The sequence below is a fragment of the Meleagris gallopavo genome, chromosome 5 (assembly GCF_905368555.1).
Source record: "Meleagris gallopavo chromosome 5, MGAL_WU_HG_1.1, whole genome shotgun sequence".
Lineage (NCBI taxonomy): Eukaryota > Metazoa > Chordata > Aves > Galliformes > Phasianidae > Meleagris > Meleagris gallopavo.
Genome location: NC_139408.1, coordinates 49,568,366 through 49,813,831, shown reverse-complemented (window position 1 = coordinate 49,813,831; position 245,466 = coordinate 49,568,366). Strand labels below are relative to the sequence as shown.

At 41.4% G+C, this 245,466-nt stretch overlaps 3 protein-coding genes across 30 annotated transcripts; 1 reads left to right on the top strand and 2 right to left on the bottom strand.

Moving 5' to 3' along the window:
• Positions 1-32,218: 32,218 nt before the first annotated feature.
• CDC42BPB (CDC42 binding protein kinase beta) lies at positions 32,219-120,505 on the top strand. 8 transcript variants are annotated; one of them, XM_085225675.1, is made up of 38 exons: positions 32,219-32,703; positions 57,150-57,241; positions 67,779-67,862; positions 71,297-71,392; positions 75,434-75,582; positions 79,029-79,122; positions 80,009-80,209; positions 81,820-82,068; positions 83,321-83,400; positions 84,376-84,542; positions 84,641-84,760; positions 86,743-86,876; positions 88,576-88,818; positions 90,479-90,589; positions 90,969-91,213; positions 91,388-91,493; positions 92,043-92,167; positions 93,146-93,251; positions 94,837-94,985; positions 95,559-95,653; positions 95,741-95,820; positions 98,448-98,537; positions 98,961-99,050; positions 99,451-99,556; positions 102,149-102,285; positions 102,845-102,984; positions 104,530-104,611; positions 107,734-107,950; positions 108,338-108,400; positions 110,917-111,513; positions 114,178-114,275; positions 114,387-114,471; positions 114,627-114,744; positions 114,848-114,965; positions 115,894-115,932; positions 116,064-116,172; positions 116,265-116,335; positions 118,747-120,505. In XM_085225675.1, exons 1-38 carry the CDS (start codon positions 32,526-32,528, stop codon positions 118,876-118,878), a joined length of 5,196 nt encoding a protein of 1,731 aa, XP_085081801.1. In that variant the 5' UTR covers positions 32,219-32,525; the 3' UTR covers positions 118,879-120,505. The 8 variants fall into 8 exon arrangements, with proteins under 8 accessions (XP_085081801.1, XP_085081803.1, XP_085081800.1 ...); XM_085225677.1 differs by having other exon boundaries at positions 32,220-32,703; positions 98,976-99,050; XM_085225674.1 differs by having other exon boundaries at positions 32,221-32,703; positions 114,624-114,744.
• Positions 120,506-122,994: 2,489 nt separating this feature from the next.
• Positions 122,995-141,629, bottom strand: AMN (amnion associated transmembrane protein). 11 transcript variants are annotated; one of them, XR_014883766.1, is made up of 14 exons: positions 141,212-141,621; positions 139,046-139,164; positions 138,888-138,932; positions 131,229-131,316; positions 129,392-129,627; positions 128,749-128,886; positions 128,565-128,667; positions 127,811-127,893; positions 127,220-127,406; positions 126,305-126,479; positions 124,683-124,785; positions 124,440-124,595; positions 124,319-124,360; positions 122,995-123,947 (listed from the first exon to the last, which is right to left on the bottom strand). XR_014883766.1 is itself a non-coding variant. In XM_085225688.1 (13 exons), the coding sequence occupies exons 1-12, from the start codon at positions 141,255-141,257 to the stop codon at positions 124,485-124,487; spliced, it is 1,434 nt and encodes a 477-aa protein (XP_085081814.1). In that variant the 5' UTR covers positions 141,258-141,621; the 3' UTR covers positions 123,997-124,360; positions 124,440-124,484. The 11 variants fall into 11 exon arrangements, 9 of the variants coding, with proteins under 9 accessions (XP_085081814.1, XP_010710238.2, XP_085081821.1 ...); XM_085225688.1 differs by lacking the exon at positions 122,995-123,947 and having other exon boundaries at positions 123,997-124,360; XM_085225695.1 differs by lacking the exons at positions 122,995-123,947; positions 141,212-141,621 and adding exons at positions 131,424-131,470; positions 131,851-132,020 and having other exon boundaries at positions 124,359-124,595; positions 139,046-139,065.
• Positions 141,630-146,339: 4,710 nt separating this feature from the next.
• TRAF3 (TNF receptor associated factor 3) lies at positions 146,340-215,709 on the bottom strand. Of its 11 annotated transcripts, none has more exons than XM_085225663.1 (15): positions 215,569-215,709; positions 214,622-214,677; positions 196,910-197,051; positions 195,751-195,878; positions 191,674-191,815; positions 178,814-179,070; positions 176,135-176,186; positions 173,746-173,850; positions 172,794-172,961; positions 168,856-168,936; positions 165,967-166,041; positions 164,076-164,168; positions 159,425-159,565; positions 155,199-155,373; positions 146,340-154,028 (listed from the first exon to the last, which is right to left on the bottom strand). In XM_085225663.1, exons 6-15 carry the CDS (start codon positions 179,053-179,055, stop codon positions 153,457-153,459), a joined length of 1,704 nt encoding a protein of 567 aa, XP_085081789.1. In that variant the 5' UTR covers positions 179,056-179,070; positions 191,674-191,815; positions 195,751-195,878; positions 196,910-197,051; positions 214,622-214,677; positions 215,569-215,709; the 3' UTR covers positions 146,340-153,456. The 11 variants fall into 11 exon arrangements, with proteins under 11 accessions (XP_085081789.1, XP_085081795.1, XP_085081787.1 ...); XM_085225669.1 differs by lacking the exon at positions 195,751-195,878 and having other exon boundaries at positions 178,814-178,863; positions 178,950-179,070; XM_085225661.1 differs by lacking the exon at positions 195,751-195,878.
• Positions 215,710-245,466: the final 29,757 nt, after the last annotated feature.

Below are 245,466 nucleotides of genomic sequence, written 5' to 3'. Positions count from 1 at the left end.
CACAAGATTTAATTACGTGACTCATTATGTCGAGAGACTCCCTGTCTTGAATAGGTGCTTTTATTAAATAAATATCTCAAAAACAGCTCTTGCTCCAAAAGAAGGATTTTGCATTTGCAGAGATAAAGCAAGACTGGTGTGGGAAGGGCTCATCCTATGCACACTGAGATGAAAACCGTGACTCACTGCTCCTTATGGTGATCCACCGTGTGAGCCCCAAGGTAGGCCATGAAGGTGTTACAAATGCCCAAAGTCTTGGTAGACGTGGCCTCTCCTGCCGTCTCTTTGTGTTTCTCAACTTGATGTGGAAGTAGCTATTTCCCAAGCAACAGAGCTCAAGTTCGTGACTTGGAAGTCAAGTGTACAGAGGAGTGGTGCCCAAACTGACCACTGAGAGGGCCAAAATGATAATTGGCCCATTTACCCAGGAGTAATTTCAGATAAAGCAGTGCTTCTCCATAATAAAGGAGCATCATGGGGAGACATGATGGGAAAGTTGAGTCACAGCCTGCATGGTTTTTGAATCGAAATTACAGCTTTTAACATCTGGGCTCTGAATATGGAATTGTTTTCTGTCTTAAGTTGTTTGCCTTCCATATCATCACAAGCTGCTTTCTCAGGCCAATTACTTTAATTGCCACAACAAAACACGTCAAATCCAGGTTTGCAACAACATTGGTCTTCTTTTCCCCTAATAATGTCCTGAGTGACATTAAACTGATGTTGGTCACCAAGCCTCACTACTTAAAACCGTCTTCTCCCTTACTGCTGATACCAACAAATTAACACTAATGACTGCAAACAACAATTAGTAACGGGATTGGGATGCACACAAAGCCCAGATAAAACTCCCACCATAATGAACACAACCTCAGCTACGTTACATCTGCAGAGGGCAAATCCAGGGCTGCATCAGGTGCTGCTCCAATGCTGTGGGCCTTGGGCTGAGCTTTACATGTCCATTGCATCACGCTTTGATTGTAGGCAGTGTGGAGGAGCAGCACCTTGGGAAGAACAGCATCTTAGGGACACTGGCGTTCCCACATCCCACTGGAGGCTGTAGGTCTCTCTGTCACCTCCTTCCTCCCTCTGGTGCATTTACTGCTGTAAATCTGATCTTTCTTCTGCCATCTTTCTCCTCTCAATGGATCACTGCTACCCCTCCTGAACACCTCCTGTTCTGACTCGTGAGATGTTGTTCCTCTCTATTAGATGTGGAGGTCACCTTGTACAGGCTCCAAAACAATTAATCATCCCAGGCCCAGGGCTGATGGAAAGTTCTCAGTCCATTTTCTGATTGCATTTGGCTGAAAAATGTTTTGCAGAAACAAGGGAAGAATCTCCAATTCCTTTGCAGTTATTTTATTACTTCAAAAGACATTTTTTGGTGAAGCATCTTGCTCTTCCTGAGATCACATTAGCTGAATGTCCTGAAGGAAAGTCCAGGCACCAGCAAAAGGGATCAAATCCTGCCTGGTACCAAGGTCCTTGTGATGGGAAATATGCTCATGGCATGGCTTGGAGTGGGGTATGTATAGAGTACAGCCCATACATGGCTGTGTGGCATCCCTTATACCATAGCGGGGATCTCCATATAACAGAAAAGGTTTGTCTACATTACTGTGCTTATTGCTGCTATAAAATACTACGCATTACAGCGCTGCCATCCTTTCCTTCTCCAAATCTGCCCACTTCTGGGGTCGGAGCAAGGTTTTACCTACGGAGATCACTCTCTGGCCTTGAGAGGGCTACAGGATGGGCTATAAGATGGGCTCCCCCAGCTCTTCTGCGGGCTGTGGCTCTCACTATGGTTGCCATGGTGGTAGCGAGACAATTAGAATGGCTTTATAACCAGCTGAAGGTACTGACTGTTTCCTGGATACCATACATACCAATCAATCTCAGCTCTGACAGACCTTGGAGCAAAGCCAGGTCCAGTGACAGCAATTGGTGCCATTTAATGTATTTTTTTTTCTTTCTTCAGCCCTCCAAGGTTAGCTTTCCCGCACTGATGCTGCAGTTCAAGGTAAAAAGAAAAAGCCAACCTTCATCCTTTCTGGATTCGATATTTTTCAGCCAGCATCCTTCAATTCGAGTGACGCGGCGCAAAAATGCAGGAAGTTACCAACACTCTCCTGATCTTTTGACCTGTAAGACGCTGAATGGGCTTCATGGCACTGAGTGATGTGGGTGCTGCCCTTTCGCTCAGCACACGGAGTGAGGGATTTCTTTGTCAGGCTCCTCCTAGCAGGCTGTGTGCTGCCAGGCCATTCCCCGTGGGTGGTGCGGGCTGGAGGCAATATGTTGGAAGTCACACTGTATCCCAACAGCCTGGGACTCGGAGCTGTCAAGCAGTGGCTCATTGTTAGTACAACTTCTTCCAGGACGCCAGGAAAAGAAAAGACAGCTAAAGGCTTTTTATGGCCTGCTGACTCACGAGTCTGGTAGGAATCGGGCTGTCTGTGAATCCACAGGAAAAACTGAGGCTTTGAGGGGCTGTGCTTGTTGTAGGGCTGTTGGTCCCCACAGCTAGCGAGAATGCTTAGAACGATCCCAGATAGCACCATTACAACAACAATTAATCTGAACCTGTTTAAGGTTTATTTATGGCCCTGCTTAAGCCTTCTGAATTGCAAAGCTATTTTGGAAGGCTTTGCAGTCAGTCAATAGTGCACACTCAGTCGCCTTACATCGTTTGCTTTAGATGATCAGATGTCACATTGGTCTCCTGAATTTCTGACGTGCCCATGCATCTGCAAGCTCTTTGGGTTTACCTGATCCACCCACGGAGGAGCCTCCAGCAGCCTCCACTCCAAAGGACACCAGCTATCTGCAGGAGTTACTCAGTGACCACAAAGAACAGCTTGAAAAAGACCTAATTTTCTAAAAATAAGAAATCTAGCAGTGAAGATGGAAAGTTATGGGTTTATTTAAAGGCTCTGTTTGAAGATACTTTTTCCACAACTCCTACTTGACACCAGTAGGTCTTCCTGGCTGCTCGTGTTGGATGATTTTATTTCAAAATCTGTTTAGAAGCTTAAGTTCTAACGAAGGACAATAATTACCCAAATAACAATGAATTTAACCAGCCACTCAGAAGTCAGGATGATTTACAGCTTTTAGAGGAGCTGGTGCTCGCTTGCCTTTTGTCTTTCTACTTGATGCCTCTCTTAATACTCTTCTCTGGACACAATGACTTTATAAACTATTTTTTTTCTCCCCCCTTTTTTTTTTTGTTCTGAAAGAGAATGCAGAGCCCCTCCACCACCTAATTTGCTGCATACAAAAGAAGATTTAATATCCTCTAAATGACTATAAAGTACAAACCTACCAGATGGCAAATTTAGATGCTCAAGGGGGATACAGGCTGCTTTTCTTGGAGAAGCATTTGAATATGGCTTTGAAAGAGAGAGTCCATTGATGTATTAATCTTTTCCTTAGTGGAGTGCTGTGATACAACTCAGGAGAGGTGCAAGAAGGAAGAAATGGATCTCATGGCCCAATAGAGGAAACAAATGGAAGCATTTTACTGAATTCTTGGGTTTCTTTGAGAAACACATTAACTACGACCTTGAACATCTCTGCAGAAATTTTGAGCAGTATCATTTGCATCCTAAGCATAACTTTACAAATGTGAAGAAAGGAAAGATTCAAGAAAGTTACTGGCTTCCAAAGATTACTTCTCTACATTTAAACCGCGGATGTTGTTTACATATTTTCAGAGCTCTCCTGGAAGAAACTGTTCTGCTTCATTTTCTTTTAATTTTTCCTATGCCAGAAGTCAACTTGCTAACAAGATTAATTGATAAAAAGGAGGACTTCTTTAAGAACAAATGTTTTGGATTTCAGTTCAATTCCAAGTCTTTGGCTGAATAATTCATCTGACACATAACTGAATAATTTTGCTTCATAGATTATCTGAGGAGAGATCACAATATTTACATACGGACCTATTGTTCAGATTTATTGGCTAAATAATTTATTGGAATAATCTGTGCTCTACATCTTATTTGTGCCCAGTTCTTTGGGAGATGTTGATATTCTGATGGTGTGATATGGTTCTGTTCCCAAGTGGATGAGTGTAACTTTCTGGAATGATTTTGTGATGTAAGTGGTTGTTATTATGAGTTTGAAATGTGTTTTCACGCTAACTTCACACTTGGTGAGTATTCCTACCAGAAAATGTGTTCCCTAGGATAGCTGTAGAAAGCAAACACAAAAAAAGGAAGAAACACAGTCAAAGCAAATCCATAAAAAGATTCGGATGAACAGAGATGTATTTGCAGGACATGCTTATCTCTGTTGTGATGCAACATGGAAAAGGAGAAGACCTCAAATTCATAAAGCAGAAATCTGTGTGCCAACAAGCTACATGGTCTTGCATGGACAGCTTGGAAGATCATCAGCTGCCATACCTACTGCCAAACGAATATGACCCATAGCGGTTTGCGCTCCTTTGGGGCTATAGATTACACAGCAAAGCATCAGGAAAACCAAAATGTCAAGTTACATATCAAATGAAGAACAGAGAGAAAAGAGGAGAAGGGCATATTCTCATGGAACACAATGATCTCAGTATTAGGGATGAAGAAAATAGGGTATTTTATGCGTTGTTTCCAAACTAGCACAATAGCCTGTAGTAATGGAAACTACCTGATACTCTGAAAACAAGAGAATAATTTCCATCATGATCAAGTGATCAACTTTCACCCTGAATATGGAGATCAGGTCCCGTTATCTTTGCAAATGCTACTAGAAGACCTGTTTGGTAGCAAGAAAAGAGTTCAACCTAACAACAGTCCATTCATCCTGGCATTGCATCAGGCAAAAAATCAAGCATTTATTTGGAACGTGAACCCTCTGCAGACCTTTGCTTCAAACCGTGCTTGCCACAAGTCAATAGGTGTATTAAAATAACAGGAGAGGGGCCTTACTCTCAGAAAGCCAATTGAACTGTGCGTTTCCCACTGTGACAAAGTAGATTCACGTGGAGAACCTTTCACAGTACAGCTGTAAAGCTCAATGGTGAAAACCAACCATTCCATCTTCAATCCCAGCTACTAACTAGGATGACAGGCTGCAGTTTTTTCTCTCTTTAGTATTCACATCTTTCTCTAAATTTCAGCAGGCTCCTCTGGACCAACAATAACAGGTATTGACTTTTAGAGCTTTGACAATCTCTCTCTCCCTCTCCCTCTCGCTGTCCCTCTCTCTCTTTCTACTTACTATCAAGCTTCACTGCCCACTCACCTTGTATCACTACCATAATAGTCTAAGATACTTCTATTGACAATCCTTGGGTGAACATTTTTTGTTCAGTATACTGGGAGATGTCCTGAGTTCCAGTGGTCCTTTGCTCTTCTCTGTGATCTACAGATTTACTGGCAGTACATTGTGGGATTCCTATCCAAAACTACAGAAATACTGGTCTGGAGGGGTAAGTATATTAAAATGCAAAACTCCCATGATTCATATCCTTTCCTACCATCCATTAATGTTTCTGGCACCATTTTTGAATTACTTTTGGGCAGCAGATGAAGGACATGCTGCTGAGTGCTATGATTATGAGATTCATTAATATGGATGGGATTATGCACATGCATTTGTAGTTGGGCTAGTAGAAGAATTTGCATCTGGGTTTTCCTTGGACGTTTGATACTGAGGTGATACAGCTTCAAGAAATGATATTGCAGAATCAAATCTGGCAGAGAATTTACTTGAGTTAGCTCTCCTTGATAAAACTTTTGACTCGGGATTCAAACAGGCAGCAATGACTGGTAGAATCCAAAAAGCAGTGCAGAACTGGATGGCCACTGCTAGTGGCAAAGCTTTTGATGACAAAGGCAAATTACAAATATGAGCGGAGTCCAGAGCTACAAGAACATAGCCATGAGTGTGCCCATCAAGTGAACAACCACGCTACCATTGCCTCTGGCATCTTGCTGCTGATTGGAGAGCTCACCAGCTGGGGCTAGGAGATGAAGTACAGCAAGTGTTGTCATGGGGATTCGTAATGGGTGGATTCTGCTCTGTCACGTCACAAGCCTGGAAATGTTGGTGCTGGCCTTAAAGGATTGTAAATGAGATAGACACACACGCCTACTCTGGGCTTGCAGAGGTCAACTGATCACTATGAAATATTCACCGACATTTATGTGAAATTGAATGGTTTGTGATGCTGTGTTATTGCAAAAATTGGTTCTGCTTTCTGGAATGGAGAGGGACTGTTTTTTTCCAGAGGGGATATGAGCATTATGGTTCTTCTCCTTGTTCTGGGCATCTGGATTCAGTGTATGCTCTGTTTGCCTGGCCAAGGATTTTCTTTGTTGGTGGTTTCAGCAAGATGGAAGAATTCTTTAGCTTTGTTTGGAGTGGTTGCAGATGATCAATGGCATGTACTTCAGGAAGATGGAGAGGAGGGAGGAGGTACTTCATGAGAAGGGTAGATGTTTCTCATCGTAATGTGCTTCATGTGATAAATGCCTGCAATTTTTTGCACATCCATAAGAACAAAAGAGACATCCTGAAGGAAGTATTGGAGTGGGAATGTGGGTGGGAGCAGGAGCAGAAATTTAATATTTTAAGCAGATGGGAAAAATACTTCTGTGAAATGACCAAAATAGTAATGTCCACAGCACAGGGGATATTTGGTGTGCTGAGGACAAAGAGTGATTTTTGGCCTATGAATGCATTGTAACCAAGGAAATGTCTTCTTCTTTGATGCACTGATGGTGTGTGGGCATGATCTGTCATTTAGGGGTTGAGCTGGATCTACATGACCTTTTCCTGTCAAATGCATCAAAATGAATTTGAGTGGGGAAAGTGATGCATGGCTTGTTGAATACAAAACCGAAGACTTCAGCGAGGAAACACACAAACATAACAGCTATGAAAGAGTTGCCTGGTTGCACTAAAGATATATAGGAACTCTGGGAGGTGCCAAAGCAAGGTTATGAGAGCCCCAAGGTTGTGCACGTCCCAGGTTGCGTGGAGCTCTCTGCTCAATGCTGGTGCCAAAACCAATGCCCCAGCTGTTTGCCTTTACATTGCCCATCCTAGCCCCTCTTCCAGGGTGCCACACTCCTATTTTTTAGGAGCACGCCAGAAGTGCCATCTCCCCACTTTCTCTGCAGCTGCTCTGTTGAGATGTATTCTAGAGGCACTGGCACAGATTCTCTTGCACATGTTTTTTTCCATTCAGGTATTTTTCAGTCTCCCCATGTGTGATAATGCTCCTCCTCACACAGGTTGTGCGTTACAAGTGCTAAGGGAAATGATAAAACCTCTGAGTACTTATTGTCCATTCCTAGTTTCCATGGCAACCTTGATTAAATGCTTCTTTTCCCACATTTCAGGAATGTCATTTACCTTTTTTCCCACTCCCTAGTTCCCCTCAGAAAGAGGGGACTTCCAGGCACTTCTCAGGGGCAGAAATAATGAGCTGGGAGCATTTTCTAGTGAGTTTTCTGCTTGGGATGTATTGCTGTGGCACATGTATGGGGCTGAGCAGTATGAGTACAGCAGGGAGCAAGTCTGTAAGTCTCTGATGACTTTGTTTTAAGTTGTATGGTGTGAGAGAGTTGTATGCAGAGAGTTGGGCGATAAGCAGATAGATAGCCAGTGCATGGGGAAGAAAGGTGTTCTACATTGGTCAGATATTTCATTTTTGCATTATATAATTTATGTGCATTTATAAGTATCTACTGTTGCAGGCTCTTTCTGCACTGTTCAGCAAAGTTCCTCTTAAGGCACTTGGAGGCATTGCCCAAATCTGCTGCATCTGTGCCTATCCATGGTTGCCATTCCTGATTTGCACCTCTATCGATCTTCCCAAGACCAGAGATAGCTTTTGTCTTGCTACACACTGGTAAGGGGGTAGTTCTGAAAAGATGGTCTATTCCACCACAGTTCTACCTGGCAGCAGATTCTGTAATATCAGATTATGTGTTTTCTGTAAAATTACAGTCCAGCTATGCAGGGGCACCAAAAGCCCCAGTAAGGAGCAGTATCACTTGGGTAGTGTTTGGAAACCTACCAGATGTGTAGTGTTAGCACCAGAGCTAGATGAACCTCAGATGTTCTGATTCACCAAAAGTAAGGCTTTCTTGCATTTTTTCCTTCAGAATTTCTGTAAATCAGAGCGAAAACACAGACTCAAGGCTTCTCAATCCAGGGATGCTTTCCAGATACACCTTTCTCACCCCACAGTTTGCAAGATGAGCCTTGGAATGTTAGGGATCTACAGAAAGGCCTCCAATTTGGTCTTCTCCATGAAACATTCCACATGGCCCTCTCCATGAAACATTCAAGATTTGAAGAAAGCAACCATTGACCTGAAACTCAGCTAAATGAGCCTTCATGAACCCTGGAGACCATCCAACCTCACTGCAAAATCAACCATCATTCATTCACAGAGTTTTCTTATGGGTCCAGCAGTGAAAATGCATGAAAGATCTCAGGTGGAGGCCACCATTCTTGCTACTTAACCATAGATAGTGACTCCCCCACTTCCCTGGGCAGCCTGTGCCAATGCATTACCGCTCCTTCTGAGAAGAAACTTTTCCTGATATCCAATCTAAACCTCTCCTCATGCAACACAGAATGGTGAATTCACTGATTTTTTCAGATCTACACTGACTAGTCAGCAAATTTGCTACGGAAGTGAGCAGCATGAGGACATCTGGAACTTTTGAAGCAAACTCATTAAGTTACCCTATTATACCATGATCTTAAATGTGGTTTTGTGGAAGAGCATGGAGGTACAAGTAATTTTGCCTGCATAGTAAGTTCTTAAGCATGCTAAGGATGAAGTATGCTCCACCACAGCTTCTTCGGATTGCTAGGGTGACCAAAATCTTCAGAGATTATACCTCTTCCGTGCGTATTTCTTGTGATGTCAGCCACATAGACTGCACATAGTTTGCCAAATTCTTCACATACTCGTTATGGACAACAGTTTCCACATGGATTTAATCTCTACAGGGTTGAAGTACAGTATGGGGAATGGAGAGCATCCAAGCGTGGAGGATATTAAGTAACATTTCAGATTTTCACCCCTCAGTTTTGTGTGATCTTTGAAAATAAGCCCGCGGTTCCTAGATTAGTTAAAAAAAAGAAGGTATTCAAAGAAGGATTTGAAAAATGTAGATAAAGGAAGGGATTGGCTGCACAGGTAATTCTGCATCATAGCCATGAGCACCTCATCTATCTCCCAGCCATTCCCATTACATTTAAATAGAGCTGTTGTAATGAAGCATTGAGAGGTGAGAGAAGGGGGTTAATGTACTACTTTGTTACTGCTGGAGATATTATTTCCAATTTGATGGAGGTCATGTGAAAATGAGTGTGGTTGTCTCCACTGATTCTTCAGGGCACACCTGATGGCTAATTTCATTTTGCATTAGTTAAGAATCAGCATCAGAAACTTTGGCAGAGAAGACTGCTCATATCCTCTTGGTTTTATTTAACATTACATTCTTATTACCTGGAGTTTACTCTTCTGGTGTGATGCATTTCCTCCCCTTCAAACAGAGCAAACTAATGGTTACCCAGAGGCCTGTAGAGCATACAAATGGGGCTGAGTTACAAAGGTCAGCCCTACAGATATGCTGGGCCGTACCAAAGAGCAAGGTGAACAGATTAAGCTGTATAAATATTTAAAGAGTTGTAATTAGAACTAACATGGCTTCACTCCCAAGGCTCTTTATTATACATGCACATGACAGCAAAGTAACTAATCATGACCTTTTTCCACTTGCTTTTTACTTACATTTTTGACAGGGCATTTTTCACACTCCGAGATGTTTCTGGCTGGTGCTGGCCTTGTGGGAGCAGATGGAGCTCACATCAAAAGCCCAGTGGTATCTGAGGAGCCCAAAGTTGCTAATGACATGAAGTTGTCCCATTGTCACAAGGCAGGAACACCCTTCTCCTGACTGGAAGACAGCAGCTCATCCTTGGCCTCAGGACCACATCTCTCTTACTACTTGCCACAGCTTCTACAGCTCTTCTCCAAGCACTCAATCTTGCCACCAAAAAAAGCTGTAGTTGGTACAGAGCATCATCTCCCCTTTGCTTAGCAACACGTTTCCATGAGCATCTCACTCCGCGATGCCTGCTGCTGCTTCATCGCTCATTGGCTGTGTCTGGTGGAAGGTCTCCATCCTCAGATGGAGGCACATGCTCACCTCCCTGTCACCTGCAGCAGCAGGCACCACCCCATAGCACAAAACCCAGGGGGCAGCTCCAGGACACAAAGGCTGAGCTCCCATGGCAGCAGTCACAGGGCTTAGCTCCTCAAAGCACAACCCTAGTGCCACCAACTCTGGGAAAGGAGAGCACAGGGGACCAAAGCTGCCAGTTTGCAGATGTCTGGGCTGTCTTCCTCAGGAGAAGAAGCTGAATAATGGTCAGAGGTTTCTACTGAATGGCCCACAGACAGGCTCCTGGGGCTGATTGGGGTCAGACCCATGAATGCTCCCTGCAGCGTTGCACAGGATATGCTCCTTGCTGGGACCAGCAGGGCTGCTGGAGCACCAATACAACTGTTCCAGACCTCCTGCCTTTCTAATCATGGTGTTACAAGCCTGCCTCTGCCCCTACCCACTACGCCATTGGCTCAGGAGGAGCTGAAATTAGCAACTCTACGGCAAGCAGCAGTCTCACCAAACATGGTCGTGATGGACAACATCACCGGGACCAAAGCAAAGCCTGTTACAGTTGTGAACCAGTTTGGATGACATTTTCACTGGGAAGTCTGGTGGTAATTCAACAAAATGAAAGAAAGAAAGAGAGGCAGGACAAGGGAAGATGTGTTCCCACAGCGGCTGGAGGCTTGTAAGTACAGTCCAGCAGCCCATACCCAGATGCACTGCTTTGCAAGTGCCCATAGGACAAGGAAATACACACACATTCACAGGGAAAAAAAGAAAATCTTGTTTGCTGCCCTGCTCTTCCCTACAGCAGAATTAATTGGGTCTTACTGCTGCTGTCTGTACGCCGGCAGTACTCCCACAGCACCGACTTTAATAGGAGTGCAGATTGCAGGATCAGGCCCACGGTGTCTTGGAAAAGATGAATAATAATCACTACATAGAGAAATACTGCAGTTTGCAACTCAAAGAACACTGTAAATCTGCTTCGCAATTTGTAACGCCCACAAGTAGCACACTGTGTGAAGCTGCACTTAGGGGACAAATCACTGCTCCGTAGCTGTGGCTGCAGAACACGTCTGGTGCCAGCACAGAGTGCGGATGGATGGAGGGAAGGGCACAAGGTGGAGGAGCAGGGACTTTTGCTTTCCTGGAAGCTGCTGTAGTATCTGACAGCACTCAGCCTTTCCCCAGCTCCGTCACTCCTGGAGCAGCTGCAGGAATCACACAGCAGCACTGCAGCCTGGCAAGGGTGAGGAGAGCCAGGCTGGCTGGGAAATTGGACAAAAGGGGCTTGGTGCGAGGTGCTCAGAAACCTTGAATGGGAAGAAAGTGTAGGAAGATAAAGAGAGCCAACAGCTGAATTCCCACCATATTTTGAAACAATGACCAAAGGAAAAGGAGCAACATGCCCTCTGAAAGGTGGGGAGAAGGGATCCATAGCTCAGTGGTGGGAGCGGGTATTGGAGGGGCTTCACTGCATCCAGGAACTTGGATTGTCCTGCCTGCATTTATGGGATTACAGGAGGTGCTGCAGGCCTTGAACATTGGATCAGGATTGGCATAGGGGGAGTTGCAAATAATATTGTGTGTGAAGGACAAAGGTAGTCAGGCGTGGGATCCTAGGGAGGCTGTGCAGATTGTCAAAGCTCAGCTAAGGAAGGCCCTGGGTGACCTGGTTTAATTTTGGGGTTCCTCTTCCTCTTCAGGGGAGTAGGAGTGGGTGACCTCTAGCAGTCCCATCTAACTCAGACTGCTCAGTGATGCTGTGACTCCGATCTGCAGGGATCTCAGGGCAATATTCTGCCATTTTAAAGAGGCTGCCTGCTGTAGTGCAACACTTGGAGATCTGGAAGGGGGCTTTCAGGAGAACAGAGGGCATCCACCAGCTCAGCAGAGCATGAGCCATTCCCAGAATGACAACCAAACTTCCCCGTTTTCAGACTGGGCTTGATCGCATGCCTGTGCTTTTGTAGTGAATGTGAGGGATTTTACTAGCAGCATTTGCACTGGGTATTGCATCTCCACTTGCAAAGGAATTAAAAAAAACTTCTACTTGTTGCAAGCAGTCACATTTTTCTACTCTACGCCTCATATCCTGAGACACATTTTTGGTGCTGGATTTGGGCAGTGCTGTGCCCATAGGAGCAGGAACATTTCATGCAGCCAAGGCCTCTTTGCTGCCCTCACCCTGCCAGCCTCAGGAAATGGTGTGCAGCTGGACCATGTCTCCAGCAGATTGCTGGAAAAGCAGCCCTGACTCAGAGCAGAAGTCATTGAAAATAACAGGAAAAAGAAAAATCCCGTCTCACAACTCAGGTCAGCTATCAATGACTCCAGTGGAAATGCTTTCTCTCAAGGTAGCCATGCCTTGCATGTCGAGCTGTGGCCAGGATGCCTCTGCAACCATCACTCACCTAGGGCTGAAAGCAGCAAACAGATCCCATTTGGTTATTATTTATTCAGTAGCACTTTGAGGCTGGATGTTATGCACACTAAGTACACCCCTCTCTCTCACCATCGTACTGAAATTTCCAGTCTGTTTTCTCTCTTGACCCACATTTTTGCAGCAGGTGCTTTTAAATCAAAGAAAGAAAATGAGAAGCAGCTGCTTGATGGCTACTGAAGGTTCTGAGATGGCAGCAGCAGCCTGAGCTGAGGAGGATGAATAGGCAGCGTGCACGTGAGGAGGTCAGAGGTGGCGAATAAACGTGGTTTATCAGAGAGTTACAGAAATAAAGGAATGAATCACATCGCTCTCATCACCACAGATGAGGTATAAGTAGAGTTAATCAGCACTGAATGAAAGCATATTAACTCAAGAAGAATTATTCATGCACTGCAGGTGTTTTCTCAATCCCTGTCCATGGAAGTAATGAGCGAGAGCAGTAATTGGTGTCCAGCCCATCTCCAGCCGGCAGCTATTGCCCCTTCTGGACTGAATTAATCTTCCAAATTACTGTGCTGCTTTACAACACATATTTCAACATAATGATCTTTTACTTATTATTATTTTTGGTAGCTAGTGAGTTATCGAGATTGATGGCATCCTTTGCAAGAGAAATAAAGAACCCTAAGGGGAGCTGATAAGTCATTGAACTTTTGAACTACCTCCACGTCCCTTCACTGGGACTTCAAAAATGTGATGTATTATTTATCCAGCCCCGGCTGTGCCTCTCACAGTGTGGTAGGAAGCTTCAGGGGACTAATAACAGGCGCCTGTATGCTTTCCCTGGATGCTGACTGGAGAGAGCCTGCTACTAATTTGCCTTTCAATAAGGACAGCATTTTTCCTTCATAGCCACTTTTTAAAACAGCCGTCTCTCGGTGTCAGGTTACTGATGCGGCCTCCAGAGTTCCTTTCCTTCTGGCCAGCAGAACTGCTGCCTCGGTGTGCAGCATCCCTGAGCGTGCAGCATCCCTGAGCGTGCAGCATCCCTGTGTGTGCAGCATCCCTGAGCGTGCAGCATCCCTGTGTGTGCAGCATCCCTGAGCGTGCAGCATCCCTGAGCGTGCAGCATCCCTGTGTGTGCAGCATCCCTGTGTGTGTAGCATCCCTGTGTGTGCAGCATCCCTGTGTGTGCAGCACCCCTGAGCGTGCGGCATCCCCATGTGCTGAGCATCCTTCTCCCATAAATGCGCTCCGGTCCTGCGACCTCCCTGCCCTCTGGGCTACCACCACCCCTCCAGCAGACCTCAGAGAGACGAGGGCTGACCCCAAAGGTGCGGGTGAGACGTGCCCAGGGATCCGAGCGGATCTCCGGCCCCCCAAGCGGAGCCCCGGGCCCACAGCTCCGCGGGGCGCGGCGAAGGCAGCGGCCGCCGTTCCTTTACGCCTGGCTCCCTCTCGTGGGCCTCCCCAAAAGCACAGCTTCTCCGCTGCTGCGGGAAAGGACGAAGATGTAGAGATACTAGTCAACAGCCGGCTGAACGTGAGCCAGCAGTGTGCCCAGGTGGCCGAGAAAGCCAACGGCATCCTGGCTTCTATCCGAAATAGTGCAGTCACTGTCCCCGGAGGTGACGTCCTCTCCTTCCCCTCATGCTCGAGCCTCCCCACACCTTTCTTCCTCTGCTGCCTGCCCACTGTGCCCCAAACCAAAGCTGCTGAGCGCAGCGCTGCTGCTTGCCCCCGTGCAGGCATGCACAGAGCCTGATTGCAATACAAACAGTAACAGCAGCGTGTAAAATAATCCTCTGGCAAAAGGGAGGCTCACAAGGGAAATGGTGCTAGCTAGGTTTTACACATTAAACACCCGGGAGCCTGCAGCCACCTCTAGGACAATTTGTTTCAATTCCACTTCATTTTCTTGTGAGATACTCCGTAAGATCCAGTGACAGTGTGTGAAAAAGGAGCTCAGAAGCATTCTGGTGTAGAGCAGTCACTGATCCATCCAAAATGCTTGATGGGCTTCATTCAGAAACATAAATCACCTTGTACTGAAAATGTATAGGGAAAGAGGGCATTTTGTGTTACTGTGCCTTGCCCTCCCCACTGGTGATGTTTTGCTGGGCTCCTGTCACCTCAGCACAGAGAAGCATGCGCTGCCAGGTTCATTAACATCACTTGCTCGGAGTATTTATCAAGTATTGTGTGTGCTAGGAATGCCTGAAGTTTCTGACAAACAAGAGGTTATTTCCAAATGATGCCATTCATACAGGTGAGTTCCCCCTCAAGATGGAACTATTGGGTGGCAAGAGGATGCACTGCTGAGACACATTGTACCCAGCAGCCAGATTCCTATTGCAGCTCATTTGAGTTTCCCACTAGCCAGGGAGCAGTTCTGGCTTGTCCTGGGGCTGATACTGGCCACTCACATTGCTGCCATCCCTGTCCTGGCAGCCTGTAGGTTGCTCTCCAAAAAAATCCTACGTGGGAAGGATAAATGCTGCCTTGTGGCCTGGCTGTTCTGTGCCTTTTCAGTTGGGAATGTGCTGCTAAATAAAAGAGCACATGCTCTCTGGCTGCCTCTTCCCACCTCCTTTGTCTCTGGCAAGAATTATTTATTGCCCAGGGAGCAGCTATGAGTGACTGGATGCCTCTCTCCCCATCTGAGAATGGCAGCAGCCAGTGCTGGGTTTTGCCTTTTGATCCCTTTGCTGCTGGATTCGCTGTGTTTCAGAGGACCAGATTCTCTTGATGTATAATAGAAATGAGAGAAGATGTAGTGCTTACCCCAAAAGCAGCCTCTTTGGTCAGCAGGCAGATGAACAGAGAGAAGGAAGGAGGAGGGGACCACAGAACCTTCCAGGTCCTAAGCAAGCAAATACAGTACTCATTTGGGAATCAGAATTTGCTCATTCCTTACCAGATACACAGACACCCAAGCTCAGAAAGTTATTTACTCTTCTATTTACCACTATAGCACTGATCCTGTCTCAAAGGCAGATTACTTTTCATTACTCTTCTATTTATTTCTCAATTTAATATCACACAGAAGTGGCCAAACAGAGGCAGCTCTTGAGTACTCATTCAGCCTTGCCCAGGCTCACTAGGAGCTGTTTGCTAGAAGATGTGGTGAGAACCTAACGGGAAAGATCACTGTGGTTGAACACAGAACATTTGGGAAAGGTGATCAGTTGGTCTTCTGAATCTATAAGCTCAGGATCCCTTTGAAGAAAGGCCTGTGGCTGTGAGCTGGGTGCCTTACCGGTTCCCACACTGCAGCCACTGCTCACACAATGGCTTGCATGAAACCAGGAGCCCCATGGCTGCATTTGCTAAGGTGCTGAGCGCTGGAAACTCTGACTAACCCAGCTGGGAATCATGGGCTGCTTGTTTTGGAGAGCACTTGCAGTTCGTCAGGCTGCAGAACTAGCTGTGGGCAGCAATGTGGACTCTTACTGCTCAACTCATTCATCTCATTTGTAATTGTTAGAGAGGAAGATACATCCTAGAAAGGCATCACATCAGCCATGCTTGCATGGCTCCTTCCTTCTGGACACGGTGCAGGGTCACAGCACCCATCGTGGTCACAGAGCATGTCATGATATCTTACTGCAGAGAGCAGGATCTGCAGCAGACACAATGAGCCAACTGGTGCAGCATGACTGCTGAGCCACCTAGCTTGCTCTCAGCAGCTAGGTGAGGCAGGATAAAGGCCACTGGATTTGGATTTGAGATAGGAAATATAGCTCTTTGGATAGAGGACTCTGGCTGGAAATGATGGATAACCACCATCACAAGCTTCTGTCCCCTCTGTTGGCTGCAGTTGGGGTGATTTACGAGCTGGTTTATAGGCAGAGGCATGTGATAGCAATTGCCTGCTCCTCTCTGCAACATGAGGAAGGCTGCAGCTGGCAGCAAGGCTGGGCTCTACTGCGGTCCTCCACAGAGGGACGGCAATGTGGTCCTCCCTGGGACAGCACCCGCAGCTGCAGCAACACGTCCTGGTCACTCATGGGCAGCCAGGAATTGAAAAATAATATTAACAAGGCAGCTGCAGTGTTAAAGGGACCAGAGCTGCAAAGATGCTATTTTTTAAATCAAGTAGAGCTATTGAGTACATCTTCGCAAGCGGAGTTCCTGGGGAAAAAAAAGGGGGCTTTGTGTGGAATTAATGCCTGGGGGTTTGCCTTATGATTCCAAGTTAATATGCTGAAATGGTTTGCAAAACAGTGACAGAAAAGAAAAAATTTGCAAACTAGTAATGCATTTAAAAAGCATGATCCTTCAGTGGACTAAAGCCGAGTAATAATCCACTCAGCTCTCACTGAATTTGGGCTTGTTTTTGAAACAAAATGTGGAAAACCATTAGAGACATGGACTTGTTAGAGCACATCCAGAGGAGGGCCACAAAAATAATCCAAGGTCTGGAATACCTGTCCTATGAGGACTGGTTGAGAGCTGGGGCTCGGGGAAACATGAGAGTGGCTTTTTGGTATCTAAAGGGGGGCTGTAAGAAGGAAGGGGACAGACTCTTTAGCAGGGTCTGTTGTGATAGGACAATGGAAAATGATTTTAAACAAAAAAAAGGGGAGATTTAGACTGGATATAAGGAGGAGGGTTTTTTTATAATAAGAGTGGTGAGGCACTGGCACAGGTTGCCCAGAGAGGTGGTGGATGTCCCATCCCTACAGACAGCCAAGGTCAGGTTGGATGGGGCTCAGAGCACATGGTGGAGCTGTGGGTGTCCCTGTTCAGTGCAGGGGGTTGGAATAAATGGCCTTGAAATGTGCCTTCCAACTCAAATAAATCTATGATTCTTCTCTGAGGAATACACTGTGACTGCAAATGGAGAAAGATACCAAAATTCTGACAAAAAGTAGAAAGTTGCCCGGGTTGGTCGCACTCCACATGAGGGTATGGAGGTGACGGATGTGGATTTCTGGCAGTCAGCGCTGGCTCTATTCTAAGGGACAGCAATGACAGCGCTGCGCGAAACATTGGCCTGTGACTTTATAACTGGTTTCCATGGAAAATACTGTGCCACGAGGGAGTATGAATTCAAGTCAGGAAAAAAGCCAAATACTCAGGGAAACAGGATGCTGGGATGCAGTGGAGAAGGAGATGGGTGGCTGTCTGTAGGTGGCTGCATGTGTGTCACCAGAGGTGGGTTTGTTCCTGCGGTCATCCTACACACAGCGGCCTCCCACAGATGGCGACAGCCCCTTGTTGTTATCCACCCCACGCCTTGCAGAGGCCTGCTTACCCCAACTCATGCTTCTTTCAGCCTCACCACCCTAAGCCAGACCCCGCAGCCCTGAGTCCCTCAGAGCTCAGGCACAGCACTGAGTACGTGTCACTAGAGGGCACTCGGGTTATTTTTTCCAGCAAGCCTTCAGTATTAATATTCATAACATGCACTGTGCTGCTGGGGTGGGTTGGCAGTGTTCTCCTACATGGATGGGAGGATTTTCTGGCGGCTGTTTGCTTGGAGCAGGACAGCAGTGCCTGTTTGCAGAGGGGCTGCCAGGAGGCTGAAAGCAGCCCCAGGAAGTGGCGTGCGCTGATGTGCCACCAGCCCTGCTCCTGCCATACAGCTTTCATCCTGCTGGAGGCCAGAAGAAGGAGCCCCAGCCCTGGGCTTTCAGTAAGTGGAGTAAGCTGCTAGCATCAAAGAGCTTAATACAAGAGGCACCTCCAGTCCTTAGTGCTGGGGCTGCAGGGATGCTTGGGGTTGTCACAAATTCCCTGATGGCTGCTATGACAAGCCTGAGATCCCGCTCACCACAAGCCTCCAGCCTCCACAGGAGCAAGGCACGTGCCATGCATGTTTCCTCTAGCAAATGATGTTTCATTAGTTATAATGCTTTGTAAGTTGTAACTGGTATTCAAATCAAAGAGAAGTAGTGTATTTTCCCCTATTTATTGCCACTTTATTTGTACTAGAGTAGCAGCTAGAGGCTCTGATTGGGACCCCCGTGTGCAAGATATAATGAAAAGATAGTCCCTGCCCTAAAGAGCTTCCGGCTTAATTACCGAACAAGAGACAACAGATGGGTGCCCCATACAGACAGGGAGGAGCACAAGGTAACAGGGAGACAATTATGATTAGCTTAATAAGCCGCGGTCACAGTACAGCAGCTGCTTGCTATTGTCTGTAATTGTCACTCCAGTTCCTATGAAAGAACTTTTTCAGTTAATCAAGAAATGAGCTCCATCACTTTAGGAAGAGAAAGCCCATTTTCCACCTCCATATCACACACATTACCACAGCCACAGCCTATAGAGCTGTGCCCTGGAGCACCTTGGGCAGCCTGGAGCCATGTACTTACAGGGCTGCACCTGGCCTGGGCAGCATCTAGGCTTTCCACCAGGGCACAGTGTTTGGTTGGTAGTTTCCTAAGGGCAGAGCATCACCTCCAGCAGTGCAGATTTTTATGAGCGCAGCATGCAGGCTCTTGTTCATCACATGTGAGAACACACAGGTGGTGACTACGCTGAAAAACAGTTCTCTGTAGCCAATAATTTGTTTTACCAAATAGAGTTACTGCACTTTTTTTATCTGTTGTAGTTTCCACGGAAAGAAATAAGAGGCATTACTTTCGGAGCAACCTACGTTTAGTACTTTTTGTTAGAGAAGTAAGATGCCAGGTTTATTAGCAAGCTGAAGAAAATCTGTGGTGTTAATGAGTGCTAATAGCTTCGCATTTACTTTGCTGTCACAAAAAATATAATACAAACATTGAAAGATTTTACGGTAGCTGCTGCTGAATCACTGCAAAGTGGAATAACTTCATCAAAAATTATTCCATCATGTTTGATTTCTCACTTGTATTTCCAGAGTTGTATTTCTTCCCTTTTCCCAACCAGTAAATATCAACATGACAGGTACAAGCAAGACATGGGATAAAGGACAAGAGTAATTTTAAAATAAAACCTCCCGTGTTGAAACCTAGCAACTCTATGGCAGTCAATCTGCTGCTTCTTTTCCTTCTGCTGAAGCGAGTATAAGTCACTGGAAAAGGGATGCCATGGAACGTAGCTATATGCTCATCACAGCCAAGGCCACAGAATGAGGTCTCTTGGGGCCCTGAAGAACGTGGCAGTTGGAAATGATTTCCCTGCACATATTTTGCACCATATGTCCTAGCAGTTGAAGTACCTATAAAGTGTGTCTAAGCAATGACACGCTGCCAGGATGAAGGCTGCTGTTCCTCATCCTTTCAGCAGCTCTGCTAAGAGCAATAGCCATAGAAGCTCTGGAAATCTGTTGGTGTTCAATACCCTGGGAATGGCAGAGCTGGTTTCGTTGTCAACTAGCCCAGTAAAAAGGTGAGAGACATCACAGGCAATTAAAGGCAAGCCAGCGTTCATTGTGCAGAGTTCAAAAATACTTGAACCATCCTGTCAGAATGAGATGATATTCCCAAAAAACACATGCAACCAAATACATTAAAAAAAAAAAATAAAGAAAAAAAAGAAAGAAAAATACAACATAAACATCTATCAGGAAGAAAATACTGTTATTTGTGAAGGATGCAGTAATCTGGCTGGGACAGGTCTTGATCAATCAGCACTTTGGTGCCTTATTTACAATGATGAGACAGACAAAGAGGAATGATGGGAAGTCTTGCATAACTAATTCACTGCAATGCTTCAAAGCTGTTAGTGGGATGATAGTAAGAGAAAATGGAGTGGATATTTTGTGCCAAGATTTTTAAAAAGCACTTAATAAAGGGAAAAGTTAAAGATTAATTAACTACCGTCGGTGTTATGAGAACGGAGTAAAGAAGCGAGTTGGATAGACAGCTGGCTTAGAACAGCTTATGAGGGGAGGCTAGGACATGAGCAAGCCAGCAAGCATTTGATTTTACGACTTTAATTATCTGTAATGTCTTGTATTTTTAAATTACTAGGTTGGAATATGAAATATTAGTTACCAAAATTTGCAGGTTAAGACAACAGTCTGAGATTTAATAAGCAGGAAGGGAGCTCTGTTCTGAAAGGCAACTGTGAAAATTACAAACTGTTTTTGTGTGTGTGTGTGTGTGTGTTTCTATTCCGTGTACAAGCAAATGACAACTTCATAAGCACCTGCTTTGCAAACCGAACTGGAGATCCGTGAATGTCAGTGGGAATATTTGCAGAGTTGGGTGCTTCTCAAAGTGAAACAGGGCATCAGTCCCTGACCCCAAGCCAATAAAGGAGAGATGTGCTTTAATGTTGATGACTAATGTGAAACAATAAATCAGGGAGAAATGCCAAGCTGCAAATAGCACTGTCATGCATTATACTGCCAAGTATTCGGGAGCCCTATTCAGAAAACTTTTGAGCTCATCAGCATTGTATGTAGCTGCAGTAAACCCGGGAGAAATAAAGACATCACTGGTGGTACTGAATGCAAAATCTACACCATATGGTCAGTGCTAAGTGTGTTTTGCTCAGATTACAAGATGAAACAAAAGCAGTAGTTCCATAAACACTGTTTTAGAACTAGGCTAAATCTCATGAGCTATGGTAGGCTTATGCACTGCTCTTCCTTTTAAGGGATCTTTAAGATGCAGTAAACATATGTTTCATATAGGGAAGGCTGCTCAGGAATTTGACTGTTCTGGCTGGTGTGGCTTTGTCTGTTTGAGGCTGAGCGATGGCTTAGGAGACAGAAATTCACAGGCCATGCAGAAACAGGCATAAGAATATATATTGAAAATACAGCCTCCATAGTGGGGGAGGAGAGTGGGACTCGTGTGCCTGTGCCCAGCCTGGACAAAGAGAGCTGGATCAGGGAACAGGAAGAGAGTGCTTTATGGCTGTAGGCAGCAAAGCCATCTCAGGCTGTCTCAAGTACTGTGCTCAGGACAGGCTGAGTGCAGCCTTGGCACCAGGGGTCTGCCTCTCACAGGTGTCACAGTTAGAGTTCAGTCTTTGAAGAGTAGGTTTTGCCATTCTCACACTCTCACTTTTCTTCTTTCACCAAACTGGGCATGCAATTTAGGTCACTGGCAACCTTTCCGTGTTTGTTTCAAGCCTCCAAGCCAATAAAAATAGATTGTAAAGGTTTTCATTTCATCCCCATTACCCTTTTTTCAGTGATTCAGCAGGAATATTCCATGCCCTGCTGCCTTGCTGCTCCTGAACTTCCCAAGTGACTCCTGCAACTTTTTTGAAATTTCTCAGCAAAACTTTTCTGCTGTCTGGAAAACAGCCACTCTCTCTTCACCTTTGCCCACCTCTGCTGTGGAGCTCATTAACGTGTTCTCTCTTCTGTCTTTCTGCAATTGAATCCTGTGTAACTGAAAGTTCCTATTTTGTTCCTTCCTGGAAACTTGCTATCTTTCCTTCACAACCACTTATGAAAATGCTCACATACCCTTAGGGCTTCTACTCTGCCCATCTCCAGCAAATCACAAAAGAAGTCTCTTTTGCTTTGCCCTCTCAGCTTTTTGCACTCACTTTTGGCTGTATCATACTCCTCTGCCAGAAGCTGGGTTGATCCTCAGTTACTTTTGTGTCAAATACATCAAATTTTCCCTGTCTTGTTTGTGTCTCAGAGATACCAACATCCTTCATAACTCTCATTCAACACTCGGTCAAAATCTCGAGCTCTTCCTAGCATTTCTGTGATGCCCCTATCTGGATTTGAGCTCCTCAAAACCTTCGTGGTATTTCTCTGGCTGGCCTTCATCTGGTTCTTCATCATGTAGGCATTTCTGTTATCAACATTCCTACAAGCCACAGACTGAGCTCTCAGATGCCTGGTGTTCTGGTTATTTCTTTTGTCAGCCCGAGTTCCTTAGCAACCTGTCTTCTGGTTATATGTCAGTTGCTTCCCTGTGCCAGCAACTACTGAACTCAACTTCTACCAAATTTGGCAAAAGCACAGAAATAGCAAAACACCTTCCTGTAAGTTCTGTGAAAATGGGTGTTTTATTAAAGAAGAGAGTTACTGCTTTTTTACCCTCCCAGAGAGGAGCAAGTCAGGCTCCAGCCCTCCCTTGTGTGTAAGCAGCACAGCCTGCCAGGATGCTCCAGCGCTCGTTAGGAGCCCAAAACAGGTAAGAGAGACAGGAGGGAAATCAGGAGCACTGTGGGCAGCTAGGAGGAAGCAGTAAATGCTTTGGCTCACTGCAAGGCTGGAGGACAGAGGTACAGGAGGGATGGGCACTGCGTTGGAGTGCTGGATGTGGGGCAGAGCTGGGTGTGCAGCTGCAGAAGTGCTCTAAGGACAAGGAGAGGAACAAACATCAGTGTATGAGCAGCACCCAGGGCACAGATCCACCGGAAAATTGTCCCTTAGTTCTGCTGCTCCTGAATCTTTTCTATTTTGGATCAATATTGACTAACTGGTGGAAGTGATTTAGAGTGACTTATTCTGTACAGCCAGATCTTTAAGCGTAGCACAGCTAGCTGGTCTCACTCCCTTGTAAATATTCATAGCACACCAACTCTTTTACCATCTGTTTGGTTTCTTCCACTATTTTAGCACTGCAGTTCCCTTGTCCATTTCTTTCAACAACCTTGAGAAAGCCGTAATATATCAGTATAGTACAGTTCTTCATAGGCTGCTATTTTATCATTCCCTTCTGCAGTGACTACTGATAATGCAGATGCCATGCACTCTGTATCCCAAAACAGCAAATTTATTCACTGAGATCTTCCAAACCAAGTGACGCTAATAACCCAGGCTCACCATGACACATGCTCAAACTGTATATCTAGCTGTTTTTTTTCTGCTGTAAATGGGTTTGCTCAGATTCAGAAGATAAACTTCCAGCACTCTTAACTTTTATGTGGCTGTGATAGTCCTCTGGCTGTGACAACCCGTTCTGGGGGCAACATGACCTGCATAAAATCAAAACATTCTATATTCCTGGTTTTTAGTCATTTTTTCCATCATAAGCCACTCACACACATAGTAGTTGGTACTTTCCCAAGGTGTGTTTGAGTACAAATCAGACATTAAGCATACGCCCCAAGCTCATAGCCTAAAGGACAACAGGATTGCTCCTTAACTTGGCCACTGTCCTTCGGTGTGACAGAGGAAAAAGACTGCCATCAAAACTTCTGGAGATTTGGCTGCATGCCCATGGGAAAACAAAAGCCTTTCTGCATGGATGTAACCATAACGGGTCATTAAAACACAATTACAGCTCATACTCTGTGATGACTGAAGCCCACAGCCCTGCTTGAAGGTAGTGAAAATGAAGTAAGCACTCACTGAAGCCTAAGGAGTTATTCTCAAGGGGAAATCCAGTAGGCAGGAGGAGATGCAGACAGAACAGGAAAAGGTGTTAACTTGAAAGACATCTGGGCTTAACCTGAGCCAACTGCATAAAAATGTCACATCCTGTCCCACGCAGACAGGACAGCTACTCACAGCATTGCTAAAGCCAGAAGTGACATGGCCAGCCTGACCAGGCTGTGCAGATTAGAGGCTGCTGCAAAGCCCCATAGATACAAGAATCTGCATGGTGCTCGTGTCAAAATCCTGGGAAAGGTGTCCAGACTTGGGCTGCTGTCCTGCACGTGCCATCACACAACACTGTCCTTGAGCTTCCTATGGAAGCCGCACATCACCTCGCTTGGTGGAGGTTGCTCCTCAAGCAGATTTTCTCAATAGTAACAAGTCAGGTGGATTTAGATTAAGGGAGATGGGTGTACATGACCTGTGAGAGACCAGTGTGCCCTTACTGAAAAGAAGGCCAACAGCAACCCAGATTGCATTAGATGAAGAGAGGCGATCTTTCTCTGCTCAGCACTGGTGAGGCTGCACCTGGAGCGCTGTGTCCAGTTCTGACCCCCCAGTATAAGAGAGATCTGGACATACTGCAGAGTGTCCAACAGAGGGCCGCCAAGATGATGAAGGGACTAGAGCACCTCTGCTACGAGGAGGGAGTGGAGAAGAGGAGGCTTGGGGGGATCTCGTCAATGTCTATTAAATACCTGAATGGAGAGAGCACAGAGGACAGAGCCAGGCTCTTGTCAGTGGTGCCCAGTGCCAGGACAAGAGGCAGTAGGCACAAATTGGAACATGGGAGGTTCCATCTACACATTAGGAAGCACTCCTGTGCTATGTATGGAGTACTGCGCAGGATACCCAGAGGCTGTGGAGTCTTCTCCATGGAGATCTTCAAGAGCCACCTGGATGTGGTCCTGGGCACTCTGTTCTGCGTGTCCCTGATTGAGCAAGGGCTGGAATAGACGGACCCAGAGGTCTCTGCCAGCTTCATTCAGCTTTGATACTGTGGTTCTGTAATACATTCAGTGATGCCCATGCATAATATGCATAATACCTGGACTCTAATTCTGTCAGAAAGGTGACCCTGACTTTCTATTTTGACAATGAGTGATCACATTTGGAAGCTGTCCCTGAGATTTTGCTTGAGCTAAAGCCTACTGTGAGTACTTTGCATTTACTCTTAGAAACTACACCCAGCTGGCTGATTCAGGGAAAAAATGCATTTAAATTAGGCATTTGTATTTGCATCTTAATCGTGTTATCAAGATTAAGTAGTACCTCGGTATTACCCGAGGCAACCATAGGCTGCACACCTAAATGAAACCTGAAATATTCAAACCTCTTCTGCTTTACATATATTATGTCAGTTCAGATTTTCACATCCGCAGGGCAATCATAGATTGGCAAGTGGCATTTTAACGATTGAAAGAGACAGCCTTGCCCAGGACAGGCCCCAATTAATTGCAGTAATGATGGATGCTTTGAAATAATGCCCTGTTCCGGGACCACCACGAAATTAAATTTAGGCCTTGTCCTACTCCCAGCAAAATCAATAGCAGGGTCAGCTGGACATCAGTGGATTTCAATGAAGTTATGACAATTTCTACCAGCTGAAGATTAGCCCTGGGGAGTTTAGATATTGACATCGTGATTCTCTGCAGTTTGCTATCGATTCCAATGAAGCCATGACAATTTATTGTAGCTGTGGATCTGTCCCCCTCCTGCTTAATGTCAGGAACAGGAGAAGCCTCCATTTAGCCATTAATCCTCTTAGAAAGAGCCATCGTGAGTGCACGCTCCTCTGGGCTGTGCAGCCAAAGCACTCTGCCTGTGGCAACGGTGGAGTTCAGCACATAGAAACATCCCCATTTCCCCATGACAGCTAACAGATGGAATAACAGTAGCCATGGGAGCTGCTTCCTCAGACGCTGTTCACGTGCCCTTACATCTCACATGGGGCAGCAGATCGCTGAACCCAGGGCTGCTTGGGGAATCATTCCCTGCTGTGCCTCACCCAAAACAGAGAGACCACAGCACTGTGTTCAGTCTCGTCTGCAAGTCAAAACCCCAACAGACACAAATCTTTGCAGACCTGATCTCCAGAACTTCATGTTGCTCTGGGACACACATCATTTCAACATTGCTCTGTACAGAGACAGCTACAAAGAAAAGCTAAAAGATAAGACAAAATGCAGGGACAGTGAGATGGTAATTTGTTGCTGCTTGGTCGAGGGCTGAGTGCCTCCAGACCTGTAATGGTGCAGCTAGGATCAGACTACATCTGGAGCGAAGCCTTTGCTGGGACAAATGAATAGGAGCAAAATGTTTGGGCTTTTTTTTTTTTTTTTTTTTGGCATGTTGTTAGAAAAATCACTGTTTTCGGAAAAGACCCCACTCAACAGGAAAGTGAGAATTACCATGAGCAGCCTTTCTGGGTATGTATTGCTGAAGATGGCACATCTATTTTTTCCACTGCCTCGTGACATTGTGAATAAATGGAAGCCATTTTGGCCCCACCTCTGCCTTTCTGAGCAGCACCTGGAAATTCACAATAAAGCACCAGTGGCCGGAGGTGGTTGGCCGGATCACCACTACTGAGGAAGCAGAAGTGTTTTCTGTTCAATATCTCCTGCTGCTTTTTGGGCAATGTACAACTGTTTTTTTCCTGAATGCTATTTAAGCTCCGCCTGTATGTTCAAAATAAATTGGGATGTTTTCTGATTTCAACTTCTCATTATCATAAAATGATTATCTATGGATTCCCCATTGTGTCGAGAGAATCAGGGAAGAGAATACAATGGAACTTGCTTTTTATTTTGATTGTACATTTTCTGAAAATCAAAGAGCACTTTGTCATAGAAGAATGAAGTATGTATTAAAGTAACAGTACGGTACTTAAAATGCAAAAATGTTTCATTCAAAGCAGACTAGTTCTTTTCCTTGTAGGTAGATTCAGTTGTGCTTATCTCCATGGGAACACTCCTATTAAAAGTTAGTGACAGATTTTTAAAGGTTCAGGAGAGAACACTAGGGAAGTTATTTTTTCATCTCCAGTCATTTCTCTCAAGACACAAAAAAATATATAAAATGCAGTATTAATGCAAAATGTAATATGACTAACACTGCTACCCTCAGCAACCCAAGGGAAATAATCCTACAGATTAGCAAAGAAAGAACCTATTTCCTATATATATATTTTTTTTTTCATATATCACCTAAAATTCATCTTGTTCCCTGCAGTGAACAATGCTACTTTGTACTTGGCTGATCCAGAGTGCCAGAATATCCAGCAAAAATAAATAAATAAATAGAAGTCCATAAAACTAAATAGGATAATCTTGGTACAACATCAACTCGGGAGCAAAAAAATCACCTCTGGCAACATGATGCTTTTCACACTTTGAACAAAGATTGATCTGACTGACTGCAGCAGATGTGAAGTTGTGGTAACACAAAGCTATTAAATGACAAAATGGCAGCTATACAGATAGCAGGACATGGTACTGCTACTTGCAAGATATCATAATTGTTGACAAGGACTGGGTTTTCCTGATATCATCCCTGTACCATTACTTCTACCTTCTTTGATGGTCCTTGAAATAGTGTGAGTCTAGCTACTTATTTGTTTGTTTGTTTGGCCAGACTTTCAACATTATATATCTCAGCAGACTGGATCATTGATCAATGCTTTGCTTGGGATACTGTGGACTTGCGATCAGAATTGAAACAAAACTGAGCTGCTGTGTTGCCTAAATGCGGTGATGACATTCTGTTCCAGATGTCCACAACAATGAGCTCATCTAAAATGGCAGCTCCCTGACACTTCAGTCATTTTTAGACAAATTCTGAAAGGGAAAAAAAAAAAAAAAGAACAAGTGGCCTCATTAATGATTTTGTTGGAAACAGCTGCCCACTTCAGTTAATGCTACTCTCAAGACGTGAATGGAATGGAAAGCCAGTTAATTTGACGTGATCTGTTTCAGGCTCCATATATTAAGCTGCCCGTAATCAGGAAACATACTGATCAATACCTCTGGTGGTGTCCTGAAATAGCAGCAGGGAGGCAAGTTCCTTTCTTCAGGTGAACTTGAAAAAAGCCTAAATTACTGAGAAAGAAAACAATGTGAGTAAGAAAAATTAGTGAGGAGAAAACAATGTGCTCAAGAACCTCTTTCATTAACACTGTAAGAAGCCAGGAGTTAGCATGATTTCTTTGCCTATGATAGCACTCTGCTCCCTAAATCAACAAAAGCAAACCAGTCCGACTTGACATATCCCTAAAACAATCTACTAATACATCTAAGCACTTTTTGCTTCTTAAGTTTTTTTTTCTTAAAGAGAAAAAAAAAATGCAGCAAGTGCAAAATCTTTTCATATCTTAGTTTGCTTCACTCTCACTTCAAAATGCTGTGTTACACAATCACTAGATTCTAGGGACTTACAGGAGTAAAACAAAAGCACTGCCAGCAAGTGCATTTAATGGAAGAACATGCTTAGCAGAAAGTGGCCTGCTAAATGGCTCTGCTTTTTCAGTATTATTATGAGAAGGCATTTTAGTGAAAATTGGAAATGAACAGGCTATCAACCCTTCACGGCACTTCTCCATAAGCAACTTCCTCCCGATTCACTCATCATCATGTGCAAAGAAAAGAGCATTTCATAGAATCATAGAATGGCCTGGGTTGAAAAGGACCACAATGATCACCTAGTTTCAACCCCCTGCTAAGTGCAGGGTTGCCAACCACCAGACCAGGCTGCCCAGAGCCACAGATTGTGAAATCCCAGTGCTGAACCAGCCCATCAGCAGTAAGCAGAGTGAGCTCCCCAGGAGGTGAAGTACTGTCATCTGTTATCTTACCCAACAAGGAGAGACTTTGAGAAAATTTCTACTCACTTCCCACCATTGCTAGCATCGGACAGTTTGCAGTGATGACCGAACCGCTGTTGTTGTTAATATTGAGTTTGTTACCTCAGTGCTCAGACTCACATGATGAAATGTCATCAGCCTCCACCAGAAGACTATTTTTGGCTCCCAGTGTGGATGATAGCTGTAGATTTTGGCAAGAAGGAATTTTTTAGAATATTGCCAAATACAAACAGTGATAGAAAGGTGACAGCTTCCTAAAAAATAATTCCAGGAAGGAAAGTCTATGACAACAACAAGAAATAAACCACTCATGTTATTCTCAGTCAGATTTAACTCTTTCTTATATCTCTATTCTTTTGAATTCATTATTAAGAGCTTTCTCTGATTTCAGTTTAATTCTATCTTGTATTCTGAATCCTTGGAAAACTTTTCCCTCAACCCACATTAGTCAGCTTCTCTCTCATCTAGAAATACCATCTAAGTTTATTAATTCGAAGAATATATTTAGGTCTTCCAGATAGCTTTTCTAGCTTTTCAGAGTCTCCCCTTTGCTTATTAATGTAAAAACAACTGAAACGAAAATAAAATAAAGATTGCAACTTGAATATTTTTTCTTTTTCTAGAGTTGTCTGTCTCTATTTGGCAAAGCAGATGTTTGCAATTTTGTCTTGTTTTGTTTTGTCTGGTTTTGTTTTTAGCATTGAGGGCTCTATTTTTAATGAGCTACGTTTGCAATTTCTGTCCACAGCCTTCTCTATTTCTTTATTCTTCTCACTTACAAATTGATCTGTGGGTGGATTTTCCTGAAGTCATAAAGCAAGTGACACAGCTATTTCCTGTAGCCATCAAAATTCTGTAAGAGAATTTGCTCCTTTAGTAGTTACTAAGTTACCTGGAACACAGCCAAAAAGAAAAAAGAAAAAAAAAGAAAAGAAAAAAGAGACCTAAGTTGATTAGGTCTGAGATAACGTTTCAGTATCCATATGGACATCATGCCTTCAGTTCTGCAAGTCTACAGTGATACCAGAAAATAATTTTGCTTGCATTTGTCCCTCCCAAAAAGAACAAGTTTTTAAAATTAGAACAGTACCAGAAAAGTGGGATGTATTTTTCCACTGAAATATACCACAGGAAAAAGGAACTGGTGAGATGGATCATTTAATTCATTTTAGCCAGATCACATTTATTTTTAGTACATAGAGTTGACACATGAGCAACAAGAGTAGAATACCTTCAGCTGCATTTTCAAGCTTATTTCCATTTTTTAATAAGTATACCAAATGTCAATTTTCCGCGAGGTTGGTTTTTTGTAACTGCAAACATTCCTGTGAAGATCCAACATTATTTATAACACGCAAAACTCCTAATGCTTTGCAAGATTTTTTGAAATCTTCCAACTAATTCTGAAATATGTTCAGTACCAATCAAATAATCTTGCATGTGCAGGTCTGATTCACAAAACTCTCCATAGCTGCTAAAGTAGGCTTCAATATCATCTGTCATCCATCTGTCGTCTTCTCAGCATAGGACTTGATTCTTCACAGTGATTGGTGCAAGTCAGAAAGAGCTCTTGAAATCCCTGAATCCCACTAATGTAAAACAGACCAATGAGACTGGAAACACTGAAGCAACTGGTAGGCAGCAAGTGGCTATTTCTCCAACGAGCAGCAGTTTCCTTTATGAGAAGGCTGTGATAATCATCATCTGCAGGAGCTGATAAGAAGGGGAAAGACAGAGATTGTAACTTGGTCTTGTATTGTTACGATGAACTAGTCTATCTTTAAAACTCTACTCCAACTCTGCTCTGATCAGCTGTCCAAAAATGATCAGAGTTCAATCACAGTCTCCAAAGTGGTAATAAGTCAAAAATGTTACATTTTCAATAAAGCATTATCATCCAAAAAACAACTGGAATTGTTAAAATGCTGAGGATTCTACAAATCACTGTATCATTGATATTAAACAGTTTAAGATTAGATGAAACAACTGTAATCAGGGAGGAACACAGGAGAAGAACAAAAACTTTTGTCTATGCTGTGAAATATTTTTTTCAAGTGGAGGAAGTACAAAGAGACAGAAGTCATTTAGAAAAACAAAATCCTCTGTGGTTTTTCTTTGTTTTAAAAATACAGGTTCTCAGTAAAACAAAGAAACAAACAAAAAAAAACAAAAAGCTATGATTCACAGTATCTTCTATTGAATTGCATTTTTTAGACTTAACAAGTCCCTGCATGTCTCTACCTTCTTCATCCAGGCAGTAGGTCCAAATGAACAACAGTACACTGTGATTATTATCTGAATAGCTCTCAGATACAATACACATTTGGTGTCAAAGGGATATCAGGCAGGCCTGAGGGGCAAGGGCTCCTAGAAACAGTATTTCAATAGTCATCTACTAGATCTCTCTCATGTTGGGAATAATGCTTTCTGCTACACCTTCTGTCCTTGAAAAGGGCAGCTCCCAGTGCTGTAACAGCACTGGGAAAAGGGCAGCTGCCAGCACTGTTAGGGTCTGGCCCTGAAGGTGATGATCAGTATCACTCAGGTCTTTCAACAATTTCTGTCATGTTCCTTCTAACCACAAAGGTCCCCAGCAACAGCAACTATGCAAACCCCAGCTTCAGCTTCTGGTCACAGGGGTCCTCGCTCTGACAGCCCAGCACCGAGCTGCCTCCCTTCTCTGTGCACTGGTTTTCAGCTCACAATGCTCCAGCTAATCACCAGGGGAGAGGAGTAAGGAAAAGCCATCCTTCCCACTGCAGTTTTGCATCGGGACCTGACTGGCTGCATTCCTAGAGAGGTAAACTCCCATCGAGCTGTTCAGCATCTTGCCTTAAGGTGCTGCAATCGCTAGGGAGAACAATTCTCAGAATAAATTGTAATAAATAGAAAAAGGCTCTGTGCAAAGCTTGAGTATCTTGCACCTAGCTCTCTTCAAGTGATCATGGAGAGCAGCTGCTAAGTGCAGGCTTCTGCTTGTTTTGCCTGCCTGCTACCTGAGCCATTCCCTATCACCAGCGAGGCACAGAGCTGCCGTTTCCTACGGTGGGACCTTTCGCCGGCAGCAGGATAGGGCAGGACGCACGTGGCCACCCTGGGGCTGCTGCGAGGGGCTGCCATCTCTCGAGGGAAGCATGGCCTGCCGCGTTCCCCAGAGCTCCGTGGCCCTCCCCAACTGCATGAGGGCAGCTCGTCAGGAGCTGCCAGCATGTAACGCTGGTTGGATGCGAAGAAACATTTATTCTCAGAAAGAGCAGCAATACAGTGGCACAGGCTGCCCAGGGAGGCGATGGAGTCACCGTCCCTGGAGTGTTCAAGAACTGTAGAGCTGAGGCACTGAGGGATGTGGTTAGTGGGCACGGTGGGAACAAGTTGATGGCTGGACCAGATTATGTTAGTGGTCGATGATCCTAGCTGTCTTTTCCAATTTTAATGAATCTACAATAGCGGCGAGAAGATGCCGGGAGGCGAAAGTGCGGCCGCGAACGCGCAGCCCCCTCTCGGCCCCGCGACGAATCTGCCGAGGCGGATGCAAAGAGCAGACGGGCGCGCCCCCTCTGTCTCCGCGCCCCCCGCTACGGTGCGGCGCTCGGCCCAATCTTCCCGGGCCGTGCCCACGTCGGAGCGCGGCGCGTTGGGCGTGGCGGGCCCGGCGCGGAGGAGGAGCGGAGCCGAGAGCGGAGCCGAGCGGGCGCGGCCCTTCCCGCCGCCGGGGCGAGGCCGGAGCGGGAGGCCGGGTGCGGCCCATGGACCGGCCGCGCCTGAGGCGGAGCCCGTGGAAGGAGCCGCTCGGCCCCGGAGCGGCCGTGAGGGGCGGGAGGCGGCGCGGCTGAGCGGCCCCGGGGCCTTGCGCGCCGCCGTCCGCCGGTTCGGCCGCCCGGCACCATGTCGGCCAAGGTGCGGCTGAAGCGGCTGGAACAGCTGGTGCTGGACGGGCCGCAGCGCAACGACAGCGTGCTGAGCGTGGAGACCCTGCTCGACCTGCTGGTCGGCGTCTATGCCGAGTGCAGCCGCGACTCGCCGCTTCGCCGCGATCGATACGTGTCCGACTTCCTCGAGTGGGGTGAGCCCGGGCGGCGGGCCGAGGGCGGGGGGAGGCGTTGGCCCCGCGGCGCGGCCGGAGCGGAGAACGCCGGCTGTGAGTGCGGAGTCCCCGAGCCCCGCTGCGAGCCGTTCGGCTGCGGAGCGTCCCCGGGCCGGGCTGAGCCCCAGCGGTGGGGCGATGCCCCGCTCCGACGAGCGCTGCCGCGCTGCGGGAGGGCTCCGAGCCCCGCCGCCGTACCGGCCCCGGCCCTGCTGCGGCGGGAGAGCGGTTACGTCCGTGTCCCTTCCGTTCGGACACGGCCCCGAAGGACCGAGCGCTGCCAGGCGGCCTTTGTGGCAGCTTTGTTCAGTGGTTTTGTGGCACTAAGCGGGGTGATGGTGAGAGTCCTCCGATAGCGGACAAAAGGAAGCGTGGATACGTGCTATCGCACTTTTATCCTAAGTTTTCTGTCCCTCGGTGCTTTGTTAAGGTTGTTGACTACAGGCAAGCGAATAGAAGAGATCCTTCCCTGGTGCATGCTTAAGTGAATTTATGTTAAAACGGCCATGGTGGCTGACTGGTTTATTCAGCTGAGTAAGTTATGAATAATAATGCGCAGTGAAGGTGACTTAACTTCTTTGTGGAAGAGGAACTGGGGGTGAGGGAGGGGAGAGCACTGCTCACCAGAATGCTGTCCTGTTTATCAGCTGGGCCATGTGTGTGCGGTTAATGAGGCTTTTAAAGATCTCTCTTAAAAAAAACCAAACCCACAAAACAAAGGATTTCCTAAGGGAGGGGGAGGGGCGATTTACTTCAATGGATGCAAGTGTGCCCTTGGAGCTTCCACTGCGGCGCTGAGACGTGGGGACAGCTGGTTCTCCTTAATTTCTGTGGGGACCACCACTCTTTGTCATACGCTAACCAACTAAGAGGATTCACTTCCTGGACTCTTCTATTGACGTCAGTAATGCGATTGCCAACTGAATAATTAACCACTTTATCACATCTGCCCTGCAAGCTGCAGCCAGGGGAGCATTGATTATTTGTTTTGTGGTGGGAGCTTTGTGTGTCTTCTACGAAGTGCAGTGTGTTGTCATACTCTTGTTTCTGAGCTGATAGCTTCAGTGAGTGAGCATATACAAACTGGTTGGAGCGATACAGTGGACTGCCATGGTACTTAAATCATTCCCTTAATTTCTCTCCTTTGAGACAGGCCAAAGAGAGAGATGCTTCTTCTGTAGTGTAGTTGGTGGCTGTGCCTTGCTGATGGATGCCTGTGTTGTCATTTTCTGTGTGATGGAAAGACCAATTATCCAACTGTTTGTAAAATTGCTTTTTTAAGTTCTATTTGCAGCATCCACTGAATGTGAAAAGGTTACTGACTTGATGAAAAGTGTAGGTCGCAATAAAAACAGTGTGTAGCTCTTACTGCAGCGTGGGATTACCCTAGTATAACAAAGTGCCTATTCAATAAATAATTGAAATCTATGTGAGCTACCATCTGGTGCTGCAGAGTAGGGATAGAAGTTTATAATCCATGCTCTTCCTGGTAAAAGGATGGGCCTAAGTCTGGACTGCTGTATATTTGTGTTCCATCAGCCGGGAATATCCTTAAAAGCAATTAAAGCTGATATTGTGGGTTTCTCCCTTTCCTTCAAGCTGTTAAAAGCAAGTAAATGCCAACAAGACACCTTTTATCTATGTCCTAATGCCCTCACAGCGTGTTTCCACTGACAAGGAACTTGTTTCTGCCTCCAGCTAATAAGGAAAATAGCTTGCCAAACACACTAATCTTCCTCATGTCATGATGTGCAGTCTTAATTACAGTTTGTTTCTGTGTTAGAAGATATTCTGGATTGATGCGCTGTGTTCTGTGTGCTGTTATATGTCTGTGGCAGCATGAGAGTGTAGCTAAATATTTGGGATATACTTTGAAGATTGGCACATTTCTTTATCAGCTGGAGACAGAAGGAATTTCCTTTTGACCAAATGGAGACTTATCACTGACAATGGAAATAAGCTGCATGAATCTGAAGGTTAGATTAAACTAAGCTGTGTAACAAAGCATTCCTCTACATTTGTACTGTGAGACTTGGGCAGTTTCTCCCAGCTGACATCCAAGAAACTTTGCACATCACCTGCAGAGGTTAGCGAGCCCCATATGATTGATCTCATTGCTTCTGACCTATAAACCTGGCTGCTGCTCCTTGCAGTCCTGCCACAGGCTTATTTCTTCAAAACCTTCTTCCTATTTGGTAACCATAGAAAAGTGTAGGGTGTGGCCATTTGCCCAGGGGCAGCCTGTGGCTTCCATCTCTTCAGGAGCATCATCAGAATCTGCCATTTTAACCTTGGTAGTTGTAGCTTTCCCATGGTGAACGGAATTTTGGATACCTTATACTTTTTTCCCTATACTGGAATTATGATACTTTTTTTTCTTTTCTTATGCCACGTATCTTTGGAGAAGGACTAGCTGAGCTTTCAAGTGAAGATTTCAGAAGTAATTTTCTTCCAGTTACTTTTATTTATAAGAACTCTTGAATAAGATCTCGCTCAATTGACTGTCACTGTATTGTTTACATAATGGATACTGAAATAATGCTCAGTATTTCTAGTGGAAATTAAATCCAAGTTTGTTAACGCAGCAGACCCATGTCTTACATATTCAGCAAGAATTTGCCAAATCTGTGCTTAGTGTCATTTAAGCTATTGCTGCATATGCTGCTCCTTGAGTGAGAAATAATAAAGAACTCCAATAGCCAGCCCTGTTTATTCCAGTTACACTTTCCTCTCTGAAGTTTGTCACCAGGACTGCCCAGCTGAAAGGGCTTTTCGGCCTCTGAGGCCAAATTCCTTGCCCATCCCTGCCAGACCTTGTAGCACAGTAGGGTTGCCAGGAGAGCTATCTGGCTTGCATCCCAAGAGGTGCTGATGCTGGGCAGTCCTGGTGTCCTGGAAGGCCCACAGATCAACCTTGGCTGAAGGTGCCCAAGCCCACTACAACTTCCCAAAGATACGGCAAGCAAGGAGGAAGGTACACGGCCTTTGGAGTTACTGAGAGGATTATGCTGGTCACCAGTGCTTAGTAATGTCTGTGCACTGCAGGGGGACCTCCTGAGAGACTTATCCTGCAAAAAGCGTGTCTGACCTTGTTCTGAATGACAAGGAGAATACAACAGGGTGGAGAGCCATCATGGCTCGGGTCTGCATGCATTACCTGCCCTACCCTTTGGCTTTTAGGTGCAGTGTGTTTCTCTATACCGAGCATGTTGTTCCCTCATACTGAGGAATATGAAGCTTCCTAATCTCACACTGAATGTACTGGAGCACTAGGATGGCTCACTCACAGGGTTATTTCACCACCGCCATGCTCACCTAACATCACCTTATTATTCAGGACTGATGTCAGTGGACTGTGGCCAGTGCTTGCTGCCCCTTGCTCCAGCCAGCAGGGGCTTGCACAACCAGCTGCTCCATTCTCCAGTAGCTACTGGCAGGAGTAGGGGTAGTCGGCAAGTGTATTTGGTGCAGAGTCTAACAGGAGTGGGCCTTGTTGGTGTTCAGAGTGCTCTTAGTGCTGCACAGGCTTTCTTGCTCCAGCCTTTGTTCCCTCTGACCCTGTTTTGTACCGCTGCCACTCTGTTTAGGGCAGGATGGCAGTTATTCCCATGAGATTTGTTCGGCATTTCACCCTCCTGGACTACATGCTGGCGTGATTTCTTTGTGAGAACACCTCAAAGCCAGTGTCTGAATAGGTTAAATTGATCTTCTGCATTCTCAGTTTGTGTAGGGTCTGCTTTCCAGTTAGGCTGGTGTTTTGCTTTTGTTTTTTTCCTTATTGCTATTGTTGTTTTGTTTGTTTTCCCTGAGAAGAACTAACTTGAAGGCAGGCTGAAGTTGTGGGGAAAAGAAAGAAGTCTGCAGCTGATTAGCACAAGTAGGCCAGCTGGGCACCTGCTGTCAGGCTGCTTGGCTGGCGTAATAGGCAGGCAGTGCATGCTATTGTAGTAACAGCAATTTATTCTCACTGTGGCTTAGGCGGGGGAAAAATGCATGTGTAGAACGCTCAGCAACATCTCTAGCCCAGCCTTGAGCTGCTACTTTTGGGTGGATGTCTGTTACATGGGTGGCTGTGCCATAGATGGAAAAATCATGTGCAGAATGCTCAGCTGAGCAGTGATTCACAGCTTTGGGTCACTGCGAGGACTGGTACTTCAAGTTTTGCATCTTGCTTTTGGTGGGGGCTAGAAGAGGAGTCTGTGAGTTAGTTTTACAAGTCTGCTCCTAGACCTACTTTCTTCTCCTTCCAGCTGCTTGAGAGGCTTGTTAACCTTTCAAATGAAGAGCTCTAATGAGCGAAGAGAGAAACTTGCAGTGGCCTTCCTCTCGTGAGAGTTTAGAGCCTGTTCTCTCAGCTTGGAATGGCTATATTCACATGTGTGGATGTGGACCCTAAGAAAAGGTCACATTTCTGCATGTAGGGCATCTTCAAAGCTTGCTGCAGGGTAGCACTAATCCTGTGGCTGTCATAGACACTGATATGCTAGAAAATGAGCTAGGTAAGGGTGGGGACGTGGTGTGTGGTACTGGTGCATGAGACAGAAACTATTTTGAAGTATTTTTGAGATGACCTTAGAGCTGTCAGGCTTGGAGCACTGCTTATGAGGATGTTCCTTGTGGCCTTTTTGGGTTACATCAGGAAAAAGTGTCATAAAGTGTAATAAAGGCATATTTCTTGATTTGAGTTTTGCTAGCTTAAATTCTCTTCCCTTCACCACTTCCCCCTTTCCTACCCTTCCCGTCTGCAGAAAAAGCCAGGAAGTGCCTCAGCCTCTGCGGGCCTGTTTGACATCCTCCTCTGCAGGCAGAAGCTGGCCAGAGAGTGATAAGCCTGTTGGGAGACAGCTTGCTTCAGTAGCGAAGGCAGCTGATGAATGAGAAGTCTGAATTTCTGTCTGAGCCTGAAGTCCTTCTTCCAACTGATTGCTGAAGCCTGTTGTGGTCGCTTGTTCTTGAGGCAACAGCAGGAGGTGGTGGGTGAGGCTCTTGGGGCAAGGAGCTACAGCCTTGCAGAGGTTGTGGAAAGGCTGGTGGTGGTCATGGTTTCTTTGTGTGCATTGCAGCATGGATACAGCTGGAAGCCTTTCCTGCTCCCTGAGGGCTTTCCTGTGTTCAGTCAGGGCACTGTAGCTTGGGTCGCCTTTGTGAGGAAGCCTTTGGCCGTCATCTGGCAGACAAGCACTAGCACGGCTACTGAACCCTGGCTTCCAGCATTCCCTGCTGTTAACGGTTCCTTTACGAAATAGATGTTGGGATTAAGTCATGATGGAGTAGCAAAAACTACCATATTAGCTTTAAGAGCAACTGGAGTCAGGGCCAGCGATCTGAAGGCATGAGGTTCAAAGCTCACTACTGAGTGCATAATGAACTCTTTTACAGCACATCTCTTCTAATCTTATTTTTAGAACAGGGCAATATCTTTTAATGACTTTCGGTAATATTCTGTGCAGTGCTGGCATTGGATGTGGAGTTGTGTTTTATGTGTGAAGGTACTGTGGCTTGGAGGATGAGAGATGCTCATCAGCATGTGTTAAAACGGCAGCTGTTCCATGCAGAGAGCCTGTCCCTTGTGCCCTCCAAGGAAGTGGGCACTGCCTCTGTCCTGTGGATAGATAGTTTCCAAAAGCTTGGTAATAGGTAGTGGCCTTCAACAAGCAACTTGTTTTATATTTTAAGGTTGTTTGTATATGAAAAGTCAGCAAGGGATAGAGAAGTCATTGCTAAACTTGTATGCACATAGAAAACACGCACCTACTGCTGTCTGGCACATGATACACGAGAACGTAGAATGCAGAAGTAAGGTTCCAAAAGTATCCATAAATCTGACACTTTTCAGACTTGTTTCATGTAGAAATACAGAAGTCATTTTCATTCTTTTTTTTGTAGGTGATATTAAGATACAGCATTTGGCCAAGAAAGTCTTTACGCCATGGTTGGCACCACTTATGAGTTCTCAGTGGAGAGAAACCTCTTGGATGTTAGTTTATTCAGCAGATTTGGTGCAATGAACTTTTTTAGTCAAGTGAAGTTGAAGTAACCTTTTCCTTTGCAAATAATTCACATGAGGGGGTGAGTCAGTATCTTTTACACCTACGAGAAGCAAACGGTTTTAACTGTGTGAGTCAGGCTGAAGAGACTTCTTTCCTCAGCTTTTTTTAGCAAGTTGATTTTGCTTTATGGTTATATATTAATACATCGGTTTTCAGAAATCTTGATCTGTAGCTGAGATTAGTTGGGAATGTTAAACTACAGCAGATCCTTCAGACTTTAAGAAACTTACATCCTTCCTTTTTGAGGACGGTTCGTGCAAGCTGTTTTTGGATGGCTGTTACAAAAAGGAAGAATTATGATACCTAAACAGTTGCAAATGTATCAGAACCATTAATGGAATGTAGTGCTTAGGATTCAGATTAACTGCATAGACTCATCTCCTTATTTACCCATGTCTGAACAGATGATTGGGATGGTGGACCACAAGCAAAATCGTTGGGAAAGGTGATAAGGGGCTTATTGAAACTTTTTAGTAGATTTTTGCTTTGATAATACTTCAAACAGAATTAAGCTTCATTTTCTAAGGCTCTTGCAAAGTACACATGAGAATTCCAATCTATTCTTGATGTAGTCACCAAAGAGCTTATATCACACTTGCTAATATGTCTGACTGAAGCTCTAGTATTTAAAAAGAAAGGAAGGGAGGCTTGATTTTAAAAAAGCTTTCTGAGGTCAAAAAATTTTCAAGTGCGTTCAGTCTGTGGTTTGATGTGTTCTGTTCTTTTTAAGTGTCTCCTAATACTAAAATATTCCACCGTTTTTTCATCAATGTATGCAGATTGCTGGAATGCAGGCTTCCACTTATGAGGACCTTTGTTCCTATAATGAATGTAGCTTTTTTCAATAGGAAACTACACACTGTTTTCTTAAGCCCTGATTTTGTATAGACCTCAGTAATCATGTCTGCACTTGAGGTGCATTCAGATTAAGCATGTGCATCCATCATTACCAGCTGAGGCTGTGGGCATCCTGAAGTGCCTGAGTTAGTAATTTCTGTCATTTGTGCCATCAGGGTCTTAACACTGAAACCTGTTATTACTTAACCATAGTCTGAAGCTTCAGATATGACTGGTAGCTCTGGGTGCCCAGCTTGAGACCTCTATAAAGGAGTCCGAGCTTTGGAAAACAGCAGGGATGTCTTCAATGAGCACTGAACATTTAACGTGGATGGAGCATTAGTCAGGTGTGCATTAATGCAGGCTGAGGTGATGCTCTTACCTTGCCTAAGTGCAGTGCCATTAAGGACTTGATATATTCAGCTGCCTTTGCCAAAAAAGCCAACTAGAGAAAAGACGAGAAGCAGCATCAACTCCAGATATATCCCAAATTCTTTTCACGTTTATGAATGTTTTCTGGGAAAAAAATAAATGTGGGTAATTGCTTTGTGAAATCCTACTTGAAGTTCATTTATGTCTGTTTAGTGAAATGTTCATTTTCAGGATTTTAAAGAAGTGTATAAAGCATTCTGCCTGAAAGTTTAATTCAGCTTAATTATAGGTTATTTTGTTCCAGTTTTCATTAAAAAAAAAAAAAAAATCAGAGATAAATAACAAAGATGAAACCAATTTAAACTCCTGAGGTGTTTATGTGGAAATCAATCTTAAAGGAGTGCTGCAACTATTCTGCCAATGTTGTGCTTTTCTTCAGGACTGTGTGGTTCGTGGGATTTGGATCCTTTCTTATAGAAGATGAAACATCAGTGAAAGTGTAGCAACTGTGGCAGGAGTATGGCTTCCTGCTTGCAGCAGCCTCTCAGCTGAAGTACTGTACGTCTTCCCTGCATGTGACTTATGGAAAAGCTTTGGACCTCTACAAATTCTCAGAAAATGCATAAAAATAGTTTTTGTTCTCAATTGGTTTAAATGCTGGAGTACTGTGGGAACAAACAGCTGAGAACTTTTTTTTTAAAAAAGAAAAAAAATTGAGGGTGTTATAAACCCTGAATGAGTTTTAGAGTTGTGCTGGGTGTGTTTCGGGGAAATCTGGCCTCATCCGAGGAAGGAAGAGGTAATACTTGAGCATCAGAAGCCATTGTCCCTACTCTTGTGGAATTCCTCTGTCCTTGGTTTCCCCCTTCTTCTAGAGATCCACACACACCCTGGGGACGGACGGCGGTCCTCTCTGCTATTTCTGCTGCTATCACAGCATGCCTCCTCCTATCTTAATCTTCCACGTTCTTTCTCAGAAGTTGGCTTCTTCATGCAGCTTTTCTGTGTGCTGCCAGCTCTATTGCTGCCCCTAACGTGGCTGATGAATGCTGAGAGCTGGAATGCTCTGACTGCCTTTTATTTTGTTGTAATTAAGGCAGAGTAGGAACAGCAGGAAGGTGACTTTAGACACCAAGATCCTATTATCGTTATGAAATATGTTCTCTCCAGGGTTTGCTTTTTAAGGTGCACGTTTGGTTTTTAAGTTTAGCTCTTCTTGTGATAGGATCAATTATCCTCCACCACCCTCAATTTTTGTGTATGATTTCTGTGTTCTCCTTACCTCTTATTAGTGCTATGGGATGAATGCAGTGTGCATGCTCTGCAGACTTTGTTCTGCTGGCTTCTGTCTGTTCTGGGACTCAATCCAAAGAAGTAGCATGTGTCTTTTTTTTCTGTGGTTGCATATACTTCATTAAGATGTATATACTGAAAATTAGAAAAAAAAAAAAAAAAAAGCAATAGGGTTTCTGTTATGTAGTATGTGATCATTTGAACGCTGTCCATGAGTGAAATGGGAATGTAACTTCTCTTTGAATTTTCTCTCTTTTATACTTGTGTGTTCTTTTTAAGGCCGGGGTGGGATTTCACTGTGTGCTATCAGTGGGTTCTTTTAAATGCTTTTGTTGCCCTGGAGCCCTGTCAAGTTACTCACTCAAAAAAGGAAATGGCATTTTTATGATTCAGGACCTCACCCTGGTTGTCTTATTACATAGGGCAGGGAGAAGACACAAATGACTATAAATGATCTAAAGGTCCTAATAAAATAACTGGTAAGAAACCTCTGGATGCTTGGTTGTAAATGCAGGGCGAAGGCTAGAGTTTGTGGTAGATAGTCTTTCTGCCTTTTATGGATGACATGGTATTTTTACTGAATTCCAGAACACATCATCTTTTAGAACAGACTTCCTGACGACTTGCAGATAAGGTACTACTTGTGTCACAGGGAAATAGTACGAGAAGTTTCCTTCAGGCCACATTTAGCTAGGAAGGTGTCTCAGTTGTATGCCACCATATTGCTCTACTGAGGGATTCAGTTTGACTATTTAAACTTCTACTCTTGTAAGTGTAGATTTCCATTACAGTTCAACTTGGGGTTTCCTGGGCACTTAAGTTTGGAATAATGACAATGTCAGACTGTTTTTAAGCTGTAGTTTTGCTGTCTGATAAGTAATACAAGACAGCATGCCATGGGGATACCTAACTGGAGACTGTTTTTGGCCCAGAAACTGTCTTTGTGTTGCTCTTAGAAGCATTTACTGGTTATTGAGGCAGCTGAACCGTAGTTATTGCTGTGTGCATATTCTTGAGGGCCAGCAGGATTTACTGGGTTGCGTGTAGTGCTGTACCTGCAAGGCTGTCAGCTCTGCATCCATGGCTGAGAGTATGCAATCCTTGTGCATCCTACAGTTGACTTTTTCTGATATACATTGTAAAGGTAAAAAATGTAATGGCGGGGGGAAAGGGATTAATTTAAAATATTTTTAGTGATGGAGAATGTGTCCTTGGGAAAGACTTTGCAATAGTTATCCTCAACATAAGCAGTGTTTGTGTTCTTGAGTGACTGAACCCAGGAGTAGAAGTGCCCTGGTAGATTTTGACAGAATCAGAATTAGAGGTACTCTAGTTACAAACTTTCTGCTCTTGCAGGTACTATTAAACATTGCAAAGGTTTTATCTAATGTTTCAGGCACCCTCAGTGGAGAGTGAGGATATCTGGCATCACAGTTGATACTTTACCTTTTGCTTACCAATATTGTTTTTTCTTCACATTGTGAACCTCACAAAGTTCGACACAGGTGCAGCATCTCACACCGTGGACTTGTAACAGCTGGGGAATGACCGGCTGGAGAGCCTTCAAATCCTCTTCTGGGGATCCTAGTAAACAGCAAGTGGAAAAGGAGTCAGTGGTGCCTCTTTCTGGAAATGGAGGCTGCCTGTATACTGGGCTCCCACAGCTTCATCGCAGAGTATCTTTAAACCTTAGTTGGACCAGGTGCTGGACTACCTGGTTAAACTTGGACTTTGCCTCAGGTTTGTACTGGAAGCTGGACTCTGTGATCTGCAGAGGTTGCTTCCAGTGAAAAAGTTATTCTCATTCTGTAGTATTGATTTTTTTTTTTTTCCCTGTGTTTTAACATGAAAAAGTTCCTCAGACTTTTCAGAATGAAAACTGAAATAGATGCCCGTAAATCATTCCTTGTTGTTGTTGGTACATAACATAGTTCAAAGAACTTGTGTGAATGCACTGTTCGTTTATTTTTTTTTGTAATCTCAAATGTTTACCCTGATTAGTTAGCATTTTACCATGCAGTCTGAATGCAAATACTGGCCAAATTTTAGCTAAATTTTGGACTTGTAAATTATGAGAAGCTAAAGTTTTTTTTTTTCCTGTGTTGTTCTGTTGTGCTTCTAATAAATGTGAATTTCCTCATTCCTGCAATAGAATTACAAGAACAGGTTTTAAGAACTTTTGAACTTACGCTTCATGTCTCTTGCCTTTTCCCAAGTACCATTTCCTCATGTTTAGTTGTTGGTCTTGACAGTAGCTGAAGTATTTTTAAAGCTTTGTTGCATGTGACTGTGGGAAGCCTGCAAGTCCTGTGTGGCTGTGAGGCTGAATCACATCTTAGGAAAAATGAAGGTGTTGTTGATCTTCTAGATATTAGTGCTGTATTACAAAGGGATCTCTATCTAGTAGAATCCTGAGTATTCTTATGTCTGACATGACAAGAAGTATGTCCAAGCAGTTGCTAACAACAGAGTGAAATAAATCTACCTCATAGCTGCAAAGATCTAATGGGAGATTACCTCTGGTTTTTGTTTTCCTTTGTAAGATAAAAACTCGTAAAACTTGCGTGAAGTTGGACTTGAAAAATGGCTTTTCATACTGGTATTGTCAGTGCTAGAGCATTAGCAAACCAAAACTCACAATAACAATTTCAGTTTCATATTGCCGTATGGAAGATAGCATGGTAAGTACAACCAGTGGTAAGGATAGCAATGTATAATTGGAAAAGAAAACAGGAGCTGCTTGCTTTATTAGTGGTGCATTGTAAGTATGGATAGACCATACTCTAAATGGCACTTGACTTTCCATATAAATAATTTGTGTTTTTGAGTAACTTGCCTACAATTGAGCATCTGTGGACGAGGAAAATTTCCCTAAACTCTTCAGAACATAATCAGATTTTACAAAATGATTGCTAGAGGTATTGAAGTCTGGTAAATATCCTTATTGGAGAATGTACACTGTCAGTTTTATCAGGAAGGCATCCACTGGCAGTGTGATATAACATAATGTACTGGCCCATTACACTTTTGGGGCAAGGGCTATGTATGTACTTGAGAAACTTCTGTTGTGTCTTAATTTTTCAGAAGAAACCTTTTTCCAACTAATGTATGGCTGTTTCAGGTGCTGTGGTTCTGAGCCCTCAGCTGTGCTTGTGTTTCATTGTAAAAAAGTGGTTCACAGCATATTCTGGTTTCGGTGTATTGCTTCCCTGTTGGGATGTACCTGCACACTAACAGATGCCATTACTTCGCTCCTGTTCTTTCCCCATGGTAATAACTTCTTTTTTTGTGCCAACTCTTGCTGCATAAAACTGCAGAGAAATGTCATCCCACTTCTCATATATCCTTGATTTCCTCTTCATTGTTCAGAACTTTTATTTCTTATTTACTAACATTTAGAGACGCCCCTTTGCAGTGGTGTCTTTCAAGCAGCAGCGGATGCTTTTGCACACATTGCTGCCATCATTTGTTGCATTGCTGATTGTAATGTGTCACTGTGCCCACTGGTAATAACAGCTGTTACTTCAAGTATATGCTTGATAGCGACAGAATAAGTAATACAAAGACTTCACTGGAGAATGTGCTCCAGTGACTTACCTTCAGAGCTCTGTGGGGAGCTCTGAAATGGGTGACAGCGGGTAGAAGATAATGGATTATCTCTCTTGCAGAGCATGGGCAAGACCTACTTCTTACTTCAATCTCCTTGCCCTCATCTCTCCCTCCCCCATCATGCCCCATATAGTGCTTAAGAACTTGTCCTCTATATTTTCAGAGGGACTGAGGCGGAGAATGTTATCTCTTTTGTGTAAAATGATTCACTGGCAAGGAAGTAAATTTAGCTGTGTGTAACAATTCATGGAAGAGGAAATCAATGTTGTTGACTTGCAGTCTTTTAACACTTGTCTAGAAATCAGTTGTTGAGGCGTCATAGTGTTTAAGTTGAAATAAGCATCAATTATAAAGAACTAGAGGAAGCATCACTTAGTCCAAAGTATGGATCTTTGCAATATAAGCACTGGTCAGGCCAGCCATCTTTATCCCTTCTGGAAGTACTAAGCAGGTGTACTTTAAGAAAAATCTTAAATCAAGATCGTGTACTAAAACATCTGTTACATTGGATTTTGAAGAAGGGACTGATGATACTCAAAAGTATGTGATAACTAGAAAATTCTTACTTAACTTCTATGGTTTTTGGTTAGGTTCATGTAAGAAAGATGAGACACTAAAATGACATCCTAGTTCTTTGCAAATGCATTTTTTAGAGAGATATCCTTCAGAAAAGACCTACTTGTGCAATTTTGATTTCATGTGGTACAGCTGTAAATGCTCCTGACTTCTATTAAAATGCTGCTGAACTAACAGGTGGAGGTGAACTTCTGACAGCAACTTCACAATCTTCTCAGTTATTATAAAAATTCTTACAATAAGTTGGTATGTTTTTGTTCCTGTGTAAGAGGAACTGCTTGTGCCATCTGAGCAGTAGAAATTGGTTCAAAGTGACACTGGCTTTTTTTTTTTTATTACTGTGCAAGTAATACCATGCAATAGTTCAACAAATTGCTGCTCCTGATAATTATTTTTAAAGATTTCACAGAGCAATTTTTTCCAATGATGGTGCTAGGAACTCTGTTTTAAAATTTAAATTATAAAGGAGGTTAAAAAAAGACTTCAGCTTCAAGAAATAATGATAAAGTGAAAATTGCATGGCTGCTAGGGTATAAACATCAGGGCAGTTGCTGGAATAATAGTCTTGAAGACATCAACTCCTTTACAGAAGATTGGAACAACAACAATTCTAACTTTTTCAGTACGTTCTTCTGCACAGTGCTGTTTGATGTCTTTGACTTAGAGATCCTTGCTATAGATTCTATAGGTTTGTGGAGTGTGTTCCTGTCTTTATGGACTCTAGTTTTCATGGTTTTTTTTTTTTTTTAAAGACTGTGAAAGAACTAAGAGACTGAAAATGTTTTTGGTAATATTTACATCCTCACTGCATTCACTAAGGTGGAATGATGTGTTACTAAATAAGACTTGCTATCCCTTTTCCTGTAGGCTTAAAAACAAGGAGATGTAGTAGTTGTAAATTCTAAGAATCTTAGGGATGGAAAACTAAAATTGTAAAGACTACATCTCTTCCAGACTTCTTTCCAGTAGAAAATTCCAGATATGTTTACAGAACAAAAAGATTACATAGCATCAGCTCCGTGGTACTCGCATCAAAAATTAGATACTGAGCTACAGTATCAGGAATGAAAGTTTGACAAAAAGAGTGTGGTTTGGGACAGAATGGTTTTTCAAGTGAGTCAACACAAATGGAAAAAATTACTTAAAAGCTAAAACAATCACTGGATGGGCAAAGTAGCCAAAGTTTATTTAGATGACGTTGGAGATAAGTTAGCGAAGGAAAATACTAAATTCTATGTAGAAAAAGAGGGGAAAGGAATGGGTTATAGCTATAATGTTGTGTATAGAAATAGAAAGCTAACCATTTGGCTCTTCTCTGCGTATTTGACTTTAGTGTCTGTACTAGTTTTCAGTTACTTCAAATATTTTGAAGATTGCCTGAAATTCCTTCTTACTCTTCTGCTTGTGCTCTTATCTTCTGCTTGTGGTCTCCTCAGAGGCCACGCACTTTGTCAGAAGATTTTGGTAGGGAAGCCAATACATCTTCACTGTTTCCTTCTTTGGAAGTAGAAGGTTCTGCAAGCACAGCCACACCGGTAGGGTTCTGCTGTTGCACTGGAGCATGCAAGCCTTTGGTTGTTATTTTCAGGTATGAGTAAATGAAAAGATTGGAAATCAACAGAATGAAGCTGGTGGTATAGATAAAGATTTGAGTACCAGTCTAGCACAAACATGTTCTGAATGCCCTGGTACCTGAATTTGTATTTTCAAGTCAGTACACTTGTCTAGATAGGTTGTACATGAGGATAGAAAAGGAAACCTCTACTTAAATGCTTGGAAATAAATTTCAGGGCAAAAGGATTTTGAATACAGTGCTCGCTAAACAAAGACAACGTGGGAATTTACTTAAATTTAAGAGAAGGAAGAGTAGGAAACTGGAAACAAGAAGATTAAGAGCAAAACTTCTTCAGATACTGTATCTGGTATGGAAAACTTGTTGGGATAGTCCTCCATTGACTCAATTTTGATACCAGCTTATGGCCACGAAGCCCTGCTGGCTCCAAGCATATTACTGGAAGAGAGAACCCAGAACCCAACTGCTGCGGCTCATAGTGAGGTGTGCAGTAATTGGCAGTCTGGTTTGGGATGGTGGAGTGTGGAGCATAAGAGCCTCCAAGGAGTTTGGAGAGGTCTAGAAGGATGTCTGCTAACCTGTGCTATGGAGGCTGCAAAACTGTTCAGAGATCGTTCAAAATTATGAAACAGAATTGAAGAATTTTTGAAAGATAGTATGGCAAAGATCTCAAAAAAAGATGGGGGTAAAATGCTAAACCATACAAAAATGGAAGTGTGGGTTTGGACCTGCGCAATACTGGGATAATGGGAAAGAGCTTATTCAATCTATTGTATGTGAATTACAGAGAAAGTTGGGTGAGAGTGGGTGACAGGAATGTAGAGTGAGGGGTAGAGAAGAAAGAACTCATTCCAGCTGTATAGAAACAGCTAAATTTAGAATGTTTGGAGGCTTTGAAATGTCTCTGGAAAGGGTATGGTGGTGTTCTGCTTTTAGATTCAATTCTGTACTCCTTGCATATGCAAAGCCTTAAAACCCTTCAGTTGTGTTCTAAATCAGTTAAGTTTGAAAAATTCACTCTTAACACTGTTCTAGAAGTTGACTTTTTGTGCGTAACTGTTTGTTTAAAGGATGCTTTGAAATTTTGAACATGAAGTGTGGTGTGTCTAATATTCCTACTTTTTGCTTATCCAAAATGTTTTCTTTCAGAGCTATTCAATGTGTATTAAAAAAAAACACACACAAAAATCAACAAAAAACAAGCACGCCACTTTTTTAGATGGTTATTTGTTCTTAATTAATAGCAGATATTATATGTCAATTTGAATCTTCAGAATAATGATGCTATTCAGCAAACTGATAACTCAAATGCATATTGTTCTAGAATGAAATTCTGCAGGCTTTGCTGTTTACAACTGACAATTTTTTGCTTTTCTGAGCTGTGAACACTTAATAAAAATACAGCTGAAATGAGAAATGTGGTTCTCTTCCTGAAGAACTTATTTTGTAAATAATTCAGGGAGCTGAAGAAGAAAAATTATTTCTAATAATAAGAAAGTCTCTCAAAGCCTTTTGCTGTAATGTGAGACAAGTTTTAGCATGAGACTTCTTCAGTATTCTCTGCAGATTTAAAGGTAATTTTGCTCTTCTCTGCCCCTGAGAAACTTGAGGTACTTGTCTCTGGTTGCAATAATTACTTGGTGGGCGTCTGTCGCCTTTACCTACAGCAGCAATTTGACTTTTTGTTGACCTTATAATAAGATGTGGGGCTCAAAGGAAGTTCTGAAACTGGGTGAGTAATGTTGGAGAAAATGTCCTGTGCCGTCATGTAAAAGTGCAGAGAACAGAAGGATGTACCACACCTTGCTTCAATGAGGTGTTGCTGTCTAAACTCCTCAAATTGGGAAACAGTTCAGGCTGTTTATGTGCAGTGTTGCAGACTTGAGCCATCAAAAAGAAATAATATTTCTCAACCAACGAAAGTCAGGTGCAGTATTAGCTGAATCTGGTGCTCTATCCTCTCTGTCTTTTGTTTCCCCAATGATTCTGTTGATATGGATGAGAACTGAAATATGGAAAAAAGGTAATTGTGATCTGATTTGGCTCCTTGCTCAGCTTAGCATGCAGCAGCAGCAAGGCAGGCCAGCACTGCACCAGCAAGGCTGCGGCAAAGGCTGTTGTGTGCATGCTTCATCTCATCTTGATCTGTGCTATTTAAGATGACTGCCACTGAAAAAAAAACCTGAGCTCTTTTCCTTTTCTTGCTCGCTGTGGTGTAGCGGCCTTTCTGACCCTTCAGTGCTGATGATTCCATTTGCTAAACTACCTGGAAATGCTTGCTTTGTGTTGCTCAGTAGCTTAGCTTTCTGCTGCTTTGCTGAGCAGAATCAGATTGGTGAGGTGTGACCAGCAGAGTTTGTTAGAGCTGACACAGGGAAGAAAGCAGGCCTGTGAAACTGTCCCTTGGTTGCAGGGATCCAAGATCACTCCAGTTTAATTGAACGACAAACTTAAATTCGCTCTAAATATGTGGGCATGGAAAATGGTGAAAGTGAATTGCTCTCCTGTCACTGAATGTATGTGGAGGTGCTTTGCCAAGAAAAGCTTATTAATAGGAACATCAATTCTTTGAAGGAGGTGGCACGTGGTAAATATAGAACCAACGTAAAGTATAAATTTTGCTATTGCATAATGCATATATGAAGTGTTCAATTCAGACTGTCTTGCATATATCTGGAGAAAGCAAAAGATAAGTGTATCTACTGCAATTAATAATTAACAAAATGATTATGGTCTTCATAGTTTTACTTTTAAGATGAAATATAGCATGCAGATGGGGAAGGTAGAACTTTGTTTGCATGTTGAAGTGCCGCTTCTGTAATGTAAGGAAGCTTATATCAGCACGGCGTGGTTATCAGTCTGGAATTGTTTTATTTCTTAGCAGGGTGTGTGAGAGATTTGAATCTGATACAATTTGGAATCACTCTCACGTTGTTGAAATTTGAGTGAGCTCAAATTCAAGATTTCCTTAATATTTCGTTTGAAACCATCTGGAAAATAAGTGCAAATAGCAACTTTTTTTTTTTTTTTCCTTTGCACTCATAATTTTCAAACTATTCTACAAAAATTGTTCTTAACATCTTCCATTACTTTTTGGATCATTTGTCCTGCAGTGAAATTAATGGATTTTTAAAATATTTACAACTTTGTTATGAAATAAAGGAGATTGAATCATGGGTATTTTATTGTTTGGAACTAGTGATTCACATTGAAGCATGAAACAATTTTCCATTACTGATGTGCTTCAGTATGTAATCTCAATTTGCTGTGGCTTAAATGGTCTCTCCCCACACCTGCAAAAATTGGCCTTGTATTTAGAGTACAGAAAAATTCAGGTACCAGAACAAATAAAGCTACTTTAAGCAAAACCAGCATTCCGTGTTTGTTGCCATGCATTTCTTACAATGTTTTGACACACATCTTGGAAGATTCTGTCCTAGTGCGCTGTAGGTTGGCTTGAAATGCTCACGTGCCAGACGCTTGCTGATTGCAGTGTGAAGTAGGTCCACATTAATTCCAAAAAAGGCCATTTTGTCCATCTCCAGTCTCTTCCTGCAGCCTGCCCCGGGCTGATGCTCCAGCGTTGCAGCTGTGAGTGAGTCACGTTGGGTGAATGATTCGGTGGGAGGGGATGGACAGACAAGTTAGCTTTTGCCTGGAAATGTTTCCTGGTTTGTTGTACCACGTGAGCACTACTGATGATCCAAACAATAAAAGTGGAGCGATGGTGGGAAGGAATGAGGAGGAAGTCTTTCAGCAGCAGAATGGATTTCCTGGATTAAAGTGGTCATGCAGGCTCCCCTTTTGCTTGTCTTAAATGTCTAGAAAGCCAGAGATTCAGTCCCAGGGAAAACCTGTAATTCAGTGAGCTTGTATATGACTTGATGCAAGTGTATTTTCTGGGTGGAATCTGAACCTTATAAGGAAAAAAGTTGAAGATGAAACTTTAAAAGGTGTTGGATATTGACAATTGTTTAACAGCAGAATAATGGAATAGTAGTATTCATATTTCTTTGCAACAGTTAAAAGGAAGGAAAATACTACAAAAATCTCATAAGGCAAGATCTACTGTTTGACTCTTTGGAAAATCATGTGCTGCAGACATTGTTGGGCTCCTGCACAGTAGTCATTAAGTCTCTGAAGCTGAAGAGACTGATAAGGAATGTGTGGTTGGTGCTCAGTCTGCAGGACAGCTTTGGGGAAAGGCATTGCAGCTTTCCCTCTCCAAACAGTGGTGGCAGCTGGGAAACAGATGGGAAATATCAAACTTTGCAGTGAGCTTCCTCCTCTGCTAGACTTTGCATGCAAAGTTCCTCAGCTATATATGCATCCATTGTTGCATCAGCACATGCCATTACCTTCAGGTCTGATCTGTGCATGTGGAATTGAAGGTGTGGAATTGAATTTCTCCATGTGGAGAAAGTGGTGCCCATTGACATTCATAGATGCTCCATAAGGAGACAGAGGAGTGGATATCGGTGCAGTGAAGTGGTGAGTGGTGCAGTTCAGTGGTGGCAGAAGCAATGTGAGATAGAAAATTCTCAGCTACAAAACACTATCAAATAGTGTTATTGTGCTTTTTGTATCTCTTGTGGTTTCTATGGAAATAGGAGGCACTGCTTTCAGAGACACCTACAGATACACATAGGAAATAGTTGTCGGATGTTTGTTTTGCACATGTAAGCCAGTGCTTTTTTCCTCTTTTGCCTGCTAGAGCCCTGGTGCTGTGCAGGTCTCAGAGAAGTGCCATTGCTTTGGCAGCAGTTGTAGTGGCAGTGTGTTTTGCCACTCGGACTGCTCAGAACGATCTGTGCATTCTTCAGTGTTTGCCTGTCTCCAATGTTATCTTTAGTGCCTTTCACTGTAGGTGAATGGGCTAGTTGGGCAGTGAGCCAGCTATTGAGTGTTCGTGGTAGCATTCATCAGCGTCCTGGCAAATGATAGCATATTGCTGCTAAGGGAGTCCTTCTGTGTGCTACTTGCTTTTGGGTCTTGCCCACAAAAAGTGTACTTAATGAGTAACAGTGACAACAGATGATGTTTCAAGGTAAATACGTTACAACTCTGCCAGCAAAGTTAGCTATGCCAATAGAATCAGTATCAGTGCAGCTATTGAATTCTTTTTCTTCATGGCGTTTCCTGCTGCCATTATCCTTCAGAATGGTAATACTTCTTTCATATAGGTACTTATATCAGATCCTAAATGCCAGAATTACTTTTTCTGTGACTGATACAGCATCTCCTGGAGCACAGTGCAGAAACCATGGACTGTATGGTCTTGGTTTGTACCAAAATAATGACTGTTTTTGTCCATTTAAATCTTTGAGGAGTTTGATGTGATTTATATGATCTAAATCCAAGCACCATCGAGATATCTGACTGCAAGTGGTCTGGCACTGTACTTTACTTATGTCAGAAGACTTTTGTAAAACAAAGCTAATCCTGTGACTTAGTTACGTCTTCAGTGAAGATCTGGCATTTCTTTGTTTTTGTTTGCTCTTTAAAAAGCATCTGTACATCAATTTTAAGTTTCTTAATACAATCTCAACTTTATTAATAAACTTACCACCTAGTAATTTTCTCACTGGCAATTGATCTCAAGAAAGTTCAGGTGTTGCTGGTGTTGTGCTAGCGCAAGTATGTGTCACTGAACGAAGCGCTGACCAACCGTGAGACTTGATGGCTCAGCATGGAGCAGCGTCCTACTCAGGAGACTCTTCTGCAAGATCTGTGAACGCCTTGCAATGGGAACTAGGCAGTGCTGCTCTGGTTATTATTGGATTAAACGCCGAAGTCTTGCACCACTGAGTTTGCTTGTGTAATGAATGCTGAGTGATGAAGAGTCGGATCATTGAGTAAGAGGCAGGCAGAATAAGTAGAGTGTGTGTGTGTAGTGCATGTTGTAAAAATGGGAGGGGGGACATGGCACAAGTAAAATGCTCAACAGGCAGTGTGTCATAGAGCACAAAATGTCACCTTTCTCTGTAAACAGCAGAACTTTGAAGTTTGGCTTTCTATGGATTTGGGACCTGCTTCCATTACTGGCACAACCTTCACCCTTCCCACTGTGCTGCCTTCTCTTTTCTGATGCATGCTTTCTTTCTTGACTTGGGGGTTTCATTGCCACCCTATTGTACCTATAGCTCCCTCCATGCCCATGAGTGACAAGATATGTCCGTTTTGCAGCTCAAGATGTATGGGTTGCCCAACTGTATTCCTGCTACAGCCTTTCCTTTCATCAAGATGACACAGTGGGTGTCTTTTCTATCACCCTCGGTTCTCGTAAAGCTGAGAGTAACTTAGTATCTTTGGACATTTTAAGTGAAATTTGATAAACAGGAAATCAAGTATCTGAACTGGGATCAGAAGTTAGGGAAAAGGAGGAATGGATACTCTGCCAAAGTGTGATCCTTTATTTCCTTAGGAAACCACAGTGAGGAAAAGAGCTTTTGCAGGGGTGGATGATAAAAGGAAACAGGCCAGCACAGGAAAAGGGAAGCAAGGATCTATAATTGGAAGAAGTTAAGGCTGGAGTCAACAAAGGATGGAGGAATTAGCAAAAATTTACACTTCGAAAATAGAGGGAAAATTTCACCATGAAGTAGAGAGAGGATTGTACTTTAAAACTCGGGAGAGTAGGTTATAAGAGGTATTTATCAGCCCTCCTAAGCTGGTTGGGGCTACCTGGGTGTGGGTATCTCAAGACATGTATACAAGCACTAACTTGTTAAACCTGTCAGCCTGCTGTTTTAGTAGCAATATCACAGGAATGCTGTTTCTTTGAAAAGGGTGCACAAAGGGCAAGCAAGTTACTTGATTTCTATAATGTAAGTTAGGGGTGGTTGAGGGAAATGGTAGAACTTGCTTCTCTTTCATGTTCTGCCTCCAAAGAAAACATCATCTTAAATGAGATATTGGATCTGCCTGATGTGTGGCTCTCCAGACAGTTATCTGCATCATTTTGTTGTTTCTTTGACATCAGTATTGTGCAATTCTCACAGTTTCCTACCATACCTTTTTGTACAGGGAGTAGGTAGATAATGGGAGTGTGGTTTCTGTGCGACAGATGGTTTAGACGTGCCTTCTGGGCAGGTCTGTCTGAATGTTATCCTCTCATTATATAGGTTTAAAACCTAGATCAATTCTGATATGTGACACTCTGGGGCAGGGCAGCACAGTATATGGATGTGTTGTCCCCAGAGGTGGTGGAAGTTTTTGAGGGCTGACCAGACAGAACCCCAGGTAACCTGCTCTGAAATCAGTGATGACAGTGATGCGAGCAGGAGGCTGGTCTGGAGACCTCCTGAGGTCCCTTTCATCCAAAATTGTCCTGTGATTCTGTGTTAGTTTCTTACAGTTGTCACATTTATTTAAAGCTCAAAGTTGCCAATAATAACAAAACATCAGATGTTCCTGAACATTTGGCAGCTTCCACTCAGTGATTTTTGTGACTCTGAATTTCTGGAACCTTGTATTGCCAAACAAAACATGGAGTCCTCAAATTGTAGCTGTTGGACTGCTCCACCACTGAAACAGGAGTTACCACGAGCCCACAAGTAGGCTTTGGTCCATTACAACATAAAGGCGCTACCTTTTGTGATTCCAGAGAGTAAATTATTAACAGAATCTAAAGGGAAAGTACAGCTCCAAAGCATCGCTGCCCTTGGCTGGGGCTGGAGTGCACCTGGCTGCCCCATGGCCATGTCACATCACCTTGCTGCTGCTTCCTGCAGCGTCTTGTCCTTCTAAATGGATCCATCTGCAAACATCTTCTATTGGATGCCATAATTGACTGTGGTGTAGATGTATGCAAGAAACCTAAATTGCAAACCTATTTACCTATGACTGGGCTTCAAATTATGTTTTCAAATTATTCAAATTGATGTTTTCTTTCTGTGCAAACAAAGCATCGTGGTTCCATTTAGCAGGAAAAGAAGAGAACATGATTGGAATATAATTTTTTTGGTGGGAAAGAATGATGTCTTTCCTATATACCTTGGTTTTCAGTGAAGAAATGAATATTGGCATCTCATTCAATTTATGAATATTGATCAAAACATAGACAGTGGCTGTTTTGTATACTATTCTTGAAAGCAGGCGTTTCTTGGCTCCTAAAAATTAGTAGTCTTTTTTTTTCCCCCCTTCATGTACTTACGGAGAACATCCTTCTTCCAAGCAAGTGCAAGTATAATAATGCCAAATCAGTTTGAGTGAAAACACTGTGATGCATACAAACACATTGCACGTAGAACGCCTATCCCAAATTTTGCTTAAAGTTTCAGTTGTGAATAAACAAGCTCATGCAGTTACTCAGAGCTAGAGTTACCCTGACAACAGTATATATAACAGAATTCGGTAGTTGCTGCCAAAAAAACCCCCAGTACGGTTAATGCTTTTGTTTGCCAGGATAAAATACTTTCATTAAGTATTACATCAACTCCAACTGTTAATATTGGGATCAAAACTAATCGCTAAAACGTAATAATTCATTCCAGTGTATGGAAAAAAGACCTTACTTTCAGTTCCCTATTTATAAAATAGAAAAAGAAGTCTGAAGCCCCTTACTGATTCTGTGTTAGTGGGTGTATTGCTTGGCATCATCCTGGCAAGGACAAATGGCAAATGGTGTTCTGATACTTTGTGGAACAAGTTTGTGCACCCTCAATCTTGCTAGTTGTGTGTACGCTGCTAATTTGGATACGAGGCATCTGAGGAGCAGCAGCAGTCCTGAGGCGAAAACAGGAAAGCAGTCTAGAAATGTTTTTTTGATGTAACTTACTAAGAAGTAAGAATTGTGCAATCCAGTACTTGAAAGCAGCGGGCTACATGCTGGTATAAACAGTGTTCTGCTCCAAAATGTCAATAAAGCAAATATCAGTTTAAGAGAATTACTGGCTTGCTGCCTCCTCTGGGTTCTCACTTGTTACATAAACTCCATTTTGGTATCTGTGATGATGAGATTCTGTCCATGTTAGTTTCTACTTTCAAATTTTACTTACTTTTCAGAAACTTTAGATACCTTGAAAAGACCTGAATTTGTCCATTGGGGTGAAGTACTATCCACTTTGTCATTTTGCACATTCAGATGTTTGTGTTCAGTGCTATATTTTCTAAGAGAGTTGCTACGGAAGTTACTGTGTTTATTACCACCAGTGTTTGCTAAATACTTAAATACCAACATTCATGAGGTTTATGAATAGCTTGTAACAATGGCAACTTCTTTTTAGGAGGGAAAATGGTTTTTTTTTCATTTCCATGGGTTAAAGTAAGTCATTTTGTTCCATACTACTTCTGCTAACAAATGGAGATGAAACAGCAGGACTGACAGGACTTGTGCAGTCCTCAAATAGAAATGGTGGTGAAGGACATGGGTTCTGCTTATCCTGCCATCTATATCCACTTCCTAGGGATATAGGATTAGTGCTTTTCCCTGCAGACATGATTTCTTCCGTTTGTTCAAATTCAAGTTCTCTCCCAAGAACAAAAAAAACCTCATGGTTGTTCTTCAGTACAGATATTTATTTTATTAGCAGCAATGAGTTTTTGGTGATGGTTTTTCTCCCATGTGGCCTCATGAAATACATCCTATCTCCTGTGAGTGGGTTGTGGAAACTTGGCTGAAGTTGATGATGCCCATCCATATGTTAGGGTGAGTTGTAGTAGAATCTGTAGTTTTCTTGTCGTAAAATAAGAAAAGTTCATCTAATTTTATGTATGTTCTACTTAATCTTGTGTACTGCTCTTGTGGATTGCAGCCCCAGGAGGCTGTGTAGTCATGTAATCACCAGTACTTTAGTAGGGTTGTGTCACACACCGTGCTTCTTGGTGATGGATAAATGGTGTAGATGAGTTAATTTAGAACAGAAGGTTGAGACAGTGATTTTGTCGTAAGATGAAGGCTTGACTACTTAGGGAATTTAACTTTGTTTAAGAATTCTAACTGTTAATTGCATAGAGCAGTTTTTTTCTCCTATTTGTATACTAATAGTTGAAAAAGTGAACCATGTATGCTTCAAGTACTTCAAGTTTCTGTTTAATGGATTAACTTGATTTACAAAATTTCTGTTAATAACTGAGTTTTCTGTTTGTTTGTTTTTTTTTTTTCCCATAAACAGCAAAACCATTTACGAAATTGGTAAAGGAGATGCAGCTTCATCGCGATGACTTTGAAATTATAAAAGTGATTGGAAGAGGTGCATTTGGTGAGGTAAGATACTTTGTAACATAGCTCTCATCCTTTGTTCTTCTGATTTCTTGGTGCGGTTGACCTGCATTTGTCCTAAAGACAAAAGATTCACACAGCTAAATTAAAATATTTGCAAATGTGGGTGCTAGCCATTTACTTTGAAGTCGGGCTTCTGGTGTCTACTTCTGCCATTCCTGTGATTAGCTAATTCATTATAGCAAAGCTCCTATTCAGTGTGTGAGAGCTGAGTGGTCCCATCTAGCAGCTGCACAGCTGACTATGGGATCCTTTCTCCCACTTGCCATATGTACTTACTCTTCTGTGCTGCTGTAATTTAACACAACTGGGCTGCTTCTATGGTAGGAATGCAAAGGCTGCTCCACCCATCTGCCCGTCTCTGTAGCAATCTGGTAATGCAGAAAGACGCATTAGGCTGCCTCAGAGGCTGTTCCGTGTCATCTTTGAAGATCAAAGGCTGCTGGATCTGTTTTTTGGACAGCAAGTTGAATCATGCTGGGATGATAGGAACGCCTTGTGTTTTGAGGACTTGCCAGGCCCAGAACCCTGGACTGAAGTTATACTTCTTAATATGCTTAATGAAAGTCTCATCAATCACAGAAGCCTGAGAGAGCCTGACCCTGGCAAAAGTGTTCGTGAGCATATTCCCTCTAGGAGGCACAGGATACCTGAGACTGCTGTAGTACCTCAAAACAACACTTTCTGCATTTGAGTACACATAACTAAAGGTATAGCTGTCAGCAAAACAGATGATTATGTAGAGGATTTCTGGAAGTAAAAAAATTTACATTTCTTTCAAGAAGGTTCTTTTGTTGTTTACAGCAGTAAAGTTAAATGTAGTGACAGCCATTATTGGCTCACTCAGACCTATTAGCACTTAGCAACCTCTGCTGCCATTGGCTAAGGCTTATCTTCAGCTGCTGTCTCCACAGAGAGCAGAACTGTGTACTGTGCAGGGCTTTCCTCTCAAGCATGGTGTGCTTTGTATGTCAGACTTTCACAAAGTGTTTGATTGTGAGGTAGAGCTATCATAGGCAGACTACAAACGGAGTTAGAAAAATGCCAGGACCTTTCTCAGCCTTGGTTCGGAAAGTAGCAAGGTTTGTGTGTGTATGTGGACTTCGTAGTAGATGAAGTAATATCAAAATCAACAATATTTTAAACTCTTCAGAGACTGCTTTTGAAAAAAACAGACACCTATGGAGACAGAAATTTGTGTTTCAAGAATATATTCTAATACTTCCATCCTCTAACAGTGTAGTGCTGTAGTTTGTATGTAGTCACAGTGAACGTTGCTGTTCCAAGAACTCGAGCGTTTTAAGTAAAATGTCCAGATAAATACAAAGATCTTGATGAGTAAAATAAAAGTTAACTTTCTAGTGGAGTTTGAACTCCATGACTTGCAATATTTGTTTTTTAAAAATAATTACAATCAATTGGTTGTTTCATTTAAGTGTTAGGTTCTGTCTGTAATCTGTTACTTGGACACGGATTTTAGGCAGAATAGTTCTGCAGGAGCTCACATGAGAAGAGAAGAACAGAAATGGGAAACACAAATTGGTAAGTCCAACGAAGGACTGAAAGCACAAATTAAGTGTAGAATAGAAGTCTGAGCAAAAAGGTTTATGACCAGATTAAGGGACACAGAAAATAAGTAATTGTCTATATGTCTGTTAAGAGTTTTGATTCAAAGCAGTAGCATAGCACAGTTTTGAAGACAGTGAACCCACTGTAGAAAGGTTTTGCTATGTGTGACCTGGATTTCTTCTGGAGGAAACTAAATGAGTACCTTTGTTCCAAGTATACACAAAATGTGCTTCTGACCCCACTGAGTACATAAAAATCAGTCACTGGTTTTAACTCTTCTAGCAGCATCAAAGCATGTGTGGTCCAGGAGACCAGACTGGATACACTCTGAAGGAAAATTCTTGAACTCCATATAGTATTGATGGAAGGCTCAGCATGGGCTACTTTGATCTGCTTTTTTTGGTCCTGCTGTGCCAAATTACTTGCTGTAGTGACTGTGACCAGATCTGATATCTAAAGAATTTTAGATTAGTGTTTTGGTGGTTTGTCTTTTGGCGGGATTAGAAGGGGTTTCTGGATCTTTTCAGAACTAAACTCGTGAATGCTATAGCTATCAAAAATGATTTCAGGACAAGGGAACCTTTCATTAGCGACTTGCAGATGGAGCCAGAATCAGGAATGCCTTTGCCAGAATATTTCTCTTAATCCTAAAATCAATGAATATTTAACAGTAAACTCTTTTCACATTGCTCTGTAACTTGCACACAGTAACAGGATTCATTTCCTGATGCTTTTTCAAGTTCTGATATCTAGCAGGAGAGGAACTATGTTGTGGAATGCTTCTGAAGGCAACCTTGTACTTAAGTTATAGACAATGTACTCAGACAAATGTTGATAATTTACATGCTTTTGCACGATGAAGTAGAAATCTTGTGTGATGTTGTAAATCTTCAAAGCCTTGTTACAACTTTAAGGGAAGACTTGCTCTGTGCTTTTCAAAATGATGATCTTTTCCACTTAGAGTTTTCCCCAACTGGAAATCTCAGTACAGCAGCGGATTAAGTATGACTGTTAACTTTTCAGGGATTTCTGTTTATACTTGTTAGGAGATTTAGGATGGCTTTCCTTAGCTTTGGATCAGGAGGATAAAAGGTGTATAAAATTCACTGTGGAAACTTTTGCTAATACTATTTGGGGTGCACAAATTAATGTCTTCCATATCATTTCACTTGGAAAAGCGTGACATGACTAAAGCAACTGGTAGATTCTGCCCCTTCCCACTTCAACTCAGTGAATCTGAAATTTCAAAGAAGTGAAGTGGTAAAGCATCTTTATTTCATCCTTCTGGAGCTGTGAGAGCTCACAAGCATTAGTTATCTTTCAGTTTTACATTGTCTTATTTGTCTTTTAAGTAAAAGGTTTACAGTTGTAGGAGCTTGAAAATGTTTGATCAGCTCAAATTGTGCAGGAATCACTGATCTGAAGCTCACTGCTCTTCGTTCCCACTTGCCAGAAAGTAATTTTCCCATGGTATGCTCATACACATATGGGAACTGTGTTATAGATTAGTTAATGGGATTATAGTGGTTATTCATAAGGTTTCTATTTTTTCTTGATTACAAACAAAAACCTATTTGCTCAAAATATGGTTGCAAAATACTATATTTGTTGAAGTGCATAAAGAATTTAATCGAAATTAAACTAAACATATTCCTTGAAATACTACTTGAAATAAGTAGTTTAAATTAACAAGCTGAACAGCTAAATGAGCCAGACTTCAAAAAGGTTGAAAACTACATTCCATTCTCCTCAATGTCTATAGCAGCTACATCCACAGTTTAGCTACTTTAAACTTCTTTGAGAACCCCATAGGTTTTCAGTCTTACTAGAGAACTTTTGCATAAATCAGTAGCTTTGAAGAAAGATAGCTTAACCCAAATGAAGACATAGTAGTAATTATTAGTCAGGATCAATTTTGCCACGCAAAAAACCAAGAAAACAGAATCCTTGACCAGAAAGCAGATTGAGATGGCATATGTGTGTCCCTCCATACAGAGCAGTATCTAATTAAAGACAGATTGATAATCCCCAGTCCATAACTTCTCTGCCAGTGTCTTTTTCTTTCCTTTTCCTTTTCAAACCCACATAACTCAGCCTGATTCTTTACGCTTTTTCCAGCAATATGAGAAGAAGAAAACAGCTGGTAATCCAAAACCACCTGAGTGAAAGTTCTTAGAGCAAAGGGGAATTGAGAAAGCAAAAGAAAAAATATTTCTTAAAGTTCTCATTATTATGCTAAGACAAAAATAGCCTAGCTCAGGACCTAGACATTTCTTCTGAAGCCACCTGCCAAAACACACAGTTCTCTTTTTCTCATAAACTTAGCCAGCTACTTTGCATGCATGGTAAACTACATGTCTGAATATCCTTTACAGGAATATTTAAGGCTCTGAGTCCTGGAGTCACTGGCTTAAGAACTTCATTAATTTTCTTCAGAAGTTTCACAGCTACGAAGAATAGTTTGAAATAGTTTGATTTTGTGTCCATGACAGCTAGAATGATATTATATTTTGAAATGTTAAGTGTATGATGGATAAACTACTCAAGGTTCTTAGCCATCTCATATGGTGTATGCAGGTGTATGCACCTGGCTGGAATGTTTCTGAGTGCCCACATCTTACTTTTACTCTCTCTCTTTTTTTTTTTGGGGGGGGGGGGGGCTCACATGCAGACAGGAAACTTCCAGAAGGAATAAAATAATGGTAAAGCCTCCAAAATAAAATCAGAATTAAAATTATTTTCTGAAATCTTAATTCTCATTTCTATTCATGACTTCAGTGTCCTATCTTCATTAACAAGAATGAGTATACTGTGAAGGGTCAGGTGTGTCTTGTTAACCAGTGAAAATGCACCTTGTCTAGGAGAAAGTGTAAAGACTATAAGAACAGAATGGAAAACTACTCCAGTTCTTAGACTTTTAAAAATACATATATCTCTGTAGCTTGAAATTTGCATGTGGCTGTCTGCTCCTTTTGTCTGGAAACAGCGTGGATCATTATTTGAAAGGAAATGTCATAAGAAACTTGGCTTTGTGGGATTGTGCCTACCTGAGAAACCCAGACCAACCTAGGATGTGCTGTCTGTGTACTTGGTGCTGCCTCTACCTGCTAAGGAAACTTGGATTCCTAGTGCTGGAATGTGGTTAAGGGATAGAGAGGACGAGTGTCCTGTGTATGAGGACTGTGGCCCTAGATACTTGCACTTGCTCCTTTGCAAGCTTCAGCTAACCTCATTAGTAATGTACTTGTAAGGCTTTAACATCACTTTTCCTTATTTTGTATGGAGGGCTATTTAGATGCTTGGCAGTAGATGAGCACATTTCAATAGCAAGCTGCTGTTGAGGGAAGAACTCTGTCAAGATGTATGTTGTTGGGGAACTTGCATTGTATAAAGTGGCTGGCACCTCCTGGAAATCTGGCAATATCGGATCCAAACAATTGTTTTCCTTCCCTTTTTCATTAAGGATTTTTTTGAGTGAGCAGCCCTTACTGTGGTTGCAGCAGAAGGGTGGAATTTGCTTAGCATAAAAATAACTAAAATTCTTAAAGTGTCCCTTGTAAGCATCACTTACCTATTGATAGATTGTAAATATTTTTCCTGTAAATGTTTGCAGACTTGATCCATGTGACCAAGTTTTTTTTTTGTTTTTTGTTTTTTTTTTGTTTTTTTTTTGTTTTTTTTCTTTTAATGGTTTAGGTTGGAAGGGACCGTAAAAATAATCTAGGATAATGCCTGCAATCATTTAGTAATAATGCTTGTTACCTCTACACATGCTTAGCATCCTAGCTGGAAGCAAGACATCTAAAAGTGTTTAAGAAGAAAATAAAATTGTGGTTGGGAGAACAGGATTGATTCTGCGTTCCACAGGTTTCTGATGAATTATGTGGTTCCCATTATTATGTGGCTAAGAACGTAGTTAGACTCTGAAGAGAGCGTGCAAAAACTGAACTTGCTATTGACAATCACTGTTGGCAGTGTGAGGCAGTGCTCTTCAGGCTTTGTATGCACTGTAATCTCAGATTTGGGGTCCCATGTTCAGTTTCCTGTCTGCATCTAGAAATTAACCAGAGATGTATTGAGCCTACAGACTGCCACTAAGGTTGCCTCCCCTGTTCAGATATCTTGGTGACTGCTATTGAGTACCCCAGAAATATTTAATTAGGTTTGCGTTACCACACTGTGCTCTTCACAAGTTGTTTTCTGAAGTAGAAATGGACGAAGAAGCTGTTTTCTTTTGAAATTGCTTCAGAAGAGACTGCTGCTATCTACAGCCCTTGCCAGCTGGATGGCTGCATGGAGGCAGGCCAGCTGCAGGAAGCTGGATGGGCAGCCCACACAGACAGACCTGCCTCGTGCCACTGCACTTATCCACATGCCGACTGCTGAGGATGAGCCCGGCCGTTGCTCAGGGCCACCTTCTGCAGAATCTTTCTTCTTGGCACTTAGAAATTATTTCTTATTTGCACAAGACAGAGATCCGTGCTGTCTGCTAAAAACTATTATTTTGCTTTGGAAATGTGAACCGTGGAATATGAACATCACCAAGGATACTCTGGTTGCTCATTTTAATTCTGGGGTAGACATAAAAAAAAAAAAAAAAAAAAAAGTAACAGACCAGACCAGTTTTTCCTCCACAACACAGTATTTAAACTGTTAACTGATGAGATATGTGTCAAATATTTCTCATATCCAAGAGTGTTGGGAAAGTAAAGCAGTTCTAGCAGTAGCTACTGTTTTTTCAGTAGCATGTACCGAAGATATCAAGAGCATGAGACAGAAATAGGAGTGTAAAAGTGGCATCTAGAAGCATTAATTGGGGGAAATGTCTGTAATATTCAATTATGGGCCTGGTAACAAGACATTACAGGTAAATTGTTTACATCTGAAATGACATTTTCTCTTCTCATGGATGAAAGGCTTGTCTAAAACCTCTGCTCAAATGTCTGCAGCCATTTCGAGTTCCTGCCAAAGGTTAATTCGTAGCAATTTTACACCATTTTATCCATGTAATTTTATTGTCCATTAGACTAAGCAACTCTTTCATCATCCTTATTAGTGTTGTCCTTTCTTCCAATTTTATTTATAGGTAGCAATCATGTCCCCCTTTTTGCTTCCTGTAAGCAAAGCTTTTTCTACCCCGTTGTTAATATGAGAAGCACTTCAGTTCCTTGGCCATCTAAATAGCCCTCCTTCATACCTGCTCCAGGTTGGTCATCTCTCTGAGGTGTGGCTGTATGTGGAGTTTCCAGTAGTTTTTGTGTTTCCACAAGGCTGTAACGTTTCCCCATCCCAGTTGGTGTATTGTGCCTATCAACTGCAGTATCACGTGTGCCTTTTTCATGACAGCCTGTCCTTACGAGCTGTTTGCATAAGCACTGTCAACTATATGTCTGTCCATCTCCTTTAGAAATGAGAACTTACTTTTTTTATATTTTATATAATCACACAATCAGTGTGATTTCCAAGAAGTTGAGCACCAAAGAATCCATATGCTTCCCAGTAAAAAGTTTTTGTTAACTGTCTTAAATGTATTCTGGAAATTCAGTCTTGCATTTAAATAATTTCTGCAGTTTCTTGGATCATCCTTACTATTTACATAAAACAAAATTTGTCATTTAATGCTGCTTACTGTTGCTGGTCACTCAAAGGGCAGAGTCCAGTTCTGGGAAGTTCTTTCATGTTTGTTGGGGCTGATTTGGCTTGGGTTCCTACCTTATAGGTTTCATCGAGACAGAAGAGAAGGTGGAATTTGGCCTGGGATAGCTTTACACATTACCACCCTAAATGTCAATATCAGATGGCTTCTGAAGATCGGAATGCAGCAAGAGGCCTTTATGAGACCATTTGAGAAACAAAAAATTGAGCTCTTGCCAAAGTGTAAAAGGGTTATTTCAGCTATATTGGTTCGTTTTTTATTTTATTGCAGTACAGGGGAAGCAGAGCTTTGAGGCAAAAGGTACTAGAAGAATTGAATGGCAGAAATTCATACAAACCTGATAGTGTGTGCATAGTAGTTATCACTGCTGGCTCTCACTGCTTTAGCTCCAGTTCTCATACTTTTTCTGACATGTATATGCCTTAAGATGGTTGAAGCGTAGGCAGGAGGATTCATTAGGTTTTCTGATGTCCCTGAGGAAAGGTACTTGAGCTTTATTGCAGTGTTTCTGTTGCCATGAATTATGAGGGCATGAAGAGTCCCAGGGATGGTGCCAGGCTTGGAAAGGGCTGTGCTGAGGAGGAAGGGCTGAACCCCTCTTATCTGAAACTTTTCCTTATCAATTTGCAGACTTCCTCAATAAAACAGAATCACATTTCTCTGTTATTGCTTAGTTTCAGAAACTTCGATGCTCCATTCCAACCGAGCATATGAAAGTTAGACATGTTGTAATTTTTATTTTGTAGCTTGACACAAGTATCAAAAGTAGCTTTTGTGAGTCAAGTGTATTTGGATTAATTACCCCACACCCCATCCTTGTGGCCAGGTATGGGAAAACAATTGTAGGGGTGGATCAGAACTGCTCCTTCCCAGCTTGCAGCAGCTGAGGGTTCAGGGACTTCCTAACCACACCTGCATTCCATAATCAGTAGTTCCTGAGAGTTCCTGAGGCTACTACTATGGGTGTTTCTTGGGCATTAAGAGCATACTTAAATATATCCTGAATGGTTACTTACGTGTCACAGTGACCTGTTGTAGAGTTCCAGAATTGTAGCAAGAAAATGATATTTTATTTCATCTCACTACCTTTTTACTTCATTTGATGCTTTTCAATTTCTGTGAAATGAAAAACTGTTTTTCTCTATTCATCATCTTCATGAATTTCAATTGCATAGAATGATAGAATCATGAAGAGGTTTGGGATGGTAAGGGACCTTATTTACAGCACGTTTCTTAAGCTTCTCAGCTGTGCCTTCCACAATGCTGGGCTCACCTTACACCTTAATGGTTAGTGTTAAACTCATGCTACCCTGCAGTTCTACCGAACAGTAGTGGGCTTAGAATGAAGTGCAACAGATGCATGTCTGCATTCTGCTTTGTGTGTTGTTTGTACATAGAAGGCTGAGCACTTCAAGCACTGTGTTGTAATGAAACTTGATTATTGCTATGTCAGGGCTTGCAATGCAAAACTTATAAACTGTTTCTGCTGCACAGCTTTCATTCTTTTCTAGCAATTAATTGTATTCTACTCTGATCTCCTTGAGGAGATTGGGGTATTTCCCAAGTGATCAAGTTCTGTATGAAACAGAATTTAACATATATAGAGGATATGTCAACATCTTACAGTTTCCCAGAGGTTGTAATGCACAGTTTAATTTACAGCATACCTTTAGCTGCATCTGGCAAATGATTCTATTAATTGTGGTTGGAGAGACTGCTACAGTAGGTTTTAACTAGAAGGCTGTGACAAAGCTGGGAACAAAGCAGAGTGTTTTAGGCCATTACCAAAGGGCAGGTTTGTACAGTTCCATCTGTGCTTGGTTAAGGCTTCCTCATGTTTACTCATCCATCCTCTCCTCTTGGAGTAGTGTTTATTGGAGATATTTGTAGACCAGGAGAGGCCGAGATGCTCTGTGGCTGTGGATATGCTACACACCTTACAGGATTCCTCAGAGCATTGTGTTTTTCCCAGCTGCATTTAGAGCTAAATTCTCATGTGTTTCTGCTAGTTTTCTCCTTAAGATCTCTTTCCACTACATCACTCTGTGCAGGTGCATGCTAGCTGTAGGTGTGACCTGGTGAGCAGATTCACCTACCGAGTGATGGGAGGCGTAGGTATACTGCTGCAGAGTGGAGTGCCTAAATGTGAGCATCTCATCCTCATGTTACTGCAAGAGCAGTCTCCCCATCCCTCATCTGGAGTTTCTGTACAGTAAGGTATTGCATTTCTCTCTTCCCTCCTCAGGGTCAGTGTTGCTCTGCACTATTTCAGTCTTGGTTTATAGGCCGCCTCTGCTTGGAGTTGCTGCATCCCCTGAATCCCTTACAGATGATAGTTGTAAACCAACAGAAGAAGAGAGAGTGATGCAATTGCTGTCACTTTTCCCACTGATACTCAAAGCTCTATTAGAGGCAATGGAAGATGATGCATTTTATGCTTCTTACATTGGACAGCAGCAGAAATATTCAGGCAGACCCTGTGCAGCCCTGAGAAAATGCTGCTGTCCTAGTTGTGATTCCTCCTTTTCTTTGCCAAACAAGGATTTTGTGGAAATGATGGCTTTACTACTGGAAGAATTAGTTTTGTTCTTGGAGAATACAAGTCATGACCCAAATGCAGTTGTTGCATTCTCAAGCATTGAAGTTTCAGTATTCTGCATTTTTTTTCTTCCATTGCAAAGCCGTAGGAAACAACTGCTTTTCCTAACAGGCCAGTCTAAGCAAGTTTAATACACAGGATGCATAGTGAAATGCTTCAAGCAAGATGATGAATAAGTAAATTAATACTGTTTTCACTTCTTTTTAAGTATCTGCATATAGTGCACAAAAGCATTTTAATTTGCAAATATCTTTCAAGTTTCTGAAACCAGAAATGTGAGAACAAATTAGTCAAATGTAGTGCAATTCTATTGACAGCAGCCTTCCTCATTTTCTAAGACTGCCCCGTTGAGCATTCCTTTGTTGTCTGCAGGCATGGTGTTACAAGTGTTGCTTGTTCTTGACAAATAATACGATTTTACTACACATTGTCACAGGAAAAGCTTCACACTCTTCCTATATCATCTCCATTGTACTTGCTCATGAACAGCTGACCACATATGGTGTGTTGTGCATCAAGTAGATAGTATTAGTGGAGGAGTATAGAGGGAGCAAAGAATCAAGCTGTAATTTGTCTGTGTGAGTTGATTGCTGACGATTCTTTAGTAACTTAATTAACACCATGTGAATGTTAAGCTGTTTAAATATTGTATTTCTGTGACTGAGCTTTTGTTAAACAAAGATATCTTGTTATTTCAGGTTGCAGTTGTTAAAATGAAGTGTACAGAGCGCATTTATGCAATGAAAATTCTAAATAAATGGGAAATGCTCAAAAGGGCAGAGGTAAGTAATATGTTTCTCTAATGCAGAGAATTTTTAAAATAGCATAAGGAAAGTTACATTGATACTCTTCCAGATTAGGAAGAATTATTTCATGAGCATAGGAGCTGAATTCTTTTTTCTTTTTGTCCTAAGCTGTTCTAATGCAATCAGGTCTGACAGTCCCTTCCAGGCATCTGTTGTTCTCAGCATTACTGTGTTCATTTAGCAGACAGTCTGCCCTAGTTCTTACCCTGAATTTATTGGCCAGATTTTTGTTTACAGTGAAGGCAAGTTAAAGACTACAGGAAAGCTGAGATTGGTGCTACTATGGCATTCATAGCTGTATACAAATGCATTATGAAAGGTTCTTTTTTCTCTTGTGTTCTGAAAGCGTATATACTAAGGAGCTTTGCATCCTTCAGTTCGTAACAGGATTTAGATAACTGGTAAAACTGTAACTAAATACTTGGGAACCACAGATTCAAATTGTAAAACAAACATGTTAAGAGAGTAAGCCTATTTGAAAAAGAGTGTTTTTATGAAAGGAGATGTACATTGTCACAACAAATTACATAAATGGGAATTTGTACTTCATAGGTGAGGGAAGGACCTGCTGTGCTGTAAGTGGCCTGTACATAGAATACCTACTCTTAGACTGCGGAGGAAAAACCTTATGGCAAAAGTACTATATAAATAAGCAGTTAAATGAGCAATAGAATTGATGGTGAAATATATGTAATGCATCACTACTTGCAGCAGTTCTGTTAAGGGACAAAGGTGAGGAACTTTCTGAAGACTAAGCCTACTGACCCTTCCCTGTCCCATTCTTCTGCCCCCATCCTGATGCCTCTCCCCTCCCCAGCCCACCCTTCCCAGTCTCTCCCTTCCTTTCAGTGAGTCAGTTCCACCTCTTTTCCTGTGAATAAATCCCCTGTCTCTCGTTAAGCTCCCTCACATTGCACTGGGCTGATTTAGTCACACTCTGTCCATCAGCTCTCCTCCACAGGCAGTGGCAGCCGCTGCTGCTCCGCTCTCCTTGGAGCTGTCAGGAGAACTCTGCTCCAGGCTGTGCTGCATCATTGGTTCTTAGTTGAGTGTCTTTGTGGAGGAAATTCAGTGCCATTTCTATGCAGACTTCAGTGGGATGAATTCGTTGCTCAGTCTAGAATTTGTTTTATTTAGTTCCCAAAAAGCACCTTAGGATTTAAACCAGTGTAAATACAACCATGCAGTCGTTCAGTCATTTTTAAAGTGACCTAATTAAGAGATTTAGCTAAATAGCTGAAGCATTAGAGATGTCCCGAGGAGAGAAATCTTTACAAATTGTTGTCTTCATATTCCGTGACTAAATCCTCCTACACTGTTAGGCAAGCGAGAGCTGAAAGAGGGTTGTCTATCAAGAAAGAGCTACAAGGAGCGGTAGTTCTCCCAGTGCATAGTTGGGATGAGTAACAATCCAGCTGAGTCCTCTTTCCGCTGATTTCCCTATCTATGCAGAACTGTAAAGGCAGCTGTCTGCTTTGCTGTGCTCCTTTGTCATTTCCTGTTCTCATGGCTTGGCTTTCCTGGGTAAGCAAGAGCTTGTAACCTGCATATCACGTTCATAAAGCATTTGGGAAATGAGAAATTCACAAATGTGGTAAAGCTTGTTAATTTTTGAAATGAAACCTGCAGGTATACAATAGCCTCTTAAGTGGGCAGTTCCACTGAAAAGCAGACTTGAAGAATTTTATTATCCACTAAGAAACATTCTTACAATGGTTTATGTAATAGAAGCATTGTGTGACATTAAACATAGCACAAAGTTATATAAATAGTGCTAATTTGTGCACTGGCTGCAAGAAAAAACATATGGTTGGAAGCTACTAAAGGACAGCAAAAAGATTAGTGACTATCAGCTGACATCTCTAGGTGGGCTGTAAGCAAAAGAATAGGCATGCTGTTTGCATTGATGGTGTGGAGCATTTGTATTTATTGCTCTGACAACAAACTGTGTAGTCTTTAGTGTGTTACTGCTCACAGTTCCAAATCCTGACTAGCTAATGAGGTAGCCTGACATGCTTTTTCAAGGTGCTGTCTCAAGATGGTCACGGTAGGTGGATGGTCGGACTAGATGATCATAGTGGTCCTTTCCAACCAAAATCATTCTATGATGTTTTGTGCTAGTGTCAGTTGAAAAGGATAGTTTGAAACTTAGAATTCACGATGCAAACTGTTCCGAAGCATACTGGTTTAGAAGTGTTGGTAATATTCCCTCACAGTTTGAGCTTGCGCAGTGAACTGGATCAACAAACGGATGTCTTTGAAAATAAATAAACTAGCTCTGTGTGCTGGCAGCTGCCCCGGGCAGCAGTGCCAGAACAACCGAGAGCTGCTGGGCTGTGGTGCTGGGGCTGAGGATTGCATTACTTGGGACTCTCCTGCTGCCAAGTTTTTTTTACACTGGTACTTTGGCCTTGTTCGTAAACATGAAAATCACTCAGTTAACATTTAATTATAATTTACATCTCTTTGCATCAATAATTACTGACTTGACAATATGACCCCAGTATGGAGCTTTTCAGTAGAACTATAAATTGATTTTTGCTTCCTTACGGGGAGAATTACAGTTGAGATGGTTTATAAGATGCGATCAGTATATGGTGAGGCTTCAGCTTCCCAGGAATATTCTTCCACAGTACATTTTCTAAGACGTCTGGACAATTGGCAGTGACAAAAAATCAATTCTTATCCTGAACCTGAAACCTGAATCTGCAACTACTGGATGTTGTAATAATTGCTTTCAGAATGGAGAGCAGTGAAAGGATCTGCGTCTTGATAATACTGATCCAATAAAAACATTTTTCTTTTTTCTTCAGAGGACTCTTGGAGGTTATGAAAGGTGGTTTTATGTAAATATACTAAGAAAACCTGCTACACAGGGCTTGCTTCTCTGAAGGTTGCTATGTGAAGTGAAGATTCTTGAAATTGGGAATGTATTATACTGGACAAAGATAAGACATTAATAGTAAATTTTGTTCATTTCCCTATAGTATGTTTGCAAGGTCTATAGCTGGAAGTGCAATGCAAGGAAAGTATACAAAAGAAACTATATTTTCACAAAGGTCTTTTTCAGAAGAGCCATACTTACAGTGACAAGTTATAATTTTCCTAACATTGTTCCATAATACATTTTAAAAAGATTTAGTGTTGGCTTGAACTGGTTTGTGGGTTTTCTTTTTGCTGTTTTGTTTTTACTTTTTTTTTTAATGTCACAGTCAGGATTAGTGTGACTGAATCTCTAACTACAAGCCTGCAGAGATTCCTTGACATGTCACTTGTGCAGTCTGAATTCTAATTAATTAGAGGCCTCTGTTCAGCAATTTTAAATAATCCCATAAAATCCATACATATATTCATCCTGTGAAAACTACTTGTTGATATTGACAATGGCTTTTTCCCTTCACTTCCTTTAGACAGCTTGTTTCCGAGAAGAGAGAAATGTCTTGGTGAATGGAGATTGCCAGTGGATTACTACATTGCACTATGCCTTTCAAGATGAGAACTATTTGGTATGTTTGATTCATCAGCAAATAAAAGCTTTATGTTATGAAAGAACTTTATTTTTTTGTATACTTAAGTGTATTGGTGCAATAAATCAGTCCACTCATGCCTTGCAGCTGTGTTTTGGCATTCTTGTTTTCTCCTTGAAGAAAAACATCAAAGGATTGACTGTAAATGTAAGAGAGTGAGAAAGTTGTGTAGTACTACAGTCTGCAGAGGTTTAGCTAAGCACTTTTTTAACTGATCTACTCTTGCATAAATATATCATGCTTAAGTTTGTTTCTGGACAACATTGCAACTAATTAATTTAGGGGAGATGTTAACACAGTGAAAATAAGAACTGTTTTAATATTAAAGTTTCAAATTCAAGGCTTTGTTTAAAAATGGCAAAATTTATTTAACATTTTATTTTAAAAGAGTGATTAAATTGTTATCTTAAATAGACTCAGGAAAAAGTATTTCAGTGAAATGCTTTTAAACCAGCAGATTGGTCATCTGAAGTGATGGTTACTGGAAAATTGAGACTTACTATGACATACAAACTATACTTAGCTTTATCACAGAGATCAGGAATGTGCTGGTCATGTTATAAAGAAGAAATGAGCTTATTGATGAAAACTTTCCAATGAGTTCAGGAACTAAGCATAAAAAATGTCAGATAATACTCAACATTTTTCAGAGATGCTAGTTTGACTATCATCTTAAAAGTATTTTCACAATGACAAGCACATCAGGTCTCTAGGTGCTCAATTACAGTCTTATTTCCATTTTATTAATACTTTATGATAGATCCACATTTTCCACCCCTCAAAATCTAGTTATCTGTGGAACTGCCTCAGGAAGATTGCTCATAAATTCAAGTTCCCTCAGAATCAAACAGCCTTCAGACTTTTATAAAAATAACTCAAGATACTGTAATGTAATATTTCCAAGCAGCATCTGAAAATGGGGCTAAGAATTTTTTTTTTTTACTTGTAGTAACAGAAAGCAATAGTAATGACAATGGAGGGAGAGGTACAGTATTGCTAATACCATTTTATGAAAACCTGCTCCAAGTAAGCTGTAACAGTGTAATACATTTCCCCAAGTTCCCAAAGGCTTGTAGATGTTGAAGTTTCACTTGACAGCAGAGTTTAGACAGCTAATGTCTAATTTAAGATCCAGAATGTAGAAAGCAACAACTCTGCCTGGCAGCTGAAGTCAGCAGATTGCCAGCTTGCCTGAGGTCTGGTACTGCATGTGCTGAGATGCTAACTTCCAATTTGGTCTGTTACTCAGCATCCATCTCTCTCATGTAAATGTCTGGTACTAACAGATGAAGTGTATGTGCATTTTAGTTACTCTATTGTAAACGATGTTTGAAGAAAAAGGCAAGTTGACAAAACACATCAGGAAGTAGCTTTCATCCAGAAATGTGGGCTGTGGCCCAGGCTCTCTTAGTAGTTAGCTTGCCCAGGGCTGAAAGATCTCTGTTCAGACCTCTGCTCATCTGAAGTTTATAGCCGTATTTTTCCACATTTCAGGAGAGTGCTGCCACATTACAGAACCTCTTCAGTTTGGCTTTACTTTTCAGCTTTGCTACTCGTCCTTACTCTTGTGTAGTGGACCACAAATCTAAGAAGAAAATGAGAACAGACACCAGAGCTTGAGTTGCCAACCCTTCTGGAAGGGAAAGCTCTTGATTCTTTTTACCTGCTCCCGTTGATATCTGTGCATTATAGCTCATGATTCTTATACGCAAAACCAGAGAGGAGTCTTTCCACACCTAGGGCTTTACCATCCTCCCCTGGCTGCATGAAGTAAGACTTCAGAATGAGACAAATAATGATAATATATTAAGACAGAAAAGCAGTAATGCCATTGGAGTCTCTAGAAATAGTTAGGGTTTTATTTCCTCTCTTTAGTATCAGTAGAGCACGTTATGATGGTGAAATTAAATGCAAGCATGAAACACAAAGTTCTACAAAATGTGTTTGTTCTAGAGTTTGATTTTCTGGTTCTGCTCATCTACTTTTTAAATGTGGTAGTTTTTTCTGAACAGCCAGCTCTTAAATGACACTATGTAGAAATGTTAGCATGCCTTTTTCTGGTACCTAGAAAGTTTTTTGCAGAGTCAAGATGAATTAAGTAAGCCTTTGGTTATTCTACTGAGGTAGATAGCGGGTAGGTAAAGCTTAGTCTGTGCACATCCAAAATGCATATGTGACCTGAAGTTCTTAATCTAAATTTAAATCTGTGAGTTTTTGTGTAATTTATCAGGAATTCAAAGATAAATACTTTCTTATTCATTACAAAAGATTTCTGTTTTTCTGTTGCCAGCCTCTTTAAGTTTCCTTATTAGTATTTTGATGTCTTTTTTTTTTTTTTTTTTTTTTTCCTTTTGATCTCCAACCTCCCTCCCTGTTTGATGTAACCACTTCCCAGGAAGAAATGCAGTATGTCTAAATTTAAGTGTCATAATACCCTTTATTTTAACCTTATATGAAGGGAGAAGTGCCTCTGGGCAAGAAGATCGTTGTGGGGAAGATGATTAATAAAATTTGACTTTCTTGTAGAAGAGGTCTCAAGTGTTCCCCTCATTTCATGGTCAAGTGAGTTCTCACTGCCTTATGAACTCTGGGAACTGAGAAGTGCATTACCGTGTCTCCTGACAGGCAGTCTATTTCAGCTCCCACAGAAGGCTCTGTAAACTCTCTTAACTTCACTTTTGAAAAAAAATAGCATGATACAATATTCATTTTAGAACACCTCTGGTTCCCATCTGTAACTTTTTGTTCCCAAACGTAATTGTTGTGTTCATACCGTGTTCCAGCAAACATTTAAAACTCCTTATTGGATTGTGTAGTACATGCTGGTTGCTTTCAACATAATCTGTTAGGTGAATTTCATGATTTAAGCTATAATGAAATGCAGAAAAACATCAAAATGTAGGCCTTCTCAAGCCCTCTTCTAAGCCAAAAGATAGTGAGGAAATAGTATTCTATCCTGGGAATCATAGAACAAAAATGTTCAAGTCATTATGCTTTGAGTGGTGCCCTGGATTTAGGTGTGTATTGCTGTTTTTCCATCTATAAAACAGAGATTAGGGTATTTCCTAACAAGTCTGAGTCCTGTAGTTTCACGTGATGCCATGTGCATGTTGGTACTTTCCAGAGATAAAATAATGGTTGGTTGGCCTTGTTAGAGGCAATTTACTTTTTCATTGAAATACATTTATGTCCAAGAATGTGAACATTTGATTTCTTAAATTTTCAAGTGCTGTAGTGCCTCTGGCATGACAGCATTTCTGACTTATGAGCAATCCCAGCCATGGTGTCATGGAGCTCCTGCCAGCTCTGTTGTGCGTCTGTGATGTGGCATGTGTCAAGATGAGCGCTTGATGATACTGATGTACTAAGTTCCACTTTTGGAACCACTAGTAGTATTGAAATGTACCAAGGCTAAAATTTGTAATGAAATGTTTGTTTTAAACTAAGCTGCATCCATCTGTTGAGCACTAATGTGTTCCAGAAAAGTTTTTAGTGAAATTTTAATAAAAAGTATGATTTGAAAGAAGCAAGGATTGTTACTTAGTGCTTCTGTTAAGAGTTTCCTTCAGCAATTGGTTTGTATAATATAAATATCCAACATTCAAACGCATAGTTCCTCAAATTTTAGCACCTGATAATAGACGTGCAATTCAGGCAAAAACCTACAGAACTAAACCTTAAAATGTTACTTATTGTTTTTCAGTCTGAAAGAATTCTGTTCTGCAAGTGGTATCAAGTATTTTCTGTTCATGTATAATATAGCACTGAAGTTCTCTTACAAATTCCTATTTTTAATTTCTTTTTCTTCCCATCTGAAATTTTCAGTTTGAGCACTGATGACCTACTTAAATTTTTCGTGATATTAGATTTTTTTTCCCCACTGTGCATCACTGTAGTAAAGATCGAAGGAATGATTTTCTATCATCATCATTATTGTTTCAGCAGTTAACTGATGAACTTCATATCTTTTTCTTAACAGCTGTGTTTCAGTATGTAACTGCTTTATTTCTCCCTTTTCAGTATCTAGTGATGGACTACTATGTTGGTGGTGACTTGCTGACACTTCTCAGTAAGTTTGAAGACAAACTTCCTGAAGATATGGCAAGGTTCTACATTGGTGAAATGGTGCTTGCAATACATTCCATACATGAGCTGCATTATGTGCATAGGTAAAATGTCATCTTACTTTTGAAAAATATGTATGCAGTTATATTAAATTAATTCTAAAGACATTGCTACAAATACAGATGGCTAGCCACGGGGATGCTACTGTGGGCACATGCTTACTGTATGATGAATAATAATTACATAAGCTATATAATATTTTAGTTACCAAGTTTTGATGGATTCGTATTAGAAGCAATGGCATTTATATGACTAGCTTCTCAGTAAAGCTTTTAGTTTTAATCATGCTTCTTGACTTATTCTCATTCGCTTCATGAATATTTATCTACAGTTGTCCAAACCAGCATAGATGCTTGAAGCAATTTAAATTCTCTGCAAATGTTTAAAAGTTATGCAAAATGTATTCACTGTAAGCCCATAATAATGGTGAATCTGCTTACCTGAGCTGATCCTCAGATGGTAGAGGATGGTTTTTGGTAATGAGTGAACCTGTTTAATTGTGCCTGCACGTAGGAAGTATATTCCAGACCAGTACCTACAATTGTGTAACTTGGATTGTAACATTTAAGAATATAACATTCCTTACTCTGTGTATGAGGAAATAGGCCAGGAAGGTGTATTTCTATTTTGGGTTACCTCTTAGAAAAGCTGTTAGTGTTGCAGGGGAGACATTTGGTAGATATTTTGTTATTTCAAGATTCTTGATCGAGTAGAAATCCCTATCCTTTTCTTCATTTTCAGATTTAGCAATTATGTATGATAGAACAATTAAAAAGCAAAATGATGGTAATACTGGAAACTCTTGTGGGTTGTATTCTTATAGGCTACGTATGACCTTCGAGCTTGATTTCAGTAACCAAGAAGTTAGGAAATGCAAACTGCAGGAGTAATGATGTAATGATGGTTTTCAGTTGTGTGAATATTGCTTTTGGATGTGCAAGCACGTTCATGATGGGTAGCTGAAGTCAGTGCTCAGGAGAAGTGGGCTTTAGGCTAACATTTTATCTCACTTGGCTAGTAGGTTTTGACTTCAGTCACTTTACAGCGAAATATAGACAGTAATACTCTTGTGGGTAAATATAGACAATATGTGGGGATTCTGAAATTGTATGTGTTTAGAGAAACTCACCAGAGGCACCACTGCACCATTTCCAAGGAGGGTGGCTGCCTAACTGACCGACTACAACTTTGAGTGAGATTGAATGAATGCCTCTTGTGGCAATAGGAGTAAATTTTTCTGAGACCAAAACATGCATGAATGTCCAAGAAATTACTGCTTGGCAACTGCAGTGGATTAGGAAGAAGAATGATTGTTCTGGAGAGGATTTCAAGGGCCATTTGAAGGCTTATATGACCTGTTAGCTGTAGATAGGAAACAGTGGAGCTCAGAGATGAGGCATTAAGCCTTTCTGAAGAGAAGCAGTGTTCCCTTAGGCAAGCAAGAGCTGCATGCAAAACAGAAAAGTAGAGATGTGTTGGATGAGATTGGCTCTTGCTTCTAGTGGCACTGTGAATGGTGTTATTTAAAAATCAACAAAAAAACTGTGCACAGTTGTGTATAAAGTTCCGTAGTCTTCTGTTCTTACTGAGCTTGACTCTTATGGGACTGTAAGGGCATCTGGAAAGGACTTAGAACTGCAATAGTATAGAATAAATTTAACAATGGAAAATTACTGATGAGGTTTTTGGGAAAGGAAAATGAAATAGCCTAGTATTCTGGGTTAGCAAATACGTTTTTTTTTTCATTCTAAGAAGTAAATATGTCTTTAATTTATGTTGACAGGCATAGATTTTTATAGATAGAATAGGTTCTTATTTTGCCTTAATACTACTCATGAGCAACAGTTTAGTGAAGAGTCAGTAATAAATTTGAAATCAATAGCTCTTGGTTAAAAAGTAGTCATTTCAGTCTGTGTTGGAAAAATTTCTAAGTTTGGCAGGATTTCTATACATATTGGGTTGTTTGTTAAACCTTTCTTAACGTTTTTCGTAAGTTTTCTCAAGTATCAAGTATGGAAATCAGCAGCCTAAAAAGCAGACATTCTCAGCTCCAACTTCTGTGTAACAAGGTGACATCTAGAACTGCCTATTTGAAAAGCAATTCAGTGTTGTGCAACAAGATTGCATGTAAAACACATTTAATAATAACACAGAATATTATTTGAATAAATATGATGTCTAGAAAAAAATAGATTTATTGGGTTGTTTGGTTGGTGATTTTGTTTTTTTTTTTTTTGCTAGTTTGAATAATATTTCAGAAGGGGTTGGTGAAATGCTGGCATGTTAGGAGTTGATCCTGAGCAGTGTTGACTAAGAAATGGGAAGGACACTGGTATGAGTTGGCCTGCAAGACTTGATTGTTCTAGTTTTTAGTCTGCAGAATTGGTGCATCACTGAGTTAGTTCTGCTTTCTCTACTTGTTTCTCTCTCCTCTTCTCCCTGCACCTTCCTAACATACTGGCAAGGTGCTCTTAAAATAATGCTGGCTATTCTGAGGCTATAAATTAGTATTTATATAGAGAGAGAGAGTATGCATCAAAATTGTATTGGGTGATGTAGTTCATCTTTTGTGAATTTGAGTACACACTGGCGAAAGAAAATGTGATTGATTGGACTAAATTCAATTAACATGCTCTTATTAATAAAGTCCTTTTTGGCTGCCTTTCTGGTACCAAAAATAATGTCAAGTAAAGAGCTACAGTGAAATGGGAATCTTAGTTCAATGTCATTCAGTAATCTCAGTATGCAGAATGCCATTTATAGCCTGCTGTATACACATATCAGTAGGAATGACATGCTTTGACCCTTGAGACTTTCTCCCGTTATTGTATCCTGCTGAAATGGCATTGTCCTGGTCCCAGAGCCAGGAGAATGCAGAGATTTCTAGAGTAACTGCTGCGTGTATGTAGGATGGAAAAGTCCTTTGGTACCCATGGAGCCTAATGTGATGTGCAGTTACTATATAGAAAAATTATCTGCAATAGCAAGTGGAGAATACACGCCAGCAGAAATGCTGGACAGAGCTTAGAGAAGCAGTGAAAAATCTCTGATAGGAAGCTATAGGTTGATAATAAATCAAACAAAACAAACAAACAAACAAAAAAACATTACCTTACCTACCGAGATCACCTTTTCTTTGCTTTTTCTCTTGCCTCCAAAAGCATATTGCGATGCGTACAATCTTGAACTAATGTTGATGAAGTAGACTGCATATCTGGTCTGTTCTCTGACTCACTGTAATTGTTCTACTTGGTTATTTGACCAGAGTTCGACTTTGAGCTGAAAGTCCAATATAGTCATAAGTTTCAATGTTACAGGCAATGTTTTAAGTTTGGCAGATTGAGAGAGTCATATATAGTATAATAAAAAAAGGTTGCATCACTGTATAACCAACATAAATTTCTTTGTTATTTTGATGGAATCTGATGTAATCTTTACAAGCAGAGCTTATACTATATATTTAATTTTTTCAATTCTTTTTGTCATACAGGGACATAAAGCCTGATAATGTTCTTTTGGACATGAATGGTCATATACGATTGGCAGACTTTGGGTCCTGTCTGAAAATGAGTGAAGATGGCACAGTATGTATGAAGCAGAATTAAATTGGGTCACTGGTAGTGGGATCTTTTAAGTGAGTTCCTGGTCCTGACACTATTAAATCTATTAAATTATTAAAAACTTTTACTGTAAGCTTTTTGACATGCTAAAAAATTGAGGGAAATTGTTCAACACATTTATAAGAAACAAGTTTTGAAGTCTTCATTTCCTGGTATATGGTGTCCAGCAGTTTTGGCACAAACTCAGGTCTTAGTGGCATTCTGTAGTTTAAAATGTCTGTCAAGAATTTACCACCTTAAAAACAAAATGAATTGGAAGGAGCTGTTGTAACTCCATGTGAACCCTTGTGGTGTGTTTCTAGAGATTACAGTTGCTCCTCCTCTGCCCTGATGGTTGAGGCTTTCCTACTACATGGACGCAAGGAAATTAATTACCTATTCCCTACGTTGCATCCACAATTATGCTATGCAGGCATTAAACCAATTTCAAACCTAATAAAAATAGGATGCTACTTGCCCTGGAAACTTGTTTTGCTATTTTCTGATGAAATTGTAAACTGAAACTCAGGTGTAGAACTCAAACTGCCTGCTTATTAATTTTTCATTTCAATTTCTTGCAAACAGTTGCAGTTGTAAAGTGTAAAAACATGTGTACGCACAGGCAAAACATTTTCTTGGCTTTTTGACAACAGGTATAACTATTTGGTGGATTTACTCTGTGCAAATTAAAATGTAGACTTTGTTACTTTCTTAATACATTCTTTGTTTCATTGCTGTGATTTTTTTTAAATTAACTTCCTTTTCTAAAATCATGTACTGATGTCTCTGTCAGAAATACTGAAGTATGAGTGAGAATGTTGCTTTAGAGATCCTGAAAACTTACTAGAATTATGTTTGCCTTATTTTTAAGGTGCAGTCTTCTGTAGCAGTGGGTACGCCTGACTACATCTCCCCTGAGATACTGCAAGCCATGGAGGATGGAATGGGAAAATACGGGCCTGAATGTGACTGGTGGTCACTCGGGGTCTGCATGTATGAAATGCTTTACGGTGAAACACCTTTTTATGCAGAGTCATTAGTGGAAACCTATGGGAAGATTATGAATCACGAAGTAAGAAATATGTTCATCTTACTGTATTTACTAAGATTATAATGTTTACAGTGAAACTGTTACTGCTTATAAATAATGAAGTGATGGTAGTTCTTTGCTTTCTCATGATGATGTAGAACGGTATCTAATTATGTAGATTTGTTGGTTCCATTTTTAGGAATGTTGGCATCTCTGAAAGGCAGAATTTGATTTTTTTTCCTCTAAGTGGTAATGTTCTTGTTGAAAAGTCTAAGCAGTCTTCATGAAACAAAATTTAAAACCAACTCTTAAGATAGGCCATTGAAAGTTTTTTCTGGAGTGTGCTGGAGAAGTGAAGTAATGCATTATTTATGCAGCTGTGCACATTTTCTGTCACATCCATAATCAGTACAAAAAAAGGAAAGAAGTAAGTCAGCTGGCGTGGACATGAGCTGCATAAAGAACATTATTTCTTTAATAATGGTCAAGGGGGAGTTGCCCAGAGGAGAAGTGGCAGAAAAACGTAAACTTTTGAGCTGCATGAAGAATATGAGGTCAGGGGGCTTTGTCCAGAGTCAGAACGGTAGAAAATTGTTCAAACTTCTGGATGCATTTTGAACATTAGGGAATAAGAATAAGCCATTTCACAATGTTCTTCCAGAGGTGTGGTAAGAGGGTGTGATTATGTACTGGTGTTTACTATAATGTGCTCTCATAGTGAAGCAATGGTGGATAGGATATTAAATTCTTTCTAGAGCTGTCACTCTTGCAGTGATCAGTGCTAATCTCTCGCTCTCTTTAATTCCCTCAATTAACTAATTGGTGGCAATCTTTTCTGTATTATGATTGAAATATGTAATCAGCTTGGAGCTAAATGCTATCTGCGTGGCTGTAAACTATTTTTGAGAAAGTTTGAGAAAGCTGTTATCCTGCAGACTTGATATTGTAGTCTCATTTGGACATACAATTGATGTGGTTTTAATTTTTTTAATTGACATTTTAAAGTTTAATTTGAATTATGCTGTTTTGGTCCCTCATGGTCTCATTCAAACCTTGAAGGGTTGTATTGTAAAACCGTAAAAGTACTACTGGCCTTTACTAAAGCAAACTTCTTGACTGTACAGTGGAAGTAGTAGTAAACTATAAGACAGAAAAATTTTCCCCATTTTATCTGAAGTAATTTCATGTATAACAATGTCTTGTGGAGGATTGAATAGCATCTTGGGATTTTAAGAGCAGAAATAAAATCTCAAAGAGTACGTCTTCAGCAGGTCAGTGGAGCTGTGACTAAGAGTATCAGTGAGTGTATGCCTATGTTGCACCATCTTTAATGTGCTGTAACGTGTCAAAACTCCTGTATGTCTTCCAAAAAAAAAGTTGCCTTTTCTTAAGGGTTACTGTAACAGCAGCTGTTTTCAAATAGATTTGTATTAAAGGAATCAAGAAGAGATTACTAATCTTTATAATCTATTTTAAGACAACAGATCTATCGGTGGTCATATTGCATTGTACTTTGCCACTGCTCAGTGGATATAGTACAATTCTCTATACTTGTTTTTTTGGTGTAATTTAGCACTTTCTTTTTGAAAACTATTACTCAAACTTATGGGATGGATTCCTCTAAAAATTTCTCAATTTGTTTTGTTTTCTAGGAACGATTTCAGTTTCCATCCCATGTTACAGATGTGTCTGAAGAAGCAAAAGATCTGATTCAGCGACTTATCTGCAGTAGGGAACGTAGGCTGGGACAGAATGGAATAGAGGATTTTAAGTCTCATGCCTTTTTTGAAGGACTTAACTGGGATAACATCCGAAATCTAGAAGCACCTTATATTCCAGATGTTAGCAGTCCATCTGACACCTCAAACTTTGATGTAGATGATGATGTGCTAAGAAATCCAGTGAGTCTTTTATTTAAATATCACTAGTGCAAGTATGCAACCGTGCTGCATTGTAAGGTAGTAGTGAGAACTTGTTTCAAGAGATAATTATTTTCTTGTTTTTTTGGGGGTAGTTTTTTTTGTTGTTGTTGTCGTTTTAGTTTGTTGTTTTTGGTTTGTAAAAGGAGCAAGTAGGGAATTTGTTAATGTGTTGTGCTAATGACATATTTTGTTTTAAAATCTAAAAATCCAGATTTCCAAGTCTAGCAAATTTAGTGTGTATGTGACATGGATATGCTCTGTGGTGCAATGTTACAGCAACAGGGAGAATTCATATTGCAGCCATAATGGCATGAATGCTCAAATGAAGATCGCAAGTAGTTATGCTGTGTGAAATTTCAGAAGAATGAAATCCCACTCAGCTGTTGCCATTTATATGATAACTAACCCAGTTTGTCAACCGTTATCATTTAGAAAAGCAGCTCACGATTTCTGAAAACCCAAAATGAGCAGTGAGGTGGAAAATTATTTTTTCACATTTGAAATGACTTATTTTTCACATTGTAGCATTTACTGACGTGGTCAGTCAAAATTAAAGCTTATTCAGGCAGAAAAATGCTGACACATTTGCCCTTTCGATTTACCTTTACAGGGAGCTTGTATTTTGTTTTCTTTATCAGATATGAATACGATCTGTCTTCAAAAATACATACATGCAGCTTGTAATCGTAGCTGCCCTGGTGGGAACTCAAATTGATGCTACTTAAAAACCAGAAGATTGTTTTTGGGAGTGGGAGTGTTGGTGTTCCTTCATTTTGTTCATGGCCTCTTGTTCATCGGTTTCAATCCAAGAAATGGAGAACTTTTGGCTTGATTTTTTGGTTACGTGTCTTGCAGTAACAAGCATACTAAAGCAAACATCATGCATTTTCATGCCTGGTCACTTTAATTAGGAACTTGAAGTTTCGGGGTTTCTTTTAATGGTTGCCTTGTGCTTTGAACTTGCTGAAATGCTGCCTTTTCAAGTGCCAGTTCACAAAAAAAAGAGGCTTCTAAATTCAAGTCATTATATTAAATGACCTAATCTGAAATAAGGTTCATGCAAGGACAATGGAAGGCTATACAATGAAGCATAATTGCCAGTTGTGAATTGGTAAGCGCTAAGAAGAATCTTTCTATCAGCTGTTTCTTTTTAACCATTGAGACTAAATCAAATGGCTTTAGCTTTGCATGGGTTCTCTTCTGGGTTTTCATGCATGTTATTTTTATGCAGGAAGTGGTGCCACCGAGTTCTCATACAGGTTTTTCTGGACTGCATTTACCCTTTGTTGGGTTTACATACACAACTGATAGGTAAGCAAAGGATATTTGTTTATTAAAGTCATTTCTCAAATACAGCTAATTCTAGAAAGATCTCAGTTTCGTAATGCAAAGCAGGAAGAAGTCTGTATATGTATCAGTGGATGAACATTCATCCCACATGAATATGTCTTGAACATATTTTGATCATGGTTTCGAAGATTAGATGCTTTTGTATTTAATTTCCTTTATTTGAAATGAATGAAACTTAAGGGACCAGATGTGTCACGTGTAAGTAAGTACAGACTTGCTCTTCCTGCATGAAGAAGCTAAAAGCAAGTCTTGTCCATGTTGCTTGTCTGCCAGGAACAGTCTAGGATTAGTTCATTATCTGTTGATAGGCAACATTAACATAATGTAGTGTTACTCTTAATACAGATTCCCCATTTTCAGGTGGTTTTGAAAAAGGCAAAGATAGCTCACTTTGACCATCTGTGAAGTTTGAAATGAGTCTTCATCTGACTTCAGAGATCCCTCAAATACATTCTTGTGCCTCTGAGTTTGAGGTTATTCTACCCTGTTTGTTATTCCCTTCTTTTCCTTTACTGAGATTTGTTATCCTCACAACACAGCACAGAAAGGACCTGTTGCACATATCTTATTTTTTAACTAAATCCATCTTTGTCACACTTGAAACTGAGTTTTTGGTTTTGTTTCTCAGTTCTTTCAGTTGTGGGCGTATTCTGCTTGCTTTGCTGTTAGGTAGTAACTACTGACTAAGGGAAGTTATAATTCTGAAACAGTTTGTATAGTTAACATATGTTAGCATATGTAAATACCTGAATGTAAGTATTTTAATTCATCAGCAGCATACACTGTAGTGTCAGGGTATATCTGCTCTGACAGTTCTCTCAACAGTAACAGTTTTACTGGATGTTCTTGTAAGTTTAAGTTGCATAGTAGTTGAAATCCCAACATGTCACTGCAGAGAGTATTAAAAGATTTTTACTTATGTGGTTTTGTTTTCAGCTCTTTATCTGATAGAGGCACTTTGAAGAGTGCAATGCAGTCTGACACTGTAACCAAAGATGTGGATGTACAGCGTGACTTAAAGAACACTTCACAAATAGAAGGTTATGAAAAGAAAATACGGAAATTAGAGCAAGAAAAGCAGGATTTGAACAGAAAACTGCAAGGTGAGTAGCTTATGGTTTTTTGGATTCTTAGCTTTTGCTATTAGAGGAATCGAAATGTATTTCACTGAATAACTTTTTCTCCTTTTCTGTTTTTAAAGAATCTACACAGACAGTGCAAAGCCTCCAAGGTCCAGTGTGTGTTACAGTAAATACAAACCGTGATAAGGAAATAAAAAAATTAAATGAAGAAATTGAACGGTTGAAGAACAAATTAACAGGTAAGCCTTTGGCATGACTAGCAGTAATTACGGTACTGCAGCTTAATGTTAATAGAAGTGGCAAAATACATATTGTGGTTTTGCAGTAATTAAATTAATGTTATTGAGGTGCTTAAAAAAACATCTTAAAAGTTTCGTTGAATAGTTAGAGGCATTTCAGTTTTTCCAGGCAAGTACTTAAGCTTTTATTCCACTTCTACATCCTGATAGCCTACTAGTATGGAGAATCTAGAGTGGAGTGAATTGAATGGATGGGTTCAAGCAAATATTTTTGGTCGTGTTGATTTCCGTAAAGGTCTGTGGAGACCCTGATCTCTCTTTTTGAGGAGTATATTTTTGGTGGAGTTTTACTGGATGTACGTGTAACAGAGAATAGAGAGAAAAGATCAGTTGCCCTTTAGTAATATGAGGAGATAGGTAATTGTGAAGATGTGTAATAATAATAATACTGCATATTTAAATATTTCTGAGCTGCTGCTTCCCTTTGTGTTTTTGTCTGGTGATGCATTAATTAGGAAGCATTGCAGAAAAATACTGGCATCTGTCCCAAGAAGGGACTGACTCATCTGTATCTCTGAAAATCTGTTGCTTGACAATGCTATTAGTTTATGCATACAAACCTTCTGTTAGTGTTAGAATCAATCATATGCTGAACGGTTGTTTTGAATCCTGATGGGTTGGCTAAGAGGTTTATAAGGGCCTGTAGTATATTGTGAGTGAGTTCAGATGCCAAGTTACTAATACCAAGACCTCCAACTGTTGTCCTCCATTCATGAGCACTTTTTTGTAGACCTATTTATTTTCTTGGTCCAGATTCCTGGTACTTTCTTAATTCATTATCTTGGTTTGTGTGTCAGTCAGTCCACTGTCAGTCACAACTGATACGTTTTCTACAGTTTGGCAATACTACCCCCTTTTAAGCACATCTGTTGTGAAATCAGCTTTGATCTAAGTGAGAATTTTTTCAAAAAAACCCTCCAAACTCTGTTCTTGTGCATTCTAGAAATCATGTTTGTCTGAAGAGTTTGATTGAGGTGCTACTTCTGCATATGGGTCAGGTTTATCCAGTTCTTCAGCCTACTGTGTGCTGTTACATATTGAAATCTGACAGTATAGTCTGTGGAGTGGGAGGGAGTTTAGCACTGCTTCTTACTGAAATGTGAAAAGGAATGCTACATCAATTGCTACAGCAGTGCTTGGGATCTCTGAATGCATAGGTTCAGTTTCCTGTTCTGCCATAGATGTCACAATTTCAGTGAGACAGTTATTCCTGTGCAATTCTTATTTGTGTAATAGAAGTAGTAATTAAAACCAAATGGAGAATGACAGTTCAATTTCTTACCAGCTCTAAGACTGAACAAAAATACATATAAAGGCAGTTATCTTTTCTGTTTAACAGTGATCAATTGTTTTTTTAATTTTCTTTGAGACTGAGAACTGCCAAGAGGACATCCTGGTAGGAATTTGGGCAGTTGGGTTTCCATTCTGCTTCATGCAGAATGGTGTTGCCTTTCCAGATTTTCAGCTCTTATCTACTCTAGGATAAGTAGATATGGAAATAAATAAGCTCTAGGAAATAAATAGTTATTTCCTGTCTTGCTGGTTGCATCAATAAATGAAGTCTTGTCATATAACGAGAACTATTTAGGAGACAAATTACCAGAACTGGAATTCAAACGACTTGAGTTAATTTCAGTTGTCAAGGGCTAGGAGTTGCATTTCTCAAAACATAAAACGTCCCCGTGCTAAGGCTTTTTTGCTTCAAGAGATAACAGTCTTTAGGAGGTGTGGAATTGTTTGTTCTTAATATGTTGAGAAAGTTAAAATGACATGGAGCTGCCGGTGCATCAGAGTTACTTTTAAGTTGCCTAAAATGGAAAGAAGTTAATTTTCTGAACGAAGTTATGCCAATTTGCTTAAGTAATGTTCCTTACTTGATGTACATTTGGGACCAGTTACTTTTTTTATTTATTACTCTGCAGATGTAAGTAAACTGGAAGGACAGCTTGCAGATGCAGTGGCTTTTCGACAAGAGCATGAAGACTGTATGCATAAGTTGAAAGGACTGGAAAAGCAGTGTCGAGCATTACGGCAAGAAAAAGAAGACCTTCATAAGGTATTGATCCAAAAATGAATATGTTTAGAAATGGTCATGCAGAATAGTTCCAGACCAATTTTGGTTTGATCACAGTTTCAGTGTTAGAAATGTTGCTGTGTAAAACTATAATGAGATGTTAGTGAGCTTGTTAGTCTTGTTAATGATATACTAGTTTTCCAAGATGCGCACTTTTTTTTTCTTTTTGAAGTAGGTTGACATTTCAGATATGTTCTCGTAGATGGGAACAACACCTTTTTATATTGACTTGTTTGGTACGTTTCTATCTTTTGAAGACAACTGGAGGTTACATATCCATGCACAGAAGCTAATAAACTGTATAATCACAGAGCTCACTGAGATTTGGTTTGCTGGAGGTAGGAGGGGATTTTCTAAGGAATGGTTTTAGTTTAACGATTTGATTTTCTCAAGATGTTCCAGTTTACACTGGAGTTATATTTGCGGGTCTGTGGCTTGTCATTAGTTTTGTAGATGCTGAAAGGTGTATATTTGAATGAGTTAATAAAGCTCAGTTGCTGTGCCAACTTGAGCCCACTTATTCTCTGTAATACCAAAGGATTAATTATTGCTTAAGACCAAGGATGACTTTTATATTACTGAATTGTCTTACTGTTGTGCAAATTATACCTCTGTTTGCTCCCTAGAATGTAGCAGTATGTTGAGGTAGGTCGCTAAAATCTTTACAATAAATAGAGGCTTTGCATTTACTATATGCCACTTCCAGGAATACCAAAATACCATCTATTCAAATATCTAGATTTAAAGACTACGTATTGCTTGTATGGCATTCAGATGGACCGAAAATAATCCATGGTCAAAGACCTCTGAGTTTTTTGTCCACTGGAATTTAACAGCGTCTTTTCTGTCTGTTAGCCACAGTTAAGATGTATTCACTGGGGCATATGAGTAGGAAAGATGGCAAATCTGCTCTTACTGGCTTGCACACATGCTGTTTTGGAAATTAATGCATACTTTTGCATGACCTCTGCTAATGGCAGGATTTTTTAAATGTCTCTTGGCCAGTATACACTTACTCTGTTGTCTAGTTCTGCACTTTTTTATTTTCAATCTCAAATGATTTTATGTAGAGCGTTTAGTTTGTATTTTAGTCCTGTTAAATTATGTTAATTATTTGCTGTAAAGGAAACAACTTTTATACTTTCAATTAAAGCTAAATTAGATTTTTCTACTTTCAATTAAATTAGAGCTTCACAGTTTGTTCTAAGCAATCTTCCTCAATTTTCTTAAGAATTTCACAAGATCTGCTGCAGCATCTTAGTGCTGGTACAGTCTACTTGACTGTTTTCTTGAATGGGCAATCTACTGAAACTTTACTGAAACTACTTCCTTTAAGAAGAATTGATATTGTGCAAGTACATTGTGGTAATCTGAAATTAAGTCTCTTAGAGGTGGGATGGCCTTGTGCAGTCTGATTTGCATGAAAGACTTCTGGAATAGCAAAAGTCCTCTTGGAAATGCCACCCTAGAAACAGAATAACTGTTGTCTTGGTACTTGTTGTCTTGCTCCTGCAGCTGTGTAAATTAACTATTAGAAATAATATTTGAAGTTATCTGAGAGGTTTGAGTTTTCAAGTCATGCTTATGTAGGTTCATTTTCTTTCTTGGAAAGAATAAACTGACTTCAATTTATTTATGTATGTATGTATGTATTTATTTATTTATTTATTTTTAAAATCAGCAACTTGTAGAAGCCTCAGAGAGATTAAAGACACAATCCAAAGAGCTGCGGGATGCCCACCAACAAAGAAAGCTGGCCGTGCAGGAATTCTCTGAGCTCAGTGAGAGGATGGGAGAATTGCGGTCTCAAAAGCAGAAACTGTCCCGACAACTTCGTGACAAAGAGGAGGAGGTGGAAATGAGCTTGCAGAAAAATGATGCTATGCGACAGGACATCCGTAAATCAGAGAAAATCAGAAAAGAGGTAGCTCAATAAAATAACTAGCAGTGACATGTTTCAGCTGCTGCTTGCACTGTATCACCAATGTGAATGTATTGAGAAATCAGGAGCAGAAACGATGATTTACTCTGCTTATAAGATACTGCTCTGATAACTCTTCCATATTGCTTCACTGTACTTCACAAAATAGATCTTGAATTAATTTTAGAAGTTTTGCTAGTGTATCAGGGAATGAGCAGAGTCTACTTTATTCTTTGTATGCTGGCTGATTTTAATCTTGAGGAAACCATTTTTGCTGTATGCCCAGCCTCTTACTTCTTTGTGTTTTGATTCCTGCAGACTCTGAGTTCCAGTCAGCTTGAAACTTAGAATGCTCAATGCCTTGATGTGCCTTATGTTGGAGTATTTCGACTTCTCTTTTTTTTCCAGTTGAATGTTTCTGTTTATCTGGAGAGAGGAACAGTGATACAGAGTGAATAGGCAACTTTCCTTACTATTTTCTTAGTCAGTGTAGAGAGTATATTTCTAAGTATCTTTAAACAAGTTAAAGATTACTATCCTAGGCAACTTACAGTTTTGAATAAGAAGTGGATAATTGGAAGAACGCAGAAGACCCAGTTATCATGGTTAACACAGTGTTTTAATCACTGAAAAGCTGTCATATTTTGTGTGTTCTATGAGTGAAGTCTGAAAAGAAACTTGAGTTTTGTAAGTGGTGCTAGAAAACTCATGGCAAGTTGAAGGGCAGATTATGAAAATGTTGTAAGAGGTGAAGTATTTCAGACCTGTCTGTGAATTAGAGGTGGTACTTAACTGGGAAAGATGTAGGGCTACAGCACTATATTTGGCAGTGCCTTCTGCCCTCCCCTCTAGAGCTAGTTCAAGTGTTGTTGCATGTTTCCACGAAAGACTTGATCATCTATCTTTGTTCCTAGGAAAGAGAGGACAGAGGAATTCCTAACATCTTCATCAGTGTTCTATCCAGAACATAATCTATAAGTTTATTATCTTAGTCTACAGTTCTACCTATAATGCTTTTAAAAGCAACTTTGTAGTTGAATTTGAATGCAGAACAAACAAACAGACAGGCTTTATTCTTCTTTAGTTGCATAGCTGCCTTGGATGCCACTAAATTGTCTTTCTGATACTATAAAACTATATACTTTTAAAATAGATAAACGGATGATCAAGACTATTTTATTCCATAACTGCAAGGTACAAATATTCAGTGTTCATATTTGAAGTATTTCACAGTAACTTGGCTCAAAGGTCAGGATTTTCAGATCTGCTGCCTTAGTAGATACTGAGGCATGGAGCTGACCTGTAAATATGAGAGGCTTTCTTCTTTCACAGCTGCAGTGACTTCCTAGTGCTGATTCCTTCTCTTAACATTAATAAAAGCTTTGCAGTTATCCCTGCATATATCTAATGTGGTTTATATCAGTACCAAAAGTCATTTGGTAGTAGTTGTGCTTTGAAAAGGACAGATGCTTGGATCACTGAAGGCAAAACATTATCATGAAATTCTGAAAGTGTTGTTATAGTGGTATAACGTAAAATAGAGATAAGGAAAAGCTTTGTTTTCAAGGCCCTGGAAAGCTCATCCCTGTGGAGGAGAGGAAATGAATGATACAGATAGCACTATCTTGTGTTGAAATGACTTTAAATTACTCTGATTTTATAGCTGGAATCCCAACTTGAAGAAGTTATGGCAGAAGCATCAAAGGAACGTAAGCTTCGTGAACACAGTGAGGTCTTCTGCAAACAACTGGAAAATGAACTGGAAGCTCTGAAGGTTGCTTCTTTTTTTTTCTTTTTTTTTTTTCCTTTTTTTAATGTTTACTCATGACACAGGAGTTGCAATATTTTTGCTTACTCAGCTGTTGATACCGATAAAAACTACAGCATTGCTAGAAACCTGACCTAGCCTGATTAGGATTTGTTAGATTTATTTTTCTTTCTTTTTTTCTTTTTTTTTTTTTTTAATAAACCTATGTGGTCCAAAGTTGGTCACTTAAGGAGCTAAACCCTTGAAGGCAGCTTTTGAGACATTAAGGACCTAAACAAAAATTTTCCAAAGTGTTGCAATGGGACAGTTCTTTTTCAGATGATATTTCTAAAATACAAGGATTGTAGTCCCTTCCTGATGTGTTCTCTTCTCCACTCTTCTGCAGGTGAAGCAGGGGGGGCGGGCAGCAGGTGCCACACTAGAACATCAGCAGGAGCTTTCCAAAATGAAGGCTGAGCTGGAAAAGAAAATCTTATTCTATGAAGAGGAGCTGGTCCGGCGAGAAGCATCACATGTTCTAGAAGTAAAAAACGTGAAAAAGGAAGTACACGATTCAGAGAGCCATCAGCTTGCACTGCAGAAAGAGATCATGATACTAAAGGATAAATTAGAGAAAACGAAGCGAGAGAGGTAAGTTTTAGGGACATGATTGATAACCAAGGATTTCTTTTGTATGTGTGCTGCATTGTATAGGTAACAGCTCAGGATGTGTTTCACCTTAATTCTGTTTATGTTTTTCTGAAAATCCCACTCTACAGATTCTGCAGTCTTACTGTACATGTTTGTGTTTCTTGTCCTCCTTAGGCACAGTGAAATGGAGGAAGCAGTGGGATCAATGAAAGAGAAATACGAGCGTGAAAGATCTATGCTCTTGGAAGATAACAAAAAGCTAACAACAGAAAATGAGAAGGTAATTATTTTAGGAAACATTTTTTAGCAAAGCAAGAATTACATTTTGCTTTTCTGCAGTGTTGAAATAATGTTTTCATTGATCTGAACAGTACCAGTAAATGTTCAGGCAATATATAGTGAAACAAATGAAGTTCTGGCCATAGAAGTATCAGAGATCTGGCCAAGTAGTAGCTTTAGCATCTCAGTTACTGCACTTTGTAGAACCGATTCCTGCAACTCAGAGAGCACCACCTTCCAATTTCTGTGTGAAAACTTCACAGAGAGCAGAGCATTTACGATGCCAGCTTGTCTTCCTGATGGATTACAGTTAAGCCTCTTTCCTCTCCATAGCCCCTGTGCTTGCTTCCCTCTGCTCCACCTTTGCTTTGAATTGATTTGTATGAACTGGAAATGTGTTCTACTGTCAGGATCTGATCATGATCCAGTTCTGCAAAAATAATAAATGAAATACAATTTCCTGTGTTGTTTGTTCAAATGCTGTAAGTGTGTGGACATACACATTGATAAATGTATGTAACTCATGTAAAGGGGAAATCTTTTGTTTCAGCTTTGCTCCTTTGTGGACAAATTAACAGCACAGAACAGGCAGCTAGATGATGAGCTCCAAGACTTAGCAGCAAAGAAGGAGTCTGTTGCTCACTGGGAAGCTCAGATTGCAGAAATTATTCAGTGGTATGTATTGTTCAGAGATCCTGATAGCCACTTTCAGATTTTTTGAAATAATGATTGCAATCTTTTTTTATTTATAGCCAGGCCCTTTTTTGTCTGTCTGGGATCAACAAAAGCATGGTGCTTTGGAGTGATGATGAATTGTTTCTCTTTTGCTTTTGCAGAATAGCTGATTAATAAGATTTCTAAACGAAATTGTCAGATACTGTTAAGTGCAGAGGAGAGGGTTTGGTTGTCAACTTGCTTCAAACTCTTAAGTGGTTATTAAACCACAAAATTTAGAATATTCTGATAAGCCTTGTCAGGAGGATGGTCGTGATTTAAAGGTCCATGTTAACACAGACCCTGACTAGTTGTATGAGACACACACTTGCACTTAATTTGCACATCAGTCTTTCCTTCTTATTTCCTGGGTTAGCATGCAAGTATTTTCTGAATGCAAGACATTTGGTCACCTACATGTGTCTTCTGCTGGCTGAAATTGAGTGTTGCTGCAGCTGGAAATCGGTGGTTATAAATTAGATGAATGTCTATTTTCTGACTAATACTTAGTCTTGAAAAGGCATTTCAGCTACTGAGTAGAGAGGGAGGACAAGGTGTGGGGCTTCATAGTTTTTGTACTTGCCCTTCCAAATGTTATAGGAGGACTTTACAGTAGCCCTTATAAAAACCCAGCAAGCAATATGCAGATCATGTTACAAAAAAATAACAGAGAATCTCTGCAGAACTCTTCTTGATGGCAGGAGGAAAGCTTCGGTTTCCCTGGTAACTGCCACAATCAAGAGAAATCAAATACAAGAAAAACCTAAAGCAGGCAATATGAGCAATATTCAGTTTTCTCTGCTGGGAAAGTTTTTTATGCTCTCTCGATGTTTGCCACGTCCCTAAATCTGATGCAAACACTAATTATTTGGTAGTATAGCCTTTGTTGCTGTGATCCGTGAAACTGTTCACTGACGCCTTTTTGTAATTGCACAATAGGGTAAGTGATGAAAAGGATGCTCGTGGCTATCTCCAAGCATTAGCCTCCAAAATGACAGAAGAACTAGAATCTTTGAGAAGTTCCAGTCTGGGGTCACGAACACTGGTAAGAAAATAGCAAGCATTTGGCTGTTCTGGGGATGTCTAAGAAGCCAACAGTTTTAGTTTCAGCCACATTCTCAGTATCTGTTCAAAATCAGAGTTTTTTTCTATTAAATCCTCTGCTCTGCTAATTACATACTAGTTTTACCTATTGCTTGTTAAATTCATTTGGATCATGCAATCAGAATTTGATAATTACAGTGGTATTTCTTACTAACATCTACCATTAAAAACTGTTGCACAGTACAGAGTAGAAACAATAGATTAAACCCATAAAGGAGATTATAGAAATGTACCTCACCACAATAGATGCAAGAGAATAATTTTAATTGCCATTACAGTGACAAAATAAGTTTTCTCTTGTACAAATATTTTGAACAAGTTTTAACTGGTTGGTATTGTTACAAACTAGTGACTCATGAGAGCCTGTAGCTTTACGCACTGTAGGACAGTGAGACCTTGTGTCGTAGTCTCTCCCATGTAGTATTTGCATGGTTTCTCAAAAATAGAAGAGGTGAAACCCTCTCAAAGGCGTTCGGTTTCTAAGACAAAAGCATTGTTTTGCCTTGACAGGTATTAAATACCTACATAAAGAAAGGGAGAAACATTTGCAGCTGGCCATGGAAGCCCACACCCCTAGCAGTGCCAATCTGCACAGTCAGATGCCATGGAAAGAGTCAATCTGCTGCTGATTTATATAGATAAAAGTTACTCATCCCTTCTAAACCTATGAGTAGGAAAAAATAAGAGAAGGTTATGACTTTTTACAAGCTAACTTTTGTCTGCATCATAGAGAAATGATCATAACGTTGAGAGGTTTTATAAGAAGAAAGATTGGATCAAATGCAGTTGGCCCGGAATAAAGAATGCTGTCTGTTCTGTGTATTACAGCTGGTTTTGTAACTTCTGCAGAACCTGATCTAAGGTTAATTATTTCTCAACATCAATAAGGGCTCTCATTTTCATGAGTATTATTTGCATTTTCATCTGTGACTAGAGAGAATATCCATTTGGGAACACTGAAAATGTAGTCCACACTGAAAAATGCTTTGAAAAGCTTGGAAAACTAGCTTGTGGTGGTGAGGATTTGCATAGTGTACAATACTTAATGAACATATGAACTGTTTAGATGAAAGTCCCTAGGTATCCAGAATATCTCAAGACCCAAATTACTTCATTTTCTTCATGCTATGTTTTAGGTTATTATGTCTTACATAAACTATATACATTCATCTAAATTCCTAAAGTCCAGTATGTCACTGTGCACCTTCTGTACACTTTTGTAGTTTGGACAATGAAAGCTAGCCATTTTCAGTGGATTTTTTGCTTAACTGTCATACTCAGTGATCCAGCAATTTGATTTCAAGCATAGTATGTTAATGTTATAACCATTAAAAACAAGTGATGGTTACTTTGTTTTTACGAAATAAAATCTGGCTATTGGCTGATTTCTGTGTAGTGAGAGTAGTGTCCATAATTAATAAGAAGTGCGTTCTCTGAACCAGTGTGAAAGTTATTTTACGTCTCTGAACAACTATGGAAATATATTTAGACATCTGATATTAATATTCAATAACTTACTGCTACAGGATCCACTTTGGAAAGTGCGACGCAGTCAGAAGTTGGATATGTCAGCTAGGCTGGAATTACAGTCTGCCCTTGATGCTGAAATTCGTGCCAAACAACTAGTCCAAGAAGAGCTACGAAAAGTTAAAGATGCAAACATATCTTTTGAAAGGTAATAACTGCTTTGGTTATGCTTTAATGTGCTGCTCTAAATTACTATTCTTACTAATAGTAACAGCTTTTTTTCGAGTTCCCTTGTGCCCAGATTAGTGGACTTTGCTGGGTAGATCCTACTCTATAGACTGTGCGTTTCTAATGTTGCCAAATGAGAACTCTTAACACTTTTTCCAGTTAACTTTACACTGCTGTGAATATCTCAGGAATAAGATAGGGATCTTAGGCACCTGAGGTAAAAGGTATGGCTAACAGCAAATTGAAAGCAAAACCAGTTATTTTTTTAATAAACTAACTGGGAAGAAAAGACCAACCTAGTGTTATAATAATTACGTTTGGCAAATATTTGCAGTGGTAACAGGAATCTTAAGTGTAATTCTCACTATCTAGCCAAGTAGTGAGGTGCTAATTTAGGGGAAAAATAAGATCAATTAGCCTAGAAAAAATATATTTATCCCCTTCCCCCCCCCCAAAAAAAAAAAAAAAAAACAACCAAAAAAAAAGTCTGAGGCAGGCATTCCTGACTTGGAAATACTTACAACTGTATTTTGATCTTATTTTGTTACATTAGTAAATTAAAGGAATCTGAAGCAAAAAACAGAGAATTGTTGGAAGAAATGGAAGGTTTAAGGAGAAAACTGGAAGAAAAATACAGAACAGATCCAGGTAATTGAAGTTGCTGTGTTTTAACAGAGTTCTAATGCAGTGTTTGATATTGCATTTTAGCTAAGGCTATTCTGTTTTTGGTTTCAGGTCTCAAACTTCCAGACTTTCAGGATTCCATTTTTGAATATTTCAACACCTCTCCTCTTGCACGTGATCTGACCTTCAGAGTGAGTTATTACGTAAACTATGAAGATGTGATAGCTGAGCTGTATTTTTATTACCTAAAAGTAACGCTTGGGCCCTACGTAACAAATTTGTAACTGGTTTGTTAGTCAAGTTAGTGTGTTGTAGAATTGAACGACCAGCAAACGTCAGATTAATTGGCATTTTGAAGAGAAGCTGCCACCTTTAGGAAATATTCCCATAAGCTCACATTACATATTTTTCATTCTATTTTCTGTAAGTCAGTCTCAAGCCTGAATACTATACATTCAGATTGTTTTAGAAAGGCTGGCACAGCTTATTACAAATAAGGGATTAAATACTTTGGAGTTGGAAGATGCTAGTTAACATTTAAAAAACAAAACATGTATTCACACAGTTCAAACAGTGCTTAAACAAATACATAAAGTTGTTGGCTCCAGGTCTTTGTGGGGTGGTCAGAGTAGGAGGGACTGGGAAGAGAATCAGAGGACCCACAGATGATGGTACTATAAGTTCATTGTGACACACCCTCTGATCTTTAGAAAACTAATCATACACAGAGCAGCTCCAAGTGGGCGTTTTGCTTAGAAAAAATTGTGCATTCCCCAAGGAAGCAGCTGTTAAATGCAACACAGAATCACATCTCCTTATTTCATGAACTCCTGATCCTTGAAGATTTGAGGGTTGTTTTTTTTTTTCCTTTTTGCAAAACAAAACACATTGCCAGTTCAGGATAAAGCTACGAGCTGTATTTGGAAAGAATGATCTGTTATGTTTATGGAGCTGAGTTAAGAGAGCTGAGATTAAAACCTAATCAGTCTGGTGAGATAATATATGTGAAATTTGTACACTCTCTGTCGTTTTTCAAATTCTTATTGGTGCCAAAAAAAGAGCCCGTGGACATGCTGTGATATTTGCATGTGTGTACTTTGTGTCTGTGCTGTTCTCAGTTAGAAAACATCCACGCTGGCTTTCTTGCTTAAGCAGTGAGATGAGCTACGTGGATGAGGTGAAGAGAGAGAAACATTACTTACATACACTACAATCTGGATAGCTTTTATCTACCAACCTTGGTATTGCTTTATAAATCACTAAACACACTTAAAATAGTAATGTAGAACATCAAGATGGTAACTACTAAAGATCCAGTCTACAGACCCAGCAATAAATGCATACTCACTGATTGAATGCAAGTGGCATTTTTTGATGAATTACATTAAAATTTCTGATACAGTACTTAGTAACTTCCATTAGCAGTTTTTTTTCACATGTACATTTAAGGATTGTCTGTGTCGTCTGCTCTGGGTTAGTTTAGTTTGAATGAATATCATCGGGCCACATAAAACATTTTATTTAGCTAGCCTGCTAGTATTCCATCTGAAGTTTTTCTGTGGGTGATAAGTGATCGTTTTTATCCCTCATATCTGTTACAACAAAGGATTCTGTTTCTTCCTCGTCTACATCTTCTCTGCTAGCCTTTTGGGAAGAAGTAAGTTCTTGCTAGTAGTTTTGTCTCCTTATTTTGTTGTGACCTATCATAGTAAAAATGGCCTTCTAAAACTAGATGTTGCTTCCTTAGCATCTCTATAATTTAATCCACTAAATAGAGCTAGTTTAGTTTTCTTTTAATACGTTTTTACAGGCTTATTATTTTAGATTTTGACTGTCTATATGGTTAAAGCTGAATCACGCCTAGCATTTTTAAATTGTTCATATTGCATAATGGTATAATTTGATCTTCGTGGCCCAGCCCTACAAATCAATTTGTAACAAACAAAAAAAATAACAAATACCCAAATCTATTTAGTGAGCTAACTGAATCTGAGTGATCTTCCTGTTGAAACTAGCTGGGAAGTGAGTGATTCATTACTCATTGCCTTTAGTGCTAATTACATCATTAATGTGAAGTCTAATCTGATGTTTGTTAACCGTGATTTCCATGATGTCCTCAGAGTACAGTAATACAGCACCCTGCTTCCACACCCAGCTTCTTTAGCTCTGGAATTGTAGCATACTTCCCCCTTGTGCTGGCAATTAGTAGTTGCTAATGTAAGTGTGAAATTAAGAGAGAGCTTCTAACGGGTGCTAGTCTTAGATTTTAGTGAAACGTAGGACAGTGTGATTAAGACAACGTGATTATTTTTAATTATCAAAGTGGAAATAGGATGAGTAATCATTTTTTAAAAAACTACTTAGTTTTAAAAACCTTGTGTAGTATTACTCAAAGAATTTTTCTTGTGGCTGCTGTGTGCTAGAAAAATCTTAGCGTAGCATAAGCTACCATGAGAAATGAGCTGTTTTATGGATTACTGCCAAGCTTCTCAGACACCATTCCTACCTGCCTGCAAGAGAATCAACACAGTCTTTCTGGGAAAAGCAGACTATTAGAGTATTTATGCTGCCTACTACTGGGTTTTGCATATCTCAGTGCTTCCAGCTTTACAGCTTTTCCATCAGGTGGCAGGGTTTGTTTTGAGGAAGGATTTTTTAAGAGTATAAAATCATTAGATGCATGCATACAGAAATGAACAAAGTTATTTCTGCAGTGAGCTGTTCATTGTAGCTACTTTGAACTTCCATTCTGTTGGCCTAAGGACACTTCATCATGTCTGTGGTATCTAATCTAACATGTTTGCTGTCACTTTTGCAGACTGGCTCCATTAGCGAGCAGGAAACACAGGGTCCCAAATCAGAAGTTTCACCATCTACTTCAGTTGTAACTGCAGAGCAGCAACAAGAAGTAAGGGAACCATTATTCTACTCTGAAGAGTAATGCAGTGGAAAGTGTCTCTGTCTTGTTCATTATCAGTATATATTGCAGCTTTTGTATGAATAGGCAAAATTGAATGTTGCTTATGTGTAACATGGCAGTGTTAATTGCATCTGCTTTGAGAACAGTTGCAAATGTGAAACCTTTTTACTGGCTCTGTGTATATGTTGATGTACCTCATTTTCGTATGTTTTCTGTACCGCTGCTTGCTTGTTAGTGTGCAGGCTTTCCTGTGAGTGCTTTAGAACACAATCTGTTTCTACTAAATCAGAATTGCAATGTTTCTGACAAATTTTTGATAATTTTCAAAAAAGAAAAAAACCCAGAAAACAATAAGCTTTGCCACCCCAACCTTAAAACAAATTCTTGAACCCTCATTTTGCTCAATTACAGTTTTTTGTGATTCAGGAACCAATTCGGCTTCAGAGGATGCCTGCTGCTCCTTCCCCCACCATTCAGTCCATTTCTCTAGCTGTACCAAAGGTAGGGGGACTGTGCTAACCATATTCTGAACTAAGGAAGAATTACCATTTGTTAATTAGCCATCTGTGTTTGTCCTGTTTGGGTTTGTCGTGTGTTGTTTCTTTGTTAGGTCTCTGTTTTTTTTTTTTTATTCAGGTATTACCAAATGCAAATTGATGGGTTTTGATTTGTCAAAAGGGATGGCAGAATAAATAGAGGATTTGGCTCAAATGTCTTCTACGACTTGAACTAAAAAATGTTACTGTTATCTTGCAGCACCTCTTACAAGATGCAGTTACTTAAAAGCTCAGATTTCATAACACAGACTGATGTATTGGAAGGGGAGGGGGAATGGGCATGCTTTCATTTTATAAGTTGAAAAGTTGTTTTCTTTTGTTTATCCCGAATGTATCTTTTACAGCCTAAAGCTCACCAGCTCAATATCAAGTCATTTACAAGCCCTACTCAGTGCAGTCATTGCACCTCACTTATGGTGGGATTGGTTCGACAAGGTTATGCCTGTGATGGTGAGTCACTCAGCCTTTCTGCTTTTTCTGCAAGTTGTCTCCTTCGTCCCCCCCAAAAATTTTCTGAAAACACTAATGTATTTTAAAGCAATTATTTCCTTGGGAAGGGAGTGAAAGAGAGAGGAGCAGCTACCATTGAATGCTTCTCCTTTTCTTTCTTTTGTATCAGCATCAGACTTTTAAATTCAAAGAACGCCTTAGACTATTACACAGAAGTACAGAATGGCCAGGGTTGGAAGGAACTTCAAGGATCGTGAATCTCCAACCCTCCTTCCACATGCAGGGCCACCAACCTCCCCATTTAATACTAGACCAGGCTGCCCAGGGCCCCATCTAATCTGGCCTCCAGGGATGGGGCAGCCTGTTCCAGCACCTCACCACTCTCTCTGTAAAGAACTTCTCCCTGACATCCAACCTAAATCTTCCCTCCCTCAACTTAAAACCATCTCCCCTTGTCCTGCTGTTACCATTGCTACCATTAGTGCTGTTAGATGTAGTGTGAGTTGAGCGCAGGCCAGATGTGTTTTCTGTCTGTATAGTGAAGCAAAAAAGACTTTAGGAATGCACTGATAGCATACAAATCTTAATTATAAATCCTGTGCTTTGGGAAGAGTATGCACTAATCTTTTTTTTGCCTATAGCCTGCCTCACTGTCAATTGAGCCTATTTAAAATGCTTTCTGTGATTCATGTGTACCACTGAGTTCCATGTTTGAGTATTTGGAGGTCATTTTGTTTGAAAATACTTCTCTTGTATTGTATGCAACTTGGTGAGACACATCAAGTCAGAGACTGTTCCACACATCTTTTCAAAATACTACAATATAGTTTTATTGTATTTTTTTGCCCAGCTTAGTTTTTGCTCTTACACCCTCTCCACACCTCCAGCATCACACTCAGATGGCATCATCTGCCCTTCAGGGCTTCTTTCCTGACAGGTCTTCCAGCAATTCTTCTTCCCAAAGAGCATCTGCAGTTCTGCCAGCTCTTGCCCTGGGGCAGACTTTTGTCTCCTGTTGGCAGTTCAGATTTCTTTTTTTGCATCTCTTCCTGCAAGTTTTAAACTGTCTTTCCTCCCCCCACACTCCCTTAGTGTTTCAGCATCTCTTCTTTTTGCATGTGAGCAGAGCATCATTAGTGCAGTGTTTGCCTCTTCTGCTCCAAGTCTTGATAGCTACAGAAAAAAAACTACAGGAATCACTTTGACATAAGAATAGAGATGACTCCAGCAGAACAAAAGTTCCACCCCCAATCACTTGCTTTTCCCAATTCTTTCTCTTTTCTAATGCTGGAGACTTTGGTAAAATATAGCTGTACTTTCAGAGGCCTATGAAACTGGCCCTGTACTGCACCTAATGTACCTTGATTTGCACAGTCCCACCAATTATGATGCCTTCTGAATGAGCTGAATGCATTATCTAGTCATGAGCAACACCTGCAGAGCTTTGTGTGCATGACTTGCACACAAGCCAGCAGGCTGTCCTGGGCTACCCACTCTCCTGCGTGTTCCCAGTGGCATTGTGAGATAGAGGTTTGTAGACCAGCCTGTAGTTCTAGCAGAAGCATGCTGCTCCCATCTACCATATGTTCCTGGGCTCTTTTGACCCTTCCTAATTACAAGACTAGATGTGCACAGAGTATCTGACAAATGTCTGCATCTGAGAATATGGTGAGGAAGAAGCATGACAGTGCCATGTCTCTGTCCTCCTTCCTGTACCTAGAGGTAGGAACACAATGACAAACAAGACTAAATCTATGGAAAGACCTGACTCCTATACTGTGGGTCATGTACCTCTCCATAACATGTTAATTCATTCTGCAGTTCTGGAAGTCTGTCTTAAGTGAAATGTCATGCATTCTGTGATTTTAAATGTAGTGCTTCTGTATGAAGTACTCTATAGACAGGAGATCATTGTTCCTTGCTGGTGCAGGACAAAGTGGAGTGAATGATAAGAAAGAATGTAGTGATCAGTATAGCATATGTTTGCTCCTTACTTTAGCTCTGAAATGTATTTATGCCTTTTCACATCATCCTGAATTTCAGCCGTTGTCCCCTAGTTTCTGCTTTGTTACACCTTCACGTCTATTGCCTATGTTTATTGCTTTTAGCCTTTCTATTTTTTGGAGGTTTAGTTTTACTTTATTTTTGTAACTTTAGACTTTCTTGCATACTAACATCAAATTGAAAACCTGTTATCTTTATCTTGTTTCCTACCCAATCATTTGTATTCTTCCTTTATTAATACACATTCTCTCCTGTAGTTGAGCTGGTTGCTGCTTAGCAGTTCCAGGACTGACCATATCCTTCTCCTTCTGGAAAATGCTTCTATAGGCAGCATTGAGATGTGAAGTCACTTGCTGCCTTTTATGGAAATCATAGGTTGAAAACAGAAAATAAAAGCACTTTGGAGAGTCTTGTAAAGCATCTAAGTGTGCTCACTCCTTTAGCATGGTGAACTCTTGTTATGTTTGACTGGCAATTTCACTGTAGTTAATCAATTTTCTTCTTGTAAGAGTAGATAAACTGCATTAATCTCCTGTTATGGTTCACTCATACACATGTTTCACTGTGGATTTTCTCTTTTGTATTTAGTGTGTTCGTTTGCATGCCATGTTTCCTGCAAGGACAGCGCTCCTCAGGTCTGCCCTATTCCACCTGAGCAAGCCAAAAGGCCTCTTGGTGTGGATGTGCAAAGAGGAATAGGAACTGCCTATAAAGGTTATGTCAAGGTAATAGTCATTTGTTCTTGGACAAGAGAACAGCAGCATACTTTACTTACAGCTGTGCAGCTAAATTGTGCTAAAGCCATAAGCCATAAGACTTTAGGTCTGTATAACTTATTTAACATTAGTTGTTTTAGATGTAGAAGAAGGGTTGTTTTTACTGCAAGAGCTGAAGGTTAGTAGCTAAAATTTTAATAGGTGCTAAGGAAGGAAAAAAAAAAAAAGAAGGAAAAAAAACCCAGTGCATTCCTTTGAAGAAGAATTTCTGTCATAGTTGATGCAAACATAATATAAAAGGTAAACTGCCTGACTGCTTTGGCATTTGTGTATTATACAGGCCACATTGTTTATCCTAAAGCTACTAAACATACTTATTATACTGTAACAGAGAATGTAAGAGCTTAAGGAAGGAGAAATGTTTGCTCAATTACTTGATTTTCACTCCATTTTAAAGAGCAAGTAAAATGTGTTGTAATCCATTGATTATAGTTTATCTAAATGTCCCTGCTTTCTGTGTCTGCTGCATGTGCTTACACTTAATAAACAATTAGTTACTTCTGCACAGGTTCCAAAGCCTACAGGAGTCAAGAAAGGGTGGCAGAGAGCCTATGCAGTTGTCTGTGACTGTAAACTTTTCTTATATGATGTGCCTGAAGGAAAATCCACCCAGCCTGGAGTTGTTGCAAGTCAAGTCCTGGATCTCAGGTTTGTGTTACTATGATAGAGGAGAAATCCTGTTTTTTGTTGTTTGTTTTTTTTTCCCCTAACAAGAGTATTTAAATATGCTAATAATAAGAAACTTTTGGTTCATAGAAACTCTGCCTTGAAGAAGATATTATTTTCTGAGTATAGATGCCAGCTAAGTTTAGACTGAAAGAAGTGGCTCAAAAACAGTGAGTCACTTGAGTGACTTCTGAGAAGGCACAAGTATCAGAGTATTAGCGTGCTGCTTCCTGGAATTTCATATGCCCAAATGGAAAACAAGTGTACTTGGTTCTTCTGCTGCATCCCCACCTAAACAATGAGTCAGATTGTCACACAGTCAGTAATTTCAGGAAAGTTAGGAAGACTGAAGCAGCCTTCAGATAAGCATCAGCTAATTGACCATGCTGATGCCTCTGACTCTGCCTTCTCACAGGAGTCATTTTTTCATGGTGAGCCACTTGTAACACTGAACACTGTATGCAAAAGTTCTGAGACTTGCATTCATCAGAGTAACAAAAAAGTTTTAAAATTTAAATTTACAGAAATATCAACTGTAGTAACTTATAATTTTACAACACAGTGTTGAATATAAAGTTTGCATTCCCAAGCATGTTGATTTATATGTTTTCCCAGACAGTAGTACCGTGGGATTACATCAGTACTGCTGCTCTGCTCTCAAGTTTATTCTCTGAGTATCATCAATGTCAGTTCTCTGACATGCTGGCAGCAGAAGTGCAGATCTATTGAAAATAGCAGCATTCTCATCAGTACATTGCTTGAAGCAACTTAGCCAGATATTATACTGACTGTAGTATGCCTTATCTGTTTATTGTAGCTGCCTCTTTGAATCTGTCTTCTGAAGACTCTTAGATGTTTTAATAGACACTAACTAGCACGGCTGTGAATTCTAGGGCAAGTTTTGTGGCATTAATGTCAGCTTTGCACTAAAATTGGCAATTATGATGATCAAGTTGGTCAAAATGCAGTTAAAAAGGCTTGTGTGGACAAGCCCTCTGGGGTGGAGCGTCCTGAAATGCAAAAGTTGTTCCGATGTCTGTTTATTTTACTGTAATAGAGAATAAAATCTAGCTGTTTTGAAAACCCTTATTTGAATCCCACAAACTATAATTATGTTGCCAAGAGCTTTTTATGTGATTTTTCTTTTTTTTCAAAGGCCCTTCTCTTGCTACACATTGAGGTATGAATTATTCATTTCTAATGTGTCTGCTGGGCTGGAAGAGCAATATTCTTGCTGCTAATTGTAGAATAGGTGTGGCTGGTAAAAGCAGAACTACACAAAGCCGGCCCACTTAACTTCAGGTGTACTTAGTTACATGTACGAACGCTGTAGAGCCATAATTAAAGCTTGTGAGTTGTTTAGGTAAAGGGGAGTCATAGCATAACAAATAAGTGATCCCAGTTGTGACCTCTGTGCAGTGTTAAGAGATTGCAGCCTAATGAAAACAGTGTGATATCAGTTAGATTTTGCTGAATACGTTTGTCTGTGCATGTACATGATTCTCTTGTTCTCTTTTTTTTTACTAGAGATGAAGATTTTTCTGTGAGCTCTGTCCTAGCACCAGATGTAATACATGCAACTCGTAAAGACATCCCTTGTATATTCAGGGTATGGCTATCCATTTACTGTTAAAGATAATACAAATTGAACACTGGTATTCTATTTTCATAGTGAAGTATGTCATCCACATTTAATGTTTATTAAGCTATGCAAATTCTGTTTTCCCTGAATGCAAAAGTATAAAAGGTGTAGAAATGTGCTGTGTATAAAACTAATATGATATTCCTCCTACTGAATTAAAAAGAATGAAGTTCTCTTCCTTTTGGTGCTTCCTTCCATATAAAGTTGCCTTTTTTTTTTTTTTTTTTTTTTCCTTTTTACTTAGAATTCAATTCTTTTAGTGTATTTTTGTATCCTCTTCCATTGGCATTACTGGATCCTGTTTTTCTCTTCTTGGCTTTGGAGTGCTCTAGCTTTGAGAATTGATGCTGTAACAAATTAGACTGAAGCTGAATTTTACTTGCTGATTTTGATTTACCATATGTTGTCTTAAGTAAAAAAGTACATTAGAAACTTATTTCCTCAATTTCAAATGTAAGTATAGTAGGAATTATGAAAACAAGATAAAATAATTAGCTTAGTTATGAATTTATCTCTGCTGTTCTATCTGAATGCTGTGTTTAGTTTTAAATAAGAGAAAACCTTCCTAGATTTTCTGTGAAATCTTTCACTTAATGTGGAATTTTAAAATGTGGGGAAGTGTATGTTATAATAGCCAATATCTATAATTCTTTGCATTTCAATAAGAAACTCTCACTGTTTTCAGCATCCTCTAAACCTCAGTCATTTGGATCAAATCAGTGGAGCATGGAAGCCAAAGAGCTGAGAGTCACATGCAGTGCCAGTGACTTGGTCCTGTAGAGTTTTTTTTAGATAAGATCTTGGCTACTTGATTTCTACATTCATTTTGCTTTTCTGCTTTTTTTTTTTTTTTCGGTTGAAATACTTTCTGCCTTACATTTTCATCCTTTACTTCACTACTACCTTCTTTTTCCTCTTACTAAATTGTATTTTATTTATTCACATCTGCCTTCTGTCTTTCACATTGGAGAGGTTTGGTTGCTTCATTTAAGAAAAAGGCACTTATGCAGTTTAGCTTGCTTGACTTTCTGCTTTTTTCAAGTAGTCCCAGTATTGAAATATTTGTGTGGACGACGAAATGCCTTGTGTTTAACCAGCTTATCCCCTACATTAAAGAAATTTGATGAATTAACTAAAACTCTGGTATGTGAGACTATCTCATTAGATATCCTTTTGACAGGGACCAGAGAAGATGCTGGTCCACTTTTTTTTCTTAGTTCTTCAAAAAGGGAGTCCCTATAGCTGGAAGCCAGTGATATAGAATCATAGAATCCTTAAATTTGGAAGGGACCTTTAAAGACTGTCTAGTCCAACTCCCCTGCAATGAACAAGGACATGCATAGCTAGATCAGGTTGCCCAGGGCCTGATCCAGCCTTGCCTTGGTAGTCTCCAACCACTACACTAGGTAACCTTTTCCAGTGCCTCATCACCCTCACTGCAAACACCCTCTCCTGCAAGAGAAGCAGTTTTTGTAGCTTCATTTGATTCATCCTGAACATCGTCTCCTAGATCTGCACATTACTGACATAATGTTGTAGAATAGCCTGTACAAAACAGTTAAGGTGGTTACTTTACATCATTTGTATAGAATATGGCCTCTTTCTTTTGTGTGTTATTTCACACAACACGCGATGATATTGGTGATGTACCAGAAGGAGATTTTTATTTCTTTTGGATTGTCTATTACCAGAAAGGAAAACCAAGATGATGCTAAACTCCCAAATATTGCCACCTCTGACTCCCCATGAAATTGAGAAAGAAATGCTCAAACTCCAACCATCTCTCCTTGATAACTGTTTTGTAAACCAGATGTTAGGCTGTTGTAGCATCCAGACATTGCAGTCTAGATGAACGCATCCATCTCTAGTGGAGATGCTGTTATGATACTGGATCTTATTTTCTCTTATTTTCTCACCAAGGCATATAGACTGAAGATGTTTAATTCTATGTACAGATAGCCTTCAGTCTTGTCTCCTTCTTTTTTTTTTTTCTTTTTTTTTTTAACCTTTTGCTGCTTTTTTTTCTGTTGTTATTCTGCCAGTCTGCTGTAAAGGCTGATACTGACTGTTGTGCTGTCTGTGTCTGAAGACGTAGTTCTCATGATCTCTCAGCTCCTACAGACTCTTCGTAAGGGTGCAAAACTAACATTAAGACATTAGACATGAGGAAGAACTTCTTTCTCACAGGGAGTGGTCAGGCACTGGAATGGCCTGGCCAGGGAGGTGGTGGAGTCGCCGCCGTCCCTGGCAGTGAGAGACATCTGGATGAGGAGCTATGAGATATGGTTTAGTGCTTGTGGTAGCAATGGTAGTGGGAGGATGGTTGGACTAGATGATCTTGCAATCCTATGATTCTATGACTGAGTTGATGCATACAGAAAGTTCCTGGATGGTTCTCTTATTCAGAACGTGATCTGCTTTGAGGCCTGTAGGATGATTTCCCTGAAAGTTAATTGAAGCTGTTTTGATTTTTGTTCAGTATTTCATTTACAGAAGATTGTTTTCTTTCAGGCCTTTAATGCAGATACAATTTGCACTTCTCTCCAGACAAATATTTTAAAAATTAAGTAGCAAAATCAAAATCTAGAACTAATAGTAATGCCATTGGGTTTAAAATGCCTCTGATACTGAAAGCACGTTTCTTTATCAGTAAGTTATTAGAAATCGATGGGGGAAAATGCTGGGACAAATTATTGCATGCATCTAAAATTCCATTTCAGAGCAGGAAAGAGCCTTTTGCTTGCATGCATTGATTCATGTGGGAAAGGAATGTAGGATTCCTTGCCCATATTTTAGGATTCAGAATGATTAAGCAAGACTGAGTGTTTTTAAACAAAACCGCTGAACCTTGTGCATTTTTTCAAAGTGCTGTGGCCATATTAGGCATGTGCTGCATTGCATACCACTTAGGTATGTTATGGCATTTTATGTTCACAGTTCTGGGAAGCATTTAATACTGACAAAGTGGCCACTTCATAAGTCAGAGTAGTATTGACAAAGTAATCAGCTCATTTATGGATAACAATAAAATAATGGCAAAAAGGACTCTTATTACTGTTACTAATTTTATTTTCTCTGTCTCTTAAAAGGTGACAGCTTCTCTCCTAGGTTTGCCTTCAAAGTCTTGTTCTCTACTGATCCTGACAGAAAATGAGAATGAGAAGAGAAAGTGGGTTGGAATTCTAGAAGGGTTGCAATCTATCCTGCACAAAAACAGACTGAAAAACCAGGTCGTGCATATTCCACAAGAAGCTTATGACAGTACACTGCCTCTTATTAAAGCAAGTTTAGCTGCTGCTATTGTAGGTATGTTTGTTTTAGCTTTTATAAGTGTGTGAGAGTTGCTGAAGCTTTTAGGTGGGCTTCTGTAATAAGAATGCTGATGCTTCGAATTCCTCAGATGAATATCTCAATAGGAAGGTATGGGGAAAAGTGCTAATCTTACCCTGGTTATTTGGATTTCTCCATCCTCTTGGGGTAAATAGTGATTGCTGAGCAGACTGTTTTAGCAATACAGCATATATACATTACACAGCGTGCTTTTGACAAGCTACATAATCTAAGCAAAATTGATTTACTGTTGAAAATCTTTGTCCAGAAATGTTTCCAGTGTTCAAAGAAAGCAGTCTCTTTTAAAGATATGATAAAATATAGATATACTAATAGCCTTTTTTTTTCCCCTTCCTGGTTTAGATCGAGATAGAATAGCAATTGGTTCAGAAGAAGGACTGTATGTGATAGAAGTGACCCGTGACGGTAAGTTAGGCCATAATGAATGCAGTAATTATATACAGAACAGTGAGCTCCATAACTTTCAGTGCTGTTTTAATGTAGGTTATACAACAGCCCTTCAAGTACAGTAAGTATCAAAAGCACTCATTTAATTGACGAGAATGAAAAATGAATGTGAGATATAAACACTAATTTGTTCATTATCATTATATTCAGTTGACTGGCTGAAATTAAAGAGAGAGGTTACTGGGCACACTCTGACACATTCTCACCTTAACTGTGTTCCCACAGTAGACAGCAAAACACTTCAGTAGTCAGAGCACACATAGCAGCAGTTGATGCACAGTGAATTATCAGGCACTTATTAAATAGAATTTGAACTGAGAGAAATGTGGCATGGAAACTTGTGCAACATGCACCATCAGAGGACTGAAACTGACTCTAATTAGAAATCAAGCAGCGACAAAAAGTGTTTAGAAGACTTTGGCCATTAAAGCCATTGTGTACAGTTTTCTGTTTCTTACAGCTGGTAGAAATTTGACAACCACTCATATTATGTGGCTGATGATAGCCAAAGTAAATGACTTGCCTGCCTTTCTGTTATCTCTTTACCTCCATGACCTAATGCTTCCTTCCAAACCTGCTCTTTTCCTTTCCCTTTTTAACACACTCTACTCTCTTTTTTGAGAAAAGTGAAACTGCTTTAGCCTGTTCTTTCCTATGACTTGTCGTGTCCATTCCAGAAGTTAATCCAGAACAGGTTTCTGGTGTCTCAGTAAAGTGAATGCTACTTAGTCACTGGTCAGCATAGACATACCTCTCTAACACTGAATTATCTGTCATCGCAGATAAGAAATAAAGGAAGCATTTTCCCCTTTAGGCTTATATCCTGGTCACAAACACAGATAAGTGAGGCAGACATGTCTTGGTATGGTAGAGAAAGTATAGAGGCCAAAAAGCTTACTAGCAGATGAGAACGAGGACAGTTAGGGGCTAAACCAGTAAAACACATCTGTTTAATTTTGCAGTGCAGTTTTTTGAAATCTGATATTCCATAATATCTTAGTGCAGTATAAAATAAACTATTGGAGTCAAACTGAATTAATAAAATTTATATTTCTAACGAGCAGTGCAAATTGAAAAGCAAAAGAATCTACTGCTATATATCCTGTTCCAAATTGCCATTGGAAACATTAGTCATTTATTTCTCTTCGATTTCAAAAGCAGCCAAACGTACCTTGTGAAAACCATGCTTGCTTGTAATTGGTGAAGCACTCTAACTTCAGATGATGTTCTAAATCCTTACTTTTTATGGCATAAGAATTTAACATCTTTGGCTATCTGGTAGGATTGATTTTGAGACAAAAAGCAAACTGTTACTGATTCCTTTTGTTTAGAATAGACCATTGCCCAATTCTAGGAGAAACTACTTTGTATATAAAGACATCAGATATTTGAAATTCTTTTTCGCAGTAATGAATGCCATTCCTTTGAGTAAAATTCCAGTGGTCACCATTCTGTAAGTACTTAGATATAAACATAACTTAAGATGCAAGTAATTCCAGGGATTCCAGGATAGCTTCTTGCACACAGTACCTTTCATTTGAAAGGTCGTTTCTTACAGAAACAATAACCACATCACAGTGCCATGTATAAGGTGAAAACAAATCATCAGTTTTGGTTTTAAGTTAAAATATGTTTTCCATGAGTTTTCTGTGGCCAGTTCCTGTGTGTAACGATACTTTCGTACATAGTAATCTCTGTCATTTTATGGGAATTGTAATTGTCAGTGTTAATGAACTGGCAGCTGCCTATATAAAAGAATAAGATGTGCACAAGCCTGTCAGATGCTGCTAGCTCAATATTGGGATCTTCAAACAGTGAAGTCTCCCCAGTTTCTATAGATAACCTAAATAGTAGACCTCTGTAGTGTGAGATAGCTTTTCCTAATGTGTGTACTAAACCTTTCCTGCTCTAGTTTAAGCTAATTCCTACTTCCCCTTTACCCAGCATACACAACATTTTTTGCCTTTCCCTATACGAATTTAATGTCCACTGGCTGTAGGGCTCTTGTATTTGCATATGGCATTTGCCAACACTAACAGCATTCTCAGTTCCTAACATTAAATACTTTACATTTCTTCTCTTTGTGTTCTGCTAATTTAGTCTTACTCCATAGTTTACTCAAAATACTGATGTTTTTCCTGAGTGTGGGCCAGTTTCAGAAGGTAAATGGTATTACAGTGAGTAGGTAGTACGGATATTAGTTCTTGGGTTTTTTTCTGAATTTACCCTAAAGGTTAAGCAACCTTATCCTGCAATGCAATGAAGCTTTATCTCAATAAAGAGAGTTACAGGAATGCTTTGTTTCATTGTTCTGAGAATTAATAACAGAGCATCTAACATATAATAAGTGTTCTTTGTTATCTGGTATGTGTCTGTGTTTAGATCTATTTTTGGACATCAGTATATAATTCTGCAGTGTTTCCAGGCCTTACAGGTTTATTGTTTAACTTAGACAGCTCTTGTTTCCTTTGCAGTGATCGTCCGTGCTGCTGATTGTAAGAAGGTGTACCAGATCGAGCTTGCTCCCAAAGAGAAAATCATCATCCTCATCTGTGGCCGGAACCATCACGTTCACCTTTTCCCCTGGGCTTCTCTGGACGGATCAGAAGGAAGCTTTGACATTAAGCTTGCAGAAACTAAAGGCTGCCAATTGATTACAACTGGAACGCTAAAGAAGAGTTCTGCGACTTGTTTGTTTGTAGCTGTTAAACGGCAGGTTTTTTGCTATGAAATTCACAGAACTAAACCTTTCCACAAAAAATTCAGTGAAATTCAGGCTCCAGGAACTGTTCAGTGGATGGCAGTGTTCAAGGACAAGCTCTGTGTTGGCTACCAGTCTGGGTTCTCTCTGTTGACCATCCAGGGAGATGGACAATCTATAAACCTGGTAAATCCTAATGACCCCTCACTTATGTTCCTCTCACAGCAGTCTTTTGATGCCCTTTGTGCTGTGGAGCTCAGTAATGAGGAATACCTGCTTTGCTTCAGCCATATGGGAGTATACGTCGATTCGCAAGGTCGAAGGTCACGCATGCAGGAACTAATGTGGCCTGCAACTCCTGTTGCCTGTAGTATGTATATGTTTTTCTGTTGCCATATCCCTGTTGCTGCTTTACTTGTCTAAAAATAATCAGCATGTATTCTATTTTGCTTCGGTTTGTCTTTCAGTGCCAACAGTTTAAGTTTTGATGAGTTAACAGGATGCATATCCTGACAGTAGTTTTGGACTTGGCAATCTCATGGACTGAGATCCTGGAAGCTGCAAGAGAAACGCTTTGTTTTGTGTAGGATGCAGAATAACTGACAGTGGAATCATAGAATCATAGAATCGCTCAGGTTGGAAAAGACCTTAAAGATTAAGTCCAACCACAGCCTAACCATACTACCCAAACTCTAGCAACCCTGTGCTAAATCATGTCCCTGAGCACCACATCCAAATGGTTTCTAAACCCATTCAGGGATGGCGAGTGCAAAATGTCTTGTACAGAGTAGTCCTGGATGCAGGGCAGTACAAGAATTCTGGAGTAGTCCTCAATGCAGGAAATGCTGCATAGGTTTCAGCTCCTCTAGAGAACCTAAAAGTTTGGTTGTCTTTGGATTATCTTCTGTGTCCTGTGTTCAAAGCACAGTAGGAAGTTGGAGACTAAATGTAACTGCGACTCTGAAGGATCATAAGGTTAACAAAATAAGTGGCAGCTGGTTGCAGTTTTCTGCTTTTTGTTATATTTTGAGGGAGAGAATTTCCAAAAAGAATAGAGACAGATGAAGGATATCTTTTCATCCACTCTGTCCTTTTCAGGAGCTCTGGTTTATCAGCTAGCTAGGAGAGAAGCACACGTGGAACATTTTTCAGTAGTCAGAGGCAGTTCATGATAAAACTCAGATTTCTATTTGGAGCTCAAATAGCAATTAAAGTGTTTCAGATGATTGAAGGCAAGAAATATCTTTTTGTTTAAATAGTACACAGAGCAGGTAGGTGCTCATTGGTTTGATCAGGCCAGACCCTAATGGCAGTTTGTTTAATTTTAATTGTCTCAAACTGAGATTGTTTGCTTGCTTTCCTCTGACCTAGTTCTGTACAGATGTCCGAGGAAAAGGTACAACGAAACAATGTTGATGCAAATTTACTCTAAAGCACCATTAGCCAAAGCTAATGTTTCCTTTTCCTTTATCAGCTTTACAGTTCTCTGTATTTCAGCTGACTAGATGTGCTAGTTAATTGTTCTGTCTGTTATTATTAGAAGCTGGTCTTACTGTAAACTATTTTATAGCTCTCTAATATGTGCAGTTTGTTTTATTTTTTTAGAATAGTAGACAAAGGAAACTGGAATACTTCCTTTTCCATCAGCCTTGTCTTCCTTCCCAGACTTGATGTGATGGTGGCTGATTTTTTATTCCTTATGAACTGTCTCATCAGGAGACCATCAAAGTGAAAATAGCTCTTGCCCAGTGGTAGCTTCTGCTGTAGCAAAGGAGGTTTTAGGATTTGGTGGATAATACGGGTTATAGGAGACGCCAAGGTCAGTGTAAGCACAGTCTGCTCCATTCTTTTGGTCAGCCAGTTGAGTGTTGGATGTGAGCTGAAGGGGCTTAGGCAGCGTGGGGCTGTTAGCTGTAACGTACTCAGAGCCTGCTCTGCACTGGGAGCTGCATGGTGGGCAAGGCCAGCGCAGATGGGGCCAGGTCTCTGGATCTAGTGAGGCTCTGCCTGGGCTGCAAGCTGTGCCACGCAGGAGCTCAGTGTTCCCGACTGGTGTTCTGTGCTCTCCCTTTATTTGTACATCCAAGCCAACCATGACCCCATAAAATCGACAGCCGGCCATTAAGTCCCTTCTGGGATACGTATATATGGTAGCTGTCCAAGGATTTCTGTGAATGAGCACAAAAAACAGCACCAAAACACTGTTTCAGTTCTTGTTAAGAGTGTCCTGTTGGGTTATTTTCCTTTTGTTCGTCGCAGCAGCTCCCAGACTACCTTTTCTCTACTAGATGCGATAAATTTCTAGTAACTGTTCTTTACATCAGGACACAAACTTTATGTGAGTAGGACCACGTTGATATGAAGCTTAGGGATCTCTGGTTTTTGTTGGACCTAAAATAAGCTTTTCTGCAGGTGCCTTTTATGCTTTTAAAAAAGGTTTAAAAGATGAAATGGATTGTGAGTCTTAACCATTGTGACATTTTGATGTTAACCCGATGAAAGCAACCCATATGTGAATATCTAAAGCTAGATAATTGTTAGGAAGAAAGGAAGGAAATTCAGAATAGAACTGCATCGTGACTTCATGACCCACCTCACAGATGGTGACCCTCTTTTCCCCTGCACGCAGCAGATGTATGGGTAGTTTGTTGCTTCCGAAATGAAGTAATCTGCATCTGTAGAAAAGCGAGCTTCAAGCGTGTCGCTTGATTTCTACCAAGTGCCAAATTAGTGTGCATCTGCAAACTTCAGATGGCATTTTGCAATTTCATGAAATCGTTATTCAAAGCTTAAAAATACTGGAAGAGTCAGAGGTAAATCTTTCTGTGATGCTGGTAGCTGTCATTAGCAAGTCTGTTATGGCAAAAATGTCTGTTTGAAAGTGGGCCTGGGAAAAAGGTTGATGTTTTAAAATGTAGCTTACACGTAGTGTAAGGTAGAGAACTTGTAACTGCTAAAATTTGCTTAAATGTACATCAGGTATGGACCTCTGAAGCCACATGAGGGTCTTCTCTTTGTTCTTACATCTATGCAGGTTGCAATTCTTCGTACGTAACAGTGTACAGTGAATATGGTGTTGATGTGTTTGATGTTAACACTATGGAATGGGTCCAGACTATTGGCCTGCGAAGGGTAAGTACTTTTCTTTGAATATAGAACTTAATTGGGTTAATTCCAGGGGATATGTTCCTTCCCAGTGTATGCTAAGCTTTAGTTGATTTTCTGCCTCCCTCCTGAAAACAGATCAGACCATTAAACATGGATGGCACACTGAACCTCCTTAACTGTGAGCCACCAAGACTAATATATTTCAAGAACAAGTTTACAGGTGAGTATTGAGCAAGGGGAGAAATGGGAAAATGATACCAAGCTGCCTGAATAATTTTAAGCGATGATACCTTTGCATGAGATGAAACTTGTGCTGGATAATTCCTGGTCAACATGACTCTAAGTATACAAATTTGCATTGTGATATTACAGCAGGAGCTGTCCTCAGTGTACCAGAAACATCTGACAATAGCAAAAAGCAAATGCTTCGAACAAGGAGCAAAAGAAGATTTGTTTTTAAGGTTCCCGAGGAGGAGCGAATACAGCAGAGGCGGTAAGAATTAAGTTCTTGTTTTTTCTTATTTTGTAACTGGTTCTACATGACGACACGCAAAGATTGGGAATGCTGATAGCAAAAATCACTCTGCTTTCTTCAGGGAAATGCTCAGAGATCCGGAGCTAAGGTCAAAGATGATTTCTAACCCAACAAATTTCAACCACGTGGCTCACATGGGACCAGGAGATGGAATGCAGGTTCTCATGGACCTCCCGCTGGTAAAATACATTTGGAAGGGAGGGAGATGAATGTGCACGTGCAATTGCTCAGGAAAAAGAAAACATGAAAATTTACTGTGTAGGATTCAAATACTATCTAAGTACCAAATTTTTCTTCTTGACATTTTGAGAAAGGCGAACCTTCCTTATTTATGTGCAGTGGCTCTAAATCCTCTGCAGAGAAATACTATTTGCTGGCTTAAGAAGGAGACACTGAGAGAAGTAGATATCATTGCTGTGAGCTTGTTAGTACTTATGTAAATAATCAGTCTCTCCTCCTTCCTTTTTCTTGTTTGTCACCTTAAAGTAACAGAATGAATTTCCTTCCCCCTCGTCCTCTCAACATTCTGGTCTGATACCACCTCCAGCAGGCTTGGAGCATGTCTTTCACAAGCTCTGTGTCCACTGAAATCCTTTTCCAGAGTGACCATTCCTCACTGCAAGGCTCCCCTCTGCTTTCTTCCTCTTCCTGTTCCTCCTCTGCTTCCTTAGCAAGGGTAGGAGTAGCTGCATGCTGTCAGAAATAAGAATGGTGTGCTTGTGCCATTTGGACAACTGCAGAGAAAAAAAAAAAGGGGTGGGGGGGAATGAATGCTTTTGAAGATAACTAAAGCACTGTATGTTTGCAGCAATATTTTTTTGGTTTGCATTTAACATATACAGCAGTGCGAGCTATTTAATAGCTAAATCTCCAAGAGCAAGGTGCAGAGGTATGCTTCTGAGGCTGTGTGCCTTCCATTTTAAAGCTGCTGGTCAGGGTTTTTCTTGTCCTTTGCTAGCTTCTGTAAGGTTAATGCATTCATCGTTTCAGCAGGAGGAGGAAGGAAGCAGAGCTATTGGCACAGTCACTGCCCCTTCATAGAGGGTTTGCTGGCTGACAGGTTCCAATGGCTGCAATGGGGCTTAGTTCTTTCTCTGTCTTTCTCAGGGTTTGTGTCTGTTACTGAAAATATGTGGATGTGGTCAAGTAAGTTCAGAGTTTTTCTACCAACACCGAGTTGTAATAGCTTCAAAAGCACGGCAGAATTTTCACGAGTAACAACCCCTAGTTGGATAGCTTCTGTTGCTGGCTAACAAAGTGTTTCATTTCAACTGCAGAGCGTCTTACCTGCTGCACAGGATGAAAAACCATGTCCATCTGCAGCTAACCTCTCACGGCAGCAACAGCAGCAAAGAAGCAAAACCTATATTTCGTGGCCCTCATCAAGTAAGGCTGGAAGCAAGCTTTTCAGTTCTAAGGTGTTGTTTGTGGCTTCAACAACAGATGTAAAGCTGCTGTTTTTCCTTCTCTCTCTACAGGTGGCAGTGATGTGGGGGGAGCCATGCCTTCCCGAAGTATGTCCGATCCTGACCAGGAGTTTGACAAAGAGGTAAAGATGCTGTTGCTAAATGGAGACTGACAACGTCCTGTTGCTGTAGATTGTTTTCTTCTTCCAGTAAATTAACTATCTTGGAAAATACTTCATAAAGACTGTGTTCTTTGGAGATATTTTCTTTCTGCAGATGTTTTCTCTAGCACGTAACACAATCTGATTGTATGTTGGATACACCAGTGCTGAAGCAAGGCTGAGAATCTTTTTATAGTGATATTTTAAGACATATTGTGTCCTGGATTAAGCTTTGTAGATGAGGCAATTTTGTCTAATTGATGAAATGTCCTCAAAGCTCCAAGAAATGTTCTCTGGGCTATTAGCATAGAAGAGCAAAGAAGTGCTACTTAGTTAAATAGTTTTCTGTGCTGCCTTAAGGAAAACTTTTTGTCTTGTAACTTGAAAAGGAATAAAATTTTAAAATGCGTAAAGCTGTTTTTAGCAAATGTAAAATTAGGTGCCAGTAGTCACTAGTCTGAAAGTGTCTGCAGAAGAGTGGTGTCCCTGAATTCAAGGAGGTTATATGATAGATTTATTTATCACTCCTTGATTTGCTATGGGTGTCACTTCTTGCAAGCTTTGTTGAAATGCCACCTGTGTGAGATAAGCATTAGGAAGTTTTGCTGGGAGACAAACTCTTAGATCGAGGCATTTGTTTTTATTTTTAATGCTTTTTAGTGTCCCTATTTTTAGCAGTCCTATTTAACATTCTGGATTTAGAGTGGTGGCTACCTTGCTTTTTCCAGAAGCCAGACCTCTAAAGGATGGCAAATCGAAGTGTTTGTCTCGAGTTCTGATCACAGCCATTCTCAGACTTCCTGTGTCACCTCACTGAGGAAATGCTTATCACTATTAAAAGAAGCATGTAACATGGGACTCTCTAAGTGTAGGTGTATGGGGCTGCTGAATCACGGCCTGAACCTTTTGATTGATCACCTGAGGCGAGCAATGAGTCAGCCATGGGAGCACAGGTGAAGGCAATTCACCTGTGCTGCAGGAAGGGGTGGAGCCTGGCTCCACCTCTCCTAGACCCATTTAAGAGCTGACTGCCAGTAGGGAAGGATCTCTCTCTGGAGATCTGCTCCATCAGGAGTTTATTTCGCGAGCCCAGGACAGGGTGAGTGATTTTCTCTTATTTCTCCAATATAAGATCTATTAGCCAAGCTCCTGGATATATATATCTATACCATCTGTATATCCATTGATTAAACAATATATCTATACCATCTGTATATCCATTGATTAAACAGTAGGCATTTCTAAAACTATCTTGATTTTTGAAAGGTGCTGGTGATAGAGCATCTTAGTTGCCTGTTGTTCTGTAGCATCCTTCTCAAATTTGATTATGCTTCTTGCTCTACTACTGTTTGTAGGCACGAGTAGTGGTAGGTTTTTATAACGTGTTCTTTTTTTATCTTTTTTTATCTTTTTAAATCTTAAATTTAATATACAGTGGATTGTAACTTGGAAAAGAAGTATCTAATACCACCTTCTACTTACATGCTACTTTTCCTCCTGTGGCTTTATTGCAGCATGATCTGGTTCATTTTGTTACAAAGGGTCTTGCGTTGTTTGAGCCATGCAAAACCTTATGAACAGCATCCTTGTAGGATGTTACCTTTCAATCCATTTACGAAATATGTATTCCCTTTCTTGAAAGTAACCAGCTGCAATAGTACCAATGTTTTCTGTGCGGTATTTTGTAAGCTGTGAATTTGTGCAATGCTCACAGTTGTAGCCCACCAAAATAGTGGGAAACTCGCCAGCCATCCTGTTGAAGTGAGACCAGCCTGTGAAGGCAGATATCCAACAACCAATCTAACGCTGGAGAAATAACTGGATAGACTGTCTCTGTTAGATAGTGGCGTAGGGCAGCTCCAGTAAGTACGTTCTGTTTCTGGACCTCCGTCCGGCCTGGTACTTGGCAACCTCCCCTCTTTTGTCAGGCACTGCACATGCTTGTCTTTGTTGCTGGCACTGCTTTGTAAACAGCTTGTGAGCTCGTTTCCTTCCTTCTCACCAAACTGAAGATGATTTCACTGTAATTGTTTACATGTTTATATGGACAGATAAACATACTCCTTGGCTATAAAAACGGCTTTTAAAACTCAGGCCGGTGAATGCAGAGTAACAATGAACAGATAGATGTGTTCTGTCAAGGAGGTTTTGCAGTGGCTGAAGTAGAGGAAGCTGGGGTGTAGCAATTTCCACACACTTTGCCATACTTCATGTTATATCAGAAGAACTGCTCTAAGGCCTGATAAAGATAATAAAAGTATTTGCATAGTGTTTAGCTATGAAATGAATCTAATATATGCTACATGTTGCTCTCCTTTGAGTGCCTTGAAAGCTTTTGAGTGCAAGAAATTGATCTTAAATAAGCGTAATTTTTTAATGTTTCTCGTTAACAGCCTGATTCAGACTCTACCAAACACTCTACTCCATCCAACAGCTCAAATCCTAGTGGTCCCCCAAGCCCCAACTCTCCTCATAGGAATCAGCTCACGTTAGATGGACTGGACCAGTCGACCTGCGACGCATAACACTACTGCTCACATCGGTCTGGCTTCGGTTACCTGCTGCTCCACAGAGCACTCAAGAGCAGGGCAAAGCTGTCTCGGATGCTAGTGCCAAGACTGACACCGAATCTCTAATGTTGTACAAGAGTAATTATATATCCAGATTGTAGATACAAACTATTGAAATGAAGAAAATTCTTTACTAAATAGCAATTGAGCTTTTTATGCAGAATTGTTCACTGCTCGGTTACGGTTGATTCCTTTCTGCACAGCTGTGACAAAGTTTTATTGCATAGGATCATTTAAGGCCACCAGTAAATATTGTTATTCTTACACTGAAAAAGAAATAGAGAGAGATACTGATAATGTTGCTACAATATCAGGAATATTATTTTTCTATAGAATGATGTAATATCTCATTAGCAGGAAATCCTTTTAGACACGATTTGGACCTCTGGATAGGAAATGCAAGCAGTCTAGTTACATCCTCAGAAAAAATACACTTCTCCCTTTTTCCCGTAATGGTTTATTTCCTAAATCTTAAGGAGAATGCTAGGAAGCTGTCGGTTCCCAACATCAGTAGTATCACCAGGATGTCAAATAAAAGTTGGTTATAGTCTTGTGGCCTTTTAATTCATTTAGCCATTACATATTCAGCTGCGTAACAGTCTTTCTATCTTTCTACCAACTTTTTAGTCTTGTACATAGGACTGCTACCAGTTATCTTCTACCCACACCCCGCTTGTTAGTCCTCATCAATCCCAGTCATTAGTCGAGGCTTTTAAAATATTGATAATTACTGCTGTGAAGAGAATTTTACTCATAGTTCCTGCCTATCTCCTTCTGAGAAGTCGTTTCTCCTGGGCTTTTTGGTGTAAGGACACAGGACTTGGTTAGCTGGCAGGCCTTCTTGTGGGCGCATTGCCCTTGGAGTCTGCTGGAGCTAAGGGACTCTCGCACTAAAATGTCAATCTGGTTATTGGTTACCAAAGTGGAATGTGAAGGATGTGTAACTGGGGGTGCTGCTTTTCTCATTAAATGTATCCTCATCTGCATGAAGACCCCATGATTATTAATCAAGTATTGATCATGTAGAAAAATGCACAACACACTCCTGTATATTTTGCTATGGCCCACGTGCAGTGGTGATGTTTTGCGTGTATATTTAATCTCATGCTTCCATGTATTATACATTTAGTAATCAAAAGATTTGTGACCATGTTTCATTAAAAGCTTGTAATTAATTCAGTGGCTGGCATATCCAGTTTGTCATTGTCACACTAGTGTGCCTTCTGTGCCAATTTTATGACAGTTGGATGTCACTTATTTAAAATTTGGTTTAAATGGGCTAATGATATACCAATGGCTAATGTTCTTTTCTGAAACACTGTATAGGACGTGCACTTATCTTTAGTTAAAACTGAGTGTTCTAGTCAACATTTAATCCTGTTACGTTAAGTGTTGGACAGTACTTGCTCTTTTTCTCAGATTATTGATAAAGGGGCTCAGTTAGAGCTGGACACTACTGCTTTGGGGGTTTTCTGGTTTTTACTTTTTTAATGTAAGTCTAAGTCTTTGTAATTATTGAATTGTGAGAACATTTTTGAACAATTTACCTGTCAATAAAGCAGAAGAGGGAGGTTTTAAAGTTCATAGTCGTCTGTCTTGACATCTGGAAACAGTCCACCACTGACACGTGCTGTTGTCTTGTGGTAACTTCACTTTGTCCATGAAAGCTTTATATAGACTGGAAGGTACTTTGAAGCTCCGTACCTGAACGCTACAAGAACGGTGCATGTTTCTGCACGTAGCTGCGTGCACTGGAGCAGTACGAGGCCTTTTGGTGAATTACAGTGCTGAAATGTACTCAAGTAGCTATTTCATCAAAGCAATGGCACAGTTAATTCATCTCAAATGATTCGGGTCCTTATGGCCAAAGCATTCACACTGGCACTGCTGCCCAGAGAGCTGTGGGTGCCTTGTCCCTGGAGGTGATCAAGGGCAGGATGGATGAGGCCCTGTACAGCCCGAGCTGGTGGGTAGTTTCCCTACATTGAGAGAACTGGATGGTCTTTGAGATCCCTTCCAACCCAAACTATTCTATGCTTAGGAGGAGGCTGCAGGATTTATTTAAAATAAGAAATACTTTACGTGTTTTCAAAGCAATAAATGCTAAAGAAACACTGCAAACATTTCAAGGAGAGATGTGTGAATGCTGCCCCACACACAGCACTGAGGGTGACAGGAGGATCGAGGTCTGTGTGCCGGAAGCCTTCAGACAAGCATTCATGCTAATCAGCCTTTGACTTTTACAAAATGTTTCTTCTGCTCTCGAGTTGATTTTTCTCCTCACACTGAGGACTTCAGATGACAACAAAGTCTTTAATTATGGGGGTATTAAATCAGAGCACTCAGCAGTGCCAGGGCTCGGTTATAATTTAAGCAGGAGAACGTTTCTAGAAAAGTAAATGAATTGCTCACTATGAATGCATTATTTATTTTTTTCCTTCCCTTCAAATCTGGCTGAGCAGAACCCCTCTGTGTGTCCCCACCACCGCGCTTTTCAGATCTCTCCCCTTACAGCTCCTAATTCTGGTTACCTTAAGAGTTCTCCTGAGCCCTCAGGAGAACTTTGAGAAATGTGGAAATTCAAGACTGGAAGCAGAATGTTCTTCTGACAGTGCGCTTTCTTCTCCCTGGAGGCTCTGGAGGCTGCCGGTCTAATATCACAAGTAAGGAATTCAGTTATGCAAAGAATGAGGGTAATTTGGTCTCTGACACTTTCACAGAGGCATTACCTCAGTCCCTGATGGAGGCACTGATGGACGTGCTACTCAGGAATTTCATCAGGAAATTTTGGTCACTTCTAGCATAGAACTTTGACGCAGAAGGCTGCATATTTTGGAATACCTTCTGGTGCCGCTTCCTGCTCAGAGCTAAACAAAGCTGCCAACACCTCTGTCTGCAGCACAGCTGTGCTGAGAGCAAGCAGCTTCTTCAGTGGGCGCAGTCTGCTGTTGTATGTTAGTAAATGGTTGCTTTGTAGAACCACTTGAATTGGAACGGACTCTTAGAGGCCATCCAGTCCAGCCCCCGGCACTGAACAGGAACACACACAGCTCCATCAGGTACTCAGAGCCCCCCATCCAGCCTGACCTTGGTTGTCCGCAGGGATGGGGCATCCACCACCTTTCTGGGCAACCTGTGCCAGTGCCTCACTGCCCTTATTGTAAAAAAAAAAAAAAAAAAAAAAAAAAAAAAAAAAAAAAAAAAAAGTTTTTCTTCTATCACAGTGAAATCACAGGGACTTCAGTGTGGAACTGCTGAGCAGCCAGCACAATGATTGCTTTTCTCAAGGCCAGCTTGGGCATCCTTTGCATAAGAATGTTGAGAGCTGGCACTGGTAGCATACAGCACTGAGAAATGGGAGCCTTGAAGGGAAGAGAGGGATGTGGGAACGGAACTGCATCCCCAGAAGAGCCAAGCGTCACATTGCAACCCCAACCATGTGCCAGGGCTAAGCTGAGCTTATTTCCAACTAGAAAAGAAGAAAAGAGCTGTAGCCATGGCTGCTGGGCTGCTGGAGCACCTCACGTTCCAGTTTGCTCTGTGCAAAGCAGCCTCAGTAGCAACAAGGCATCAGAAAGAATTCACCTGCTCAGCTCTGACCATCCATAGCATCGCCAGCAGGTTTTGTGGTCTTCCTCCCATCAGCTCACACGCTTACAGCAGCTCCCGCCTTGAATTCCACTCTCCAGCAGCCTCGCGCTCCTTGTCGCCTCCACCGAAAGGCACGGACGGGCCGGGCAGATGGCTGCCATGCAGGAGCAGCCCTTTCCCGAGGGACGGAGAGCCGAGGGGCGATGTGAGCGCGGCCCTCAGCTGTATCGGAGCTCAGGCTGCCCACGGCAGTGGGGTGAGCCGAGGACAACGCAGCACCGCGGGACGTGCTCCGCTATCAGCAGCTGCAGTGCTGCAGCCAGCCGCAGGAGGAACACGAACTCAGGAATCGGCCGTTCCCCGGCCTTGCAGTAAATATTTTTTCCTGCTCCCCAATAAGATGCAGCACTTTTTTTTTTGTCACCTGACTGCACAGGGAATGCGGATTTATTGGTTGTTTTATCATAGATAAAGCCCCCAGATTCTTGCAGCACCGCCCGCTTCCAGCTTCTTACGCAGTGCTGCTCTGTATTCCCGGGAGGAAGAGCAGCGCGATGGGCGCTGAGCTCTGAACGCTGATGAGAGGTGAGGGCCGCTGCCCCGCAGCAGCTTCGCCTGCTCCTTCCCTCCAGCAGCCCTGCATCGCATCCCTCGGCTGCTACAAAAAGCACCCCGGGCCCGGGCTGTTTGTCGGCTCTGCGACGTTTTGAGCACTGCCGCACGCCTGAAGCTGGAGCTGCACGGCTGCCGGGTGCCCCGCACCACCCCGAGGGTGGGCACAGCCCGGCGAGCTGGTGCCCATTAACCCCTCTGCCGCTAAAGGCCTCGGAAGTCGTGACTGCCGAGCCGCGGCCGTTAGCACTTAATGCACTCTGCATTAGCCTGGCTCACTGGGACCCCGACCCTCCGCACCGAGTGCACAACAAAGCCCTGGCAGCCTAAGCCACGGCTCAGGCTGTCACGCTGGCTGTGCACAAAAACCCCTCGTTTACATGAGATCTCAGCAGAGACCGCGCATCCCAAAGCCCCGCTGTTACCCTGCTGGAGGGCAGTGCGTTGTCCCCAGCTCCCCACAACGCTGTTGCTCCGTTGTGTGCACAGCCCTCCTCCCCGCAACGCTCTGCGTGAGCGAGCAAACGGCTCCTGAAGGAAAAGTACAGAGCGTGCCCAGCGAGCACACTGACAAAAATTGATCTGGGCTTTAATTAAAGCCTCTGTTGTAAGTGACCTCGAGCTGCTAATGCATTTTAAGAATGGAGCCCGGCAAGCAGCAGAGCCAAGCGCAGAGGGCTTTAGAGGCTGTGCTGAGTGCAGAGCAGCAGGGACCGCCCTGCGCCCTGCAGCCCCCGAGCCGCTCGGAGCTGGCTGCAGTGTTGCTCCGGTGCCTGCACCCACAGCAGGGCTCTCGTACACCTCATGCTGCCTCCGGAGCCCTGTGAGAAGGATTATGTCTTTCGGAGTCTTGAACAAAACACAATACACTTAAAATAGCTACTTCCTTATGGAAATGCCAACGAGCCCTACTGAAAACTCAGCAGAGTGTAAATCTGCATAAATTTGCATATATTTCCGTACCTTCAGGCTCACCCATTAGACTTGATGTGTAAAGAGCTGGTGCCTGACACTGTGGGCACCTGAAGGCGTGTGGCACTAAAAACATCATAAGGTCCACCCTGTGCCACCACTACCCCAACCCATGCTAGCAGAGTGCCCATCCCTTCCATCCCTTGGCCATTGCCACAAGGCCAGGGCCAGACCCACATCTCACTGCTGCTTTACAGAGAGCAGCACCACCAAAACTCACATTACAGGAACAGAAGTGGCACCAGGAGGTTGTGGCTGAGCCCTGTGGAAGAAGGTTTGTGATTTCCTTCACCAACACTTTTATTCAGGCAGGCACGGCTTGCCCATGGCCTGGGCCCCACCAGGAGCCACGTAACGGAGTCCCTGGGAAGGCTGTGGCTGTGCCATCAGGTCTCAGTCTCGCTGGGGTCATACAGGGGGTTGAGGTAGAACACCTGGTGGCCCTCGGGAGCCATCTCCTGCAGTGTCTCCTCTACATTGCCAGCAGCTGGCAGCTCCTGCAGCAGCGAGGAAAGAGAAGCACTGGGTAGGGAAGGGAAGAAAACCGCCACCGAGCACCCCATGCCTCCAGCAGGGCCACTCACCACGTCAAACATGGGGTTGTCAAAGCCTCTCCCACTTTCTGGCTTGGGGCTGTTCAGGTCCTCTGCTCTGTCCCAGAACCGGGGGAGATGCAGTGCCTGCAGCCTGGGGACAGATGTGGCATCACCACTTCAAACCCCAGCCCTGCCACTGCCCTCCATACAGCCCCCCCACCGAAATGCCACCACTTCAGTAGGCCTGTAGGAAGCACGGGGACAAAAGGTTCAGGCTGTCTTTGCAATGGGATGTTTGCACGTTGAGCAGAAAGCGGTGAGCGCAGCTCCGGGGCTGCATCCTGCAGGGCGCGCTGGTCAGCCCGCAGATATCCCTGCTGTGCTCCGCCTCAGAGCCATCGCGCTCCCTTCCTCAGCTGAAATGAATTGCCACCTGCTCCCACTGCAATCTCAACAAACACTAATCACTTTTTATCATTACCTTTATCAAATTATCATTTTATCATCTTAATCACCGTCATTGCTTTATGAGCTTCTGCAATACTCTTACCCTAAGGCTCCCCATCCCAAGCAGCAGCCAAGCATGGCTGAGCAGTGGGTCCCCACTCACAGCATCTCACAGAGCACTGCCTGCCGGGGGAGGCACACCCAGGAACTCCCTCCCCAAAATCTGACCAGTAAATGTCCCACGGGCTGGAGCTGCCTGGGACACACGGCAGGGGCAGGGCGGCTGGGGACACGGGCTCAGTCCATCTCTGGGAGCTGCACAACCTCCCTTCCCACTGCTGACAGAGCGGGTTTCGGAGGCCTGTCCGGCATCCAACGAAGTGTCAGTGGAGTATAAATCATCAGGTGGCAATTACGGAGCTGGGAGTTTTTTTTAGATATTAAATGGAGGCACTGGTTTATTGCTGGGAAGTGTTCCACCAGCACGTGCCAAGTGGCAGGGGAAGCATCCCTGCTCACAGCCAGCAGTGGCCCTGTGCCCCCCAGCAGGTACAGCACACCTCTCCTATAGTGACAGCAACGCCCTCGGTGCTACCAAGTGCTCAGGGTCAGCTCCTCCTGCCCACACTCAGAGAGCTGGGATGAACGCGCTGGGGAAGAGCTGCTTCCTGAGCAGCCGTTCCCTTTCACGTTTACAGAACTGCTTTGCATGGCTTTGATGCATTGCTATTTAGAAGCTGGCAGCTGCAGCTCTCTGTTCCCATCAGGCTGCCAGCTGAAGGCTGCAAGGAATGGGAGATCTCCAAGGGCAGCCATGGCAGGCTGTGCCCAGCAGAGCAACGCAGTGCCAAGTAATCTCCTGAGGATACCAACCTGTCCCTCCACTCCAGGCCTCCCACCTGCCCTTGCTGCACACTCAGTGGCAGCTAGCAGAGCATGGCACAGCCATGGTCTGCCTCTGGGTTACCAATGTAGAATCATAGAATCATTAAGGTCAGAAAAGACCTCTAAGATCACCAAGTCTAACGGTCGACCCATCACCACAATGGCAACTAAGCCACTCCCTCAGTGCCATATCTCCACAATTCCTGAACACCTCCAGGGATGCTGATTCCCCCACCTCTCTGGGCAGCCTGTGCCGATGCACTGCCACTCCCTCTGAGAAGACCTTTTTCCTAATATCCGACATAAGCCATATGCCACTGCAAAAGCCCGATCCATACCTCAGCTTTCCCTTCCTGTGGAGGTAGAGGAGCCCTCCAAGCACCAACAGAGCGAAGAGCAGTCCCAGGACAGTCCCCGATGCAATCTGCCTGGAGGCATGGATTGCCACCTGCCCGCCGAGAGCACTGCCAGTGGCCACCTCCACAGTGCCAGCTGGAATGCCCAAGGCTTCACCTATGGGAGGCAGGAAGGAATGAGGTGAGAGCTGGAGCGTATAAGGCTACATGAACACCACCCTGTGATGCAGAGATGTGGAGTCCACATCCTTGAAGAGATTCAGAACTCACTTGGGTCAGGCACTGAGCAACAAGAGGGCTGGGCTGTCACAGGGGTCCCTGCCAACCTTGATACCCCTGCCCCTGCAGTGCTGCTCCACTCACACCGCTACGATTAAAACTAAAAATTCTGGGCTAAGCAAAGCTCACTAATGAAGTCATTAGAAAAGCAGAGCATATGTGTGTTAAGAAGGCACAGAGCTGTGCCAGACCAGACGGAAGGGACACGGACCTCAGGCAGAGCACCAAAGCTTTTCGCAGCATGTGCCATTCGCAGGCAATCAGGAGCTCCAGCTGTGCCACTATTACAGCCCACAGCTCCCAGCAGCACACTGCTGGCACAGCAGGGATGGGGTTGTGGGAGGGGGCAAGGGGGACTGGGTGCTCCCAGAGCTATGACACCAAGAATGGCAGAGTTTGCAGAATCAGAGAATCAGTAAGGTTGGAAAAGACCTCTATGATCACCCAACCCACCCCACCATGCCCACTGACCACGTCCCTCAGTGCCACATCTCCACCTTCAGGGATGGTGACTCCCCCACCTCCCTGGGCAGCTGTGCCACTGCATTGTCACTCTTTCTGCAAAGTTTTTCCTAATATCCAACCTGAATTTCCTTTGATGCAACTGAAGGCCATTACCATGCTGTGAGATGTCACCCATGATGTCTGCAGCCAGCTGCTCCGCTGCAGTGCCTGTCTGCACCCCGGCCTCGCCATCGACCAGCACGATCTGGATGACAGGTGTGGAGCCCCGCGGGAGGAGTCCCAGGAAGGTCTGAGCCCTGTGCACCTTGGAGATGGCCATCTGAACACCGGCATACTTGGGCTTTCCAGAACACAACAGACACACACAGCCCGTGAGAGCAGTAGACAGAAATGAATCCTCTCTATAGACAGCTATGATGGATGTTCTGTGAGGGTCACCTATAAATCTTCACAGCAGCCCCACCGCAGAGCTGCCATCTCTGCTGCTGTGTTCCTCCTCCAGACAACTCAGAGCTGAGAACCCCCCCCCCCATGCTTTCTAGGCTGCTGTTTCCAGCAAGCCCCCCTTGGGCTCAGCAGCCAGCAGCTAGTTTTCACCAAAATTGAGCAGAGTGGGTGTTGCAGGGAGCAAGGAAGGCTGCAGCAGCACCCAGGGCAAGACAGCACATCTAAGAAGCCAAACCTGGTAGGTGAGGGCTCCAGATGGTGGGGAGCTGGGGAGCACCCTGCATCCCTGGGACGTACCAGGCTGAGCCAAGCTTGCATCACTCTGTCCCGATATTGCTGCAGGTCAAATTCAGGCTTAAAATCCAGCGTGACAACAGCTCCTGCAGTTCAAAAGCAGACAGACAGACAGGCAGGCAGTCAGAGCTCAGAAAGGGCAGAGCACTGTGATGGTAGCATGACTCTGGTTGCCCCAAAAGGCACCTGGGAACCCCCAGTATCTCTATATTGCTGGGTCACACTGGGCTCCAGGAGGGATTTCTCCAGGCAATGGGGCCTGAAGGAACCTCACCCTTCCCGTCAGTGAGTTTGGGCTTTTGTTTCCCATGATATTCCAGCAGGAAGCCCCCTCCCCCATATTTCCACAGGAAGCTCTGCATTGAGCTACATCTCAAGGCTGCGGCTCAGCAGTGCTGCCGTGGCTTTGGCTGTGAGGCACAGAAGAGGGGACACGTGTTCCCTGTGTCACTGCACTGCATTCGGTGATTCAAACATTTTCCTCGGAAAAAGCACCGGCAAACCTTGCTGAAACATGAAATTCTCCTAATGGCTTTTAAAAGCTCTGCTTTTGAGAGCACATCAGAGGAACATATGGTGCATTTTTAATGAATTTGGTACTACGTACCAAGTAACTCGGTATGACCGTGTATGAAAAAATCCCCCTTAACAACCTGCCAGGTAGATGAATGGATAAGCGCCCATTGCTGCGGGAAGGCTCTCGCTGCGTGTTTTTTATTTTCAAAGAAATGACACAAACTCAGTGGGCCCCACTCACCGCAGACCCCACAGCAGTGGCCGAGGGGCCGCAGAGGGCTGTGACACGCCAGTGCCGGGCACCTCTCCGCCCTGAGCAGCGATGCACAGATGCGGTCTCCATCCTAAAGAAGAGCACGGCAGGGTCAGTCCCTCCTTTCCCCACTTTCTTTAGGTGTGAAAAAATTGCCCCCAAAGTGCCTCACCTGGGAGTTCCCGCAGGCACAGCCGGAGCTGTGGGGACAGCGGGTGCCCGTCACCTGCAGGGTGGCATTGCCGTGGAACTGCCATGCGGCAGAGGGGCTCCTCAGGTACTCAGCCCACGCCTCAGCGCTGCTCAGCTCCTGCAGGGAGAAGAGTGAGAGGCTGCCGTGCGACTCCAGCTCTGCATCCAGGCCAGAGAACTCGTCTATCAGGTTTTATCAGGTCCCCTCACGCCTGGCACCAAAATGGCAGATCCTGGGCGGTGCGGCAGAGGAAATAACAGATTACTGATGAGATGTCTTCCACATCTCCCGCTTCTGAAGGCAGCGCCTGTTTCCACTGCAGAGGCTGTGATCTTCAGCTCTTCCGACTGAGAGGGATGGGGATTGTCATCTGCCTGGGCTGCAGCACAGCAGGCTGCCAGAGGTTCTATAATTATCCTTCTGATCAATTATACACTGATACGGAAGCAAAGCTGGGAGACAACTGTGAACCCACAGGGCACGCTCAGGCTGGGGCAGGAGGGCAGCCCCTTGGTGGCACAGAGGATGCCAGTAGGGAAATAACCCCAAACCCATCAGGGTGCAATGCTGCAGCTCCATGGCAAGTAGGTGCCAAAATCGTTCCCCACCAGCTCCCCATTACCTGGCCCATGAGTGAGATGCTCTGAACAGGGATCTCTTGCCGCGATGAGTCGAGGTTTACACTGAAGGAGGTTTCAGGCTGGAAGATGACGTGGTCGTACTGGCATGGCACACGTTCCTCGTCCAGGAGGAAGATGCGGCCGGCTGGTTCCAGGTCTACTCTGGAGGACACATCCTGCCACAGCTTGGGGTTGAACCACGAGTGCTGCTCAGCATTGACAAAGCTCAGCACCGTGCCTGAGAAGGGCAAAAGGAGAGGTGAAGCAGGAGCTGGCTCCAGCCTGCAGCCACTGCTTGGGTAAAGCTGGTGCAAAACTCCAGCCCCAGACCCCAGGAGATCTTTATTCCTCTTCTTTAAAGCTTAACCTTACGGACAGGGAGGAAAACAGCCACAAAGCCTAAAATACAGTTAAACTGGGTAAAACCAGTTACGATAATTCACACTGCAAATTTGCAGACCAGCAGAAACATGCTCAGCCCTGTACCCATTAGCAGATAACCCCAAAACCAGAGCACCATCCTACCATTGGCCATTTCCCTGGTGGTCACACTGTGCCCTGCTTTTGCTTACCTTTCCCCACAGCTTCCTAGATCACACAGCACATGAGATTACCTGCATTCATTCTAAAATTGTGCTTTCAGGAATTCATTTGGGAAAGCTGCCCAGAAATGCCTGTTGTCCTATGAGAGCATCACATGGCCAAGTCAAAGCCTTGTGTGCTTGCAGCCCAGAAAGCCAATGGTATCCTTGGGCTGCATCGAGAGGGTGGTGGCAGCAGGGCAAGGGAAAGGATTGTACTCATCTGCTCTGCCCTCATGAAGCCCTATCTGGAGTCCTGCATCCAGTCCTGGGGTCCCCAGCACAAGATGGACATGGAGCTGCTGGAGTGGGTCCAGAGGAAGCTGTGAGCATCTCTCCTCTGGAGGCAGGTTGAGAGAGCTGTACTTGTCTATCCTGGAGGATCCAAGGAGATTTCACTGTGGCTTTCCAGTACCTAAAGGGGTCTACAGGAAATCTGGAGTGGTACCAAGTACCAGGAATCAGGTACTGTAGCAATTAGACAAGAAGTAATGACTTTAAACAGAAAAGGGGTAGGGTTAGATAAGGAAGAAATTCTTCACACTGAAGATGGTGAGGCTCTGGCACTGCTGCCCAGAGAGCTGATGGTGCCCCATCCCTGGAGATGCCCAAGGCCAGGTGGCATGGGCAACCTGAGCTGGTGGATGGCAGGCAGCCCATGGCAGGGGTGGGGCTGGGTGAGCTTTAAGGTTCTTTCCAACCCACACCATTCTATGATTCTGATACATCTCCCCGGCAAACAGCTTTCAGGTAAATAAGCAGCACTGACAAAAAGCAGCTGCTGCCTGGCTCATTGGGAATCTCAGTGTGAAACTGACAGGAGGCTGAGGGATGTGCCAGCGCCCAAACATCAGTGTGCAGACACCTGTGGGGCTGAAGGGCAGCTCCAAAACGCCATGGTTCAGTTCAGCACTCGGGGGCCCAGCTGTGTAATCTGTACCTGGTTTTCTTTAGCAATACCATGGCAAAGCAAATGAGGGCTTTGATGTGGCTGCGTGCGTAACAGGCAGGGTAAAATACAAACAGTATTTACCTCTCTGCTACAACTTCAAAGCTTCCCCAGCTATAATTACTTTTTTAAAAGACAGATGATCTAGCAGAAGAGGAAAGGTGCGATGTGAGGGAAGCCATCAAAGAGAAGGCAGGGATTGAAGAGGGGTGAGTCACCCCGCACCGAGGTGGGACAGCGAAGGCCTTTGTAGCAGTGCTGGTGGCAGATTTGTGAGTTAATGGTGGCTGTCAGCCCGGCACGCCATACCTGAGCCACATCCCGGGTCCCAGCTGCCATCGAAAGCTGCGAACCCAGAGCCAGATGCCAGCAGAAATTCTCCGTTCAGGGGAAGGTACTAAAGGGAGAGAGGGATGCAGAGTGTTACTGTGCGGCCCCGCTGCCAGCCACCCAGGCTTGTCATCAAATAACAGTGCTAATTATTAGATTGCCAATTGCACTCACCATCTCCAAGGCACTTTACAGTCATTAGGAGTCACCCTCCCTGTGCCCTGTGTAATGGAAAGGTATTGTCTCCGTGTTCTACAGATGGAGATGCTGCAGGGTTGCTCTTTATTTTATAGCAACACAGAAAACCATGAAGCGTTCAGGGAAACGAGCAGGAAAAAGCAACTTAAGCTCTTTCCACAGTTCCCCCCTCCTCCTGCTTACACATGCTCCTAACAACTCTGAAACAGCTTCGTATATTTGGATGCCATGCAAAACCTGACTCCTTTATGCCTAGACGTGCCTCTGCTGTTGGGGAGTAATAGTTTCCAGCGGGTTCTGGCTGGGCGGTGGGCTGACCAAGGGATGGGGGCTTACAATGGCTCTGTGGGCATCACTTGCCATTGCTCAGACAACACAGCCAGCTTGGTTGCACCGTGCTCACCTGGTGTGAGGGAGGTCTGCAGGACAAACACTGCCCCAGGGCTGGGTTGGGGAGGATTTGTAGCCACCAGCTGGCACAGCCGCTCCAGGCCAGGCTGCAGCAAGTGACTGAGTCAGGGACTCACTCACAGCACACAGCTTATTCAGCTCAGCTCATTTTCCGTTTAGAGACTGCCAAAGAAAAAGATTGGGTTTTCCCCCAATATTTTCATGCGTCAAGGAGTGAGTGATGCTCAAGGCTCTGCTCTCCTCTCACTCATTCCAGCAGTGTAGCATCATGGAATCATTAAAGCTAGAAAAGACTTCTAGGATCACCCAGTCCAACCCTAACCCACCTCCACCATGCCCACTGTCCGTGTCCCTCGGTGCTACCTCTCTGCACTACTTGAGCACCTCCAGGGATGGTGACTCCACCACCTCCCTGCCCGCAGCTGGCAGCCCTCCAGATTGAGCTGTGCCCACACACCATGGCCTGCGCTCACATAGAGACGTGTTAGATAGAATTCTGAGGCTACATGGACTTAATTGGTCTTTAAATATGCATGTAGGTTAGAAAAAGTGAGACTTATGACTGAGTGCTGCATGTGGCTGTGATAGCTCTGTTCCTGAGGTGGTTTTGCCTGAGGGTGCTCGGTCCCACACATGACCACCTTGGTGGTGATATCAGATTCACCAATATCATACATTGCTCTGCTCTGGACACAAAAGAAAAAGGAGTGAAGAGGTAAATTATTAAGGTCTGGCTATCTTCTACCCTAAGGTACGTCATCTCCCCACCAGCCGGAAAGATATGTTTGCCTATGGATGCTGCCTCATGAGCCCGTAGCACGAACAGTGCCCCACTGGAAACCATGTCATCATATTCTCCAAACCTCTATTACTCTTGGGTAATTTTTCCAGCACTGAAACACTGAGAGAGGCTGAAAGACCTGCCAGGAAAATAAATGTGCCCTTTGTCTGACAATGAAAAAGTCACATCTAGTGACATTTTGAGGCTCAGGACTCAGCCTGCTTGTAACTGGCCAACCTCTATGCTAGCAGATTCCTTTACCAAGCAATGTACCCTGCCCTGGTTAGTTTTCTTCTGAGCCCACACAGGAGTAGGTGGTGGTACATGCTGGGGAAGGACAAGTCCCTTCCCCCTGGGCCATTGATGGCTGGAGCAGTGCCAGTCTTTCACCACCATCTCCATGTGGGTGAGCCCTGCCTGATGGACATTGCTTTCCCCAGCAGAGTTACCTCTACTAATAGTCCTACTCTACCCCAGCAGAGCAGGAGCTTTGGCTACAGCTATGTGTGGGAGTATCTCAAACACCCCCAAGGGGGCATGCAGGTTGCAATGAGCTTTCCTGTCCAGGAAGCTATTCCTTTGGAGCTTCACAATTCAACAAGGAGGAGGAAAAAACTTCAAATGCCATACTTAGACAAGTACGTACATGTATTTGTGAGCCGCATCACTCTCGCTGCTCCCAGGAGCAAAGCAAGAACATTCTATGCATGCATTATGCCCAGAGCAAAGAAAGACAGCCTGGTAGGAGTCTACTCCGGCTCTTGGCTTGGATGTGGAGGGAGCAGGGAGGAGGTGGGACCTCTCTGGAGAAGATGCAGTGACTCCTCCACCTCAAAGGCCACAGCCCTGGGCTGGAGGGACTTTCCCAGCCCAGGAGGTGCTGTCCATATGTCCCATGAGGACATGACCGTGGTGTCCCAGCCCCTGACTCACCTGAACAATGCACTGTGAGATGGGCTGTGGAGTCACCTCATCTGCAGGAAAACAAGGATCAAGAGAGAACTCCGCACTTCTGCTTTGCAGCGGGAGTTTCTGAGGCTGGCCCCAGCATCAGCAGCTGATGCCACACTCCCACCACCAGTGGCCTTATTGGGAGGCAGTGGTTTGAAATGAGCTGGACAAGATCCCCTGAGGTGCATGCAGTGCTGTCCAAAGCATCTTAGTTTGTAAAAGGTTTGCACATTCTCTCTCCTTAAAAGAGCAAAGGGTTAAGCACCTGGGATCACTGCAGAGCACAAATGGAGTCTCTGGTTGGGCAGCAGCTTTCTGCATTTGGGAGTTTTGTATAGGAATTACATATAGGCTGGGCCCCTTTCCAAGTACATTTTGAACTGAGCAGTGACATGTACCAAAGGAACAGAGCCAAAAGCTGGCAGTTTCGTCTGCTTTCCTTGGTTCCTGCCAACCTCTACTCCACTGCCATTAATACAGCAGGCTCAGAGTCTCGCTAATCATTTCCCATCCCTGACACTGGTAGATGACTTATCTCCTTGGTCTTCATTACCAAATGTAATGACAACTGAAACACAGCCATCATTTTTCTCATCCAAGTCAGCAAAAAAAAAAAAGACAGGAAAGCCCCCCCCCCCCCGTTCTCAGCCAACACGTGCAATCCCAGCATCGTGCTGCTGTTCTGTTACCTCAACCCATAAGTGAAAATGAAACTGCTGAAAAGCAAAATGAAACTGCTGAAATGCAAACAAGAGGGAGAGGAAGATGAGGCAAAAGCTACCTCTGCTTTTCTTCTCTGCAGAACTACCTGTATTTCTTCTCATCGAACAGCAAAGACTTGAGCATGCACCTTTTAACCACCCCCTGGCACACCCCAGCTCTGCTTCAGTAAAGAACTATGCCACCTCACACAGGATGTGTGCAATCACCCACTAAAGGTATCAGCACTGGAGGAAGTGGATTTCTGCCTCACCTCTTAAATTCCTGCTTTGCTGGAGCATCTGCAGCCTGCAGATGGCAGGTGGATAGGCAGAAAGCAGGCAGGGCAGTTTTAGTTCCTTAGGGGCTCTTTTTGCCCGCTCTCCTTCCTGGATGAAGGACACTTGCATCCTCAGCTCCCTTCCCAGCACAATGCTGCTGGGTCCAGCCTCGTCCTGCTGTTCCCTTGCTACTGCCTCACTCTGGGGCCTGGAGCATCGCAGCACCACCGCATGGCTAGAAACAAGTAGCTCGCCCCTCTGTATTCACCCCCAGCAGCAGGCAGGGCACGGAAGAGCAGCGTGCCAGCAGGACATCATCACTGTGGCATCAACCCCTGCAAGCTAATAAGAGCTTGGCTGCTGTCCTTGCTCGCAGGGACCCTGCCCCCTGCAAGGCAGGGCCATGTGGCAGCGGTGCAGCTGTGCTCTCATTAATGCAAGATCAGGTTCCCCCGCTGCGTCTGCTCATCACTCGGTCCCTTGTTTTTTTGGTGAAGCAGTCCCCGTGCCCACTGCCTGCACACACATGGCTGGGCTGGGCGGAGGGATGAGGGGACATCGGGAGCATCTGCATCGCACTGCCCGAAGAATGAGTGGAAAGACACAGCGCCCGCAGCAACCGGGTACATGTAGCATTGGCACCTGTGGGAGCGTGCGTCAGGATGAGGCACTTGAGCTACGGCTGCAGACTGCAAACAGAGGCTTAGAGCTATTGACACATCTACTCTGGATTAGTTCCGCTCATTTTTCTCAACTCCTCTCCTCGGTCAAGGACAGAGAGTGCAGGAGAGCAGCTGGAGGTGCAACACAGAGCCAGAGCTGCCCCAGCATCCACCTGGCCACCAGAACCCACCTGGCCACCAGCCGCCGGTGGTGTTGTGGCACCCAGCCCCCCAAGGCACAACGCTCTGCTCACCTCAGGCTCTGTAGACTCCTCCTACTGCTAGCAACAAATGCTCTCGGGGAGTTATAGGCACGGACGGCTGCAAAAGGCTGCTCCATCGCACCTCGTCCTCAGGCAAACCTTCAGCGGCAGCATTGCTGGAGAACAGCCTGCAGGGTTCGGGCTTGTAACGATGTGCTGCCACACACGCACTGCCATGACATTTTTTACCTTCGTTTCAGGAAAAGGGAAAACATTTCCTTCTCTGGGGCTCCTGAACCTGCATTCCTGCGATTTCGGAAGCAGGGGGAGGGGAGCGTGGTGCCTGGGATGAGCACAAACCATTGCGATTCATTAGAGCCAGCGCCCCCGGAGAGCAATTGGCATTTCAAGATCAATCTCTGCCAGGAACCAAGCGGGAGCATCCTGCAGCAAAGCCGAGTACATTCTGCTCTCACAATTAGGCAGCTAAAAATATAAAGCTGGAAATTGAGGTCCTGGTCTGACCCTGGTGCCCCATACATTCATATCCCTGTCTGGGCAGCAGGGACAGGGTTGGGGCAGCTGCACCTCGGACGCATTGGTGTGGATGCTGGAGGCTAAAAGCACAGAGATGCCAAGCACATGGGTGTTCTGCCCCTGAGCTGGAGAGAAGCAGCAAGCAGAAGGCGATGCTCACACTGTGCCCTGACCCCTGGAGCGTGTGCACTAAATGAGGCTCCTCTGCCCACGTGCTTGGCTAAACCCAACTCCTGCACCCCAAAAATAGAAAGCGACATCGGCCCTGCTCCCAAGGGCAACCCCTGGCCGGCACTGAGCCAGGGCTCATGTGAGACATGCACCATGTGGTGCAGCTGGGCTGGACAGCAGAGCCCAGTGCATGGCACAGAGCTGTCCTGCAGCCAACAGCAGCTCACAGGGTGCTGGGCTCCTTGCTGGGTCATGGGCTTCCAGTGACATGCTGGCCCGTTAAGCATCACTGCACTGAGCACCTCTTTTTTCTTTTGGTGGATTTACCTTCAGGCTTCTCTGGAAGCTACTAAATATTTATCTGCAATTTTAGGCAACTAAAGACCATGGAAAATCCAGCCTAATAGTGATGGTTATGCTTCAAAGTCACTTACATTTAAGCTGGATTTGGATTTAGCGTGTAGTTGAATTAGGGACAAGTGTCAAATGGGACAACAAAGAGCCTTCCCCTAAAGCTGAGGGAAGTGGGCTTTGTGTTCCTGCAGCCCCTGGTCCTGACAGCTGCTCCCAGGGAGCGATGAAGGGCATTGCCAGGGCTGGAGGCTGCAATTCTTGTGGGACTCAGCTCCACCGAGCAGCTGTGCAAGGGGCAACAGCGGGCATGGGGTGCACGGCAAAGCGGGACAGGAGCCCTCCCACCACTTCTCTGCCCGTCATGCACCAGATCCCTGCATCCCCTGCACAGTCGGCCCCATCCTCATGAAAGTCAGTGAAAGCCAAGCCCCTTCCCCAGCCATGAATTTCCTCCTGTGATACCACAGCAAGCATTGAGCTCCTATTTTTTTTTTTTGGCCAAAGGCTCTATAGCATCTCCATGGCGACTCCAAAGCTTAATGTATTCCTGCTGATTTAAGTGATTAATTCTCCAGCGCTGCAAGGCCAGCATCTGAACAGGTGCAGCCCTGCCTTGCTGCAAAAAGCCTCCAAACCTATTTGCTTCCTAACGACCCCACTGCCAAATTTCATGCCATCTCCACAAGTGGCAGAACAGCTCAGGTGCTTGATTTCAATTTTGTAAAATCCTTCATCTTGGCAGTCTCCTTATCACCTGGTGACCACAGAATACGGCAGCACATGGGAGAGAGAGAGGTGGTGGAGGTGAAATTAAAAAAATTCATAACAACGCCTGGAAAATTGATGGGACAGCCCCTTGCCAATGATGATGCTCCAAAGAGGAGAGAGCTGCGAGCTGGGCAATCTTAGAAAATCATGAAGGTTGGAAAAGACCTCTAAAATCACCCAGTCCAACCCCAACCCATCCCATGCTTACTAACCACGTCCTTCAGTGCCACATCTCCACAATTCTGGAACACCTCCAGGGACAATGACAGTGACTCCCCCACCACTTGCAGTTCAGATGCTCAGCAGCAGTGCTTGCAAAGAAGTGCTGCTGAATGAGGTGCTCAGAATGACAGCCTGACCAGTGGGAGGGAGTATGGTGTCGCTCAGCTGCCCCGAACTGATCCATCATTGCTATGAAACCTGCCCTGAGCACCCAGCAGAGGCCTCCAGCTCTGCTCCACAGGTACCACCCTTGGTGTGATGCTGCTCTGCCTCTGCTCCCAGCACATGGCCAGCTTTGGGGCTTTCTAATTTTGGCTCTTTAGCTTGTTTTTGAAAGGCTAATGATGTAATGAATAATGCTGCTTTGCAATTATGCACTTTGCAGTCCTCTGATGAAAGTACTTTAGAAATATTACACATTCATCTGTAAGTAAAATAAAATCTACTGGAGTGATATTTTGCTCTTTTCTTCTCTGGGTAAATTCCACATCATTTATTACATTACATTCACACGCGTTTCCCAAGTACATTCTTTCCTTCCAAAATTCATATTTTAAATGCCGTATAAATAAAGTAACTCCTCCAAATATTTGTAGCGGGATTAAATGCGGTGCAGGGCGTTATTAAAGCATCAAAACCATTAGTGGGGAAGACAGCCCGAACAAATTACACCACGTAAATTTCAAGGGCTCATTTGCATTTAATGGCCGATAGAAGAGCAAAGCCTGATTTTCTGCTGAGTCTAAAACTGAGAGAAGAAAACTCTGCTGCGGTCCCATCCTGCTGGATGGGACCTGTGCCTGTCTCACTGCCTCCAGGTTAATAATTCACAAGAAAAATCAGAAAAACAATGGCCTTTGAAAGGAATTTTCTTGAGCAACGCTTTGGGATTTCCCACAATGGTTTGTTTTCATTTCAAAATGCTTTTCTGCCAGCTTCACTTAGCCTCAGCCCAGGGCTAGTGCTTGCTCCACACAGCTGTGCCATAAGCAAGCTGCTGTAGAGAGCTCTGTGGCAGGGCTCTTTCCTTCCATCCTAGAGGAAAAGTTAATTTCTTCCAAGAGAAAGTGTTTTTGGGGGGGGGCATTTCCTCCCTACTTGCCAAAATGAAAACAGAATCTTGGAACTGATCATTTTGCTCCTGGCTGATTTCTGTGCAGTGCCAACCAGCTCGGACTGCTCTCGCTGCTGCTGGAGGTGTCCAAGGGGAGGTAGGGCTAGTACTTAGGGACAGTTACTTGGCAGTACTGGCATACACAGGCTGCTGGATTAGATGAACTTACAGGTCTTTTCCAACCTTAATGATTTTCTGATTCCTTTGTGGTCAGACAGGATCATGGCACATGAGGACTGCACACCACAGCCTCCCCACACCCACCCACCAGCTGTGCATTGCTCACCATGTCCGTCAGCATGTGGGTAGACCTGACAAACACTGAGACCACCTGGAAGGAAAGCAAAAATAAAAAGCCTCAGCATGCTTTCCTTGAGCAGGTAAAGGGCCTTCTGCATGCTTGACATCATCAGAAAGAAAAGAAAAAAAAAAGCACTCCGATACCTTGTCCTTCTCAAAGCAAATCGTGTCTCTGGCACATGGGACTCGCTCTTTATCCCAGTTGGACGCTGTTTCAAAATTGGTGTTGGGAATCCACTTCTTGTAGGCAGCCATGGTGGCAGCTAGGAGGAGCAGGGAAGCAAATGTGAGCCAGTACTGATTGAGTAATGTCCTAGCATGGACCAGACCCTCAGAGGACATCACAACCAGTGATGGGATTTGTAGCTACACGTGTGATATTCAGACCTGTGTGTTGCACCATTGCACCACCTCAAACCTGGGGCATCAAGGCTGTGACTTTGCTTTCATCTCCCACTCCTCCCATGGCTCTGCAGTGGCAACATCCATGCTTACTGAGGCAACAGATAGGTGACCTACCAGGCTTTGAGGGACATGAATGAAGGCCTTCACCATCATGTTGGTCACCCTCAAAGATCACTGAGTGTGAATCCTAGCCCTGCACAAGGTCACCTCAAATCCAAATCCTATGTCTGAGAGCATCATCCAAATGCTCCTTGAACTCCAGCAGTTCAGGGCTGTATCCACTGCCCTGGGGAACCTGTTCCATGCCCATCGCCCTCTGGTGCAGAACCCTTTCCTGACACCAGCTGACCTCCCCTGACATGCTGGGCACGTGTAGCACAAACTGTTGGCTGGCATCACATTTGGGACTCAGTAGTGCAGCACTACTGGTGCCCAAAAGCCTGAGGTTGGAAACACAGGTGTCCAGCAGCACCACACCCACAGGCTCCCAGGATCATGATGATGGTGCAGCGCGATACCCACTCATGGTGCCCTGCCCAGCCATCAGCCCTAGGGGAGGTTGCTTTCCACTCCAGCCCCTCAAGCAGCCTAAAGCCATTTAATTCAGACAACTGAATGGTAAGACAGAAAAGTGAGTGGGGGAGAAAAAAAGAAAAGCAAAAACTTTCTCTCTTAATATGCTTAATCTTTTCAGGAAGAAAGGAAGGAAGGAGGGAGGGAGGAATACAGCATACACACAAATCTGGTGGAGGAGCAGGCAGGAATGTCACCTGGGTGCTGGATGTCAGGTGGGGGAGGAGACCCCAGGCCAGGATGAGGGGGGTCTGGATGGCCATGGCTGATGGAGAAGAGGCACTGCAGAGTGCCTGAGCTCTGCGAGTCCCAAAGATGAGAGGAGATCTGTTGGTTGTGCTAAGCAGCACTGCAGAGGCTTTATCAGTGTGCAATGATCGCTTCAGAGCATAATTGCAGATTTGTAGTGGCTGAGTCTGCCAGCGGCTCTGCTGAGACCATTCGTTGTGCAGAACCACGGTTGAATGAAGAGGAAACAATATGTTTTTAACCTGAATGAAAGGCAGAACACAGGAGCAGGTGCTGGAGCCCAGCCACGAGCAGCTTGGATGGGGGGGAGCAGGGGGACAGCAGAGATGGTTTCCAGCTGCCACAGGAAGAGGGGAGGGAGAGTTCCTGAGAAACAAGTTATCATTAACAGAAGGAAGACTAGGATCGATGTGAGGTCCTTGCTGGCTTAGTGTTGAATAGAGCTTCAGAATGGAAAACACCCCAAAAAGTCAATGTGAGCTGCTCCATCCATGCTATGGACTTGCGTCCTTTTGTCCTACTAAAGCTCTGGCAGAAAGGCCCCACTGCACACCTCATGCTCCCACAGCTGCAAGATGTGCTGTGGAGTGAGCCCTGCTCCATATGCTGCCCATCTCAGAGCCAGGGTCCCAGGGCTGCAGAGGTTAACCCACTCCTGAAATACCCTCTTTTCCTCATGCAGCTGCACTGACACATTCCTGCACTCTCCACAGCCTGGGAGACATCAGCGTGCTATTTAATCAGCCTGGTCTCCAGGGAAGCGCAGTCCTTGAACATCAAAGCAACATGCATATTTAACAGAAAAGAGATCCTGCAGTGCAGAGCTGCAGGCTTCAGGCAGGACCAGGAAAACCTGAGCTGCAGAGGTGCAGCAGGGCCATACATGCACTGCAGCCTGGGCTCCTGAGCTCGCTCCATCCTTCTCTTTGCCCAGTTTGAAATGCATTTTGCTATTTCAACACAAACACACCATAAGAGCCTACAGTTCTCCTATGAAAAACAATTCTAAAGCACGCAGGAAATGGGAAAGCCATCTCTCAGTCACCCCTCTCTCCACACAGTGTGGCCCTGGGCAATACTCACCAAGGAGCTGCAGGACACCGAGGAGGAAAGCCAGGCTGCTCCCCATGTCGCTGCAGCACTTGCCTGCACAGCCCCTACCCGGCCGGACCTTGGACCATCCTTGACACGTGATGGGCTCAGCACACGTGCAGGTGGTGCAGGAACACGGTGCAGAAAGCAGCCCTCCTCAGCACCCACCTCAGCCCTGCTCAGTCCCAACATCCACTGTGATCTCAGCTCCTCTCCCAAGCTCCCCATGTCCTTGGCAAGCCGTGGGAGCCTGGAAGAGCTTCTGAGGAGTGAGATGTGGAAGGGAGAGCAGCAGCAGTGGGTGCTAACGGGGTGAAAGCAAACAGGCATGTGCATCCAGCAGTACCCAGCCCCATAATTACTAATAGCGGCCTCTGAGTATTTTTCAGTCAGCTCCCATGGAAGAAAGCAGCTTCAAGCAACAGTGTGTAACTGCACTTTGGCCAACAGCTGATCTGCTCATTACCAGTCACGTGCCACACAGCCCCACACTGCTTTCCTTAAAGCTGCCAGTGGTGAGGGGACAAAGGTCCCCACCTTCCCCTCCCCAATGTCCCCACTGACCCCAGACCTGCAGATGAGTGCTTTCCCCTCCATCTCTGTCTCCAGACAGTCTTTGCAGATGGGGAGGGTTTTGATGAAGCCACCCACTGCTTCTTGGGCATAGAATCATGGAATCATTTGAGTTGGGAGGTACCCTTAAAGGCCATCCAGTCCAACCCCCTGGAATGAGAAGAGTAACCTACAGCTCAGTCAGGTACTCAGAGCCCTGCCAAGCCTGACCTTGGATGTCTTCAGAATTGGGGCAGCCATTACCTCTCACTTCTCCCAAAATCTTAATGCTGTGAGCACGGGTCTAAGAGCAGAGATTGATGCACTGTGCCCCATGGAGGTCAGCAATGCCCATCCCCACACCCTCCATCCCCAGCAGAGCATCACTCACAGACTTGCCAAACAAAGAAGCTCACGAGCAGCATTCCCAGCCTGGGCATCAGCCCAAATGCAGTCAGCACTTTCTGCGCAGGGAGCAGGATGCCAAGAGATGTCCTCGAGGTGAAAGGCTCCTGTGCTCATTACTGCTCACAAATCACTCCCCAGGGATCATCAGGTGAAAACTGGCTGCACTGAAATCTCTAGCTTAAAAGACAAAAGATGTATGCACTCAAGATGCTCGGCAGTAACAGCTTGAAGAAAGGCCTGCAGTGAGCAGAGGGCAGGGCATACACCTACCCTTGGCCTCAGCATCCTGCAGTACATGTGGGGCAAGTGGGAGGCAGCTGCTCACTGCTGCATGATGGCTAGGAGCCTGGGGACAGAACAGCCTAGCATTTGCTCTGCATTTCTCTCTGGGACTGGAGTCCCCATCTCTCTGCTCCAGCCTGTGCAGCTGCTGAGCCAGAGGAATGGGCAGCGCAATAGGGGGCTGAGTGAGAGTGAGCTTTGGGTCAGGCAGAGGAACAGAGAGAAACAAAGATGAAAGGAAGCAGAAATTGATCTTCAGAAATGAGAGCTATTGACCCAGCCTGGAGATTATCAGGTTTACTCCTTGCTGCTAGCCAACAGGCTCTGACTACCTGGAGAAGGACTTTTTAGAAGGGTACGTGGCAGGACAAGGGGTAATGGCTTTAAACTAAAAGAGAGTGGATTTAGATCAGAAATTATTTACTATGACAGTGGTGAGGGCCTGGCACAGGCTGCCCAGAGAAGGTGTGGATATCCCACCCCTGGAGGTGCCCAAGGCCAAGTTGGATGGGGCCCTGGGCAGCCTGAGCTGGTGGGTGGTACCAGAGGCACCATTCCCTTTAACCATTCAACACTATGCCTCTGAATTTCCCTGCTGTACAAACACACCCCTTCTCACTGCAAGTCACAGTCTGTAGCATAAATAAGCAACACAAGGAGTTTCTCCTGTCACGACAGTCCTCAGCCCTGGAACTTCCTGGCTGAGAAGGAGCTCAGTGCTGTGCTTGATGGCTGTGAATAACAACCCCCAAGGTAGGTGATGTGCCCCCGTCTTGCCACAGCCCTCTAAATGTAAGTGTCACACAGAGCAGAGCTCAGCGCTGTTCCTCCATTCCCTGTGAGGAGCTGCAGGCCACCATGGGGTGTCCCCTCACCCCCTGTGCTCTGGGCTGAGCAAACCAAAGGACTTCAGCCACTTTTCACACACCTTGCTCTCCCATCCAGATCCTTCCCCATCTTCAAAACCCTCATTTTGGACACCCTCTCATGGCTTTAAGTCATTTCAGTCATTATATTGCAGTACCCAAACATGCACCCAGTGCTCAGGAGGAGACTGGAGCCTTTCCAAAGAGGAAGTGGAGCCTTGTGCTGCAGCAGGAAGGCTGGAGGAGCACCAGCTCTTTCAAACATCACTGGGGAAGAGCAGCACTGAGCGTGGGTGATGGTGAAGCAGCCATTTTGGCTCAAGGAGGAAGGACAAGTGGGATGCCAATAGCCACTTGAAGCTGTGCTTGCTTATCTTGGAGTCATAAGAAGGAGATCAAGGGCTCCCTGCATGTGGGCAAGGGATGATTATAGAACTATAGACTTACCTGTGGATTTGGGATCTGAGCACCCCAGCCTGTTTTTCCACTCCTGAGCCAAAGCCCTGCTGGACACATAAACTAGCCCCTGAGCTCAGATAAGATTTCTTTATAGACCCTGAGGACTGACAGCACTTACTAGCCTCCACCTTCTGCCCTAAGACACCTGCTAAGGGGGCAATAACTGGGGACCAGCTGAAGCATCACCTGTGTTCCCACTGGGTGATGCCACAAGGCACACTGCAAGGTATCTCATCAACCTCCCTCAGACAGATGCCATGCTTTCATCAGCTGGAGCTGATCTAAATAATCTCTGCAGGAGCTGCTGTGTTGGCACAAAGCAGCAGCTGAGTGCCACAGCAATGTCTGCAAACAACTCCTGCCTCTAATCAGCACAGCCATGCTGTAAAAACACAAGTTTTTACCAGCTGCAACTACTACAAGTCATGGCCAAACACCTCTTAATCCACAGTCCCTATGGCAAAAGCCATTCCTGTGTAGTTTCATCCACATTTGCCAGCCTGGCCCACGGGATCTCGACTCTCCTGCTGTCTTCCAGTTTGGGCCACAGGTCATTTACCATTTTCAGGAGCCTATGGGACACACAGGAGCAGTAACCATGCTCTATCACCAGCTACTGATAGATCTGGCCCTGGTGGCCACCCCAAAGAGCTGTGCAAACATGCCTTCCCTCAGTGCCATGTGAGCTTACGGTTTGCCTGACCTATAGTATTTCTACACCGTGGTCTCTCCTGGGGTGTTTTCCATGCCTGCTTCTGGAAAATTAATGGCCACAACACAAGTGCTTTGTTGGTTTGCTTAGCTGAGCCACCACAAGTCTCTGGTTCTGGTAGTTCTGCCAACTTCCCAAAGGAGCAGACATTCACAGAGTGAGGTGAGAGAGGAGAGCAGGGGCAGTGCCTGTTTAGGTGTGGTGTAGCACAAGATAAAACCAGGCACTCTGTGACAGTGACAGCCCTCAGGGTTTAAGCCAGCAGGGCAGGAAACAGTGACACACCTGACTCATGGAATGAGTGCACTGGGGAAGGAAGGGGAAATCACCTCTTTCACCACTTCTTTTGCTCACCAGCTATTTCCTCCTTCCTCAAACAGTTCCAGGACTTCATCACGTTGAAGCAGGCTGTCCTGGTGAGCAGGGGAGTTTTCAAAATCACCTGTAAGGGCAGGAAGTCGGGAGTTTCAAACACATTTATCCTCACCAGTCAGTAAGCAAACCCAAGGCTTGAAATGCCAGAAAACAATAAAAAGGAATTAAAAACTCCCCCTGCAATTCTTGCAGGGGATGACCCCAGCACCCGCTTAGCTTGGGACAATGTGCATAGCACCTCTGTAGACCAGACCAAGTGCTCTTTGCCCTGCTGTCACCTGCTGTTCAGCTCTCCAGAGCTGGCACGCTGCTGCTGTCACCGAGGTAATGCATTGCCTTCCTGAGGAAAGCGTGCCATAAAGCTGGAAGGTGCCTTCTGTTACCTGTCAGCAGGAAAATGCGTCTATAAAACCTCCTTCTTGCCAGGCACAGAGTAATGGATCACTTCAATTATGATCCATGGCTGGGGGAGGAGCGGGGATGCTAGGAGAGAATCAGTGTTTGCCTTCGAGTTTAAAGCATTTTTCTGCTTCTCCACCTATCCTATAAGGGCATCAGCACCAAGTGGGAGCAGCACCAAAGAAAGAACCGGGATGAGCTTTGGGGATAGTGAAGACTGCTCTTCCTTAAGAGGGCTGTGCTTGAAGGTAACCCAGAGTTAGATCAGAGTAATGCTTGGTAGAAAAGACGCTCTGTGCACTGCTCCTGTGAAGCTGCCTTCACAGCGCCGAGCGTGGAATGTGCTGGAAATGGTACAGCTTCAGCCCCTCCCAAACCCCATGGAACTAATACAGACTGCACTGCGATACATGATTTCTCACACATGCACACAGCCCTTAAATACATTTCCGAGCAGAGGAAAGAAAGATGCACAAACGACACTGGAGAATAACAATAAATAAATAAATAAATCTCCACTTAGCCATTGAAACCGCAGTACCTCTCCTTTAGTTGCCTCTTTGGAAAAAGCAGTGAAACGAGTGCATGAAAAACCATTATTTCTACTCTATTTACTGAGCACTCTTGACGGTGACATTAGGACGAACACCATTGCCTGGCTTGTTCTAACCAAGTTACTGCATGCAAAGTAGGGCTCTGATAACATTTATAGCAGATTTCCTCAGAAGAGGAAGAAATGTGTCACAACAAAGGCCTGTCAGGTGCAAAGCACTGAACAGCCGTGCTATCTGTGGGTACACAGAAGTGATGCATCCTTACCCTGTTTGCAAGGCAACAGCAATCATTCAAATTCAACACACTAAGTTTTTTTTAAAAAAATGGTTTCCTACTTAGATTTATTTTTCCTTTAGTAACACAGTTTAGCATTTCAGAGTTTTGCATTCTATACTCTTACACACTGTCCTTGTTTATTAGCATTTGAACACAAAAAGACATAGCAAGACCTCCAAACACAAATAAATACAAAAACACAATATACAGTAAACTGAAATACAACATATAATAATGCTATTGGGAAATTAAGACATGTTGCTAATTCTTTTTTTTTTTTGTTGTTGTTTATTATTATTATTAACAACATGGTTATTGCTGAGCAATAAATTATACATTTTAAAATTGTTTTTCTCCCCTAAATGAAAAGGACAAGAATCACTGGTTACCAGATCACTTGCACTGTATCCTTACAGCTATTGATAATTAAGACAGGCAGAATATACACAATCAAATGAGGTTGGCCTTCTTTGGTCTTTGTTTTTGATCATAAAACTGAACACAAGTGTACCGTTCACTGAAGAGTATGAGATTAAAGAAATGGTTACACAAGTCTTAAACACATTAATTTGTACATTATTCTTGATCACTGATGTCTTTCCCATAGATATTTCTTACAGAATTTCTTGGAAACAAATGTCAGCTTTAGTTTTCCCAATTATTACGTTGTTCCATGCATCTTAAAGGTTATCCTCCTTGTCTAAGAGATATGGACCCAATTTTAGCCCATCACCTCATAATGGGGTATTTTTCACAGCTCTATAGTTACCACTAAATCATTGGAGTTTTACAGCTTGTAGAAAAAATCCTGAACTTTCCCGTTTGTTTTTTTTTTTTTTCCTATAAAACTGAAAAAATATATCAACCAAACATCAGCTATAAGAAAAACAAAATATAGGTGGATCACATGGTGCATCAGCAACAATGGAAGCTTGTACCTTCCCATTCCACAAGTACAGATTATACAACTCTCTGCCAGTGACGCAGGTCATAGTTGGAAGATGTGTCCTTTCAGACGTGAGCTATTTTCAAATCCAAAGCTCAGAACACTATGCAAGAAAATGACCCTTACGAATGATAATGCTGGTTTATCTCAGTAACCCTTAGACAGAGTCAAATTTTATCACTACGCTTCACACTGCCAGCAATGGAGCGTGTGAACACCGGCATCGCTAAGAAGTTAAAAAGTCCTTGCAGAACTGGCAACCAAATTAAAAGCTTAGTTCCAAAGGACCAGAAACACAAACACCACACAGAGACAACAAACCCTGAATGGGTAGGTTAGTAAGCCACAGAGTTGGGATCCAGATATGAATGTCACATCAAGTCTGGGGTGTTTGGATCCAGGATTTTGGTTCAGGTGCTCCTCTGTGAAATTTAGAACTTATTTGAACCCTAAGGAACTAATCCTAACTTGGAGAGAAAAAAAATAAAACAAATAAACACAGCCTTCACTAAGATCGTGAAATGGAAGACAGAAGCTGCAGTCTTGCCCATAAATTAGAAGAGAAATAGGAATAGTCAGATCCTTTACATCTTGTGTATCTCTACTCTTCTAAATCTCAAGAAGATGTCCCTGAATTGGCATTCCACAGTTTTCCACAACCTTCATTATCTGGTGCTTCTCAGCAAAGGCCTGGATTAAGAGGCAGGAAAGAACAATTAAGCCCTCCATATTTTGGTTTAAAGAAAAGGAAAGAAAACAAACCTCAAGAAAGAAATGGTCAGCCACACTACAGGCTGGCAGATCCAAGATTAATCCACTGTAAAATGGTATCATTCACCCACCTGTTGAGAAGAGAATCAAGAGACTTTGTTGGGTGTTTTTGAACAAAGAGAGCAGGACACACACATTTGCTGCAGTTATTCACACCAACACGTTGTGCTGGCCTTCCACTCCACAGGCTGGGCAAAGCACAGCCATGTTGGTAGCAACATAAAGGCTGCCATCCATGTACAACCCCAAATCATGACAGCTTGTATTCTAGCCCTTACTGTCTTGATGTGGGCCTTTAAGGTATGTCAACTTGTTTTCAGTTCCTTTAAAAGGCAAATGTATTAAGAGTAGAGCCTAATGATTGGAAGATGACACTACAGAACTGGATCCTTTTCCTTAGCCTCAGCTCCAGGAGATTCCTTATGCAACTCAGGGCAAATCACATCTCAGCCTCAATTTCCTTTTTCCAGAAGAGGAATAGTACTTGCTATAAGAAAATGTTTGCAGATACAGAGCGCTTACTATCCTGTACACAGCACAAAAAGCTACTCTCAGACTAAATTCCAGAATTGATCATTTTTAGCAATGTAGCTATGATTTCTAGGTCAGTCAAGATATAGAGGTATTGACTGAATGGGATAGGAATTCTAAGAAGGGGTCCAGCTGTTTTCTATTATTTTTTATTCCTTTTTTTTTTTTAGAGTGAATTTGCATTTAATAAGCTGCCCATCTTTATGTTTGTTCCAAATGCACAAATCTCCTAATTAGCTGAGTATAAGGAAAGACGTGTCATAAGTGACATTCCAAGGTCTCCAGAAAGGCTACACAATTTGCTCATTTTCCCAGCCAGTAAGTGGTTTGTTTGCGATACACAAGACTTCAGACATGAAAGACGGGAATCCAAGGTTTGCCCTTAGCCCAGATCCTCCTTTAGCAGGAGCAAGTTATATTTGCACCACTTGATCAGGTAGAACTCGGGGGAAAAGGGTTTTGTTTCATCACTTCTACATTAAAAAGAAAAAAAAAAAAAAAAAAAGACTTTGCATATATGTGTGCATGCATGTCTGTTTGTATATGTATGTACCTACAAAATAACCAGTACTTTCAAGAGCAAAAACTATGAGATCAGGTATGCAACCCAAGAATTTTTCCCTCTCACCTATTTGTATATTTGCATAGTTAAATCATAACAAGGCATCAATACTGCAATAACACTTTTCATTCTTCTGTGGTTCAGGCAGCTTTTCTTATCACTCCCTAAACGCTTCTCTAAACAGCACCAGTGTTTTGAAAACAGAACAAAAACAACAGAAACCCTGCATTGTTGGTGAAATGCCTGTCTCACGTGATGGAATACAGATACAAATAGGTGGTGTCTTTTGATACCCCAACTCAAAGAGACAAAATTGTGGCAAGCTGAGAAACACGAGCAATACAATCACAACCTAACACTCACAGGTTCAACGCTTAAACCACAGCTAACAAAAATCTCTACTATCTCTGCATTTGAGAAATTCACCAGGCACAAAAACAGGCATGTATCTTCAACTTTCCTTTTCTAAGAGGGTTAATCCATTGGAAAAGGAAATAAACCATATTTCATATTTATAAGAAAGGGAGCATGTTACCCACAACATTTTTTTTTATCCATCAAAATTATGCCACCCTTCCTATCTTCCTATTGCACTTTCTCTCTGTGAACATTTACAGTACGAGGCTGAAATCAACATTGCATATCGTAAATCAGCAGTTGAAGGTGTATCATGTAGACAGTAACTGAAACAAGACCCCTTTAATTAGATCAGAGGAGTAACATAGACATTGTCAATCATAATAATCACAGTTGGTCTTAAAACTGAAATAGTTTCATCCTGTTTAGAATTCGAGACTTTCTAAGTAACAGATGCACACTCGCTGTGCTGAATGGTGCACAAAAAGGGCAACATCCAGATTCTCACACACTGGCATCTCCCTTCGGAAAGCTGGAAATGAAAGAGGCTTGTACATCACTTGGAGTGTCATCATTAAGAAAGAATACCAGCAAGAGACTTCAGTTGTGCGCTGCTAAGATCTACTAAGCAGAGGGAAAAGAAGACTCTGTTGAAGAAATGCTGTTTGTAGTAGTACAAATACTTTGGAACCCCTTGTGACGGTGGCATACCACACGGGTTAGCCAGGGACTCTAGGGAATACCTGGGGGCAGAGCGTTTCTCCATTAATTATTTAGAATAGACTGACCCTGAACACTTTGGATATCTGGGTCAGAAATACCTATTTTTTTAAAAACGATAAAGGGCATCTAAATGATGGAAGAAAAATCTAAATAATTTAAAGTGTTGAGTAAAGCACCAGGTATCTTTTCTTTTCAATTTAGAGAATATACAGTGGCCTTGTTATCACAAAATGCTACATACTCCTTGCTGGAAAGTAGAGGAAACAGATTTCTATGTACACAGTAAGAACTCTGCAGAGACAGCCTGTGAGTTCTGCGGAAAGAGGAGTGTTACAGTCAAGGCTTCAGGTATCCCACAGCAGGCGGTGTGTACATTTGTGTAGCGAGATCCCGGATTTCACAGTACGCAGGGTTGTCAAACTGGAAATTCTCTGGCAGCTTCACGTAGTTTTAAAAAGTAAGTGCAGTAGGCCTCCGTTTTATTAACTGTGATAAAAAGCATATATGCAAAAATATTTTTATATCGATAGCACATTACTGCATTATAAAAGCTGCCCAAGTGAAGCTGAAGATTCTGGCAGCTGGTGCTTTTGGCACTTGGGAGATGTGGAAAGCAGCATAGAGATCTGTGAAATAACAACAGTGACTGATGTTTCTGCTACAGTGATCGGCATTAATACAGTTAGCAGTGTTCATATTTAAACTTCTCTCTGAAGTTTCTGAGTCAATATCCCGCTAAGAGGAGACATTCAGATCTCTTAAAGCTACTAGTTTGGGCTGTGTGCACACTCAGGAAGACTTCCCTATTAGCATACACTTTTCAAAGTCCTCTTTCAGTCACAAAGGCTGGAAACTCTTTTTTTCCTCCTCTTTCGGAGCCTGGATTTAAAAGCGCAATTCTGTCACAGGAGTTGGAAACTGTAGTCGCAAATCTGCAGAATATGCTGGGCCCTGCTTATACTAGAAATCTCCTCCAAGTCCCAGATTGAAACAGGATATAAACTGTTTTGAGATGGCCAAACATTTTCATTTAAGTTTGCAAGACATGCATTAGCAATGGGAGGAGAGTCCTTTGGACATTTCCACTTGGGAATCCTGTTTTCAGTAAAATTCTGTGATGCACAAACACAAAAGCTCTGCTGCCTACATTCACAATTATTAAAATGACACGAATCGAGCGAACCTACGCCCTAAAGCGTAAGTGATGGGTTTGCTTGTGCAGCCTGCATAAAACTGCAAGTGCCATTCAATTATATCTAGAGATATAGACGCAGGTATATCTATAGATATTTATCTCTTGTGCAGAACGTCCTCCTTGTGTGCTAGAAATTAAATGCTAGCATGTGCCTCCATATTTTAGCTTGCACCTGTTGACAGCTATGTACCATAAAGGGAATACAGTACCTGGACAATGGAAGGCAAGAAAAGGAAGACAAGTTGCTACTGACGATCGTGATGGTCAGCAGCAGGCAGTATTCTAGCAGGTGCCTGGAAAACCCATGAAGACCACTTAGCATGCACTGTATATTCATAAATACTTCTTGCAGGCACTGTGTGTGAAGGCACAGCCAAAAAAGACAACAGCAAAGACAAGCTGAAATACAAAGGCATGACTTCAACTGCACCTTAGACAAAAAAATTGTGACTATGCCTCAAAAAAGCAGAAAGCTGATACAACCTGACATTATAAAGACTAAGATGCACCATCTTCTTTCGAGCCCACAGAGGCTTACCACAGCAGTGCAAGCCTGCTCTACTTAAGCGGTTCCTGGACTTTAGAAAGCACCACAGTCAGGCTATGTCACTAGATTTGCTTGTCACAGACTATTAAATAGAAGCAGATGAACACAGCAGGTTGCAATCAGCATGTTTCAGTGCTAGCAAATGCTTTCCACTAAAGTTCAGGCTGTTAGAATAAAGAAGGCCGTGCATTCCCTGTTAGAAAAGCTGTCATGAGCACATACATTCACAGCCCCACAGAGTTCCCCGGATGAGTCTGTTTAAAGTGATGCCACCTTATGACCGCAAGCATTAGAGGAAAAATGTCGCCCTCCTTCATGCTGGCCATGGAGACTGTCTAGTCCAAGCTCCATAGGAGCACTGAGCATAACGTTTTGGCACCTGTGTAAAGCGGATTCAGCCACGGCCAAGCCACAGAAGCTCCCAAAGCCAAAGGAATGGGTTTTGGCTTATATTTGGAACACCACAAGGTGCCTAAGGGCTTTGAAGTCAAGGTTAAACATTATGCCTGAAGTCCAATTAAACTACTATTTCAGATATCAGAATTAATCTGAATAAAAAGCTATGGTTTATAAGCAGCACAGCACATCTAAGGCACATGTATGCATGCAAGCCACCATCACTGTATTAAGACATGGCTGATTTGTCCTTAAGAAGCAATGGCTGCTAGTACGGAACAAACATATAGGCTTTTTCAGCACTAATCCTCCTCCCCAATACTGAAAATACTATATACTGCTGACAGCATAATTTGCAACATATATAGCTTGATTGGAAAGCATGGGGCAGAACTTTAAAAACTGTACAGGATTCCGTTTAGAACTCCAAAGTTCAACAAATGCCCTATTTTAGGGTGAAAACAATTATAAATCTGATAATGATGCACAGCATCCATGAGTGATTTTTCCTTAATTTTGAAATAGTGTCATTAATTACGACATATATTGTAGGTTTACATTTCTAAAGAGAAATAACAGAATTGAATAGTTTTTTTTCCTATCACAAGTGATAACCAGTGTTTGATTTCTTCTATTTTTCTTCCAAGAAATATCAGTCTATCAACAGTTTTAAAATAAAATGTTTTCTGTAACAATAGAACTTTAAATAAAAATATGATTTTGATTCAGATACTTTTGAGAAGACATGGATACTTTTCCAAGATCTTCTTACAAAGTAATTATTAAAACAGAGACCAGATGAGGCCTTAAAAAGACAATTATATTTCAGACAAGATTGCACCTCAGTTTTTTCAAATAATATAATCGCAACATTACTTCATTTCTTCTTTTAACATGCTGACAATTTCCAGCTAGCCCACATGTGAATGTATTTTTGTATTCTAGCTTAAAGAAATAAAAGTCAGTAATTTATTCAGCACATACTGTATATGTCTTTTCACCTCCAATGGACTAGATCATTAATAAGTTAAAAACAAAACAAAACAAAACAGAAATTCTCTCTGACCGTAATCATTATCCTCATGAGGGATAAGTGATTCTTCAGAGTTTAAGTGTTGCTAGTTCTATTAAAAAATATACCATAGTATGATTTCTTAATGTGTTGCTACTTTCTCATTTGGACCCTATGCAGTTATGCCTTCAAACTCTTCCATCTGTTCCACAAGGTGGTTCTGTGAGCTTTAGGACCTCTGATTGAAGACAAACTGATATAAAACCCCCAAATGGAGTTGTCTTCTGTTTAATCTGCCTCCCCGACCATATGTCAGGGGTCTGGTAGATCCGATGTATCCACTATGACTTTAATAAAAATAGTATCATCTTTAATATACGTTCCATTCTCTAGAACAGTTTGAGCCACAAAGACTGGGCAGCCAGACGCAATGTTCATTTCTCCAGTTGGCTTCTTGAAACTGCTACTGTTTGGATCCGGCTTGAAAGCATCTCCTAAGTGGCGCCGAGACGGACCCTGATCCATTAGCATGAGAGTCACTTTCTGCTTAAATGGCCAAGGAAGCAATGCATCATATTCTCCACGCATTATGACAAAAAACAGCGACAAGTGCGTCCCCTTGCCCATGCCATCTCCATTAAGGTAAACTCTGGCACACATCTTGTAGCCAAAGTATCCAGTGTAAAAGGGTTGGCTGTACAAGGACAGAGTCTTCCCCATGACTGCCTCTTGCTTCCGACGTTTATAATCTCGAATCTTCCAAATTAACACTCCATTGTAACTAGCAGTTTCTAAAACTTGGAATCGGAGGTCCATGTCAGCCAGCCGAATATCGTGAACACTCAGCATCTGATCGTGCCTGCTGAGCTGTGTCTCCAGCATGCCTGTTAGAAAATGGAGAGGATGTGGGGTAAGAAAATAGGCTTTTCTCTAAAGACTTTAAAAACTGATCATCAATACTGTTAGTTTATACACAAACATTTTCTTCTCCAAAAACCAAACCACATTTGGTCACCTTTGAAACAACTTCCACTGCCAATAGTTTGCCAGCTAGAAACTAGGTTAATTAGGATTTTTACATTTGTGGGTGTTAATGATGCATTCAGTATGAGTAAACTATTCAAATCATCTAAAATTTTGTCTTGCTAGTGAGCAACCGAGGCTTCTGTATTTTGAGAACATACTTGGAGGCATAATCTGTAGCTTATTAGCCTTGGGAGGACTCACAGTTCCTACATAACCCCTCTGAAATTCAAAGGGAATTTCACCCACCAATTACTCAAAATATTCTTCTCACACACCACTTGTCTGAGAAGTGTAGTAGTTACCTTGCCTAAAGTACATGATAACAGAACGGAAAATTCAAGCTTAGCTCTGCTTTATATGGTCACTTACCAAAGGGAAGGCTGTCCCTTTTCCCTTGCATGAGAAATAATGCCTTACGCTTTGCACACTGACAAAATTGATCAACATGCAATACTGAAAAGGAGGTTTGTTGTATACACATCTATTTAAATGTTAAGTTCTTTGGCATTATTATTTAAACCCTTATATATGATGTATACTATTCAGCAAGTATGACATCAACCTTAATACCCAAGCACATCTCATAGTAATTCTTTGGATCAAATACAATTCTGTAACAGACAGCAGAGTAGGTCATTTCAGCTGGATAATACTAATGTTAATCTACCCATGGATGAGAACAAATGATAGAAAATGACATCTCAATACACTGAGAATGCATTTAAAGAAGATGCTGAAAGCTACTGGCTTTCAAAGATCAACTGAAGAAGTGTTTATAATTAGTTATAATATTGTAATCAAGAGGAGGATCAAGAAAACAAAATAAAAGAATTAAGCCTTAAGAACCAGCTTGGAATCAATGTCACAACATTGAAGTGACTGTATCATTTCCTATGCATGCATGAATCACAAGAATCAGAATTATTGATGCTTCCACAGGAAAACGATAACGAAATTTGCATTCAAAGGTTATCCTTTTTCCTTCTGCAGCACTGCCAAGTACCTCAGTCCATTGTGCTTACACTTACTTGTATTTCGAGCTCCTTGCCCTGCAGTTTTGTCAACACTTTCCAGCTCAGTCACTCTATTCTGGAGGGATTCTACACTGCTCTTCATGCTGTCAGCCTCCTCCCAGTTCTGTCGGAAGGGACGGATTTCTTTGTCCAGTTCTTTCAGTTTCTCTGCTTGACTGTCTATCACTCGCTTTATGAAACAGTAAGTTAGAGTTACAAGAAAAAACTCAAAATAACAAAAAGACATAACTTATGCAGAATACACAAGGACTATATATTCGTTATAAGATGCATTTTCAATACAAACAAGTTTTACTTACAAATACTGAAATAACAAAAAATTAGAACACTATCAGAAGTATCAACACAAATATTTCAAAACAGGACTGTTAGAGTGCCTTTCTCTAAAGACTTTTTAAAAAAGCTTTTCAATGCAAGAACAATATTCTAAATGCTTTTACACTGGTATTACGGGCTAGTATTTGTCGGGTATTTTAGAGTACTTAAGTAACATAGTATGGGCATAACTTACCATGGTGTGAATCAAGTGACTGCTTGCGTGCACGCTTTTATCACTGGATAAAAGCAAATTAACTCACTCCTCAGGAAAGCCATCAGCACTCTTGCTCTCCACATGGAGTATGAATACGTGCAGACACAGGGGCATTAGCAAACTACAAGCTCCTATCCATCAGTTATCCATTTTGTGCCCATATCATTAGGAGTAAAAGCTCTACGTAGCATAAGCAGAACTAGCACTGCTAACTCCCTTAATCACTTTTGAAATTGCCACCTTTCCTAAATTCAATAAATCACACGTGCTGAAGGTGCTTGCTTATTGAGTTCATTAGTTGTTTTTGTGGGTTTTTTGTTTGTTTTTAAGAAAACAAAAAAAAACAACTGATAAAACATTACAATGTTACAGATATTATATATATTATTTATATATATATATATAAATAAAAGACTAGTATTCCCAAAAACAGGAATATTGCAAGCACCTCAGTATATTTTACGGGACAACATATTCCCCTAGTCTACCTCAAATCTGACATAAGAAATACAGAGTACTTAATCTCATCACGGCTAGCAGGAATTTTAGCCAGAACCCCATAGTCAGTTGTAAAGTTCAAATGGTAACAGAAATATTTGAGTCAAGAAACTACTTTTGCTACCACCTACAGTTAAATTCCAAGTCTAACTTTACAGTTGATTATTATACAGTGCCAACACATGCAAAAATTACTTTTCACTTCTTTAAAAAAATTATGTTTGAGTATAAAACAAGAAAAAAAAAGTTAGTTTGCATTTGCATTCTTGTTAGCCATGTGGATTCAATGTTCCCCACTGATGGGGAAAACCCTTTTGCCTCACAAAACCTTCAATTTCCCTTTTAAACATTTGCTTTTTAATCATGTGGTTTCAGTTATATCAAAAGTCTGTAATGATTAATTGATGGCTGTCAATTTGACAAGCCAGCTAGCAAAATCATGTTCTTCTTGGAGTGTTTTATTCTGTTGTGGCCCAAAACCAGTAAGTAATCCAATATATTTCAAGCTTAACCATTTATTTCTATGTCTTAAAACAAGCTTATATATATATATTATTTATATATAGCTTATATATATACATATCACTTGCAAAATTAGGACTCTGTCATGGAAAACTGTGTCCTGAATCTTAAATTAATGGCTATAGTCCCATTAAACAGCAACTTTCCTGGACATAATGATCATTAGCTACCAACACAGTCACATCCTTTCTCTTGGACTTAAAATCATCAGAAAATAAATTAGGAAACAGCTGTTTGCTATACATACAAAAGGAAACACTCAATAGAATGGCATGAACGAACACCTTGAGACCAGAGCCACAGGACATTAATTCACAGTCAAAAGTAGAAGTAAATGTAAGATGTGTAAGTCTGATGTTTTCCCTATACCCACACAAAAATGAACTCTCCAAGGCAAGGACAATAACATGCTTAAGGATTTATACAATGCCTCACACAGAGATGCCCTCATTTCTGACTGGGTCCTTTTAACATTAACACAGTACTAAATAAAATAAACACATTCTTTCACAAACTGGGAAAGTTTCAAAGGTGCTGAAGAGTTGTAAGCTCTTTTCCTTTGGGGAGAATGTTTTTCAGAAGCTGCCACCAGGGACCAACTTCTCTCCATCAACACGTGCGCAATGTTCTGCCTTTGTAAATGTACAACCAATGTGGAGTTTAAGCTTCTGGCTGACAAACATGTAGCCTTTTATCTCCTCCACCTCTTCATGTAAATTCAAAAAATACAGAGTAATTACAAATAGACTTTATTCCATGCTTGTTTGTTTTTAAAGGAATCACTTTACCCACTAGGGACACAGTCTCCCTCGTGCTAGGAGATACTGATGTATTAATCTGAATTTAATGCAGAAGTGGAGAATTTCCTTCTTTCTAATTATGCCACTAGAAAGCACACAGATGTCTCACACTGTACTCATAAATTTTCAAGTAGATATCAATTTTCTGAACTAACTTTTTATTCCTGCAACTGACCTCTCCAGATCATTAATCCAGAGTAATACCCCGATGAAAAACCTGTTCAGGGCTCTTCTGGATATTGATTTTCATCTAGGTTTGTATTTTTAATATATTATTTCAGAATTTTAGCACCATTATTTATTAAAAGAATTCAGCAAGTTTCATGAGGAAATTTGAAGGAAACCATATTTGCAGCTCTCTCTCAGATGTTCCTAATGGACACAAGTGATAGAGCAAAACTGAATGGCAAAAGAACACACCAGGAAAGGAATAACAACTTTGATTGGAGGAACAAACTGTGCATCCTCCCTTCTTTGAAAAAATGTATTACCTATTAAATTATTTTATATTCATAAGATTGTTATGCCTTTTGTCTTTAATATTTCATGTCCACACTCAGCTTAAGGCTTGGCTTACTACTATGATGCTCATAAAAATGACTAGATACTGGATGTGAAAGTTCCTTTCCACAAAACAATAGCTGATCACATGCCCTCAGAATCATGAACAACTACACCATGTTTTCTCTATTTTCCTTCTTGTCACTGGTTATTGAGACAGCATATGTCAGGCTTACAAATTAACTTACCTCCAGGCAGACTCAATTGGCAATATCAATACATACATGGATTAGCTTCCCAGTGTCAGAATGAAAAACTGTAGGCATGCAGCCACACCCGAAACTATCATCAAACCAAGCAACAATGACTAAGGAAGACTAGAGTGGTTACCATGTGAGCAGAACATGGCAAGATTAAGTGCTGTAAGGATTTCTCCCCTCTGCTGCAGAACTTAAGCAGTAGTTTGGAGACTTAAACCCTTCTCGACTATTGTACATCTTTAGTTCAAAATGCAAAGTGAATAGTAAATGAAGGAAATACTTTCATTTAATTTCCTTTAAAGCAGATATTAAAACATATCTGATATTGTGGCAGAAAACATATTAGGGTAATGTGTAGGCAATACTTGCATAGAAGCTTGTTAAATATCTCCTGAGGTTTCCCTAGCTGCAGTCCACATCATGGACACTAACAATTTCCAGTATTCGAGTTCCAAGCTAGGTCTGCAAAGTATGTCAGCTTGGACCAAGCATCATGCTGGTGCATCCAGAGAACTTCTACTTTAACGCTGGTTTGTGGCCAGGTGATTCAGATCACAGAAAAAGAAGCTCACACCTACTGGCAAAGGAATATATAGACATATTTTCCTCAGAAAGCTCAAAGGATAACAAAAATACTGATTTTTATAAAGTGCTTCAAATGCATTGTGCTAAGTTGGGATTAATTCTACATCAGATTGATTTCACTCTTAATTAATAGCTTTTAAAATACAAAAAAAAAAAAAAAAGAAATATAGTTGAATGTATTAAGCATATGACAGTTTTAAGATGTTGATCTTTTACTCTAGTTTGACAGCAGTTATGATTGTTCTTCAGATAATATCTGTAACTTTGTTTTTAACCATTCTCCTTTTTTAAATGGGGCTCTCCATTTTAACCCAGCCTAGGCAATTGCTGTGCTCTAGTAAAGTATCTTCTTCCAACAAACACAAGCCAGCTGCTGACAAGAATAAAACAAAATCAGAAAAGCTTTACAATAAGCTAAACTCTGCCCCCTTTTACTTACAACACCTCACTTCACAAGTGTAAACGTACAGTAGAGAAGCTACTACCATTTCTGCTTTAATGGGGAGATTCTAAATTTCTTACCTGTAAATGAAGTATTTTAGATTCATTATTCCGTAGCATTTCCTTCTGTCTTTCAATTTCTATTTCAAAGCTACAAATCTGATTATGTAAAGTTTGTATACTCTTGTTCTTTTCCAAACTTTCATTCTGGAGCAAGGCCACCTGGAAAAAATTCTACAATTACTCCTGCCAGAGTTTATTAAAAATACCTATAACTTCATTTGTTGTAAACTACCTTACACCCATGAAAGAAATGAGATCCTAAGGAAACCTCTCTCTATGTGTTTAAAATAAATAAATAGATAAATAAATAAACAAACAGAACAACAACAAAAAGTAAACAAAGATGAACAAAACTAGTTATTGATAGCTACTTCTCCACTTCCACAGAGTGGTACTGGTGCAATTTGGGATGATAAAAGTACAGATGGGATACAGAAACAGCAATAGAAGTTATCCAAGCATAATCTTTCCTTTGTTTAGGTTGTAACCGTGTTGTGGAACTATGACTGCCTCGTTAGTGCAACAACCACCGTTGACTTGGTTGTGGCTTGGAGTTTGGAAGAAACCACCTGAGCCCTGCACACACTGCTAATTAAGAAAGCATTAATCTTCCCCATACATTCCTATCTATTCTGATCTGTAGAAATTTCAGTAAAAAATTGCCTGAATGGGATTGGTTTGGCTTCACAGAATGTCACGGTGATGAAAACTCCTGAGACAAGTGAATACAGAAAGGATTCATGCATCTGAAGGAAAACCCAATGTGTCTACTAGTAGAGCCAATAGCTACAGAGACAGACTGCAGACTATATTCTCTCTCTGTATTGACATTTTATAAATCCATTCATTAGTGACTCATTCTGATTTTAAAACATGAGCCTTGCTACGGGAATATCATATATTATATCTCCTTGGAGATGAAAGTAATACATTAAATATTCTCTGTTACTGCAGATACACACTATTTTCCGCTCCATTCATTAATGCGGTTTGGAGAAGGGTAGTGGTGGGTTGCTTCTATTATTATTTTTTTTAAATCTCATTTTCCCTAGGCAAGACTAGTAAGCAACAAAAATGTAGAAAATAAACAACCCAAAATAACATTTGGATAACATTTGGACACATACTGATTAGTTCCACAGTTAGATCTTTATGAGGATAGGAAGCAATACCATTTTTGACCCACTAAAATCTTCTGATAAACATTCCACATTAAGACCAATTACTTGAATGCTTCCTGTTCTCAGGATCTAACTCCCTCAGCACATACACAAAAGTTTTTACCCCTGATGTGGACACCACTGTAGAATTCCAATACTTTAACTGCCCTTAATCAGACAACATAGGATTACCTACATGTCACTACATTCCTAGGCTCAAGAAGCTATTTAATAAGGTAAATAATTTTGATCACTATACTAGTCTAATGTTGACAAAATAGACTGTCAGAGACCACAAGCATTCAGCACGTTCACTGAAAAGGGGTCCAGAAATAGAGATACCATACTTCATATTATCTACTATCTAGTGTTTATCTACTTTTCAATTTAGCATAGCACATGTGAATATAAACACACTAACTACAACTTCCATACATGGAACTTTAGCAGAAGAGGTTCAAAAGAAATGAGACAAGGCTAATTTTGCCAGTACAGAGAGAGAAACAATCCTGAGGCAATGCATTCCTAGGTACTAAACAAAACTTCCAAGAATAAGTGCAAATTTAAACTAGTACCCCTGCCTCCCACATAGTTCTAATCTGCTGGGTTGCCACTTTAATTTTACATCCTCCTTTTCCTCAATGATTCAGTGTTCTTTAGTCAATTGTGATCCTTACATTCCTCGTCTCTCACTGTTTCCTCCCCAGGCCTCCCAGTCATCAGGCAGTTGTGTCACCAGCTTTACATTTCCATTTTTGAACAAGTTATAGTATGTGGGCTTGTCTTGTGCTCAAATTTTCCACACACTTTTACAGAACATAAGAAAAACAGAATGATGTCTTGCAGTCTTTAATCATACAGAGCTGTCAATGCTAACTCAGTAATTGCAGTTTGGTGGCAATTTGTGAATAAAAAGTCTTTAATGCTAAGTAAATACAGTTTCCTAATTATGTTTGGCATAATCTTTGGAATTTAGGGTAATTAAATTAAAAACAGGGTAAAGGAAACACAGCATCCATTTATGAACTGCATCAACAAGTGACTTCCTTTATTGTCCCATATTTGCAATACCTCAAGGAAAAAGTGTGTTCTTATTCAGCAGTTTTTCAAATAAAGCCATTCTTTTGGTTATTGCTTACTAAAAAAGAATGGAAGAAATCCTCTTACACCACAAAGAACTGGATTAGGGTAGACAGGTCCCATTTTTAAGTCACACATTAAAAAACAAAGAAGAGTTTATACTGCATTTCCTTAAGACTGGGACAAAGGCAGAAAGTTATATTAAAATCCAGGAAATCAATTGAAATTCATTTGTTTCCAACGCCAGCGCCACGAAACCTGTGGGAGTTAGCAAGCCTGTCCCATCACAGTGACCAAAACACCGAGTTTTAATTTGTCCCACAACATTGTGATCCCAGATTTGAAATCTGATCGGCTTTTAATTGCTTTTTGCTAACAACACTATTCAAATACCAAACTTGTAACTCAGCACAAGCTTTGCAGCTCTGAAGACTTTCAGCTTGCATGCCTCCATGTCACTGCTGGGGACATAGCTCAATATGGTGACTGGGATTGGGCAATTTTCTTCTTCCCCCCCATATGTATCACAGCGAGTATCCCTAACGAAATACAGACCCTCAGAAACCAGTGACAAGATTTCAACAGGGCTGAAATTTCGGTGATATTCACCAGCGAAGCTAACTTTGCACTGTCTTTCTTCAGTGCAATTTTCAATTTTCAATTTTTTTTTCTCAAAGAGAACAACGAAGTTACGAATCATTTTAGTACTCTTCGCTAGAAAACTCACAGACATATGATATGTGGTTATTCTGGTAAGTTGGCACTGTCTTGGGATTTCCAGTGATTCAATTCTTTATTATGAATAGGAAGAAGTCTACAAAGCAGGAAGTGGAAAAGTACAAAAAAATTTGGTCTTTTTGAAAAAGAAAACATTAACAACTATAGTAAAGTGTATACTGTCTTAGCTGTAGAAGAGAGAAAACTGCTGGGCACTTTTTAAATGCTGAAGCACCTCTCAAGACAAAAGGCAATCTATTCTGGAAGTCACAGGGAACACTTTCCTTTTTTTTTTTTTTTCCCCTCCAATGATGTAGAACAAATGGTATAATTTTAATCAAACTCAGGAAAAAAAGAATTAAAGATATGAATTTGTATCTGTTAAAACTAAAACTCATGTAGTTCCTAAATTAAAAAAAAAAAAAAAGCTCAAGTGCAAAAGCAAACTGAAGTATTGATATTGACCAAACTAAAATTTACTGATGCATTAAAAATTGTATGTGAAAAAAAACCTGCACTACATCTCTCCCAAGCTCAACAGTTTCCTTATGGGACTTCAGAATAAAAAGCAGACCGTGCACTAATACACCAGGGATAGAACTACATTTCACTGTTTCTGTTAAATTCTGCTTTAAAACTATATGTTCTGTGGCTGCAGGGTCCTGTTGGAAACTCATACATAACAGATCACTGTCTTACACCAAGAGCAGAATGTGCTTTTTAGACAAGCTTACTGAATCCGTTTGCAGACTGCTGCAAGATGTCAGAAGTCAGAAACCACACATACACAATGGCCACTGAGCTAACACTGGAATCATTACTCTCATTTAAATCACTCTAGAAAAACCTGAAGGCCTTCTGAGTCTTGTGCCTGCAATTGTAGAATGGTTCTAGTAATTCTGGGATCCCTACCACCACCATGGAGAAAAAAGAAAATAAAAGACATTATTTAATGGTTATGTATACCATTAAACTTTTTCAAAAATGTAAGAAAGCAGTGACCTGTTCTGAAATTCTCTATTTTAAAATCAAAGATGTAACCATCCGCTCTCCAAATCAACTTTAATTCATTTAAACTGTTAACAAGATCAGAGCTATTACTGGCGGGATTTCCAGCAATTTCCAAATACCATATATTCTAAAAACAAGTAATGCCAAAAGGATGCACTGCAATGAAAACTTCACTCTGATCCAGCACTAAAGCAGAAATCGTCATGGCAAGATTCACATAATTTAACTGAGCTACAATGATTTAATTAACCTTTGCAGGTCATTAAGTTTGGAGAGCAAGTGCAAAAACAAATGAAATAAACAACTGCTTTATTACCTGGTATTTCTGATAATGAAATTCCTTGAAAAATACTGACGTAGCAGAAATATAGCTCATAGTACTGCCATAACTTTCTGAACCCTCTCTTTTGAAGGAGATAGCTCAGGGAGGAAATTTAATATTGGATAGTTTATCTATGTGAACAGAGTGTTTTAATTACTAAGATAGCATGGGGAAAATTGCATATGGAGTTGCAAAGCCAAGGTTCTCATAGCATTTTATAATAACAAAGTTATGCTATGTGGCTTGAATGCTTTTGGAGCTTACTATTGCTTTAGCTGTGCTGTTGAACAGCTGTTAAACAGAAAAAAAAGTGCTTCTTCTAGTACTTTTATATGATTTAAAGAAATCAATGAAAATTAGAAGTGAGTAGAAGATATACCTTATTTTCTAGAGCATTGCTCCACTCTTTCAATAAGTTAACATGCTGCACTGCTGAGCTGGCTTCATGTGCTTTAATTTGTTGGTTTGTTCCCTGTGACAACAAAGAATTTATACATTTTAGCCAATTCCACTTCTTTTACACCTACAAAGAAAGAGTACATCAAGACATCGAACCAACAGTATGTATTTTGGTTCACGGATGCATGTTGCAGAACAGTAGGGAGAAGGGAAATCTACTTGAGGATTTACAAAAGTCAGGAATACATTTAGTAGAGCAAGTGTTTTATACAACTGCCATATATCTCCATCCAATGAACTTGACATGTCAGAGACAATAAAGATGAACAAGATTTACAAAATAAATTGTATTTCAGTCTTCTGTGTAGTTTTACACTAAATAAAGCACAATAAAACTCTCGAGTCATAGAAAATCTAGAACATCCAATTCCCCAAACCATAATTTAAACTTCTGTTGTATTTCATAAACAGCTTCATAAGCACAAAATTTCCCGTCAGTTGAGTATAAGAGACAAATATTTAAGATAAACTTATCATCACTGGAAACTGCCAGCTTTATAAACTACTTTGAGAGATAGCACCATGACTACTTTGTCATCCTAAAACGATTGCTCTACGATATTCAGATGTGCTGCCTCTGCACAACCTATAAGTGCTGTTACAAATAATCACTATATAAAAAGTTTACAGAACACACATAGATCATATACAGAGTACATAAGATGCAGACCACGTTATTTTATTTGCATCGTGTTGCATTACACCTACTTCATTAAGTACTTTGCAACGCAGAGTATATTAGTTTTCATTGTAGTTAAGTTGCAAAGAAACCGAAAAGGTTTCAATGATCCTCAAGGTATGCACTCTATATAAAATACTAAAAATATATATGTGGATATATGTACATATATGCACACATATACATACATAAAATGAATGGCAATACATACGACATAACAGTGGGTAGGGTCATTGCACTGATCAGTTCTACCATTAAGAGCATTACTGGAAACACTTAAAATGATGAATGCTCATTATTTAAAAAAAACTGGAAATACCTGCAGGAAGCAGTTTATTGAGAAGTGTTGCTACTTACAGTTCTTGTCTCTTTAAATTATTATGAACTAACAAATGAATGACACTATCTGATAAACTCAATTTTTTCCTGTCAGCAGTTTCTGAAATTTCCTTCGTAATCCTTTCATAATACAAGATATATGATAGCGAGCAGAATATTTTAAGAGACTGGAATGCTAATATACTGAAACTCAACTCTAGTGTTGGACTTCCTTTAGTTTTTTGAAATATTGCAGGGAGTGCCAGCATTAAATAAAACTTTTTTTTTTTTTAATTAGATTTCATGCTATGTTTCAATTATACATGTATGTGCACACAGACATAAGAATGCACATTAAAATAGATGTTTCATGTGGACTAATCTATGTTTAATTTTAATAAAAATATTAACACACAAATGAAAGAAAATATAAATGTACTTAGCTCAAGAAAATAAATACTTTCACATAAACAACTGAAGTTACTAGTCTGTTTGCTAAAGAACATAAGTTACTTAACTATTATTCTGTTATGAAGTTCTTGAAATGTATCATCTCCCTGTTTCAACAAGATGTGGCTAACAAATGAACTCCCAAACCACTGCATAAAAGTGATGTTTTGGGTTTTTTTAATATATTTTAATATAGCTTATTTTTAAAATGAAAAAAACCCAAACATCTAGTACTTAATCACTCAGTGCAACTGGATGACTTTTTCTTAACCAAGATTAGAGAAGTCCAGAACTTTCATGTCAAAGAGTTAAGTTCTACTTGCAGATTTTCATCAATTGGGAAGTATAATTGTTATATACTGACCTGAAAAGTGCAGCCATAACGCTTAAAACTACAGGTACTTGGGGCATTAATACATTCTGACAAATGTGCATTCAACTGCAATAGGAAAAAAATGTGAGTTTTGGCAGAAGACGTTTGCATGATAATGCTCAAAACATAATGGGCACAGGTTATCAGGTTTGTAGTGTGCCATTTGCAGAACATACAATACACGTGTGTATATTTTCTCCAGTCTGACCTAAAGTGCAAATACTATATATACACATATGTAAACCACACGCACATGCCAATACAGTATACAGTGATACATTTAGTATACAGTGAAACTTCTACTAAAGACTATTTCAATAGGCAGCCCAATTTAAAATTAAAAAAAAAAAAAAAAAAGCAAACAAGGCACTCTGCAATTATTTGCCTGATTTCACTTGACTTTAAAGAATGATTAATCTTTTCTCGCCAAGTGATTCTTACTGGTGTTCTGGGTAAGTCTTAAGATCAGTTTCACTGTAGCAAAGTACATCTTTTCTATTCTAATTTCATGACGAACCAGATTTTCAAACAGAACATGCAATTCTCAGTGCCAAAATTTAACAGTTAAATTACACAAAAAAAGACTAAACAAGCACTGCATGAAACAGACAAAGAGCTTTGTAATAAGTACAGTTAAACAACTTCTAAAAATGCAGTATACGGGATTTAAAACGATTAGTAAAATGCCTGCATTTTTCAGATTGAGATTTATTCCAGCATTTTTTTTTTAATTATCGTGAACACATCCACTTTTCATTTTCAAATAAACCAATTCACAGAAGCATATACATATATACAGACAGCAGCCATCACAGCACAGAGGGCAGCAGCTGGATGCAAACTGCCCAAAAGTTGGAGCAAAGAGCCATTTTGGAAACAATAGAACAACAAAGCCTCTCTCTTCAAAAAGAGAATCTGCAGTTTGTATTTCCCACAAAGCAGACAGGAGCTAGAATCTAGCTCCTTAGCTGGCATCGCTCTTTCGGCTTTCAGGATCTCACATGAAATTCCCACACAGTAAGTCCCATATGCCCCAGCTCATCCACCTTCAAGGAAAGAAGGGGAGAACCAATTCTGCTTTGAACATTTAGCTCTGGAACACAAAGGACAGACTTTGCAATCTAATACCAAGATGTAGTCAGTCACTCATCTCTGACGCACGCCTATATGATCTAAACACTATCTGTAGAAATCCATGGTAGAGTTTCAAAAGAAACACATGGTTCAGAAAAAAATAAGACCAAATAAGAACGAGACGTGGTAAAAAGGCTTTACTAGAATGCCACATTTTTAACTTTACCAAACTAGAAGTCTGCCAAAGAGTTACAAATTGAATATGAAAAATCGCCAGTTATTCTACAGTAAGATATTCATTTTTTGTGCACTACAGGATTTTCTCAAACTGTTAGGCAGGCATTTTCCCATTTTCGGCATTAGAGTCATTGTCCCTAACCATGCAGCTAAGTAATATGCATATGTATATATAAACAGTATCAGAAAAGAATTAAGCAACAAGTAACAACAGATGATGCAAGGCATGCCAACTGTTTAAAGCTCTAATCCTACCAATGGTTCCAGAACTTATTTTTGGCTATATGGGCATAGAAGTGTAATTTGTATGGTGTATTGATTGATCCAGGCTTTAATGGCACTTTTTTTTTTTTCTTTTTTTTTTTTCTTTTTTTTTTTTTCAGTCCTATACACCTTTTTGCAGTCACTGCTCAAGTAGAGATTTAACAATATTCCTAAGTCCTCCAGAACTAGAATCTAAACTGAGGAGCATTCAACAAAGAAAGTCACTGATAAGACTGACCCAGAATATATACTTTCTCTTTTCATGGCAGCTTAGTTTCAATTAATAGGTACAGAACCTATCATACATGTTATATTTTGTTATCCAGGGGAAAAAGACTATCCCTATGTTTGGGAAGTGCCTTGTGCTCCTTGGGTATTGTAATATGATTAACAATTTACAAGTATAACCAGAAAAAAGGAAAAAAAAAAAAAAATAGAAGAATCTAACTGAGGAAGCAAGTATAATTGGAAAGAGAAAAGTTCATCCTCAGATCAGAAACTCAGCTTTCCTTAAATGAGGTTTACAGAGTGCTGAAAACTTAAATAAGCTCTTGCCATCCTAAGCAAGTTCTTTTTTGAGGAAAAAAAATAACATATATCAAGTCTGACAGAAGCTACGTATAAACAAGAACATGGTTCTGTTCAAAGATGTGTGCTTCTTTTTGTTTTGCAGTGATGTATAGATTGGATTAAGTTTCTACATATTAATACATTTCTACATACTATGAGAAATGTTAATGCATTTTTGCATGTGCATGGTTGTAGGAGTGTTGTATTACCCTCTACGTTACACTAATTCTCCAAGTGTCAGTTATTTTTTCCCCAAATTTAATAATCTTAACCTTATTTTTTTTCCATGAAATAATTCATATTAGCAATTCACTTATATTTTTCTAGTCTTTACTAACTCTTGTCAACATGCACTAAAATTTCACTCACTCATTCTATTTTAATATAGTTGCTACCACTGCCCCAAGATGCTGCTCTACTGTGATCAACAAATGCTTTACATCAGGGTAGGGACGTTAAAAAAGAAAGCAGGAAAGACATGTGCTGATCTTGGGCAAGCAAAGTTTATAATACAGACACAAAACTAATAAATTATTTTTTAAAAAATCTTTTTTTCAATAAATCATTAAAGATACTTGAGTGTTATCACACTTAACTGTGTGGTAGAAAAAGCTTTTCTTTAGATCTCACATTTTTATAAAGGAAATGGCTTCTGGCAAAATTCTTGCGAGATCTTACTAAAAAAAAAAAAAAAGCATTCAATTTTTCAGCACAACACTGGGCAAGACTTCTTACCTCGCTCCTCATAAGTGTTTTAACACTGCATTTATGAGGACATGAAACCATGACACACGGGCAGTCTGTATCTTCATGTTTCTATAAAGAAGAAAGCAAACAAACCACAGATCAGCTCATGCTCTGAAATGAATGACAGGACTTAGCTGCAAAGAAAAGTATCCTACAATAATTCAAAAACAGTTTTTTTCAGTGTTTATCCCAATTGTGTAAACAGTTACAGAACTGCAATGCTGAAACGTCCATTTATGCTTTTGATAATATATTGACATTCTAAAGGAAAAACAAGAATTTTCTTATTTTTCGTATGGAGAAGAAATCCACTTGTTTCATCTTTTATCATCTTTTTACTCAAAAACAATGTGACTATAATAAAGTCAGGTTTTCTTCTCCAAGAATTACTCACAAAAATGGTCATCTTTGACAGTGAACAGAACTACAGCAGATATCCATTTCATAAGAACATACGCCACACGGAAAAGCTCTTCAGAAATATTTCTTGTACATTCAGATAACCTTTTCTTCCTACATATGGATATTACCCTTATCCCAAATATCTGATACCAAGTCTCACTGCTACAAACCCGAAGTTCAAAGATATGTTGAAATTTATCATACTGCTAGACAGGCATTTTCATCTGAACCTAGATGATGACAGATTCTTTAGTATAGCTGTCAAACCCTATCACCGTACAGAGGGAAGAAAACCAAACCTAATCTAATTGAATTTACATATCTTCTCAGTTTTTCTCAGCAAAATGAAAATATGGAAGAAAATAATTGTTTCATGTCAAGGAAATGTCCCATTCAACTTGAAACAAACTGTTTCATGTCTAGTGCTTAAGGAAAAAAAAAAGCAAAGGAACCAAAAATTTAGATTTATAAGCTCACTAGAAAAGGAAGAACACGTAGCATGCCATTTTTGCCTAGTAGCAATGTTTATCTTTGAAATAAAATCAAGAAGTAGAGGAGACCGAAGTTCAGAGACATGAAAGGTCTTGGTTCAAGTCTCAGCCAAATCTGTGAGCATCTGAGAACATATTCCACCTCACTTAAAAAAAAAAAAAAAAAAAAAGCCAAACACATCAAACATGCCATTCTGGAGCATGTCTATCCTGCAATCCCTCCGATAAGCAAGAAAGACCAAGTAGTTTCTTAACTAAACAGACGGGATAGCTTCTTAAAGCGTGGCAGGAGGTTCAGTTCCTCCATACCAGTACACAGTCACCTGAACAGAGGCAATGCTAGCACAGATGGAAAACACCTCCTCAGAGCAACAGTACACTGACGGTAGGAAGCAAGGACACATCTGGCTCCAGCATAGCAAGAAAGGAGCAATGTGACAAGGCCACGTCTTCCCTAGTGGCTGGTCCAGTCAGTTCAGCTATATTTCAAATTATTGTCCTTCTAGAGCTATATCATAACACTATTATCTAACTATGAATTTTATAGGAGAAGCACTTTCAAGTAATAGAACATAGAAAAACATACGCCAGAATGATTTCAAGCTATTGGTTTGTTTTATAGTGCAGCAGCTTTGTCTGCCAGAAATTATAGGAAAAGGTAGCTTTGTGGCAAGAAAATTTTAACATATGGTTTAAACAAGAGAAATTAATAAGTTAAGTCACCTAACAACAGCGCAGGCTAGACAAATGCCGGAGAGGAGAGGAGAGGAGAGGAGAGGAGAGGAGAGGAGAGGAGAGGAGAGGAGAGGAGAGGAGAGGAGAGGAGAGGAGAGGAGAGGAGAGGAGAGGAGAGGAGAGGAGAGGAGAGGAGAGGAGAGTGACCTAACATTGTTAACTAAAGAGTCTGCGTTCAACAATGGGGATTTCCTACCATACAGGTCATGGGATTCTATGAAGTACTCTGGTAAAATTATTTTTGTTTCCATTTGCATACCTTTTTTCTCAGTACACTCCCTCTATCTCCATTTTCAATTCAAGTCACTGAGGCCTATTTCAGTCATTATTACAATAAAAAAAATTTAGGCTACTGAAGCTAGAGATGAACTCAACCTTTGGGTGATAAACCTCAAATCAAAAGGAGCCTATCGTTCAAATGTTCGGTCTCATTAAGCTTTTAATTCTCATTAGTAAAGTACAAAGAGATGATACTCAGACTATAAAAAAATAAAACCATTAGCATTTCTCTAGTATCTGAACTTTAAAAAAATCTAGGTCAATAAATAAATAAAATGATAGATATCTGAAAGTAAACAGAGTTTTATGTTCCTCAAAAGGTATGGATGATTTCAGACTCAAAAACATACCTGTAGATACTGCATTGCCCCTATATAAATAAATTGACTGCAAGAAACCCATGAGCATGTTGGTTAGATATGGAAAACAGCTGTACAATACATATTGTTAATTTGATTATTAATTAATTTGATTATTAACTAATCTATTATTGACTGTTTTTGTCTACTAAGATAGAAGATATTTTTAAACACCATTCTTTGTCTATTATCAATTCCCAGCCCAAAGAAAAATCTGAGACAATAGCGTTCATAATCTAACTACAGTTTCACCTTTGCATATGCAAGAATAAACAGTGTAAATAATTTTCTCCAAAAATATACATTTTTACATCTCTGCCAACTAATGCTGAGTAATTGCACAATTATTAATGTACCAAACCTTGCAAGGATATACTCAAATAATATGAAGACAGATGTACTTCCAAAACTCAGTAAGAGTCATAGAATAATCTGAGTTGGAAGGGTCCTTTAAAGGCCATGCAGCCCAGCCCCCTGCACTGAACAGGGACACCCACAGCTCCACCAGGTGCTCAGAGCCCTGTCCAGCCTGACCTTGAATGTCTCCAGAGAAGGGGCATCCATCACCTTCTGGGCAACCTGTGCCAGTGCCTCACCACTCTTATTGTAAAAAAATGTCTTCCTTATACCAAATCTAAATCTCCTCTCTTATAGTTTGAAACCGTTTCCCTTTGAGCTATCACAATAGACCCCACTACAGAGCCTGTCCCTTTCTTTCTTACAGTCCCTCATTGGATACTGAAAGGCTGCTATCAGATTTCCCCAGAACATTTTTTTCTCCACACTGAAGAGCCTCAGCTCTCTCTGCGTGTTCTCACAAGGGAAGTACTCCATCCCTTGGATACATGTGCTTTTTAGTAACAACACCTCTGAGCAAAGAGGTTTCTCATGATGACAGTACTTTACTTAAAAACACAAGAATACAAGTGAGAATGATCACTCTTGGTCAAACTATAAAGCTATGTAAACATAAAATAATCATTGAAATGTAAAGGAGTAAGAGAGATTCAGCATAATACAGTAAAATGGGAAATATGCAAACAGCTTATAACTACACGTAATGTAAATATGGTTCTCACTGTCTGCACTGTACTCACAATATGCTGCTTATCAGACAACCTACTTAGAACAGCAGGAAGTCAGTCTAGGCCTGTCATGTACTGTTACTATCAGGCTAATACATTTTTTTTTAATCACATTGTTGTCTTCTTTCCTTTAACAGCTCACAGAGTACCAAAGAAGAAGTAGACAAAATGACATTATTTCTCTAGTCAATTGCTATGCTTATGCTTTTCCATTGTAACATTTAATTGTTGATGGGAGTTGCATTTATTATGTCCATTTAAGCAAAACGGAAAAGCAAAACAAGGAGTTACTTTAGAATTAACATCAAGGAATGGATTTGAATTTCTTACTATTTTTAACTGTAGCATCTGAATATCAGAAAAACAAAGAAAACATTTCCCAGACAGTGCAGTAGCTAGTGCCTCCACTGGAGGGGAAAAAAAAAAAAAAAAAAAAAAGCAAGCCTACTTTCTGTTTTGACTTAAGTCCACCTGAGAAGACAATATTCTATTGGCAACTAAACAGAAGCACAAGAAGAGTTACTACTCTGAATTAACATACAGAATCTCATTCTATATACAAGAGAATACTGCACCTGCAACATAATCATTGGGACTTGGCTTTTACAGTATTTACAAGTTGTCTCCCGGTATTTACAGGTCTTCTCTATATGGTCTGGCAAATCTTTTCTCAGTATTTTTTCTTTACAATCAGCACGAGGACATGCAAGTTCTTCAAACTGACAATCAGTTTTCAAATGCATCTGAAAGATGAATAAAAATTAGTCAAGCCAACTAAGTTTTGTGCACCTCTTCTAACCTTTGCGGATGTCCCACACAAAATCAAATTAAGGTTAAAACCGAAGTTCAAGATGGCAGTTACCTTATGCAGTACACTATGCAAAAGCAAATGGTAACAAGTCTTCTCACAATCACATTACTGACTTTACATTCCTTTCACATAGAATACAGTAAAATCTTCTCCAAAGATGTACATGACCAACTTTAATACTGTAAATATTCAAAATTCCACAACAGGCTATTTAAGAAAAATGTAAGCATTCTTTTTCAACATATATTATCTCATATAAACCTATATGCTACTTTAAGAGTATTTTTAAAATACCTGAACTGGTTCACTCAAAGCAAGTTTAAGAACTCACATATTTATCTGCAGGCTACTGTGTAATTATCCCTTCTGACTCTTAAGTTACTGGGTTACTGCTAAGTTATGCCTTAATGAAACAAAGCTACAAACATCTGGGCAAGCCAGGAGAAACCAAAGGTTTGATATTTCCATGCAAAAATCACTTAAATCAGAGAATTATCATTAATAATAAGGAATAGAAATTAAAAACATCCCCAAAAATGTCACATTTTTAAAGTACACATTAGGATTCAAAACAATTCAATTCTGTTCCAACTTCATAAATCATTCAGATCAACCACTCATGTGGCACATCAAGACGCTGGCCAAGGTTTTCATCTGTAAGATTTCTTCTCATTCTTTAACAAAATAAGAAGGCTTCTGACTCTTAGATTACTTACCAGTAATTGACCCAAGGAAAGTTGTTCTTTGCAGCCCTTGTTTTCATTTCTGCAGTATATCTGAAGGGCAAGTAGTTCTCTCCTGCAACAATTATCCTTAAATACCTGGAAAAAATTAATTTAAAAATTAAAAATCAAAGGACATGCCACTTTAGAAACTTAAAAGCTCTCAAGAATATGAAAGTTCAAGGAAAGCAGAAATCATACAATGTGACGTCATCTAATTCTAGCTTTATGTGCAAAAAATAAAATACTAAACATGCACATCACAGATCACTCCACTATGAAGCAGACCAGGGAAAGAAGGTATTTGGACAGAAGCTTTAATAAAATAAAGGGTAAAGGTAGAAGAAAAGATTAAGATTTTTGTTTATTTGCTTGCCTAAAATAGGCACAAGCTAGAACTCTCCAGGTTATTTGAGAGGCTAGGAGTAAGATAAAGAAGAGTCCAAGCACAGCAGATTAGAGAAAAACTAATCTAGTTTGTTCAAACACCTATTTTCAATTCAGCGGTAATATACAGTTAAAGACATTTTTTAAGGTCTTAGTTTGGAGGAGGTTTGTTATTTCACTGACAAGTAAGTTTCAGCCATCTTTCCATTTTAGTGTTTACAAGATTTTCAGCATTTCTACCTATAACAGAACAGCAAGAAATTAAAAGCAGATTGCTCGGGGTCTTGGATTTTTCACCTTTTACAGATGACATCTCACAAAGCCTCTGATTCAGAAGCAATGTAATGGCACTATCAAGAAATCCTGTTGCTAAGGGAAGAAACTGGGAACTGAATACTGTTACTGAACACTGTTACTGTTACTTATTAGTCCAAAATGAAGGAATAACAACTTCCAGTTATTTGTAATTTCTTCTGTGACTGTTCAGAAATACCAAAGATCTATGCTCAACCACGGCTACTTTGCCGAAAAATGGAATTATGTGATGCAGCATTCCTGCAGCATATGCAGTATCTACAGAACTGTTCAGCATACAAACATTTAATAACAACGAAAAGTTGTTTTTGGGATGAGAACTGTCCACAATGACTATGAATCTATTCCAAGCATCAGTAAAGAATGAAATACTGCAAACAATCTCATCCAAATCTTATCTGACACAGGTCACCAATTCCTGTTTACTTTTCAGATGTAAGTTTAATGAATCAACAAATCTCATTTAAATAACCAATTTTCAGCACTGTAGGTTGGTTGTGTTTGTTGTTTTTTTTCCCCACAAAGTAATTCAGTGTTGCTAAGCACAGCTTTGCCAACTGAAATTATAATAAGAAAATGATTTTTGAAGTTTTGCAGAGAATGTCTGAAGGCTGTTTAGTGATTTTGGACACCAGCATTCTGTGGGAAGAAAGAGGTTTCCAGTTTCACGAAAATCATCATCTGATATGCACACTTAGTCTCACGTACGTATTTAAAATACACTGCCCTTCATGTCATCCTCCTATGTTAGAAATTTAAGAAGTTTTCTAACAAATGTACATGTTTATATGTGTTAAGAACCAGAAAGCCTGAGTTGAAATAATGAATCAAGTAGACATCGTTATTACTGGTCTGATTTCCTCAAGAGCCCACCTGTGTCAAAGCTGATTTGTTAAGCACTGTTCAGAGAACACTTGGTGTTAAAATGAGGAGAGACTGATGTACCCACTAACGCTTTCTTGAAATGGTTACTCTAGAAGCATTTATTGAAGCAGTAAAGACTACTAACACACACAGAAAGAATTACTCAATACTGTCAACAAATTTGATGTAAAAAACTACACAGATCATATACAAAGTTAAAAATAATTTTCTTCACCCCTCATTCTTTCATACAAGTAGTTTTATTGTGAAAAAAAAAGGTGAAAGATTATAATTTAAGCATGAAATAACTTATACATATAAAAAGCCTGATTCTGTAACAGTTACTGTAATTTCACACTGCTACGGTTCCAGTGCGGCTCATGAAACAACCTGTAAAACAAAGTTAGTCAACAGTAGATGTTGGTCTGTGGCCAAATGAGGAGTAAGATTTGCCAAGATCTGTCACAGTCTCTGAATACCTACACGAGATGCAGTATTTGTTACCATCCTCTTGTTGATGAGAGAACAACTGCAAAGTGTTGCTGCAGCTCTCAGCTATGACAACCAGTAGCAACATCTGGCTGGACCATTAAGGTTGAAGCTGGCACATTCTGTTCTCTGTCACGTGGTTAACAGTAAGAATGAGCTGCCTTCCCAGAATATCCATGTATTCACAGCTTAGATTTTATAACAAAACTATCTTCTGAAAGTAGCTTGTTACGAGTCTCATTGTTGTTATGAAACAATGGCCACAAAATACTAACACACATATGCTACACAATTCAATACTCTTGAATAAGAAATAGTTTAACGATACCTTGTCTTTTACTATGCTTTCTTGACATGCTGTACATTTTGGACTCGGAGTGCTGCAGAGAAAAAAGAAGTTGTATTTCAACTCATCTGAGTTTTAAGAGCCTAAGAACTTCAATTTAAGAGGCACTTTACTTAGTTACAATTATTCAATGGTGTTTTTCAAATGTTAAAAATGAATTCAGTTTTCTGGATTGAGGCAACATGATGTTACCTCAAAAAATTTGAACACTTGAGTCTGGAATTCCTGAGGAAATAAAACCACCACTATGCCTCTAGCCACCTGTGTAGTGGTTTTCCTCATGAAACTTGTACCCGATCCACAGCTCTTGTCAATTTTCTGTCTGTCAATGCAAACATGGAAAATATTGCTTCTTTCTATTATCCAGACCTCTTTCAAACAACACATAATTAAACCTCACTCTTGCTGACAGTGAGTTATATATCCTGTTCTGGTTTTAACAGCTGCTACAGATCCCAGCTCTCTTTATCTTGAGTAAATTTATTTATTCCTCTACAGTTCCTTTTCTCCACAGAAAATGAGGATAGCCATAGCAACTTCTCTCTTAAAGCACTGAGATTCATAGATGAAAAGCACCAGGTAACTGCCAGGTAAACTCTTTTGCAAGGCAACTAATTGACAGACTATACAAGTTGCCATTGTTGGCAGCATTGCAGATCAACGTAAAAGACCAACTTGGTTTGATTATTTTATGTAATTAGTATAGTTATTTCAAATCACCTCACTGGCCTTTACTCATTGAAATGACCATTCTATACATCGGAATGTATATGCATCTTAACTGCCTTGCAGCTTCAACATCTGTAATTTTTTTTTTTTTTTTTTAAGTAGGAATAAAAAGAGAAGGGAAAACTAATCAACATAAAGGCATATTGATACAATGTCATCCTTCCCTTGCTTTTACTGAATTCACTCAAGCATCCCAGTTGTTCTGTTAAACTACAGCTGCATACTGAGCAGACATCTTTATTGCATTAGCTACGCTGACTGCTAGTTCTTTGTCCTCAAATAACCCTGGAACAGAACCTAGTAGTATGTAATCAGTGCAGCAGCATATCAACACTGAATGAAAAATTTTGTACAGGATTTGTTTGCAACGGGCACTTAAACGTAGTGAAATAACTGGAAAGAAAGAGCAGTATGGTAGATGGTCTTTACCTATGTGTCTTTTTCAATTGCAAACTGGTTGAAAAGAAAGGAAGGTAAAATAACACATATTCTAGCTACACTATAATAAGCACATGTGCATGTCTCTCAGCAGGGAAGGAAAATTGCCCAGATTCCAGCAATGCCAGAATTGTTACTGCTTGGATTGTTAAGGGTCTGCTCTGTCCATCTGCACACATCCAAGCATGCCAGGTGTTTGCTTTTCTGCAGTCACTGCTATTAACCATGTAAGAGCCTTCCAAAAACGTATATTCAGAAAGAAATAACTGCATTTCTCACAACAAACTACACCTTACCAGAAGAACTGAAAGAAAAGTCTTTCTCATCTCATTCCAATTTGGCATGCTGTAGCAAAAGGCCTACAGGAATGTATTAGTGAGCTACAGACACTTGCATTTCCTCAGTATGGAGGTTACTCTCTATCGTCTGACAGGGTAATGTAATAACCCTGTAATGCAACCTCTTCTACCATATAGCACGTACTCTTAATGTGCATCTTTCTGAGATGAAAAGTGAAATATAAACTACTGCCTCGAGTTAGGATGGTCACAAAAAGTAAGCAGGAAGTCACCAGAGTTTTCTAAGTTAAATCCTCTCTATATTGGTAGTGCAATATGTAATATCCAGTAAGCTCATTTCGTTCTGCACCTCTGCTTACCTCCTAGTGAATGGAAGTACTGACTGTTTATTTACACCGGGAGATTGAAGATTCAAGAACAATCTCTAAACATCAGACCAAATGTCAAAATAACACTGTTAAATACAATCACTAGCAATGCATCAAAGTTGAGTGACAAAGATATATACTTCTACTGATGCACAGATACTTCTTAAAATCTGGATACTTCTTTTTAAACAACCACACTTTTATTCTTACCTACATCTTTCAGCGTTTATTTTATCTGTAAAACATTCACTCACACATTTTATGCCCTGGCATTCCTGACCCTACTGGAACCCATAAAACATAGCAATTCTATGTGTTTTCTGGCGCTTTATGAGGAAAGGAAGCTCCACAACCATTAACATTTATCCAAGGCTCCCACCAGTCAGCTGTAAATCTGAGTCCATCAGTAGGTTAGGTACTATCATTCCAATGAGCCTTTGCAGGCTCACTTCTTCACACAGCCATCGTTCCATATTATCAAATGGACCTTGGATCAAAACAGTTATGTCAGCAGTCATGGGAAACAGCTCTTCAGTTTACATTCCAGACAATTAAGTTTTTACTTTATGCACCACCACAAGGGATTAAAACACTTTAAAGCAATTTTGATAATATTTACAAAATTTTAGTTATCTCAAGTTCACCCAGTATAGAAGACAAATGATTGCATCAGCACATGGGTAAGAAATAAGAAAGCAACCAGCAAGTTAAAGACTGCTTCCAACCCAGGGCATTAGCTTACAGTACACATCAAACTAAAGTGGTGTTCAAATTATTTTCAGTAGTTCTCAAGTTTTAAACATGTTTCATTACAACGGGAAACATACCTCAGCAAGGCATTCATGCAAGTCTCACAGAATCGGTGTCCACATTCAGTCTGTTTAGGATTGCATAAGATGAAGTGACATTTTTCACACTTATACTTATCTTCCACAGCATTTACAAATTTCTCTTTGTAGCCACCTTGCTCTGGAACATAAATTGATGCTGAAGGACTGCGATCAGGATTGGCCCTTTGTTGCACCATTTCTACAGATAAAGGGGGTTCTGTCTTCTTACTGGTGTCCATGCTCTAAGATAATTTCTGTGGAGCAGAAACAAAATAAAAGAGGCTCTGAGAAACAAAGATCTCTTTTTCCAGTTAGACAAAAAAAAAAAAAAAAAAAAAGAGACTACATAAAAACAGAAATCAATAAGGAAAGATATCATGTGGACACAGCACATACATGAAGTGGACATATGTGTAAATATACTAAGCTTAGCAAATTTGTAAAATACTCAACATTTGTAAAAGCTCTAGAGAGGCAAGTATTAAAACCGATTCCTAAAAGCAGTCTCAGTTAAATTTTGCCATCACTCTAAAACAAGAAAGAGCAGAGTTTGTATCCTTCCATCTCTGTTGCTGAAAAAATGTCAGTAATATTGAAGTTATACCTTTCATTAGAGAAAGCAGCAAGGGGTATATAGGAGCAGGTGTGCTGGTGCAGAACCATGCACAGTGCTACTCATATGCTACTGTAAAAAGCACATAACCACTACTATTCTACACAAGATATTTGGAGTCCACACAACCCCACTGCCAGTTTTTCCTTATCTCATGCAATACCAGTGCATGAGACGCATTGTTTTAGAACAAAGCATCAAGATTTTATTCGTTAAACACCTTTTCAAACTTTTCATCGTCATTCCCACATTTAGAAAACAGGTGACACAAGTCTAACTGACAGAGGAGATAGGTGTACATAACACGGCCACTTGGTTAATTAAATAGGACCAAGTACAACTGACAGGCAGCTAAGAAAATAATTAATGTAACCGAAGGATGAATTACAGTACCCATTTTCCTGGACTACAACACCTCTAGGCCAGCATGAAATGAATTAGCAGAGGAACAGAGGAAGAATACCTCAAGTTAAATTCAAAAGCTTGCTTTGAATGACTTCTGACTTATAGAATCATAGAATAATTTTGACTGGAAAAGACTGTTAAGATCATCAAGTCCAACCATTACCTAAACACCATCCCTATCCCTTAAAGGCATTGAAATCAGGGTTGGATGATGTCCTAAGCAGTCTGATCTACTAAGTGGCAAATCTACCCATGGCAGAGGAGGTGGAACTAGATTATTTCTAAAGTCCAATCCAACCTAAGTCATTCTATGATTCTAACACCACAAGTCAACCACTAAACACATCCCTAAGAGTCACATCCACACACCTCTTTAAATACCTCATAGATGGGGACTCCACCACTTCAATAGGCAGCCTCTTCCAATGCCCAACCACTCCTTCCATGAAGAAATTTTTCCCAACATACAATCTAAATCTTCCCTGGAACATCTTGTAATTAAGTACTTATAATTCAACGTATTTTCTTGTAGGTCATTTTTCATCTACATTTTAGGTTTGAAATTCTCCACAGACTGAACACACAAGGAAGTTTCCTTCTTTTGTTTCCGATGCCAACTGTTTTTTCTTAAATCAAAAGACAAAATCATTACAACCCACCATTGATGCTACTTCATGCCTGTACCAACACCAGTGGAGCAAGTGTGTAGAGATGTTTAGTGAAGAATCCACACTTCAACATCCTCCCATCCCAGAAGAAAGCCTCACTGCATCTCAATAAACCACAAAGCCTGAGGAAAACCATCCTCAGAACTCAGTATATAGACTCAAAACCAGAAAAAAGCATACAACAACCAAAAAAAAAAAAAAAATCAGTTTCTACATTCACTGAAAGGTAACTATGAAGTCTGGTTCATAATTTGAATTAATGTCTCCCTGCTCCTTATGTAGTCTTCAAAGACCTTTGCCAAGCCACTAGACTCTGCAATCTGAAGGAGAGAAAAATCAGTGGTGAACTGTAAGCAATTTGCAGTTCTCTTTAATGAGGAAATTCGGATTAATTTAGATCAGGGAAGCAAGCAAAGCCTGAACTAGAGTTTCAGCAGCAAGCATAAAAACAGACTATGACAATACTGAAGAGGTAATTTCAGAGGTTGTAAGCAGAACACAAAAAACGAGATGTGATGCTGACAAGAGTCTAGGAGACAAGAAGGTTAAGAGAACTGTCATGAGTGAGAATGGAAAGCAGCTAATGAAAGTAGTTGAGCAATAGAGATTGCCCAAGACATGACTGGCATAGCTGAACATTCATGGCTGAACAGAGGTGACCTGAGACACAAGCTGAGGACTTAGATCTTTGAAGCACTAACAGAAAAATGTGAAATTTAGCTACCATAGATTTGCTTCTTGTGTACAACTATAAGAAAAGCTGAATATGGAGCTTGCAGTTCAGGAATCTCCATAGGATTCCAGTTCTGTGTTGATTTATGGCTTGCAAATACTCTCTTTTTCCTTTTTCAACTACCTACTCTTCTGTCATATTTGAGCCCTCTACCACTCATTCTGTCAACTCTTGAAGTCAGCAGATAACTTCAAGCACATCGAATGGTGAGAATAACAAATACAGGGAATATGATTTTCCTTAGAATGTGAGGACAAAACAAGACATGGTCTGAATTTGACTCAGGGAACATCTTGAAAAAAGAGGCACTGAAAGAGATGCTGAAGGGGGAACTGGCAAGTCATGACAGTACACAGCTCCTGAACTTAAAGACACCCTACACAACATAACTGTTTAATGTTTGTTTCCTCAAATTTCTTTCAGAAAGAAGCTAATTATGATTTGCAATTTAAAGTCCTTCAATAGCATCATTTCTTCATGGAAACTGAGTCACAAGGAGGCAGGCAGGGGTGAAAAGGAGAAGAGGCAAGATTCAACTGAGAAAGAATACTGAATGTCAAATGAGCAGCAGGTGAGAGTTTCACAGAGATATGAAACCGATCAGGGGCTGAACTGTCAGCTGGAAAGAGATTTCTACCAAAATAAGCTGCACAGTGCTCCACATAAGTCCCCATTTGGAATTGACATATTGGATATCTTGTCACAGAAAACAACCAGAAAGCCCACTGACAAAATTTACTATGCAATATGCATAACAGTGAGATTTGAGCACTTCAGCTTTTATATTTTTGTTCCATGAAAAAGTGTATCAGCCACAAAAGTGCAGCACTACAGCAGCCAGCCTGGTGAAGAATTCTTTTCTACAGCATTCCAAACAGTCAGCATTTTCTTATGCAGCAAGAACAAGAAGCAATTCACGAAGTGCAGCTATAGAATACTACAGAGCATCTAAATCTCTTTATTACAACCTAAGAGCTGCATTTAACAAGGAGGTGGGGAGATCTGATGTTTATCACAAACTGCACACACAAGTCAAACTACTGTATGCACAGCTACGTACTCATGCATGAGTTACATGCTATTACATGTGCATATGAGATCAGCGATGAATACAAGTGCAATACAAGTGTAAACATTGCAGCTGCCATCCTTTTGCAAACAGCTTTCTCTTATGGTTTACATACCACTACAGGGTGTCATCTGTGATGTCATTTTTTCTTTTTCAGGAACTTCTAACAGCAAGAATTGGATTATATCCCCATAATCATGTTTCAAACTGCCAACAAGAGGCAGCTTTGAAGTCATACATCAGTAAGATAGTATGTGCTTACGGTAGGGAAGATAACCACTTCCAGAAAGAAGTGAGATGAACCTGGCTAGAACACTCAAGATATGCCAGTTTTGGTGGAAGCTTCTGACTCCTACAGGCATGGCAAGCTGCCATCAAGTCAGTCCTTGTTCAGTAAGCTAAATTTTATCTCCTGATTCACCACTAGTTATTTCCTTAAGCACCAGTTTCTTATCCCTGGGAAACAACACAGAGTTAGAGTAAAGCATCTGTAAAACTTTAAAATAAATACATGTCTGGAAAAAATAAAAATAAAAAAAAATGCAGAAACAAGGTGCAACTCTTACTTAACCTATAACATCCCAAAAACCAACCACAAAAAGACAGTTTCAATATACTAGCAATACAAAGCAAATAAGCTTTTACCAAAGTTTTAAAATTAAAAAGGTCAAGCAGTTATTTCAAGTGTTATGTTACACTAACAGAGAAGGAGATAACAAAAGATACTAATTTGTTTCTTTACTTAGGACAGAAAATTTTTTTCCATCAAATTACAATTTTCACTGACAACAGAAGCTTCCCAGAGTGCAACATAGTACGTAAATTAAGTTCCAAAAAAGAAACCTTAAGCTGGACAGAGAGCAAAAGATCATAGTGGGGAAAGATATCCATTTTCATGAAACCTATGTAGGGAACAGAAAGAGAAACTTCATGTAGTGTCCCAATGAGTTGGGAAGTGGAACCACAATCATCACTGCCTCTTGTATGGTCTATTATCTGGCCCACCACTTCACTGCTACATCAAAACCACCTGCTCCTCTTGTCTAGGCCAATGGGATGGTCTTTGTTCCCTTCAATACTGTAGTGGGGAGGGGAGAATGGAGATCTATTTTAATTATTGAGAAGGTAGAAAACTGGGGCTAAAAGTGAGCATAGCGCATAGATTAGAAGGAAACCAGACTTCATTTCCTTCGCTTTCTACAGCATTTTCCTTTGTAATTTACAGGATACCCTCAGAGAACCAAACAGTCACACATTTGGAGTAGTATTTCTAGCTTTTCAGTCTTCCTAGCCCAGGTGCTTTCTGTCTAAGAGTTACTGCCTCAAGTCAACACACAGAAATCTTTATCTTAAATGGTAGTAAATAAATAAATAAATACCTGAACTTTTCATTTGTCTTTCAGCATTTTATAGCTTCTAATACATTCCTAGTACACACTTAGTGAAAAGAACATACACCTCTCCTTCACCACCTTTTAGACAGCCCTTCAACTCAGCTTTGCTTCCACTTTTGAGTGTGTTTACAACATACAACATACACTGACATAACTTCATGGCTGGTTAAAACAATAATGCAAGCTGAAAGTAGTATATTGGTGACAACATATTATCATTTTAGTCAACACAACAAATGTCAAAAAAAAAATTGAGGCTAAGCAGCAAGCCTGCCATGGAAATCCTGACTTCAGAGCTGCTTAGCACAATGACACATCACTGCAGAGGCCTGGTCTCATGTCAGGCCCTCCCTTAGTATGACAGGGCAGCTGGTGGTCACCAAAATCAGGTAGAATTTTGCGAAGCGAAGAACATCTGAACACAGAGAGAAAAGACAGTATTCTCTGCATGAGAAATTTCTGTCATTTACAAACTCTTTACAGTCACTTATTAGATGCAGCATTCTGGAATCATTCAGGTTGAAAGTAACCTCGGGAGGTTATCTATCCCAACCTCCTGTTCAGAGCAAGGCTAACTTCAAAGCTAGATCAGCATGCCCAAGGCCCAGTTGAGCTTTCAAAACCTCTAAGGATGATGATACCACAACCTCTCTGAGCAACCTGCTCCAGTGCTCAATGCTCCCACTGCCAGGAGTCCTTTTTATAGCAATTAATTACAGTGTGATATCGTACAGAAAAGAAGGCCTGTTCTGATAAATGAACTGCTATTTTCTCAAGCAACAAGGGCAAATTTCACCATAATGCTTAAGAGCTTAATTTGCTAAGAACTATTGAACAAATAGGAACACTTTTGGGGGGGCTATTACTTCTTTTCCTATCTGAACCAGGACATTAGAAGTAAAAAATACTGGTAACTTGAAATACTGCAAAAAACAGCCACGTATGTCACAGACATTACATCACGGTCTTTTTCCCATGTTCTAATTTGCAAGGTGACTAAATAGCAGAAAATGAGTGGTAATCATGTTTCAGATTGTTTTATTCTTTTAATTTTTTATCAGTTTGTTTGACTCCATCTCTTTCAACAAGGAGTTCACACATTCATGTCAAGTAACTTACAGTATTAAACAGAACATCCCTCAGATACAGTTAACTCTATTTAGCAAGCCTACGAGGCTATGTTTTCAGGGAAACAGTTCTAACATACTTGTTACTCTGAGTAACAATTACATCACTATTAAGAGAAGACAATATTTATAAGTAATAAGTTATTATTAATTTTTTTTGAGTATTCAATAGCCCAGGGACTGACAATTTTAGTAACTACTCCACAACATGTTGAGAATAATTAACAGTCTAAACATATTGCACTATGGGGAGGAAGGGGGAGTAGGGGAGATGAGAAGAGAAAAAGTGAGACAGTAACTCAAAAAAGAGCTCTCTTAAGAATTAAAAAAAAAAAAAAAAAACACACAGAAAAGCAATACAGCTTAATTTAGGAAAGCTGATTTTAAGCACCACTATGTTCAACTATTAAATTTTTTGCAAGTTACACCATTTCTTTTGAATAGTAACATATGTTACAGCAAAATGACCAAGATTCAGCCTGAGGCAACACTGAAAACAGTGCCTTTATTTATTTCAACTTGCACTTGCTACCTACAGCTCTTAATAATTACTTTGTAATCTCAGTAGGCCACCAAAACGTGGTATACAGTCAACTGAAGTACAAGAAATCAAAAGCCTCTTTTAGAAATCAAAGATCTCTTAAGCTTTGAAAGCCTGGGTCACAAGACAACAGATAAGAGACATGCTGTCCAAGCTTGCCATGTGTAGGACAGAAAAGAGTACATTATGAAATTAACCCCTGGATAGGATCCATATTCCTATCTGAGGTTTCTAGTAGAGGCACTGAAAGAACAGGAAAGATTCAAAGATGAGCAAACAACTGCAGTACAAAGTGTACTTCAATCTTTTCCTGTGCTGTTTAGGGGAAGTCCATGACTGACATACATATGCCAGTCCCACGGCAAGGAAGTGGATCAACATCCTACAGTTTTGCAACTTTGACTCTGTTTACATGGGAAAAATCAGTCATTCTAAAATGAATCCTTTTCTTTTGTGATAGTTATGGCATTCACAGAATATTAAAGTCTATCTCAAGTTAAAGGTAGTTTCATCTTACAGAACTGTTTTATATATGCTTTGAAGAGAATACTAGCAAAACCAGTTTATATTTGCATCCTGAGTATCCTACCTTTATGGAAATCTATTGTCATCAATTCAGATTTCCCCCATTTCTCATTTTACAGCAAGTCTAACATTTCCTTCTCCTTTGTTACGCAACATAGAAGTCATAGCACCATGTCTTACAGGCAGTAATGCCAAAACACACACACCCAAATGAAAAGCAACTATGTTTCCTTGTCGGGCCTACTATGATGGAGAAACAGTAGGCTTGAACTAGTCACGACAATTTCTAACAGGGATCAATAAGGATCATGGTAAATGGCACATCCAAATTACTTTGGCCATGGCATACAGTCTTAGAAAAAGATACCTAACCCTCAAGTGATCTAAAAAAAGTCACTTTTCCTCCTGAGGTGTGCCTTCAGAGTTAAGAAAAAAAAGATCAGAAACTACTTGGTTTTAAACTACATCAACTAAAAATACACCAAATTCTTTTCATTTCTGAAATCATCAACTTGGAATCAACTACTCTTGCTGCCTTTTAAAGTTAGCCTTTAAAAACAACAACCCTACCAATGGATGCTATACTGTTGCAATCTGTTAATGAAATAGACCCCCGTTTTCAACCCTAACGAATACTCTTCAAATCATAATCTATCTACTCTGCTGACTGACGAGCACATGAGGAATACTTTCTGCATTGCCAACTCTGGCAAAATGCATCTGTGCTGACTCTTTAATGAATTCATCACAAAATACCTATCTTAAAATCCCTTACTTCATCTTTGGCAGTGGTAGTAAGAAAGGATCCAGAAAAGTGTCAGAGAGCAGGAAACAAGAAATTAAAAAATAAATTGAAAAAAAAAAACAAAAAAAAACAATAAAAGACATGAAAATTACCTTTCTCAAGAACCTCAAAAATATGAATCTAATTTTAAAATGCAGCTAATGTTTAACAAAGTAACACTCCCAGGAAATTCTGAACAAAGCAGAGTATAGAGGAAGCTCTAGCAAATGAAATAAACATTGTTACAAGTATGGCTCCACACTTTTTGAATTCAATGTTGAAATTCAAAACTCTGGAACTAGAAACAGCCATTCAACAGTACTGAGATGACAGAACTCAAATAATAAATGCTTTCTAGACTTACCAGATTTTCTAAGTTTTCTAAGTCTACATACAAAACTAAATAATAATAATAACCAATCTACCCTGTTTTCTATGAACCCACATTTCCTATACTCCCAATCCAAATGACTACTATATTCTATAAATTCAGGTAAGAAAACTACTTTTTCTCAGTGTAAAACCCTTAAATATTAATCAAATTCCAAAACATAAAAACAAATCACATCATCAGAATAAAATATTTAACAGTGAATTGTCTGGAATATATTCATCCAGATGTATGTAGATCTAGATCATGAGGTATATTTTTATTCCATTCTAGATGACATCTTCAACTTTGTCTAAAATCACTGCATCTTATCCAGGAAGAAAGAGGTGAAAAGGTGATAAGGGCAACTCCTTCCTCATTTGTTTTGATTTTATTATTCATCAAAACGTGGAAAAAAAACAAGGACATTGACCACTTGTTCAGTGAAGTGATCAAAGGTTTATCTTCAGTGTTTTCAGAGTTTGCACCATACTCTTTACAGCTTTTCATCCTGAATTCTGAGAAACTATGTTTTTTTTTTATTGTTGTTGTTGTTGTCTACTAGGGAAATACCCATCTGAAACACATTTTTAAATGAAATGTGTAAAGAACATTTGTACAAGTATTTCTAGTTACTCCTGTTTCTAGATCTCCAGTAAAAATATATTAGTGAAGTTTTCAGGAGCAAAACCAAAAAAGTCTGGAAAAAGTCATATTAGGCACATCAGAATCCGAAGTCACAGAATCATAGAATTCTTAGAGTTGGAAGGGATCATCAAAGGCCATCTAGTCCGACTCCCCTGCAATGAACAGGGACAGCACAGATAGATCAGGTTGCCCAAGGCCTTATCCAGCCTTGTCTTGAAAGACTCCAGGGATGGGTTATCAACCACGTCAGCAGGCAAGCTGTTCAGTGCCTCACCACCCTCATTGTAAAAGATTTTTTCCTTATCTCTAACCTAAATCTACCATCTTTGAGCTTGAAGCCATTTCCCCTTGTTCTATCACCACAGACCCTGCTGAAGAATCTGTCCCCTTCTTTCCTGTAGCTCCCCTTTGGATACTGAAAGTTTGCAAGTCATAACTTGCAAAACTGAGTTTTACATTCACTGTTTTCTAAAGCACTTTTTAATTTCACAGAGTGTTCATGGAAGGAGCTGAGTTTATTTGTAAATGAGGATTTAGATTTACAAAATACACTTTCCTGTCAATGCAAGAAAGGAACTAACTTGTTGCTTTCTCTTAGGATACAGGGTTTAGGAATGTGCCATTGAAGGCTAAGTCTATACAGGAGAAAGATACACATTTCTTCTGGTGTACAATCGTATTTGTTTTTCCAGTTGCAAAGTCCCATTAGAAGATTCTTCCACATGGAATCTGATGCAATTTCCCACTTGCACACTCAGACTGCATTTACTTTCCCAAATATCAAACCACTTCATTGTTTTGCTTTGCCTACTTATACTTCTTTATTTGCTGCCTGCAGGTTATTCTAGAGGTTTCAGATTTCAGATCAGTAAATGTTAATATATTGAGAATAAGCCATTTCTACACAATCAGCTTAGACAGGATAATAAACCAAGGACAAAAAAAATGAACACAAACAGCAGGTCGCTTTGAACGTTTATCTCTGGCACTGGATTTTGAGAATTATCAAAAATTGATGGGGATTTTGTCTGTGACATGCTTTCAAACACACTTCCAGTAGAACTATAAAGTGTAGCTACTTCTTAAGAGACCTTAAAAACTCATACCTTGTACATCATCCACAAGGCTCTAGAAAGATTTTTGTATTCAAGCTAGAAACGTGAGGTTACCATTTTTAGTTGGAAATTCTTTTTGCACACTTCAAGCCAGGGGGGTCTTTGGGTTAATATTAATGAGATCATGTTCATCTCTACTAAATGAATACTAAATGGAGTAATTGCTTAATGTATTAATAGCAATCAAATATTTAACTATGCATTCTTATTTTTAAATTTCAAACCTGACAGCCTCTAGGTGTTGAACTAAATGAGAACAAGAATACTCAGAGATCCCTCGAAGAATTCAAGCCGACAAAGATTACCTGCTTGCATTATAAAGATACATGCAGGCAGAGCCTAGAAATGCAAAGACCAGCTCCCCAGCTGGAGCAAATACCAGATTTAAAGTATCGCATTGTTAGAGCAAGCAGCTTAAATCCCAAAATTAAAGTATGTTGCATCAGTAATGACTATTCAGAGGACAAACAGCTGTGATTCTCTACTTTTTTCAAATAACTTGTATCTAGGCAATGACACTTCAAATATTGCAGCAATGGTTTGGAATTTTTTACACTGATCCATGATTTTAAGACCTTACCACTTCATCTTTTCCTCTTCAGTGAGGAAATAAGAACAATATTACTTATAGCCTTCCTGACCTGAAGTATTCTACATCAGCAGAAAGCATTATTTTTAGAATCTCCTTCAACTGAGATTTAAGTGTCACCAGTCAAAGTCTTCATAGAAAATTTTAAAAGAAAAGAAAAAAGTCCCTCCTTCCCCGGGACAGCACAATTAAAATGGTGTTGTAGCCCAACGCTTCATGATCCACACAAACTAGTTAGAGGATCTGAAAACACTAGGTATATCATCATAGACAAATAGCTAGTGAGATCAGGTCACTTACATCTGTATATCTAAGCAGAACTATCACTGTATCATTACAAAGTAAGTACCCTTTCTTTCAATGGCTTTCCTTTTCCTGGCAGTTCTTACATTGTTACTTTTAGAAGATAACAAGTGAGCTTCAAATGTAAACCAGTTAAGAACATCTGTACCTCGAAGTCCCAAATTACATGGAAACTCCAAAGCATGCTTCTACGGAGACAGGTTCAATGCAACTCCTGAGATCTTTTCCAATTGTTAAAAAGTGTCTAGAACACACTAAGGACAGGCTCTTAGCCTACAGCACTTCTGTGCTTCCCTTCATAATTTCATTCAAGCCTAAAGACAATGAGTATTTGCTTTCAGTAAACAAAGCTGGAAGTTTTCTTAGCTGGCAAAATACAACACTTGAGAAAAAATAATGACAATAAAATATCTCCAAAGCATCTATTTAGCATTTCCTCTATTAACCTTAGAAGCAATTATTTTGAGGTCCAGAGCAGAAAATTCCTAGTAGTATTAGTTCAGATAAGAAAATTCTGTAGATCAATCATAAACCATCTTAAAGTAAAAATCTGCTTTTCATGACACTTACTCAGGGAAAAAAGAAAAGAAAAAAAAACGAAGAAGCTGTGTATTCAGAAGCACATGCTATATATTTTTTTCTTTATATAGTTCCAGTGATTTCTTCTCCTGGGCACCAATTGCACCAAGAATTTTACTAATCACAGCTATCACCAGCACAGCTGTCAGCAAATAATATAAGCGAAGCTTATCCCATTTTGGAACAAGGATGCATTTTGTTATCAGTCTCAACAGCTACCGTGCCTCACTGAATTAATGGATCTTCTAAGTGCATTTACAGAGGACAGAAAGCCAGTAACAGCTGTAATTAGGACAAATTCACAGTGTCCAAGTTCAGCTGAATAATACCAACTTTTTCTCCCTTCTCACATAAAAATTTTAAATGCTTAATGAGGTGCCATCAGCCGATTTTTTCCATCTCCAGATATACGTTAAAAAAATATCTCTTTAATCTCTATTCATACAAACCTTTTGAACACATACACTATCCTTTATATAGCCTCCTCTTATCTGGTGAGTTTTGATTAGAAGTTTCATTCAAGCCCTCAACCATTACATCGAGGTTCTACGTTGAAGCACAAGAACTTACAACACAGTAAGTTTAAAGAAAAAAACAGAAACATTTTCCTGACGTCAATCTTTCATAACAGCAGCAGTGTAATGGAAACTAAGCGCTGCATGTGGAAATTCAGACTAAAGTCATCAAAATACATGCTCACTTTCACAAGAAGTTCTATTGTACTTTCAGCATCCAAGAGGAGAAAATTTGTGTATGACTAGATGCTGAAATAAAAAACAAGGCAAAACGGAGATGATTTCCAGTGAAGTTTGAGATGGCACATAAGCAGAAAAACAGCCAGCAAGTCAAGCCACCTATGTCAACCCCGTGAAGACTGCTCAGGAAGAATGTTCTTAGGAGAACATCTATCATGTACCCAGTGTTATCAAATTCTTAAGCTGGCAAACATAGGGTTTACCTAACAGCCAAAAGAGATTAGATTAAAAACCAAATGCATCAAGAAAGAATTTGACACAGATGCGAAGACAGTGTCAAGCAACACCCCCGATTGAGTCACAAGCATCAGAACATTAGAAGTGAGTCTCCAAACAGACGATTCCATAAAATTTATGTATTTTCTTGGAATCTGCTCCTTGGTATATGTTCTCTGTAAGAACATGCTTATAAAAACAGGTAAATTGTGCATCAGCAGGGAATTCACATACTCCTCACATAAAGTTCTCCTTGAAAGACAACTGAAGAGATTACCACATTAAAAAGTGATTTGTTAGTTTTGAATGCTAATGATATCCAAAGTTCTCGTGACAGATTTTTGATGGAATTTCTATCCTTTTCTTTATAGACTGACATCCCTCCCTTCCACCAAGTTCAGAACAGACTTTTTGATTGCTTACATTTCCTTCGTTTTATTTGAATCTCATTTGATCTGTAGCTTGAGAAGAGAGAAGAAAAAAGCACTTTCTCAATGGTCTGTAAGCGTTCTCTTTACTCTTGACAAAAAGAACTTTGCTAGTCTGCCTGGTTCCTTTCTTCACCCTACAGAAAGAAAAGTTGAAGTTATATCACTTTCATTCAAAAAATCACATACACGTTTTTCAGTATCGACAAAGTCAGTCCAATGAAACTGAGTATCAAACTAATTTTTAATGGCAAATTTTAAAAATAGTGAAGAGTATAGGTAACATACAAACAAATGATTTTTAAGCTGTTGTTTTCCTCTCCACTATCGCTCACAGAGTACTTTTCAACGAAACATTATATAGCAGGATCTACACAAAGTGAAAGTTATGGTCAATTTTTTCTGCTTGCATACAAAACTTCTCCACCCAGATGCATTAGTTGCCATCGCAGACTGTAAAGAACTCTACAGGGCAGCACAACCTTCTCCTTAACAGTCTGTTAAATTCTATTTGGAAACATTACTCCATATTCTGGAGTACAGAACAACATATATAACATATTCTGGAAAAGTAACCAAGTATTCTGCAGAGTTTCTCCAAAAAGCACTCACCCTAAGACAATATTCAAATACACACTTAGAAGAAAGTAACACATGTTAGGGAAACTTTCTTGAACATAACATTTTAACAAGCACAGAGAAGAGGAGGAAAAGTCCAAAATCATCATTAATGGAAGACTCCAGTCTCTATCTATGTACATTTCTAACAGGTGACAGTCAAGTTTAAATGGAACAAATGCCACACTACCACTCAGGCAACCGATACACCAACTCTAAATCCCCACAGAGTTCTCATATTTACACTTCAAGGACAACACTTTGTGACCATGTTGTAGGAAACTCATTCGACCATATACAATGCACACAGCAAAACCACATTTTTGCAATACTTTTAGTTTCTCAGCTCTTGTCAATGAAGTTTGCAGCCACCTACCACAGAGCCTAACAGTGTCAGAAAAGTCTGAAAAACGTGACCAGCTATTCCGTAGTGCCAGCACAACGATGCTCCCAGATGACACTAAGCAGACTGGCAGCAAGTGCCCAGCTTGGCAGGGTACTCCCAGCTGTCATCCTGCACAAAATGCTGCAAAGATGGATCAACCTCAGCAGTTACATAGAACTGTTTACGGAAACGAAGACAGTCACAGAATTACAGATCTGACACTGAATGTGTGAGGCTTTCATTCTCCTAATCATGTCTAAATTAACTTTGTAACACGAGACCAAGATGATAACATTTATTTAGAAATGCCACAGATTTTCAGAGCTATTAAATAGGTCCTTTTTGATCTTTATCACGTGTTTCAGTTCACCTTTGCTCCTCAGGAGGTAAAAAGGCAGGGCTACACTTCTAATAAAGCAGACAACAACCTACTAACTAAGGGTAATGAGTGGCTGCAGACTCTAGAAAAAAAATAATACACTGACCAATGGAAGCCCAATCTGCCTAATTCCAGAAAGAGAACTAGAAAAACAGCCCAACACTAAGATGTATAGAAGCAAACTATTACACATATGAAAAGGAGATCTGCATCTGTGCAATACTTTCCCCACTAAAATAGTCTATTAACTCCCAATGAGCCCGTATTGCTAGTAGATGTCACAAATTTCAATACTAAATTTCAATACAGTAACTCACAAAGTTACAAGTTCCAAGGCTCTTTTAAACTCCTATGCAAAATTTAGACACGGATTACGATTATCCTCGTCACTGTACATGCCATGTCCACTTGCCATGTACATGCCCAGCTAAAAGCTTAATTTAGTGTAGAGAGTTTTGAGCTCTCAGCCTCTCCTGTCTTCCTACACACAACTCTTTCCAATTCACAAAGTAGCAATGGGCCTCCACATTTTCATTCTTACTGAATGAGTTCAGTAAGAGTGCTCCACATCTAAGTTGCAGCATTATGATTGTGCCACATCCTTAAATCTGACATCAAAAAACATCCAGAGACGGGAATAAGACAGAGAAAGGATTGGTTTTCAGCTCTTATGATAAACATAAAAGGCCAAACATTCCAAGAATGTTGTTCTTGAAACGAAATTTCCATTATTGTATTGAAAAATCAGAATTAGAACTGACAAAATAATCTTTTAATTCATATATAGTACAAAAACTTTTTGTCAACTTGAGTACACTAGATGATCCACAAACTTCATTACAATGAATTTCCATGTGTTGCAAGCAATTAAAAAGATAATCAAAACTTCTACTCTCCAACAGAATGCAGTTACTGTTGCATGCTACATCATGCACAAATTTCTTCCATTATCCTTTAAATGTCAGGCAACAAAAGTATCTTACCTTACTCTCCACTGTCTGAGCACAAAGGATTAAATACAAAGTATTAGGCAGAAACTGCAAGTATTTAGTATCAAAAAACAAACTAACCATTGCATTACTAAACTTAATTGGCTTTCTGGCACGACATGCAAACACTAAGAACACTTAATGAAGACTGAACCATGCCCTTTTCCACAAGCAGCCACATCTCTGAATCAGGAACTGAAATGCATCCATTCATTACCTTTTGCTCCCAAATGCAGATCTCAGTAAAAGGAGTCACCACAGCCTGATTTTCCCTCCTAGTAATCCTTGCCAATTACTGCACTGCAGTCTTCCCGATGGCTACACAAAATGCAGGTAGGGAAGGACTGAAGATGCCCAAAAAGGAAGCAAAAACTTACAGTATAGTTTGTTTCAATAATCTCCTGCCACATAAGATGTGGGTTTAAGGAAATAAGTTTGGTAGGATCTCTAGGATTTTTTCTACTATTCTTCCTTTTGTACTCTAGCATCTTTCTTCATCTATTTTTTGTTCATACAATTTTGTTGTTGTTGTTGTTGTTGTTTTTTACTGAACAGCAACCTTCAGCAGCCCTTCAGCACCCTGTACCTCTCTCCCAGACCTCTTGCTGCAGCTCCAGGAGAAGGTGCAAGAGCCAGTATTCAGAACATGTAATTTGGAGAAAAGCAGGAAGGACACTGGAAAGAAATTTCATGTGCATGAATCCTTTTGGCTTCTGGCTCCCAGTAGTGAAAAAAAATTGCCTGTTTTTAGTGGCATGCTTCAACTAGGCTTCCACTGACCTTTTAAAGAAAAGGTAACGGGCAACATAGGTACAGCTTCACAGATATAATCAACACATCTACTACTCACTCCCCCACCCACAGACAGGAGAAAGATTGCTTTCTCACAGCCGTTCACAAGTCCTTAGCTTACTCTTCACAGGGGTTCCTGAGTTTCCAGGCACTGAAATAGTAGTCTTACAGCATGGGTTGTTTTCTTTTGTTTTGTTTTCTTTCTTCTCCAGCATGGCACAGGTCCCATGCAAAGTTTCAGTTACTTAAGCTTGCGGTTATTATTAAGAATTTATTCAGTGCCAAAGGTCATCTTCAGTTTAGAACCTCTTCCCTGGTTTGTACACTTAACATTAAGTACTACATTAAAAATATATAATAACAGATTTGAAAAGGGGAAAAGCCTAGTGGCTTTGAAATAGGGATAAAAAAATTAAAATATGAGAAGAACTAACAAGTACAAACTTTCTACGTGATTTGGGGCACTTATGTACTTTTCTGTTCTCCTTCACTGAGGAAGAAGGTATAATGCCTCCTTTCTCTCTCCTCACTTGAACACCCTATCAAGTTCCCATCTCTTCATATATGAGTATTACTTTGTACAATACAGCTTCAGTCTGAAGTTGGGAATTGCCAAATGTGAAAAAAATAACTAGAATAAGGAACAACAACAAGAAAATCTTAGTAAAGCTGGGGGAAAGGAGGACCTTTCCCCCCAAAAAGAGAACATAAATGGTAAAATAAGATCTTTTAAGTAGTTTTCAGTTTCTGCATCTAGTCTAAAAGTAGCATCTTAACAACACTTTTTAACTTATATTGCTTCAGGACACTGAAAATTCCTTCAAGACAGACACGTGCAGTCAAGATGCCTCCTGACTGGGATTCACACACTATCAAGGATTCTCTTAGGAGAAAAAAAACAACACCTACCATTACATTACAAACTAGGGCCAAGGAAGAAATTCTTGCAGAAAAGTAGCAAGTCTGCTTGACCAATCGTTCAGGATTCCCAGAGTTTTTGGTATTTGGAACGTTCTTTGTCATAATGCTTAAAAGAACTGTAGCAAAAAAAAAAAAAAAAAAAAAAAAAAAAAAAATCTTCAGATGTACTCCTTTTCCATACAAAGTTTTGAAAGAACTTCTCTAGCTTCCAGCTTTATAAAGCTGCACCTGCTCTGAGAAACAGTACACAGAATCTCATGCTCTGTAGTCTCAGAGTATCATCTGCTGCTGCTCTCTAAGGACACGACCCCTACTGCTCACCCAGAGAACTCAGGAATATTCTGTGTTCTTGTCAAGAAGTTAAAAGGAGCATCTGTTTCACTCGTCCAAACTTATTTTACAGTTAAAACCAAAGGCAAACAGGACTGCCAGATTTTTGTAGAAGTACCTTTTCTTTCCAAACTCAGAAAAAGCAAGGTGTAACAAGGAAGGAAAGGAGAACCCCAAATATATTTAATGTACCATTCTAAAATATTTCTTCCTCTTGACTAAGGAAGTGGCTAACATTTATAGTGTTTGTAAGCTATTTCCAAAAAAAAAAAACAAAAAAAAAACCCACAACAATTCTCCCACTGGTATTCAATGAAATAGAGATAATAACGCTTACCTTGGTTGCAAATAGAATAAAAGTGATAAAATGTACCAAAAAATTATAAATAAAGAAACCTCCATATACTATCAGACATCGTAACTCCACCAAGCAGACACTGAAGAAGAATTTGCTAAACAGTCCACTTGGATTGTGTGGAAGACACAAAAGAAGAGCGGTGCTATGAGAGGGCTGGCTTACAGAAACAAGAGAAACTTGCTTGAGATTTGAGGCATCACACCCGAAAGCAAGTTCAAGCACTGAAGACAATTTGTAAAATTAATACCATCAACTTGGAGATGTGAAAACATAAAGGAGAATAAGGTACTTTACGGTTTCACACAGTTACAGGAATTCTACCACTACCCCTCCCCCCCCCAAAACAAAACAAAACCAAAAAGAGAAAACAACACTCACACAACTGTCACAAGATTTCTAAAATTACAAAAAACAATGTATATAGCAAAAAAATAAAAAATAAAAAAAATCACAACCTACCTGTTTACATGAAAAAAATTCACAGCACAATCACAGTGATACACAAGACTGCAGTGTGTACTTCCAATGGATTAATACATTGTCTCCTGCTGCTGAGACCTGGTCTTGATTCAGTTAAAGCCTAAGCACTCAGGCTTTCCTGCTGGGAAACAAAAAACTAAAATTGGTTTCAAGTGTCTTCTTTTAATATACAGAAACAATTCTCTCAAGCTTGAAGGCATAAAAGAAAAATAGTACATTAAAGTTGCATGAAACCATACAAACTACATCAACTCAAAAAGCCACACTGAAATTTATTAGTTGACCAGAAAATTCATTGCAAAAAAGTATTTACTTCATGGAGGAAGTCACCACTGTCACCACGGAGTGAGTCAAGCTGATCTGCAAGAATGTTTTACATAATGGGAAAATTTTTATTGGCCAGAGGTTCACAGTGTTCTTAAATTTCCAGAAACTGCAGATGTAAAGATACTTCTGTTAACCTGAACCAAAACCAAGAAAAGAAACTATCTATCTGAGATGCATGCTCCATTTCTCAACACAGATCTAATTTTACTAGCGACTGTACTTCAACTTATTCAGCAAAGGAAACGTTCATACTCAGATGAAAAAGAGAGGACATACAAAGACTGAAAACAAAGGTAGACTTAATATCACCATCAAGCAGCATTAAAACCCATTGGCTAGCATACCAAGGCCATATCTGAGTTGCAATACTGAGAACTAAATGCAGTTTAAGCTACCAATTTATTCTTGTAAAAAAATGATTATTTGTGAAACAATCAGAATGGATTTACAAGAAGGCACGATACCGTCTTAATTCCTCCATGTTCACCTTACTGGGAAATGAAAGCCAACAAGAGAGCCAACGATCACTGCAGTCAGTCAGTAACAAATTGAAAAGTTTTCTTGCCTTCTTTTACCAACGAAAACATACTCCACCACAACTACAGGATAAAATCCAGTTCACTCAGAGTAACTACAATGAGAGAATCTTTCCTCCATTTTTCAGACGTTGATAACGGCTTTAAATCAATCAGGTAGCTCAAAATAAAATCAGAGCATAAATTCAAAGCATTTCACAGTTCAGATATTCTTCTCCTTAGCCTGCTGAAAATGCAATAAATTTACAAATTCAGATTGTCTAGATTATTGCTTATAGCTTAGTTTCTGCTTTTATTTATTTTTTTCATAATGCTAAGGACTAAGTTTTCTTTTTTTAATTATACAACTTCTGGAAAGTTGCAAATACTTTTAATTAATGTTGTGGATCTTCATTGCAGAAGTATTAGGATTTGAGTTCTAGAGTATTTTAGATTGCAAAAATCAAACATTAATTAAATCTAACTATATAGCAGCTCAAAAGCAGAAAGACCACATTTGTTTTAACACTGAAATACAACTGGCACTTTAGGAAGAGTACAGGAATGCCATCCAGGCGTAGATCGGGAAAGACAAGGCAAAGGTGGAACAAAACTTGGCAAGGGATGTAAAAAATAAGGGATTCTGCAGGTATATTGGTTAGAAAAGAAAGACCAAGGTGAATATAACCCCCTGTCATGGTTTCTTGGTTTTTCATCAGTATTCCACATCATAACATCATGCAGTGCACTGGAAGTTAAAGAGTGAATGCTGCAGTTCCATGGATTGTCAGCGTTTCTGGTTTCTCAGTTTCAGAAGAGCAGAATGAACTACAACTCCCAGAAGACTTAATTTTTCCGTTTCCATTTTCCATTCAGAGGGAAAGATAAAATGAACTGGGAGTCACGAGACCTCTCTCTGTTCCCTGGCTGCTTCACCTACAACATTAGAGTAAGGACTTCAGCTTCAGAAACTCTCTCTTTTGGATTTTATTTGATTTATTAGCTTCAATTTCCAAACATATTTGTATGATATTGTGTTATCTCACATTCCACTACTACAAGTTTTTCCTTCAGCTCATTGCAGCTGTTTTCCTTCATCCAGGCCCATCTCCCTACCTTTTCCTTTCCCCCATCCCCTTCTTTTCCCAGGGCACGAAATGGTGGGTCCCTTCACCTCCATTGTGGAAATAGGCTGAACTCAGAATACCCCTCAATAAATGAGAAGGGAGAAATGGTAACCACAGACATGGTTACAGCTACTCAAAAAGTTATTTGCTTCAGTCTCTCACATTCCTAAACTACTAGGTGGGAATTGAGGAAGCAAAAACCATCCCACTGTAAGCAAAGAGGTTAGAGACCTCCCGATGAGATTGAATGTCTGCAAGACTATGGGGCCCCATGACATGCATCCCCAGTTGCCAGGCCACTCTCCATTGCATCTGAAAAGTCACAGCTGTCAGGTAAAGCCCCCGTGACTGGAAAAAGGAAGATATGGATTTGAAGGCTGGACTACTCAGTGGATAAGGAATCGGTTGGATGGTTGCAGCCAGAGGGTTGTAGTCAACAGCTCTGTGTCCAGGTGGAGGCTAGTGATGAGTGGTGTTTCAAGGGTCTGCCTTGAGACCAGTGCTCCTCAACATCTTTATCATGACCCAGAACAGTGGGATTGAGAACATGCTCAGTATGAGGATGTTTCTCACTCAGAGGATGGTGATGCACTGGAACAGGTTGCCCAAAGAGGTTGTGGATGCCCTGTCCTCAGAGGCATTCAATACAAGGCTGGATGTGTATCTGTGCAGCCTGGCCTAGATGTTGCCAACCCTGCCCATGGAAGGGGGGTTGAAAATAGACAATCTTTGAGGTCCTTTTCAACCCAGGCCATTCTATGTTTGCTCGTGACACAAAGCTGAGTGGTATAGTTGACACAACAGAAGGAAGGGATGCCATCCAAAGGGACCAGCACAAGCATGAAAAGTGGGTCCATGTGAACTTAATGAGGTTCAACAATACCAAGCTAAAGGTGTTATACTTCAGTCATGGCAATACCAGGTATTGTACAGACTGGGAGAACATATTGAGAGCAGCACTGAGGAGGACTTGAGGGTCCTGGAGAATGAAAAGCTCAACATGAGGCAGCAATGGGCACTTGCAGTCCAGAAGGCCAACACTACCCTGGGCTTCATCAAAGGGGAGTGGCCAGCAAAGCAAGGGAGGTGACTGTCCCCCTCTTCTCTGACCTCAAGAGACTTCATCTGCAGTACTGCATCTAGTCCTCGGCCCCTGCCACAAGACAGACATAGAACTGCTGGAGCAGATCCAGAGGAGGTTCATGAAGATAATCAGAGGGGCTGGAGCACCTCTCCTGTAAAGAAAACCTGAGGGAGTTGGGCTTGTTCAGTTTAGGGAAGAGAAGGCTCCAGGAAGACCGCTTTGTGGTCTTCCAGTACTTGAGGAGAGCTTTTAAGATGGAGAGAGATCAACTTTTAACATGGACATTTAGGATAGGACAGCGAGGAATGGTTTTAAACTAGAAGGGGGAAGATTTAGATAAGGAATTAGGAAGCAATTTTTTTTACTCAGAGTAGTGAGGTACTGAAACAGTTTGCCCACAGAAACGGTGTATGCCCCATCCCTGGAGGCGTTACCAAGACCAGGCAGAGTGGGGCCCTAAGCAGTCTGATCTAGTGAGTGGCAACCCTGCCGACAGCACTGGGGCTGGAACTAGATGATCTTTAGGATCTCTTCCAACCCAAGCCGTACATTCTATGATTCTATGAAATCAGAAAACATATTTTTAACTGTTATCTGAGGATGAACCCACACATTTATCTGAAGGCTCAAGTTCTATGCTTGGAACATACAGCCCAAGACAAGTAATGCAGCTGTATTACCTAAGTAAAATACAACACATCTGAGCTGTAGTGGCCAAAGCAATGAACTGTCCCAAAGATCCAAAGTTGCCAGCAGTTTTTCCAGAAACCAAGCACAGCTTTTTACATTCCCCAGGATAACTGAGCACCTTCACCCTGCACCCAGCCTTCCTATTGGTCTGAACAGCATGGTATTTTCACTGGCTTCATTAACTTTATCCGTCAAGCGAATACCAGTCCTCACCTTCCATGAACTACCAGGCTGCACTCCCTGCCTTATCAAAAAACCACAGCCAGAACAATACTGGTTTTGTGGTCTGCCTTAGTTTTTCCACCTAAAGGCAGCTGATGCTCTTCAAATTTTAAGTATAAGCACAGCTCTTCCTAGTGTGTTATGCAATCAGAAGTCATACTGGAACAAGTTTAATCTGTTCTTTTGAAAGATGGTCCTAAAAAGATCAGAAACCTTTGAGCCACTGCCATAAGCAAGGGTCATGCCAGGAAAGCACTTTTCCTTAACTCAGATAGGAATACAATGCTACAGAGGGTTCAGAAGGTCTTGTCAAATAACATATTTCCACTTGCTTAAGGAAAGGGCCTTAGTACAGTAATACAAAACTGCACCATGACAGAAAAAAAAAAGAGAAAGCAGTACTAGCAAACCAGACAAGAGGCAAAGAACACATAAAAAAAAGAACTCCTTGCAGCAGCAGCAAACAGATGTATGCTAGCCCCTAGTGTAATCCTATAAAGAAAGGAAGAAAGGAGCAGATGAAGGCAAACAGAATATCACCACACAACTGGAAGACTCCTTTGTTCTTGTAATTGAGACCTCTGTCCTTCTACTGTACTCTGCTCGCAGGCAGATTAAGAAGCCCCCTCTTGGTTGATGACACCAAGCTGAGTGGTACAGGTGACACATTAGAGGGAAGGGATGCCATCCAGGACCCGGACAGGCTTAAGAGGTGGATCCATGCCAACCTCACGAAGTTCAATATGGCCAAGTGCAAAGTCCTGCATCTGGGTAGGGGCAATCCCAAGCACAAATACAGGCTGGGCAGAGAATGGCTTGGGAGCAACCCTAAGGAGAAGGATTTGGGGGTGCTGGTTGAAAGACTCAACATGAGGCAATGGGAGCTTGCAGCCTGAAAAACCAACTGTTTCCTGGGTTGTATCAAGAAAAGTGTGACCAGCAGGTCAAGGGAGGTGATTCTGCCCCTCTGTTCTGCTCTAATGAGATCCTACTTGGAGTACTGAGTCCAGTTCTGGGGCCCCCAACACAAGAAAGACATGGAGCAGATAGAGCAGGTCCAGAGGTGGGCCATGAAGACAATTAGAGGGTTGGAGCACCTCCTCTTGCAGGGACAGGCTGAGAGAGTTGGAGGTTTTCAGACTGAAGAAGAAAAGGCTCTGGGAGGACCTTATAGCAGCCTCCCATTACCTGAAGGGGGCCTACAGGAAAGCTGGGGAGGGACTTTTTATAAGGCATGTAGCGACAGAACAAAGGGAAATGGCTTTAAACTGGAAGAGAGTAGATACAGAACTAGATATTAAAAAGAAATTCTTTACTGTGAAGGTGGCAAGACACTGGAACAGGTTGCCCAGAGTGGTTGTGGATGTGCCCTCCCTGGAAGTGTTCCAGGCCAGGCTGGATGGGGCCTTGAGCAACTGGGTCTAGTGGGTAGTATACCTGCCTTTAGCAGGGGGGTTGGAACTAGATGATCTTAAAGGTCTCTTCCAACCCAAATGATTCTATAATTCTATTATATCACTATTCACAAGCAGCTGAGTGTTCACTACAAATGTATTCACTTCTCAGACTTTACACCTACAGTCCGACTGTTTCCAAGTCAAGAGTGTGGACCAGAAACTCTTATGTTTGGGCAAACTACAGGCAATAGCAACTGATTGAAGATGTGTAACATTCCCGTACTTGCTTCCACTATACAGTTTTTGCCATGTTCCATACTGGTTTTACCGATTGACATAGCACTGAAAAGTCATCAGCCCAGTTTCAATTCCCATCCCTCCTATTTTTCCAAAGTTAGTTAACTCGGACCATCTTCTCTAACTTGTTTTTCCAGGACCATGGCAAAGCTGTAATACTGTCACAAAGAGCACTGACCATTCCCTGCAACTGCACAAAGAATGACCCAGTCACCACATCATCTCTAGCTATTGAAAACAGATGAATATCCAGCATTAGCCTAGAACAATGGGAGCTGAACTCTTCTGTACTAATTACAGCCATTATATGCTGACCTCTTTATTCAAGCAGTGAACATCTCAATACACAGGGTGGCTTAATCAGGGGCCATAGAAAAATGTCTCAGAAGTACAAAGATTAAGGGTTTCTTAAATGTGTTCCTATTTACAGGAGGAAGAGTAGAGAGCAGAAGAACAAAGAAACAACATCAGTTTAAAGAGAGTACCTCAGAAAGCTCTACCAGGGCAGTCAGGCCATGCATGAACATGTGAATTATTATATGCTCTCTAAATGCTTTTGATCCTATTTTACTTACTGTATCTAATACTTGGCGATAGGCTCTAATGCCTGAGCCCCAGTGACTAACAAGAGCCATTAAGATTCTGCTGTATCTTTGTTTGGTCTTCACATCTTTCCCTTTGAATTTACCATGCCTGTAGTGTTAATAAAAATTACAACATGGTTCCTTAATTTTTACTGTTCACTTCACAACTTCATACAATGTAAAACTTATATTCACTGGTGGTTTAAGTAGCATTCATGGTATCAAGACAACTCCAGCACACTACAGCTCTGGGTCTGTTTTACAAATAGGGGAAAGATGCCATTTCATTTCAGTGCTTGTAACAGCATCAGGACTGACATGTTGGTCATAAATTCAGACTTAGGCATTTCATTTAGGATGAGGCTGTAGGCCAAGTATTTCGAGCTCAATGACATCTTGAATTGGATTCAGTATTTGAAAGCAGGAGAACAAGAGAAACTGAAGATGCAAGAAAAATGCAGGCTATACAAAAATTTAAGAGCAGTGAGCTACCCAAAGCCAATGACTGTACCCCAATCAAGACCTGTTCATTTTAAATTGGAATTCTGTTCTCCAGAGAACTTGCACGCAATCTCAGTTTGGTGTCCATCTGCAAAAGTAATGGCTGCGTTCTCTATTGTTCAATCCTTTAAATCACTGTTGAAAATTTTAACCACCTCAGGAGACAAAAATAGATGCCTAGGCAGTGTATCAGAGGATAATCACAGTTATTGGCATCCTTCTTCTCACTTTTCCAGTTCATTCCACACTATCCCTGCAACTACATCCTGTAAAACAGAACATCTTAACCCAGTCTCCTAGATGTCGAATCATGACACCAAAAGAACTGTGATAAAAATCCTATGGAAAAATTCTAATAGCTTTTACCATCATTCTGCTATCTTGCAAATGTTTACAAGTTACATTTATTCTAGTTTTCCTGGTAAATATAATTCTGCTACTCAGTTTCACATTACTCATTTCACAGAAATCACAAGATAAAACACTAAAAAACATCTGGAATTGCATTTAACCTCTATGAATCACCACAAACATGCTGAAGAGTTAACCGCTAGCTGGATTATGCATTATATCACCTCATTCTTACATAGAAAAAAGCAGAGTTCATTACTTTATTCCTCTTGGCATCAACTATTGTTACTTTTCCCATCTTACTGACTGCTGGAACAATATCTTCCTACTGTTCAAAATGATATGAAAGATAATGAGAACATATTTTTACCTCCTTCACTAGTTTGATATTGTTTTATGTCTCAAACACTCCTCTTTTTTTACTCCATGTGCCTGCGTCATTCTTTCTTACTTACCCTTAACATTCTCACCTAGCTTCAACTTCTTTTTTTTCTTGGATCTGAGGTCATTAGCAGTGTATTGACTTAAGCAAATAGGTCTGCTGCTATGTGCCAGTGCAAAAGGAAGTACAAATCAGTAATTCACACTTTTTCCCAACAGAGCAGGTAACATTACTGAATTCTTCTTGGTTTCTAATGTTTCCTATGGCATCCTACAAGTTTTCTGAACTCTAGCTATTCTACTGTTCTCTATTTTGTTATTCTTCCCCCATCGTTTCCTAGAAATAATGAATTAATCAGTTCAAGTTAATCTTTCACAAGCTACTTTTTATTTCTGTTTCTTAACCAGCTCTTTCCTCTCTTTGTCATCGCTAAATCAAGACAAGTTTCTTATCGAGAGCTTTCCTGTGTATCAATAAACATAAGAGCACTGTCCCACCCACACTCCTTTCCTGAAGAATGTATATGCAAATAAAATCCTTCATTTACTCCAAATTTCATATTTGATTGTTCATTTGTTGTTGTTTTTCTTAAGCAGAAATAAGTTTTGCCATCTATTTTCAGTGGATCTATTACAACACTGCTTTTACCAGACTCTAGAACCCCTTCAACTTTTTTTGCCAAAAAAAAAAAAACAAACCACTTTTAACGCATTACAATATTTTGTCCCTTCTTTCCTGGCTGTCCTCTCTGATGAACATTCTAATAGGATATGCTTTTGATTCTATTTGGGCAACACGGACAATAGCTATTCCTTGAATCTAAGCATTACAAAATATACTGATAAGTCCTACTAATTGTGAAGTCTTAGCCTATAAACACAATGGTAGCCACCTATAAACACAATGGTAGCCACCTATAAACACAATGGTAGCCACCTATAAACACAATGGTAGCCACCTAATCAGCTATAAGCAAAGACAGGAGGGAAGAAGGAAGGCCAAGATTTGCTAATATCTTCCTAGTAGAGACCCAAAACAAGAATATCAATACCCTGTCTATACACTGTACTGTCTGTACACGATCCTACAGCAATGTTAGTCTCTATTCAAGATGACCAAGCATGACTTACTTTCTTCTGGATTCACTGCCACATTCGTACTGGCCTAACTCAGAAAGCCAAATCATGTAACTGAGGAATAGCAAGTTCATATTTGATGTGAAGTCATACAGCTGTATGTAACCACTATCTTTTAACAGCCCCCTCACATGTTACTATTAGCCAACAGCAAGTTAATGATAAAAGACTCAAGGTGAAGCTCTCATTTTCTCATACAACAGTTTGTCCATTTCCCCAGTTATCGCATAACCGTTACCATTTAAGTAACATTTTATTTAAGTTTTTCCCCAAGTGGATGACTAAGGTCAAAGAGAACCAACCTTCTCCCTTATTACTTCAACCTACTTGATTCTGGGGAACTAAGAGCAACTTACAATCACACAGCCCAATGTAAGGTTCAAAAGCAAACAAGGAATTTAATCAAGGATCTCATTTCCTTTTCTTGAGAAAATTACACATGAGATCCAAAATAATTTTAAATTTCCAACCCCAAGATGAGGATGCTTGCTAAGCCAGTCCTGCTAGCCAACCTTCACACATGCTTTTGAATAAAAAAATGTCAAAAGAAAAAGACATACATATATACATATACATACATATATACATATCCCTCTGCTACATTTCTCACTCAATGCTACCAAACATTTTTAGCTGACCGGTCACAATCACCTGTACTCTTTAAATCCTGCTAAAAATACTTATACTTGTAACAGGAAGAGGATTGTGGCTTCATGAACCCAATCAAGAATCAAAAATGTTTTTGCGTTGGAAGGGACCTTAAAGATTATCTTGTTCAGCACCCACAGATAACTTCTCTTCCTGTTGACCAACACTGTTTCTAAAAATTAAGTTATGAGGGTTTTTTCTTGTTTGTTTTTGTTTTTTTTCTGCTTACAGCTCTGTGGTATGAAAGATATCAAAGACCTCACCAGCCTCGCCTTGCCATCTTTGAAGGAGTCCTAACAGCAAGAATATGCTTGTTAATGCACACTGTTTTAAATTATTATGTATGAAGAGTTGAGTGTCCAATCACAGGTGTTAAGCTCAATTTTAGATGTCCTAAAGTATCCAAGATATGCAGAAAAGGTAGGTATGGTTTTAGACACATGGGAAATTGACAAGGTTTGAAGCAACAACTTCAGACCATTCAGACTGACATAAGCTATGGTATTTATGATAGTACTATATGCCTACAGATAGGCACCACATCTGTTGCCTTAGGTTTTCCTGAAAACCAGGAAAACCAGCCATGGCTCGTGCAAATGAATACTATCACTCTGTTGTTCAGTTAAAACAAAATGCTGCTCTTCAAAAGGAAAAACTAAGTGGACAGCAGGCAGCAAGAAGACTTGAACTCCAATTTATAAGAGTGTTAACACTGTAATGGTCAGTCTAATTCACTTGAGGATTTTAAAAATCAAGTACTTCTTGACGCTGCATTTCTTTAGTACTACCTACAGTATCTTCATCTACATGGCAGTGGAGTATGAAAGTAACTCAGAGCCATCTTTCAAACAGATGAGAGTTACAACAAAAGAGGCAGCTACTAGAATCTAAGTCACCCATGCAAAAAGCGTATGCTTTGCTTCTTCCATGCCTCCTTCCCATGGAAACAGCCTTTCTTTTCAGTACTTTACCTATTTATTTCAAACTGAAAAAAAATCTAAGTATCACTGCCTTTGGAAAGTATTTTAATAAAAAGAAAACATTAAAAAAAAAAATAGGGGGGGTTGGGGCGGTTGTAAAAGCAGTTCTAGGTAGATGTCTGCTTCCATTAGGTATATAAATATTTCAATCCCAGCAGCACCATCTAATGGAGAGCTCACCAATTTTTTCCCCTTCTTTAATATGACAAACATTTTATTTTAGAGGTGTTAACAACTGGTACTTTAACACATGGCCTATTTATTACGCTACAAAAACTGATTATCTACAAGAGAAGCCAAATCATTTTTCCACAGACAGCAATCTGACAGCCCTTTTTTCGCAGATACTTCACATGCAAATTTATTAAGTACAGTAGGAAGTTTGTTTAGCAGGAGATAAGAGTTTAGTTAAAAATACGTAAAAACAAAATATTTGTGAAGAAGCAAGGATGGTTTAAAAATACCTTATGAATGTTTAAACTTCCTCTTCAAAAGCAAAACAGAGGGAAAGGAAAAGTCTGAGGACAATGCTGACTCTTAACCACAACAACCAAAGTCATTATCTACACCTGCTAAAAATCAAGTCCAGCTCTCCAAGGTATCTTTAAGGTTGTTCCCATACTATGGGAGACGGGCAGTAAATGAATAAAAAGCATCAGTAAAGCATGCAGTAAGATGACTGCTGGCAATTTCCACTATTTGTCTCATTAACAACATTTTCTCATGTAAATAAACATGTCAGGAGAGCATACAATTACATATGAAATGGACCTATAAGTACTTTCTTCCTTGCTGCATTTTGTCCCCTTTTTCCTCATATCATTTGTTACATCACAACACTGCAAGCAAGGTCTCAACTACCCCATGCTTTGCCAGCTAGTGCAGCACACTGACACTCTTGCTCTTGCTCTGGAATAACCACCTTTTTACATACAGCTTAAAGGACTTTCAAAGCCTATCTGACCTATCGGGTCATTTCTAAACAGCCAACTGATATATTGAGTTTGTATGAAAAACCAAACCTCTTAGTGAATAATGTTATAAAGTATACTTCAGCCATAAGTACTACTGGCTTTGTATACACAAGCAACATAATTCCAAACCCCTTCTACACCTATTCTGGAAGGATGTCTTCATACAGAACACTGTGGGAAGAAATTTGTTTGCTTGTCTTAATTCTTTAAAAAAGAAGAAAAAGAAACACAAAGAAACAAAAACCCACAGGCAAACAGTGGGGAGAGTAAATCCCCTAAACTCCCTCAAGAAGTTATTGGGTAAAATACTCAAAGTTAGATTGCTAAACAAACTTTTTTAAAATGAAAGTAAAGCTTTCAGGAATTTATAAGAAGGAAAGAAGGGGAATTTATGGGCCCAGGTGCCAAGAAATAGCAGATGGAGAACACAAACAACAAATAACAATAAACTTGTTTTACCTTCCCGGGGATTGCCAAGAGCATTCTTCTGCACGTGCTCCAAGAAAGTGTCAAAATACCTTACTATCACATAGATTAAAAAAACCGCCGAGCAGCACAGGCAACACAGCAGCAACGTCCACTACTACAACTACAATGCAGGATCCATTGGTATTTCCATTATGTATCGACACCTTCAGCAAGGAGAAATGCAAATTTACCAATGGCATGCTTCCTGAACTGAAATGCAAAAGGACACTGCTCCCCTCTCAAGGATACAGTTCTGAACACAAAAGAGAACAGTGAAATGGACATATTAAGAGAGCATTTGAAGATTTAAAGACATGCAGACTTCAGACAATAGCAGGGTATGCTGTAGGTCCATCTTTGGCAATCTGGAAGAGCCTGTTAACTCATCTTGGGTGGAGGGAAAAAGAAAAAGGCAGCTACAAAGAGGTCAAAGGAAAGCTGTTTTACAGATAAGGATTATTAGTCAAAAGTATGAAAATAAATCCAAGTCTGAAAATAAGTATTTCAAGAAGAAAAGTGATGAAAATGAGGAGTAAAGCAAATGGGAAAATGTAGTCAGCTGTTTTGCTCATGTGAGATGAGAACACCTCGGAATAAAGTCTTTCCTTCACAACTTAAACTTACAACAAAAGAATATGGAATGACTGAAAGCAATCCTTTTTATAAGGGCACGTAATGACAGGACACGGGAAATAGCTTTAAACTGGAAGAGGGCAGATTTAGACTGGATATTAAGAAGAAACTCTTTACTGTGAGGGTGGTAAGGCACAGGAACAGGTTCCCAGCGAGGTTGTGGACACCCCCTACCCAGAGGGGCTCAAGGCCAGGCTGGATGGGGTGCTGAGCAGCCCGGTCTAGAGGGAGGTGTCCCTGCCTATAGCAGGGCGTTGGAACCAGATGATCTTAAAGGCTGGAACTAAATGATCTTCCAACCCAAACCATTCTATGATTCTATGAAATTGAGGCACTTCCATGAATCAAAGGAAGAAACCTGAGAAGTTAAGAGTATTTACATTGTTTGCATTTCTCTTCCATCTCAAGTTGTTTGGCCAGTCTGTATAAGAGTATTTCATTAATAACTGAATTGTATAACATAGAGAAAGAGGAGTCAATTGAGATGGTTTGAAGAAGAATAAAACAAGCAGAAGGCAGATGGAAAATTTAAGGCTGTACTTCCTAAGCAAAAATCAAGACTTAGAGAAGTCATCAAATAAATGGTCAGAAGACATCACTCAAGGACACTTACTCTTTGGAAGGTTCTGTGGTGCTCAGGGACATGATTTAGCAGAGGGTTGTTAGAGTTACAGTAGTATGGTTAGGTTGTGGTTGGACATGATGATCTTTAAGGTCTTTTCCAACCTGAGCAACTCTATGATTCTATGATTCTTCTCTGTGGAAAGGCAGAGAAGTGGATAGTAAACTGGTAAAGTTTACTGGTACTACATACCCACTATGAAAACTCCAGCAATTGTCCTATTTATCTCTCTCTCTCATGCACATGGGCAAGCTTACATAACAAATTTCATTCACATTGCCAAATTTTGGTTCACGAGCTGGGCTTTGCTGTTAAGAAGTTATTTTAGGCACATTTATTGTGAGAGTAAGCTGGTTCTATAGAATAAGGAATAATTATTAGTGCTCTAGAACAATCAAAGCAGAACGCTGGGAATAAGTAAAAGCACCATTCTGACAAATTGTTGTGTACTCTCAGATTCCTAAAACACTGCATATTTGCTGTACACAACAATGCAAGAGCTGTGAAGCAAATTCTATTTCCTGCCATGTAAGACTGATGGAGCAGAATGGTACAGCCCTGCAGAAGAGACAGAACGGGATACTTACACACAGCTCATGCAATTTGTTTCATTTATCCATGGATAATGCTCGTAGTGCCGGGCTCTGCCTCAACACATCATCTCTGATGCCCTCAGACTGCAGGAAAGCACCACTATTTCCATTTTTACAGACTAGGAAAAGACAAAACCAGAATGGGCCAGAGGCCAGGCAGATACAAGCCACAAAATGTACGATAAGTATTCTCAGGAGTTCCAGCCAGCTACTGCCTAATACTAGAAGCACTTAAGTATCAGTCCCTTAGTATCAAGGCTAAATACACCAGATAACAATAACCAAGACACCAGTGGGAGGCGCACCAGCAGGCTCTATGCCTTTCCTAATCTCAGTAATTCTCTTAGCCACTTGACTAGGACACCATGCTTCCTCTTACTCCATTTCTCAGGCACAGTTTTCATTATTCCTGGCATAGCAGAAGAGCTTGAAGAGAAGGAAGTGACTCTACGCTTAACTGGCCAGTGGCTGACTATGAGAATGCTCCCCAGGGAAGTAGAAAACTTGGCTTGGAATCCCCCTTCTGCCCCTGGGACATCAGTATGATGTCACACCACTCAGAAGCGCAACAAAGGTCCTCATTGCTTTGGCCGCACGGAATGACTTACAGTACAGAACTTTACAAGAACAAGGAACAGCCTCTAGGTCTCCTACATCTTACACTGGTATCTTCAACAGGCCATCTTCTCCTAACAGACAGAGCTGCAATATGTGATAACAAAGTAGCAACCAGAAAGACACTTTGCATCTTACAGAAGCACCTGCAACAGGCTTTTCAAGACAAACCAAATCAAAGTAATTCATTTTGTTAGAGGCCTAAGAAACTGTGAAGACTCACACCCACCCAAGATGAGTTTGGAATGCTGTATCTTACTTGGCTTACCAAAAGATGCTTTCTTTTACTACTGTGGAAACCACAAACTCAGGTAAGTTCAGCATTACTCCAAGTATTAAACTTCTGTAGTAATGAGCTTCCATACAGTCATCATTACAGCATGTAAAAGAGAAGTCCCTCACTCTTGCAAGAGCTGTGTGGACTTCCTTCAGTAAAGTTTTGTTTAAGGCATTTGCTTTGCATACTATATGTGAAAGGCTATATTCACTTCAGATAATTTATACCATATTAGAGAATTATTGGTGATTTTATCATTGTAAATAACCTACAGAACGTTCAATCTATACAGCAGATAAATCTATTTCACAAGTGAGCCTTTTATGACAGTATATAAAGTAATAGTGGAACTATAAAACGTTCCAACCTAAAGCATTTCTGCTATGCCCAATGCAGTTCTAATGCTTACAATTTGCAGCAATCAATCTTGATGTCAAAGAACACAATAACCCTGTTTACAGAACAGGGGAGCCAGGGACAGAGGCCACCATAAGTCCAATATGGAACTTCTGCATCCTTGAGCATGTTGAGACTTCTCTTGCCGTGCTGCCCTTCACTAGATGAAATGCAGGATTCTACTAGAATCACACTTTGCATACGTGGAGTAAATCAGCACGGAAGAACAACAGGATAGAAATCAAAGGCTTAACATTTTTGGGGTGTGGAGAGGATTAGTGACCTACAGTTGCTAAGTATAATTTTAGAGACACTTGCCCTGTTAACCTGGTTATAAAGCCAACAGTCAGTAGCAATTGAAGTCACAATGGCAACAATATTCTGCTGTATGTGTTAGGGTAGAAAACATTTCCAAGAAGAAAAAGAAGTCCAAAAGAACTACACATGTATCACAATTTCCAATATCAAATTATCTTTTTACCTTATTTTCTTCCTAAGTTCTTTGATATTTCTTCTTAATACTTTCCTTACTGGTTTCTAGGTTCTCTCAGGGGGCTCTATTTTCTCTTCACTCCCATTAGCAAAGACAAGTGAGCACCTCTTCCTACTTCCTACTCTGCAGACACCTAATCATCTTTCATTGCAAGTTGCCACCCCTTTTCTCCGAATTCTCTATCCCTTCTCTTTTTCTCTTGTCTGAAAAAGAAAATAAAAATATTAAAGACAGAGAAATTGAAAAGTGTTATTTCTCAAAACAAGCATAAACTGACTTTCCCACTAGTAGTATAGTATGGGCTTCCAGCAGGCAGAGCTGGGAGACCAGTTATATTCTCTTTGCCAGCCCCTTGCTGCTGTGGTTTCTATGTCACCACTTCATCACTGCAGGTTAAGAAACCAGTACAATAAAACCTTGCATGGCTACAGCACTTTTCCTTATGCTACAGTCATACCTTTCTTTTGATGCACAAACGCAGACAACTCTCCCTCTCTTGGCTTCTTTTCCCCATATCACATCTTGAAATCTCTGATTTCACTCTCTCCTACCACTTTTGGTGTTCCTGAGCCATAGGCCAAAAATGCCAGGAGGTTTTAAATACAAGCATCATATTCAGAAAGTACCCACCCACAGCCATTAAAAGAAAAAAACAAAAACCTTAAGTCTTGGCAATTCTTTAAAGGAACTGTGCACAAGAACACAGACATCTGAAACCAATCTGTAATGAGTAGTCTTCAGACATCATAGGATTCAGCACCTTCAATTAAGAAACACTATTATAACAAAAAAATGGAATCCAGCTGTTGCATCATCTGAGATACTGCAAGAATAACACATTCTAATGTCTAATATCTATTCATACAAAGCCAATTCAGAATACTGGATTAGATTTAAGTCATACCTATTTTTAAACTGCCTTACTTTTTATTATCAGAACTCTGATTGCCTACTTACCAATGCGTTTACGTACCAGTGATTTAACAGCAAAAGTCAGAAATTAAGATTGCTGGCTTTTTTAGCAATATCTACTAATATGGTATCGAAAAACATAGTCCTCTTCTATCACTTAAACTTCGTATTATGGACAAGAACAATATAAAGATCCAAAATGCAGCAAATGTTGAAATGCTTTAAAAACAAACTGTGTTAGCACAGACTGGTAAGACCCCTTTAAGAATTTTTTTTGTCACTGCTGTTAAGTACTGCCATCTTAAACGGTTTTCCAAGGTACCAACAGTAAATACGCTGACGTGATGGTGATCAAATTCTCTAAATCCACACCAGAACCATTTCCCAAAGCCAGTATCACCAAACCTGATTGCAAGAGGACCTCTGGCAAGCCTGAAGACTTGCTCCTTCAGCACCCTCTTTGGAAGAGAATTTGCTCTGATACTGAATGCATTCCACCTTTCTATATCATAGGTAAAGCTACTGTTGGAAGCTCTGAATCAATGTCAGATTTCAGTAAAACACCTACCATTCTCTCGCTGTACCGAAGCAACTTTTCTAACCTCCCAGTGCAGTCTGCTTGCAATGCCCAAACTCATGACACATCAGTGTTTCCGTTATCAGGCTGTATTAAAGGGGTTTCCCAGCCCAGCCACAAAGAACTCTGATTCAGTCCAAACATCCAAGTACCTCTTGTCCTAACATCAAAACCCTCTCCCTAGGCATAATAATTAACATTCATATCTACGTTACTCCATACACACTCTTCAGTACGGATTGCCATTAATAGAGACTTTGAGTCAAATAGCGCATCTTAAAGGAAAACATGCAGTATGTTATCATCTCTTCAGCTGTAACTCCAACAATCAATGCACGCTTTAAATTCATGCTTCTGTGTAAGTCAATACCCATTCTGAATATAGACTTCACTATTTCATATTTAGCCGCTTATCCGCTGTGCTGCATCCAGCCAGTGTGCCTTTACATCACACACTGAGCTCCGTTCTGGTCTATGAATGCAAGTTGAGATTAGTGCACAGCATTGATACACATTGCATTCCGTGGGACGAACCAACAGTGAAAAATACACAGCTCTACTGAAGAATAAAAGCACACATACCACAATGCACAGGACTCTGATAGATCTCAGCACGCTAGTGAAGTCCCTGACACAAGGAGACTGCAAATTTCCAATTGTATCATCGGAACTTCCCACATTTACTACTACAGAAGCAGAAAAAAGATGAAGAATGTTCTAATGCGTGGAACGGACCCACCCAGAGGGGCACATACAGCCTTTCATGTCACACACAGGCTCTGACTGGCAGAACGCAAGATTACGCCTTTCAACATTAAGACCATCTCAGTTGTTTCTCCACACGTAATCCAGATCTCAGACACAAATAAATCAAGATGTAAATGCCTTACCTTCCTATTTTACAAGCCACTGCAGTTCTCAGATTATGAGTCAGTCATAGGTTCATCTGCAGAGGAATGACTCAGTATAAACTTTTAAACACTCGTTATTTTCCCTAACCCTACAACACGATCATTAATTTAAGCCAGCAAAACGCAATGCTGCAAAAACAGCGCAGGAGACGGGTGGCGTAAAAAAAAATAAATAAATAAATAAAAAACAAATTTAAAAAAAAAAAAAACACACACCAAAGCGCTGCTCGCTCCCGCCAGACAGCGAGAGGCCATTCGTTGTATGTAGGAAAAGTGGCTCCGTCCACAACTCCTCCCGCACCGCCGGGCCCGCTCCGTGCCAGCGGCAGCGGATGTCCCGCGCTGACCGGGGCCGGCCGCCCCGCTGCCGGGGCTCAGAGCCGCGGAGGGCGGCGGACTCGCGGGGGGCCCCGCTCGGCACCGGGAGCGGAGCGGCGCGGCGGCTGCCGGCGGTGCCCCTTTAAAGGCCGTCGTCCCGCCCCCAGCACCGCATATGGAGGGAGCCAGGAGCGGAGCGAGGCTTCTGCATTCAAACGCCACATCAAACGCCGCAAGCGCCGCTCCCGCACGGCTCCGGGCCGGGCCCGACGGCGGCTCCCCCGCGGCACGCAGCCCCCGGGGCGGCGGGAGGAGGGCAGAAAGGAAAGTGGGGTTGGGAAGAAGAGGTTGAGGAGGAGAGGTGAAAATCAGCGAGAGAAAACGGGGCACCTGCAGAGCGCCGGGCTGCGACCGGGCGGGCACAGCCCGCGTCGTCCCCGCCGGGGTCCGGCAACAGGCGGAGCGCCCGGCCCCGCAGCGCCGTGCCTCGGCCGGGCGGGAGGCGAGAGCCGGGGCACGGCGCGGAGCCGAGAGAGCCCGAGCCCACCCGGAGCCCCAAGCCCCGTTCCGGCGCGGCACCCTGTCCCCGGGTCGAGCCGAGCCCCTACCTGCGAGCGAGCGTGCGGCGGCGGGGCGGCAGCCGGAGCCCGGCGAAGGCGACCGCCAGCCCGACGGAAAGTCCCTGCCGCTCTGCGCCGTCTCCCCCCGCCCCACACTTCCTCTCCCGCCCGCTCAGGCTGGAAATCCCCGGCGAAACCCGCTCCTCCTCACACGCCGAGGGGCGGGCCCGGCCCGGCCGCTCAGCGCGCAGGCGACAGCCGGGGGCCGGGCCTGCCTTAGCCGGCTGCACCTGATGCCGCCGATACTCGGCACCCGCCGCCGCGGGGCAAAAAGCGGGGGGCTGAAGGAGCGCGGAGCTCGGCGGCACGCGGGAGGGGCGGACTGCTCGGGGCGGGGAGGGCTGCTGGGGGGACTCGGCGCGGGGGCCGCGGACGGCTCAGCCTGGGGTTGTGGTCGCCCCGGGTACGCGCCCTGAGGCGCCGGCAGCGGGCGTTGCGGCGCGGCCGGGAGGGAGGGAGGCGGTGCGCGGCGGCCGTTGGGCCGCGCGGGAAGGCTGGGGGGGGGCGCCGCGGCCCCGATCTCCTCACAGCGAGAGGATCCGCACAAAGGGCCGCTTGGAAACGCGGTCGCCTTTATTTAAAAAACGCCGCTGGGGAGGGAAAAAAAAAAAAAAAAAAGGGGAGGGGAAAAAGAATGGAAGAAAAAAAAAAAAAAAGAAAAGAAAAACGAGCGCGGGGAGGGAGGGAGGGAGGGGGAGAAGAGTCTGGAAAAGAGCAGAAAGGAGCCGCGAACCGGGGCGGTTCGCCCCGGGCGGCAGAGCGGGTGCCTAAGCCCGGGCTGAGCCGGGCGCTGCGTCCCCCTGGCAGAGGAGGAGATGCTGACGGCCGTTAGCAGCCCGGCCAGCCGGATGAAATAAATGCCTGCATCGAGCTCGTATCGTGTTATGTCCTGATTAGGGCAGATGTTTGACAGGCGTCAGAGGTGTCTCTTTCACTCAGGGAGCACGATACAGCTTGTCGGCTCCCCGCGGGCTGCGAGCGGCGGACGAGGCTCTGCCGTTGCGGGGTGCTCGGCGGGAGCTGTGCAAAGGGGCTGCAGCCGTACGGGGCTGCTGTGCTGGGCGGCGGGACGTGGGGAGCGCGGGGACTGGCAGAGCCGAGCACGGAGAAATGTGCTGGTGTTTGGCCGGTTTCACTGGGATGAGGTCACCGTCCTTTTTGTACGTTGTTTATCGAGGATCGCTAGGGAGGAACGGCGGGATGCGTGATCCTGAACGAGCGGGCTGCGCGTCATAGCCACTGCTTGCAGCATCTCCCGTGTCCCCAAATCCATCCTGACCCTCCCTGTTCGATCCGCATCCCCCGCATCTGTGCAACGCCCACGCCAACTCGCCCGGCGAACCAAACATCTCCTGCTCCGCTGTGTCCTCATCAGACCCCAAATACGACGCTCGGCTGGCACTGCTAATTCCCTCCTCGTGTGCTGTTTTTCTTCCTCATCCCACCTCTCTGCTCTCCCCCCCCTCTTCCCCCCTACCTCCTCCCCTCCTTTTGCTGCTGTCCCCAGGAAGAGGCTGGCATAGCTGTCAAGACAACTGTGCCTTTTGCAAAGATGCTGTGAACCTGTGATCGGAAAGACAATCTAAGACCGATGTCTTAAATGTTCCCATCACTTGCTCGGGATTGCTTAGCTCTGGCATGGCTGGCAGGACTGAGTACTGAGCCCTGATGTCTCCAGCAGCAGGGCTGTAAATAAGTTTCCATCATAAACATGCCTGCAATTTCCTTCCTTGCTGTTCTTTTTGCTGTTGTATGTTTGTCCTCTTGATTTGCCCTGAAAAAAAAAGAAAAAAGGGAAGAAACATAATAGGATTGCAGTGCTGATATCTTTGACAGTTATACTAATGTAATCTTCCTCCCCCCCCCACCAAAAAAAAAAAAAGACCGAAAACAAATTCTTATACTATCTTTAAGATGTCAAGCAGAGGCTTTTCCATATTTAAAAGTGTCAGTAGCTGAAGTGTTGATCTGATTAAATACCTCCCATTCCAAGTGCCTTGTTTTTTTCTGTGTCACAGTTACAAGATTTTAAAGAATTCTAATATCATAGAATTATGGAACATCTCAAGTTGAAGGAACCCATAAGGATTATTGAGTCCAACCCCTGGCTCCACACCGCACCACTCAAATCCAAACCCTATATCTGAGAGCATTATCCAAATACTCCTTGAACTCCAGCAGCTGGGACCATGTCCACTGCCCTGCGCAGGCTGTTCCATGCTCACAGCCCTCTGGTGCAGAGCCTTTCCCTCACCCCCACTGCAACTACCCGCAGCTCCATGCCATTCCCTTAGGCCCTGTTGCTGTCAGAGAGCAGAGCTCAGCACTACCCACTCGCTCCCTGTGAGGCCTCCTCTGCTCAGGGCTGAACAAACCAAGGGAATCCACCTTGTCCTCCTTCCAGATCCTTCCGCATCTTCATATATCTTCCTTTGGACACTGTGTAATAGTTTTATGTTCTTTTTGCACTGTGGCACCAAAATCTGCACACAATACTTGAGGTGAGGCTGCAAGAGTGCAGCACAGAGCAGGACAACTCCTCCCATTAAACGGCTGGCAATGCCAGGCTTGATGCACCTCAGGACATGGTTGATTATTACAGCAATATGTTTCTGGTGGTGACCGACCTTCGAGTGGTTTGGGATTTCATGGCATACCCAGTGTTTCCAGTGGGTCCTGAAGCATTGCCTACCAATGCTGCTGTGGCACACTGCAAATACCCTTGCCACAGGAATTATGGCAAAGGACACAGAGTAGTCCTTTTAGTACCTTTTAGTAAAATGGTTCAAAGAAGTAAAATAAGAGGACAGCGATTTGGAAAATTATATGGGAGCAGAATTTTAAAAGAATCCACAGTAATACTAGCAGTAATCTATTACAGACTTGAGGAGGAACAGTTATGTGTAGAACTATGGAGAAAAGGGGACAAGCGAATATCACGTGACTATGGAAAAGCACAGTTTCTCAGATAGTGGATGGAAAATACCACTGGGAAGTTGCATGGCTTTAGTGTGATGTAAGCAAGATTCTCAAGCAAACAGGGGGAGTCCATGACAAAGGAGGCTGCTTTAGGCCTTGTATTAATAAGCGGAAGGGGCATGTAGAAGGCCATAGTATCTAATCTTATCTTGAGCTGAGTAATCATGGGCTAATTCAGCTCCTGTTAAATTGAAAGAGGGACAAATGTGGATCTGTCTAAGCTGGGACGCCACAGAACTTAAAGAAAAAACCTCACAAAGGGGCCAGGGGAGACAAAGCTGATTTTTACTCACAGATATTGAAAGAAACTGGCAAATAAAATTACAAACTGAAAAACAAGGATTTGTTCAAGTTGGGAGTAGTGAATGGAGAAAGGTGGTGATGATGGTACTGTCTCTGGCCCTTCCACGTGAGTGCATCACTCAGTGAGAAAACAACTACAAGCTGCCAGCATGCAGAGCCATGGAAAAGGCTTTGTGAGCCTATGATGCACCAGCTGGGTATTTTTAGTAGAGACAGGAACGTATTAACATGGCTTCACACAGCATTGCTAAGGACCCTCATCTGGAAAATTATGTACAATTCTGGTGACTTACAAGCAGAAAAGTTTGACTCAGATTGCAACAGGTGCAGAGGAGGAATAGTGGGGTGACGGGGGAACGGAGCATCTGAGCTCTTGGGTGGGAGCTTAACATATGCAAGTGTAGCTTCCTTAGCTGGACAAATGAAGACTGCAAAATGGCGTGATGATTCATTGTAAATACATTCCATGAGTAAATATCAAAGAAGGAAAACTATTTAAATTAATGAAATAATTATACAAGCAAAAAGATGTAAGTTAGGAATCAGTCGTGAAAACACTTGGACTGGATAGCCAATGAACTTTCTAACCATTCCAGGAGTGAACAAACACTGCTCTAGGCAGAAGCACTTAAAAGATTTTAAATCAGGGCATGGTACTTTGATACATCCAAGGGGAATTTAAAGGGGACTGAGATGCTGACCTTTTCAATTGTACTTCTACCATTCCCAAACTTCAGGGCATCTTCCGGTCCTCTGCCCCTTCTACATATGGCTTGTCAGGGCTTTTTCAGCTGCCTCAGAAGCACTGAAAATTAGTCAAAGGCAAGATGTAGAAAGGACTCTGGTGACATTAAATCGTCAGATGGTTTGTGGTGCATCTTGCTCATAGAAGTATGGTTGAATTGACTGACAGATTTGGGTCAGAAAGAAACCTTTTCCTTCAGATGAGGCTAGTAAGGGTCTGTTTTCATAAAATCATAGTATGGCTTGGGTTGGAAGGGACCTCAAGGATCATCAAGTTCCAACCCCCTGCCACAGGCAGGGCTGCCAACTGCTAGATCAAGTACTAGATCTGATTGCCCAGGGCCCCATCCAGTCTGGCCCTAGATAACCTGCAGGGTCAGAGCATCCACAACATCTCTGGGCATTCTGTTCCAGAACCTCACCACTCTCTGAATAAAAATCTTCCCCCTGACATCTAATCTAATTTTCCTCTCCTTTAGTTTAAAGCCATTCCCACTTGTCCTATAACTATCTACCCTTGCAAAAAGTTGTTTTCTGTCATGTTTATAAACTCCCTTTAAATACTGAAAGCCACAATGAGGTCTCCCAGCAACCTTCTCTTTTCCAGGTTGAAAAAGCCCAGTTCTTTCAGCTTATCTTCATAGGAGAAGTGCTCCAGCCCTTGCATCATCCTCATGGCCCTCACCTGGACCCACTCCAACAGCTCCACATCTTTCCTGTGTCCAGGTCTGGACACAGTGCTCCAAATGGGGCCTCATGAGGACAGAGTAGAGGGTGATGATCACCTCCCTGTTCCGGCTGGCCACTGTTCTTCTGACAGAATCCAGGATACCGCTGGCTTTCTGGAGTGCAAGTGCACACTGCTGGTTCACATTAAGTTTTTAATCAATCAGTTCTTCTCTTTTAATCAATGAGTTCTTCTCAGCAGGGCTACTCTCAAGGAGTTCTTCTCCCAGTTTACATACATATCAGGGATTACGTCGACCCAAGTGCAAAACCTTGCACTTTTCTTCATTGAACCTCAATATGTTCACAAAGGCCCAACTTTTGAACTTATCACAATCCCTCTGAATGGCATCCCTTCCTTCTGCTGTATCAGCCACTGCTCAGTTTGGTGTTGCCTTTCTTCTCCCATAGCCAATTTTTCACAATCTCCCATTCAGTAAGTATCTTCTAAGAATACTTGTGTTGTTCCGTTACAGTCCTCTCTAATATTATGCTTATGAGATCTGGTCTTTTAGCACAGCCCTTGAGCTACTATCTGATACTCAGAAGTACTTTGTGACTCCAAATAAGTGAAGGCTGAAGAAAATTTTTCTGTAAGGCCTCCTATGCAAAATTTCTTGTGTTGTTGTTCCCATTGTAGTCATGGATAATTTCCAGTCCTATCATCTTGAAGGCAGTATCAACAGATAATTTTTAATGCTGGAGGTAAATGTGAGACAAAGAGAGAGAGAGAGGAGAGCAAACCATTGTTTCTCGTGTGAATTGGTTTATTGCAATTAACAGTCATTCAGCTGAACTACTGTAAATTGATAATGATACATCACATCCCTATTAGCCCTGCTGTTTCAGGTGCGTTTTGGCACTTCTGTACATAATGCTCACTCTAATGTTGTAACTCGTGTTCACTGTGCATGCCCTCTCCACAGTTCCTACAGGATAGTCTCAGAAAATGGTTATATCTCATTCCTAATCAATACCTATTGTGTATTTGAGCAAGACTTAGTAGAAACTGGTTTCTGCATGTCTGACCTGAGGAAGCTTCTTGACTTGCAGTTTCCTCATCTTATGCTGTGGACTGAAGATGCCTATTAACAGAACGATAAAATCATTAAATTTCTATTCCTCTGTTTGCTGAAGCTCAGCCCAGGAGAACCAGTATCATGGGAATACACATTTATTTATTACATCCTATACGCAGAATAAAGATTCCCTTGGGTTTATTTCAGAAGCTACTAAGCAATAATGTTTAATGTGATAGCCTTCCTGCTTAAGGAAGAAAAGTTTTCCCCTGCCCAACCAGTGATTATCTACTTTAAATTCCTAGAAAGTGGTGGCTTTTTAAATGACAAGCGTTTGAGCTGAAACATTTCCCAAGTCTTCCAGAAGTTAGTTATATATGCTATCGGGAGTATGCTATGTGACATTTTTCCTTTCTTTCAAGCTAATTGTAATTCCCATGTCAGCTTATACATATCCTTCACGACTGACAAGAAATATTAGCATGACATATCAAAATATGTCTCGGTAATCTTAGGGCTTTCTTATTCTCTTGTTGAGATCCTTCAGGTTTTCCTACAATCAAGACTACCATTGTGCCTGTCTGTGTTAAATTGACTTTGGAGTCAAATGAAAATTTTGAGTGGGTGTCCAAAGAGACCTGTAGGGTAGTTCACTTGAACTCCAAGTTGTACCTGGAAGAAGAGACGTTTCCACAGCAGGGAATTACTAGAGTACAGCAGTGTTTCAGCTTTACATTTGTCTCTCAATACATCAGATCCAGAGTTATGACTGGAAGAGTATAGATTCAGCAAGACCAGCTCTCCACCATATGGAGATTTCCCCATGACAGCTGAATCCAAAATATAACCACTAAAAGCATCTTAAAGGCCACTTTAAAAGCCACTTTCTGTCTTTTGGACGGTACAAAGCAGCTTTATCAAGAACAAGGATTTAGTCCAAAAGTTTTCCCCAGACTTACAATGTTTGTGATTATACTAGTTTGTAATAGCAAGTGCAAAGATTCTGTTAAATACCTGGGAAAGTAAAAGGCTGAGATGAATGTAACAGCTGTATTTATCCAGGTGCTCTCATTTTTCTGGGTGATACATCCATTTCTGAAACTATCATTAGAATCTTTTCTCCATCAAGAGTATCAGATTTTAATCATATAGGAAGAAAAAACCTCTCCTATTATTGGAAGAAAAACCAAACAAGTATACTTGCAATGCTGAGAATTGCTCATTACTTTAGAAATTGTTACTAGCTCTTCATGGTAATCAATAATAGCTGCTTTTTCAGGGTGATGCAACTATTTTTACTTTCACCTTTTCTGAATGTAGTCATGGGAACACAAACCAACTTGTGAGAATCAGACTAAGGAACAGTTTGAGCATCTGAGGTGACTGAGAGGTGGTCACTGAGTCTCATCACTTCCTTGGCTTCCAACTTAGCTGTGTGCCTTACCTCCTGTACCATGAAAGCATCGCAATAGGTTTGTTTCCTGTTCTGCCAACTAAGAGGCATGTATTTTCCCTTATTATTGACTCTACTCTAGCAAGTTCTAAAGAGAGATTTCAGAGTATTTTTGGAGATTGTTTGAGAAAAAGATGAAATTTTGGTTTCAAAAGATGGAATTTCAAATCTGCAAAAGATGAAATTTCAAACCCTGAAATCCTCAGTCCTAATTTCATAAACAGCGTTATCCGAGCAAACTCACTGGCTTTGATACTGAAGAGGTTACTGCACATTGGAACCTCAGTTTGTTGCACAGTAATACCAGCAGAATCCTGGACAGAATCCAGTCAGTAGCAATAATCATCTGAAAAATAGTTGTTCTAGAAGGCTAGAGGAAAATAAAACTTCATTTGTCGGCTTTGTTCTCTTGGGAGCTATAGCTTATCATTGTGGAGTTCTGATTTCCTTTTTAAATTGCACGAATCTTATCCTATAATCAAGACATAAAAATCCCATGGAAGAATGTTCCATCCCAGATTTAGTCCTTACAGACCCAATTTTGGGACTTCCCTTATGGCCTTAGCAATTGAGTGCTCGCCTTTGTCTAGTATATCTCAAGCTATCTAGTGGATCCAGACGTGTTGGATCCAAGACATATTCACACTGATGTGAAGGTATAATATCCTTTTGCCTCTCTTGTCTTTTAGCATAAAGCTTGTAGTTCCCTGTTGTTCTGCCCCTTGTTACTCAGCAATGTTTTCCCACTATTCTTGGCAGTTTCTCACCTTGTATAATAAATAGTGATTCAGATTTAAAGTTTCCCAGCTTCCATTCATTCTGCCTCAGGATAATATGAGGAAAATATTGTAACTCTAGGGGAAAAAAAATTACCCAGCTGTTTGTCAGAAGATATCTCTTAGCTGGGATTCTGTTTATTCACCTGAGTCTTCAGAATTAAGAAAGGAAAGAAGATCACCTTATTTGCTGACTCATACTTTAGTTAATTTCACTTTCACCTTTTTCTTTTTTTTTCCAGAGTGTCTCAGGAGGTCTCTCTTCTCAGTGTATTTGAAGAAAATGATAGAAAGTCTCCAAGTGGTATCTAGATGAATGTGGCTGCCTTGTGATGCAAACAACTGACTTAGCAACCCCAACGCACTGCACAGGAGAGATCCAAGACCATGTATCTACTTAAAATGTATCTTCAGGGATGCATGATGATATGCAAATACGTTTGGGTTTTTTTGTTTGTTTGTTTTTTTGCTGAGTTTCAATATTCTCTGTATCAAATATATTCAGTTTTCAAGTAAAAAAATAAAATCTAAATGTTCTCAGGACAGATTGAGCCCAGCCCCTAAGAATCAAGCTTACTTTCTTCTCACCTCTCACCAGCTATGATAAATGTTCTGCAAGCCACATGACAACCTGATCAACATTTGCATAATCTTTACTATCTCTATGATTACATTATGAAGGGGTTATATATAAGCTAGACAATAATTTAAGAGAGCTAGAAAGAACCCAGCTCTAGTTATTAGCATAAAGAAGTAATGATTCAAGAGCACAGAGACTGGGGATAAAAGCTTAGAAGGAAAAATGTGCGTTGGCTATCAGGATAAGGCTTGCTGAGAACCTAGCAAATGGAGAGCTGTAGGATGCACAACTGCTAGAGCAGGGGCAAGAAAGGAGGAGGCCTCACAATCTAAGTGCCAGTGCCAGATACTTGCAATGAGCTGTGGCTTTTCAGGTACTGGTAACCTTTCCTCTACCCTGAGTTGCTTCATTGTGCAGGACTACTTAAATACCCAGTGCAGACCTGCACCAAAGCCCCAACACCAGGAAAACAGACAGACTTGGACAGTTTGTTATCAAGTAGCCTCAACTATGCAGCTGTAGAGGCTGCTGCTTCAAAACTGAGGTGATGACAGATTCTCTTGGCATCAACCCACACATGAGCCATGTCCACCGGAGAAGCCTCTCCTGCTAGGCCAGATGTTGAAAGACCTGTTGTGAAAGTGGTGAAATATTAGCTCAGACCTTGCAAAGCTCTGAACTGGAAGTATTAGAAAAATTCCTTTGGAATCTTCAGATGACTGGAATGGAGTGTGCCTGACAAAACTGGCTTGAAGCTGTCAGAGAAACCCATTTTTTTTCCACAAGAAATGAGTGACCTACTGCTATTGGTGGTGGGCATTTCTGGTAGCTATGGGATAGCATATCAATCACATCCTGAACTACTGTGTAACTTCTGTTTGCTGCTTTGCAATGAAATGCTTCCCTACTGCTGATTAATGTGAGTTTAGACGCACAAAATCTAATGTAATCTTTGTACAGAACTAAAAGTTGCAAAAAGCTAACTTCTTCTTTGGGCTTGGTCTTACCTGCTGCATGCTGTTTTGTCTTTGTGCAATTGGTGAAGAATTAAATCCTGGCAATTCAGTGCAGAAGGGAGCCCCAAACATCTGCTTGCCTGCTAGAGATAATACACAGTCGTAAAAGCAAAAGACAGTATCCCTGCCATTTCCAATTTCCACAAGCTATCAGGAAACTTTTTGATCTGAAATGCAAAGTGGAAAGTTTTTGCTAACTTTCCTGGAGCTGTTCCCAATTCATACTGTGGTAACAGATTGCTGACTCAGCTGAGATCAGAATTTTTTTTCCTCAAGCCAGGCCTCCAATTTAGGTGGTTGTGGAGAGATGTTGGCAGTCTGTGTCTTTTCCTGGAGAAGTTATTTCTAATGGTATTCCACAAAAGTATAGCCTTGCATCTTTTATACACTTCAGGAAGTTCTTTATTTGTAAAAGAGCATATCTAAACCTCAGGCACCATGGAGGAACTACAAATCACCAATTCTCGCCATTTTTATCATAAGTTTTGTGATATTTGAGGTTTTTTCCTCAAAGTACCGGCTCCTGGAGTGGAGTGATTACACTAGAAGCTCTCATTTTTCTTTCATTTAAGCAAAAAGCTGGTAATTTTCTTGCTCTCATGGTTGCAGAGAGAAAGCTTAAAAATATGACCTGAAGAACCTGCAAATACTCAGAAAGCAGAAGGCAAAGCAGAATGAGTTGAATGTATATTCTATTCTAAACTCTTTAACTAGAAGTCCATGTCATTTTTTAAAAAGTTTATTTTAAAATCTGACTCATGATTATTAAGTTATTTGATTTGGCAACACTGTATAGACTGACTGCTCTGGGATAAAATTCTTTGTTAAAGGCTAATTTGAGCCAAGAGTAAAATTCACTGTATACAATTACATGTATTGTCTATTCTTGGCTTTTTTAAAACATCATCTTCCCTTTACTAAAACTCTATGACACAATGAAGACTAATGGAAAAATATAGCTTTCATCCTGCCAAACCTCACTGTATGAAAAATATAAAAATTGAAAGGCCCAACATAAAGAGAAGCTAATAAAACTTGAAATAGGTGAGATTTATTTCTTTGTATTGTAACTTCTATACCCACAGGACCACATTCTGTTCTGGGTTACACTGTGGTAAATCCAGTAAAATAATCTGACTTTATTGGCCACAGCTAATATACTTTGCAGTGAATTGAAATCAGTTCTGCTAAGTGAATTTGCCACTCCATTTCTAGATGCAGCATTTATATCAAAATCTAGTAAGAACAATGTGACTGGGAAATTGAGGAAGTCCTAAAATTAAGCGTGAGTGTGCAACTTCAGTTTGACAGATATCTCTTCTATCCTGGTTCTGATTATTAATTCTGAAGCCTTTAATAATGTGATCAAATATTTTCCACAGGATCTTCTATCTCTCTGAGTAACTGATTGCTCTGTTAGATGTTGGACATAATGTGTGTAGCAGAAGAGACTCTTGACTTCTAGATCTCTACTTCACGTTAAAGAATTACTTGGAATTACACAAACTAGGACCAATAGAAGGTAGGTAAAATGGGGTATTCACACAATCAGCTGGTAAGGAATCCAAGATTGCAATGAGAGTTTACCATGTTCTGCTTCATATACCTTACACAAGAAGGAAAAGCATATAGTTGTGAGGAAAAATTGATTCAAGTCAATCCTCTTGTCCTCTGATCTATAATCAGAGAATGTTACCCATTGCTTTTGGCAAGGTTTTGCTGGGATGGATTCTCTCCATAATCAAAGTTGAAAGACTGATAATGAAATTTATTTCTAAAACTCCACATAACTTTCCCCCAGAATAACAGAGCAAAAAGAAACACTTGCCAGACTGATATGAAGATGAATTGCATGTTTTCGAAGCTTTCTAAACCAGCAGTGATGGAGAAGATTTTAGGACTTCAGCTTTCATATAACCAGCAGAAAAGGGGAGTAGAAGTCTTAAATGGTAGCTCTCACATCCTTTAACTCCAAGAGAATTCATCCCTCAAACTATCCTTTAAAATCCTGGTTACTTACTAAAAAAGTTATCTGAATGGGATTCGAAGAGCAGAAAAACAAGATGAACCAGAGAAAAAAATATGCCATCCTTACCTAAGAGAAAATAGATGGTCTTTAAAACAAGTCTATAAATTATAAAGGGGACCACACATTAAATACTGCAGACAAAACAAAATGACTAAGAGATCCTCTGTCTATCTCGTGTCTACGTAAAAAAAAAAAATGTGAGTTCTTTGGAATAAGTAGTATTCCCATTAAGACCTACCTCATAGTTCAATTTTTATTCTGTCATTTTTCTGAGTCATCTGAATTTCTGAATCAGCTGAACTTCAACCTCATTGTTTCTTGTACACGTAGCTTTCTATTTTGGGGCAAGAGGAAGGAGATTTTATACTTTTTTTTTTTTACATGACATCTAGAATTGTTCATATATTCAAGCTCAGAAAGAGGAGACTCTATGTCCATCCACACTACTGCTTGCACACTACACAATTCTACTGCTTGACCCAAAGGAGTATCTGCTCACAGTACTATGATACCATCTACTCTGGATGGGACAGCACCTATCCTGCTATCACAGCTTCACAGCTATTTATTGGTAGCAATGTTGGTGGGCATTACCCTAGTATGGACCTTTCTACATCCCTGCTTACTCTCATGCTATTCCATTTTCCCACTCTTTTCACTTAACTATCCATCACTCGGGGATCTCATCCCAGTCTCTCTGATGGCCTACTTGTCACCTCCATCTCTGGATTTTCTGTCCAAGTACAGATCTCTTCCTACAGCTGCCTTTCTGTGAAGTTAACTCCTGCTCCTTCTCTTGCTAATTTCCCTTCCTCTTTTTCTTTCTCTTGCCTCAATGCCCTACACTGGGATACCACTGTGAAATTTTTGGCAAAAACAAATATTGGTGCCATGGTGCAATCTGAGTTCAGGCTTGATGCTCAAGCTACTATACTATAGAACACAAGTATTGAAAGTTTATAAAAATATTTGCAGAAGTAAGGGTTAGTATGTTTGTCTGCGGTTCAGTTTGACATTTTCTGTAGGCTGTCATGCAATATACTCCACAGAATCTGCAGATTTAAATAGTTACAGGAGGGCACAGGAAACCTGAAAGCCATCAAGAACTGCTGGCTCCACAAATTAAGAATTTTAACTTGTGTTCCCGTCTGCTTAAAAGATCAAAGGAAGGGGGTTCATAATGCTGGACATTCTTTCTCCTACAAAGCCAGACTTGATTTTACAACTCAAATGAAATGGAAGGAGTAGTCTGATGAAGATATTTACTGGAGCTGAAGATATACGATGAAACAATTTTGTAAACCCTGGAACTTCATCCATCTTGAACCCTAAAAGAATCACACAAAAATCACTATGATTTTTGTGGTGTGATTGAAGGCCTTTCCACACCAAAGAAGATCAAGAAAAGGTTTGGAAATCTAAAATTCATCTAATTTCTGAATCAAGAAAAAAAGTCAGATTTTACCATGAAGATGTAAGAAAAGACACAACTTGTAGGTGAAAGGGCCAGAATAAATACAGCATATCCTGAAGCCCTCAAAGTGACAGCAATAACACACTTAATACACCAATGTCAAACGGTTAGGTCCTTGGTGTATTCCACTAATAACTGGCTGCTTCTTCTCTCTAAGCTTACGTGCCTCTTTTCCTACAGTTTAGAGAAATGCTGCAGTCTGGCATATAGTGTTGAGGGGACCAAGACAGAATGAGACTAAGCATGACAACTTAAATTATTAGGGATGGCCTGGATGCTGAGACTCAAAGGTAGGTGCTGCAATCTCTAGAACAGTTTTTTTCTCCTCCATCCCTTTCCCTTACCTCAAAGATCTCTAATTATTTCATGCAGCAGAGAAAAGCTTCAAAAGGTTGCAGGGTCTCCGTTTCCAGCGTAGAATCGGCTACACCTGGATGCTCTGCTGATGGATGGAGGTGGATCTCTTTGTCAAGTGCTCTAACCCCAGCCTTTTGTCTCATTCCCAGCAGCTGACACAGAAGAAACAGAAACAACAACAAAAAGACTAGCACAGTAAGACAAAGTTTCAGGCATCTAGCTCCAGTTTGAATTTCAAATGTAGAAAGGCACTGCCTGGTTGCTCATGATGTAGTTTGTCTGCTAGAGTGCAAAAACCAGGTGGTCTGGCTTTGCTCTGGAGTGGGTGAGGAGCATTCAAGTGAAGTATTCTGCCATGGCAGTAGTAATCTTGGGGAGAAACACAATAAACAACTGAAAGGACAATCAGGTCATTGATTGCTGCAGCCTCTTCTGAAGCAATAGTTACAGCTAAGGAGTCTTCTCTTTCCAGTGCCTCCTTTGGACTATTTTAAGTAAGCAGTGTTTCAGCATACTGGCATTTCTGAATCCACTCCTGATGCTACCTTACTATCTCCAAGCACTGGGAGATCAAGTATCTAACATAGACTTGTGGGTTCTTGTGCACCTCTTTGTTCTTATTAGTGCATCTTAGGACAACTCTCCCCTCTCAGGGAATAACTGCATTAACAATATGAGTATACTCATAAAAGACAGGAAGAAGACCATAAAAATGTGGAAATTATACTTCTACAATAATTGTAGAATAGAGATTTTTTTCCCCACATCAATCTTATCGCAAAGTTAGCCAAGCTTAGCCAATAGCCCGTTGTATTGCCTTTAGCCTTAGTTGTATAGCCAGAATAGCCTTTAGGTAAAACATTGTTGTCACTGTTATATGATGACCCAAAGACTAATTTTAAATGTGCCTTTGGCAAAAAAAAAAAAAAAAAAAAAAAAAAAAAAAAAAAGAAAAAAGAAAAAAGAAAAGAAAGATAAAGAGAAAACCCTACATGAGCAGGAAGGTGTGGAGAGGCCAGCTGGTGCCTGCCCAGTCTTTGTGATCTGCAGACACACACCAAGTAAGCAGACTGCCTTTTACCATCATCTGACTTTGTTTTCGTCTCATCTCCTCCCTCATCATCACTATGGTGACTACTGTACCACAGCTGTTGAAACTGTCTCTCTCTCTCCCTCATTCATCTTTTCTCCCTCAGCATCACTTTTCCCTTCAACTCAACCCTGCCCTTTAAATGATAGGATCAGCTCTGGGCTGTGGCTGAAGTCATCCCAGCTGTCCATCCTGTCCCTGCTGCGTGCTTGTCTCATTGCTCATCAATCATCTTCTGAACTACCTCAGTTTGCCAAGCAACATTTTAAGGCAAACTGAAATAAGCAGTGGTCACCTTAAAACACACATTCTCAACTGTGGCAGCCAAAGAACTGGCTGACAAGCAGCTGTACAATGGGAGGGAGGCGAACACATGTCCTAAGGTAAACTTTCCCTTCTCTTACTACAGAGGCCTCGATAAATACAGGTAATGAATGCTCATCCATCTCCCTCTATTGATTTAATCTTATGTCAAACCCACCCTTTCACATATGCTGGAAGAGATCCTGTTTTCCTCCGCGTGTCACCTCACATTACCTAGCACAGTGGCTGAGAGCAGCATAGTTCGGGAATAATAACGAGCTGTGTTCTTTCTGATGCAAGATGCAGCCCCAAAGGCTCGAAGGTGCTAACTCAACTTCAACTTATTAAATGAAGTCCCAGGCTTCAGACAGATCATCTCAGGCCTGCGTATCCTGCTTAATGCACTGAAAGAGAGAGAAAATATTAAAAGCATCTGACATGAAAAGGAATCAAGGCGGTAATTTTTAACATTTCTTACTCCATTTCCCATTACCTTTAATCCCAATTTCCTATTGAAATAAGACTTATGAGATCAACTGGGAAATGCAAGCCTCTCTTTACTATCTTTCCCCTATCAGCCAATCTTAAGAGCATTTAATAGAAAAAGTAGAACTCCTCAGAGATAATTACTTATCCACAGGATGTATAAATGCCAGCGGCCAGGAAGCAGAAAGCATGGTTTGAACCTTCCTAGGTCGACCTGTACGTTTTTCTCACATCACCCACATTCTAGACTATCGCTTAGCTTTAAAATACAGGGTGCCATCATGGTAAAGGTTGAGCAGGCAGCACGCCAAAGCAAGATAATTAAGAGAAGGGGGCAGGCTAGCAGAATTCCACAAGAACATGAAAAAAAAAAAAAACAGGAAGTTTTTTCTTGTAGCTCTGCAACTGCAGACATGCTGCTGTGCACAACAAACTTCTCCTGAGAGTCATGGCTTGTGGTCTGGACAAGGACTTCCCAAACCCTGCTCTAAAGGTCTGAAGCGTGACTTGCACGAGCCAGAAAAGGAGATTGGACATTAGGGATGTATCATCCTGGAAATGTCTAAATATAGCCTTACATGATCTGAACATGGGGTGCTGACAGTGACTGCCATGAATGCGTGACCTCAGTATAAGGATGAAAAATTAATCAATTAAAAATGCATGATAGCAGCTAGCTGGCAACGAGAGAGTGCAAAAAGAATTGAGCAAATCCAGTCAAGGAGCAGTTGTGGCCCAGTTCTTCTGCCTCCAGCTGCCATGCTGGTCACTGCTACCAGTGTGACTCCTGCTGTCCCACCCCTGTTCAAAGCTGGGTTGAGCCCCACACCATCTAGAGCTGCATGAACAAGCTGCAGTCCCTGTAGTGCAGTGACAGCCAGGAGGAGAAACGGGTTATGGCCAGCAGTGAATGGTGGAGGCTGATGGGTCCCATCCCTTGTTCACAGCCAATTCTGGAGTGTCTGCTGTGGCTAATGGGGGAGTAAGAGGCCTTGAAAGAGCACCCATGATGGAGTGTGGGGTGGGCAATCTCACTGTTCCCTGGTCTTCCCCTTGCACAGTCAGCAACTGCTGTTTGGCCACATCCCTTCCACTGCCTGCTGCAACAAGTACAGGCCTTGCAGAGAGAACAGTGCTTGTGTTAGGGGAAAGGATGAGTTAAAAAGGAGGAGGAAATGACAACACAATCTCAAGAGAAGCCTGGAGCAGCAGAAAAACATGGAAGCTATGAGGTGAAAGGAAAATGGAAATGAGCAGGAAAGTCAGCCTGCTGATGGCAGCAGCAAAGCAGTGGACATGCCAGGGAGACAGTATGGCTGGAGAACCTGGACTTGCCGAGCACGATATCATTTATGCTTTATGCAGAGATAACAGTAGACTTGAGTATAATTCACTTAAAAGTCAATACTGCCCTTTACGTGATAGGAACATAGATCTGCAGAGAAACAGGCTTCATTATTTTTCCTGCTTACAGAACGACCTAATGTCAGGAATAGCCACTCTTTGGGTAGCTGTTATAAGGTACTGGAGGTGACAACAAATGTCCATGTTGGCAAAAGGGAAAAGGTTATTTTAAATGGGCCAGAGCAGATGGTTTTTTTTTTCTTTCTCCCGAGAAATAGACAAGAGCACATGAATAGAGAAAGAGAGAGAGAGAGAGACAGAGGGAAGAGCTGCAGAGGCAGAAAACAGCAGCTGTTTTGGTGTCGACTCTTCCTCTCCATCTCATTGTGTAAGAAAGGACACAGCACGTAGCCTTATCATTTCCTTTGAGATGATTTGTTCCAGTTTTCAGCTGCTCAGGACACTACTCAGCCTGTCTGAGCACCCTCACAGCACTGTAACAAAAACTCAGTCACGTCCCAGAAACAGGGGCACATGGAGACAGAGGAGAGGGGAGGAAAAAGGCAGATGGAATGAGAAAATAAGTACAGTGCAGCCTGATGGAAACAAAGATTTTCAGCTAGATCCTTTCCTCGGTTTCCCTGTCTAAGCCATTCTTCCAGGAGCAGGTGGAAGAAACCCCTCAGTGACTCCTTGGTTTTGGGGCTTGGAGAAAAGCCTGGGCAGGGCCACCCTGATGGCAACAACCCCTCAGCATCCTGATCTCCTCACTTGGTGCAGACTCCAGAGAGCAGAAAACCCAATCTTCCATCATTTTATCTTGTATTAATGACTTTTTAGTTTGTTGCAATAGGCCCTGGCCTTTCCTGCCTCTGTGTTCAGAAGAACTTACGTGTTTCTTGCAGCAGGAATCATAATTTCCCATTTACCCAGTGCAGATCTGCCACTCACTGTTCATGTCTTCCTCTACAAAGCAGGCAGCAGCACCTGAGAAACTCCTGCTGACTATGGGGGAACATATTTCTGAGTCATTTTGCTTATTTAAATGTTATGGGACAGACTGAGGATCCCAATAGTCAATTCTTCTCTCCCTGTTTTTCACTGAGTCGCACCAGCACAAACACATTGTAATAGTACAGGTGTGAGAAAAAATAAGTTGTTAAAACATTGACCCTTAAATACTGAATGAAGCAAAGAAAGCCTCCTGAGAGAGTCTCCTCTGCTGTGTTTTATTAAACAGAAAGAACTTGGAGGCACCAGAGAGCCAGCTATTTGCCTAGGCTCCAGTGAAGAGATTTGATTTTTCTTTTTTTGCTGCTCCCTTTACTTCCTAGGAAGGAAGGAAGGAGGATAAAAACATCTTGAGTTTGGCAGGAGGGTCCTGGTTCATACCCTGACCAGGCTGCTGAAAATTGAGGATGTTGCTGGCAGGACATTTTATGCATCTTCATTTTATGCCAGCAAAACTGAAAAAGAGCTAAATAGATATTTAAACCCATAAACTTTCACACACTGCATTGATTTGGTATTTTCTTTTGCTTTGGAGCTGTCATCTTTTTTAAATAACCCAGGTTATTTTGAGAGAAACCTCAAGAGCTGCAGGAGCATGAATGCTGTGGAGCATAGGTAGCCCAAGAGCACAATGGCCCAGGAACAAAACCAGCAATTCTTCACAGAAATTAATCATTACTGAAATAGAAAGTAATCTTTCAATAGATTTGGAATGCATTTTTTAGGATATAGGTCCAAGAATTGAAGTGTTTGGACAGCCTAGATACTCCCCAAACCTCACAGGGAAGACGTGATGCTGGGAGTTTAACTGCCAGCACACACACAAGGTCTTGGAGTCCACAGGGTCATTTCTTGCCCTCCCATGGAAATTGGAAATACCCATTTTAAGCCTCTTTGTCCCCACTCACTCAGTCAGCTCTCAGTCCAGTTCCCAACACCTGGAGGATCCCTTTGAGGAGCACTATGACAAAAGAAAGGTCCCTCAGCAGGGGATCTAATCCATCAAGATATCCAGCCCATTCAGGAGGATCAGAGCTGCTTTGGAGAGGGAAAAGCACCAGGACTCTCCCAGACTGCAAGGCATTTAGTAGCTAAGCCAGGATGAAAGGACTGTAAAGCTCCCCTGGAGGATGACTCCTGTAGAGAACATTTGTCCCCCCAAAGGAGCTGCTAGAGCCAGACATAGAAGGGAATAAGGAACTGAAACAAATACAGTGAGGCATCGAGTAATTTCTGTGCTTGTTGTAAATTCTTGCAACACCCACTGGGAAAACAGTACCCATGCAAGTTAAGGCAGCTTTCCAGAGTTGCTGGATCCATGCTGCATGTTAAGTGATCCCCTCAGGATCACAGCTGTAGGCTACTCTCCTTGCACCAGCCTTTCTACCGGCACACCAACAAATGAGGACAGACAGCAGTACCTCAATACCTGATGAATGAGCATGAAATGTGCTGATGTCTAAGTGAAAGGCATGGCGACTTTCTTCTTCTTGTTGGTCAATTTGTAATAATAGGTTTCAAAACAAAGCTTAGGAGTTTTGGGGGTTTTTTTTTGTTGTTTTGTTTTGTTTTTCCAAAATGGACAGTAATGCGTAAGCCAGAAAATCACTTCTTTTTTTCTATCCAAATTACTTATTTTCTAGGCTCTTACCGAATCATTCTTTGCAAGACTGATTTTCATTTGGACAGGAGCCAGATCCAAACTCCCAGGGAGAGTGACAGCACATGCTCCTACAAACACTGGCACGTAGGTGTCAGCGGGGCCAGGCTGCCTGGGATTTTGAAAGCAACACCTCAAGAAGCTGAGATGCACATGCTGTGAAGGAGCAGCTTTCCTCTTGGAAGCATAGCGTTTCCCAGAAAAGGACATTCTGTTCTCCACCATCTCTAAAAACACAACTGATTCTGTCATCTCCATATTTGTTTTGCTACAACTGATATTTTTAAATTGTTTATTAAATAAAGTGGTGACTTAATTGAATGTTTGCAATAGCAAGAGATGTGTGCTATTGGCTTGAGCCAAGAGCCAGAAGGGATGTGGAAAAGCTTCCCCCATTGCGCTGCCATTGCCAGGCCTCCATGGCTTGCAGAAAATCCCTTTCTGATCACAGAGTACAAAACCTCCTTAGCATCTTCCCCCCACCTGCATCACCAATTGGGATGAAACTGTAACAGCCTTGAAAAGTTGTCTCAGAAGCCAAATTGGTTTAAACTCTCGGGCAAATGCACAAGGGGTGCATCTTTAATTTCACCCTGTCAAAAATTGTTTGCCAGATCCTACCATAACCTATTATAGAAAGAGCCCATGAAAAAATCTTCTCATTGCAATTGCCAGAATCACGGGATTCATGCTGCAAAACTATTGCCCTGGAAACTATTACAATGAAAGCTCATAAAAATTGAATTGCAGGAGTGACCCAATACAAAATGCAAACACCAAAACAATTTCAAAGAAAATCTTAAAACACTCTGTTTCATGAAAATGAAAACTAAGGGATTTTGGTATGTAAACCGAAGGGAATAATGTGATTCAGCAATTACAATGCTAATAATAATAATAAAAAAAGAAAATGCAGAAATCAGCTTGGTAGTAATGAAATGAAGTCAATGCCAATTAAGTGGCTGCTTACACAAAATACGCCCCCCCCCCCAAAAAAAAAGACACCAATGACATTAAAATATTGAGACAAAATCCCAAAAAAACAAATTCAGAATTAAATCAACATTTTCCTTAATGCAATTCATTCAAGAATGTCACTTTTCCAAAAAGATACCTTATTCCTAGTATATTTTCTTCCTGCATAGAAGGCCATAGAGTAAGAATAAATAAATGATTTATTTGCGTGGTTTAAATAGTGCTCTATATTTCACACTCACAGCTAAATTAAATATATGGGATGGGAGACATCCAAAAATATGAACAAGCTATCAGGACTGTATTTAACTACAGCTGTCTCTGTTCCCAGCACTCTCCGCAGTCCAAATCCACTTCTGCAGGGAAATTGATCACATTTACTGTTTTATCCCACAGAACTGTCCCTCAGCCCTCTCCCCATTGCACTTGAGGCCATGTCTGGGAGATGCTATCCACCAGGGGAGGCCCCGCAAAGAGAAACAAGTGAGAAGGGGTGAGACAGGGGCTGAAGGTGCAGCAGTTCATTGAAATGAAGAGGTGCTCTGAGTGATGTCTCACCCCTGTAAAGTGCTGGCCACTGGCTCAAGCCACCAGCAGAAATCCTCAGGCACTTCTATAAGCAGTGCCTGGGCCCAAGAGGAGCAGCATCCAGGCTGGGAGTGAGGGAGCTGAGCCGAGCTGAATGAGAAACCCAAAGAACCAGGGTGAAAGAGTCAGTCTCCAGGAGGGATGAGGTGCTGGAGAGAAAAGGGAGCAAAATGGGGACAGAAATGACAGGGAATGCGTGTGCTAGAGGCCAAGCACAACAAAACTAGGGACCAGTGGGAGAAATATGGCATAAAGGAAAGGGGTGAGGTGGCAAACATTGCGGAAAGGAAGGAGAAACAAAGAAAATTACTTCAGTGAATTTGAGGAGAAGGCACTGACTCCCAGCCAGACAAAGCCTCCCATCAGTTTTCAAATCCCCCATACAAAAATGTGGATGAGAAAAATTTTCGTCCTGCTCCTGATGACAAAAGCTACTGAAGCAGAGTCAGCACTGGCACAAGAATAAATGGGTCTGAAGAGACCATGAATGCATTTAAAGTGGAAGCAAGAGGTGCTGTTCTGGAGCAGCAAGGGGCAGAAGCTTAATTCAGTATGAAATGGTGCTTGATGCATTCATTAAAGGGATTATGTGGTGTGATCACCCACAAAGACAGGGAATACATTCCAGGAGACCCAAAGACCCCCACGGCCATTCCCAAATCCCACTGATCTTGCTGAGCTTCCCCTTGCCAGCCACTCGTGCTTTCATGAACTCAGCAGCACCATGCTTCAAGAGTAAAGGACAAAGGTGTAACTCAAAGTTAGAAACCATTAATGTAATGCCACTCATATTTATAATCTTGCACCAGTAAGACCAACCTTTTCACTTATGAATATAGGGCCAATCAAGTGCTGAAAGAGCGCACACAGATCCATCCCAAAATAATGCTTTATGTATATTTCGGGAATGAGCCTTAACTATACTTAGGATAAGGAATTTGTCTTCATGTGATGAGCCTGACCTCATCATCTACAATGGGAGCAAGCAGACTCTGCTCTCATCTGCAAGATCCAAATCACCCGTATATTTCATATATTTAAAGTACTGATCTGGAACCCATTGCCATAGTGTCTGGGTGCCTCGTAGTCTGCCTAAAAATAAACAAATATCAGTTACCCAAGTGGGTGACTCATGCTCATACACGGGCCCGTAGAGTGTGAGTGGGCTGGCTGGTTAATTAACTCAAAGTCTGACTAAGAGATGAGCTTAATACTATCTTCAAACTATCATCAAGCCACTTTAACTAGGATGTACAGAAGGGCCAAAGTGCACAAAGCCAACAAACTCATCTTCACTTTCCTCTTAAGTCATCTGTTAGAAAAAATTACCCATTCAGAGACCCAAATTCATCTCCATTGACAAGTAATACAGAGTTCTCTCTGTCCCATATTTAAATAATGGCAAAGGAGCAGCCACTTTCACTTCAACATATATTGAGGGAAAATGTACTGGCATTACCCTTCACCAGACCATGAACCCAGCATAAAATTCACTATACTCTTCAGATACTTGCCATGATACTAATGTAGCTTATTGCTGATATTTCTGGTGACTTAACCTGACCATACATGCCATTCCACGCACCTAGCAAAGACAGTCTGTTAGCACTATGCTTTAGAATCTCGCAGACAATACTTTTTAAGTACTATAAATATTATAAAATACAATATTTTTAGGTGCGGACAGCCTTTTGGGCTGGGATGCTTTATTTCCCCAGTTTTCATTTTTCACTTAAGAAATCTCTCTTATTTACATATATGTATGCATACACATGAGCAATGTATACACATATAGGTATATGGGAACACATGGAACTGTTTTTGCCAGCCAGACTCAGCCCACTGGGAGCTTGCTGGCAAGCACAGGAATCTCTGCTGCCTTTTGACTCAGTAGCAGCTCTGTGACTGCCAGCAACATTAGTTCAGTTATCATTCAAAAGTGCAGAACAAAATTCTGGGCTTAATTTTCTTACAAAGCCACCACACTCAGTTGTTCCAAAAAAAGAAAGAAGGATCATTGTCATCTCTCTGAAGCATTACAGCTGGCCACCTTTAAGACACACGTGAAGCTTAAATCCATCTCATACCCCATCTTTTGGTTGCTTTCCAGTCCAAGCAATTCTTGTGGGTTGGAAAAGGAAGGATGGCACATCCCAACGGACACTCCTCATCTATGATCTGCAGCTGTAGTTGCACTTTCCTTTATCTTGCTCTAACATTCTCCAGGCCAAATCCCACTGTTCTCATGCAAGGAAATCTCTCTGGAAGCCAACACAGAACTGCCTCTCCGGAGTCAAAGAGAACTGACTTCTTTGGTGTGCCTGCAGGTGCTGGCCACAGCCACTTTCTGACATCCTGCATTACGTCGGCTTTGTGTTCCCAGATGAGTGAAGCTGCTCCCAGCTGACTGACTCAAAGAGACTTCTTACTACCGACAGCTGCAGGAGCTCTCTTTCTGCACGAGTGATAAAAACGCGTGTTTTGGACACAAAGAACCAGACAGTCAGAGTAAAATGCACTGAAGCCGATGATAAAACCCCTACCAACATCAGTAGGATCAGGAATTCATCCTGTTCCCTGGCTACTGGTGGATGTGTGCAGTGTACCTCGTAGTGTTGTGCCTTCCTTCAGCTTCTACCCAAGGATCCACTTGGCAGCACTCAGAAACTTCAGGAGTAGCATCAGTGCTCAGACCTCAAAGCGCTCCCTTATCTAAGGCAATCCTTTTTGTAAGAAGTATACGCATGCCAGTGCCATCCAATGGATCAGCACAAGATCTGGTTTCACGACTGCTTCTGGGGGATCCACCAAATCCAACTGATATTGTATTCCAGAGAGCTAAATGCACATTTCTGTTCACGTTGCTACTTGAGTTTTCTATCAACATCCCAAAATGATGTGAAAGCAAAGATAATTCAAGTTTTCACCTTTCCTTATTGACTACTTCAAAGTGATGCTCAATAGTATGTACATAATTATCTAAGTGGGATAACACAACACCACAAAAAGTACCTTTAGAGCCACAGGACAGCATCGCTGGATGAGCTGTGCATTCTACTTGTGCTATGAAATATACTATTCAGGTAATACTTTGTTCTATGTAATCCTGCAAACGTGTTGTGTTTGTTGTTGTTGTTGTGTGTTGTTTTTTTTTTTCCCCAGGAGCTACAAAAGTGCATGAAAACAAATGGAAAAAATGTGCAATAGTGGCAAACACAATGCTCACCACAGAAGGCAGACCAAAGAAAAAAAAAATTCCAGCATTATTTCATAAGGGTTTTGTTTCACAGGGAATAATTAGTATGAATAGTGCAAATATGCATTATCTGACCTAACCAAAATATGAACAAAGGCAAGAAAGTCTTCAGGCTGTGGAAGATTTTACTTTAAGATGCCCGTGAGCTTCATGCAACATTTTCAGTCTGATATTGAGAAAGTGTCAGAAAATATGGGCAATTCCATGTGCTGCAGCCGGCCCTTCTCTCTATACTAAAAAATTTGTGGATATAATTGCATTTTAAGTCTAAGCTTCCTTTTCACTCAATGATAGTCCCCCAGAACTATCACTCAAGGGAAACAGGATACTTGATTTTACATGAAGATAACAGTGAAACTGATTATACAGAACATATCTTCAAATTTAACTGGTGAATATACTAGGAAAAATAGGGATTTTTTAATTCCTTTGGGCAAAAGTAGTGTGATACTGAAGTCAGTAGTACCCTTTTAGCACTAGCAAAAACCAACAGTTTACATCTTCTAGTAATGAGTTTTTTCATGTATTGAAGACACGCAAACCTCCCTCTAAAAATAAGAGGTTCTTTTTGTTTAATTCTATCAAAGAAAGCAGGGAATGATATATACTTTTAAAAATAGCATGAAAGAAAAGGATGAGCTTAAAGGCAAATTAAAACCACGTGTTTAATTTTTAAAATATGTCCTTTGTGTCATGTACTGTGTGTTATGACATCGCACTGCACTAAAGTGAATTCTGCCACAAATGCTACTAAAGAACAATCTCTACCATAACTTCCACCTGAGGATCTGTGTCTGGATTTAATTTTTGAACCAAGATTTTTTCTTACCAGTTCCAGTGTGAAAAAAGTCCATTCATTTCAGTTATGCCTTCTTTTAAATTTCAGCATCTAAAAAGGAATTCATCCCTCTTGGTTGAGTGAATCCATGTGCTGGGGTAAGAGCTCACGCCAAGGGGACTGCCTGTGCCAGCATCCTCAGTGTGAGCCCTTCCCTTCACCTCTCTGGGATCATGGGGAAAAAGTCGCCCACTTCTTCTCCACCTTCTCCTTCTTGCCAGGAGCCCTGAGATGGTGCTTCCACACCATCCACTGCTGGTCTGCTGAGCATTTCTCCAGGATCCAAAGGACATGGACTTGGTGCTCTTTTTTTTTGTCTGCAACTGAAGCAAAGAGAAAAATGAGCAGGATGTTCTGAGCCTGCAGCAGCACACTCGGGTCAACATGGTTCCACCTGTGTAGCACACACTTGCCTTGCACTGTTCCAGCCAGTGGAGATCAAGCTTTGCTCTGAACAGAAGCACTTTTCTTGCTACACATACACACTGATGGCTGAACCGGGCCAGAAATTGGATCAAAATCCACGGAGAGCTCAGAGTCCAGAGAATTCTGCACGTTTTTTCATGGCACCAGTAACAGGGCTTGGAATTTCCTGTGATCATCTGGATGTGAAGAAAGGACTGCCCCACACTACTGGTGCCAGTGGGCATCACTGAGAGCAGCAGACAGATTGTTTTCTATGCTTATCACCTTTAAGCGAGTCTGGAGTCTTTTTAGCCACCTAGCCAAGGATGAGTTACTGCCTCTTTCCTGTTCATTGGTAGGAACTGAGAGTAGAGAACAGGGCAGCAGCACTATCTGTGCCATAGAACCGTGTTTGCCATGGAAAAATGAGGGTGTGACACACACCTTGAACAAAACACCTCCACATGTTTAACACCTTCACATGTGAACAAAACACCTCCACATGGTTAAGTACCCATTACTCCTTTTTCCCCACTGGCCTACTGAAGTCAGGGGACCAGTCTCATGTTGAAATAAAGAGCTAAGCTTTCATAATAAGGGCAGAGTTGCAAGACCAAGGACTGATGCTTTCCAAGATCAAAAAAACACTCTCAGTAAAGAGCTGCCTTCTCTGGAGCACATCTGGGCCTGGCTCAGTGCAGATGCATTGGGCTCCCAGCAGTGCTCTGAGCTGGAGCAGCTGAAATAGAGACTCCCTTCTGCTGCTACACAGCCAGTAACACAGTGCAAGGGCTCGGGTGTTCTGATAGGGACAAATGGGCTTCAGGGTGGCTCCCACAGTAACTGAAGGGACTTAAAAAGCACATGGTGCAGTGCCCTGAGAATACAGAGAGTATTGTAAAAAAATCTTTTCCCTTCTCAACATCCCACCTTCCCCAGCTACAGGTAAGCATCTCCCAGCAAACCCCCGCATAGAAATGCAGCCCATCAGAGCACCTCAGCCTGGTTCTTGAGAGAAAGCAAACAGTGCCAGCCACAAGTCCTTTGTGAGTGATACAACTGCATCAGCACAGGGATGTTTGCCAGCACAACTATTCTTTTGCTCTGAGAAGGGCAAAAAGCCCCTGCTCCAGCTGATGTAACTAGGCTGGAAAACAGAAGCAAAGAATACTTCTTCTCGAATAGGATCATCCTCCTATGTCCTCTTCTTGATCCCCACTTTCTCCCAGTACTGCTCACACACACTCCTGCTCTGTTGAGGATGGGGAGGGATGGGTACAGCCAAGTGATGTGTGGGAGCCAACACAAAGGGCTGTGGGAGCCGAGGGCTGCGAGCAGTGGGTCATTCAGTGCCTCACTGAGCCTGTAACTCAACAGATTGCCACCATTCTTGTTGCAAGCCACAAAGCTGTTGTTTAAAAGGAAAAAGGCTTGAATGACTTTGTGTGGGGAAAAGAAAAAAAAAAAAAGGTACTGTTTTCTCTGTGATAGCTGCAGTACTGCTGCTTCATCTGTGGAGCGCTGCTGGAAGCAGCAAGCGGCCAAACACATTGCTGCAGCCTGTTCATCGTAATGAGCAATGAACTTCATGGATGAGTTGGGACCATTTAGTCAATAGCATTATTAAGCAGAGCTCACTTGCCCTCTCCTTTCCCACATGAAGAAGAGCAGCTCAATACTGAGCTGTGCGCTAATGCAACTGCAAAGCAAAAACCATCTCAGGAAGGGGAAGCAGCACGCCTGGCTTGGCAGCAGCCGAGCCCTCTCACACACCTTGTTGTAGAGGCACAGGTGTCACAGGATGAGGGCACCCTGACGGTGCCACAGCACCCAGCAGAGCAAGTGGGGACACTCAGCTGAGCCTGAGAGCCACTGCCAGCCCCTCTGCAGACTCACCCCTGGATTGTTATTGCAGCTAGCAGCGCGTGCTGCAGTCTGACAGCCTGTGCTACAGCTCCACGTGTACGTGAGCAAATCAAGCAACACACCAAAACCAAAGCACACACAGCCACATCTCTGCAGGTAATGCTGACTCTCATCCTTCTTGTCAGCATATCCAGATTTCTTCCTTCCTATGGTTCAGCAAGTGGATGCTATCTGGGCAAAACACCACAATCAACATATCAGTTGACAGGAATACCGAATTCAAAAGGCTTTGAATAATGTTGACACAATTCTCAGCTTGAAAGCATATAGCTTACAAACAACGTAACACATAACAATATTGTGTATTGATTTCATTAAATAATAGCACTGGGTGGGGGGAGATGGATCTGAGTAGCAGCTTTTAAGAAAATCACTTTATAGCCCACGACACCTGATAGAAACGTACTGCCGCATTCTACACCGAGGGGAGAAAGAGCTGAATCAGAGGCCCCCAGGATGCAGTGCCGGTCTGTGCTGCAAGGGTGTGGGAATCCTGCAGCAAGCGTTAGGATTCTCCTCCAGCCCTGCAGCAGCAGCAGCAGCATGTGACTGCTTGTCCCCCCGCTGCCGCACTGAGCCCGTGGAACTCAGCCCCAGCCCTCTGCTCCAGCCAGCACAGCCCTGCCAGTGCAGAGCGCGGCCAGAGCCCGGCCTCGAGCAGGATGCGGGGAGAAGCCCTCGCTTCCCCACTTCAGTTCGCGCTCCAAGCAGCGTGGGCTGCCTTAGGATCCGGCGGGGCATCGGTTTGACCTCTCCATCAGTTCCCATCAGCAAACGCTGCTGCCCCTGCCAGGGTGGAGCCCACTTAATTGAGCTTGTAACCTCCACATTCTCCGGCTCCTCTCATTCAGAGCAGACTCATAAAAGCGCAGTTGCTGCCAGCCAGAAGTGCGCTATTAGCAGCAGTAGTAGCGGCGCTGTTATTATTAGCCAGCATTTTATTTATTTTTTAGGAAGTTACAGTGCCAGCCTGCAGACCTGCCTGTAATGCTTTTCCAGGGGGGGGTGGGAGGAGCAGACTGCTCGGCACCAAAGCCATCATTAATCTATTTTGAAAACAAGATCTTGTTTTCCAAACCTCCCTGCATGACTTGCTTGTATTCTGCCAACACATTTTTATGGTGGTTTGGGATTTTTAGGGAGTTTCTTGGTGGTGGGGGAGAGTGTAAATGATTGATAAGCACGCTGGCTGGCTTTGCAGCAAGTCAGGAGGACAAAGTGCAGCCTATGTCCTTGCACTGAGTGAGCAAACCCTGCTGAAGCCCTTCTCCATAGGGCACTGTGCGTAACAGCTCCCAGTCAGTGGATGTGCCTGCAGGAGTGCTCCACCACCCAGCGGCACCCAGAGCTGACAGCATCACCAGCCATATGTGCTGGGGAATGTGTCTCAGAAGCATGGTTAAACCCACAAAATGCAGGGGAGACTGCAGCCTGCCAACCTCGGGGACGGATCCTCAGCTGATGTTCTGCAACGCTGGCTTCTACCAGCGCATTCTGAAGTGATGGCTGCTTATTCCACAGTGACACGCTGCCAGCACCCTAGCCAGGCCACTGCAGCAGGGGGGAACTGGAGTGACTGGAGCACCGTCCTACCCACCTGAGTGGTGCTCATCCTGTGCCAAAGTCCACTTCATGTCATTGCTGTGATTAGAGGTGAGCCTCAGCTACACGCTGCTACGTCACAGATGATCCGGGTGGTTTACAATGCTGGAGAGAGGACTGGTGCTGCAAATCTGAAGAGATTTGTCCTGCATCTCAGCTAAGACCAGCTCAGGATCAGAGGCTGATTCAGCCTCTAGATGCTATTGTTTAAGGGAGAGGTGTACTTCCCTGATAGGAAGAAATCACTGCAGTGGGCTCACAGAGGAAAAACACTCTGGAGGAGCTGTGCTGCAGCTCTACCTCCTTACCCTCCAGACTGGCACAGACATTGGAAAAATGCATCTGAGCTAGCAGCAGCACAGAGCTCAGGAAACACTCTCTCTGCCTCCCAGTAATCCAGTACCACCTTTGCCTCCCAGTAATCCAATATAAGACTCCTCACTCTGTACCTCAGTTTCTGTAAAACCTCTCTGTAAAATGGGCTGGTGGGCACCATTCCGACCCAATCTTGGAAAGGAAGGGAAGCAGTAATTCTGGGCAAAGGACAAGAAATAAACAGCCAGGTGAGATGTGTGACACAGATGAAGAAAGCGAGGCAGTAACAAGCCTTAGTTGGGAACTCATTCACTGACACCCTCAGCAGAAGGTCTCATCAACTACTGAGACTGGGACAATGCTGTCAGACAGAAGTTCATATTTTACCTTAAATAATGTAAAAAGTCCCAGCTGCTGCAGGGGAAGGCATCCTCCCCCTAGGACAGAGCCAGGGCGACTCAGGAGGACGTGAGCGTGCTGTAAAGCAAATCTCACGTAGAGGCTACTGCATGCTTTTCTCATTTAAAACAGTGTTGTGCTTATTCATCTTTGTGCAATGTCCCCTGTGATTGCACATGGCTGCATGCAATACTGGAGAAGTTAGGAGAAATTCAATTATATTGATTTACAG

Excerpts from the sequence above, each read along its gene's own strand:
- TRAF3 (XM_085225663.1), bottom strand. The coding sequence starts at position 179,055 with ATGGACACCAGTAAGAAGACAGAACCCCCTTTATCTGTAGAAATGGTG. Across the intron at positions 173,851-176,134 it reads AAAGCATAGTAAAAGACAAG|GTATTTAAGGATAATTGTTG; the intron begins GTATCGTTAAAC and ends AATTTTTTCCAG. Across the intron at positions 155,374-159,424 it reads CTAAAATACTTCATTTACAG|CGAGTGATAGACAGTCAAGC; the intron begins GTAAGAAATTTA and ends TGTTTCATAAAG.
- AMN (XM_010711936.4), bottom strand. The coding sequence starts at position 141,257 with ATGGGGAGCAGCCTGGCTTTCCTCCTCGGTGTCCTGCAGCTCCTTG. Across the intron at positions 129,628-131,228 it reads GGACCCGGGATGTGGCTCAG|GCACGGTGCTGAGCTTTGTC; the intron begins GTATGGCGTGCC and ends TGCCCTTCTCAG. Across the intron at positions 124,596-124,682 it reads ACAACCCCATGTTTGACGTG|GAGCTGCCAGCTGCTGGCAA; the intron begins GTGAGTGGCCCT and ends TCGCTGCTGCAG.
- CDC42BPB (XM_085225674.1), top strand. The coding sequence starts at position 32,526 with ATGTCGGCCAAGGTGCGGCTGAAGCGGCTGGAACAGCTGGTGCTGGAC. Across the intron at positions 92,168-93,145 it reads ATTGCAGAAATTATTCAGTG|GGTAAGTGATGAAAAGGATG; the intron begins GTATGTATTGTT and ends ATTGCACAATAG. Across the intron at positions 116,336-118,746 it reads ACCAGGAGTTTGACAAAGAG|CCTGATTCAGACTCTACCAA; the intron begins GTAAAGATGCTG and ends TCTCGTTAACAG.